The sequence below is a fragment of the Pagrus pagrus genome (genome assembly GCF_965226575.1).
Source record: "Pagrus pagrus genome assembly, chromosome: 12".
NCBI lineage: Eukaryota > Metazoa > Chordata > Actinopteri > Spariformes > Sparidae > Pagrus > Pagrus pagrus.
The window spans coordinates 30,809,335-31,082,451 of record NC_140196.1 but is presented as its reverse complement, the minus strand read 5'-3'; the positions used below and the strand labels follow the sequence as shown (position 1 = coordinate 31,082,451).

Sequence of the window (273,117 nt, the reverse complement as noted above, 5' to 3'; positions counted from 1 at the left end):
GGTGAGCAGTGCTCATCAAACTTCTGGACGACTGTGTCATACTTGTCTTTATCCTCTCCGTCCGCATACACAAACATGTTGAATACCTCCACAGCTTGAGGTCCCGCGACGGTAAGTAGCAATGCAATTTTCCGTGCGTCTGGTTTTTCATCCAGCCCGAGAGCCTGCAGGTACAGCGTGAAGCGTTGCTTGAATGTCCTCCATTCACAATCAACATTTCCTGTCCAATTCACTGCGTCAGACGGTTTCACGCTTTCCATGACAAGTCTTTACCACTCCTGGGACCATGTGTTAATCCAATGAAGAAACCTGGGTTCTCTGTAAGCAACTTTATTCCTGCATCGATGCATTATATAAAACACAGTCACTGACTAAGCACACCAACGTGAATATCTACTTCCTCACTGTGCCAAACCCCTTTTACCCATGTAGCTGCCCTCTGGTGGCGGGAGGTTGCACCGATCACCACAAAGACCACAACAGTTTTTTATTGCTGCCAAAGTAATGTGGTGTGGCTTTAAAGTCGCCATGTAAGAGAATCATTGAGAGGAAGGTTTTCACAGGAGGAGCAGAGAGGGGGAAGTGGATGTGTTAATAGGAGCAATTCAGACTATTAATAGCATATTAAATTAGAGTGATACGTCCTAGTTATAATGTTATGAGGTCATTTAAATTTGGATCATTCTTGATCACTACAGGGAAAAACACAGGGATGTTTACTGAACCCACTGTGGGTAGAAGCAGTGCAACGATATCTGTGTGTTTGGTGGAGAAAGAAACAGACAGACAGGAGAGTCAGATCACTCATGGTCTGAATACAGAGACTCAAGAGAAGACAGACCGGAAGTGGGGGCTAACCAGGATAAATGGTTTGTTGACTTAAAATAAAAGATATTATAAAGGGATAATATCTTTTATTTTAAGTCAACATAACATTTATCTTTCACCCCAGTTTACCTCCTCTGTCTCTGCCTGTCTTGTGCACCCTCAGTCAGCCTCATCGCTGCTGCAGCCCTGCAATCTCAGCTGAGTTTCCATGGCAATAACAATACGGAGAGTGTGGGGTGGGGGGGGGGGTAGATGGAGAGGAGGGACACAGAGACGTGCTTTATTACACATCTGAGCAGGAATGTAATCTGTGTGTTTATGTAGTATGTGTCTTTATATAGCACGTGTTACTTGTGTATGTGTTTGCACACACACTGCAGACAAAGCTTTGATTGGTTGGTCAGAAATTCACCATGGCAACTATGCCAGAGAGCTCAGTATGAGTTCAGCACATTGGAGTACACACACACACACACAAAATGGACATGAAGTGTGCGATACAGTCAGGAGTCAAGACTGACCTATCAGTGTGACGTCCTGACAGCTGTCTGACAGTGGTGTGCACTGACTCTCTGAGGGCCATGGGGCAAACTCTGTCCAAACCTCTGTTCTGTCTCACAAACTACTGCTGCTCCAGCTGAATCAACACACGCATCAACACGATGCCACCCAATGGAGACGTAGAGGCAAAAACTGAGCAGTGCGGAATAAGCAGTCAGAGGGCTCACTGAACACAGCACCAGGTTGACGGCCGACGGACTCTAGCTTGACAACAGGAAATACAGTTCCAAGGTGGTTTTCATGCTAGGTTTGGTTCCTGGCAACGGGGGTCTAGGCAGCTAATTGGACCGCTAATGTTAGCTGCATGACTGAAGGAGCAAGAGACAACTGTTTAAATATGTCCATCGGGAAAGTCCATAAACCTTCTCTGTACTGCAATCCCTGTCGTCAAACTGGCCGCTGTTAGCATTTACTTTAGCAACAAGTAATCATTTGAAGAAACAACCAATGCTGTTGCCTGGCAGCCTTTTTACTCAAGCCTCTGTGCCATGGGATAGTCCACTCTGTCCCAGTTTCCTGGTTTCTTTTGCCTTCTCACTGTGAGTCGATGAACTGACAGGGCTGACTTCAGGTTTCCTTGGCTAGCTTGTTGTTGAGTGTGTGGGCTGTAGATGTGTGTGTAGAGAAGCATCTCTACTGCAGCTATAACTGTAACGCAGAACAGGTGTGCTGGGCTGTCAAGGAAGAAATAGTTCACAGGTGTGAATATATGAGATAGATAGATAGATAGATAGATAGATAGATAGATAGATATGTAAGACTGCATCCAAGTTATCCAACAAGTTATCCAACTGAATTCAAATGCATGTTGGCTGAATCAGGGCGCACAGATGTCCCTGGAGGGCAGTGGGGCTGACTAGTGGGGCACTTAGGCTATCCAGAGGGCCTAATGAGGGTCCCTGGGTGACTTTGGGAGGAAAAATGATAAATGGATGCTGCAGTTGAGGACACAGACATCAGTATGTCTTTAAAAACATGCACTAAAGGCCAGTCCTGCGACCATACTGTTCAATAAAGTTGAAAGATATGATATGTAACATTTCTGCATTCAAATGTCTAGAACGCTACTAGACCTCGGGTGATAGATCAAAAAACTTACACTTAACTAGAATGGCACTCAGCAGAGTGCATACCTCCGCCAGGGCCCAACAGTCTCCTTTAATTAAATCAAGTTTAGTCCAGTATCAAAGTGGTTAGCCCTGTATCACTGGACATTTAAAGCAGCCAGAACTGATTAACCAGAAGTTAATGTCACCAGATCTCAGATCTGCATCAAACTGTTCTCACTCAGACACCAGCAGCCTGAATACACCTGATGCCTTTCATCAACATCCAGGTGTTATTACCTGAGACATGAATGAAAGTGTTGAAGAAGGTCCTGTCTCACAATGTTAAAGAAGGATCTGTCCCTTTATCCAGATCTGCACTAAAAGTTAACAGGTCTGTTCTGGGCTGAGACCTGTCCTCCATCCAGGTTCTGTGGAAATCTGTTCTGTAGTTTTTCTGTAATCGTGCTGACAAACCAACCAACCAACAAACAGACATGGCGGAGGTAATACAATTTTAAATTCTATATCATTCTTTTTCATAATATTCACTTTAAACAGGAATACATTCCTCACATTACCTGCCTGAGTGAGTCAGATAGATTTTCATCAGCAGTGGCGGTTTATTAACAACATGTGCAATCCAAGTGTCTCGCGATAGATACACACCAGTATTTACATCCAGCTGTGAGCGACTGAGCGACACACAAACACAAGAGGGATCTGCCTGCACTAGTGATTTGAAACTCTGAAACTCACAGCAGGATGTAAATACCGGTGCGTATCTATCGCGAGTCTTGTTGATCTTGTCTGGAGCGCTTTCCGTAGTGCAATCGGCTGTGAGGGAGACTCGCATGAACGTGGGAGCGTGCCTCCAGGCAAATATAGTATAGTGACTGACATAGACTTTACTTTAGTAATTTATTAAAGGGAACAACGCGTTTCGCGTTCAGCGTCATCAGGTTCACCTCAGGTCTGACCTGAGCATTCACAGGTGTTTAAATGCTTGCTGGTCACATGACCAATTTAATTTTTTCTTTTTTTCTTTTTTCACTTTTTTCTAAGCAAGACTCAAACAATATACAAAAACAATACAATTACATAAATCATGAAGTTGAAAAATATGTATCAACCATGGTATAAAGTTTAAAAACTTCAAAATTTCAATGCATGAATAACAAAGTCTACTTACATATGAGCAATCAATAATCCACAAAACGAGGATAAGAGGTAGAAATACTACAAAGAACTCTATCCCAGCTTGAGACCACAGCCAGTACCTATATACAGAATTACAAATACCTTTATGCAGAAAAATATAACATGACAAGAATAATATACATAATACAAATCTATCCCTTACTCACAACTCCGCAGGTGATAGTGCAGACTCGACTTTCCCTATGTAGGATAGTACAGCTTTCCCTACGCAGGGTGATGGCTAAACTTTCCCTATGTATCCTACAGGGGGGAAAAAGAAAACAACTCAAATCCTGTGAATCATTCATTCCAAAAGGTTCAACAGTGACAGTTCATTAATCCAAAACGCTTCCCTTCTCAGGAGCTGTTTGATGATGTTCCCCCTCGGATTAGGCAACACTCTTTCAATTCCAATAAATCTGAGGGAAGCTGCAGAACCATGATTTTTATCTTTGTAATGCCTGGCGATGGCGTAATCAAGATTATGATTTCTGATGGCCGCTTTATGCTCAGCAATCCTCAACTTCAGATTACGCTTTGTTTGGCCAACATACATCAAGCCACATGGGCAAATAAGCACATAAATTACATGAGTGGAAAGACAATTGATAAATTCTTTTACATTGTATTTCTTTCCCGAATGGGGATGATTAAATGTTTTTGTATCAAATGTGTTGGCACAATGTGCACATTTTCCACATCTATAATTCCCATAAACTTGCTGAGAAAGCCAGTTGGTTTGTGTTGGTTCACTATACATGGAACTGACAACAGTGTCTCTCACATTTCTGCCTCTCTTGAAGCAAAAGCGAGGTCTGGATGGTTTAGGCTCGGGTCACATTCTAGTACTTTCCAATGTCTATTAATAATTTGTTTGACTTGCCTTGAAGCTGTGGAATATTTTGACACATAGGTGGTTCTGTTCATATTTTCATGCTGAGAAGGTGGAGGATTTATTAATTCATCCCTCTCCCTCTTATTAGCCTTCTCAATAGCCCTGCCAATAAGAGATTTGTCATATCCCCTTTGTTTGAACCGTTCAGCCATTTCTTTAGCCTTGTGGTAATGTGGTAATCCTCTTCATTACTGCATATTCTTCTCAACCTGATGAACTGCCCATATGGGATATTATTAATGAGGTGGTCAGGATGGAAACTAGTAGCATGTAAAAAAGTGTTTCTATCAGTGTTTTTACGATAGATAGATGTCTCCAATCTCCTGTTGTCATTCACAGAAATAAGTAGATCTAAAAAATGAATCTCTTTTTGACTATATTCCATAGTGAATTTCAAGTTAGAATATGTCCCATTAATGTAATCATTGAATGCCTTCAGGTCATCTTCACTGCCTACAAATCCCATCACAATGTCATCAATAAATCTGCGAAAAAACAAAATGTTACCAGAAAATGGATTGTTATTAAATATATGCTTTTCTTCCCACAATCCCATATACAAATTTGCATAGTTAGGGGCAAAAGGTGACCCCATACTCGTGCCTTGAGATTGCAAAAAATATTTTGTATCAAACATAAAGAAATTAGACTTCAGAATAAACTTCGTCAGTATCATAAGCAGTTTGGCAGGGAGAGCATCTTTTCTAGGTTCCAAGTTAAGGTCCATGGCTTCTAAACCACCTTCATGTGGGATGTTGATATAAAGGGCTTCAACATCAAAAGTAACCAGAAAAGAGTTTTCAGGCATAGTAATGTGAGTCAGCAATTTTAAGACATCAGTGGTGTCCGCCACATATGATGGTAATGTCTTCACAATGTCTTTAATGAAAAAGTCCACAAATTGGCTTAGAGGTTCAGACAATGAGTTCTTACTTGCTACCCTAACCCCTATTCTGTATATAGGTACTGGCTGTGGTCTCAAGCTTAGATAGAGTTCTTTGTAGTATTTCTACCTCTTATCCTCATTTTGTGGATTATTGATTGCTCATATCTAAGTAGACTTTGTTATTCATGCATTGAAATTTTGAAGTTTTTAAACTTTATACCATGGTTGATACATATTTTTCAACTTCATGATTTATGTAATTGTATTGTTTTTGTATATTGTTTGAGTCTTGCTTAGAAAAAAAGAGAAAAAAAGAAAACATGAAATTTAAACACACCTGTGAATGCTCAGGTCAGACCTGAGGTGAACCTGATGACGCTGAACGCGAAACGCGTTGTTCCCTTTAATAAATTACTATAGTAAAGTCTATGTCAGTGTGCGGAGGATTTGTTTGTTTATCTTATCACACACTTTCCTGCTGCCTACCAGCACCTGACGACCTGTTGCTGTGCAAGGAGATTTCATTGATTCCAATAGTATAGTGACTGTCTAGGCTGTAAAAATTTACTAAATGACGTCGTTTCGAGTAAACTCTGGATGTCGCCACTTCAGGACACTTGGGCTGCGTCCCAATACTCACACTTCCCCTCAAAATCAGCCCTAGCCCTTGGTTTTGCGCGTTCCCGCGGAGGGGTAGGGTGTCCCAAACTTCAAGACGAGTAAGGGAAGTGCTGTTTAGCCCTTAAAATCCCCACGTAATTTGAAGGGCCGTGCGATGCACACTTCAAATTGAGGGGAAGACTGACATAACTCATAATCGCATAATCGCAACTGTTTCCATCATGTTTTGTTGCATAAACATTGTATATTCATGACATTTAATCAAATTTCACCGTTTCCATAAGGAATTTTAAAATCGATATCATGATACGAATAAAAATGTGTGGGTTTTCATCCACACGTTTTATTATTGTTTTGATTCCCAGCTCCCGCGCGGTCAATCTATGCCAAGAGAACCGCAGGAATAGTTTACTATACTTTTCCCACAAGCCCCACATTCAAATAACCTGCCTGTCATATCAAAATATAAAAATAATTAAAACTATTATTATTATTATTATTACAACAACAACAACAACAACAACAACAACAGCTGATGACACTGCGTGATAATGTTTTTGTTTTTGATCGACATACCTGAAAATAATCGAACAGGAGAAGAAGGTGGCGAGGGCGTCTCCTGTTTCCCGTGTTTCTGAGGTAAATGAAAACAGCCAAAGAAATTGGCAACACCACTACTGGAGCCGTCTTTTTCGAATGAACGCTTGAAGCCTACGTCGACGATACGCGTGACATATTTTAAGACGTCTGTTACGCTAATTTGCATGAAGTGGTGTACCAATTCGAAGGTGACATTCCCTACCCCTCAACACCTGTCCCTTCATCATTGAGGGGAATCTATCTAGCGAGTGCACTTGAAACCAAGGGGTAAGGTTAAGGGAGGAGAATTGGGATTGGGCCTTGGATTCAGTACAGGTGTCGTGCCAAAAAGTGATCGTCTGCCAGAATCTGATTTCCGGTGTCGTGCCAAAAAGTGATCGTCTGCCAGAATCTGATTTCCGGCCGCGGGAGCGCGCACAGCAGCCCGTTGAGCGGTAGCGTTTAAACGTCTGGTTTTCTCTGGATGAAACGGTCATAATATGCAGATACACACAACTGTACGTCCGCAATTATAGCAAAGGTATGTGTCTTAGAAAGTTTAACGTTTGTTGTTACGTAATTATCACAACTGTGGCCAAAAGAAGTGGAGTTTGTAGCGAAATCAGGCCTGACAATTACGTGATAGACATGTCCCTATGTGCTTGGTATGTCTGATGCCTTTGTTTAGCCCTGTCTTATGAATTAGACTGTAATGAATGTGATTTATAGGTGTGGATTTTCAATAAAGAAATGATCACTTTTGCAATTATCCTCGTGACTCTGCATTATCTTTTATCTGATCTGGGCTCTACATTTGCTTCCCATGTTTGGATGTGTCTTGTACATCCAATATTCTTGTTTATGCCTACTTTTTGGAGACAATACTATAAAAGACATGATTCGGGAGGGTTACATAAGCCTATAAAATAACAGTTTTCACCTGCCAAAAACTGACTGAAGGCATAGTAGAGTTACTGAGAGGTTATTTCTGCCTAAATATGACTTGATCTCATTCTTGAGCTTCGTAATATGAAGATCTGAGCTCACAGGACAGCTTGAAAATCTTTTAAAGGACCATTACAACAGAAAATGTGCCTTTTCACCTGCCAAAAAGTGATTGAAGGACAAATACAGTTATTGAAATGTTATTTCTGCCTAAATATGACTTGATCTCATTCTTGAGCTTCAAAATATGAAGATCTGAGCTCACAGGACAGCTTGAAAATCTTTTAAAGGACCATTACAACAGAAAATGTGCCTTTTCACCTGCCAAAAAGTGATTGAAGGCCAAATACAGTTACTCAAATGTTATTTCTGCCTAAATATGACTTGACCTCATTCTTAAGCTTCAAAATATGAAGATCTGAGCTCACAGGACAGCTTGAAAATCTTTTAAAGGACCATTACAACAGAAAATGGGCCTTTTCACCTGCCAAAAAGTGATTGAAGGACAAATACAGTTACTCAAATGTTATTTCTGCCTAAATATGACTTTGATCTCATTCTTGAGCTTCATAATATGAAGATCTGAGCTCACAGGACAGCTTGAAATTCTTTTAAAGGACCATTACAACAGAAAATGTGCCTTTTCACCTGCCAAAAAGTGATTGAAGGACAAATACAGTTACTCAAATGTTATTTCTGCCTAAATATGACTTGACCTCATTCTTAAGCTTCATAATATGAAGATCTGAGCTCACAGGACAGCTTGAAATTCTTTTAAAGGACCATTACAACAGAAAATGTGCCTTTTCACCTGCCAAAAAGTGATTGAAGGCCAAATACAGTTACTCAAATGTTATTTCTGCCTAAATATGACTTGACCTCATTCTTAAGCTTCAAAATATGAAGATCTGAGCTCAAGAGACAGCTTGAAAATCTTTTAAAGGACCATTACAACAGAAAATGGGCCTTTTCAGCTGCCAAAAAGTGATTGAAGGCCAAGTACAGTTACTCAAATGTTATTTCTGCCTAAATATGACTTGACCTCATTCTTGAGCTTCATAATATGAAGATCTGAGCTCACAGGACAGCTTGAAAATCTTTTAAAGGACCATTACAACAGAAAATGGGCCTTTTCACCTGCCAAAAACTGATTACGGCCCCTTTCTTGTAACTTAAAGATGTTTTCTGCCTGAAAGTCTTTATTCTGAAGCATCATATGTGACAGATTACCACCTCACATTACACTTCACACTGGCCCTTTACACAGTTTACAAGTAGTGAAAAGTAGTGGTTAAGATATATTCTTCAAAATATAACTGATGAGTGATATAAAGTGACTTTGAATCAGAACAGCCCTTTCAGTCCAACATCAGGAGCTAGAAACAACATTTGGCAAGTGTAAAAATGCTATTTATGCATTGCATTGGCCCTTTAAGGCATGCAGGCTGCACATGTATCTACTATAAGCCCATGCACACACATCAATTAACATAACTTAATTGACACGTGAATGCATAGGATGCTAGATGCACTTGGGTGAGACACCATTATTTCAACGTTCATCATGGATCCCTGTCCCTTTGACCAGATAAAGTCTTTCTTGTTGGATGGAAACTTCCCCCCAGGATTATCTACAGTCCAACAGTAAAATTTTCGTCGAAAGACAAAGACTTTTGAAGTACAAGGTGAGATGGGTTCTCAAGCTGAGTTCATAGACCTAACCTGAGTATACATGAGGGGCGTCCGAGGGACTTATAAATTATATTAATCTTTAATTTTATTATTGTAAGAAATGCCTGAATTTGTGTCTTTGGTTATTGTTTTGTTGTATAACTGAGTTTTCTATCCAGACAGAGGTGGCATACATTAAATATATCGTGTATAGTTAGCATAGTAAGTATAAGTAAGTAAATTATATCAAGTAAGTATACTAATAAATATAAATGTATATGCGTATAATATTACGTGAAACTAACCATGGCACTGGCATTATTACCTCACATGGCAAGCTAACATAATTAAGCATAATTAAGTATAATTACCCTTTCTTAGCCTGTTCTGTCTCATTAGGCTGTCAATTTAGTTTACTTTATTTCATTTATTTAGTTTAAGGTAAAACATTTTGGATCCTGCAGCTCAATTGGGCTCTATTTTGACAGTCTGAAATCGACGGCGCAACCCAGTGAGCAAAGAGTGGTCTAGATCACGTCTTTTAGACATCATTTAAGGACATCCAAGACGTCTTAAAGACGTCCTCTGGGGAGCCAGAATGAAAGTTTTTTATACGTCTTTTCTGGACATTGTATAGACGTTTATATGTTGTTTATCGACTAATTCTGGATGTCAGTGGATGTCTAGATTATGGCCTGACTGGACGTCTTTTCTCAACGTCATTTATCGACTAAATCTGGCTGTCAATGGACGTCCAGATCATGGCCAGTATGAATGTCTATTCTCAACTAATTCTGGATGTCAGTGGATGTCTAGATTATGGCCTGACTATTGACATGGCCAGGCCATGATCTGGACGTCCACTGACAGCCAGAATTAGTCGGTAAATGACGTTGAGAAAAGACGTCCAGTCAGGCCTTAATCTAGACATCCACTGACATCCAGAATTAGTTGAGAATAGACGTTCATACTGGCTATGATCTGGACGTCCACTGACAGCCAGAATTAGTCGATAAATGATATATAAACGTCTATACAACGTCCAAATGAATGTCCATAAATGATGTTTTAAAGACGTGATCTAGACCACTCTTTGCTCACTGGGAAGTGTCATTTTGGCATGATGCAGGTGTATTTCCTAGGTTGACACCGACGCAGTTGTCATTTTCTCGCTCTGCGCAACGATGAACTTGCGCGTCTCTGAGCTCAATTGGGCGTGTTGACGTAAGACTTTTTCAGTGTCCTCTTCTTTTTTTTTATCAAAACATGGTCAGCTGGACATAGGCTACTTCTTATGTGAGAAATTATTTAAACATTAAATAGCTTTCATAGTAAATACACATACATATCTTATGTCTAGTTGCTCATAATTCATCATTAACTTGTTTTGTTTTTTTACTTTTTACAGATGGTCACTTGTACTATCTCAAACATAAAGGACAGCCTCACTGTCACAAGGCAAAGGTGCTCCGTGGAAAAGAGGAGGCAGATTCAATATTTGTGGACTTCCATGCGAGCAGCACTGGTGCACACTGTGGCCAGAAAAAAACCAGAGAGGCAATCTCAAAAAGATTTTACTGGCCTGGCATGTCAGAGGACATTAATCAGTGGGTCAGTATGAACCTATGCTTTCTTATCAGATTGTTAAGTCACACAGATGGGGAAGATTATTTTATACACACACACACACACACACACACACACACACACACACACACATATGTAATGATCATAATAATAATACTTTGTTTCTGTTTTTCTTTCAGGTGAATCAGTGTACTGCATGCCAGCCCAGCAGTGTTGTCATAAAAAAGGAGGTGGAATACACACCAATAAAAGTAAAAAAAATACGTAACATCTCATCTTTGTTATTGTATCATCTTTGGTTTTAGACTAAAATAATTTATTAACAGAAATAAAAATTGTACAGGAAATTTGACACATCTTTAATCAGTTATATTTTATGTGTTACAGGTTACCACACCCTTTGAGCTTGTTGGGATGGACTTGATTGGTAAATTAAAAACCACTGCAGCAGGTAATCAGTACATATGTGTGCTCATTGATTACCTGACTAAGTGGCCTCAGGCTTATGCCATCAAGTCAAAGACTGCAGAGGAAGTTACTCAGTGCATCCTCAAGTTTTTTTATCAGTTTGAAGCCCCAAAAAGGATTCTAACTGATCAAGGCCGGGAGTTTGTGAACGAAGTATGTATGAATAACCACAAAAATTAAATAAATGTATATAATATGTATATAAACATTTATCATATACTGAATTTTGGTAATCAGCCATTTTAACACCGCATTGGCTATCTCAGTCACGTCTTATTCCATCTATGACTATTTATAATTTGCTGTCTTTATTTATTTTCAATACAGATCAATAAAAAGGTATGCCAAATGCTTGGCATTAAAAGAAGCCTCTGCTCACCCTATCATCCTCAGACAAATGGACTGGTGGAAAGGATGAATGGGACCATCCAGAAGTATCACTTTGAAATATTAAATAATATGTATTTTTTTATTGTCAAACCAAAAAACATTCAAAAAGTATTAAGAATTGTTCTGTCATTTGTTCTTTTTTCTAGGGCACTGTCCAAATTGGTACAGGACAGGCCGGAGGAGTGAGACAAGCATTTGGATGCAGTCATGTTTGGCCTGAGGACAAAGCGGCAAATTACCACCAAATTTTCACCTTTTTTCTTGATGTTTGGGAGAGAGGCGAGGTACCCGTCTGAAATTCCAGATGAATACAGAGTGAGTTGCACTTTGTACTTTGAATTTAAACAGACACACTTTGAAATAGTCATAATGTAATAATAATGTCATAATAGTCATAATGTAACATTAGAATCATATATGTATTACTGTTTTAATTTCATTGTGATATAATTTCAAAGGTGGACAGCAGTGTTGAGGAGAACCTTTCTGTTGAGGAGGCAACAGAGGACGTCCTCAAATTAGATGATGCTCTCCAGCGGGCTATCACAAACATCACAGCCAAACCGCACAAAAAAAAAGGCACAAAACCTGCTCCGGACTTTCAGGTGGGGATGAAAGTTCTGAGGCTGAACGTTCGGAGCCAACAGAGGAAAGGGGGTAAATTGGACCCCACTTACCTTGGGCCATATACCATTTTGGCCATAGCCGGGAAGAGTGTCACCCTTCTAGATGACCAAGGAATGGTGGTACCTAAAATCAATACAGACCACTTGGTTGTCTATGCGGAGGAACAGCCAAGGGTTCCGCGTAGACTCTCATCCACCATCCCCTCCACTGCTGGCCCACCCTCCACCGCTGGCCCACCCTCCACTGCTGGCCCACCCTCCAGCGCTGTCCCACCCTCCACCACTGGCCCACCCTCCACCGCTGGCCCAGTGTCCACCGCTGGCCCACTGTCCACCACTGGCCCACCCTCCACCGCTGTCCCAACGTCCAGCACTGGCTCACCGTCCACTGCTGGCCCACCCTCCAGCGCTAGCCAACCCTCCACTGCTGGCCCACCCTCCAGCGCTGTACCCACCCTCCACCGCTGGCCCACCCTCCACCGCTGGCTCACCCTCCACCGCTATCCCACCGTCCAGCGCTGTCCCACCCTCCATCGCTGTCCCACCGTCCAGCGCTGGCCCACCCTCCACCGCTGTCCCACCCTTACCAATCAAGTCCATCCCAACTGGCTCACCGGCGTCCACCGCTGGCCCACCCTCCACCGCTGGCTCACCCTCCACCGCTGGCCCACCCTCCACCGCTATCCCACCGTCCAGCGCTGTCCCACCCTCCACCGCTGGCCCACCCTCCACCGCTGGCTCACCGGCGTCCACCGCTGGCCCACCCTCCACCGCTGGCCCACCCTCCACCGCTGTCCCACCGTCCAGCGCTGGCCCACCCTCCACCGCTGTCCCACCCTTACCAATCAAGTCCATCCCAACTGGCTCACCGGCGTCCACCGCTGGCCCACCCTCCACCGCTGGCTCACCCTCCACCGCTGGCCCACCCTCCACCGCTATCCCACCGTCCAGCGCTGGAGGGTGGGCCAGCAGTGGACGGTGAGCCAGTGCTGGACGTTGGGACAGCGGTGGAGGGTGGGCCAGTGGTGGACAGTGGGCCAGCGGTGGACACTGGGCCAGCGGTGGAGGGTGGGCCAGTGGTGGAGGGTGGGACAGCGCTGGAGGGTGGGCCAGCAGTGGAGGGTGGGCCAGCGGTGGAGGGTGGGCCAGCAGTGGAGGGGATGGTGGATGAGAGTCTACGCGGAACCCTTGGCTGTTCCTCCGCATAGACAACCAAGTGGTCTGTATTGATTTTAGGTACCACCATTCCTTGGTCATCTAGAAGGGTGACACTCTTCCCGGCTATGGCCAAAATGGTATATGGCCCACCCTCCAGCGCTGGCCCACCCTCCAGCGCTGGCCCACCCTCCACCGCTGTCCCACCCTTACCAATCAAGTCCATCCCAACTGGCTCACCCTCCACCGCTGGCCCACCCTCCATTGCTGGCTCACCGTCCACCGCTGGCCCACCCTCCAGCGCTGTCCCACCCTCCACCGCTGTCCCACCGTCCAGCGCTGTCCCACCCTCCACCGCTGGCTCACCGTCCACCGCTGGCTCACTGTCCACCGCTGGCCCACCCTCCACCGCTGGCCCACCCTTACCAATCAAGTCCATCCCAACTGGCTCACCCTCCACTGCTGGCCCATCGTCCACCGCTGGCCCACCCTCCACCGCTGGCCCACCCTCCAGCGCTGGCCCAACCACCATCACATCCTTCTCAGGCTCATCCACCACTACTGCCCTTTCAGGTAAGATGCATGCCTCCCCTGCATCCACAAACCCCACAGTGGACTCCCGTATCAGCAAGCATACGTTTAGGAAAAGTATTTACACACACACACACATATATATATATATATATATATATATATATATATATATATATATATATATATATATATTTGCAAGCTTCAAATGCTGGAGCTGACAATTTCAAATTTATGTTTGATAATCAAATAAGTACCGACAGAAATTCATCCCTGCAACTTTAAAAATTGTTTTTATAGATGTCAAAGATGCATGGAAGGGGAAGAATGTTTATGTGCTCCTCTCCAAAGTCGGCCCGTACAAGGTATTCTTTTGGGACATTTTCAACACGGGTCCCCAAAGAGAGTTTGAAAGTGAGGTGAGGTGTTAACATTATTTTCTTGGAAAATGTTTTCCCTATTGGCCATACTTTTGAGTTAGACAAATCAAATTCTTTTAATTTTTTACAAAAAAATATGTTTCTAAACATTTATTTTTAAATCACAGGTTATCAACGCATATCTGACCCTCCTTGTTAAAAAATATAATGAGGAGAACACAGAGAGGGCATTTGCAGTGGACTCCTTTGAAATGACCAACATATGGGAGGGAAAGAAACCCAAGGTTAAGGTATTAAACAATATTGCCTCATGTTATCTTACTAATAAATACAGCACAACATTTTATCAACATTAGGCACTTTTGATTTGTTATCTTACAGATTGTCCCACAGATGTACAGATACATCATGGGCATTGTGAATAAGGGTCATCACTGGATGCTGGTGGTAATTATTTTTTTCAACATGGTTTGGTGCATATGTACACATGTTCTTCAGCTGCACATGCAGTCTGCATACTATTGCTGAAGAACTGCAAAGCTACAGCATTCTGATTAAATTTTAACTCTATATGTAGGTGATCTTACCAGCTGAGAGAAAAGCAGTTTTTCTGGATCCATTGGGTGAAAGAAAAACAGCTGTAAATAACTGCAAGGATATCACAAGGTAATTTAGTTTGCATTCTTTTAGGGTGGCACTGTAAGTACAAAAGGTTAAAAATAATGGACAACAAAGTAACATTTTTGGATTACAGTAAATTAGACACAAATAAAACTATTACTGTAAATACTGGCCAGATCAAGTCAGTACAGTATATTGTTTTTTCACATTAGTGATACATTAATAACTTAAATAGATAAGTTAATACATTTAGCCTACTTTAGGGAAAGTCTTAGATGTGGAGGTTAGCAAATAAAAGGAAAGGGTTATAGATTTTGAGAAAAGTATAGGCCTGTCAACAGCTGTGAATATGTGATCCACCTACTGCTACATAACTTAAATAATAGAGACCTATCTTAGGCTGTTATTTCAGCCCATAATTTTACATCATCCTTTCCAGCTATGTTAAGAAAACTCCCTTTCCTTAAGTCTTACTTTATTGCATCCTATTTTTTTTCCTATCCCAATTGTTATGCAAATGAGAAATACAGTTAGTAAAAGGTTGTAATAGTATGTTTCCCTGTACTGTACTAAAAATGAATGCATCTTCTTAAGTCTTCTTAAGTAGCAAGTCCAAGGTAATTCTCCTTTCCTTTTGAATCAAGTTTTTACTTTCTCATGCTCCACTGTCATGCTTTATTCTACCATCAAAAATGGTTGGAACCATTAAGAAACTATTCATACTTTAGCATTATCAAAACTGTAATGTCATTGATGCAGTGGACATTTTAAATGTTTACTTTATCAGAGGACTGTAAAAGTAATGCTGGACCAATTTGTACTGCATATGTTGATAATATGTATTTGTGTTTTTAGATCATTCATGAGACACATGGGGCTCAATCCTTCCCGATGGGCATGTGACGTGATGACTCACCCAATTCAACAGGATGGAACGTCCTGTGGGGCCTACGCATTGAAGGTACATAGCATGATTACGATTAATGTTAGGATTGGAATGAATTGCAATTTTCTTTCTCCAGCAGCAAGGTACAACTCTTGGATAATCAAAATAACAAATTTATTTGGTACACTGGTACCCCACACTGGATGTAATGATTATAGCAGACAATAAACGCATTGCATACTTGCATTGGGTTACTTTAATTAACTAAGACTGATGCTACAATTAATTTTGGGCATTGGGTGCTTTAATAACTTTCAAACACTTCTCGTAAGATTACTGTTCACTATGATAATGAATCCGTTCTTGTGCCTCTTATTCACAGTTTGCTGAGTGCATTTTGGGTGGATTCCCTTTGGAGTTTGACAATTCCAGATCGGGTGTAAACACCATGAGAGAGCACATTGCTGTCTCTCTTCTTGAGAATACAGGTGGGTTTTTTTCTTCCTTTTTATAATAATGAATATAATAGGTTATCATTTACTCTGACAAACATAGCTCATAGTTAAGAGAAATTATTGTTGTACCTTGTTTTGCCAGATGACTTGACTGACCTGTGCCATATCTGTGGGGAGCAGCAAGGGGACACTCTTTGGGTAACTGTTTATGTTTTATTTTTCTTTCTAAAGTCTGATTTATATATATTTAAAAAACCTAAACATTATAAAATGTTTTTAATTTTTTTCCAATTTAAATTATGTTATGTGTTTATTATCATAATTGCTTAACAATTTAATTACAATTTTTTGATTTCCTGTTGTCAAATTCAGATCGGATGTGACATCTGCCCAAGCTGGTACCATAAAAGCTGTGCCAAGTACCCACGCAGAGGCCGCAGGAAATATATTTGTGAAGCATGCAAGTAGCAACTGCAGCTAATATTGCTAGATAAGTTTGTATGTACGTATGTATGTACATTTATGTATGTAGATGCATACATACGAACAAACAAATAGGCAGAAATAACATGTAGATGCATACATACGAACAAACAAATATATGTAGGTATCTATGTGTGTGTGTGTGTGTGTGTGTGTGTGTGTGTGTGTATGTATATATGTAGAAAATAAATATATTTTATGCCAAAACTTATGAATTTCAGTAATTCTTACAAAGTGGTATTTCTATGGTCACAAGGTAGGAACATTGTTTTAACCAAGACACGCAACAAGGTCTTGTCGTTGAAATGTTGATAGTGCAGTGATTTAAAGTCATTTTATGGCAGAAAATGTGTTAGGTTAGAAGGAAGGAGCTGCAATCACTTTTTGGCAGCTGAAAAGGCACATTTTCTGTTGTAATGGTCCTTTAAAAGAATTTCAAGCTGTCCTGTGAGCTCAGATCTTCATATTATGAAGCTTAAGAATGAGATCAAGTCATATTTAGGCAGAAATAACATTTGAGTAACTGTATTTGGCCTTCAATCACTTTTTGGCAGGTGAAAAGGCCCATTTTCTGTTGTAATGGTCCTTTAAAAGAATTTCAAGCTGTCCTGTGAGCTCAGATCTTCATATTATGAAGCTTAAGAATGAGATCAAAGTCATATTTAGGCAGAAATGACCTCTCAGTAACTGTATATGTCCTTCAATCACTTTTTGGCAGGTGAAAAGGCACATTTTCTGTTGTAATGGTCCTTTAAAAGAATTTCAAGCTGTCCTGTGAGCTCAGATCTTCATATTACGAAGCTCAAGAATGAGATCAAGTCATATTTAGGCAGAAATAACCTCTCAGTAACTCTACTATGCCTTCAATCAGTTTTTGGCAGGTGAAAACTGTTATTTTATAGGCTTATGTAACCCTCCCGAATCATGTCTTTTATAGTCTTGTCTCCAAAGAGTAGGCATAAACAAGAATATTGGATGTACAAGACACATCCAAACATGGGAAGCAAATGTAGAGCCCAGATCAGATAAAAGATAATGCAGAGTCACGAGGATAATTGCAAAAGTGATCATTTCTTTATTGAAAATCCACACCTATAAATCACATTCATTACAGTCTAATTCATCAGACAGGGCTAAACACAGGCATCAGACATACCAAGCACATAGGGACATGTCTATCACGTAATTGTCAGGCCTGATTTCGCTACAAACTCCACTTCTTTTGGCCACAGTTGTGATAATTACGTAACAACAAACGTTAAACTTTCTAAGACACATACCTTTGCTATAATTGCGGACGTACAGTTGTGTGTATCTGCATATTATGACCGTTTCATCCAGAGAAAACCAGACGTTTAAACGCTACCGCTCAACGGGCTGCTGTGCGCGCTCCCGCGGCCGGAAATCAGATTCTGGCAGACGATCACTTTTTGGCACGACACCGGAAATCAGATTCTGGCAGACGATCACTTTTTGGCACGACACCTGTCCTGACCAGTTTGGTGCAATCATTTTTCATACACTCACACAGAAACTACATGTATGTATTCGAGATTTTATTTCTTTTAGGTCAAAAATATCACACCAAATAAAAACTGAAGAAAGAAACAAGTGATACATTAAAAAAACAATATAAATAAGGTATTGCACAAACATATTAAAGAATATTCTATTTACATACAAAATAAAAACAGTCTGTATTCTTTGGGAGGAAACCTTTTGCAGCAGAAGCAGTGCAAGCTATCATTCTTTTTTGAGTACATCAGCCAGCTTCTTTTGATTTCTTCCCCACTGACTAAGACTGGTAAAAAAAAAGTCATGTGGACACTTTCTCCCATCTTTGTTTTTGGGAAATGTGTAATTTTTTTAAATTTGAAATGGTCCTCTGTGAACTAACTCCTTTCTAACTTTGTCAGTTAGAAGAGATGGCCAGTCAGCAGGGTCGTGTCACTCTGCTGTGCTGAGGTAGAGGACAGGAGCACCTGGTGCCGTGTCACTGGCGGTGGTGGTGAAATATTTTAAAAGTGCATCTGAAGAGAGAAGAGAAGTATATGTGATCACTGGATGTTACATTTTAATAAAAAAACTGATGCTTGGTGTGTGCTATACATAAGACTAATATAGACTAATAATGAAAAAATACGATGAGATTCATTCAACTTTATCGTCATTGCAATGCAATTCAGTCTACCAGAGTGCAAAAAGCAGTAAAGTGCAGTGAAATTTATATGTATATATATATATATGAATGATATGGGAAAGCTAAGGTATGGAGTATTAACAGTAAAACACTATAACACTGATGTAAACCTTAACGAACATGAACTGTGACACAATAAACCAAAAGCTTACAACTACCCTATTATTTATAAAGGGGATGGAAATCTAATAGCATTTTAACTGACATACAAGCAGAGAAAACACAGCCAGCAGGTTAAAATAACACCTGAACAGGCCTGACGTTAACTTTCCAAATGTCCCTGATGAATTTAAGGTGGAGTAACATTAACTTACGCCGCCTCAGCTATTTACTGATTATTAAACAATGCTACTATCGTCCGAAGTAAGCTAGCAAGCTAACACTCTGCTCCAACAACGGTAACTACGATCATTAAACTATTAGTTTCATTCACTGCTTCACATTGACGTTACTGTACCTCTTTCTTTTTCACATGTTTCTTCCTCTTCTTTCCTTCTTTTCCTTCCCTGGGCGCCGGATGGTTTCAGCCTTTTGGACATTGTGGTTCCGCTACGGTATCAATAAATCTCTCTCTTGGGTCACGGTCCGGTCAGATTCAGGCAACTCGCCTCTCGCCCCCGCCCCCTCACAGAGGGCAGGTACAGTGCAACGAGCCAGGAACCCAGAAAAAAGGCCTCTCCATTATTTAAAAGGCTTTGCTATAAAGTTATGTTGCTGTGGGCTTATATAATATTTCAAAATAATATTAGTAATAGCACTGGTAATAAATAGTTTTGGGTTGTTTTTTCTCCCCCGTTTGCGGCGCCCCCCGTGGATGACGGCGCCCTTAGCATTCGCCTATACTGCCTATGCCAAGGGCCGGCCCTGCTTGGATTGCAGCGGACGAGCAGTATGAAGGAATATTACAAAGTTTTTGTGTAGTTTTATGGACCTTTTCGTCTCGGGCACCATTTACACTCGTTGTATGGATTATTGCTGCCAGAGGGTACCCCCACGGGTCTCCAGCTGCACTTTGAGGAATAAGAAACTACACCGTACTTCTCATCAGCATGAGGGTGAGTCGATAATGACTGAATTTGAGTGAACTATTCCTTTAATGTGCCGTGCACAAGCTGAAATGTAAGCCTGACACTACTCTGAGGTCCATGGTATCTTCTGTTTCATTCTGTGTCCGATCAGCCTGCAGAAGCTTCACTGTAACTCACTGTCACTGTCTCATCATTCAACATCTGACTTTGAAGTGAGTTCTTATTAAATACAAGTCGCTCCACGCTCTCACAACTCTCCCGGGGACTTGTGAAGCAGTTATGTTGGAAATTAAAAGAAGCAGTTCAGGAGTAACTCAGACTCTTGTCGTGGTTGAGTCCAGGCTGCACTGATGGAGGTCGACGCTGTGACCCAGTGAGGCTGTGTGTTGTTTGTCATCAGTATTAAGGCTCATTGTGTTTGTTCTGTGGACATGAGTCATGCTCGCTGTGGGCTCTGTCCTCCTCTCTCAGACACAGGCAGTGCTGCTCATGTCCTCGTCTCACTGGTTCTCACTTCAGTGTCTCTGACTATCATATTGTCCTTGTTACAGTTCAGTCCTCACATGGTCTGCTCAACAGTCTCCTGTATCTCTCACGCGCAGTACAAACGTGGTTTTGTTTTCAGCCATCAGCTTCAGAGCTGTAAGGATGGCAGTCAGTCCTCCACTGAAATCTCAGAAACTATCACAGAGATCACCGTGAAACCCGAATCCTGTTGACTTCAGTGATCCTCTGACTTTCTTCAGCAGGCTGACTCATACTGATGTCCTGCTCAGCTCAGGATGAACAATAATCACTGTGGTGACGGCCGGAGGTTTCCTCTCGTAATCATCAGGTCTAAAAATGGATTTTGGTTCAAACTTTGGTTTATGACCAAATACCTGCAACACTGATGAGCTCCCCCCATCCTCATCTGTGCTTTAATTAGCAAATGTTAGCATCCTAATGCTAAACCAAAATGGTAGACTTGGCAAACATGATACCTGTTTAGCATGTTAGCATTGTCATTGTGATCATGTTTGCATGCTGACGTTAGCCTTACTTAGCAGTACTGTGCTTAATGCTGCATTCATGCTATGTCAGTAGAACAGAGTGCTGCAGGAGTGAGTTAGCATTTTTGACTTCAGATCCCTCATCTCGTAGTCACTGGGTGTTTTAAACGGGTTATCTGAAATAACCCATAGATGTGTGGAAAAAGGTGTGTGGTTACCACAGGCTGAACACATTTACACGTTTTGGTCTACCACATAAAATACGTCATTAAATGTCCCACAATTTAATTATTAAGCTCTTCCGTGTGTAAAAAACGCTGGTTGCTAACAAGTGTCTAAATGAGACTACAGAGGTTGTCAGGGACATTAAACAGATACTGTACATAATGACAAAGATGACACACCCAGCAGTCGAGGACATGACATCTCATTTGACACTCACTGAGCCCACAACCGAAAGCTTTCAGAGCTGGTCCCCCATGTTAGCTCGCTCACAGAGCTGACTGACACAACAGACCTGTTGTCCCCTCACTCTCAGTTGTTATTCCAGAGAAGACTATAAGACAACAGCCACCCAGCCATAGTTTGTTCACCCTGCTGCCATCTGATAACAGATACAGAAGTACCTGCTGCTGTACCACCAGACTACAGAGCAGTTTCACTCCACAGACTGAGAGACTCCTGAACTCATCCTCATAATTTGCCCTATACGAATATACAAATACAGATTGATTGATTGGTTGACTGGTTGGTTGGATTGATCGGTCGGTTGGTTGATTTATTGATTGATCCTCAATACTCCACGGTATAAAATAGCGTGTATTTTTTTCTCGTGTAGCATGACAGGACTTGAACTTTTCTTCTACAACACTGGTGTTAAAAAATGACTAACAAACGACCCTGTAACATTTTTAACCTTTAGGGTAGTAAAGTGGTCTCACATCAGGCAGGTAAGAAGTCCTGTTCATGCAACCTTACCAAATCATCTACCTGTATTTAGGCTACAAGCTGCTGTATGAGCCAGGCTGAAGTGACAGCAATACAAATCCAGAGGTCTCCCATTTATGTTTTGATTCAGCGGGGTCACACAAAAAACCCCAAAGTAAATACAAATGAAATTAGATTTTTAAAGTACACATCCTGAACTAAATCTATCTAGTTATAGGATTTATAAATGTCTGTTTTAATACTTACTATAAACCTATAACAGAACGGCCACTATTGATTTTGTATCTAAATCAGGCGTAACGATGTTACATTGATGTAACATTACAACTGTTCTTGTCACAGTATCACTGATGTCAGTGCTCATGTTGGTCCTGTAATGACTTGTGTAGTGACTAGATGGCAGCAAAAGCCATCAGTCTAGTGATGGTGTGCCTCCCCTCACCTGCACCTGTTCATGCTCCACTGATTCAGTGTCAGTGTACTGACAGAAAGTAGAACCTGCTTACAGTCCACCGGCTCTGCTGTTATGTTATATTCTGTCACACATGGGGTTGTGTAGATAAGTTACATATCCAAGTGCCTGACATCATCTGTTCATAAACAAACCTGTTATTATAAATATGATTGTTTATTTCTGACACATATTAAACATGAAAAAGAGAAATACAGAAATGTAGAATTGATTGTAAGAAAAACGTACAATTAAAAATTATAATTACAAAAACTATCACTGCTGTTCATATGTTAAAGAAACGTGTGCTGGCTGGGTTAGGGTTAGTGTTGAAGATTGTAGTTTATAAAATCATTGCATTGTTTTGGACTGGACCCAATAAACCTGGTGTCACATCTCAGCAGCTCCCTCTGAACTTCTCAGTTTCAGTTTAGTAAAACAGGTCAAAAGGTCAAATTATCAAAGATTTACCAAAGTGCAAAAATCAGAGAAGTCAAACATGAAAACATGATTCAAGATTTTCTTTGCTACCGTATTAATCATCTCTGCTGCAGGTTGTCATGTGAGTTCTGATATTTTTACATTTGAGATCAGTTCTTCTGAATATTGTGGAGATGTTTCTAGTATGTTGAATTTGCAGTTATATCATTTTGTTTGCACTTAGAACCAGTAGGTGATTTGAGACGTACTCCTCCTCGTTGACCTGACACAAATGACAAACCAAAGCACCTCGGTGGACGCACTCATTTCTGCCACTCACTGCATGATAACATGACGTGTTGAAGTTCAGGATGCCGTCCACCGTTCAGTCTGTGTCGGGTTAAAGAGAGACTGAAGTTTAAGATATTTAACACCGTTCCGTTGTCACTGGCTTCTGTGCCACCACATGATCGTTGCCAGCTGCCTGGTCAGTGCATGTGCACCTCTCAGAGATCAGACAAGTTATCTGGAGCCGATGATGGTAGAGTGAAGTGTAAGGAGCAACAGTCTCTTCTAATTCAGAATGTTAAGGCTTTTTAAAACAAGTCTAATGTCTATTGGCAGGTTTCCTCCCGTTTAGAAAACCTGCATATACACTCCAATTCTGATGTAAAAGTAGTAGATTTTACTATAATGTTAGAGTCTTGCTCAGAACCAGACCTACAGAATATAGACCAACACTGAATGACATGTGAAACACATAATGTATGAATAAAAGATGACAGGAGTCTCTGTGTTGTCCCAATCCTTTAATTGCAGCAATAGATCATTTACAGGAAACTGACACTTCAAATCTCCTTTCCACAATCCATCTGTACTTCACAATAATTTAATGACCATCGTCAGCGTCTACAGGACAGCATTCCACCTGCGGTGAGGCAAAGAGATGGGCAGTTTTTTTACTTTATTCCCCCAGAATTGTGTGGCGCTCAGTCTGATGTTCACAGCACACCGAGTTAACACCTGCCACCTCCTTTGTCTGGAGGCAAAGCTGCACATCATCACGACCCTGCCAACATGTACTAGACAAGACTTCTGATCACAGATTAGTACTGAAAATAAGAATCTGTTAGAGCGGGTTGCTGCAGTGTGTTCGCTCTGCAGTTTTCTCGTTATTGCTCTTCCTTTTGTATTCTTAGAGACTGAAGTCTGTCCTGAAGTAGCACAGCCCCGTAAACCTGACTGTCACAAACAGCTTATGGCTTTGTACAAAGCTTTTAAAGCATTTTCAGAAAAATTAAAGGTTTTTATTTCTCCAAGTCCTTTTTAAAAATGTTCCTTTTTAAAAATCTAGAAGCTCTCTCTTGGTAAAGATTGTAATGTTCAATGTTAAAAAGGTTTGACAGTTCACATTGGGATACAAAGTGTTAGGAAGTAGAAAAGACCAGCTAGTGTTACAGAAAAGACGACAAGACATCCTACGAGGAGGACCTACTGCACACCACTGCATCCCTAAAACCATCAGGTAGTTACAGTATGTGAGGACTAGAGACACAGAGTGGGAAGTATTATTCTAAATGAGGAATGTTTTACTTGGTCTGTAGTGTTGTGTTGCAATTATTCCTACAGCATGAGATCTACATCATGTTTAGTGTCAGTATCACAACAGGAATGTGTTATCCACAGTGCTGCAGCAACAGTGTCAGTTATATCTCATGAATACAACAGGGACACAGGAGGTTCACCTGCAGATTTGCCTTCACCCTCATTGAGCTTAATGAGCTGTGTGATGGAATCGTGTTTGTTCTCTGCAGGAGTCCTGCTGCCACGGACCATTGACTAAAAACACAGACAAACTGAGGTCAAAAGGAAAAGACTAAAGAAACGTGTCACAGCGTTTCCCTTTAAGTAAATCAAACACACAACTATTCAGCAGAGAGAATGAGGCAGTGAAGCTTCACCACAAAAGGTTCACTTAACTGGTATCAGGCAGCTGCTTATGGCTGACTTCCAGAGGAATATGACACCTGATCTGTTAAACCCTCTGTGAGCCAGAGACGCTGAAGCTACTATTAAACAAAGTGTAGTCTGGAGGACACAGGGTTAAAATGATTCAGGATGACTGGATCCATGTACAACTGGTGTGTCGGAACCCCAGTGAGCTCTGCACTGCCCACAGTGTCCTCAGTTACATCACAGTTTAAAGTTATAGAGCTGAAGGTTAAGTCACCACTTCACTTCAAAGTCTTGTGATAGTGTAGTTAGATGGTCTGGTAATCCACACCCACACCCACATATACACACACACCCACACACACACCCACACACACACCCACACACACACTCTCTCTCTCTCTCTCTCTCAAACACTACATCCTGATATCTACGGCTCACACAAAGGGTTAATTAGCAAAAGAGATTAGTCAACACACAAGATTACATGAGGAATACACACACACAAGCTTTTTCTCTGAATTCACATGCTAGCATACGGCTCATCCTGGAGTCAACACATACTGAGTGGTACTGGCTAGGTAGGGAGGGTGAGGAGAGAGAGGAGGGTGGGGGTGGGGCAGGTCACAGACATCATGACAGCTTTGCATAGAATCTAAAACACTGTGACCAGAACCAGAACTCAACACAGTGGAATCAATCTACAGTCAGTGTGACAGAGGGACAGAAAGGACAGTTTGACTGATAACTGAACTTTAGATGATGACGTCATCAGCAGGAGGACCAGGAGACAGCAGCTCAGAGTGGAGACCTTCTGCACTGTTACTACAACACATTTATTTTTGTTGGGCCAGCGGTGTTCTGAATCAAAGACCTTACTGCAGAGACTACAGTTTGATTGATGACTGATGGCTCAGTTATGAACTTTGGCTTCGGTTTACTTGGCAACAGAATTTAGCTCCAGGAAGCCAAAATACATCACAGAGACTTCAGAATAAAGTTACAGCTCTGGTAGAGCACATAGACTTGACAAGGCCTGAGCATCTGGCCACAGTCACACAGAAGTAAACGGCCCTGAACAAAATTGAAGGGGAGGGGTGGTGAAGACGAACAGGAAGGGTAAAAACAGGTGTACCATATTCATAAACATTCATCTATCATCTCACACATTCACACCGAGGAGGAGTCAGAGGGAGGTGTGGGAACAGAGGGAGGGGAAGAGGCGAGTTGTCATGGCGGCTCCGTCGTTTCTCTGGAGGTGGACAGGTGCATCATCTCTCTGAGCACGCTCAGATTGTGCTGATGCAACATCTGTGGGTCCCTGCTCCGTCACCACGGTGACCGTGACACCTCTACGTTTCTACAGGAAGCACAAACAGGGTGATGTTTAGTCTTCACATGTATAAGGCCTCTCCTCAGGATCTGCACCTGGATACTGCCTCCTCTAAAGTTTACAGATAATACTGTTATCGAAAATACATTAATCAAAAAGCACTGATTCTGAATGATCCACGTCATGGTACCTCTAAGTGCTGTATCGTAGTCAACTGGACTTGTTTCAGTTTGTTGAAGATGTGGCGACCCCTGTTGGTGTGTGCCAGCAGGGTCTGGAGTTGGTTGCTGGTTGGCAGTGGGCTGGGCCAGCCTGGCAATCTGGTAACTGAAGGCACCTGGGCCAGGTGATTTGGTTTACTATTTAAGTGGTTTTTCATTCATTGTGTGTGTCTCTCTCTCTCCTCCTAGAAGGATGCCTGTCTCCCCGGGCGATGCGGCAGTTGTAGCTTCAGTTGTTCCTTTGTTTTCTTTTATGCACCTTACAACACCTACACACCTTACACTCACCACGCATGCCCATCCTACACTACTGATTTTACTGACTTTCATACCTCATGTTGTTATTTCGCCTCATTTCTTAGGCTATTATAGTTATGTTAAATAAACACATTTCTTTGAAACAGTGCATCTCTTTTTGTCATGGCCTAGAACCAGCTGTGACAAATGGGGGCTCGTCCGGGAGGTTGGATTGACTGGATGATTTGTAGAGTCAAATTTGTTTGGCACGCTTGAGTCTTTGTTGCTGCGTGTTATTTGCGCACGGATTTTTTGGTGCGCATTTAGTGCGCATGATTGTTGTTTTGTTGGGTTGCCGAATGAATTTCAGGAGATGCACTCTAAGTTAGTGCTTGGTAATCATGTGTTGACTCCGTGTTTTTGCAGGAGGACTATTTCGCCGTGATCCGAAGAGAATGTAAGTATTACCACCCCGGTTCGCATTTGTGGAGTTTCCCCGTTAGGCTTAAGGGACACTTCCCCCTTTGGGCAGTGTCCGTTTGTTGTTTTTTTTGGTTAGAGTGGTGGGGACGTGGTTAGTGTCAGCTGTCCTTGGGCAGCAGTCTCGGGAGCACTTCCAGAGGATTTTTGTGGGGTGGCCTGTTATGGTCGCTTCTCAAAGCCTGCTGGGCTACAGTGTGTAAATACCCGCCGCGAACCCACACGAAGACTAGCGGTGAGTTTTAATTAGGTTTGGTTAGGCAGTTAGGGGGAGGAATCCTGGGGCTAGTTCTGCCTCCTGTGCGCGTTGGAGTGGGTGAGTACTGCTGTATATTCTGTTCGGACCGTTGTTTGTTTGGTTATTATGGCTTCCGTGTTGGGCTTTGTTGCTGCGCCTTCAGAGGGGTTTGTAAATAGCTGTACGAAGGAGCAGTTGTTGCAGATAGCGGAGCGCTTTGAGATTAGGTTGCAGACAAAAAGCGAAAGGATGAGATTAGGTGCGTTATCTTGTCCCCGTTGTTAGAGAAGGGTGTCTTGGGAAAGGGAGAGCCTCTGTCGGAACTGGCTGCACTGCGGGTCTCTTTGGCCGGTGCGCCAGGCTCCGTGTCGGTGTCTGCGTCAGTGTCAAATTTTACTTTTGAGCAACAGAAAGAATTGATGTTGCAGTTTGAACAGGAGAGACATAGACAGAGTAGAGATGGAGGCTAAGATGGAGCTAGACAAAGTTCGGCAGGAGACTGAAAAAATGAAGTTGGAGTTGATTAGGGAAGGTAAGCTGTCAGGTGAGTCGGTGTCAGAGGGTGCCTGGGGGGTTGGTACTGGGTCGCGTTCTTTTGATGTGGGTGCTAATTTGTGTTTGGTGCCTAAGTTCAATGAAAAGGACCCCGATACCTTCTTTACGTTGTTTGAGCGCATTGCTGATGTGAGACAGTGGCCGGATGCGGACCGGACTCTGATGCTCCAATGTGTCCTTACGGGGAGGGCTCAAGAGGCATACTCAGCATTGAGTGTGATTGATTGTTTGAGCTACGCTTAAGTGAAATCTGGGGTTTTGAAAGCCTATGAGTTGGTCCCTGAGGCTTATCGTCAGAAGTTTAGAGATTGGGTGAAAGGTGATAAGCAGACTAATGTGGAATATGCTCGTGATTTGCTGTGTCATTTTAATCGTTGGTGCTCTGCTGCTGATGTGGACAATTTTGATGACTTGTGGGAGCTAATAGTGTTGGAGCAGTTCAAGAACTCGATCCCTCAGCGTATAGCCACTTATGTCACTGAGCAGAAAGCAACCACTGTCCTTAGAGCGGCTGAGTTGGCGGATGATTTCGCTTTGACTCATAGAGGCGGTGTTGGCTATGCATGCTCTGGCAGGGATGCGAGTCGTAGGGCTAGTAGCTATGGTAACTGGCGTTATGGTAATCAGTCTCCGGCAGCTGCCTCGCATACATTTAAGCACTTGCGTGGTAGGGATGACGGCAGTAAAGTGTGTAATTACTGTCAGGAACCTGGCCATTGGAAGGACCAGTGTCCTGTTTTGAGATTTAAGGATGGGCGTCAGTCTGTCTTCCCTGCCCCTGCTCTGTCCTGTTCCAGTGTCCCGGCGCTGCAGCCGGGGGGTGTTGAGTTGGGCTGTCATGCTAGTTTTGAACCTTTTATTACTAGTGCTGTGGTGTCCTTAGTCGGCGGTGATGAGCGTGTGCCGATCAGGCTGTTGTGGGACACAGGTGCGAAGCACTCATTTATTGTGCAGTCAGCGTTGCCGTTTTCGTCTGTTACGGAAACGGGGGACTGTATTGTGATGCATGGGATGGAAATGGGCGTGGTACCTGTGCCACGGCATAAAATCGTGCTTGATTGTGATCTTGTTCATGGCACTGTTGCGGTGGGGGTGCGGCCTGCGTTGCCTGTGGATGGTGTGGAGATGATCTTGGGAAACGGTCTGGCTGGTGGTGCTGTATGGGCGAAGGTGACGTTTAAACCATTGTCAGTGGGGGAGCTGGATGACAGTGGCCGGAGGTTTCCGGAGATTTTCCCTGTATGCGCTGTGACGCGAGCTCAGAGCCGCGCTGTAGCTTCTCCAAACTCACGTAGAAAGGGGGAGTGTCAGTTTGTGGTTCCCTTGCCTGACCTTCCTCCGTCTGTTTCTCGGGAGGAGTGGGTTAAAGGTCAGCAGTCTGACCAGTCTCTGGCCGCTCTGTTGGATGGTGTTCTTCCTGGAGACGAGGTTAGGAACGTTGCGCATGGTTATCTTCTCCAAAATGGCTTGCTGGTGAGGAAATGGGTGCCGTGTGAAGGTGATTCTGTTGGTGAGCCAGTGTTTCAAGTTGTTGTGCCTGCAGAGTTTCGGCATATGGTGTTAAAAATCTCGCACGATGACTCAGGCCACCTAGGGGTGAGGTAGACCTACGACCGTGTTTTGCGGTACTTTTTCTGGCCAAAATTCAAGCGCAATGCTTCCCGTTATATCAAGTCCTGCCACACCTGCCAACTTACTAGTGAGCCAAGTCAGTCAATTAAGCCAGCGCCGTTGTGTCCCATTCCGGCTGTTAGTCAGCCATTCGAACATCGGGGGGGGGGGGGGGGGGGATTGGGAAGAGGGCCTTCCGTGGCTGATGTTGTCAGCCCGGGAGGTCGTGTAAGAGAGCACCAGGTTCAGTCCAAACGATCTGGTTTTTGGTCACACGGTGCGCGGTCCGCTTGCGGTCCTTCAGGATGATTTGGCTGAGGTTGATCCCCCTAAAAATTTGATTGACTATGTTAACGGTTTCGGCATCGCTTGTTTACAGCTGTAAACAGAATTTGGATGTAGCTCAGGCTAAAATGAAAAATTATTATGATCGTCGGGCGGAGAGGCGTCAGTTCAGTCCAGGAGATCAGGTTGACTCCAATTCTGAATTCTCCATTTCAGGCTAAGGTCACGGGTCCATATACTGTGGAGCGGCAAGTGTCGGAGCAAAATTACTTCATTGTCACTCCGCAGCGGAGGAAAAAGTCGCGCCTCTGTCACGTGAATTTATTAAAGCCCTATTATTCTCGTGTTGCTCCTATAACTTCTGTTTCTACATGCTCAAATGTCAGTCCTGCACTCACTGTTGATTCTGTGCCTCCAGGTTTGGTGTCTGCTGCCTTGGGGCTGGACGGGGAGGTAGATGTCAGAGCACCTGATGATCCTGTGGTTTGTGGTAGGCTAAAGAACTCAGACACACTGCGTGATCTGGGGAGTCTGCTCAGTCATTTGACTGGGGCCCAGAGCGCTGAGCTTGCAGAAATAATATGGAGCTATCCAACTATGTTCGGGGATACCCCATCGCGCACACATCTTGTAGAGCATGATATTGATGTCGGGGGCTGCACCCCAATAAAACAACGTTTTTATAGGTGTGCGCCGCACAAACGCCGAGTAATGGAGTCTGAGGTACAATATATGTTGGATAACAATATTGCAGTCCCATCGTCGTCTGGGCATCACCTTCTTTATTAGTTGATAAATCTGATAAATCACCCAGATTTTGTACAGATTACCGAAAGGTAAACAAGGTCACAAAACCAGATTCATATCCGTTACCCCGGATGGAGGACTGCATTGACCAGGTCGGCGCAGCCAAATTTGTGAGTAAATTTGACCTTTTGAAAGACTATTGGCAAGTTCCTCTCTCTGCTCGTGCTCGGGAAATTTCGGCCTTTATAATGCCTACTGGTTTGTACGAGTATACAGTTATGAGTTTTGGACTTCAGAACATGCCTGCAACCTTTCAGCGGCTCATGAATCTGGCTGTGGGGGGTCTCGAAGGTTGCGCGGTCTATTTGGATGACGTTGTCATTTTTAGTGACACTTGGGATGCTCACGTCCAGCGCATCCGTGCATTGTTTGATCGTCTGGCCGAGGCACGTCTCACTGTCAATTTGGCCAAATGTGAGTTTGTCAGGGCGACGGTGACGTACCTGGGCCGGGTGGTGGGACAGGGGTGTGTCGGTCTGGTAGATGCCAAGGTGAGGGCTGTTGAGCGGTACCCTGTCCCATCTACGAAAAAGGAGCTCATGCGTTTTTTAGGCTTGGCCGGTTATTACCGGAGCTTTTGTAGTAATTTTTCAACCGTCGTCGCGCCTCTGACGGATTTGTTGAAGGCGAAGGTGAAGTATGTATGGTCCCCTCGTTTTCAAAGTGCGTTCGAAAACGTGAGGTCTCTTTTGTGCTCTGCTCCAGTCTTGGCTGCGCCGTGCTTAGATGAGCCGTTTAAGATCCAGGTAGATGCCAGCCAGGTGGGGGCAGGGGCAGTGTTGTTGCAGGAAACGGATGGAGTTGATGGACCTGTGTGCTACTTCTCAAAGAAGTTTAATTCATACCAGCGTAATTATTCAACAATCGAGAAGGAAGCACTAGCTCTTATCTGGGCACTTCAACATTTTGAGGTCTATGTCGGTGCTGGGGGAGGTCCCGTGGTTGTTTATACTGACCATAACCCCTTGACGTTTTTGAGTTCACTGCAGTGCCCGAACCAGCGTCTTACGCGGTGGTCTCTGTTCTTGCAATCTCACAGTTTAGATATCAGACACATTAAAGGCAAAGACAATATTATGGCAGATGCTCTTTCCCGTGTTCCTGTGGGCTAAGTAATGTGTATGTAGAGTTAAAGTGAAAAAAAAAAAAAGTGTAATATGAAATTGGGTGTTTGTGTTAAAGTAAATTTTGTTTTGGTAGTGTGGTCCCTTTAGGGACCCCATCTTAAGGGGGGGGGGTGGCGACCCCTGTTGGTGTGTGCCAGCAGGGTCTGGAGTTGGTTGCTGGTTGGCAGTGGGCTGGGCCAGCCTGGCAATCTGGTAACTGAAGGCACCTGGGCCAGGTGATTTGGTTTACTATTTAAGTGGTTTTTCATTCATTGTGTGTGTCTCTCTCTCTCCTCCTAGATGGATGCCTGTCTCCCCGGGCGATGCGGCAGTTGTAGCTTCAGTTGTTCCTTTGTTTCCTTTTATGCACCTTACAACACCTACACACCTTACACTCACCACGCATGCCCATCCTACACTACTGATTTTACTGACTTTAACTATTAAAAAATTAACTTTAACTATTATAGTTATGTTAAATAAACACTTTGTTATTTCTTTGAAACAGTGCATCTCTTTTTGTCATGGCCTAGAGCCAGCTGTGACAAACACGTTTCTCCTCTCGTCCAAGAGAAGAACTGAAGAAGCCTCTTGGATGAGAGGAGAAACGTCTTCAAAACACTGAAACATGTCCAGTTGACTACGATACAGCACTTAAAATTGATTCTGAATATTTGAAGCATACAGTGGCCCATGGTGTTCTGATCTGATAAGGTCGGTTCAACATGTTGAGATGTGTACTGAGGAGCAGTTCTCCATGTGACAAGACCTTTTACCTTCTTCGACTCCACATGTGTCCGAGTGATTTTATTTACTAGTGAAGCGACAGAATGAAGCGTTTGTGTCTGAGTGGTTCTGCTTTCAGGACACATGTGAAAGTCCTTTCACGAGTGCTCTGCTAAAAAAAAGAACAGACAGTGCGTTCTTCTGGAGAAGCAGCCAAAGTGCAGCTGACTATCAGTTCCACGTTGACAGCAGACTTCAGATAGCAGACAGCTGCTCTGGCCTTATGAAACATTATGTAATACAGAGGCAGGCGTGTCCATCTGTAAGAGTGGAAACACAGCCTTCAACCTTTAAGTCTGACAACGTTTGCACTAAGCTGCCAACATGTAATAAATGTGGTTTACAAAAACTAGCAGAGAACACAAGGTGTTTCCAGAAGTACAGATTTCTGTCGAATCTGAAGCATTCAGTCAATCCACAGACAGTTTATTCTCATGATCTTATAACTTCTTCCATTTTCATACAAATACCAAACTTTGGGTTTCTTTAAATGAGGTTTTGCTGCTTTTCTGTTTTGTAATGGTGTAAACTGATGACAAAACAGCATGAAGACATCTCTGGTGGTTTTAGACAATAACAGGTATTTTCTATTGATCCAACATTTTATTGTCCAAAACATTACCAGAGAAAATAATCAGCAGATAAGTTGATCATGAAAAGGCAGCTTCATTGTTAGCCAGCATTGTGTGGACTGGAGGCATAACAAGAAAAAGATGCTCTGCCAGCTTTAGTCTGCTCACTGAGGGCATGTTCTCATGTGATAGACTGTAGGATGAAGTATTCTGATTACCTGTGGGCTCATCCTGAATCTGTTCCTCTGACTCAACAAACTCTGCTGCTGCTGCTGCAGAGAGAAACACAGGCAGAGGTCAGACCACAACGTCTACAACATGTCACAAGTACTTCAGCTCACAAAGAGCTGCGCGCGTGTGTGTGTGTGCGCGTGTGCGCGCGTGTGTGTGCGCACTCACCTTCCTCTGCTGCCTCCTCTGCCTCAGGTGCTGCTGCTTCTTCCGTCTCTATGGAACAGAAACCATAAAGAACTGTGAGCTCCTGAGCACAACACACAGGATGACGTTACGCGCACAACACCATTTTGCTCCGTTCTCCACACGGCTGTATATCCCACAACGAGCATTACAGAAGTGGAGCGTGCTGCCGGCTGATACAGCAGACCTCCTGATACAGCAGACCTCCTGATACAGTAGACCCTTCATGAGTGAGGTCTGTATCAGGCAGGATTGGAAGCTTAGTTACTGGGAGAAATTCATATATTTTAATTATTATATTATTATTAAAATCACCATTATAAAAGACATCTGTCAAACTGACAGGATGCCTCCAACTGCAGATGAGGTCAATAATCACCCTCTCTTTTATTATTTTTTTTCAATGGTGGTTTCATATTCGTACATCTTTCCTCGAGCTGAGAAAAGCGAATTAAGGATCAGTGATCACAATGTCATGTCTATGGTCTTGGTCTAAGTCATGCCATGACAGAACATGTGGGTGTGGCCAGCGAGAGAAACTCTACTGGACATATTCGGTCGGTCCACAACAATTCTCATCTGCTCCTTAGGTCCATCTTAGCATGAGGCCTCTACATCTTCTTATAAATCTATGATGTTTCCACCAGACAGCTGCAGAAACACTTTTGAGTCCGTTTCTTTTCAGCTCTTTCCTTCAAACAGTCCACCTAAAGCTGCCAAACTGATTCAAGGAGGCAGACAACAGTTTCACTCAGTGAACCATCAGAACAGTTTGTGGTGCCCATGCCCCGGTGCTGGGGCAGACATGGCTTCAAACACAAGACAGCTGGACACAGTTAGCCTGGTTCTGCCAAAATCCAGCTACCAGCACCTCTAACGCACCAAAATTAACATGTTACAGCACATCTCATCAGTTCAGTCCAGACGGAAGCATCTGTTGTTTTACAGTCGGGGTAGGTCTGCAGAATAGTTTTTGGCTCTGAGCAGTTGCCAGGCAACAAGCAGAGACCTAAAGGAAGTTACTGGTCACAGCCAAGAAATAGTCAGGATCATAAACCACGGTAAAACCTAGCAAGTTTAGATCTCACCACTTATTAGTTCAGAGTTCATAAGTTGGCCTGTACTACTGTGCCTACACGAGAAGGCTGACAGAGTGTCATAAATATGCAGCTGCATTCACTGCTGGTCTGGTCAGCCGTGGTTGTTATGAGCAGAAGTGAACACAGAAGGGGTCAGCTTGTTGGTTTATGCTACAGCGCCCACTAGCTGCAACACTTAGACTGCAGCCCCTACTTTCATTATGATTTTAGACGAGACACTCCGATGTCATGCATCACTACATTGTGATCTGGTGTGGCCCATCTGCAGTCATGTACTTGCATAGACCATGTTGTTATCTACAGCCTCACATTTTGTTTCTGCAGCTCTAACAGACGCCGACTCAAGTGACATCACATAGTTATACAACTGTTTCACATAAGGCCTTTAAACACACTTTGATGTGTTAAATCAGTGGAGTTCCCCTTTAACAGGGAGAGTGACATCAATCTTCTCATCCAACACTCAAGCTCAGTGTCAGGACCAAACACCACCGCTGTATCTCTTCCTCTTTACCTGGTACTGTCTGCTCCTCTTCCTCTTCTGGAGTCTCCTCTGCGTCTGCTGCCTCCTCCACTGCCTCTTCTGAGGGAGCAGCCTCCTCCTCTTCAGCAGGCTCCTCAGCAGCTGCCTCCTCCTCTTCAGCAGCTGCCTCCTCCTCTTCAGCAGCTGCCTCCCCCTCTTCAGCAGCTGCCTCCTCCTCTTCAGCAGGCTCCTCAGCAGCTGCCTCCTCCTCTTCAGCAGGCTCCTCAGCAGCTGCCTCCTCCTCTTCAGCAGGCTCCTCAACAGCTGCCTCCTCCTCAGCAGCTGCCTCCTCCTCAGCAGCAGGCTCGTCAGCAGCCTCCTCGTCTTCAGCAGGCTCCTCAGCAGCAGCGTCCTCTTCTTCTACAGCAGGTTCATCTGAAGGTGCTGCCGCCTCCTCTTCCACTACCTCCTCAACAGCATCTTCTGTTGGAGCTGCCTCCTTCTCAGCATCTTGTGTTGGAGCTGCCTCCTCCTCAGCTTCTTCTGTTAGAGCTGCCTCCTCCTCAGATTCTTCTGTTGGTGCTGCCTCCTCCTCAGCTTCCTCTGCTGGAGCAGCCTCCTCCTCAGCAGGTTCCTCTGCTGGAGCAGCCTCCTCCTCTTCCACTACTGCCTTGACATCTTCTGAAGGGGCTACCTCCTCTTCAGCGGCCTCCTCTTCTGCCACAGTCTCAACATCTGAGGCCTCCTCCTCTGCAACAGGTTCCTCCACAGCCTCGTCAGCAGCCTCATCCTCCACAGCCTGCTCTGTTGCCACTTCCTCCACCTCCTCTGCAGGCTCATCCGCCATCATCTCCTCTGCCACCTCCTCAGCTGCTGGCTCCTCTTGAGCTGGAGCAGTCTATATTAAACAACATTGGAGAGGGTTATAAAAAGACGTGTTTTTCACAGATTTACTGTTAAAACAAGAGTGGATATATATAGCTTAATGTTTAGATAAAGTAAACAGTAAGCTGCATTAATGACACACAGAATAACGAAAATCAACAAGTGGCCCAACAGAACTCAACCCACACTGAGGCTCCTGAATGGCTCATGTGTAACAGTATCAGTTTGTATAGAATGTTTTTTTGTTTTTGTGAAATTAAAAGTTAGTTAACTAAATACATGTTCTCATAGCAGTATTTAGTGTTTCATTTTGACATATTTGATAAGCAAGTCTTTGTGATTTTGATGTATTTGTGCCATCTCATTTTCAATCAGCTAAATTCTTAACAGCGATTAATTGAATCATCATTAGCATCCTGAGCCAGAACCAGTGCCATAGCAGAACAACGTTTCATCTGTGGAGCTGCTCAAGAAAAACAGTCAAGCTTGTTCACCCACTACAGACAGTGTGCATGCTAACACTTTTAGCTTAGCAGCTACAGTGAAGACTATAGTTTAAAAAGGGTGTAAATATGGTCTCCTCAGATCAGATTGTGATCTCTTCTCTCCTGCAGACTGTGATCACAGCAGACGAGCTGTATGGAGACATTTGATGTTTTAAATCAAGTCTCCAGCTACTTCAGTTGTTTGGCAGAATGCTGCAACTCTGTTTTACTGTGAAGCTCCAGAAATGTTTTGTGGACTACGAGACTTCACCTGACTTTATATCATCATGGAGGGAGGAGATGATGACTGGGTTTTCTGTACATTTTAAGGTGAATTGTTCCATTAATGTTTAACTGTGCATCATTTGCTTGAAACAAATATTATATTTCTTATATTCTTAGAGCAAAACCTGCAATATCTATATAAATACGGACACTGCCACAAGGATACCTTTCCAGTTCAGTCAGTGAAAAACAAGAATGATCTTCCACGTCTGGTAATGAATTTATTTGAACTAAGTGGTGGTTAAACGAACAAAGGCTGAACAGGTAATGCTCATTTCCAACAGGAGGATTTTATCAGCTCCTGTGGAGTGTGGGGAGCAGTACTGACATCTGCAGGTCTCCTGCTGCTCATGTTATACATGAGGCCACAAGGAGAACTGTAGAAAAGGAGCTTCACACTCCAAAACAAGATGGAAACAATTGTAAGAGCTCAAGAAAAAAGGTAGACTGGCTCAGAAATAAAGACTGTTGACTAGTATTTGTACACTCAGTAATCCTGCAGGGAGAAGAGACCAGTCTTCCACCTGCATCCCTCAACACACCACCATAAAGACATTTACATTACCAGTGTAGCAAACCATCTATGAAACCAGTATAAGATATAATGCATCACACAATAACAAACGATATACCTCAGTGTTTCCCCTACTATTGTACAGGCCAAGAAAAAAAAAATCAATATGCCAAAAATAAGCCACCTATCAATTCATTCATGAATCAATAATCATTTACATTAGGAGCGCCTCTGCAGGGCAACGCGAGTCAACCTGCTTCGTTGCCTAGTAACGATGTGCGTACCGCTGCTGAGAGCGCGGGCATATTTTCTGGGATGTTTAAGGTTTGTTAGCTAGCCAACTATGGCGCCGCCGAAGAAAAGAAAAAATATCGCGGGGAAATTTTTCTGCCAGACTCCGGAGCCTAGGAAAATAGATGAAGGGAGAGTAACAGAGGCAACTCCAGAAACAATTACAGGTGCAGGTGAGACGGAAGAAAGGGGGGCAGATTGCAGTGGAGAGGGGGGCTGCTCGAGGAGCCCCCGTCACCGGTCCGACTGCCTACCCCTGTCCGACGGGGGACCGCCGACTCGGACCGACTGGTAACGTTAACCCAGCAAAAAAAAAAAGAGCTACAGCTAAACACAGAACATCTAGCTGGGATCCCGAATGGCTTAATAACCATAACTACAGCCCTTGGTTGTACCACACTCCCCATGGTAAGTTTACAATTTGTTGTTTAGCTTATATTTTTGTCCTGATTGAGGAGCTTCTCTCTCTTTTTTTTTTTGGTAAGCAATAATGATGAATATAACAGACAATAGGCTAGTTTTTCCAGGCATTATCAAATGTATGTAACTCCTTATAATAAAATGAATAAAAAACTTCTGTTTGTTAAAAAAAATATTAATAACTGATAGAATCTCAATTATGTGTAGGGAGGTTTTGTCGCTTATGCCGGCAGCATAAGCAGCCCGTTAAAAGAGGACCATCCCAGAGGGTTAGGTTATATACATACAGTAACTGTATGCAATAAATGCACCTTAATAAGTCACTCTCTCCTTGTGATCTTGAATACACTCTGGGTGAACAAAAATTTGAATGCAAATATAATAATTGCAATAATTGTGCCACCTGACTTAATCCAACTGGACCAATACACCATCCCACGCATCTCGTCTGTTTAGGGTTTTTTCGGTGGGTACCACCGGGCCTGAAAAAAATTCTAGGGGAAACACTGTACCTCCTCCGCAGGGGCCTCCTCTTCCACAGCAGGAGCCGCCTCCTCCTCCTCCAGCACCTCTGGATCCTCCTCTATCACCTGAAAAGGAATTCATCATCTGAATGTCATCAACAAGTTCTTGTTAAATATTAAGCTTCCTGTCTACATTTGATTTTGAAAAGGATGGAGATGATAGAGCCTTCAAAAGTGACTGATGGCGATCAGAGCCGGTTTCACTGATGGTTTCACCCTGGACTGTACCAACCTCAGGAGTCTCCTCAGGCTCTGGTTCAGGCTCTGGAGGGAGAAGCAGAGACTGTTGTACAGATTTTTTTACAGTTTACGCAAAGCCTTGCACTGGGGCGAGTCCTGTCGGTGTCATTTTGAGATAGCCTGACAGCAATTATTCTCTCATTCTGTGTTTCATATCTTCAACTCTTAGTTTTAAATTGCCTAATGCCAAATAGCACACCTACACTTTCACCATCGGCACTTCAAGTGTTCAATCAAAGATGTCCGGACAGAAATAGACAGCATTCAGTGCATAAACTATCACCACTGCACTCTAAATATCAACATGTTAGCATGTTCACTCAGCCTGGTAACACAACAACATGTGACTGAGATAAGTTAAAAGATCTAGCACAGTTAGATGACACATTTAATAGATGGGTCTTAAACGTGGACAGCGATCACCTTCTAGCTATACTGTAAGGTTCTCATGTTGACAAAGTTTATCCACTGACTTATAAGCTTGTGACAACACCGGTGTTACCCAGAACACCGATGTTACCCAGAAGATGCTCACTATCTGTAGAGTGCTGCACTGCTGATGCAAACTAAACGTTTCCTTCTGCTGCAGCATCACATTAAAAGCATTTAACAGGTGAAGCACGGGTTGACTTATTGTGAAGTAGACCAGTCAGGGGAAATGCAGTGTGGTCAGTTAGCTATCATTATCAAAAATGTGTCTATGGAGCAAAACAATGGCTGCTTCTGTCACGTCAATCTCGACAATGTTAATAGCGGATACATTTTTGAATAAGTAGTTTTAGTCATTCTGTGGAGTACTGGAACAAGAAGAGCTGTTTGATGAAGAGCTGCAGGTGACAGGCTGCACACCTCCTACTTCTCAGTAAAGCAACCAACTCCTTTTCCCTCAATGTCATCAGGTTCCTGTCAGCACTGTCTTTACATCAGAAATCAAATTTTTGCTTTTTTGTTTGTAAATGTAGCATCCACCGGCTGATTACGTATTGATTAAAAACAGTAAAATGACAGTGTGGGCAGTGAACAAGTAATGTGATCATGTATGCCCGGCCACGGTGTAACACCGGGAACCACCGACTACCGCAGCAGGCCTCCACGTACCTGGTGGTGGTGCAGAGGTGTCCTCTGCTACAGCAGCTTCAATCACATCTTCCACTTGCACAGGTTCAGGCTCAACTGCTGAGGAGAGGGTGATTTGTAAACAATTGTGAACAATGATTTGCAAAGAAAGCTGTACAACTCTGTATGTTGTCATACAACATGTCTTCACCAAGCAGCAGTGTGTACAAAAAACACGGTAAAGAATCTCACACACACACACACACACACACACACACACACACACACACACACACACACACACACACACACACACACACACACACACACACACACACACACACACACACACACACACACACACACACACACACACACACACACACACACACACACACACACACACACACACACACACACACACACACACACACACACACACACACACACACACACACACACACACACACACACACACACACACACACACACACACACACACACACACATTCTTACTTCTCCTTGTTGAAACACAGGCTTACTTCTGTCATGAATGTCTTGTTTTTTCACTGCAGCATATTTAATAGTTAGATGCGACAACTACATCAGAAGTCCACAGGCAGGCAGATTTAAGATTAACGATAAGGTCATTATAGGTAACGGTTAGCATTCTTGCACCTCGGCATGGTTAAGAACTGTTTAGACTGATGTAATGCACCAACTGGGTCTGGCTAAAGGCTGTACTGCAGGTGGACTGTAGAGCCTCATGAAACGTTTGAAAACGGATGACTGAGTGGACTCAGCAGTGCACCAGGCTGACAGGATGGTGTTCAGACAGGTCAGTACATCCACTGCGCTGCCAAGCTGTGTAGAATTGTGTGTGTGTACAAAATCGTGAATAGCTCTATTTATTTACTGTCATTTGTGTTTATTTGTCTGATTTTGTGCTTTTTCCTGGTGAACTGTAGGCTACACGGAGGCAGGCTGCTATGTATATCTGATAATAAGTTACATGCATAGATTCAAAATCTGTCTCTACAAAGGATTTTTTTATTTATTCAAGTGCTCTGTGGCATCATACAGAGTAGTGATATAAAGATGTTACTGTACTCTTAGCATTATATTTTATGGTTCTCTCATCAAAGCGCACCTTTATTGAAGTTTATAAATTTAATTTAAGAGTATGTTTGAGATCTGTTTACAGCACACACACTTCACACAGAAGGCCCACTGTGAATTTACTGCTAACATTGACTGACGAGCTCACTGATAATGTGAAAATCTGTCACCATACAACACCTCATTACCCATCAACATGTTCCTGTGTTGACACCGGAGGGAGTGTGTGTATGACCATGTGTGTTAAATGAACATGTGCGGTACCTTCTGGTGTCAGTTCAGGAGTCTCCACTGGGGCAGCGGCTTGTTCCTGATGGGCAGTGACGACCACAGCCTTCTCTTTCAGTCCTACATGAAACGATGCACATGTTGGCAGGAAACATTTGTATGTGTACAGTATAGACACAGGACGTGTACTTGTGTGTATATGTTGCGGAAGGTGTTGGTGCACAGTGGGGCGTGTGTGTTGTGTATGTGATGCACAGCACATGAACTTGGACAGGACCTGAAGTCCAAAACTGTGGCACATAAGAACATGGATCAAGACTGTGGATCAAACCATCACAGAAGGCACAGGGTTTCTTTTGCTGACTGACTGCTGGTTTTCATGAACACAACACTGTCACACTAACAGACAGAAATATTTGGGTCACATTAAAATCAAATATCATTAATGTAGTGTGCTGATGATGTTTATTATGTTGAAGTATGGCTGTGCTCTAATTGGGATGTTGGTCTGAGGTCACAGAGACTTCACACACGTGAACAAAGATGCACTTTTGGATGGAACCAGAAACTTTATTGACAAAACAAAATAACACATTAATGATAGTGGAACAGAACTGCCACAGAAAAATTGATGAGTTGATTGTTTTATATTGTCTATTATTTTCATTCTAGTCAAAAGTCAACAATATCAACATACCTGATAAACACATCAGACTCACTTTCTGACCCCTGCAGCTATAATCCAGCCTTTCTAATGACTAACAAACTTTCCAATCATACCAGTCTTTCCTCAGGTTTTACCTAAAAAGGACAAAAAAAAAAAAAAGGAGGCTGGCTACAACATTTAGACCAATGATCCCAACTTCAGTTTGTTCAAAACCCAAGAGTGTAGCATCAGAACATTAGCCTGACTGTGACTCGGCACAATGCATTTGCCAGAGCTTCACTAACACGGCGGTGGGCCAACAATGGCCTATCACAGATATATCAGTATTGATGCATGTTGTCAGACATGCTCCCAAAGTTTGTTTTTTTTGTTTGTTTTTTACAGATTACAATGCAGAAAAAGATGCTAAGGTCATTTGTAACTATTCACTTCCCAGTGGAGTTGACAGTTCACTGAGGTCATTTTAGACGAATAAAGTTTATTGTAACTGCAAAATATCCTGCCTCCATTTCATAACTTTGTCACAGCAGTTAACCACAGATAACTGCATTTGAGGGATTAGTGCAAAAACAAAAAACAATGTGTGTATAATGGCCAAAATATCAAACATGTTTACTCTAGCAGCGTGGACGTAGAAGTAGCTAGCTAGCTCCAGGAAATGCCCCAAAATATTTACAATACATAATACATTCAATTTACCAAACCCAGCAAGCCAGTCCAACTTGAAACTGGCTCTTTAAATGTTTCAGTAAAGTGACAGTTATTGCATCAATAGAGGAGAACTTTGCTTAAAAACAGATTTAAATCAGGAATTATAGTGAGAACATTCTGCATCAAGCGTTCACTGGTTTTTGATACTTGATGCAACAGACACATTTTGTCAAAAGCACCCTGACGTCGGACAGCCAGCCCTGACGTTATAAATGGCTAAAACTGCTTCCTATGGGATAAAAACTTTCCTCTAAAACTCATCATTTGACTTCACTTCCTGCTTCCTCTTTCACTTTTCTTTCTCTTTTCTTTGGCAGACTCTTTCCCACTCCCCTTGTCTTCTTCCTGTGTCTCCTTTCCCTCCCCCTCTACTTTTTTCTCGGACTTCTCCTCTTTCTCTCCTCCTTTCTTTGATTTTCTCTCCCCTTCCTTCTCGTCCTCCTCTTTTTTCTCATCCAGTTGTTTGTTCTTTTCCTTCCTCAGTTTTTCCAGAGCCTTCTCCATCTCTTCTTTCTCCATCTTCTCCTCTTCCTCTTTCAGCCTGGTGGCCACTCTTTCCTTCACTCTGGCTGTGATTTCTTTCCTTCCCAGCTCCAGCTCCTTCTCCGCCTCCTCTTTGGCCAGGAGCTCTCTGACCTCGGCCAGAGCCAGCTTGGCGAGCTTCTTGGCCTCGACGCGTTCATGGATGATGGCCAGCTGCTGCTTTAGAGCCTCCCGAAGCTTCAAGCCCACATCCCTGGTTGGAGGAGTTTCTAGGATGGATGAGCAGTGACACTATACCACTTGTAAAATAAATTGTTATATGACGAAGACCATGCTCCAAGTCACTTGGTTATTGGATGTCACCACATATCAGGCAGGCATGTGCATGTCTGTGGATGAATCAGGACTATCTCTATCCACGGCTCCATGCCATACTCCTCTTACTGTCTCTTCACTGTGTCAATGATGCTGGTCAGCTTAGTTTAAACTGCTGTAAACCAGCATTAAACATCCTAAATATTAAGTGAGATGAATGTACTACTCAGATCTAACAAGAGTTTTTCTCATCAAGCACAGAATTAGGCCAAACATCTTTAAATCACTGCAAATCAACTCTTAGAACAGGTTAATAATTCATTCATAAAACAAACCTGGAGGGTTTTTGTCAGTTTATCAAATCAACACACTTCAATTCACAAAGAGTTGTGAGTAGTTGAAACATGGAGCCCACACCGAAACACAGCACAGCTTCATGCAAGGTGCTGCATGACGATACCTTTTTGTGCTCCTCTCTCGGCTGCATCTGCAGGTGTTTCATCTGATGATGTCACACACAAACAAGACAACAGTTACAACACTCAGCTCTGGTATGTGTACCACTGTCCTCATTACACACCATAAAGTGATCAGTCCATGGGGACAACTGTTCCATCAGTTTTAATGTCCAATATCAGCTGCACTTTATGCACAAGCCTCCATTACACAGTGCCATACTTCACCAGTTCACAAAAGTTCACCAGAAATTAAGCTAATCTCAGCCTCAAGCAGAAGCACACTGCCTTCTAGGAGAAGAAGTGTGGTGGCCATGTGATGATGTCTGAAGTGGTACTGATGACCAAAATATTAACCATTTTAATCATAAAAAAAATGTTTCTATGGTTTGATACCGATTCCCTGCTAGAGGTCATAGTTCACCACATGACGTTGTAAAAAACTAAAGCAAACTAAGCAGCCAAAGCCAGCAGGCCACCTGAGCCTCCACACTGCTCGCACTCCTGACAGATGATACGTTTTTTTCTTCCTCTCTCTCTCTCTCTCCCCCTGAACCTAGGAACTGGGAGCTCTGGTTGAACTGGGATCACACAGTAATAATACACATATAGTAATGGCAGAAGAAACCATGAGAAACACAGGAGATTACCATATGGGCCAAGAATAACTCCCAGCAACTCAGTGTTGTTAAAGTTAGCAACTCCTTTCGGGAAAAACAGTGCAGAGGTTATGTGCTTAATGTTGTGTGTGTGTGTGTGTGTGATACTGATCCCTGAGGGGGACCTGGGAAAGGGAATTACCTTCAAATAAAACAAAGTGAGAAAAGTAAAATCACCACAGGGGATGACTGGTTTATTGTCAGAGTATCAGATTAGTAATCATATCAGGGTGGGATGGATGGATGGATGTAATGTTTTAACAGCACATAAAGTAAAACCAGATCAATATGTGTGAGGCCGAACGGAGTGCATCCGATTCCTGTAATGATTCTATGTGTCAGTCTGATGACAGAGAATCAAAGAAAGCTCTACAGTCAGATAGCCACAGTAAATTCAGCGTTCTGCCAATAACAGGTAAAACTAATTCTGATATTTGAAGTTTCGTGACAAATCCACTATAAAACAGAAGGACTGGCGTATGTGTTCTTCCTGTTTGTTGGGTGCAGGATTGACGTAGGCAGAGGGATATTCAGGCTGAATGTACATGGCATCGTCAGCATTGTATATTCATTCTTGTAAAAAGACAAAGCTGGAGTCTCTCCACCCTAGAGCAGGAGGAACACACACACACACACACATACTACTGCAGTGTTCTCTCTCACCTGTGACCCACAACACAAACTGGAATGGCAACAAGTTGGACAACAGTGGATTCTACCTGTGCATACTCACAAACCTGAACCTCTGACTGAACACACGTTTTAGGTTTCACAGCTGACAATTACTGGAGGTGTTTAACACATTTGGAGAATGTTTAGAGGAAAATGAGGAAATGGAATGGATTCAGTAGTATATGTGATTGGTTGGCAGAGGGAGGATAATAGACAACCAACAAAGACAACAATATGCAGCTTGACTGAACCTGAAGGATGACAAGCACCAGTTTGGCTCAAAACATACTCATGAATTAAAAAAGGCAATGCTACAAACCGTCAGTACCGTTTATAAGAGCTCCACCTGGTATTAACATGCAATTTGTATCCAGATACATTCCCTGAATATCACAGGATTTGCTTTTGCACCTGGTATAGAGATGCACCCATTATCGCAAGAGTGCACGCAAAGGGATTGGATACAAATTATATAGGAGGACTAATCAAACATGGAAGCGATGCCGTATAATCTCAAGAGTAAAAAACAAAACAAAAGGTGTGCAAGGTGAGGGCCACATTGGACTTGACAGCTGAATGCCTCTATAGGCTTGCTAACAGGCTGATATCACTTTTTTATTCTTTTATTTGGGAGGGACAATGCATGCTAATGAACATTTATTCACTAGGAATATAATGTAAGCAAGCCGGAATGTAGCCAAAGGCTGGTTTCCATCCGTTGTCCCCAAGTAAATTTAAAATGATATCACTTATACCCCTTTCCCACTGGTCAAAAACCAGTAAGATCAGACTTTTGTGTGCAATGGGACTGTGTAACTGCATTTACAGCCGGGTCAATGACTCTGCAGTAGACAAGTTTTTAGTCACCTCAACTCGGCTTTGAGGCAAAGTGATGACATGTTATCAACATCCACTGGTGGCGTGTATAAGGTAGGTATTTAAGATGCGGTTTATTCAAGGATGTTTCATTACTGGACACTGTGTTGGAGGTGACCCCCAGTTCATTCCTGTGAAAGCTGCTCAGTGGTGTTTTGAAGCAAAAAAAAAAAGTGACTTCCTGGCTGTGAAAATACCTGGATCACCTACTGAACCGGCTAACTTCCGGTCTTAGTACCCGGCCAACTTGAATGGAGATAAAAAAATTGAACTGGTGGCTCTTTTAGAGACTTTCCAAATGCAGCTGCAGCTCCATTTATACTAAACTGGGTGCATAAATGGACATGTTTACATTTCGGCACACAAGATCCACACACAGTGCACATGTGGTCAGATATTTGGGCAACACACAAACGTCTATTCCAAGTGGAGTCTCATGGACATGGGCACACCATGAAACCAAGTCAAACTTCTCTTATTAAGATCACATGTCGATACCAATTAGGAATGTGGTCCAAGACAAAACCCAAGAGCCTTAAACTTGACAAAAGGTTTAAAAAAGTATAAATTCATGCTTATAGTCCAGAGAGTCCAGAGTATATATGCTGAAGACCAGTTTTTAAATGGCATGCGGCAATAGGAAAAGACAAAATGTCAGAAAGGGACAACCGAGCAGCTGTCCAAGCGCAAATCATCTTTGCATTTTGTGTTAATTAGTATTGCCAGTTGTTGCCAACAGGTTTGTTCCAAAGATAATGTTTAAATAAAAAAAGGTTGAGGAGAGCTTCTGAAAGTGTTCCTGAGAACCACAGAGGTGTATCCCAGCACAGGGACTGACATCGTAGAAGACGCTTTCAGAAAGAATTTCACGCTCCGACTCTGCTGAGACACAAATTAAGTTTGTCAAGTCTGACAGTATTTGGGAATTCCAGTGGGTGAAACCTGGGATGGGTGAGGCCCACAACAGGTTAGACTGGTGATATTCATATCCAGAGCAGCTGCCTGGTTTAAGTGCCCAAAGTAAGCAGAGAGGATCCTGGAGGAACAGTTTTCCCACACTGTAGATGGGGCTGTTGGATGATGAGATGCTGAAAACCTCTGCATTGGAGGATATTGCTGCCGTTAGACTGAGGCTATTGGTTATGGAGGCCGACTATGACGATCTTTTGCCCCTGATTTCCATCATCTTGTGCTCCTCTTCTTCTGACCCGTCCATCTTCCTTGTCATCTTCGTCCTCCTCCTGTGCCTCCGAGACTCCTCCTGAGGCACTGTGCTCCTCCTCCTCTAGGGACTCCAGGGGGTTTATCAGACCGTACAGGAAAGTGAAGAAACCGTTTAACCAATCAGAGCCGGCCTCCTCCACTTCTTCTAACCAATCCAGAACCTCGGATTCACCCTGACCATCGCCTTCACTGGTCAGGCCTACGCAAACAAGAGGAGGGGAGGGATGGATGGAGGCATGGATGGATGGATGGATGGATGGATGCATGGATGAATGGATGGAGCGAGCACAACACGTGGCAGTAAGATATGAACATTGTGGGAAAAAGAAGTGGAAAAAAACTCAAAAAAGGCAGGAGAAAATAAACAGAAAAGGAAATGAGAAAAACGTGATGGAAGAATGAAAGAGGGTTAAAAGCAGAGGAGGAAAGAGAAGAAGGGAAAGAAACAAGGAGACGGTAAGAGAAGTTTTAAGTGTAGGTTAGGCAGCGAGGGAACTACTCAGGATTTATAATAAGCAGCTGGAGTCGGGCTGTCTACACATGATTTAGCTTTAGACATTATTATTTATTTATGATACTTCATCATAAAATCATATGAAATATCATGCCGAGCTCTCTGCACCAACTGAGTCCAAACATTGGAGAGTTGGGCTCCCTGCTCATCATGTGGAGACAGCCTTCCAATCACAGACAGAAGAAGAGGACAACTGAAGCAGAGTTTCCTTTAAACTGTGTTTGATTACAAAAGTTAAAAATGGCATAATATGCATTAAGTTGAAATGTGTATTTGTTGCTTAGGTTCACCTCAACAGCCAACACTTACAGTCGTGGTCAAAAGTTTCTTCCAACTCAAAGATTTCTACAGCTCATTCATGAAGTTTGGTTCAATAATGAATATATTATAGGTCTTCTGATAATGTGACCAAATCTGCTGGATCATTAATATACATACAGTAATTCTAATATTTGGTTAAATGTCTCTCGGCCATTTTCACCTCACTTGGGCTCTTTTGATCTCCATCCACAAGCTTCTGGTCATCCTCTGGATGAATATTTAACCGCTCCTCTTGACAGAATCTGTGAAGTTCAACTAAATGTGTTGTCTTCCTGGCACAGACTTGTTTCTTCAGCACAGTCCACATGTTCTGATGGGGTTCAAGTCAGGACTTTGGGAAGGTCATTCTAAAACCTCAATTCTGGTCTGATTGATCCGTTCATTTACCACCTCTGATGTATGTTTGGATCATTGTCCTGTTGGAACACAAAACTCGCCAATCTGCTGCTGATGATTTTAGGTTTTCCTGAAGAATTTGGAGATAATCCTCCTTCTTCATCATTATTCCATTTCCTTTCTGTAGAGCAGCGGATCCACTGGCAGCAGAACTCTACCAGCCCCATGTAGGTTTGGTGTTCTTGGGGTTAAAGGCCTCACCTTCTCTCCTCAAACTGATGCTCATTGTGGTCAAACAACAAGAACCAACAAGAAGCAAGAGCTTCTTTCTAACACAGCAGCCTCTCAGCGCATGTTGATGTAAAACACACCTGGCTGTGGACACGGAAACCTGTCTTCCAGCAGCTTCTAATTCATTGCAGACTTGCTTTTTGGTGGTTTTTGTTGACTCTGGACCATCCTGACCAGTTTTCTCTCAGCAGCAGGTGATAGTTTGTGTTTTCTGATCGTGGCAGGGACACAACTGTGCCGTGCAGTTTATACTTACAAACAGTTGTTTGTACAGTTGACCTTGGGACCTGTAACTGCTTTGAAATGGCTCCAAGTGACTTTCCTGACTTTTTCAATCAAAATCAATGAGCTCTTTCAGATTAATGCTGAGCTTCTTAGAATTTCCCATTGTTGTTTGTGGCTGAGTCTAATGGCTGTATCAAACAGCCCTATTAAAATGGGCCCAGAAAAGTCACCAGCTGGTATCAATCAGAATCACTCAGAAGACGTTAAGATGCTACAAACCACATTTGATTCACACAACTTTCTATAATCACCAGAAGTGATTGTTCAAGTTACTGTATGTATATTTTTGATCCAGCAGATTTGGTCACATTTTCAGAAGACCTATAATAAATTCATTATTGAACCAAACTCTATGAATGGTGTTTGTCGTCCTTCAATCACAGAAAAATGAGAGCTGTAGAAATCATTGCACTCAAGACTGCCATGATATACATGTTCTTTACAAGTAGATGTAAACTTTTCACCACGTCAGTAACGTTGTGCAATTGTCATCTGTGTTTCAGGTGCCATTTATTGCTGAATACATGTATTACAATAACTAAAGGCATCAAGAGATCAATGAACAGAAAGAAAAAAAAGACATAAAAAGTAACTTCAGTATCAATCCTACAGTAGGCCAAGCATGCAGAGACAATATCAAATACACTTACACTGCACAGCTGGGCAGTACACATCGATATTATATCATCATCCTGATGTGAGACTATAGTCTTTGGATATGGTTACATGGTGATAGGTCATAAGTGTTGTCTTTTCCTGGTTTTAAAAAGCTCATTACAGTAAAGTGATGTCATTTTCTGAACTCACCAGAATGTTCGACTTGAGCTCACACTGGTCTTTACCCACTTGGTCATTACATCCAAAATACTGATGATTACTGATCAAACATCTCAATGTGTTCATACTTAATTCAAAAGTGATTGATTGATTGATTGATTATTTGATCAAAAATATTAGATTTGAATTCGTTGCCCAGTCTGAACATTTATGAAATGCTTTAGAGGAGATTTCAGAATATCCAGATAAATATTGTGCATCATGATATCATTTAAAGGTCATATCTCCCAGTCCTACTACACATCTCTGACAATACACAATGCTGATAGATAAGTATATTATGGTGGAAGGAGGTGAAGCAAGCATTTGTCAGCAGACAGAGAGCCAGTGGGACATGTTCATTCTTATTCTTCTGATTCTTCTGATATGTTAGTTTCAAAAAAGTGTCATGGCCAGTAGGGCTGAACGATTTATCGTTTCCTGATCGAAATTGCGATTTCAGACAACGCGATCATGTGATCGCCAAAGCTGCAGTTTTTGCAGCGCTCCTGACTGACCCAGGATCTGTTGTGTCAACTATTTTACACATACATGCCATCTCCCTACCATCCTGCCAAGCTCACCAATCAGAAGCGGCATGCTACTCGTGGACAGGTCACGCTAACCAATCAGTATTAACCTGCTCCTTAATGTGTTCTGAAATGGCTTCAGCTGGACCAGGAGCGGAGTTAGGTGATTTAATCCCCAAGAAAAACAGCACGTCGGTCATTTGGGAGTATTTCGGGTTTGAGGCTGCAGACGTGCACCAGAAACGGGTACTGTGAAAAACCTGTCGCTCTAAAGTTGCAACATCCAGCGGAAACACAACCAATTTATACCGGCACTTGAAAAATCACCACAGGTATTTGCATGACGAAAAAGTCCGGTGAAAATGATACTCAGGCCCACTGTAGCAAACAGACTACAATTACAGCATCTTCTGCCATATATAAATATCTAATATATAATATCCGTTAATAAATACATTTGGAAGCAATTTTTAACTGTAGTTTTCATTCCTGCATAAGAGTAATAGCATTTAATGTTACTGTACATTGTGAATATTGCACTGAAGCTTGATTTGAAGAAAATCGTGAATCAAATCGAAATATCTGCCAGAAAAATCGCAATGAGATCTTTTTCTAAAATCGTTCAGCCCTATTGGCCAGATAGAGGTGTGGAAATCTCTCGATTATAAGATACATCGGAATGCGGAAGTGGAAGATTCTGCATCGATGCAGAGACGGAGCATAATCGAGAGTCTGCAGCTTATGCCGATTGTTGGCTGTACGACCTCAGCTGGACAATAAAGTTAAGTTGCGACGTTGCTCCCATGCTTTGAATTGTGGGTGGAAATTAGGCTAACGTTACTTACGTAGGAGGGATGTCGGAGTGAGGCAGAGATCATCTGAGAGTGGTAAAAAAATAAAAATAAAAATCACCTTGTATTTTTTTAAACAGACATCTCTGGGCACATGTCGGATTTTATGAACTTGCTGGAAAGCACGAACTGGGCGAGACCAACGCTGAGCGTGACTTCTGCCTCACAACAATTAACTAACTAATCACGTCAGCCATTTTCACCTGAAGCCAACGTCTGCAGCCATAAATAATAACTGTTACAGTAGCCCAGCTAATCAGCCAAAATCTGAGGAGGCTCTGTCAACTCTGCTGTCCAACTCAGAGGTGTGAGCAGGAGAGTCAATAAATGCCTCATCTTAACGATGCCATGTGAAAACAATATTACTGTAGATTACAACAAATGTGAAAGGCACTGCAGATGGACACATGTTCTGTTTTTGTAATGTTTGTGTATTATAAAAGATGCAGCTTTTATTGTGTAGGCTGCTGTAGTCTGATTGTTGGAAGGACTTTCTGAATTAAAGGGTATTTAAATGATGAAAAAGTAGCCATGTGCAACGATATAGATACAGCTGAATCGTAATCGTGAGGTCAGTGAAGATTCAAACCTCTATCGCCAACCATTAAGGAGTGTGTTGATAACGTTCTAATAGTAAAACATTTTTATCAATTTTTATGAAAAAAAATGTGGTTTTAATACAGATAGGAGATTTATTTTTACATGTCTGTTGTTCTATACGAGCCAATCGAAAATACTGAGCAGAAGAAAGACAGGCTCAAACAAACACGGAACAAGAGTGTAAAAAAGAAGAGGACATAAATGTGGAGATAAAGATGGGATGAATGGAGGGCAACAGAAGTACAGTGTGAGCATGGGAGCATGCACTATACATGTCAGGAAAGCCAAAGTTCAGTTAACACTTTGTTAAAGCCAGTTTGAGAAGGGATTGATACAGAGACAGGGATGATGGAGTGTAAGTAGGAGAGGAAGGCTGAAGGATGAATTGTGGTGACAGACCAGAGCTTGATCTAAATAATGGCTACAACAGAGCAAACAGCTGACTCCTTCAGGGCGAGACTATCTGAGCAAAGATTTCTGTATCCCAGTTAAGTATTTTAACCAGTGCAAAGAAAGTGTAGGATGTTTTCTGCTGAATCACACATAGTATGAATGTGCCATTGAAAGATTCAGACAGTCTGCGTTTGATCCTCATTAAATTATGTGAATGAAGATGAACTGAAACTTGTGATTCCCGTGATACAGACGCGCAGAATCTGACCAGGATGCATTTGGACATTTCGGGCCACCAGGAGCTCCAGCTGATGTGTGAGCCAACCACGAGTTGGGTGGTGCTTTGTTTTTGCTCTTACATTTTCTACATGGCAGCCAGATCAAACAGTCTCATATTATAAATAAACAGCACACTAAATTATGTTTCTGAAAATGTTCTGGGCGAGAAAAAGGCTGAGCATTTACAGAAACTTCACTGATATTTGATCAGCACTTCTAGTTTGACAGTTTGGTAGGATTTTGGTACAATAAAGCAGAGGAAGAGCCATGATTATCCAAATTAAGCAATGGCAACTCGCCATGCTGTATATCACACATAAATAGAAAATGAACAGGACCCATCGGCTTGACATCCATCAACGGATCCAGTGTGTCTGCACCATCATGTCTGTCTGACTCCAGAACCATTTCACTGGGCACAACATTTCAGCTTCATGAAGATTCTGTTCGTCACCTCAAGCTAAGTTCAACATTTTGACTCTTCCATTTAAATTCAGCAATTTGCATCCAACCTGTGTACACAGTAAGTTTGTTCCATAAAGAAAAAGCTGGTGTATAAATCCATGCAGCAGACATCACATGGGGAATAACAGCACTGAAGACAACTGGGAACTACAACCTGTCTTATCAAGCTCCCAGCTTAATGCTTTGAGAGTCACATGAAGAAATGTTTCATAAACTATACTACTACAACACAGATATGGGTGTCAATACAAAAGTACAATAATAATAAAATTTAAAAAAATATCCATGTTATTTCCTCATGGAGTTGTGTGTGTAAGAGGGCTGCTGCATTTACAGAATCAGGAAACAGGAAACTGGGCTCTTCAGTTGCTTAATTTGCCTTTAGTTACAAGATAAATGAGACCAACCTGATCCTGATGAACCACATTAACCCCTTCCTTTAATAACAGTTGGTGTCCCAAACCTCAGGGGTCTGTTACAGCCCTACTACAGAGTGCCTACCTTCTTAAGTTGGGAGCGAAGCTTTGGGATCTTAGAACCAATTTAAAAATAACACTCTTTTTTTAAATGTAAGGACAAGTAAGACGCACACGGTTTAGTTTGCATAAAAAACCCATAGAGGTACTGAGGTAGTAAATATGGACGATTTCTGCTGCTTTCATTGATGAGATTGTCTCTATGGTAACAGTCAGCTGTACAATTGTCAGTCGTGCAAAAGAAACCCAAATTGCCATTTAATGTAATTAACAAACACAAAACATGCTTCATCAGTGGCTTACAGAAAGTTCAAATTCTGTTCTGACTGTTGAAGCCATGAAGCCTGCTGATAATAATGTAGAGGTGATTTTCAGATGTTTGTCAGTGTAAACAAATGGATGTTTACTTTCTGCAAGACTGATGGGTAAGCACTAACATCGGTAATGAATTACAGAAAAATCAACTTGCCTAGCAGAACTTTAGCATCCTCGACATCAAAATCACCATCGCCATCTGTATCGTATGCCACCAGTTTACCTACAGCAGCAACAAACACACAGAGACTTACTGTTTCTGGACAGACACATTGATCCCTGTACATTTACATGCATCATTAGACACAGAGAGACAAAGAATCACAACAAGTTTGCAGGAGATTGGCCGCATCACTCCCTCTGCCTTTCCTCGTAATGTATGTTTAACTGTTAGCATGAGAAGATGGATCCTCCATTAAAAGCACATTCATGCTCTTTCTGTGCTCTACTTTCTTAAATGGTTACTATCAGCTAAAAGCTGAAGGAGGTCCTTTAAATGTGAGGGGATACAGGACACAGTGAGACCAGGTGGGTAAGACAGGAAGTGACAACATTCACAGACTTGTTAACTAGAATGTCATCACAGAATCACTGAACAAAAACCAGTAGGACACTGTGGGAGGAGTCTGCTTACTGTCTTGTTTAAATGGCACAAGGTTGCTCAGTGTACGTGATATGTGTTTTTAGGTGTGCAAGTATGTATGAGATTATAAAAGGGATTATTGTTATTATTATAAGGTGCTAAAATGCTCATCTGGACAGAGATCATTCTTATTTTAGTTTGTGTGAACTAGGCCTCAGTTTGTGAATACACTGAGCCTTCTTCAACACAGTGAAGGAACAGAAAGCACTGAGGGCTGTGTGCAGCATGTTTGCACACGTGTCATGAACTGATGTTGTAGTCAGAGTACTGCCTGGTTTAGATTCAGGGCTCTGAGGAGAGTGTGAAGGGGAGTGAGGGAACGACAGCACAAAGGACAATCCGTAGGACAACAATCACTCGTGATCACACAGGGTGGAAGATAAATATGCCTTGTAATTTTTTACCTTGCAAGGCCTCAGACAGGTTAATTTGTAAGCCCTTAGCCTTGTCTGCATGCAAACACAAAACACACATATTGGAACAAGAGCAGGATTAACAAAAAACCATAGCAGATTTACAATTCATACATTAATAGTAGATTACTGAACAGACAGGAATGTTCAACAATAATCAGAAGCAGTGAAGTTAAGAGACAGACAGGATTGTGTGGTCGGAGACAGAAATGCATCTAACAGACAGACTGTTAAAGGTAGTAGAGTTGTTCTGGTGACTGGTACTGCAATATATGGATCATCATATCAACAAAAACACAAAGATGTGTACACGCTAGTGGGTCGACTGATAGGACTTTTCAGGGCTGATACAGATATAGAAATGAAGGAGACTGAAAACAGATACTTGTGACTGATGTTCATTTACAGTAATAATGAAACTCTTTGTCAAAACTTTGAGCAGCCAGTGATGAAATAATCCTAAATATAATTTACTCAAGCACTGTTCTGAAGTACAATGTTTTAAAAAAGGTACTTTACTTGAGTATTTCCATTTTCTGCTACTTTATACTTTCACTCCACTTATTTGATACACTTAGTTACTAGTTACTTTACAGATTCAGATTATTCAGTGTTTAAAGACCGTTTATTGTGTTACCAATCAGATATTGTTGTGGGCCGGACATTGTGTGAGGGGATGTTGCATCAGAGCTAAGTAGCACATTTTAAAATTTGTTTACTTTATCAGCAATCTGACAGAAAAATCAGATAGATATTTGGAAAAATGTTGAATACCACCAGAATGCTGAATATAATCAGCGGTTATCGGTCTATACCTGATACACACTATATTGTGTATATGCTCACATTTATACCAAGAACACATGATGAGGAGGCAGCACGACATTAGCCTTTTATTTAAATGAAGGCATTTCTGCTTCACTTGATTTGACAGAATCTTGATCACAGCCATTATGGGGGCTGACTGGCATCCTAAGTATCAGAGAATGGAATAAGGAAGGAGGAAGAAGGATGGAGGCTTGAATTAGACTCTGTAGATGTGACGTTAGTGTTCTGATATGAATGGTAAACATCATGGTTAGACTGGCTTACTAAAGGCTGAGGTGGACTTCAGGGACAGATGGCAGGCGTATGTGTTGACAATGTGACAAAAGCCAAACTAGTTGTTACCATTTCCTTTCCAGCAGGTGCATCAGGTGGAAAAGTAGAGAAAGAAAACAATCAGCTAGACAAATGTTTGAGCGTGTTGCACCATGTACCCACCGAGCACTCCTTGATAGTCGACCAGGTCGAAGTAGACCACGGCTACCGATGTCCAGACACCCAGCAGGGCCAGTACGATGAACCAGGTGAAGAAGCTGCTGCTGGACCCGGAGTCTGCCTTCTTCCCATTCTTATTGGCTGACTGAGTTTTCGTCCCATCTGCAACCCAAGGACAGTACATATAAATATTTATATGATCTCAGGTTACCTTTGGATCTGACAGGTTTCTTTCTCTTTTTTTAATACACACAAATCAAGTCATGCTGTGCATTCAAATAATGATGGAAAGTAGTCTAAGAACAACTGTATCACTCAAACACATGTTGAGTGACACTCACTGTATTACCAACTTCAGAATTAATCATGTATTTGCTATTGAGAACTGGACAGGAAGACAATGTTAAAGTTTGCTGGTCACAGTAACACATTTAAACCACATAAACTTCTTCAGCTGTTGGCTGTTAATTTGATATTTAGACGACATTAACTACATTTGACAATGAAAGCAGCTGCAGTCCGAGTTGAAAGAGGCTGAACATAAATTCTCAGGTGTGAGTTCCATCTGACAGCTTTTATCCAACAGCTGTCTTTGAGCCCAACCACAGCAGCTGGGTTAGCTGCCTGATGTACAACTACTGTAGTGAGTGTTGTCAGTAAGGCAAAGACAGACGACTGCTTTACATCCATCCTTCCAAACACGACTGAGAACTAACCAAGTGGACAGATTTGATACAGACTACACGGGAACAGCGAGTTACTGTGAGTTGTTACCATTTTAAACTGACATCTGGGAAAATGTGCTAGAATTGATATGCAACATGCTGTGTCTGGAGTAATCCCTCAGAACTGGCTCTGGAGAAAGAAGCGCAGGCGATGGAAACAAAATAAACGCATCCAAGAAGCTATTCTGGGGGTGCCGATGACATTTCACAACGCACGATGGGAGAAAATAGTGGCAGAGAGAATGAACAGGTGTTGGAGTCCACTACATTGGGCGAGGTCAAACTCAGACACACACTCAAAGAGCATAGTTCAAAGCCCTCACACCCACAGTGTATCTTAATATACCTTGCTACAACTCTGCTGCACAGACAGACAGTAGTGACCATTATATTACATTATATTCAATGATCAACTCCAGAGGTTTGAGTCAACTGTTTCACTTACTGACCGTTAAACTGTACAACTCAAAATCCATCAAACACCTGAAAAACATCCAAGTCTCCAACATTTTGAGAATTCTTCTTGATTGCCATCTTCAGTCAGTTCAGAATACACATCAGCTCTGTTCATGCACTTCAACTACAGAGATCTGACCAGTGATCAGCCTCGCTCTGCACAAATACTGAAGCAGGAGGAATATGGGATAGTGCATTAAAAGGAGCTCTGTGGAAGCCTCACAGGATACTCATTGAGCTAATAAGACACAAAACTCATATACAACAGTGCTGGGTGATATGGCCTTACAATGATATTGCAATATTTTCAGGCTTTATAGCTGTACACCATTTATCTGTATATTTTTAAATCTCCTCCAAACACTTCTAAATGCTCAGACAACAAAAACAACATTTTTTTTAACAAATACCTCGATATTGATATCGTGACAATGTTGTAGTGTTGACACTTTCACTAAATATCCAAACATTAACATGTTTGATCAATAATCATCAGTAACGTGAATATAATGACCAAGGGTAAAGACGTGTGAGAACAAGGAGAACAGTCTGGTGAGTTCAGAGGATGACATCACTTTACTGTAATGAACTAGGAAAATACAACACTGATGACATATCATATAATGCTGTCCAAAATCTAGGACAACAGTGTCTCATACCACAATTGCATACAATATTCATAAAATTGTATCTAAACTGGAGCCTCAGGGGGCTTGAAGTGCTCTCAGACCATCGAGATGTCAATTTTTTGCTCAAGTCCTCACCCAGTCCTCGTCCCTGCAGCAGAACAACCAGGCCTGCTTAATGACCTCCACGCTCCTTTGTCCTTGTCAGATCTCAAGTCAGTAGCCCTTGAACAGAGGCTTTCCTCACCTTGCATTTCCCCTGCCATCACCGTGGGGATTGCTGTGACGACAGGAGGAGTGGCAGCCTCTACCAGGGTTGCTGGATCACCCATTCCTGCTGACCTGGCTTGCTGACTAACCAAGTATGAAGTGAAGTGGCTACAGAGACCGCATGCAGTCCCAGCTGAGGGAAAGTGTATCTGTGCCTCCTGCTCTCACCTCCTCTCTGCCTTCCTGTCTGTCCCTCCCCGCTCTCTGTTCACAGGCTCTATCGCTCATCGGCCAGTAATCCTTGCTGTCCGTCACCTTTTCTTTGAGCCTCATATGGCTCTGGAGGTCAAACACAGCTATTTATAGTGCTGTTAGAACAGCTGGGCCTGACACAAAGAGAGGAAGAAAAGGCTAACTTGGCAGTGCCAGCTTTTAAAAGGACTGCCCCCCCTCCTCCTCTGCCTGAAGATGTTAGTCATTTAAACATTTCATAGAAATCAATGTTTAACCAACAGAGATACCTTCTATTAGCATTTACTGTTCTTTTTATTTAGTCTAATCTACCGTCGGCCTTTAAGGGATACAGAAGCAAATCAAGTTAAAAACCAATGGATTTTGTGGAATCTCAAGTTCAGCAGACACAACAAACACTGATAATAAACGAGTCTGAGGAAAAATGAGGAGAAACCGACCCATCATTACATCTGGGTACTGCATGGGATTCCCTTTAATGGGCTGTGATTGTGAAGCATTTTGTTGTTTCCAAGTGGAAATTGACAGAAGATGATAATTATTCAATCATCCTACAAACAGGTACATTTCTTAATTTAGTGATTAATCACTGGTCTATAAAAACATCAGGAAACAGTGAAACATTATTTTACATAAATACATATCTTGCTTCTTCCAACACCCCAAAATATTGAATTAACTATAATGTAAGAAAAGTGAATTATCACATTTTAGAACCTGGAACCATCAAATGTTTGACATTTTTGTTTGAAATGGACTTCAACAATTCTTCTCACAAGAACTGAGACGAGGAGAGACAACTGATATCTCTTTAATCAATAAAAAGCATCTTTCATGACATTTTGCTCAAGATTATCTTGAACTTTATCATTCTTCCTGAAGGTCAGAGATGGGTTCTCATAACTGATCTTTAACGAAAACATTTTATTTTTATTTTTTTATTTAAAAAAAAAAAAAAAAGGTACAACTTCCGGGTTGGTCAAACTATAAACCTATTCCTGTTAGGTCTTCAGAAGATAAAGCTCATCTACAGGGGTACTGTAATCGGTGCCACAACAAGCAGCAAATAAATCTTTCAGGTGTTTATCTTAATTTCTCATTGCTTTCTGAACATATCCCTCTTTTGCTTGCACAATGATGGGTTAGTGTTGATAATTTATATGATTGTATCTGTTGCCTGAGGTACTCGCATGCCACAGCCCGAGAGCATCGTCTATTAACATAGCAGAGGAGGGGGTAGACAGTGGTGTGAATGTGTCTGTGCTCTACAGGTGACACTAGCTCAACCAGTTTTACACAAGCTTTAACTTTCACAAAAAGTACAGTCATGCTAATATAACAAAGTGTTTTCCCAGGTCTCTGAGAGGATATCTGTATGTGTGAAAAGGTAGAAGAAAGCCTCCAGAGGAAGCTGCATTAATCTGATTGATTGCCTCCAGTGATGTCAGTCAGTGGTTAAGTTGCATTATGGGTAATGGTTGTTAAGCTGGGAGGGAACTCAGTACAGCATTGTAGGTGGGTGATAAGTAATGTCTTAGGCCACCTCCTCTGTTCAAAGACGGTCGTTCCTGTTTGACATAGATGGATTCTTTTAGATAGATGCATTCCAGTTCCCATGTAACTGGAATGCAGCATCAGTTCTCTCCCCAGATAGCTTAACAACCATTCACACCTGGGCTCACCTAGCCTTAGCAACCCACATGAAGGCCAGTTGGGTCAACGACCCACAAGTGGCTCTAATGACTCTGAAACTCAGAGCTTGCACGTGCCCTTAACGACTCTATAAGGACACTCCCACATAATGTAAGGACACTCTCACACATAGTTTCAAAGCCTGCAACTCCCCTCCAGTTAGTTAGAACTTAAGGCCCCTACCACGACCTGGAATACAGTTGAAACTGCAGACATGATGAAACTCCAGTAACGCCGGCTCATTTTCACTTCAATAGAGAAAGGACAGGGAGGAGCTGATCCCACTGTTCCCGCCCATAAAACTGTTTGCATAGCAATCCTGTCTGATCATCCCTCGCCTGCAATTGGCTACAGCATTGTTATTCTACCTACAGAAGACCTGTATGGTGACATATTTGACAAAGCAAGATATTCAGGTTTACACATTCAAGTTATTCCTTGTTTCCCAATTAACATCACTTTAAAAAGTCAGCAGGAGAGTGAATAAAAAAAGGTTTAATGGTGCATTCTGTAGTTTTGGTAAAGAAATCAGAAGAGAAAGATCTGCATTGGCTGAAATGAAACTTAAAGATATGGTCTACGATGTGAAAGAATTATTCTCTCTCTCTCACTCTCTCTCTCAGAGCTAACTTAGCTGTTGATAAATAGTAACTTATTATGTAGCTGTAACGTGTAACGTATCTGTAACATGCTAATGACGTTACGCAAGCTTGGCTGTGGAGCTTAGCTGTGGACATTGTAATTACTTACAAGATTTCCGTTTGTTTCAACATGCATTGTAATAACTTTACCTGTGAATCCGACATCATTACTCCACATTCAAAGCTGGCACCGCATTTGGTTTCTGCCGGCCTCTGTTGCGCTTGTTGCGGGAGGGGGTGTGTTGTGGGAGGCTCCGAGGGGAGAGCGATACGAGCTCGGAGGGGAGGGATTAAGGAGCACAGAGGGGAGGGGTGTGTGTGGGGGGGATGCTTTAGCGCTACACTGAGAAATGTCTGTTGTGGTCCCTCTGTAGTATTTATCCATGCTGAATAACCTGTCCTGCTACTGACCCGTTCTACTCTAGGATTTCTGGTCATTCCTCTGTCACAGCAGGTTAAACATGCTGGTGCCCAAACGTAATATATATTAGGATTACACAGATTACCAGTGAAGACTGGTCTTTTTTTGTAGGGGAATAATGCCTTACAGTGCAGACATTGTCACATTCTTTGACGATTGAATAAAATACTGAAATATAAATGACAAGTGTTAAAATGTTATTTTAGGTAAATTCGTTGTTATATTAATCAAATAATAAATATTTTTAATCCCAAAAATAATCTATAGAATAATCAATAAAATAAATCTGTTGTTAGGTGCAACCCTAATTATTACTTGATTAATATTGTAAATATTAACATTCTAAGTTTGAATTTCTTCACCAAAACTACACAGTCCCTTGAAGATGACTTCTTGTTTTCGCCTCCAAAAACATTTGAAATTTGTACTAACTGGACTCAATCAGTCCAACAGCAAACACATAAATACTGTACATGCATAGACTATATGCACCAACTTCATTTGTTTTAATGGCTACAAAAACAAGCCTACTTCCTTGATGAAGACCAATTACATAAATGCAAAACTCACCCTGTGCTGAGCTGAATACTCCTACAATAATATGGACCTGTTTTACGCACAAGCTAACACAAAGAAAAGCCACCCAGCACTCTACACACACCAAAAGAAGACAGAAACCATGCAATAACATACCGCTTAGTTCTTCTATACACTCCATCCTGATATGACCACAGCAGCTACTTCACACACACAAGTGCATCCACTTACACACGATCTTCTTTTCCAAACTAATGGAAACCTGTGTGCTCGTCTCCTCTCTGAGGCTCAGTACACATTGTTCAGCCTGAGCAGCTCCTCTTAAGTCTTATGTAAGGGCTGCTGTGCACCGCCTCCAAACTTTCTCTTCACTCTGGCTTTTAAGGCGCATGCACACTCATAAGTGCGAATACACATACAGGTTCTTCTGCCTTTGAAGACATTCCACACACTTTCCTTCTCTGAGCCTCGACACTGCTGTCGAAAGGCCAACCTCTGACCCTTAACCAACTTTAAAACAGATGCTTTGTAGAAGACCAGCAGAGGGGACACACACACACACACACACACACACACACACACACACACACACACACACACACACACACACACACACACACACACACACACACACACACACACACACACACACACACACACACACACACACACACACACACACACACACACACACACACACACACACACACACACACACACACACACACACACACCTCAGTAAAATCAAAAATCATGTGGATGACGGCGAAAGCAACTACATACACTCCTTTAGAGCAGCACCGACAGTGGACCGGGCTGATTCAGAGTCATGGCGCCATAGTCTGTGATGGTGCACAGTACATTCCAGTGATGGAGGCTGTGACCTATATGCACAACAGAAAAGGCAGGAAACAGATCGCATTCATGGCTTTGTTGTGAGAAATCCCCAGAAAGTCGTTGGTGTTAGCTTGAGCGGCTGTTTGTTGAGGCGTCAAGCTAATTGGATTCATCACTGGCTCACTGTAAAACACACTGGTCAAACACAGTGTGGGCGTTTCAGCTTTTTAAACGTGTCACAACTTCATACTTTTTCCAACAGTAGTGAGGACACACCCCTGTAGAATACTACACTGGTAATAATCATGTGCCTCTTGTTTTATATGATTACTGTAACACTGCAACAGAAAATAGTTTTTTTAAAAGTTTCTGATTTGCTTTCCATAGAAAGCAAAGCCTACATGGGGAAACCTCATACAGAGCTCCAGTATTCAGTTTAATCCAAAAACTACACTCTGTTACGATTAATAATAATAATAATGATGATTTATGTTCGGTTAAAAGTTAAACTTGCTTGCACTAGTGTTTAAACTAAATGAAAGGTTGACGAGTCTGATGAACAACAATTTGGAAGAATGAGAAACAGCAGTGTTGTTCATATATCTTTCAAATGATCCTGATAAAGCTCGATAAGAATTAAATCTATGGTCTGTCTGACCACCAAAAACTGCTCTGAAAAGAGTTCAGTCTATGTATGCCTGAGGATCAGAAAACCGGTCCAGAGTTAGAACAAGATTCTGCATCAGAATAACAGTCTGCTTACAATGACCACATCTGAAGTTACTGCTCTCATATTTGAACTTATGCTCCAAGATCTGGTTGTGCAGCAGGCAGGAAGATACAACACCAAGCCTTAACAAATACACACAGCATTGCACTTTCATGCAAAGTTACATGGCAATGTTTCCATCGACAGGGTTTAAGTTTCAAAAACACACACTGCAGATGCAAAGAACACAAAACAGCAGAATGACACATCAGAGGAACAGACCAGGCTGTTAACCTTTTAGCTGTACATACTGCCCAGCCCTGAGCCGAGGGGAGGAGGAGGCCTGAGGGAGGAGATGACACATAGTAGAAAAGAAAGAACACATAAAAAACAATAAATCATCAAAAAAGGTAAACGCCAGAAACAGAGCCAACACAGGTAATCAAAAAAGTGCCGTATAACACGAGCTGCAACATGTGTCATAATTTATCATTATAAATGAAGCATTGTGGAGCTGCAGAGACTAGGGCTGAACGATTTTAGGAAAAGATCTTATTGCGATTTCAATTTGATTCACGGTTTCCGTCAAATCAAGCTTCAGTGCAATATTCACAATGTACAGTAACATTAAAACATTAAATGTTATTACTCTAATGCAAGGATGAAAACTAAAGTTAAAAATTGCTTCAAAATGTATTTATTAACAGATATTATATATTTATATACGGAGTTACACTAGCCAAAGATGCTGTAACTGTAGTCTGCTTGTGGGCCTGAGTATCATTTTCACTGGACTTTTTCGTCATACACTCATCATGCAAATGCCTGTGGTGATTTTTCAAGTGCCGGTATAAATTGGTTGTGTTTCCGCTGGATGTTGCAACTTTAGCGCGACAGGTTTTGCACACTACCCGTTTCAGGTGTACGTCTGCAGCCTCAAACCCGAAATAAATCCCCTAACTCCGCTTCTGGTCCAGCTGAAGCCATTTCAGAACACATTAAGGAGCAGGTTAATACTGATTGGTTAGCGTGACCTGTCCACGAGTAGGATGCCGCTTCTGATTGGTGAGCTTGGCAGGATGGTAGGGAGACGGCATGCATGTGTAAAATAGTTGACACAACAGATCCTGGGTCAGTCAGGAGCGCTGCAAAAACCGCAGCTTTGGCGATCACATGATCGCGTTGTCTGAAATCGCAGTTTCGATCAGAAAACGATAAATCGTTCAGCCCTAGCAGAGACGCACTGGAATACACCGCATTTTGTCCAGATGTAAGAAACATGCTTTGGTTGGTACAGAACCGCAAAAATCTAATGTGGTTATTTAGTCAAAATAAAAAATCATCCCGACTCATTACACTGCCAAAATATAATATTTTGCACATTGTTGAGTCCAAGGGAGAAATATGAAGCAATGATTCAAGAAACGGGATAATCAACAAAAATCAAGTAAAAATAATAACTCTTAATATTAATACCAGTACCACTATTATTATAATATCTAAGCCTTGGGGGTCCATGATTTAATCAGCCATATGACCAGCACACTTTGAGATATTTACTTGACTGAGAGCCAAAATCATTATTTGATAAGCCACCCACTGTTTGATCATGTGCTGCAACTCAAATAAACACAGAGTCAGTGTGCAGGCCCTTCTTCCTCTTTCAGTTGTGGCTCAGTGAATCTACAGCTGCTGCAGGAGAGCACACTCATCTGTACAGGAGAAGATATCACACCTTCTGACCAGGGACAGGTGAGAGTCAAGACAATTTCCTACAGGTGTTGGGTTAAGGGACCACATGTGGCCATGTTCTCACATGATGTTAAACATCCTCATGTGTCACACAATACAGTCTGCATCATTCACAGCTGTGGTACTGATACTGATACTGGAATGTACTGTGATACTTATCACCTGCCTGGCTACAACTTTCACAGATGCAGTATGAACGAACAGTTGGAGTTTATCCTTGTAAACACAGAGCTTCATACATGAGCATGTGTGTTAAACATCTGAACAATGTGGGCTATTTAATTAATACCCATGTTAATATTCAACTTTATTAATCATTTAATAAATCTCTCTCTCTGCTGGAGAGTGAGCATGTGCTCATTGTATGACCTGTAGACCTCCAGCCTTACTGTAACCAGGCCTGGTTGAACCACAGGCTACATACATACGTGCATAGGGTCTTTGAGGGCGGGGTTAAACTATGTGGGGGGCGGGGTTAAACTACACGAAAAAACTGAACATTTTGTTCCCTTGGTTTCCTAACGTTACACTGTACTCTGATCAGGACACCGTGAACTCTGAAGACTGAGGTACACCACTACAATGGAAGAAAACTGCAGTGTGAAGCTGCATCACTGAGCTTTAATCATTGAGCGGGGTGTGCGGGGCGATGCGGTCCAGAGTCAGCTAACACTTCACATGAACCATATTAGAGCAGGATTTTAGCAGATTATGTGCGGTTCCACGTGTACCTCTACAGGCCCGTGGTTCTGACTGTAGGACGGTCCTCAGCCCGGTGCCCTCCATAAAGGACAGCGTGTACTCTGAGCAGCTCCTACAGTCTGCAGCAGTATACACACGGTGCTCTACCACAGCCACGTGTCCGCGTGTTACTGCCTCCTCCACACACCTTGATACACACACACACACGCGCGCACACACACACACACACACACACACACAGTGTGAGGAACAAACGGAGCTCGTAGTCTGATTGATCTGTGATGTGCTGAACATCTGACCGCAGCAGACTCAACACTGCACACACACTGGAGCTTATGCAACAGCACACCTATCTGTGAGGGTTCCTGTGGGGGGATTCGGGAATGAGCGGAGACCCCGCGAGCCACGTATGACCCCACCCACTGCTTCTAGAAATGACACGTGAGCATTCAGAAGAGTGACTCGACTTAAGTCGGGGGCGGGGTGCCTGGCGCCCCGGGGGGCACTCACTAGCAGTTCTAGTCCAACAGGCCCGCAGATCAGGGCTCAGTACCGGGCCTGCAGGCAGGAAACTGTAACCCCGCAGCAGAGGAGGCTAACGTTATCTGTCGCGTGTGAGCCGGTGCTCCACTGGTAATCCCACGAGATGGAGTCGCCATGGTCCACCGGCCCCGAGCCCGGATACCGCTGGTGGAACCACCGGCAGCGTTAATGCAACAATGCTGATTCCGACGTTACGTGATGTTACAGGCTCATACAGAATCACATTAACACACTGAGCCAGAGCTAACGTTAGTAACGTTACTAACGTTATTAACGGTCATTCGTGTCGCAGACGAAGCTGTGTGCGTCAGAGAGCTGCCGTCCAGCAGGCTTATACACAAAGTGTTGACCTGCTCCGTGAGGCCAGCTTAATACGGCTGAACCGACTCACTGCACGGAGCCGCTAACACTTCGACACCATTTTTCAAAGACAAACGACGCTAGCTAGCCAGAACCAGGCCCGGATTGAAACAACAGCTTGATACCCGATTAACTTTGAAAGGCCTGCCAGTGAAAGCTGAAGGCTGCGACGCATCATCCTACACACACACACAGAAAGGAGAGCTGCGACGCACCTTTGGACTTGACGTGCACTTTAGCGTTCTTCTTTGAAGCCATGGCGGAGCTGTGGCGGCGGGTCGAGCTGTGACGCGAGACAAGGAGCGGGTCCGGAGCGTCTGCACTTCTAGCAGTAAAAAGAAAATCTAAATTTCTTCTCCTGCCTCATAAAACTCACGACCATGGAAATCCCGTCCACTCTGGGAGTGACAGCTCTCTCGGCCAATGACTGACTCGTATCTCAAAAATAGGCGGAGCGGGAGAATTCTGACCAATGGGATTGGAGAGGCGTTGAGCTTATTCAACCGTGTGGATAGTCTTATCGTTGGCCCCGCCCCCTCTGCTCCTCTGGAACGTGGCAAGATGGTAGATCCGCTGGCATGGCGATGTCACCATCTTCTTTTAAATCTCACTAATATCTAATATCAACACACAAACATGTCGCTGCTACACTTTACACACGTCTGGCCTCATACATGTGGTATGGTAGGCCTTCATTTGATGTACACATGTACAGCAGCTGGTACAGCGTTACAGTGTGGTTTCAATTAGGGCTACGTGGTACATTTCGTGGTGTGTGTATACATATATATATATATATATATATATATATATATATATATATATATATATATATATATATATATATATGAGAGAGGGGGGGATTAGAGTAATGTAGTATTAGTATTTCCTGTACATAATGTATTTTGTGATGGCCATAATTTGTCCTCATGTACAGTTGCAGCTTCTCCATCACCCTCAGCTTCAGCTAACAGCTCAGTTTAACAACATCTGTGGCTCTTAGTTCTGCAAGAAAGTGAAAACTAGTGGCAATGTGAACTTTTGAAAATAACAGATTCTTCATTCTGGCAAAAAAGACTTCCTGTTATTAATGTGATGACTGTTACCATTCAGCAACAACTATTTAAATGAAAACATGTTGTATATGATCTTTAGTGTATTTTCAGTGAGAATGAGTGATAGGTGAGGTTATAAATACACATACAAGAAATGACTAAAATGCTGAAACTTAGCTCTGAGGGCCAAACTTAAGAAATTCATAACTAAGAGTAGAGCTATATAGGCTCTTGCAAGACTGAATTTAATAGAAGCTTTAACATTAATTTTTACAATACAATCCATTACTGAACTAGAAGGGCCAAGGTGATTTGGTATGGATTGACCCATGTGTGTGTTTTAGAGACACTGTACATTTGTTTGCATCTTTACAACATTCACAAGTATTGACAGCTCCTGCAGAGTGCTGACCATTTGGTTATCTCACAGGCATATCTCACATCTGGTCAGCTCACAGCTCAAAGCTCCGGGCTGTCTGCTGGGACAAAGACAGCTGTTCTCACACACTGTATGTATGTATGTATGTATGTATGTATGGCTGAGTGAGGGGGCATTGGGGGCTTTGAATGGACCTAATAACTGTGGAGGAGTGATCTAATCACCTCAGTGGAATGTCATTTGTATGATGTATGTGTGTGTGTGGGGGGGGGGGGGGGGGGGGGGGGTTGGTTGGTTAGTGTGGTTTCATACAGTATGTGTGTAAAATACTTTGCCACATGCCAAAAATAATCTTTAAAAAAAAACTTTGTAGCTACTGTTGTCCAAAAGTCAACTGTGATGTTAGAATTTGTGCCTGCTCCCTCTACAGGTTGATTTGGGGAATTACAAATGCCATCATTGTAGCAATCATTATCATCATCAGCAGGCATGTCTCTTTGAACTCCTGTTCATACGATTAATTTGCTTCACTTATGTGTTTTAGAGGAAATGTAATGCCAACAGTCTTCCAGTGTATGATGTCCTCACACCACAGTCAGAACTTTTTATTCATTATGGGCTTTAACTATTAGTTATTCTACTAATTATTTTCTCTAATAGTTTAAGTATTGATTGCTCTATAAGTAGGTATACTTACAGCCTGGATAGGATACCTGGGGGGTATTCCAGAAAGGAGGTTCAACAAACTCTGAGTCTATCCATGAACTCTGAGTTGACTTACCCTGTGAAGTGAAACTCTGAGTTTTCAGTTCCAGAACAGCTGATCTAAATTCGGTAAGTCGACTCTGAGTATGTTAACTCTGAGTTGAGCTCGTGCCTGACGACTAGTAAAAAGCCATCATCAATGGAGCTCCGATACTGTGATTCACCATGGCAACGGGGGAAAACAGGAAGCAGACATTTTCTGGGGGGAAAAAAGTAACACGGCTGCGGCCGTAATAAAAATCACTGACAGAGTTTTAGATGCGGTCTTCTTTTCATTTTGAATGTAACATCACTTTATTTCATATTAGCCTTTGAGGAAGTGGTTGAATGTTGTTCAATGTTTTATTTTATTTTATTTTATTTTATTTTATTTTATTTTATTTTATTTTAGGCTATTTTATTTTAGGCTATCGGCTGAAAATGAAATATAAAAACAATCTCACGATGGCTCCTCACTTTGGTTTTATTTCACATATTAAACAAAGTAAAAGTTTATTCAGTGGATATTTTAACTTGTAGTAGCTTTTACCACCAACAGATGCTGTTTAACACACATCTGTGTCCTGACATCCTGCTGAGTAGATGAACATGAAGTGGTGCTAACCTCCACCTCCACCACGTCCGCCAGAGGCAGAGGAGCTGGTCCTGAGTCAGCTCGCTGGGTGACCAGAGGCAGAGGAGCTGGTCCTGAGTCAGGTCGCTGGGTGACCAGAGGCTGAGGGCGTCACTCACCCCCAGGACCCAACATTAGAGGCAGACACACACTTACTGTCTACAGATTGAACTAGAAGTCATTTAATCTCCTACTCAATGCGGCGGCAAACTAGAAACACGGACTTTGAAATTACGTTGTTGGAAAAAATAGGCTACAATAGGCTACTGATGGTTAGGCTACTTTTGTAGCTATCAGTGGGAAATACAGAAAGCCAAATGAAATGTGAGTTATTTCTCTTTTTCTGGCTGCTGGAAGGTGATTGATTAACCTGCGAAGTGATTAAAGAGGATTGTTTAGACCTAAGAGCACGTCAGCGATGACGTGTAGCCTGATATTCGCTGTGGAGAATATAAATGACGGACTGATGAGGAGCGGTAGCTACTGTTCGGTTCAGTCCTCGTCAGGGAGTGAGAGCTCATCTAAATGAATCTAAATTCTCCTCCTGGTGTAAAACTGTGAATTATTTCTGCTTCAACATGATCGGACTGAGAAGGAAAGGACAGCCGCTGTCAGACAGCTCCGTCAGACTCAGGGTTTCTTCAGGTAAACCTGCCAGTGAGCAGGTTAGGTTCACAGAGTAAGTTACCTCAGTAACAGACCCAGAGTTTAAGTTACCTCTCTTTCTGGAACTGAAAACTCAGAGTTTCTCTCATCTCAGGGTTAACAAACTCAGAGTTTTCACAAAACCCGCTTTCTGGAATACCCCCCAGATAACCGGACACTTAACAAGGATGAATGCTACTGTAATATGGAAAGGAGTCACAGAATGCGCGCGCGCGCGCGCACACACACACACACTGTATATATAATTAATGTAAATCAATCTTGGTGTTGTGTTGGTGTTGTTATTTGTTGTGTTCTGTCCGAGTGTCTGGACTGATGCTTTGGCAACATTGGGCCTCATTCACCAATATCTTCTTAAGAATCTTCTTAGATTCTTTCTTAAGTTGTTCTTAAGAGGTTCCTTAAGAAAACCCTACATCAGATTCATCAACGCGTTCGTAAGCCTCAGAATTGTTCGCAGCTGTGTTCCTACATTGATGAATGCCACCTCCTCGTAAATTGAGAGCGCGTGCAAGGTGAGTCTAATTAACATAGGATTAGCATAGGTAACCGCCCATTAATGCCCATAAAAGAAACTGCAGGGCCGTGTAGACACTGATGCTGTAGTACAGAGCAAACAGCAACAAAATGCCAAAAGCAAAAAACAAATCAGTTGGAGCGCAGCAGGTGAAGTTTTTTTTTGTTTATTTTTTTAAAGTGAATTAGACTGTTAGACTGAAATTGTATTAATGCATTTTCTTCACAAGCAGGCAATTAATTGCACTCGAACATGAACAGCGCGCCTGCAGTCTGGTCCCATCATTGCGTCAGGACGCACATCCTCACGGTGTTGTGGCTGAGGGAGAAGTGGCACACCACGCTTCATAGCCATGTTGTGCAGAACACAGCAGGCCATGATTATCCTACAGACCTGTAATGGTGAGGGAGAGTCATAAGTTAAGATGCAAGGTGTTTGAATAAACGTGACCTTAGTCTAAGCAGATTTTAAAATAAAATAAAATATAAAATTTTATAATAAAAAGACACTTTTATGGGAAATTATAATTATATTATAAAAGATACGTACCAATGAGCAAGCCCGGATCTACCATATGGGCAACCTGGGCAGTTGCCCAGGGGCCCTTGAGCCAAGAGGGGCCCTTTGCGATTAGGTATGTATATATTTTTTCCTCATGACTCAATCTAAACGCAAGCCACAGCGGCTGGCACTTCTCCTACAGCCCCTGAACACAGCACTCGGTGCTCCTGCCCAACTTCACCTACTATCCAATCAGAATAAAATAAAAGTTGTTTACAATAAATGAGGTCTCATGATTGTCTGTTCTATATGTCACTTTGATGGTTTCACAGGTAGTGATTGGCAGCCGATCATAATGCACTGCTATTTGGCTAAAAAAAAATCGGGGCGGGACCGATCAACATTACCGATCCGAGATCAGTTTTTCAACTAACGAATTACACAGTGTGTGTTGGTAACCGATCCGTGATCAGATATGTTGCATGTTCGAGTAGAGCAGGGGAAATTATTTTAAACCAGCATTAACAGAAAATGGAGAGCAGCAATAAGCCGAGTGGGGCCGCCAAGTGAAAGAAAAAAAAGGAAAAGGAGGAAAAAGAAGCGGCAGCCAAAAAAAAGGTGTAGTGAGGTACTTGAATGTAACACGCTAGAGTGGATGCAGGTATGACATCACTGAGGTGGGACTGGGGAAATGGATATAAGAGTTAAGTGAGACATGTGTTCAGGTCTGGCTGTTAAACTAAGCGAAGCTAACAAAATAAAGACTGCGTTAATACCAAGTGAGACTGGCTGGTGATTAACGTGACATGGTGTCAGAAGAAGCGGACTGAACGCCGACCGGAAATGGCCAAGTTCGGACCACCGGAGCAGTTTGACTTTTCCCAGCCGACGGAATGGCCAGTCTGGAGACGCCGTTTCGACAGGTTTCGAGTGCCTTCGAAACTCGACAAAGAGAGCGGTGAAGTACAAATAAACTCTTCTCCATGTATTGAGGAGAGATGCGGAGCCGATTTATGAGTCTTTCGTGTACGACGGAGACGAAGATAATCCGGAGTTGGACTACCAGACCGTCATGGGAAAGTTTGATGGACACTTTGTGCCTAAACGTAACATAATTCACGACCGAGCCTGCTTCCACAAGCGCGTGCAAAAGCCCGGGGAGACCGTCGAAGCTTTTGTGAGGAGCCTGTACGAGTTGGCCCAGCATTGTGAGTTTGGAATAAGCAAGGACGAGCACATCAGAGACAGGATCGTCATCGGCATCCAAGATAACAAGGTATCTCAGAAATTACAACTCGAGGCTGGTCTTACTTTGGAGAAAGCTATCCAGCTAGCGCGGCAGAGTGAGCAAATTAAAAGGCAAAGTGTCGACATGCGTGCAGATTCTACAGTGAATGCATTAAGACGCAAAGCGCAGCAGTATCCAGGCGGAAGAGGGAGCAATGTCGGACGGCGCTGGCAGAACAGCCCAAACGGTGGTGAGTCAAAACAGGACACCTGTTCACGATGTAACAGGCTGCATGGAAAAAGTGTTCTCTGCCCAGCACACAACAAAAGATGCAGGAAATGTAATAAAATGGGACACTTTGAGGCTGTATGCAAGACTAAAATGCCCAAAGAAGTTATGGCAGTGGCACCGGGAGAGACAGACAGTGATGAGACGTTTTTCCTGGGAGCTGTGATAAAGCCAGATTGTACAGTGATAATTCAACCTGACGCAGATGAAGACTGGCGAGTTACACTACCAGTAAATGGCAGTCCAGTTGAGTTCAAGATAGACACTGGGGCTAACATCACTGTAGTGACCCAGAGTACGTACAATAGACTGCCACAAACACCCCGGCTGGTCAGAACCCAAGATGCTACCAGCCCAGGCAGGGAGGTAAGATGTATTGGGAAATTCCTTGCCTCTAGCCAGTATAAAGGACAGAATTATGCCTACTGGGTGACTGTTATAAAGGGGTCATTTGCTCAAAACCTACTAGGGGGTGGTGTTGCTAAGAGAATGGGCCTTGTGAAGAGGGTGAATGCAGTTAACAAAGAGGTGTTCAGTGACATATTCGGGGAGATAGGGCTACTGAAGTGTGATCCAGTCAGGATTGAGCTAAAGCCCGATGCTGAGCCCTATGTTACTGCTACGCCCCGCCGGGTGCAATTTCCCCTCCTCCCCAAAGTTGAAGCAGAACTGAAACGCATGCTAGCTTTGGGCATCATAGAGCATGTAACGGAACCTACTGACTGGTGTGTGCCCATTGTGCCAGCAGAGAAAAAGAACAAGGATGAGGTCAGAGTGTGTGTCGACCTGAAACGCCTGAATAAAGCTGTCAAGCGGGAAAGATACATGCTGCCTACGCTGGAGGACATCACCCCAAAGTTAGCTGGTGCTGAAGTGTTTTCTACATTAGATGCATCAAGTGGCTTCTGGCAGATTCCCCTCGACCCCAGTAGCCAGAAACTGACCACTTTCATCACTCCCATGGGGAGGTTCTGCTTTAAACGTTTGCCATTTGGGATTTCATCAGCTCCTGAAATTTTCCAAAGACTGATGTCCGACCTGCTCAAGAGTCATACTGGAGTTGTTGTCGTGATGGATGACATCCTGGTGTACGGGTCAAGTGAGGAAGAACACAACCGACGGCTGAATGCAGTCTTAGAGACCATGAGACAGTCCGGGTTGAAACTTCACAAAGCTAAGTGCTGCTTCAACAGGTCAGAGATATGCTACTTTGGACACATAATCAGTGCTGAAGGCATAAAACCTGATACAAGTAAAGTGAGAGCCATCATGGAAATGCCCAGTCCAACTAACATTGGTGAGTTATGCCAGGTGCTCAGGCTCATCAACTACCTGGGTAAGTTCCTGCCAGGCCTCTCAACCACACTACACCCAGTCACAGACCTGCTCAAAAAGGAGAAAGAATGGACATGGGGTGAAGTCCAAGAACAAGCACTGCAAAAAGCCAAAGTCATGCTTTCTTCAGCACCAGCACTTGCCTATTATGACTCCAACCGTCAAACGGTTGTCAGTGCGGATGCCAGTAGCTTTGGCTTAGGAGCAACACTGCTGCAGCAGCACGATGGCGAAGTGAAACCAGTTGCTTTCTGCTCACGCACCCTGACTGAGACAGAGAAACAATAGTCCCAGATTTAGAAGGAGTGCTTGGCGGCAGTGTGGTCTTGTGAGCGGTTTGCACGTTACGTACAAGGAATGGACAGCTTCTGTCTTCAAACTGATCACAAACCGCTAGTACCACTGATCAATTCATGTGATCTGGATAAGGCACCAGTGCGGTGCCAGAGACTTTTGATACGCCTCATGACGTTTAATGTGACAGCTGTGCATGTTCCAGGGAAACAGTTAATTGTGGCTGACACTCTATCCAGGAGTCCCCTGAGCCACAACACAGAGTCAGAGACAGACCAACATGTCAAGGCGTACATCGAGGCAGTGGTGACGAACAAACCGATTTCACCAGACAAGCTCAGAGAGATAAGAGAAGCTACGCAGAGTGAAACAGACCTCCGGACAGTCACCACCTGCATCTGTCCTCCTCTGCATTCTACGCTGCCAGACATCACCTGTCCGAAGCAGAGGGACTCGTTCTGTACCAGGACAAAATAGTGATTCCAGCACCGCTGAGAGCCAACGTCCTGAAGCAAGTTCACGAAGGCCACCAGGGATTGACAAAGTGCCGCGAAAGAGCCAAAATGTCCGTCTGGTGGCCAGGCAAAAGACTGTGGTGAGATGCAAATTCTGTATCGAGCATAAACCAAAACAGAGGCGGGAGCCGCTCATCACCACTTCCCTGCCAGAGGGACCCTGGCAGAGAATCGCTGCAGACCTGTGTGAGTTAGAAGGGAAGAATTATCTGGTAGTAGTGGATTACTATTCCCGCTACATCGAGATGGCTCACTTACCCTCCACGTCAAGTCTTCAAGTCATTAACCATCTCAAAAGCATGTTCGGCAGATGGGGAATACTGCTGGAGCTCATCAGTGACAACGGCATGCAGTTTGCATCAGCCGAGTTCAGAGACTTTAGTGAGAAGTATGGGTTTGTTCACACGACCTCAAGACCCCATTATCCCTAGGCAAACGGGGCCGCCGAAAGAGCAGTCCACACTGCTAAACGACTTCTCAAGCAGCCAGACCCATACATGGCCCTAATGTGCTACCGGGCAATACCCATCACTGCAACAGGGGCCAGTCCGGCTCAACTGATGATGGGAGAGCAGATCCGCACCACTGTGCCCACACTGGAAAAGAGACTGCAAGTCACACCCATCAGTCACGATCAGGTGCAGATAAAAGACTCCAGAGCTAAAAAGTCATATGAACATTTCTACAACCGGCGACACTCTGTCCGCCCTCTTCCAGTGTTGCACACAGGACAGGCCGTCCGAGTCAAGCTGTATGGAGAAAAGGGCTGGAAGACCCCTGCGGAGGTGGTAGGGAAATCAGCGGAACCACGGTCTTATCTGGTCAGGATGGACAATGGCACAGTGATGCATCGCAATAGGAAACACCTACAGGGTCTCCCTACTGACCAACAGCATCAGTTAGAAGGAAGCCCTGCACAGCCAGTGGACAGTCCATGCCCTGCGCCGGTCTGCAGGGAGGTTGGATCATCTCTGGACCCGTCAGCCTCAGAAACCACACAGAGGACCCCTGTGCGGCCTGCTTCATCTGACGGGACTGCAAGACTGACCTCTAGGGGCCGTGAGGTTAAGTTACCCCTCAGGTTCAGAGACACTTAGTGACTGAATAGCGATAATCCCAGATGGGATATCTTGTTCCAGGTTTTGGAAAAAAAACAGGATGTTTGTTTGTTGAGATGCACTTTTAGTTTTTCTGTCTGAGTTAAAATGTCCCCTCGAGAGAGAGTAAAGGAAACAGGGACCAAAAGACTTTTGAGTTGAACTTTATTCTTCCATAGGAACAGCAACTATTGAGGGCAGAATAATCCCTACGTTGCTGCGGACGGAGGGTAGTCTACCCCGAAGTCCTAGTTTCCTGTTTGTTGTTTATGTTCTATGTTTGAATTAACACTAAGGCAGAGTTTGAGAGTTTCTTAAGGTGACTCATGTGCATGCTTCTTGTTTAGCCTCTCTTCTGTTTCAAAAGGGGGAGATGTAGTGAGGTACTTGAATGTAACACGCTAGAGTGGACGCAGGTATGACCTCACTGAGGTGGGACTGGGGAAATGGATATAAGAGTTAAGTGAGACATGTGTTCAGGGGTCCGTTTCACAAAGCAGGTTTAGTGAAAACTCTGAGTCTGTTAACCCTGAAATGAGGGAAACTCTGAGTTTTCCGTTTCACAAAGGGAGGTAACTCAAACCAGAGTAAGAGGGGTAACTCTAGCCTGTTTCACAGAGAGAGGTAACTTAAGCTCTCGGTCATTTACCATGGTAACATACATACCAGGTTTTCCTTAACAAACCTCGAGTTTCTCTCTGTCTCCGCCTCTTTCAGCCACAGACGGTATTTGATTTCCTCATTCATTCAGTCAGCAGGCGAGTTTTGGCGTAATATAGTTCTGCCGTCTATTTAAAAAATCATTGCATAAATCAGTCAGTAAGCCTACATTAGAAGTTATATTAGGTGGCGACTATTTTCACGACCATGGCGTGTCCTTTTGATAATGATCCCGTGGATGAAGGTGCAGCATTACTGCGCAGAGAATTAAATAAATGTCGGGACCGCGCATAGATGTTCTTGCATTTCCAGACAATTATCTTTTTGAGCGGTACCGTTTCACGTCACAGTCCATCATTTACATACACAACCTAATCCGTCCTTACATTTCCAACATTACCAACCGAAGTCATGCTCTCACATCCCAGCAGATAGTGGCCGCGTTTCCCAGATTCGATCGTTCTTAAGGACTTAAGAAGGCTCTTAAGAAGGGTTCAGCTAAGAAGGAGCGCTAAGATACGGGTGTTTCCCAGATGCGTTCTTAACTGCCTTCTTAGGAGAACCTTAAGATCAAGCCAAAGAAGCTTCCTAAGAAGCTCTTAGTGGGAGCTGTCCACCGCGCTGCTGCTGTGCTGAATCAATCGATGCCAGGCAAATCGATCACCCACCTCTTTATCAGCGCATAAGTGTGTGTGTGTGTGTGTGTGCGCTGTCAGACCGGGCTGTACAGGCAAAGAGATCCAACGGCTGTTGGATCTCCGCACGGGGCAGCCGGTACTTTGCCTGGACAGCCCGGTCTGACAGCACGTCCAGTGGGGAGAAGTGCTGACGCACGTATGCATTTATGTAAACCGTCTGGCTTCGCGCACGGCGACGCTGTTGGTTCGCAGGGAGAATGTGCTGTATTGCAGCCATGGTTTCTCACACGCGCGGACTTTGGCAACGCAGAGTAGCAGGGGAAGCCTCTCTGGATGAGGTTCAGCTGAGTTTAATTACATCTGTTTCCTTGATATCTGTGAAATGCCACAGGGTTGTTGTTTTTTTTATGTGTAGTACTATAAACTCATATATGCAGATGTTGCGGAAAACTTAAACGTGTAATTCAATAAAAAGGTTTTTTTTCATCTACCATTTTCTTATTTTTTTTTCTTGCGCCAGTGGTCCGCAGCTATGAGCGCATTTCAACACTGAGCATTGTTTTATTATTTCGCAAAGTGGAGGATATAAATTTCCCTGACGCGCTTGATCACTGAGCATTCGGTCACTAAGAAGGCTGTTAAGAGTGGGTCAGCTCGATCTTACATTTCCTTCTTAGTGAAAGATCTTCTTAAGCTAAGAGCGACTCTGGGAAACACATCCTTCTTTCACAGCGTTCTTAAGAGCGCTCCTAAGAAGATCTTAGCACTTAAGAGCTTCTTAACGAATCTGGGAAACGCGGCCAGTGTGTGTTGCGCTGTGTGTGTTTTTTATACAACGTCGGAGATGCAGAGCACTTGAGCAAGGCAACTGTATGCAGAGCGGTCAGAAAAGTATGCCTCGCCCTGAAACGCCCAGTGGGGTGAAAAACGTAGCCCTCCTCTTCCCCGTTGCCATGGTGACTCGTCGAATCGAGGCTCCATTGATGCTGTCTTTTTATACTTGTGGCGCACGCACTTAACTCTAGGTGAAACTACTCCGAGTTGATCAAACTAACTCAAATCAGCTGTTCTGGAACCGGAAACTCAGAGTTTCCTATCTCAGAGTAGATCAACTCAGAGTTCAAGGTTAGACTCAGAGTTTGTTGAACCTGCTTTGTGAAACGGACCCCAGGTCTCCTACCTAACCGAATTATTAAGTAACATAATGTAATTATTTTAGAGCTGGCTTGCTCTGGGATGCATTTTCAGCAGTGCGTAAGTGGTGAATGTGATATTAAACTAATACCAGCAGTCACTGCATGAAAAGAGACTTTTTCTACAAATGTGATTTATCAGGTTATTATAGATAGAATATTATATTGAATATATAGAAGAGAAATATTGCCTCATCAGCAAATTAAAACCAAACCATTCCAAACAAAATGTCCACATTTTTTTTTTTTACACTGTGTTCATTATGACATTGTTGACACATTTTATGACTTTTTTGTTAATGATTAGTCATATGTAATGATCAATAAAAAAAGACACAACCTTACAAAAACAGAGTTGAGACCATAAAACTTGGACCAAGTTAAAAAATAAAAAAGGTTTGTCCAAGTAATATAATTTTTCAAAGAGGAAAGCAAAAGAAACATGGGTCTATATAGACTGCCCAACATAGATTTATTCTCCAAAATATTTAGTACACTGTTAACACAGAGAATACTATTCCTGTAATAAGTTCTTTGGAGGACTGTGATCTCATGCAGCCAAAACCTGTAATCAGATCTCAAAGGAAAAAACATGAGCAAACATAAAAAAAACAGTTAAACACCCAAAATCCAAAGCTAAACTTATTTCCTACTGCTGGATGCTTTTTAGCTTTACTTACGGTGGCTGTGGCTCAGGAGGTAGAGCGGGTCGTCCAACCGGAAGGTTGGTGTTTCGAATCCCAATTCCTCCACTCTGTGTCATCATGTCATAGTGTCCTTGGGCAAGACACTGAACTCATTGCCTGTCTCAATGGGTGTGTGAATACAGTCTTGCTAAAGTCTTGTTTTGTGAAATTTTTGTGAAATTATCCCTTTTTGCATTTTCACAAATAGAATGAAGGTTTCACAGATCAGAAACTGTGTTATAATGAATGTTTAGCCTCTGTAGGATAATCTAATCCAGATTTGAGAAGTCTAGGCATAGTGGTTTTTGATCAGGACCTGGTCTAATGTGGTCTATATGCTGAGAAAACAGTGAAATCTGACTTTATTGCATTTTCACAAATAGAATAAAGGTTTCACAGATCAGAAACTGTGTTATAATGAATGTTTAGCCTCTGTAGGATAATCTAATCCAGATTTGAGAAGTCTGGGTACAGTGCTTTTTGATCAGGACCTGGTCTAATGTGGTGTATATGCTGAGAAAACAGTGAAATGTGCCTTTATTGCATTTTCACAAATAGAATGAAGGTTTCACAGATCAGAAACTGTCTTATACTGAATGTTTAGCCTCTGTAGGATAATCTAATCCAGATTTGAGAAGTCTGGGTACAGTGTTTTTTTATCAGGACCTGGTCTAATGTGGTCTATATGCTGAGAAAACAGTGAAATCTGCCTTTATTGCATTTTCACAAATAGAATAAAGGTTTCACAGATCAGAAACTGTGTTATAATGAATGTTTAGCCTCTTTAGGATAATCTAATCCAGATTTGAGAAGTCTAGGCATAGTGGTTTTTGATCAGGACCTGGTCTAATGTGGTCTATATGCTGAGAAAACAGTGAAATCTGACTTTATTACATTTTCACAAATAGAATAAAGGTTTCACAGATCAGAAACTGTGTTATAATGAATGTTTAGCCTCTTTAGGATAATCTAGGCCAGATTTGAGAAGTCTAGGTACAGTGGTTTTTGACCTGGACCTGGTCTAATGTGGTCTATATGATGAGAAAACGGTGAAATCTGCCTTTATTGCATTTTCACAAATAGAATAAAGGTTTCACAGATCAGAAACTGTGTCTGAATGAATCTTCAGGGCCTGTAGATTAATCTAATCCAGATTTGAGAAGTCTGGGTACAGTGGTTTTTGATCTGGACCTGGTCTAATGAGGTCTGTATGTATCAAACAAAAACAGTGAAATCTCCCCTTTAGCATTTTCACAAATAAAATAAACGTTTCACAAATACAATAGCGGGTGTCAGGCAAAGTTGATGTCTTACCTAAAATGTCTAAAATGTTTTTACATCAAGAAGTGTCACAAAAAACAGACAATCAGTGTACAAACAGTCGCACTGCACATTACGTTAATTTCCTCTTAACTTTCCCCTTAAGTGCCGAATCGGAAGCTGGCGAATCGGAGGCCCTGCAGGAACAGAACACACAGAAGTTCCTTCACTCTTCTCAACACAAACAATGTTTCCTGTCATACTGAGCTGCAAAGCATTTTGCTCAACAGGCCACGTTTTTAATGATGTGGGCTACTCCACTAGATATTACCCCAAAGTATTGGTTTAGGATGTGTATGTGTGTGTGTGTGTGTGTGTGATGTGGTTTGGTATATCTCTCTCTGACACCCTCTGCTGACAGAGCGTGTAACACACCCATTGTGTCAGGATGGCCTAGATTTCTCTGACCCACTTTATCCAAACATGTTAGCAGCTCTGTGTAGCTGCAGCTTCTGACTGTTCTCCAGTAATCAGGTTGTGTGTATTTGTTTCTGTGTGTCTTCACTCTCTGGATCTCCACACAGACTTCCTTGTCAGTTTGGAGGAACACTTGAGGGAACGTTGCTGTAGGCAGAGCGCCACTACTTCATGAACAGCTGCTTACTGATATACTCTGCTATTGTTAGTTCTTATAATGGCAAGTACAATTTTAAGGTATTCACTTATGGTATTTGCATTTTTATTTTCTGCTACTTTACACTACCACTCCGCTACATTCTGGAGGCAGGCACTCCAAATACAAGACAAAGTTTGAAATGAAGAAGGAAATGCTGAAAAGCCTTCATTACAGTGTCATTACATGTCTTTATCACGGCTCCAAACAACAAACAGCATGATGTGGCCTCACCTATATTGTAGCAACAGCCAATAGGAGGCATCCAGCTGACCCAGATAATGAGATACTAGGTGAAAAACATACAAAATAATAAAACTATGAAATGACAAAAGTTTACATGCTTACAATATACAGAAAATAGACACCCAAATATATAATATGATACCCATAAGGGCTGTGAAAAATGAGGGGAACCCCACAGAAAAATATGTTGAATCTATGTCCTCACCTACACCAGGATAGAGCCCGCAGAAAAAATGAACAATATTTACCTCCAGTGGTATAGAAGTATAAAGTAGTAGAAAATGGACGAACAGTACCTTGAGTATTTTTTCGATAGAGTACAAATACCTAAAATTGTACTTGCACTTGAGTTAATGTACTTCGTTACATATCTGCAGTTAGTTCAACAAAATGTCCTCATAAATAGAATTAGATGAACAGTTTTTATGGGAGTGAATTTCCTGCTGTGCTCTTAATCCCCAGCAGGTGGGGTTAGAGTGCATGTATACAGCTCAGCGTTAGTCTGCAGTGAGGATCCACTACACTGGTCTGGTTCTGTATAATGATTAACAACACAGGTCAAGCTAACATGGCACTGTGAGCTACAGTCAATCACAACATTTTCCTTTTATGAAAAACTATTCATTGTCCATCTTTTCCCATGTATTTAAGTCAGTCAAATTGAAAAAAGGGTTCCTGCTCACTTTTATATATATTTTATATACATTATATACATAGTCAAGTCTTCACCGTGAGTAAATCATTCAACCCTTTCAAATCCAAAAGCATTCTGCTCACTTCAGGCCATTCATTTGGTTCTCAGGAACATTTCTTACCCTCAAACATCCCTTTGAGCTGCACTGACCTGATATCAGCTTCACACATGATGAATAACACTGTAGATGTCGATGAAGGTTCAGGTCATGGTGAAGTGCTGTATCGTAGGCAACTGAAGAAGCCTCTTGAATGAGAGTTGAGACGTCTTCAAGACACTGAAACACGTCCAGTTGTCTACGATACAGCACGTAGAACACTATAAATGCATTGATCTGCAACAATAATTGATACACGCATTCAAATTGTAACAGAATGTCTTCATCTTCATCTTCATCATCTTCCGCTTTGTCCAGGGTCGGGTCGCGGTGGCAGCAGGCTCAGTAGGGAGCTCCAGACCTCCTTCTCCCCAGCGACACTTTCCAGCTCCTCCAGGAGGATCCCGTGGCGCTCCCAGGCCAGATGAGATATGTAGTCTCTCCAGCGAGTTCTGGGTCTGCCCCGGGGTCTCCTCCCAGTTGGACGTGCCCGGAAAACCTCCATGGGGAGGCGCCCAGGAGGCATCCTGATCAGATGCCCGAACCACCTCAACTGACTCCTCTCGAGCAATGGCTCTACTCCCAGCTCCCTCCGGATGTCTGAACCCCTCACCCTATCCTTAAGGCTGAGCCCAGCCACCCTACGGAGGAAACTCATTTTAGCTGCTTGTGTCTGCGATCTTGTTCTTTCGGTCACTACCCACAGCTCGTGGCCATAGGTGAGGGTTGGAACATAGATGGACCAGTAAATTCACCACGGCGGCCCGGTACAACGCCCGCAACACTGCACACACTGCACCAAGCCGTCTGTCCACTGTGAAATGATCGAGGGTCAGCTTGATCCGTTTATATTTACTTTAATGACAGCGCAAACATCCAAACAGACCGGCATAGGAAAGGCGTCTCCGTAACCAAGGCAACAACACATTAACTACTCTGCGTTACATAGTTACTGTTGCTGTGGCAACATTAGTTCCACTATATAAACTATATATGACATCTCCCCCTTTTAAGTTATTATCAATAACATAAAGTGCAATTTGAACTATAATAAACACATACAGCAACAGCCAGAAAATATTTCATATTCAAACATAACAGGTATCCTTAGCATGTTGGAAATTCTATTTCTATAATAAACACATTTACCCTGAAAACATTTCCCCTCTATCTAAGGTAATCCACACAAGATGCCATTAATTGTAGTAATAATAATAATAGATATCAAACTCGAAATGCTATTTACTTAACTCAACTTTAAATTACTAAATCAAATATTATGACATTAACGTGACCAAGGCACTTTCACAATCACAAGATGATTTTCAGTTAACATACATATTTCATTCTTTCTTTCTCTCTCTCTCTCTCTCTTTTTTTTTTTTTTTTTCAAAAAAAAATTGAGTCCTTCTGTTTCCCTAATCCCCCCAAAGGCCATATGATTGACACATTAGTGTCTGTCTACAGGACTAGCCTGTTGACTGGTCTGCACAGTCGTCCAGCTCTGGTTCGATACTGTCCTGATGTCTGTGCAGGGGTGTGTGTGTGGCTTGTGACTTCCTTCGGACTAGACGAAACAGTCTCTGGAGTGATAACACTTGCTGGCTGGGAAATCACTCCTGTACTCTCAGCTGATGAAAGTAGGGTGTCTTGGGCAGGTTGTGAAGATAGATCTGCCCGGAGATGGCAGCGGTTCCGCCGCAACACTGCTCCTTGTGGTGTGTTGATGAGGTATGACCTTGGAGTCACACACTCTTTTGAAACGACTGCTGGTGTCACCCAGGCCTTTTCCTGATCCAACTTGGTGAGGACTGTGTCTCCAGGTCGTAGTGGTGGAAGAGGTCTGGCTCCATGTCTGCGATTGTAGTAGAAAGCTTGTTTTGCCTTCTCACCAGCATCTTTCTGTTTAACAGTCTTTCTGTTGTGGTGGTACAGGGAGTTGATCTGTAGCACATGAGGGCTATTACTGGGTCTTCTTGTCGGAGGATTCTCTTCGCAGTCTGTACTGCTCTCTCCGCATGACCGTTTCCCTGAGGATGGTGAGGACTAGACGTGATGTGCTTGAAGTCTAGCTGTCTTGCCAGCTCCTGGAATTCTGCGCTGGAGAATTGAGGACCATTGTCACTCACCACCTCATCCGGGATCCCAAACCTTGTAAAGGTTGCTTTAAGGCTCTGAATGACTTGAGCACTTGTAATGGATGATAGGTGCAGCACTTCGAGGAACCGTGAGTAATAATCTGATATTACTAGGTAGTTGTTTTTGTTGTGCTCACAGAGGTCAAGAGCTATTCTTTTCCATGGACGGTCAGGCAGAGGTGTAGAGATGAGTGGCTCTTTTTGTTGGGCATACTTTTGCTCTTGGCATGAGTGGCATGACATCACTGTGTTCTTGAGTTCTGCAGAGAGTCTTGGCCACCAAACCGAAGATTTTGCTCTGTCTCTACACTTTGTTAGCCCCTGATGTCCATCATGTATTTTCTGTAGGATGTCGGCTCTCTGTGACAGTGGAATGATGACCCTGCTTCCACGTATGAGCAAACCATCAGCCTCTGATAGCTCATTTTTCACTGTCATGTATGCTCTGACGTTTGGTGGTACATTTCCACTGTATTCTGGCCATCCGCTTCTTATGAATTTGATGACAGACTGCAGCTTGCTGTCAGCTGCAGTGGCCATTTTGATGCTTTCCATCCTGCTTGGAGATGCTGGGATGCCTTGTACCACCGAAGCTACATAACACTCCACCTCGCTATGTGTGTCAGTCTCTTCTTTTGTGTAAGTTTGTGGGCTTTGGGACAAGGCATCAGCGACGAGGAGAGTTTTTCCTGGAACATATACAGCAACTGGTTTGTACCTCATAAGCCGCATTAAGAGACACTGACATCTCAAGGGAACATTATCGAGGCTCTGGCTGTTGATGAGTGGCACCAATGGCTTGTGATCAGTCTCAAGCCTGAATTCATCTAGGCTACACAGATACTTGTCAAACTTTTCACAAGCCCACACGCCAGCCAGACACTCCTTCTCTATCTGGGCATAGCGTGTTTCAGCTTCTGAGAGACGTCTGGAGCAGTAGGCTACTGGCTTCCACTCTTCTCCGTGGAGCTGAAGCAGCACAGCTCCCAGTCCATAACTACTGGCGTCTGCAGATACAGCTGTAGGCCTTGTGACGTCATAAAAGGAAAGAACAGGTGCTTTTGTCAGCATTCTTTTAATGTCCTCAAAAGCTGACTGCTGCGAGTGTCGCCAGGTCCGGATGTTCTTGCTCTTTAGCAACTCATACAACGGCTGTCCCACCGCTGCAAGGGCTGGGACAAACCTCCCCAGGTAATTCACCATGCCAAGGACTCTTTTTAGCTCCTGCACATTTTCAGGCGGTGGCAGCTGGTGTATGGCCTCCACTTTGTCAGGGTCCGGTCTGACCCCTGACTGGTCGATGAGATGACCCAGGAAGCGTAGCTGGCTCTGCCTAAGGGAGCATTTCTCCTTGTTGAGTTTCAACCCTGCCAACTCAACACGCTGCAGCACCTTCTCGAGTTGGGCATCATGTTGTTCCATCGAGGTCCCATAGATTAGGATGTCATCCATGAAGACTGCCACGCCTTCCAGTCCTTCTAGAGTCTCCAGGATCTTCCGCTGGAAGATCTCTGGTGCACTTTTTATGCCGAAAGGTAATCTTTTGAAACAGTTTCTGCCAAATGGTGTTATAAATGTTGTCAGCTTGCAGCTGTCTGGATGCAGAGGGATCTGCCAGAATCCACTGGCAGCATCAAGGGAAGAAAACACAGTTGCACCGCTCAGCTTGGCTGTTATCTCGTCTGAGGTTGGTGGGATGTAGCGTTCTCTTTTGACTGACTTATTTAGTTTTGTCAGGTCAACGCAGATTTGGGCTGTGCCTGTGTTCTTCTTCAGGACCGGTACCATAGGAGCGCACCATTCAGTAGGTTGTGTCACCCGCTCGATGACACCATCCTTCTCCATCCTCTGTATTTCCACTTTCACTTTCTGTAACATGGGAAAGGGCACACGGCATGCAGTGTGCACAGAATATGGTACAGCATCATCTCTTAACTGGATTTTTGACTGGTTCAGTTTTTAGAGTACCATGCTCACTGTGGGTTAGATGGCTGGTGATGCATTTCAACTCATCTACTCGCCTCACCAGGTTCATCCTTACTGACAGGGCCCGGCTGAGGAGATTGTTGACTCTGCGTCCACATACTACGTAGGCTGTAAAAGGATAATCTTTACCTTTGTGACTGGCTGTTGCATTAAAGCGGCCCAGACACAGCAGCTCACCTCCAGCTGTCCAGAGGAATGTCAGGTGGGTCTAGTGTTCTCTCAGGGGTGAGTGTGTGAAACGTGTCCTCACTTATGACAGTGACATCAGCTCCTGTGTCAATCTTAAATTCTACTGGAGAGGAATCCACTTGCAGTCCACTGTTCACTTTTCTCATTAGCATCACACACTGAACCCAGGAAATAAGAGGTCTGCTCAGCTCTCTCAGTCTCTGTGACCTCATTCACTGACCTGCTGCGACATACTCTGGCCCAGTGTCCCATTCTGTGACAGTTGTGGCAGGTGTTGTAGCGTTATCGCTAAGTCAAGACATAAGGAGGCAGGAGCATATCAGAGACACACCAGCTGTTAGGTCCAGGAAACGTTGGTCTCTTTATTGTCCCCATGACAACCCTAACATTCTACAGTCACCTAGCAGGACTTATCTCTACATCTCCCTTTTCCAGTTAGTTTCCAAGAGAGACCTTACTTTAAAGTAGTAAACTAATGTCTGACTAGACATGAGGAAACTATCAAATAAACACAACTCTTCTAGTTGTAACAATAAACCATTAGGCATATAAATATATAAATTCATAACTGAAAATTCATATTTAAATTCAAGCAAACTCTAAAATCTTTTCACTTAGGTTGTTCAAACGATTCTTCTCTAAACTCTCTTCTAAACAGTGTCATAAAAATCACTGCTGTAAACATCATATAATAAATACCAAATACTAAGTTAAACAATCATCTTCTCTGATATTAAACAATTATTATTATTATTACTATTTTACACAATATACGATCACAGTCAAATTTTTTTTGTTTTTTGTTTTTAAACACACAATATATACATTTCTGTCTCAAGAGCCCAGGCTCTTCCACTGAGTGAGGGAATTATTGTTACCCAGCATTCACTCAGGGTAGGTGTTCACATTTTCACATAGTTCAAGCGAACTGGAGCAGTCCTGACTGACAGGATAGCGTCTCTCGTTCACTGGAGTCTGTTTGTGACTGAAGTCACACCTCTCATGGGTGATGGGTGTGTCAGTAGATGAAGCAGGATCTGCCGCTGGAGTGGTGTTTTCCAATGACAGGTCAGGGATCTCGGTGGGTGTGGCAGGCGCCATAGGAGTCTGCAAGAGATGAAATCTGTTCCTCCGCAGGCTGCCTCTTGAAGTCTCCACGATGTAGGATCTGGGCGTTCCTGCAGTGGACACCACGGTGCCTCTCTGTTGCATGTCCTTGACCCACACATGGTCGCCGGGTTGCAGGTCTGGCATGTCACGTGCTGCGTGGTGACGGTTGTAGTTCTGCTGCTGTTTTTGTCTGTAGCTTTGCTCCTTTCTTTTCAAGTCCTCCATATCTGTACATGATGGGTTGAGCTGAGAGGGAAGGACAGGAATTGTTGTGCGGATCTTCCTCCCCATGAGAAGCTCTGTGGGACTGTATCCATTGGCCAGAGGAGCAGAGCGATAGGCCATTAGGGCTAGATAGGGGTCACTGGATTTCTTGAGGAGATTTTTAATTGTCCTCACAGCCCGCTCCGCCTCTCCATTTCTTTGTGGGAAGTGTGGACTGGAGGTGACGTGGCTGAAACTCCAATCCTGTGCAAACTTCTGAAATGTCTCTGATGCAAACTGTGGGCCATTGTTTGTGCGCACCACTTCTGGTATGCCATGACGAGCAAAGATAGACTTGAAGTGTTCAATCACAGCCTCTGATGTTGTGAAAGTTAATTTTGCTACTTCAAAGAAGCGAGAATAATAATCTACTATGACTAAATACTGTTGTCTTTGATTTGAAACAGGTCTGCTCCTACTGTAGACCACGGCCTTTGTGGGAACTCAGTGGGCAACATTGTTTGTCTCAGGGTTGTTCTCTCTCTGGCGCATGTATCACAACTCTCTATCAGTTTTGTCAGTTCTTTGTTGAGTCCAGGCCACCATACCGAACTCTTGGCTCTCTCCCTGCACTTGGTTATGCCGAGATGACCCTCATGCAGCTTGGCTAGAATATCTGGTCTGAGTGATGGCGAGATGACAAGTCTGCTGCCGTAGAGAAGCAAGCCACTTTGAACTGTCATTTCTCCTTGAAATGGCAGATATGGCTGGAGCACCCGGTCTATTGAGAACTTGTCTGGCCATCCTTCAGCACAATACTGTTTTATCTGTCTCAGTATGTCGTCATTGTCCTGTTGTGTCTGTATTTCTTTTAGCCTTTTCTCTGTTGCTGGTAGGCTAGCAATGATGGAGTCGGCGTACAAGTCGATCTCCTCTTCTGACAGTCCTGCAGGCATGCTGTTTTCAGGTGCTTGAGACAGCACATCTGCAGTAGCTATCTCTTTTCCTGGCACATGAGATATAGTATAAGAAAATCTCATGAGGCGCATGCGTAGACGCTAGATGCGTGGTGGCAACTCATCAAGGCTTTTTGAGCCCAGCAGTGGGACGAGAGGTTTGTGGTCTGTCTCTATGTGAAAGGTTTTCCCAATGAGGAACTCTGCAAACCTCTTACAGGCCCATGTGGAGGCAAGAGCCTCCTTCTCAATCTGGGCATACCTCTGTTCAGTGCTACTGAGCTCCCTTGACTCATACGCCACTGGTTTCCACTTCGCTGTGCTGTCTTGCCGCTGGAGGAAAACAGCACCCATGCCATATGATGAGGCATCTGCTGAGACAAGTGTGTCAATATTTGGGTTATACAGAGCTAGACCTGGAGGAGTAGTCAGGTCCTCCTTTATGCTGTCAAGAGCCTGCTGCTGTTGCAGCCCCCAAGTCCACATATTTGATTTTTTGATCAGATCTCTGAGTGGGTGAGTTTTCTCAGCCAGGTGAGGCATGAATTTACCAAGATGATTAGTCATCCCCAGAAAGCGCCTCACTTCACTGACATTTCTGGGCTCCTTCATGGATTTGACAGCGCTCACCTTGTCTGGGTCCGGACTAACCCCTGCTGACTCGATGACCTGCCCTAGAAACTTTATCTTGCTTTTTGAAAACTAACATTTGTCACTCCTGCACTCTGCAGCCGTGAGAGTGTTTTCCGCAGCCTCTCATCGTGTTCTGCCTGACTGGCTCCCCAGATGAGCATCATCCATGTGGCACACAGCACCATCTATGCCTTCTAGGATCTGCTGCATACGTTTCTGAAAATGTGCTGATGAGATGCCAAAACATAGACGATTATAGCAGTACCGTCTGAACGGAGTGATGAATGTGGTCAGCAGAGAAGATTCCTTGGAGAGTGGAATTTGCCAAAATCCTGAGTTGGCATCTAGTTTTGAGAAGACTTTGGCCCCGGTGAGCTGACCAAGAGTGTTCTCCACCGAGGGAAGTTGATGTCTCTCTCTCTCTACTGACTTATTCAGCTCTGTGAGGTCAGTGCAAATCCTCACAGCTTCTCGTGCGCGTTTAGGAACGACCACCATGGGTGCACACCATGCTGTGGGATGCTCCACTTTAGAGATGACACCTTGCTGCTCCATGCAATTTAGCTCCTCTTTGACTTTGGGTAGGAGGGGAAGTGAGACTCGCCTAGGTGTTGAGACTGCAAAAGGCTTTGCATCTTTCCTGAGTACGATGGTGTACTCACCCCCCATTTTCCCGAGTCCAGAGAAGAGCTTTGGGAATTCTTGCTTCACCACCTCGCTTTTGTCCAGGCTGACGTTGTCCAGCCTGACGGCCAGCTGCAGCTCTGTGGCGGCTGCTCGGCTTAGCAGCGGTGTCCTCAGCCCATCCATAACATATACAGTCTCTTTCTTTGTTTTATTTCTCTTGTTGAGAGTGGCTTTGAACTTGCCCATCACTTTCAGAGGGTTTCCTCCTGGCCCTTTGAGAACCAATGTAGCTTTTGATAGCTGACCATACTGGCCCTTGTCATACAGTTTTTTGGGTATGTCTGTCACATCTGCGCCCGTGTCAATTTTAAACACTGCTTTGTGGTCATCCATTTTTACCTCAGTCATCCAGGGACCAGCACTGTCCCCTGTCTCTGTTGACAATGAGCCCAGGAAAGAAACTCTATATTCTTCGTCACTATCCTGTGTGTGTGGTCTGTTCTGTGCTTTACTGAATAGGGGTTTGGACCATGGCTGAGCCTGTTTTGTTTTTGCACCACTACGCTGCTGTGCGTGCATACTGTCCAGCTGTGTGTTCATCAGGTCTCCTTTGCAATTAGCCTTTAGCAGTTCGTTTTGCTTTTTCACTTGTTCACTCTGTTTAACTAAAGTGACAGCTTTCTGTAGTGTCAGTTCAGGATCCAGCTGTAATCTCTCTGATATACGTTTGTCTCTCAGACCCACGACCAGTCTGTCTCTCACCATCTCATCATGTAACACGCCGTATCCGCAGTGCTCCGCCAGGCAATGTAGTGCAGTGATGAACGAGTCAGCTGACTCGCCCGACTCTTGCTGCCGTTGATTAAACATCGGCCGTTCATATATGACGTTCCTGCGAGCAACGAAGTGAGCGTCCAACTTCCCTTTGACTGTGTGGTACTCTCTTGCTTCATCAGCCGTTAGGTGCAAGGACATTAGAATGTCTTCCGCTTCCTCGCCCATTGTGTAGATCAAAGCATTCACTTGATTTTCCTCTGCTTGGGTTTCCAATCCTGAAGCGATGCGAAATCTGTCGAATCGTTTGATCCATTTCGGCCAGTCCTCTGTTTTAAATGAGAATTTCTCCGGTGGAGCAACCTGAAACTGGTTCATGATGAACGCTGTCGACCCGTTGCCTTGGTAACGTTGCTGTAAGCTACAAAGTTACAAACCGTTTCCTTCCGCGCAGCGGTTGGCAACACTAAGACTAAAAAAACACTTTTTTTCACGAAAAAATAACACACCACCAGCTGACGACTCACTTGGCTACTAATTAACTTCTGACTAATTAACTTCTGACACCATGTTGTAGCGTAATCGCTAAGTCAAGACGTAAGGAGGCAGGAGCATATCAGAGACACACCAGCTGTTAGGTCCAGGAAACGTTGGTCTCTTTATTGTCCCCATGACATTCTATGGTCACCTAGCAGGACTTATCTCTACAGCAGGTAGCTCTTTCTGCAGGGCACTTTTCATCTCTATTATGCTGTTTTCCCACATTTGCCACATTTCTTCTCATTTCCCCCCCCATTTTCTGTCCTTTGACTTGCCTTGTTGTCGCTGTTGTGGTTTGCAGTTTGTGCTTTTACGTTTAAACTGCACCTCCTGTACTGATCCCGCAGTGTCTCCTTGCAGACTCACTTGTGCCACAACCTCCTCTGACTGTCTGATGGTCTGTATTGTGTGCGTCAGCGTCAGGTCTGCCATCAGCTACAGCCTGCGAGAGAGCTCTTTATCCATTATCCCGACGACGATGCGATCGCGGATATTTTCCTCTCGAGTTGCTCCAAACTCGCAGTGCTCTGAGAGATCGTACAGGGCTCTGATGAAACATTCTGTCTTCTCACCTGGCCGTTGGACCATTGGTAAAAACATGCCCGTTCGTGGATAATATTCCTCCTCGGAAAAAAGTAGTTGTTAAACTTCCCCATAATGATGACAAAGTCATTGCGGTCCTCCTCTTGAGTAAACGTGAATGACTTAAAAATGTTTTCTGCCTCGTTGCCCATGGCCTAAATCAGGTAGCTCACTTGTACTTGTCCCTCGTCCTTGTGAAGTTTTGTTGCGATTCTGTATCGCTCGAACCGTTGCTTCCACTCGGGCCACTCCGTCGGCTTGTCAAACATAAAGTTCTCCGGAGGGTTAAACTTAGCCATTTCTTTTTTTCTTGCCGTCTGTCTTCTTACTTTATCTCTTGATCGTTCGTTGAACTACTTCTGACATCATGTATAATGATCGAGGGTCGGCTTGATCCGTTTATATTTACTTTAATGACAGCGCAAACATCCAAACAGACCGGCATAGGAAAGGCGTCTCCGTAACCAAGGCAACAACACATTAACTGCTCTGCGTTATAATGTTACTGTTGCTGTGGCAACATTAGTTCCACTATATAAACTATTTATGACATCCACCTCATGCTCCATTCTCCCATCACTCGTGAACAAGACCCCGACATACTTAAACTCCTTTGCTTGGGTCAGGAGCTCACTCCCCAACCGGAGGGGGCAATCCACCGTTTTCCGGCAGAGAACCATGGCCTCAGACTTAGAGGTGCTGACCCTCATCCCGACCGCTTCACACTCGGCTGCGAACCGCCCCAATGCCTGCTGGAGGTCACAGGCTGAGGAAGCCAACAGAACCACGTCATCCGCAAAAAGCAAAGAAGCAATTCTGAGGTTCCCATACCGGGCACTCTCCTCACCATGGCTGCATCTTGAGATCCAGTCCATGAATATCACATGGATCGGAGACAAGGGGCAGCCCTGGTGGAGTCCAACACCCACTGGAAACTAATTCGACTTTGTGCCGAGTATACGGACACAACTCTCACTTTGGTCATACAAGGACCGGATAGCTCGTACCAACGGCCCCGGTAACCTATACTCCCTCAGTACCCCCCACAGTACTCCCCAGGGGACCGACCTGGTCGTAGGCCTTCTCCAAGTCTACAAAACACATGAAGACTGGATGGGCAAACTCCCATAACCCCCCCCCCAACAAGCCTGCAAGGGTAAAGAGCTGATCCACTGTTCCGCGGCAAGGGGCGGAATCCGTATTGTTCCTCCTGAGTCAGAGGTTCGATGCTCTTTTCTGCTATGTTCTTTTCTGCTCTGATCTGTTCTATTGTGTTCTGTTCTGCTGTGTTCTGTTCTGCTTGGTTCTGCTGTGTTCTGTTCTACTCTGTTCTGCTGTGTTCTGTTCTGTTCTACTCTGTTCAGTTCTACTGTGTTCTGCTCTGTTGTCTGCTGTGTTCTGCTGTATTATGTTGTGTTCTTCTGTGTTCTGCTGTGTTCTGCTCTGTTCTGCTGTGTTCTGTTGTGTTCTCCTGTGTTCTGCTCTGTTCTGCTCTGTTCTGCTGTGTTCTGTTGTGTTCTGCTGTGTTCAGTTCTGTTCTGCTCTGCTGTGTTCTGTTCTGCTTTGCTGTGTTCTGTTGTGTTCTGCTGTGTTCAGTTGAGTTCTGCTGTGTTCTGCTATGTTCTGCTGTGTTCTGTTGTGTTCTGCTGTCTTCTGCTGTTTTCTGCTCTGTTCTGCTGTGTTCTGCTGTGTTCTGTCTTCTGCTGTTTTCCGCTCTGTTCAGTTGTGTTGTGCTGTGTTCATTTGTGTTCTGCTCTGCTAAGCTCTGTTGTGTTCTGCTGTGTTCTTTTGTGTTCTGCTGTGTTCTGCTTTGTTCTTCTGTGTTCTTTTGTGTTCTGTTCTGCTGTATTCTGTTGTGTTCTGCTGTGTTCTGCTGTGCTCTCTTGTGTTCTGTTCTGTTGTCTTGTGTTCTGCTGTGTTCTGTTGTGTTCTGCTGTGTTATGCTGTGTTCTCCTGTGTTCTGCTGTGTTCTGTTGTGTTCTGTTGTCTTCTGCTGTGTTCTGCTGTGATCTACTGTGTTCTGCACTGTTCTGCTCTGTTCTGCTGTGTTCTGTTGTGTTCTCCTGTGGTCTGCTGTGTTATGTTGTGTTCTGCTCTGTTCTGTTGTGTTCTGCTGTGCTCTGTTGTGTTCTGCTGTCTTCTGCTTCTTCTGCTTGGTTCTGCTGTGTTCTGTTCTACTCTGTTCTACTGTGTTCAGTTCTGTTCTGCTGTGTTCTGTTCTGTTCTACTCTGTTCAGTTCTACTGTGTTCTGCTCTGTTGTCTGCTGTGTTCTGCTGTATTATGTTGTGTTCTTCTGTGTTCTGCTGTGTTCTGCTGTGTTCTGTTGTGTTCTCCTGTGTTCTGCTCTGTTCTGCTGTGTTCTGTTGTGTTCTGCTGTGTTCAGTTCTGTTCTGCTCTGCTGTGTCCTGTTCTGCTTTGCTGTGTTCTGTTGTGTTCTGCTGTGTTCAGTTGAGTTCTGCTGTGTTCTGCTATGTTCTGCTGTGTTCTGTTGTGTTCTGCTGTCTTCTGCTGTTTTCTGCTGTGTTCTGCTGTGTTCTGTCTTCTGCTGTTTTCTGCTCTGTTCAGTTGTGTTGTGCTGTGTTCATTTGTGTTCTGCTCTGCTAAGCTCTGTTGTGTTCTGCTCTGTTCAGCTGTGTTCTGCTGTGTTCTTTTGTGTTCTGCTGTGTTCTGCTTTGTTCTTCTGTGTTCTTTTGTGTTCTGTTCTGCTGTATTCTGTTGTGTTCTGCTGTGCTCTCTTGTGTTCTGTTGTCTTGTGTTCTGCTGTGTTCTGTTGTGTTCTGCTGTGTTATGCTGTGTTATGTTGTGTTCTGCTGTGTTCTGCTGTGCTCTCTCGTGTTCTGTTCTGTTGTCTTGTGTTCTGCTGTGTTCTGTTGTGTTCTGCTGTGTTATGCTGTGTTCTCCTGTGTTCTGCTGTGTTCTGTTGTGTTCTGTTGTCTTCTGCTGTGTTCTGCTGTGATCTACTGTCTTCTGCACTGTTCTGCTCTGTTCTGCTGTGTTCTGTTGTGTTCTCCTGTGGTCTGCTGTGTTATGTTGTGTTCTGCTCTGTTCTGTTGTGTTCTGCTGTGCTCTGTTGTGTTCTGCTGTCTTCTGCTTCTTCTGCTGTTTTCTGCTCTGTTCTGCTCTGCTCCGTTCTGCTGTGTTCAGTTGTGTTTTGCTCTGCTGTGTTCTGTTGTGTTCTGCTATGTTCAGCTGTGCTCTGTTGTGTTCTGCTCTGCTCTGTTCTGCTGTGTTCAGTTGTGTTTTGCTCTGCTGTGTTCTGTTGTGTTCTGCTATGTTCAGCTGTGTTCTATTGTGTTCTGCTCTGTTCTCTTGTGTTCTGCTGTGTTCTGCTCTGTTCAGCTGTGTTCTTCTGTGTTCTGCTTTGTTCTGCTGTATTCTGCTGTGTCGCTCTGTTCTGTTGTGTTCTCCTGTGTTCTGCTGTGCTCTGTTGTGTTCTGTTGTGTTGTGCTGTGCTCAGTTGTGTTCTGCTCTGTTCTGCTGTATTCTGCTGTGTTCTGCTCTGTTCTGCTGTGTTCTGTTGTGCTCTGTTGTGTTCTGCTCTGTTGTCCTGTGTTCTGCTATGTTTCTCTCTGCTGTGTTCTGCTGTGTTCTGTTGTGGTCTGCTGTGTTCTCCTTTGTTCTGCTGTGTTCTTCTGTGTTCTGCTGTATTCTGCCCAGTTCTGTTGTGTTCTGCTCTGCTCTGCTGTGTTCTGTTGTGTTCTGCTCTGCTCTGTTCAGCTGTGTTCTGCTTTGTTCTTCTGTGTTCTTTTGTGTTCTGTTCTGCTGTGTTCTGCTGTGCTCTCTTGTGTTCTGTTCTGTTGTCCTGTGTTCTGCTGTGTTCTCCTGTGTTCTGCTGTGTTCTGCTGTGTTCTGCTCTGTTCTGTTGTATTCTGCTGTGTTCTGTTGTGTTCTGTTGTCTTCTGCTGTGTTCTGTTGTGTTCTGCTGTGTTCTGTTGTGTTCCCCTGTGGTCTGCTGTGTTCTGCTCTGTTCTGTTTTGTTCTACTGTGTTCTGCTGTTTTGTGCTCTGTTCTGCTCTGTTCAGTTGTTTCCTGCTGTGTTCAGTTTTGTTCTGCTTTGCCGTGTTCTGTTGTGTTCTTCTGTGTTCTGCTCTGTTCTGTTGTTTTCTGCTGTGTTCTGTTGTCTTCTGTCGTCTTCTGTTGTCTTCTGCTGTGTTCTGTTGTCTTCTGTCGTCTTCTGTTGTCTTCTGCTTTGTTCTGTTGTGTTCTACTCTGTTCTGCTTTGTTCTGCTGTGTTCTGTTGTGGTCTGCTGTGTTCTGTTGTGTTCTGCTCTGTTCTACTGTGTTCTGCTGTTTTCTGTGCTGTTCTGCTCTGTTCAGTTGTGTTCTGCTCTGCTGTGTTCGGGTTGTGTTCTGCTATGTTCAGCTGTGTTCTGATGTGTTTTTCTGTGTTCTTTTGTGTTCTGTTCTGCTGTGTTCTGCTGTGCTCTCTTGTGTTCTGTTCTGTTGTCCTGTGTTCTGCTGTGTTCTCCTGTGTTCTGCTGTGTTCTGCTCTGTTCTGTTGTGTTCTGCTGTGTTCTGTTGTGTTCTGTTGTCTTCTGCTGTGTTCTGGTGTGTTCTACTGTGTTCTGCTCTGTTCTGCTGTGTTCTGTTGTGTTCCCCTGTGGTCTGCTGTGTTCTGTTGTGTTCTGCTCTGTTCTGTTTTGTTCTACTGTGTTCTGCTGTTTTGTGCTCTGTTCCGCTCTGTTCAGTTGTTTCCTGCTGTGTTCAGTTTTGTTCTGCTTTGCCGTGTTCTGTTGTGTTCTTCTGTGTTCTGCTCTGTTCTGTTGTTTTCTGCTGTGTTCTGTTGTCTTCTGTCGTCTTCTGTTGTCTTCTGCTGTGTTCTGTTGTCTTCTGTCGTCTTCTGTTGTCTTCTGCTGTGTTCTGTTGTGTTCTACTCTGTTCTGCTTTGTTCTGCTGTGTTCTGTTGTGGTCTGCTGTGTTCTGTTGTGTTCTGCTCTGTTCTACTGTGTTCTGCTGTTTTCTGTGCTGTTCTGCTCTGTTCAGTTGTGTTCTGCTCTGCTGTGTTCGGGTTGTGTTCTGCTATGTTCAGCTGTGTTCTGCTGTGTTTTTCTGTGTTCTGTTGTGTTCTGCTGTGTTCATCTGTGTCCTGCTCTGTTGTGTTCTGCTGTTTTCTGCTCTGTTCTGCTCTGTTAAGTTGTGTTGTGCTGTGTTTTTCTGTGTTCTGTTCTGCTCTGCTGTGTTCGGGTTGTGTTCTGCTATGTTCAGCTGTGTTCTGCTGTGTTTTTCTGTGTTCTGTTGTGTTCTGCTGTGTTCATTTGTGTTCTGCTCTGCTGTGTTCTGTTGTGTTCTGCTCTGTTCATCTGTGTTCTGCTGTGCTCTTTTGTGTTCTGCTGTGTTCTGCTTTGTTTTTTTGTGTTCTGCTGTGTTCTTTTGTGTTCTGTTCTGCTGTATTCTGTTGTGTTCTGCTGTGTTCTGCTGTGCTCTCGTGTTCTGTTCTGTTGTCCTGTGTTCTGCTGTGTTTTGTTGTGTTCTGCTGTGTTCTGTTGTGTTCTCCTGTGTTCTGCTGTGTTCTGTTGTGTTCTGCTCTGTTCTGTTGTGTTCTGCTGTCTTCTGCTCTGTTCAGCTGTGTTCTGCTATGTTCTGCTCTGTTCTGCTGTGCTCTCTTGTGTTCTGTTCTGTTGTCCTGTGTTCTGCTGTGTTTTGTTGTGTTCTGCTGTGTTCTGTTCTGTTCTGCTGTGTTCTGCTCTGTTGTGTTTTGCTGTGTTCTGCTGTGTTCTGCTGTGTTCAGTTCTGTCCTGCTGTGTTCAGTTGTATTCTGCTCTGCTGTGTTCTGTTGTGTTCTGTTGTGTTCTGCTGTGTTCTGCTGTGTTCTGTTGTGTTCTGTTGTGTTCTGCTGTTTTCTGCTCTGTTCTGCTGTGTTCAATTGTGATCTGCTCTGCTGTGTTCTGTTGCGTTCTGCTATGTTCAGCTGTGTTCTGCGTTCTGCTGTGTTCTGTTGTGTTCTGCTGTGTTCTTCTGTGTTCTGCTCTGTTGTGTTCTGCTGTGGTCTGCTGTTTTCTGCTCTGTTCAGTTGTGTTCTGCTGTGTTCAGTTGAGTTCTGCTCTGCTGTGATATGTTGTGTTCCGCTCTGTTCTGCTGTGTTCAGTTGTGTTGTGCTGTGTTCATTTGTGTTCTGCTCTGCTGTGTTCTGTTGTGTTCTGCTCTGTTCAGCTGTGTTCTGCTTTGTTCTTCTGTGTTCTTTTGTGTTCTGCTCTGCTGTGTTCTGTTGTGTTCTGCTCTGTTCAGCTGTGTTCTGCTTTGTTCTTCTGTGTTCTTTTGTGTTCTGTTCTGCTGTGTTCTGTTGTGTTCTGCTCTGTTCAGCTGTGTTCTGCTTTGTTCTTCTGTGTTCTTTTGTGTTCTGTTCTGCTGTGTTCTGCTGTGTTCTGCTGTGCTCTCTTGTGTTCTGTTCTGTTGTCTTGTTTTCTGCTGTGTTATGTTGTGGTCTGCTCTGTTCTGCTGTGTTCTGTTGTGTTTGCTGTGTTCTGTTGTGTTCTGCTGTGTTCTGCTGTGCTCTCTTGTGTTCTGTTCTGTTGTCTTGTTTTCTGCTGTGTTATGTTGTGGTCTGCTCTGTTCTGCTGTGTTCTGTTGTGTTTGCTGTGTTCTGTTGTGTTCTGCTGTGTTCTGCTGTTTTCTGCTCTGTTCTGCTGCGTTCAGTTGTGTTCTGCTCTGCTGTGTTCTGTTGTGTTCTGCTATGTTCAGCTGTGTTCTGCTGTGTTCTGTTGTGTTCTGCTGTGTTCTTCTGTGTTCTGCTCTGTTGTGTTCTGCTGTTTTCCGCTCTGTTCTGCTCTGTTCAGATATGTTGTGTTCCGCCCTGTTCTGCTCTGTTCAGTTGTGTTCTGCTGTGTTCAGTTGTGTTCTGCACTGCTGTGATATGTTGTGTTCTGCTATGTTCAGCTGTGTTCTGCTCTGTTCTGATGTGTTCTGTTGTGTTCTGCTGTGTTCTGTTGTGTTCTGCTATGTTCCGCTGCGTTCTGCTGTGTTCTGCTGTGTTCTTTTGTGTTCTGTTGTGCTGTGTTCTGCTGTGTTCTGCTGTGTTCTGCTGTTTTCTGCTCTGTTCAGTTGTGTTGTGCTGTGTTCATTTGTGTTCTGCTCTGCTGTGTTCTGTTGTGGTCTGCTCTGTTCAGCTCTGTTCTGCTGTGTTCTTTTGTGTTCTGCTTTGTTCTTCTGTGTTCTGCTGTGTTCTTTTGTGTTCTGTTCTGCTGTATTCTGCTGTGTTCTGCTGTGCTCTCTTGTGTTCTGTTCTGTTGTCCTGTGTTCTGCTGTGTTCTGTTGTGTTCTGCTATGTTCAGCTGCGTTCTGCTCTGTTCTTCTGTGTTCTGCTGTGTTCTTTTGTGTTCTGTTCTGCTGTGTTCTGCTGTTTTCTGCTCTGTTCAGTTGTGTTGTGCTGTGTTCATTTGTGTTCTGCTCTGCTGTGTTCTGTTGTGGTCTGCTCTGTTCAGCTCTGTTCTGCTGTGTTCTTTTGTGTTCTGCTTTGTTCTTCTGTGTTCTGCTGTGTTCTTTTGTGTTCTGTTCTGCTGTATTCTGCTGTGTTCTGCTGTGCTCTCTTGTGTTCTGTTCTGTTGTCCTGTGTTCTGCTGTGTTCTGTTGTGTTCTGCTATGTTCAGCTGCGTTCTGCTCTGTTCTTCTGTGTTCTGCTGTGTTCTTTTGTGTTCTGTTCTGCTGTGTTCTGCTGTTTTCTGCTCTGTTCAGTTGTGTTGTGCTGTTTTCATTTGTGTTCTGCTCTGCTGAGTTCTGTTGTGTTCTGCTCTGTTCAGCTATGTTCTGCTGTGTTCTGCTTTGTTCTTCTGTGTTCTGCTGTGTTCTTTTGTGTTCTGTTGTGTTCTGCTGTGTTCTGCTGTGTTCTGTTGTGTTCTGCTGTGTTCTGTTGTGTTCTGCTTTGTTCTTCTGTGTTCTGCTGTGTTCTTTTGTGTTCTGTTGTGTTCTGCTGTGTTCTGCTGTGTTCTGTTGTGTTCTGCTGTGTTCTTTTGTGTTCTGTTCTGCTGTAGTCTGCTGTGTTCTGCTGTGCTCTCTTGTGTTCTGTTCTGTTGTCCTGTGTTCTGCTGTGTTCTGTTGTGTTCTGCTGTGTTCTGTTGTGTTCTGCTGTGTTCTGTTGTCTTCTGTTGTCTTCTGCTGTGTTCTGCACTGTTCTGCTCCATTTTTTTCCAGTTCCTTGTTATCTGTTTAAGTGCTGTGGTTCTCAGGGCTTCAAAGAAGTATATATGTTCTTTCTGTAATACTTTAGGTCGTATAACCAGTAGTATATTATGTTTTTCAAAAATCATTTATTTTCCAAAAATAGTCTGCATCAGTTTCAGGACATTTGTCCAATATTCTTGCAATTTATTACATGTAAAAAAAATATGTAGGTAATCTGCGTTGTTTGTCCCACATTCCCTCCAGCAATTGGTGCTGGATTGTGTATATTTAAAAGTTGTCAATAGTGTTTGGAAATGCCTTAAATTCATCTTCCAAGTGTACTCCTGCCAGAAGGGAGATCTTATGTGGGCTACATTGTCTTTAAAGCTTTGCTTCCACTCACTGTCTAATATTCTTATTTTCAACTCCTTCTCCCATTTCTCTTTGATACCGTTCAAGTCCTCAATTTCATTGCGTTGTAATATTTGATAAATTTGTCCAATTATCTTTTGTGTGTTTTTACTCTGGCATTGTGTTACCATACATGCAATTAATGGATGGAGGTTTTCAAGACTTGATAATTGGACATTTCATTTAAATAATTTCTTACTTGTGAATATCTGTAAAAGTGACTCTTTGGTATCTGATATGTGTTAACTATATTATCAGATGACTCGATTCCTTTATTACAATACATTTGACAATACATTGTGAGACCTCTGTTTCTCCAGATTTTGAAAGCATTGTCTATCTTGTTTGGAATAAAAAGTGGGTCTTCCTGTATTTCTCTCAAACAAATCAGCTCTCTGTCTTTAACATTTGATATTTTACACAGTCTTTTCCAAATTCTAACTATATTATTCAATGTAAAACAATTTGCTTGCATTTGACTTGAAGAGATCAGTGTGTGAAAAGAGCCTACTGATTTACTCTCTATAGTTTTCCATTTGGGACCCAAGTTTTTGTTAATCATTACTACTATTGATTTTACTTGTGCAGCATAAAAGTAAGTAGTTAAATTAGGTAATGCGAGTCCCCCTTCACTTCTTTTTCGCTGTATAATTTTAAGTTTGACCCTTGGTTTCTTCTCATCCCATATGAACCTTCTCAGCAGATTTTCCCAATATTTGAAACATTTCTGTGATATGTACAAGGGTAGATTCTGGAAGAAAAATAAAAAATGTGGCAAAACATTCATTTTAAGAACACAATTTTTTTCCGATAATGATAAAGGTAAATATTTCCACCTTTGTAGATCTTGTTTTACAGATTTTTCCAATTTTCCATAATTGTAGGCATATAAGTTATCCAATGTATTTGATATATTCACCCCCAAGTATCTTACTTTGTTTTGGTCCCATTTAAAATCAAATTGTTTTTTAAAATGATTTTCTAGTTGACACCCAATTTGCATGGCTTCCGTTTTATTCAAATTCAACTTATATCCTGACAGTAGGGCATTAACAGAAAAGCCGATTTGTCGATTCATCGACGTCAGTGGTGCAAGTCGACGGCCCCTGAGAGTGGTCGACAAGTCGTGTTTTTTTTTTTGTTTTTTTTTGGGCCGTGAACAGTGACAACAAATTTGTCTTCACAATAAGAGCTTTACATTGCATCCCACTGGATTTAAGAACTGGGTTCTTAGCGGGGGACTTTTAATTTGAAAGTAGTGACCGTTCGTAGCTTGCCGCTACACTAGCTGTTTGGTTGTGTCCGGTAGCTGTCAGCTACAGAGACCGAGGAGACGCTAGCATCTCCCGGATCTCAGCGGCGTTCCACTTGCTCATCTTGACGTCCGCGGCTGAAGTGATGGACTGATTGCTGTGATCAGCTGTTTCCTGGTTTCAAAACTCTCCGGCTGTGGGCCAGACACACATCCCATGTATGGAGGTGTTCCTCCGCTGTGTCAATGTGATGACGTCATCAAACGACGTGTCGACTCGACTTCGACTTTATTGACGGATAAGTCGACTTGAAAAAATATGAAGTCACTAATGCCCTACCTGACAGAATGCTATAGTCTTTGATTTCAACTAACAATTCCGGCAGAGAGTTGTAAATGTCTGTTACATACATGGCTATATCATCTGCATATAATGCTAATTTCTGTTCTTCCTCTATTATATTAAGACCTTTTATTGCGATATTTTGTCTTATTCTTTCTGCTAGAGGTTCTATACATAAAGCAAAAAGTTGTGGTGATAATGGGTCTCCTTGTTTGATTCCCCTTTTTATAACAAATGTGTCAGAGAGAGTTCCATTTACCTTTACTCTTGCATTTGGTTCTTTATACATTCCTCTTATCAAATTAATAAATGTCTCATCAAATCCATATTTCTTACATACTTCAAATAGGAAAGGCCATGACACCCTGTCGAAAGCTTTTTCCGCATCCAGCATCAAAATCAGCATTTGTGTCTGTGTTTTTAAAGCATAGTCTATGACATCAAGAGTACGGCGGACATTATCCCCAAGTAAGCGGTCCTTAATAAATCCTGTCTGATCTAAATGGATCATTTTTGGCAATATATTTGAAAATCTATTAGCCATTATTGCTGTGAAAATTTTTTGGTCAACATTTAATAATGATATTGGTCTATATGATGAACAGTTTTCTGGGTCTTTCCCCTCTTTATGTATGACAGAGATAATAGCTGTATTCCATGTGTTTGGCCAGTTTCCTGTTTTCAGGATCTCATTGAATACCCTGCATAACAAGGGCATCAGCAGTTCTTTAAATTCTTTATAAAATTCATAGGTGAATCCATCACTTCCAGGACTTCTTCCGGTTTTTCCTTTATGAATTACTTTTGAAATTTCCATTTCTTCTATTGAGTGTCTTAAATTGCTGTTTTGTTCCTTATTTATGATTGGTAGGTTAAATGATTCCAAGTAATTTTTAATTTCTTGTGTATTAGCAGTATTTTCCGGGGTATAAAATTCCTGATAAAATTTCTTGAAACATAAAGCTATATTTGATTTGTCCCTTTTATATATACCATTTTTATCCTTAATAGTAACAATTGTTGATTTCTCTTGTTGTTTCTTTAACTTAAATGCCAACTTTTTCAATGCCTTTGGGCTGTTATCATAATAACGTTGTATCAGACGTATGAACATCTGCTCCTTGACCTGTCACTCTCCCACGTTCATGGCCTCTGCCTCCATTTCCTCGGACACTGCTGGTTGTCCCCCCATCGTCCTATGACGGGATGATGTGCTTCGATCTGGCATGTCTTTGTCATCAGTTTAACGATGCTCTCATCGTGGAAGCTCTAACATGCAAAACATCATATCATCATGAGTCCAATACAATATTCACGTTCGTCTGTGAATCACTGAGGGAAGCCAAAAAAACAAACAACTTGTAGCAGGCCCACCACTAATCTTGATGTTTTAGCTTTGCCATTTCTAATGTTACCATAGCCAGCTGCTGCTAGCTAACCAACAATGAGTTACAACATCAAAATACACTTTCAAAACAACGTTTTTTACGTTCAATATGATAATATTAGGTGTTTACTTACAGGTGAATGAGACATGAGGTAGCTACTTGTAGATGTTGTGATGAAAACGATGCACTGATACACTCTTCTTCCTACCACTATTCGGCAGTTGTCGGACAGTGCACGTTCATGGTTTGGGGGGAGTGGCTTTGGAGAGAGGCCTGAGTGGGGTGGGGTTTACTGGCTGGGTTCTTTTCAAAATCTAGCCTGGGCTTGACGCTTTTTTCTAACTTACAGCCCAGCTTTAACTCCTTCCACATTGTTCAACGCAGAAACCTAATTAAATCATCAAAACATTCAGCTCAATTATGACATACCAGCCATTATTCCAAATTTAGATACATTTTGAAATAATCCACGTATTTCCTACATTTAAAGTATTATTCATCTTTCAAATCCCATTAAAATGTTTTTTAATTTTTCAACGTTCTTTGAAGCTTAGTCTTAGATTAGGTTTAATGGAAGACAATTAGAAATCCTATCAACTCATTTTCCCACTCCTTCATACATCCAAATAGAAACTGAGTGGAGTGGAGATGAGCTCTAAACAATCTGAAAACCTTGTCTTCAACTCTCTCACAATGTTCACTTTACCTACAAAATTTAAAGATCTGCTTGTAGGAAAATCTGTGCTGGTCAAAACAATGTGCCTCGCGAAGTAATCAGATTAGTACTTTTGGCTCTGTGGGGCTTTAAATGACAGGAGCGTTGAGTAATTCTCACTTTATCATCTCGTCATACTCATACTATGAGTAGGTACTCATTCATACTTCATACCCGCTGGTTCTCAACACACATTCAAGCCAGCAATGCAGTCCAGCTCCCAGCTTACAGTATATTTTGAATCCTTCACTCTCACCCCATTTTTAGGACGCTTCATACTCCTTCAGAGGCAACTTCAAACTAATTAAAACCACCAATTCAGTTTGGCGCTTCTTCAACAATTCTTAAAATATTCCACATTTTTCATATTCTTGGCATTATTCAAAGTTTTTACAGCCAGCAATGCACATTTAGCATCAGCTTTTAACAGCCAGCATTCACAACTACAAGTCCTTACGGTTGTGAATGCTGGCTGTTGAAACTAACAATCAGTAATCACATAGTTAAAGAGCACTTTTACGTCACAAAGATACACAAAGTGATTTATATTAGAATTTTTAAAAATATATTTTTTTTGTAAAGAAACATCTGACAGGCCAGACTTCACCTTATGGCAGGCCAGTCTTGGCCCATGGGCCCCACTTTGTGCAGCCCTAGTTTGGACATATCCCAATAATCTACACCTTTGAAAACTGACCTGATGCCTGCCAGGACACAGGGCAGGTCGTGTCAACCCACAACATGTAAAGTACACAGCCTGCAGTCTGTACAGAGCTAACTTCTGATCTGAGATCTTTGGTACAGTGTAGAGGACTAACAGTGGAGGAAAAAGGCTCATTCTGTGTATTTGTCTATTTATACTGAATATCTTGTCAAAAGTAAACTTTGGTTGTACTCGCACTGAATTGTGGATTGATCCCAGGCAGCTGCACAGTTGAAGAGTCAATACTGTTGAGCAGACTGAGCGCATGTGATAGACATGTTTACTGACCTGCTAACACTGGTCAAAGGTCTGTGCAGTGATAGAGCACAGAGAGGACAGACTGAAACAAAGTAAACCTTCTGACGATATGAAGCTGAATTACTGAGGTTGTTTTTGTGTCACTGGCTTAATATCAGTGTTTGAAGGTATACTTATACCTTTTACTGAAGTAGTAAGTAACAATACCACATTTAAAAAAAAAACAGAACAAGCAACAAATAAAGTCTGGTATTTAAAATAAGGAAAAGTGTTTTTGGACAAATTTACTTGTCCAAAACTTTTACAGAGGAGCAATAGAAAGCATCCTGACTGGAAACATCACAAAGTGGCATGGTTCATCAAGGCCCACCCACCCAGACACAGTCTGTTACAACAGATACAGATGTACCTACTGCTGTACCACCAGACTACAGAGCAGTCTCACTCCTCAGACTGAGAGACTCCTGAACTCATCCTCAACACTTGTTTTTATGACCTCATTATTATTCATTAATTTGTCTGTATAGTTTGTTGTGTTTATATTTTACACACATAACATTTCATTATACAATCTTGTATTGCATAATGGCCCTAAAATGAATCTTGAATCTATGATCATTCTCTAGTTCAGTAGGAAAAAGATCATCGTGTTTTTGAATGCCACATTGTGAGATGGCTGCGTTCACAGTGCTGTTACTGTGTGTGACTCAGCTGTGGTTTCTGGCTGAGCCTCGATGGTCCGTGCAGCAACCTGACACACATGAAAGTGAATAAGAACCTGTGAACAGACACCTTTAATAATAACATTTGAGCCTTTTAGTTCATTGGCCCTTTAATGTGCAAAAAATATTGCCTGTCTCCTCATGAGCAGACAAATGATTGCAGGAGATCATTGTTAAATATTGTTAGTTGTTTGCAGTTTAAAAAACCCCCCAAAAAACAATTTACATCATGTCGTTCGGGTCGAATGAGTAAAAACTGTACAAATGTGTCACCACATGAGAACATCGTCACTGGAGCCTTGTCTTTGCCTTCTTTTATGTAATGTTATAATTTATCATTTCTATGTGCTAGATGTGACCCAAGCACCAAAGACTTTCCTTATCTTTTTATAAAAAGGCAAAGGGTAAAATTCATAACAAAAAGATATTTTCTGTTCACATAAAGATATTCAGTGTTTTACAACAATCAATTCAAATAATCATGTGCATGGGATATGTGTATAATATTAGTCCAAACATAGTGAAAGGTTCCTTGTTGTATAAAATTGTAACTAGGGATGCACCGATGCATCGGCTGAACATCGGTATCAGCCGATGTTTGCCTCGTTAACTGCCATCGGCCATCGGCAAATAAAAATGACATTCGCCGATGGCCGTGGCCGATGATTATATCTTGATTTACATGTTGCATGAACGCTGTGCTCATGGAGAAACTCTTTTTTCCCTCTTTTTTTCTTTTTTTCTTGAGATGTAATAGTCTGCCGAGACGGAAGAGAGCACCTGCGCGCTTTCCTCAGTAGAGTAAACTAAGAAGATGGCGGTCGTGTGGCAATACTTTACGGTCTCGGAGAAAGATCAGTGTTATGCAGTTTGCAATACGTGTTCCATTGAGATTTCAAGAGGGGGGACTGCTAGAAAGTCATTTAACACAACAAATCTCATTGGACATTTGAAAAGCAGGCACGAGGTGGTGTACAGGGATTACCTGCAAGCTGACCAAAAACGGAAAAATGAAGCCGCCAAGAAAGCACAAACCACCCCCAGTAAGACTCAGACTTCAGTTGACACGGCGTTTGAGAAACAGCTGCCTCCAGACAGCGCCAAAGCGAAACAAATAACGAAAAAGGTGATGGAGTTCATAGCTTTAGATGACCAGCCTTTCTCTGTAGTGGAGGACGTGGGTTTTCAGAATCTGATGAAGTTTATGGAGCCACGCTACACGCTGCCGAGCCGACGTCACTTTGCCGAGGTCTGTCTCCCCGAGATCCACAACATTGTGGCCACACACATTCATGAGCTACTGGCTCGTGACATCGCTGCAATCAGTTTTACCACGGATATATGGAGTTCAGATGTAAGCCCCGTGAGCATGCTTAGCCTCACGGCACAGTGGATTGATAAGGACTTCAACCTGGTGAAGGCATTGTTACACTCCCAGGAGATCCCAGGTACCCACTCAGCATCTGCCATCTCAGAGGCATTTGACAAAATGTTCCAGATAATGCTAGGAATATGACTAAAGCTATGATGGACAGTGGTCTGGCTAGTTTTGGCTGCATGGCACACACACTTCAACTTGCAATCCATGACGGTGTTTTTAGCCAGCGCAGCCTCACAGATGTTGTGGCTATTTGCCGTTTCCAGGCTGTGCAGGTCCAGTTAGGAATGAAACCAAAAAGGCTACAGCAAGATATTTCCACTTGTTGGAATAGTATATTTTATATGATGGAGAGCTTGCTGGAACAAAAGCGCGCACTTGCTACATATGCCGCAGACTACGACCTCCCGGCCACTCTCAGTGCGCACCAGTGGCAATTAATTGAAAACTTTATAACACTCCTCTCCCCGTTTGAACAATTGACAAGAGAAGTAAGCTCATCAGAAGCATCAGCTGCCGATGTCATCCCCTCTGTGACAGCCCTGAGACGTCTTCTGAGTAAGCAGGCTGACACAGACCATGGCGTTAAAACAACAAAGACCTCATTATTAGAGGCTGTAAATAAACGCTTCGATCAAATCGAGTATGATCCCATGTTCTGCATTGCCACCTGTTTGGATCCCAGATACAAGGATCGTTACTTTGATGAGGATGTTAAACAACGCGCTCGAGAAATACTTGACGCACACCTGTTGCCAGCTGCCGGTGCCGAGGATGGGACGCGCGATGGAGCGAGCGCATTTCAGCCAGAGCGCAAGAGGCAACGATCCGACGGAGCAGGGCCCTCCCTGCTTGACATGTTTGCGGAGATTCTGGAGGCAAATGGACCAGAGGCCAAGTACTTCTGTATCCCAACAACTGGATATTTTCCTGGCAGAGACCCCTATTCCCAGAGGTGAGAGTGCACTCGGCTATTGGAGAAATAACCACCTGCGTTTTCCAGAAATCGCACAAATGGCACGCAAATACCTTTGTGCGCCATGCACCAGCATGGAGAGTGAGCGGTTATTCAGCTCTGTATCTCATGTCTTGGATGAAAAGAGAAATAGGCTTTGCTGTGACAAGGCAGAGATGCTTATCTTTGTAAAGAAAAACATGCATCTTACTAAGAAGTAGGCCAGAGATACGGCAGGTGACTTATGTGTCATTAATATTCAGAAGTGGAGGTCCACTGTATGGGACTGTTTTTGTTTTATAAAGATGCCCCATGTTCCAGTCTGTGAGTTCTGAAACACTATGTTTTATTCTGCATGAGAAATACACAAGGTGAAAAATAGCCCTATTTATGTTTGTATTTATTAAAAACAATTTATTTATTTTCCACTCGTTTTTACATTTACACTTGACGTATTTTTATTTTTCACAAAAATATTTTTTATTGGGCCATGAAAAAAATCTTCTCATTGAGTAAGTTTTTGTTTATCAGGCTAAAACCAAATAATTTTGTTGGGCAATGTAAGTACTGAAAAAATCTTTTCATTGATTAGTTAGCAGTCCAAGAGGGTTTTTGAAAGTTATTTTTCAGAAAAGAACTTGTCATGTGAACTAAGGTTATCTTAAATGTCAACCAGAGAGTGACATTAAAGGTTGTTTTTGTTTCATAAATTGGTCTGATTGGATTTGTGCTCATTCAAGGATAGTGTGATGAAAGACTTGTATGTTTCCATGGCACAAAAAAAGGAATAAATAACAAAAAGAAAAAACATCGGCATCGGCATCGGCCATCGGCCAAGTTATGTTAAACATCGGTATCGGTATCGGCCCAGAATTTCACATTCGGTGCATCCCTAATTGTAACATTTAAATTCTTAAACTGTAAAAAGAAGACCAAAGTTCAAATGATCAGACATGAACAATAGATGCTGTGTGGATTGGGCCGGCTGCTGATGAGCTGCGTCTCTGCAGGGAGTGGTACGATGGAGGGTGATACGAAGGAGGGCAATACAAAGGAGGGTGATACGATAGAGGGTGATACGATGGAGGGAAGGCAGGCTTCCTGCTCATCTGCAGCATCTGCTGTCCATGTTGAAGACACAGTGTTGGAGAACTGTTCAGCTGAGCATCAGACTCTCACAGTGACTCGTCACAGGATCACAGTAAGATGGTCGTTTGTTTCGAGCAGGGCAAACAGTCCTCTGGTTGAAGGTTGGTGTCCTGCAGCTGCAATACAAATCTCCTCCTGGCGATCCATATCTGAGGTCCACTGGAGTGCTGGCTATCAATCAACAACTACAGTGGAGAGATCCCTGAAAACACCTGTAACATCCAGCACGTTACTGTAAAAGACACAACGAATGAGAATTCAGACCCTGAATCACCATCCATCCTGAGTGATCGATCACAGTGATCAGCTCTCAGTCCGTCAGTTCACAGCTACATTAACCTGCGTCTGAGTGACCTCAGTGATCGGATCTCACTTCCTGCTCTGCATGTGAATAAACATAATGTTTTTACACAAAGAAAGAAAGAACTTCATGCAGAACATTTGCTGAATTAACACAAAGGCCCATGTGGTTTTACATTTCCTTTGTGCACAGGTACAACATGTTCATTATTAAGCATAGTTTTTAGTTTTTACTACTAGAGCCAAGCTAGCAGTTTCCACCTACTGCTGATCTCAAGCTCTGGACTGAACACCCAGACAGGAGACTGATATCGACTTCTCATGTCACTCCTGGGAACAAGGCAAATATGTCTTCTTCCGTTAGAAGGTTCAAAAATCAGACCAAAGGGTGAACTCAGATTCCTATGAGCAACGTGAGGAGGGAAACAGTTAGCTAACAAGCTAACGGCATGAAACATTGGTCCAGTGCCGAAATCTTCACAGCAGCACAGGCAGCTTTCTGCATGCTGCCAACAACCTGCACAGTCAGTACTCAACAGTTAAGGACCACAGACATGGCCGCCAGTGAGCATTACGTCTTAAGTCTGTGTGTGTGTGTGTGTGTGTGTGTGTGTGTGTGTGTGTGTGTGTGTCTGTGTGATCATCCCTCCGAGAGCAGTTCGGTCTGCACTTCCTCTGATGTCAGGGAGTCATCAGGTGCAATGGCGATGTCACCTGTTGGGTGGGCGGCAATCTGTTGCAGGAGCTTCTCTGATTGAAGCAGCTGATTGGTCCAGTCTTGACACGCCTTTTCTATGCCGGGTCCCTCCCCTCCGTACTCTGGAGGCAGGACAGGCGGTGAGAAGAAGTCGCTTAAAGTGTTGTGGAAATCAGCACCGTGCATGTGGATCTACAGTGAGGAGAGCCAGAGCTGGGTTTTAAAAGCAGGAGGTCATTTCTATTCTGTATATGTGTGAAACAGAGTCTATGAACAGATGTGTGTCTCTGCATTGTAGACGATGTGTCTGTGATGAACAGATACTCACCCTCTGTTTGATCTTATCTGGAAGAAAGGGACGAATCATGGCGAAGACAGGCCGGAAGAACATCGGCTCATTGACCAGATGGATTCCTCGAACTTTCAGTGGAAAAGAGTCCTGAACACACACAAAGACAAAAACAAAAAGGGGAGGCAGACTGATCTGTCATGACTATAAAATAATATCAAACCCTGCACATCACCAGTTATGGAGGAGTGTTGGTGACTGAAAGATTCACATCAGAATGTCAGAAAAGTCAGAAAAGTCAAGCCCCACATGTTTTAACTGATATATTCTGTCAAAAAGTGTAAGGCAGCACAATCTGATGTTGTCATGTTGGTGTTATTCCTGAAACTTCATAATTAATGTTGCTGCAGGACCATCATTGCAACTGATCAATGCATTTTTGTAATGTCATAGCTTTGTGACTCAGGAAAAATTTATTTTAACACAAACTGCATTTCCCTAAGCCCAAGAAAACAGCAACAGAAATCTGTAACTAGTAATTAGTGTAAAAAATTCTCCCAGCAGGATACGGGCCCTGGTCTGCTGAGTTTAGTCCTGTATTAACCACGTTCAGACACAACAGCTTGCTCCTGATGTGTTCACTTTGTCTTCTTTTTTTCCCCCTTTGTCTTATAATTAACAATAATCTTATTATATTTTATTTACTGTAATGTAACATGATCAGAAGCATGGTGGGAGACCTACCGAAAGTACAGAGGATATCTTTCTGGCGAGTGAAGGGTTAATCTGCAGGGCGTGACCTAAACTCCACCCCTGCAGGTCAAATATGACCTTCAGACCCTGCCTCTGCGTCTCTGTCTCCATGGAGATGATCTCTGATGTCATCAGGCTGACCCTGAAGACCTGGAAAGCCGACCATTCTTTAGGGTTCCAATGCCCTGCACACACACACACACACACACACACACACACACACACACACACACACACACACAGTTAGACATGTCTTTAAGATGTCTTCATGTTTCTTTGAATGAGTCTGTAGCTGTAGACAGGTGTTAGCCTCAGGTTAAACACAGTTGTGTAGATGTGATTTTAAACTATGAATCAGAACCTCTGCTGTGCGTATCTGCTGTATCTGTTGTATCTGCTGTATCTGTTGTATCTGCTGTATCTGCTGTATCTGTTGTATCTGCTGTATCTGTTGTATCTGCTGTATCTGCTGTATCTGCTGTATCTGTTGTATCTGCTGTATCTGCTGTATCTGCTGTATCCGTTGTATCCGCTGTATCCCCTGTATCCGCTGTATCCGTTGTATCCGTTGTATCTACTGTATCTGCTGTATCTGTTGTATCTGCTGTATCTGCTGTATCTGTTGTATCTGTTGTATCTGCTGTATCTGTTGTATCTGCTGTATCTGCTGTATCTGTTGTATCTGCTGTATCTGCTGTATCTGCTGTATCTGCTGTATCCGCTGTATCCGCTGTATCCGTTGTATCTGCTGTATCTGCTGTATCTGCTGTATCTGTTGTATCTGTTGTATCTACTGTATCTGCTGTATCTGCTGTATCTGTTGTATCTGTTGTATCTGCTGTATCTGTTGTATCTGTTGTATCTGCTGTATCTGTTGTATCTGTTGTATCTACTGTATCTGCTGTATCTGTTGTAGCTGTTGTGTCTGTTGTATCTGCTGTGTGTGGATGGAAACACTGAAGCACACATGCAGTAAGCCATCATTCATCAACAGTAAGCCATGCCACACTGACGTGAACCATGAAGAGAAACACATTTTTGGCTCATATGCTGAGCAAGCACATTTGTATTGAAATGAAAGGGCACCGTCTGACATCCAGCATCCAGCTCTTCATCGATCTTCATGTCAATCATTCACACTCAGAAGACATGAAGCAACAGAAAGGCTCACCTGGAGTTGTGTTTGTGTCTCCCTGTAAGTCCTAAACTCACTTCCTTTAAACTCTGGTTTGTTCGCCACCAATTCCTGAGACAAATATCTGCCTTTTTAGCTGCTCAGTGATCCACTCTGTCCACCAGCTGCTTGTTAAAACTGTGTTTCTTGGCAGTTAGGGTTAGAAACATGTTGGAGCTTCACTGGTTAGAATGATGTTGATATGTGCAGAGTTTTGACACATGACGGCTGTTTTCACATTCATCTACTGATGTGTACATCACCTCTGTGCTAGTAGAGGTAGGTCTACCAGCAGGATCTGTGACATCACAACTGGTTTGGAAGTGTTGGGACCGTCCCATATGGTTCTGACATCAGATCGGCCTGCGTGTAGCTCAACGCTTAAATGCAGCCTCCTTGCACTAACGAAGCCTGGTAAGCAAAGGAAAGTGCACCGACCCTAATGTCCAGTAGGTGGTGCCTGCCACAGTCCCCCTAGGTTTGAAAACTCCCACCTCCCATTGTCTATGAGCGCACCTGTTCAGCGCACACATCAGTTCAGTTAAGTAAAGCAGGATCATGTCTCGCAGTACCAGAGTTACATGTTGCTAGAAGCATCAGCTTTATTTACGCAACTATTACTCAAAGGAAACATATAGACTAGGGTTTCTCAACGGGGGCGGTACCGTCCCCCAGGGGGCGCTCTAGACATTGTGGGGGGTGCTGGGAGCGTGAGGGCTGAGAGGGGGGCGCTCAGGCAGGAATGGGGGGGCGCCACAACTTGGCTTGTACAAAGTTCATTTGAACTCTACATGTTAAACTTTAATGGTTTCCCAACTTTTTTAGTGCAAATAACCAACCTAAATAGTCTACTTTATGGGTGTTTCAATAAATTCTACTGAGCTACATCTTATGAGATCGGTGTGTGTCCTTTTAAGAGCGAGAGCGGTGTGTGTGTGTGTGTGTGTGTGTGTGTGTGTGTGTGTGTGTGTGTGCGTGCGTGTGCGTGCATGTGCGTGTGTGTGTGTGGTCGAGAGAGGTGAGCGAGCGAGAGTAGATGCGGTCGAGAGGAAAAAGTGTATCTTAACGTTCAGATATAGTTTCATAAAAATAAAGCTGCTGTCTGAGACCTAAGAACCCGAGTCTGCTGCTTCCACTGCTGGGTAAAAGGGAAGAGATATCCTCTCTGCTCCCTGACCACGATCGGACGAGCTGAGCAGGAACGGTCTCCATAGTAACGCCCGTAAACAAGCCACGGCAGCAGGGAAACCCCGGGAAATCCCGGGAAATCCCGGGAAACCTCTTGGAGACTTTCCGACACTTGGCTACTTTTGACAGCTGTCACCTGGAGCCCATCTAATTGTTCGCGGGCTAACACTTAAATAACCAATGAAAACGTACACAAGCATGATTAGGCCTACGTAATCACATTTAATCACAATCCATTTACATTACAATCAAACATGGCGGAAAATAAGAAGAAGTGCCGGCAGTACAATGCAAATTACATAAATTATGGATTTATTCCATCACCGACTAATGTACAGCTGCCGATGTGCCTGCTATGTGAGCAGGTTTTCTCGAATGAGGCAATGAAGCCATCGCGATTACAGGAGCATCTGTCAAAAAAACATCCTGACAAGGCATCAAAAGACTCGGCCTACTTCCAGTCACTGAGGGATCAGCATTCAAGGCGCCCCACGATCAACACCATGTTCGCTCGGAGCGTCAATCAAACAGAGAGCGAGGTGGTGGCATCTTATAATATAGCTCTACTTATTGCAAAGGCCGGCTTACCGTTCACTGTAGGGGAGTCTCTAGTTATTCCCGCAATAAAGGAGGCGATCTCCACAGTCATGCAGCGCGACCCTGCGCCAGTCACCAAGGCCATCCCGCTCAGCAACGACAGTGTGGCCCGGCGCATACGGGAGATGTCCATGGACACTGAGCAACAGCTGTGTGCTAAGTTGCGCGGCTGTCGCTTTAGTGTCCAGCTGGATGAGACCACCACGGCCGACAACAACGTTCTCCTGATGGCCTATGTCCGTTATGTGTCCGGGAGGGATCTGCTTGAGGATTTCCTGTTCGGGGAATACCTGGCCACAGACACGCGAGGGGAAACCATCTTCGCCGCCCTGACGGAGTTCCTGCGGGAGAGGGACATCCTGGTGACGAACATCATCGCCTGCGCCACGGATGGAACGCCAGCTATGGTCGGCAGATACCGGGGATTCGCCACCCTCCTCAAGCAGCAAGTCCCCCAGGTGTTGACAGTGCACTGCGTACTGCACCGTCACAACTTGGTGGCCAAAAAAATGTCCCCGTCACTCCATCAGTCCCTGGATGTCGCGGTCAAGGCGATCAACAAAATAAAAGCCCATGCGCTTAATGATCTGCTCTTCAGACAGCTGTGTGGGGAAAATGATGAGGCCTTTAAGCGCCTGCTGCTCCACACAGAGGTGCGCTGGCTGTCAAAGGGCAACTGCTTGGCCAGGCTGTGCGAGCTTTTCCCTTCAGTCACTGAATTTCTCGACCAGGCAGACGCAACCTTGAAGGCCAAGCTGTGGTCCTGTCGCCATGACATTTTTTACCTCTCCGACTTATTCGGGAAGATGAATGAGGTCACATTGAAGCTCCAGGGGGATGGGATGACGCTGGTCCACTCCAAGGCCACCATCTGCAGCTTCCTTGCAAAACTGGAGCTCTACCAACAGAACCTGGGGAGGCGACAATTAAATCACTTTCCGCAGTTAGCCAAGGTAGGTTTTTGAATTAAGGCCTGTTCATACTACTCAAGAAGAAATAAATGTGTGATTGTTCAGAATGTGAAAATATTAGGCATTTCATATTTCATACTAGAGGTCGGACATGCCACCTCTGTTGCCTCTTTCTTTCCATCTCCTCCGCAATAGCGCATAATAAGCTATCAATACTCCGCCGCCGCTTCAAACGTGTTGTTCTCCTCCTCCTCAATCAACGCAAAACTTGCCATCTCCGCTAAGGGGATTCCTTTAGCGCGCGTTAAGTGTAGGCTACTGCAGTGGGCAGGGTGTATGAGGGACTCCCAGGAGTTTTTTGTTTTTTTTTGTTTTTTTTAAAAAAAGGGAACTCCCAGGAGTTTCTCCTGAAGTAGCCTATGAAATGCCCTGACCATGAGTATGAACAGGCCTTTAGAGTACGTTTTATCTCTGCTCTCATGATAAAATGAAATAATAGTTTTACTGTGCCTGTTCAGGTGTTGGATGAGCTGACGGATAGTCACCTCCTGCTCTACACCGATCACTTGAAGGCAGTCAAGGCCGACATGGCGATTCGGTTCAGGGACCTCGAGCAGCTGGATGTGCCTGACTGGGTGATGGAGCCATGGCAAACAGATGCTGTCAGCTGTGAGCCCGAAATCCAGGAGAGCCTCATTGATCTCCAGAATGACGAAGAGGCAAAAGCAACATTCCGGACCTCTGGTTGGCGTGCGATGTGGGTAACGCAAGGTCAGCGTTTTCCCCCGTTGTGGGAGAGGGTCCATCTCCTGCTCCTCGCTTTCCCCACGTCGTATCTCGTCGAATAGGGATTCAGCCAAGCTCTCCACATGCAGACGAAATACCGCAACCGTCTGAACCTGGTTAGCTCTGGCGCTCTCAGACTGAAACTCACATCCCAGTGTCCAGACGTGAAAAAGCTGGCAGCGGCCCACCAAGCACAGGGCTCTCACTAGGTTGCTTTTAATAAATAAAGCCCGTACAGTCCTATATAGTTCCCTTCTTTAAAATAGGCTTTTTTGTTCTTCTTTTTTTCCTTGGTTCATGTTAGCGTCTCACTCCTCAGGCAATGACCGTTTCTGTTCAAATGTTTAATAAGCCTAGGAGCGCATTAATTAACGCACGAGCAATTTCTGTTTTTTTATTGGTTCATTCACTGTTGTTCACGTGAAGTGTGCGTGTTGTTGGCATGTCTGACCACATTATCCCACTAAAACTAATTTTCAACAAATTCTGCTGTGGTGGTATTTTTCTTCCCAAGTTCCACGTTGCTTAATACACCTGGGGTTATTTTCAAATGTTGTGATATTGTGAAGTGATATAAACGTTAACCACTTATGTTCAGACTTAATATGCAATTCATTCATCATCCTCAAAGGCTGTGTGGCCTTTCTCTCAGTAGAAACACCAGTTTGACTTAAATTCTATCTCACAGCTCTTTGCAGAAAGATCCTAGCAACTCAAGAGCTCAGGGTCCCATTACAACTAAAATAACATTTCCATGTTGTTTACCAGTTTCTCCAGGCATAGTGTTGAGTTATATACAGACATGACTATATGTGTCAAAAACATACATTTTGGAGGCAATGTTTAAATTAAAATCCATGCTTTCATGTCCGATAAAATGGTCAGATTTACTCATTATTTTGTTGGGGGCATAAATACAACTTCAATCCAATAAAAACAGGGACTTTAAAGCAAGCGAATGACTTCCCTCATCATACAAAACCTGGGGGGGGGGGCGTTAAGGGGCTCATGGCATGGTCAGGGGGGCGTTTGTTCAAAAAAGGTTGAGAACCACTGATATAGACGAATAGATTTTACCCGACTAGGCCACAGTCTGTCATCTCGCTGGACGAGCCAAAACTGCCGTGTGTTTACCAAACATACTCCGGATCCAGAAAAGACGCTGTGCAATCAGCCTCTTTCCCTGCCTGCAGAAGGAGGTTTTTTCCTCAGAAAACGCCCGCTTTGCCCGTTTTCTTAATGCCCACGTCGACTACGCTGTCTTAACAGCCAATGCAGGATGGGGCAACCGCCTTAAATCCACGCCGAGGAAGCAGCTGGATTAAGGAAGACACGACTACAAGTGAGGCTTATTGGAGCACAGATACTAGAAGTTAGCGTGTATGGTATGCTTGTAAACTACATTGTTTGTTTGTGAGTTTGTGGACCTCCAAGTCCTTTTTATTTGCTGTTAGTTTTACATGGTAAAACATCGCTGTTGCGCACACACACACACACACACACACACACATATACACACACACACACATGCTTGTTTGTTATTTGTGCTTGAGTTTGTCTGAGTTTTAGTTTCATAGTTTAGCTGCTTTAGTTGAGTGATCGATTTTTGTTTATTGAAAGTATTATTGATTTTCTGTGATTATTTTGTGCATATGTTTTGTGATAAATGCTGGTTGTGATGGTCAGTACTCGGATTCATTTCCTTCACTGTTCCTTTAATTGTAAATATTTTACAAATACTTACATTTAAAGTGAACCCTTCTTTTGAGACTATTTTGGGTCTGGTTATTGGTCCCTGATTCCAGGGTGGTGCCTCATTTTAACAATTTGTAAATTTTTATTTATTTAATTTTAATAATTAGCAGGCAATGGAGTAGGTTGAGTTTGGCTTGAGCTCCCGTCGAACTTTTGCTTTATTTTAAGTTAATAAGCGCTTTTCATAACGAAATACTGGTAAACCTGCTTCGAGCATATTCCTTAAGTGGAATATACATGTGTATACGTGTTGATGGCGTCAAATCTGCGTAAATATAAATTTGTCGAGTCAAACCAAATCTAGGCCCAACACCGCCTCGTCCTCGAGTTCCACCATCTCTCCAGGCCCGAAGCCCCTGTCCCTGCCACACAGCCAAGAGATGGATGCTGAAACCCTGAAGGCAGATATCCTGCTTTCACTAAGGACTGACATTGCAGCAGTGATAAAAACTGAGCTGAAAGGTGCACTTGCTGAGGATTTCGACTTTCTTAAGAACGAGTTGCAAGCGGTGAAAGTGGAAGTAAAGAACAACACGGCTGCAATTCACTCCGAAATCGACCAGATGAAAGCTACAATTAAAGAGGTGGAAGGTGGGCTAACGACCTGGTCGGACGAGGTGGCAGTTTTACAGACTACGGTGAGTGACCTGGCAGCAGAGGTAGCGGGACTCAGAAATAAGTGTGAGGACATGGAGGGAAGACTGAGGAGATGTAACATCCGGATCCTGGGGGTGGCGGAAACAAACGGATCGAGCTCTACAACATCGGTCTCAAAGCTACTGAGAGAAGCGCTGCAGATGGATAGAGATGTGCTTGTGGACCGCTCTCACAGAAGTTTGGGTCCCGAGAGGAAGGATGGGAAACCATGCTATCATAGCCAAACTTCATTACTACCAGGACTGCGTTGAGGTACTGAGCCGGGCGTGCTCCCGAGCCCCGCTCCGGCTCAACGGTGACACAATTGTTATCTTTCCTGATTATACTACGAGTGTCGCTAAGGCCAGGGCGGCATTCAATGAGGTCAGGAAGCTGCTCCGTAATCGGCAGGGGGTCCGGTATGGCATCCTGTTTCCAGCCCGTCTCCGCATCACGTTCAACGGAGAAGAAAAGGAGTTCACGGATGCAAGCAAAGCGATGAGCTATGTCAAGAAGAATATCATCTCTACAGCCGAGGGTTGAGTGAGTAATATTGTCCTGGATAAATCATCGTCTCTGAACTCTGACGGGACGATATTTGTTTGAACAGACTTCTGAAGTAGGATGATCAACACTGCTGTTTTATTTTTGTTATATATGGACTGATGAGGTGTCTCCCAGGCCTTCATTTTATTTTTTATAAAGTAATGTATGGACATGCAGTTGTTGTTTTCGTTTAGGTTATAAGACCCTGGCACAATCTTGGACTTAATTTGGGATGTACAGTATTTACATACTATATAATGTCACATACTGTGTAAAGTCATGGTTTCATTTATTTTCTATTTGGGCTAATGGGTGGGAATTTTCCAGGCCCTATTTCATATGCAGCAGGTTATTTTTGAAGTGATTTTTGTTTATAGTCATTCTGATTCACATTATTGGTTCATGTGCTGTTGCTAGTTGTTTTGTGATAGGATGCGCTTTTTGAATTCACTTTTCATATCAGGGGTTCGACGGGAGCCTGAGCAGTAGGCTCTATAGAGTTCTCCTCACAAGCACTAAATGTGCGGATTTGTTTTGGAAGGGTATGGTGTGCACCTTGTTCCTGTAGGTGCTGAGGAGGGTAGGATGGGTGTGGGGTTATGGGGAGGGTGTACCAGACTTTGTTGTTTATTGTACATAACTTGCCAGACGTCTGTTTTATGGCTCATCTACTGTCATGTTGGGCTCCCTGTAGGGCTCAGATATTCAACTTTTACCCCTCATTACGACTGGTATTAATATTCTCAGAGGGTCAGATGGTAGTGTGGTGAACTTCATGAGCTGGAATGTCAAGTCACTTAATCATCCTTTAAAGAGAAAAAAAGTATTTACACATCTGAAGCAGCTTAATATTAATATTGCATTTCTTCAGGAGACACATATACGGACAGTGGACCATTCTCGATTGAGAGGGGAGTGGGCAGGACAGATATTCCATTCTAATTTCCATTCAAAGGCTAGGGGGGCAGCTATATTAATTGATAGAAATACACCATTTACAATGACAAGCGTAGAGGCTGACCCCGCTGGGCGCTATGTTATTGTTGTAGGGCAAATTTATACATTTCCGGTCATCTTGGCCAATGTTTATGCACCAAATTGGGACGATTCAATGTTCTTCACCAATTTCTTCTCCTGCTTACCAAATATGACATCGCATTACCTTATCCTTGGCGGTGACATGAATTGTACGCTCTCTCCTGTGTTAGATCGTAGTTCACCCAGATCATCATCCCTGTCTAGGTCGGCACGCTCTATCCAGCTTTTCCTTGAATCATATGGAGTAGTGGACGTGTGGCGTTTTCGTAATCCTGCTTCCAGGAGTTACTCATTCTTCTCCCCGGTTCATAACACATACTCCCGTATAGATTATTTCTTTTTGGACAAAAGACTACTTCCCCTCATAACCAAATGTGAATATGGACCCATAGTTATTTCAGACCACTGCCCTTTGACTATGGCTATGCGCATCCCAGATACACAATCCAATTATCGCCCTTGAAGACTCAACCCTCTGCTTCTGTCAGACGACGCTTTTACTAGTTTTATTGCATCTGAAATTTCATTGTTTTTAGATATTAATCAAACACCTGGAATGTCTTCTCTAACTATTTGGGAGTCCCTGAAGGCATATTTACGTGGTCAGGTCATCTCATTTTGTGCTAATCAAAGGAAAGTAAGCACTGCTCAACTTAAAGAATTGGCGGAAGAGATTCTTGAGCTAGATAGGTTACCTAGCCATCTTCCTACTGCAGACTCTATTAAAAAGCGTATGTCACTGCAGACAGAGTTTGATCTTTTATCAACAAGACAGGCTGAGTATCTTATATCCAAATCACGACATGGGTCTTATGAGCACGGAGAAAAGGCTGGACGGATTCTCGCTCATCAGTTGAGACAGAGGACTGCTAATCAGACCATCCCTGAAATAAATGATGAGCAGGGCTCAAAATGTACGGATAGTCTTAAAATTAACTCCTGTTTTCACTATACAGTTCCGACACATCTGTAGACCCTTCTGTTTTGGAAGACTTTTTTAAGACCCTGCATGTTCCGTCCTTAGATCCAGGGGAAGCTGCAGGGCTGGAGGAGGACCTCTCGGTCGGGGAGATAGCATCAGCGATTGGCTCTATGCAAAGCGGCAAATCCCCAGGACCGGATGGTTATCCAACAGATTTTTACAAAAAGTTTTCAAGACAACTCTCCCCTTTGTTACTGTTGGTTTTCAATGAGTCACTCTCATTGAAAGCCCTACCATCTACTATGCGTGAAGCAGTTATTTCCTTACTCCTTAAGAAAGACAAGAACCCTCTTGAGTGCAGCTCGTACCGTCCAAATTCTTTATTAAATACAGATGTAAAAATCCTTGCTAAAATGTTGGCACGTCGCTTGGAGGGGGTTCTTCCATCCGTCATTTCACCAGACCAAACAGGCTTTATTAGGAATCGTTACTCCTTTTTTAATATCAGACGTCTTTTCAATATCCTTTATAGCCCTTCTCCACCTGGTACCCCAGAATAAGTGCTCTCACTTGACGCTGAAAAGGCATTTGACCGGGTGGAGTGGGGCTATCTTTTCAGCGCGCTGGAGAGGTTTGGATTTGGTCCCAGATTTATATCATGGGTTAAACTTTTATATACATCTCCGAGGACTGCTGTACGTACTAATAATAATCTGTCCACCTACTTCGAGCTCCAGCGTGGTACAAGGCAGGGATGTCCTTTGTCGCCACTGCTATTTGCTGTTGCAATGGAACCACTTGCTTTGGCGATAAGACAGAATACTGATATCAGGGGGATCCAGCGTGCAGGGATAGAGCATAAAGTGTCACTTTATGCAGATGATATGCTATTATTCATTTCACAGCCCCTTCTGAGTCTCCCTAAATTAATGGTCTTACTCAAAGATTTTGGCAAAATATCGGGTTACAAAGTCAATATTCAGAAAAGTGAATTGATGCCTATTGGTAAGGGGGCAGGCCAGGTACCCCTAGACTCATTTCCTTTTAAAATTAGTCCAAAGAAATTCAAGTATCTTGGGGTGTGGGTTACACACAGCCATAAAGATTTATATTTAGCTAATTATCAGCCTCTGTTATCTAATCTGAAGCAAGATATTGAACGGTGGGACCCCCTGCCTCTCTCCCTGGGGGGCAGAATTAATATTATAAAGATGAGTGTGCTGCCTACATTTTTATATGTATTCCAGTGTCTCCCAGTGTTTCTTACAAAATCCTTTTTTTCAAAACTAAATAATCAGATATCAGCCTTTATTTGGAACAAAAAGCCACCACGGATCAAAAGATGTATACTGCAGAGACCTCGAGCGAAGGGAGGGATGGCACTCCCAAACTTCATGTACTACTACTGGGCGGCTAACATAAGATCGCTGCTGTACTGGATGAGGGAAAGTGCCACAGCCCCCGGATGGACAATTATGGAGGGGGCATCCATTGGGTCCACGTGCCTAGCAGCTCTACTGTGCGCCAAATTACCATTCACACAACCTCTGTCTAGCTTTACCTCTAATCCAGTTGTTGTACATTCAATCAAAATTTGGAATCAATTTAGAAGATCTTTCTCTCTTGGGGATCTATCACTTACTGGGCCAATTGCAAATAATCACCTGTTTATCCCATCATTGATGGATAAGACATTCGATATTTGGTCTAGAAAGGGGGCTGTCTTATTGTCTGATCTTTATGATAGCTAATACAGAGGTTTGACATTCCCAGGTCACATTTTTATAAATATTTGCAGCTTAGAAATTTTGTAGCCTCAAATTCAGACATTTTTCCATTGTGCCCTTCCAATTCTCTGTTGGACTCAATCTTTAAATGTAGATTGGCCAGGAAGCAGACAATAAGTGTTATCTATGATTTACTTAGCATGCATGATTTGACACCTTTAGATCTCCTTAAGAATAAGTGGGAAACAGACTTAGGCAAACCAATTTCAGATGATAATTGGCGGAAAGTAATCCAAAGAATTTTCCCCTCCTCCATATGTCTCAGACATGCAGTTGTCCAATTTAAAATTGTTCACCGTCTGCATTGGTCGAAAGCTAGACTCTCTAAGATCAATTCCGACATAGATCCCACGTGTGATCGATGCAGACAGGCTCCAGCTACTCTGTTGCACATGTTTTGGACATGCCCAAAGCTGCATACATTTTGGCAATCTGTATTTGAGACCTTTTCTAAGATAGTGGGAAGAGTAGTGAGACCGTCTCCTCTTGTTGCACTGTTTGGGGTGACTCCGGAGGATACTATCCCTTTTAGATGGTATGAAATCAGCATGATGACCTTCTGCACTCTCCTTGCCAGGAGATTAATATTGTTTAAATGGAAAGATCCTATTCCACCGATGTATAGTCATTGGGTCAGAGAAGTCATGTGCCATCTTAAATTAGAAAAGATTAGATATACTGTCAGGGGAGCGACTAAGAAATTTAACAGAATCTGGCAATCTTTTTTGACCTTTGTTGAAGATATGGACGCTGACAGCATTGTTATGTAATTATTATCTGTAATTTTATTTCTCTTGCTCTTTTTCTTTTATGTTGGTCTGGCTATATAATATGTAATGTGTATGTTCTCTGTCTGGTACTGGGTGGGGGGGTTGGAGGGGGATGTTGTACTTGTTCCTTTAGTGTTATTATGTTTGTTTTTGTTTTGTTTTGTCTGTTAAGCCCCTCTGGGGCACTGTCTACTATTTGAAAATTCTAATAAAAAAACTTTGATCAAAAAAAATATTTAGCACAGTGTGATGTGGAAACTTGAACATACAAACTGTGAATGGAGTTTACAGTGAAGTACAAATCCTGAAATTCCACATAGTATAATCACAGATTCAGGAGTCAATGTAATTCTGATGATTTAAATGAGAACTTCTTGTGGAAAAAAACATCAGAAACACAATATGAGTCAAAGCACCGTGTTTTATATACACGTTCAAACATGTCAGGAGGAGATCTCTGCTGAGTTACAGTAACTCTGGAGACTGTTTAGTGCACATGCAAATACTTTACATCAATTACAATACAATTGTTATTTGTTGTGTTCTGTCCGAGTGTTTGGACAGATGCTTTGGCAACATTATTGTTAAACTTTCATGCCAACCCTTACGAAAAAGAAGTTTATTCAAGTGTGCTATCAGTATACTTCTTTTAAACTAAAAAATAAGAAAGTATGCTTTCAGTTTACTTTTCATGTACTAATCAGAGATATACTTAACAAAATTATACTTAAGTATACTTGGCTTATACTGACAAGTATACAGAAAAGTCTAAGTATATTTGGCCTATACTTGTACTTAATCTTTTGATCGAGTTATACTTAAGAAAAGTATGATTAAGTATACTTGGCTTATACTGACAAGTATACAGAAAAGTCTAAGTATATTTGGCCTATACTTGTACTTAATCTTTTGATCGAGATATACTTAAGAAGTATTCTTACCTTATATATAGGGCTGCCACAAACGATTATTTTGATAGTCGACTAATCACCGACTATTTTTTCGATTAGTCGACTAATCGGATCATACGTAAATTGAATGTATAACATACAGTTTATCGCACCAGCATGCAGCTGCTCTTATATAACAATCATTAGCTTTCAGCTTGAAGTGTTTAAGGTATATGCTAACTACTAGTGACATAGGCCTTAATAAACTCTCCCATGACATTCTCATGCACCTGCACATCAGAAACAATAGGAGTGATAGGTACAGTAGGATATGCAATAATTAACTACTGCATACATCTTGACAGCTCTACTTTACACTGTTGATTTGTATAATCCCAACAGACATGTCCAGTGATTTTCAGCTCTCTGTGTTTACATGTGTCTGTTTTGATGATACAAGTCAGCTCCTGAAATGTGTGTTTCTCTTCTATAAAACACATTCTACATCGCAAATCTCTAATCCCAAACTGCACAAGGCTCTTGTTCTTAAGGCTAATGAATCAAATCATCATCGCTTATGTTAACGTTTACAGCTATCGATATGAGTAAGTAGTAAGTTAGCTCTCTGTTTACGCTAATGTTAGCAGCTAACTAGCCAGTTAGCTTAACGAGACGCCGGTCCCTCTTCATCGTCGTTGTCAGCCACAACGTGCTTCCTTTTCAGGAGCTTGTGCATCACAATTGTGCTGCCGTGAAAGGCAAGTTCTGTCTTGCAGATATTGCATCGCACACTTTTCTCTTTTGTTTTCTTAAAATGCTCCCACACTTTTGAGCTCCGTTGCCGCCGGGTAGCCCTGATACCAGAGAGCCCGTCTGGTATAACTTCAGGTGACACTACGGCTGACCCAGATTACCACTACTGCGCATGTGTGTCAATGACAGAAAGGCAGACGCGGCAGTGGAAGGTGCTGCAGCAGAGAGAGAAAACAAAGTTTAAAAAAAAAAAAACGACGCGTCGACTATTAAATTAGTTGTCGACGATTTTAATAGTCGACGTAACCGTGACTAGTCGACTAATCGTGGCAGCCCTACTTATATAGAAAGTTTAAGTATACTTGGCTTGTAGTTGTGCTTACTCTTATGATAGAGTAGCCTATTGAATACTTTTGCGCACATATTGGCTTCTTTGAGGTAGTACTAGGGTGGAATAGCTTAGAGTAAATAGTACACAAGTGGAACTGAAACTGATCTTGTATGTACACAGTGTTATGTAGGTTAGCACAAAGGTAGCAAGCAGGTAGACAGATCTACACTGTAAAAAATGTCAGTAGATTATAGGGTAAAAAACTGAAAACTACTACAGCTACTACAGTAAAAAAAACTCTCAAAAGGTTAAATAAAATGTTTAGAACAGTGAAACACTAACTATATATAACAGTCAAAACTGTAAATTTTGCACTGTTAAATACTCCTGCACTCAGTTTATAACAGAAAGATGCCGTATTTTACATTACAGTCAATACTGTAATTTTTGGATCTATTTTTTGTAAAAAAAATTACAAAAAAAACGAAACATTTTGCCACTGTTAAGTTTACTAACCTTGTGTTCGTAACAGATATATGCCGTAATATATAACAGCTAACATAACAATATTTTGCATTTATGTTTTGGATAAAAAATATTTACAATTTGTGGCCGTTAAATGGAGGCCACTCTGTTTTCCTAATATTGTTTTTTTCCTAATATTTAATTATGACACTTCAAAGTACGGTGGTCCAGAGGTGTCAGGCCAAATACAAAAGCCACAACACAAATACGAATACGATTATTGTGTTGTGGCTTTTGTATTTGTGTTGTGGCTTTTGTATTTGTGTTATGGCTTTTGTATTTGGCCTGACACCTCTGGGTCACCGTATCAAAGACCAACAGGTGCCTACTGTGGTGGGAACTGAGGGAACACAGGCAGTTTGTGACAGTTTCAAGGTCTCCCTTAAACTCTGTCACTACTGTCCCATAAAAACAAAGACATGTAATGTACAGCTTCACAGGTTTACGATTCCTTGACCCATGTGGATCTAAAATCCAGTTCAACAAAGGTCAAATTAACATGGAACTGTCTCAACAAAGAACAATTTGTAGGAAGTGGCAAAATTAAACGGGTTGTAATTAACATATGCATTTCACATTTGAGTACAGACGCTTTTTATATACAGTACAGACGCTGAAAAGAAAGGCGCCTAATTCAAATAGCATCGTTTGCATCTTTGACGTCCAATCAGCGCATTGCGCTCAGCTCCGCCTCTTTGAGCTCCATGATTCACGGCGCTTCATTCTGGTCACGTTGCTGTTGAATGACATTGACCCGCTAACGTCTCCGTCACGAAGCGAAGCAAGCGCAAGCCTACTGCTGATTCACAGTAACATTCAATGTTTTTATTTTCTGATCGAATGGTCATACATTTTATACTTCCATTCGTCACACCGGCTAATTTTATGATTTCGTTGGCGAGTCATGACGTTTTTCAGCAATTTCAGTCATTGCAGCTAGCCAGATAACCAACGTTAGCGTTAGCTATCCCATTGTGTGTGTTATAAGATTGGTGTGGTCCCTTTAAGGGGTGGAGCAGTGCGTGAGTGCGTAGAGTCTGTGTGTGTAGTGGAGCGCAGCAGCAGGTGAAGTTGGAGCAGACATTAGCAGAGCAGAGAAAGAGGTTAGCCATGAATGTACAGTTCAGTATGTGGCCAAATAAACGCACAAGCTTCTCCAGACCATGTAATGTCTCTCCTACTGTTTTACCAACTGCTGTCTGGCAGCGAAGTGAAGTGAAGGGTGTTAGCCCTGAAGCTAACCGGCTTCAGCCCAGGAGGAAAACGTACAGGAAACGGTAAGGTTAACACGTGTTTTACCTGTTCACGTTCAGTGTTCATTTGTTTTGCTTAGTACACTTGTACAGTCTACTGATTTAGCCTACTCTACATGTTAACCGGTCGTTTAGCTGCTTAGTTTATGACTTTAATTTAAACTACTTCCAAGAAATAACGGACCTTATCAGCCAACCTGAAGCTTATAGTCAGGTTCACTATATAATTTTGTGGGAATTTTTTGGGGATTTGCTAAACTATACATTTTTGGAAAGGTTATTGTATAAGGAGTCAGAAAATCAATGTTTGCATTTACAATTTTGATTTTTTTAAAATGGCCACCGTAAAACTTTAATTTGTAATAGCTCGGCTTCTGAAAAAGCTGGAATGTTGATTTTAACTGCTAAACCCACATGTTCAGGGTCAGGGAATCCAATAGTGCTAGTTACAAAGCTACAAAACTTTACCACATTAACCCATAGATGCATAAGTGGGTCAAAAATGACCCGGTGTGGTTGTTTTCTTGCAATATCATTGTAATGAAAAGTTGTTTGCATTTAATATTCCATGTTCCTCAAAAAACATGTTTTTTTTTTATCATCCCATTGAAATACATCAACAATATGGGTAAAAAAAACTGCACATCACAAGCAGTTGGTCAGATAACTCAGAGTTCCTTTCATTGAAGAGTTTTTTCTCTGAGTTTAAAATTAGCTAATGTAAAACCAGACGCACAGCTTGTGAACAGGCAAGGCAGGCAACTGCTTGGGGCCCGAGGGCTGTTTTATGAATGTTTCAAAAATATATTCGATGCATGCCACCCCCCCCCCCCCAGAGGACTGGGTCGTCTGTGGGTGCTTTGGCACGGTCAAGATTAGGAACTGCAGCTGGGAGGGACTGTTGTGTGAGGAGTCCTCATACAACAGTCACTCCCGGCTGCAGTCAGAGCAGGAGAAGTTCACCCCTCGCGTCCAGACTGCGAGTAACGCATGCGCGAAGCCGCCGCTGGCTGATCCCTTTGAAATGTAAAAACGGTAACATTGTTATGTGAATTAATTCACATTGGGTTAGTTTGCAAGCTGAGCTGGACCCACACTCCATTGGCCGTGACCGACTCGAGTGCGGCTCTGCCTGGCCACTTCCATGGATGCGGTTATGGTCAGCAACGAGTTACCAAAAAAAAAAAAAAGTGTCACCTAACGTTAGTTGCTGTCCTGTCCTCCTTGACAGAAAGTAGCAGCACTCTATTAAATTAACAGAGCTAGCAAATTAATAGTATTGATTTGCTAGCTATTAGGGTAGAAGAAAGTAAATAAGCAAACTTATTATGTTATGATGATTGATGATGATGATTTTCTGACTCCTTATACAATAACCTTTCCAAAAATGTATAGTTTAGCAAATCCCCCAAAAATTCCCACAAAGGTTAAAATCTAAATAAATCTGCAGATACAGTATGGTCAAGTTAGTACAGTATCTGAATGCAAAAACGACAAGATAATGTGACCTCTGTTTATGCTGTGATTCATAGTTGTAACCACAGTTATTATTTCCATGTTGTTTTCAGATAAGCACTAAACCAAAGAGCCACAAGGCAATGGGAGAGGGGGAGTGGATGGTGAGACTGAGGACATTCGCCAGCTCTGGGGTTTAGCCTGCTGGAGGAGGCAACAGACCAGCCCCGAGGCAGCGCTAATGGCATGATCTCTACCAAAAGGTAAAGTATAGCAAAATATCCACTTAATACTCATGACCATGCATAAAATTGCATAAATATCCCGCATATTCCATCGCATTTTTTAAGAAAACGTGCCACATAATCAAGGATTTTTGCCCGCAACAATCACAAAAAAACTCCGCATTTTTCTGGAAGGACTGACTGAGTGTCTCACTCCAGGCTGAATACAATTCTGATTGTTTCAGATTGAGAAATGCCCCATGCAGGCCCGTGGACAGACCACCCGGTCCATGGCCTCTAGTTGTGGATTTCACACTGTTAAGGTGAGCTTTAAAAGAATTACATCTTGCATGTCTGTTTACATTGCTGTTATGCTGTTGCAGTTACAGCACATGTCATAATGCTGTTGTTTTAGCAGCCTGCCACTCAGTCTCCTGCTGATGTCCAGCCTGTGGTCTCGGTCTGGGCCCTTGATGCGACTGATAATGCAGCCCAGTGGTCTTTCCTATGTCCCCTCCAAGTTTAGCTATGGTGAATATTGTCGCAGTAATTAATGTCTTGTATGAATTGTTTGTATGCGTTGCATCATAAAATTGCCAGCCCTTCTCCTTCTCCTCCGTCCCCTGTGAAGACCCCAAGTCCAACTTCATCCTCTGTGAGGACCCCCAGCCCTGCTCCATCCTCTGTGATTGTTATATTTTGGCATCCAGTACAATATTTGTTTGAAATTTTTGATTTATAAAGAAAACAAATATGTTCTTAATCCTGAGTATGTCTTGTGAATTTTTATATGTGTAGTCCACTGGTAGTGTACATATGAGTTAACTTCAAGTCCACTTAAAGTACATTTGTATATTTCCAGTATACCTAAAAAGTAACCTAGTAGTATACTTTAATGTCCAAAAATAATATATAAATAGTAAACTATAAGTATGATGTTAAGTTCACTTAAAGAAAACTTACAAGTATACTTGCAGTTTAAAAAGTATTACACTAGTAGTTTACTGACAGTATACATAAAAGTATACTTTCATAAACTAAAAAGTGGACTATAAGTATATAACTAGTAAACTAACAGTATACCTATAACTTCACTTGCAGTATACTTCAGAGTATACTTTCATAAACTAAAAAGTGGACTAGAAGTATATAACTAGTAAACTAACAGTATACTTATACTTACTAGTATACAGTTCACTTGTAGTATAGTTGCAGTACAAAATAATACTTAGATGTAAACTAGTTGTTTACTCAAAGTTTACTTCTCTTACACTTCAAGTATACTTTAAAGTATACGTTGATAAACTAAAAAGTGGGCCAATTTAGTCCCAAGAAGTATTGAAATAGTACACTTAAGTATACTATTGGTACATTGATATTAGTATACGTACTAGATAAAGTATACTTGGGAAATATACTTGAACTTTACTTAAGTTTACTTGATAAAATAAACTTGAAGTACACTTCTTTTTCGTAAGGGAATAAAGTCCCCTTTGAATTGAATTGAAAAAAAAAAAATACATCTGTCTACAGCAATCATATAATTCAACATCAAGAATTAAAGGGGACATATTATGCAAAACTGACTTTTTCCTTGCTTTAGTATGTATATTTGCGTATCCGGAGTGCCTCCCCACCCCTTAAGCATGAGTTTTGACAACTAAGTCAATATTTTGTACCTGGCAGAGTCAGGAATTGAGTCTCTAAATGAGCCGTTTGGATTTCACCCGGATTGTTACGTAACAGTCCGGGTGATTTGCATACTCTTTGCGTATCTCCTCCCACATTAAGCCAGCTACCTGAACGAGGATCCGCCATTTTCTCGTCCTCGCTAACTTGTACGCGACAGCCTGACCGCTACCATGTACAACCCGAAAGCCAAGCACTGCTGCTCTGTCGTCGGATGCACGGATCCTCCCGTTCGCTTTCTGTGTGTTGGTATACATGTAATACGTGTGTAGCGTTAGCCGTAGCGTTAGCTGTAGGCTACAGCTCGTCGTTGTTAGCTGTAGGCTACAGCTAACGGTATAGCTAATGCTACAGCCTGTAGCGTTAGCTGCTGGCATGAGAGACCAGACCTGAGAGTACCAAAACGTTATCTGCAGTAAAGCAGTCACTACTTTGTTTTGGAGCTGGAGACAGGGGCTACCTGCTACATGTCTGCTGTGCTACTATCAGTTATATGCAGGCACGGACACAGAAAAGCTGCGTCGCGCTGTGTATTGCTCGTTGTTGTTTTTTTTTCTTTCTCAACTTTATTGAAAGTTGCTGTGTAGTGCTCGTTGCCATGGTCCCGCGATGCCGTCCTCACGTCTTCCGGTCGGCAGGAAGAAGTGGGCGGCGCACGCAGTAGCTCATTAGCATAATGACAAACAGTCCCTGAATCCGGCCGCTGAGAGCAGGGCTGTGAAACTGGTGTGTAAACAACCCTGCTGTGCTCAATCCTTCGGTTTTTTCGACCAAAGCATGTTACTATCATTCCATTTAGATATAAGCAGAAATGAGCATAATATGTCACCTTTAAGTTTCCAAAGACGATTGTAAAATGAACACATCTTTACTTGGATTTGAATGGAACCGTTTTTATGGGTCAAAACAACTCACAACTTAGTCTCTATTTCCATAATCAAACACAATAGTTCTTTCCAGTAAACTTTATTTTTTACAAATTATTTTGAAATTTGAAAAGAAATAATATGTTTTACATCTTCAAATGTCAGTGCTGTTGAGTTACATGGAAATAATGAAAATAAAGTTAGAGTCCTTCAGAGTTTTCAAACCCCATATGCTGTATTCTTCAGCATGTCACTGAGTGTGTTTACATTGTATTTACAGTGATGAATTCTCTAGATAGTAGTTTTGATGGCAGAGTCTGCCATTCCCATTCACTCTGAATTCCAATTTGTTACCAAAGCCTGAGTGGATCACAGGAAACGATGACACTGCCTCCTTCTGTTGGCTCTCAAACTGAAGACCTGAGTAAGTGTTCATGTGGCTGCTGTTTGAGGACACACTCGGTCAAATGTGAACCACAACAGAAATGTTAAGGAGTGCAACTTGAAGTGATGGTGAAAACTATCACCATCTACACACACACACACACACACTTGTACTGACCAATCCTGTAGATGAGCACCCTGCTGCCAGCATGGTCCCGATGTGGGAGGACGGTGTGGTATGAGGTGTTGAGGAGGCCGAGCACTGAGGAGGGAGACAGACAGGAGCTGATCTCAGGACTCTCCCTCCGCCACCGCTGGTAGTTCAGTAAGAGCTGCACCAGACACATACAGTTGTGTTCAAAATAATATCAGTCCAACATCACTAACCAGATCAATAACTGTTTTTGGTAGAAATTACATTTCTACATTGCAAATAATTTACTAGTAGGTGTAGTAGAGTAATAGAAAACCAACAGACCCAACAGTTGTGACATGCATGCTGCTGATTCTGTGTAACTGAATCATTAGTTGAAAGGAGTGTGTTCAAAATAATAGCACTGTGGAGTTCAATTAGTGAGGTCATTCATTCTGTGAAAAAACAGGTGTGAAACAAGTGGCCCTTATTTAAGGAAGAAGGCATCAAATGTTGTACATGCTGGTTACAGTGCATTTTTCTCTGAAAGTCTGAGTAAAATGGGTTGTTCCAGACATTGGGCTTCATTCATGAACCGTTCTTAAGAACAAATTTGTTCTTAAGTCCCACTTACGAAGATTTTACAAAAATTGTGGCATTCATGATTTTTTTCTTATCCAGGATTTATTCTTAGGTAAGAACAAATCCTACGAACACTCAGGAGTACTCTTACGCACTTTTCAGTGCCGACATGTTAGCATGGTTGTGTTTTCGTCTCTTGTGCAGTTCAATAAAATACAATATTACAGTGATAATTCTGTCATATTAATTTTTTATTTATTCATTTCATATTTTTGGTAATTTACAGAGAATTTTAAATTTTAAAACAAATTAAATGTGTCAATGATTTAACATTAATCAAGTAAATTGGAAACCATGCCATCAATAAGTAACCATTCGATAAACGTACAACTTATCTGGCTTTTTGTTGCTGTTTGCTCTGTACTACGGCATCAGTGTCTACACGGCCCTGCAGTTTCTTTTATGGGCATTAATGGGCGGTTACCTATGCTAATCCTATGTTAATTAGACTCACCTTGCACGCGCTCTCAATTTACGAGGAGGTGGCATTCATCAATGTAGGAACACAGCTGCGAACAATTCTGAGGCTTACGAACGCGTTGATGAATCTGAAGTAGGGTTTTCTTAAGGAACCTCTTAAGAACAACTTAAGAAAGAATCTAAGAAGATATTGGTGAATGAGGCCCATTGTTCAGAAGAACAGCATACTTTGATTAAAAAGTTGATTGGAGGGGAAAACATATGAAGAAGAGCAGAAAATGATCTCAAATGCTTTAAAATGGCAACCAAAACCGGAAGACCAGACCAGACAAAATGGAAAACTACCATTGGAATGGACTGAACCAAGAGCCAAGACTCAGCCAATGATCTGCTCCAGGGTGATCAAAGAAGGTCTAAAGTTACCTGTGAGTACTGTAACAATTAGAAGATGCCTATGTGAAGCCACATTATTGGCAAGAAGCCCCCGCAAAGTCCCATTGTTGAAAAAACGACGTGCTGAAGAGGTTACAATTTGTCAGAGAACACAGTGACTGGCCTAAAGAGAAATGGCACAACATTTTTTGGACTGATGAAAGCAAGATTGTTGTTTTTTGGGTCTAGAGGCCGCAGACAGTTTGTCAGACGACCCCCAAACACTGAATTCAAGCCGCAGTACACTGTGAAGACAGTGAAGCATGGTGGCGCAAGCATCATGATATGGGGATGTTTCTCATACTATGGTGTCGGGCCTATTGCATCGCATACCAAGGATCATGGATCAGTCTGAATACATCAAAATACTTGAAGAGGTCATGTTGCCTTATGCCGAAGAGGAAATGCCCTTGAAATGTGTGTTTCAACAAGACAACGACCCCAAACACACCAGTAAGCGAGCAGCATCGTGGTTCCAGACCAACAAGATTAACGCTATGGAGTGGCCAGCCCAATCTCCGGACCTTAATCCAATAGAAAACTTGTGGGGTGACATGAAAAATGGTGTTTCTGAAGCAAAACCAAGAAATGCAGAGGAATTGTGGAATGTAGTCGAATCGACTTGGGCTGGAATACCTGTTCACAGGTGCCAGAGGTTAGTCGACTCCATGCAACACAGATGTGAAGCAGTTCTCAGAAACAGTGGTTATACAACTAAATATTAGTTCAGTGATTCACAGGAAAGCTAAATCTTCAAGCATTTTTCAGTTTATACAGTAAATGTTTGAGTTTGTAAAGAAAAATGCAGACACTGCTATTTTTTTGAACAGCCTAATATTCCTTTTTGTAAAGTAATAACAAATCTGATACATTTTTCATCATGTTTTGATTTGGAATATAATGTGCAGTGTGCCCAGGGCATTTGTGTGTATGGAAATAAAAGCTATTATAACGATTTTGAGCTTTACTCACTTTTTTAAACACACTGCTATTATTTCTAACACAACTGTACATCATTCAGGGTGAGTGTGGCTGAAACACCAGAGTGTTAGAGAAGCTTCACACAGACGGTTTGATGACCTTTGACCTGCTGTTATCTGAGACAAACCCTCACAGTAAACACTCCTGCTGCTGGAGATCAAACAGGAAATCAAACACAAGGCTGCCTGTATGTAAGCAGCACATTGTGAGCCAGAGACAGACTGCTGAGCTCAGACCCACTCGGCTGAGCGCCAGCTGCTTCAAATGACAACAAGCATCTCCGCCTTCGTGTTGAGCTCTACATGATGACTAAGCTCAGGAAGAAGTCTGACAGGAGCTGTGTGGCCTTCACTGACAGACTCAACAAAGTTCATCCAACCATGACAACTGAGCCTCAATCTACAACTATTCACACAATCTACAACTATTCACACTTCATCTCATCGACTGTCAGAATATCTGTTCTAAACCTCACTGGACCGGGTTCAATGTCCTGAACATCCAACAAAACCTGAAGATCATTTACAACAGACCTCTTCAGCTGGAGGCTCGTGGGCCAGAGACAGCTCTGTTAGTGGGCAGATAGACCATTCATTAGTTCTGTCTGTTGTTCAGCAAAATAATTACTGTGACTTGAATCACAGACTCAACCTGACCACCTGCTTCTGATATTAAAAAGCTGTTTTTTTCTAATGTAAAGTTTCTTTTCAACTATGAAAACTAATAAAGAAAATAAAAAGAGCAATTCTTTGAAATGATGAGCTACATGTCAGACGCAGGGAAAGTAAAATGGCGCTTCACTTCTTTAAACGTGGCTCTTCTAGAAACACTGTCGGCCTGATGTACAACATGTGTTCATTGAAACATGAATGTTTACAGTCGTCACATTAAAAACGAACAAAGAATCTTTTATGTCAATAACTAGAGTTTCACTCAGTAGAACGCATACCTCCGCCAAGGCCCAATGGTCCCCTTTAATTCAATCTAGCCATATTCAATATCACTTGATTCTTTAGAAAGAAAACTGTTTTTCACAGTTTAAACACAAGACTTGTAAAAGGTGACCGGATCAACTACTGACCAATCGGGCCAAAAACACAGAGAGAAAGGATGGACTGTTTGGTGTTCTGTGTGTGAACGCAGCCTGTCTGGTTCTGGATCAGGCCGTCACATGCAGAGTAGATGGCAGCTGTATTTGAGTCTGTGTGTAGATCTGTGAGCTGAAGATAAATGAAGGAGCTGAAGATGAAATTAAATGTGATTGGTCTTCTTCATAGCAGCCATCTTTAAAGATTACAGGTGTTCCTAACATTAACTGTGGCTGACAGTGAACCTGCAGAGACGACAGCAGGGAGCTGAAACTGAAGCATGGCTCACTGTATTATTGACACCTGTCATATGTCCACATGTCCTCTGTGACTCTTCATTTAACATTGTGTTCGTTGGCGCTGTGTGTTTGGTAGAGAATAATTCTGGTGTTGGTGTAGAAACTGAAACTAGCTGCATGTTATTTCATGTTCAGTGTGAAATGTGTTTGTAAGACTTCATTGTTGAGGAGATTCATCCAGTTTAGCAAACAGACTTCTCAATAGCAGTGTTTCACATGACATCGAGACATGACTTCTTATTGGAGCTTTCAGGTCCGATTCTCAAACATTCAGAACGTTCTGTGAGAGCACTCTGAACGCAGCCTGAAAACTTCTAACAAGTAGTCCGAGCTGAGTCAGGATTGACTGAGGACACTTCTGAGACAGAAACCTTTCCCTCAATAAAGAAGTAAAAATGCACTCTTGGTGATACTGGGCAGAGAATGTAGTCTGTATTCAGACATGGTGTCATCAGTGTTATCTGATGTGATGAACTCTGTAATTGGTGTAATTGGTGCTGTGTTGGACAACACAGACCTGCCTGTGTAGCTGCCATGCTGACATGTACATATACTGTATATATATATATATATATAGGCTGTGTGTTGGTGCCCCGTCACTCGCATTATATGGATATACTGGTGCTACACTGGATCTAATTTCGTCCGAACGACGCCAAATGACTCCAAAGTTATCTGGGTGAGTAAATGATCGTATTTTATGCTAGAAATAAGCTCCAGGTTGTAAAAAACGGTAGTTATCCTTTAATTTCTGCTGTTCTATCGTCGCATCGTGTCACAGACGTCACCCCAGACGTTCTCCTTGCTGATCTAAACTCAAGTGTTTCATGAACTCACTCGTGGTCCACAGAACAGTTCTGGAACTTCACAGCAGAACAGCACTGCAGGATTCTGCTCAACAACTGAAGTAGGGGCCGTTCTGACAGTGGGACGTATTTCCACTGGCCTTAGGAGAAACAACTCATATCTACATTCTGGAGGTTTATTTCCGATGTGTTCAGAGGCTGAAGGAACAATGACTGGATATGAACCCATGACACTCAGAACCACCTCCCTTTGATTTGTATCAGTTTACAGGCGTGTTGGCTCAGACATCCTCCTGTCAGTCATCACTGAACATGCCTACATCATGATGTTGGTGTGCAGCTCATTGTGGCAGCTGCTTCATCATTTTATATAGTTAGTGCATCATATAACATGTGTCAGATGTTCATCTGGATCAGAACCAGTAACTACAGCCTCTAAATACATGTAGTGGACTCACAACTATTACACTGGCCTGAATGAAAGTGCTTCAAAGTTGTACTTGAGTAGTCTCCAGTAGGCTCGAGTAAATGTACTTCTGTCTGTCCTGACTGTCTGAGCTCCTCTGGGACTAAAGTGTCCCGCTGAGCTCTGCAGGACGCTGTGTGGTACCTTCAGAGAGAGATCCACGTCCGAGTCTCTGGCCCGCAGGAACTTGATGAGAAAGCCGTCGGAGAAGGTCCGGACCACGGATAGCTCGCCGGCCTGCAGGGTTCTCCGCCTCAGGCTGTTCACACACGGCCCGAGCTGCTCAAACTCGTCCGGGACTTCACTGAGCTCAGGCCCGCTCATGTCGAGCCCAGGACCGGTTACATGTCACTGCCAGTGGGCTGCTGCTGCGGGGGAGGTCCAACTGGAAGGACTGTGTGTGTGTGTGTGTGTGTGTGTCTGTCTGTCTGTCTGAGAGAGAGAGAGAGAGAGAGAGAGAGAGAGAGAGAGCTCTGAGAAAAACAGTAGTGTTGTGGCTGTGTCTACACTGTAATAGATTACTGTGTAATATTTCCTTCCTCAAAGCGTCGCCACCACCACCATGTGTAACAGTCTCACAGGTTTGTGGAGAGTGAACAAGTTGTTCTGAACTCTGTTCAACAGCAGCTCCCCTTGCTGCTGCTGCTGCTGACCAGCAGCTCCCCCTGCTGGTCAGCAGCAGCGCTGCAGACACAGAGCCTCAACATCCTCAGTGTGCCTGAGAGCAGGAGCTTGATTCATCTCAGTTAAACAAAGAGAGCGGACTGATTGAAACTGGAGTGTTTTTAGGACAGATAAATATTTTTTTGAGTTCTCAATATGATTTTAATCACAAATTGTACATTAAGGATAGCTACATAAGACACTTTTGACCAGTGTTGGGCCTCTTGTATTCAGGACGGAGTCAAAGTAATCAGAGTAGTAGTAGTGTGAGCAGGGTTTTTCCTGGCTCAAATTGAGGCAGAGGTGGCACCATCCTGACCATGCGCATGCATGTATTCTGTGCATTCAACTGACTCACTTTTTTACAGGCAACATATTTTTTAGTTAAGAGTTCTAATAAGAATATGACAATTTTCATGTTAAAGCATTCTTTTATTAAAACAATACACATACAAAAATAAGGTGCCAACTTTAAATTGAAAGTGCATGAAGTGGGGATTTATCCACAGATCTCGCAACCAGACAGAGAACATTTCAGCCTCCTGTTTTTCATTCATTCGGACATCCAAGTGCCTCTCCTTCAGTCTGTTGCGCAGAGGTGTCTTCAGCTTAAACAAAACAATACAAGTATTTTTGTATTTATTCTGATACAGACATGAAGAGTGATAGTGTTTTCAATCATATATTACAATTTTGAGTGCAGAGAAGAGCCTCTCCACATCTGCAGTCTGGAAAGATGAATAAAAAATTATGTTTAAATCACGTACACGTTGGCTTTGCGTTGTTATGCTCCTAATGACTTGGAAACGGACTAACGTACCCTCGCCTCGCCGACTCGTTCTGTCCTGCATTCTGACCCTCGCTATCGCCAGTCCCTGTCTGTGAACTAGGCTACTTTCAGACCTGACACAATTTCCACATATCAGGCTCATTCGAGATGAACTGCGCCTCGCCTGGAAGGTGGACGAGACCAGGCGGCAGCAGCAGGGGGCGGTGGCAAAAAGCTGCAGTCAAGTCGGACAGTTTCCAGCCGCCGTCAAAGAATATACAGGAAGTCACAGAAATATTTACATCCTGTTAGAGCCATCTGTAGGCTATCTGTAGTTTGCGCAACACGTTCGGACAGCTATGGCTGAAGAAACTGCGCATGCGTTCTTGATCGCTGATGAAATTAAAGCAGAAGAGATCCCCCTACTTTTCCACTCTGCACATAAATTACACTGTGTTAATCCTCTTAATGGGCAGATGGGATGTGGTGTGATTTTTAATATTTAATCTCACAAATGTAACAAATAGAAATACAAACTTTGAGGTCATACAAAGTGGATTTTTCTAAAATGATGACTTCTTTTCACTGTGGTCTAAATTTTTCAATCATAACTTTTTATTTGTTTAACGATGCCACTGTTATGACTGAGGTGAGAATCAGAACGACTGGGCAGATTTCAGCCCTTGGAAGTAATTTATTGAACAAGAATTGCCTACAAAGTAGATTTATATAAAGACACTGTCATTTATAAATCATACAATCCCTAAATTTAAGAAATTGAACTACTGAATTAACAGTCCAAACGTTTTCACAGCTACTGTACATAGGCTATATAGGTTACACATGGGGAGGACAAGCAGCAAAGGTTTCTTATAATCTTTATTCATTGATGTATTTATATTTGTAATTATATACAGTATATCAACCACACAAAATATGTCTGTTAACAGATTAAACCTTCATTGCACATGAGATTCATATAATCTAACATTAAATATAACCATTACACAGAAAATAAGAATTGTCGACTGAACGTAGTCCTAACTAAGAGCCAATCAGCTCTTTGATCAGGCGACAGCCAGGCGTTTCCCATCATGCCCTGAGGTCTTGCAGTCGGTGGAGAGCAACTGCGGCGCCTGGCTCTAAAAACTGCGGCCGCCTTGATCTCGTGAGGTTATCGTTGCAGGCGCGTCAATGACGTCAGAGCAAGTCGGGATCAAGTCGGACACAAATCTAACCGGCATGCATTGTGCGGTGGTCGTCGGTGATCGATTCTGCGCAGGCCTGGCTCATCTCGAACGAGCCTATTGTCACCACCATGAATTATTACGTTTTAACTGCCTGTTACGTTAATTTGTCTGCACTGTTTCACCTGGACTCTTGACTCTCCTCCTTGCGAGGTTGCTTTTTAAAGAAAAAGCTGATTTTCCCTGCCATATCTGCAACGCTAAAAACCAGTAACGTTACTCAGGAAACTTTTTTTAAATAAACACGACATGCTTGGATGAAAAAAAAAGCAATATTTACGTGTTTGAACCAAGCCCCCAGAAAGTGCGCCAAACTTTGAAGGAAAAATCGACGCCGATAGCACCAAAAACCGGGAAAAAACTGCTTCTTTTTCGGTAGTTGTTTCAGGTCTTTCCGTTGCACTGCTGTTGATACAGCGCCCCCACAGTGGCGGAATGCAGCAACTGCAGTTAAAATAACATCCATATAGCTGGGGGCTGGGGGCGGCACGCAATTTTGAACGCAGGAAAAACCCTGGTGAGAAAGTAGGAGTAGTGAGTAACTTGAAGGAGCACTCTGTAGTTTTGTTGAAGAAATGTTAATGAGCAGCGATAGATCCTCATTGGCTGATTTTTTTTCATGTCAGAATGAACTGAACCTTAAAGGAGTTTTACTTTGATATAGCCTATGTGGCAGACCCTGCCACCTCTCTAGCTTCAAACAATGTTCTGGGACCTTATTTTCCTCTGAGAACAGCTTGTTTATTCACTTATGAAACCAGTTTGTGTTATTACCTCATTAATATTGTAAATATTAAGAATTAAGAAGAGAAAGCCAGCGCACTGCGGATGATGATGTCAGGTGAATGTGATGATGTCACCTCTGATCAAATAACAACATTCACTGTCTGTATTTAAGTGTGACCACTTACATTCATATTATATTCTATTATAATGATTTTATTTATTAGTCTTCACTTGTTGTCTCTTATTATATTATGATCTTGCAAATGAATGAGATAAAAAGTAAATATAAAGACTGATTTGTGCTCATTAGGAGATAATGCTGTCATGTTTCATTGTTTCGTTCTTAAATACAAAGTGTGTTCACTTCAACATTATATGTGTGGTGGGAACATTAGATCAGTCGTTTCCACCTGAAATAAAACTACTTTGTCTTTTGTTTTCTGCCTGTGTGCATTATTTTGTCTCTTTTCTGTTTCTGTCTCCATCAGAAAACACCAGCGAGCAGGACCATTTACAAATTTGAATATTTACATTAAGACAGAAAACAGAAGCAGTTTTGAAGCCCGACATACTGTATTATAAAACATATAAGATTTATTGTTATCAACACAACAGACACAGCAGCTGCTTTCTGTCAGCTCAGTTCTCTGATGACATCACAGCACACCGCTCTGTGTGTCGTCATAGAAAAGTGATGTTTTCTTGTGGCAGAATAAAAACTAAAGATAACATTTGTTCCCTCAGGGAGCCCCTGCTGATTGATTCCTGCCTGTATGGGTGAAATATAGAGTAAGATGTGATTAAAAACACTTAAGCATAAACTTTGACTTTACCGGATCTTTAAATGTAGTTCTTAATCTGAAGCAGCATATCACCAGCTCAGCTCAACCAGCTTCAGCAGCCTGAGAGTGAAGACGTGTGGACGGCAGACTGGGACTGAACATCAGCCACAAGCCTCTGAGAACAATGGAGGTCAGTGTGAAGAAGATACATTTTGTCCAGGTGAAGGAAGCTGTGAACAACTGCTCGTTAGTAAGGAGAAATTGTAGATTCAGTGTTTAGGCATTCTGTGAGGAAAGTTAGTTGAAATATTTAATCTTGTCTAGATACTATTTGTGTCAATTGTTGTGAAACTGAGTAGCTATCAGTGAGTTTCTGCCAAGTCAGGTGTGTTGAATAGGCTTGATTGCAGGGCGGAGCTAAGCCTGCATGAGGGAAATCTAGCACATATGGGCTAGTCACTACAGCGTCAGGACAGGGGAACGAAGACTTAGGGAGTCTCTCTGCGGGAGTCTATCGAGGAAGTCCAAAGAACTCACTGTCCACCACAGATCGCACCCATGAGTCCCTCCCAATCCCAGTCAGGACATCAAACCGGAGAAGATTTCACCGGAGACCCATTGCTCGAGGGTGTAACCCAGCCAATGTCTGTTACCAAGCATTCTCCACCGGTACTGAACTTGAAGTACTAGGGGGGCTATGGAATTGCCAGTCTGCAGTCAAGAAGGCGGACACCATTTCAGCCTATGCCTCCCTGCAGACTCTCCACTTCCTGGCCCTAACGGAGACCTGGATCACTCCAGAAAACACTGCCACTCCAGCTGCCTACTCATTCTCACACTCCCCGAGACAAACAGGTCGAGGAGGAGGGACTGGACTCCTCATCTCACCCACGTGGTCCTACCAGGTCCTTACCCTCGACCACCTACCCAGAGCTGCATTTGAATTCCGTGCCGTCTCTGTCACCCTTCCTTTCAAGCTCAACATTGTGGTGATCTATCACCCTCCCGTCCTCTCTGCGACTTCTTTGATGAGATGGACGCCCTCCTAAGCTGCTACCCCGATGATGGCACACCACTTGTAGTCCTGGGTGACTTCAACATCCCCCTAGAGAAGCTGCGCTCATCTGAATTCATCAGCTTCTTCTCCACATTTGACCTCACACTCTCCCCCTCTCCACCCACCCACCGGGCCGGGAACCCACTTGACCTTGTCTTCACAAGGTCCTGTAATATCTCGGCACTCTCTGTTTCCCCGCTCACTGTGTCCGACCACCACTTTGTCACTTTCTCTCTCCCCTTGAAGTCCACAACTTTCCTCGCCCCTACACCTCACACGGTCACCACCCGCCACAACCTAAAATGCCTCTCTCCCTCCACTCTCTCCTCAACTGTTTTATCCTCACTACCATCCCCAGAACAATTCTCTCTAATGTCCACCAAGGAAGCCTCCTCCACTCTGTTGTCCTCCCTCTCCTCCTCTTTAAACGCTTTCTGTCCCCTCACCTCCCGACCAGCACGATCATCTCCCCCCCCGGCTGTCTGAATCGCTGCGAACCAACAGATCGGTGTTACGCAATGTCTGGCAGACATCTCCGCTTGGACAACTGCGCATCATCTCAAGCTCAACCTTAGTAAAACTGAACTCCTCTTCATCCTAGGGAAACACTGCCCTCAGATGGACCTGTCAGTCACTGTCAAGGATGTCACGGTATCGCCTTCATCGACTGCGAGGAACCTGGGCGTAATCCTTGACGACAGACTATCCGGCACCCCCAAAATCACCGCAGTGGCCTGATCCTGCAGATTTGCCCTCTACAACATCCGCAGTATCTAGTCTTTCCTCACAAAGGACGCAACGCAACTCCTGGTTGTTTCTATTTTTTCTTTTCTACTTTATCGACAGTGATATGTTGTGGTTTCTTTCTTGTGACAAATGTACTTAATGTAAGTCGCTTTGGACAAAAGCGTCTGCTAAATGCCCTAAATGTAAATTTAGGGGGACACAGTACAGAGGTGATTTACAGCCACTCTGACCAGGACTGTGATTCCGGGGACGAGAAGACACAGCAGGCGAGGACAGGAGAGGACAGAGAGGACAGGCGAGGACAGAGAGTGGACAGGCAAGGACAGAGAGAGGACAGAGAGAGACAGGAGAGGACAGAGAGAGTCGGACATCAGCAGGAGGTGAATATTTTCACATGATAGTCTGTGAACTGAGGATTTATTTGGACCAAACCAGAGGTGACTATGGAGACAAACCAACACTGTTCTGGTGACTGTTATTCAGTTTGTGTGCAGTTTGAATAAAGTGTGTTTTTATTATGAGTTAACGAGGTGATTCAGCTCGTCTTAGTTCAGTCAGAGAGAAACTTGAATTCAGACGTGTACAGTTGTAGTCTTCTGTAGAGTAAAGAAAACAGAAGTGAGAGTATTCCTTTCTTGACATTTTGTGAGTTTATTTTGTTCATTCATTAAAATGAAAGCCAAGAGAGCTTGTAAAATATAGTGAGGTCACTGCTGACATTAATGCCATCTCCCAGCTGAAACTACAGGAGCTGTCAGACTATCGTGAACCGTGACAACCTTTAGCACAATGACTGGTTCTAATTCTAATTCTAGAGAGAAAGTTTTAATTCTGCTGATTAGAAGCTCAAATCCAAAAATACAGGATGAGCATGTTTTTTCTAAATCCTGAAAGCACTGAATCTGCTCAGTGTGTTACTTTAAAAGAGAAATGTTAACCTGTTTGTCGTGAACAGACACATTATCATCAGTGTGAGTGTGAGAAGGGAAATAAGAGTCCAGTCAAACACCTGAGGAGCATCAGCTGTTTTTACTGAAAAACTGTAACAGGTTGGTAAACCAGGCACCTCTGTAGCATCACACTGCTACTGTACATACAAGACAACACCCACAGCACAGTCACTGATTATACAATGCTTCTAATCAATATGTTCATCAATATATAATGTATTGTATAATCATCAGCTCTGGGTTACAGCGTGGTGGGGTCAGAACTTAGATCATGTCTTAATGCATGGAGACCCACCACAAAGTGTCACATTTTGTGGTTTTGGCTCCTTTTTATTCCACTTCACACTTTAACATCTGGACATCAGAGAATTTGATCCAAGTGGAGTTGTTGTTTCTCACAACCTGCTCTCTGTTTCACACTGAGTCACTTTGAGTCAGTGAGCATTTAGTGTCTCAGACGATCACCTGTGTCAGGTGAGTTCATTAGAGCCAAATCCTTTTTTAAAAAAGCAACAAGTTTGTGGTGTAAAAAGACGATAAAAGCAGGTTAACAGCATGAATATATGTCTAAAAGATTGTCGTCCCCTGAAAGGCTCCACCCTCCAGGCCCAGTGAGTTCTGGAAGATGAAGACTGGTGTGTACACAACAGAACTGGAGGCCAGCAGGTGTGTCAGACAGTTTCCTCACAGGGCGGCTCACCAACACCAAATCATTTCAAAGATCAGGTTTTTGAACTTCACGAGGCTTCACTTGAGAACAAGCACCGGAGCAGCTGGCAACAACACCATAAACTGGGACGTCCTGCACCTGCAGAGTTGACAGTGTTGCCATGGGAATCGGAGCTCAAGCTTCAGCAACAACCCTGCTTTCCTATTGGTGCATGAACATCTGAGGACACAACACCTCAGAACACTCAGATTCTTCAAACTGTCTCTTTGGACTTCTCATCCAATCACACCACTTGATTCTGATCAAACTGTTGACAGATGCTTCACTACAGAACTACACGCCTTCTATATCTGTCTAATGGTCTCATCTGGACATCTGAAGACACATCGGGCCTCAAGCAGGGATGGCTTGTATGAACAGAGTCAGTCCTGAGTGGCACGTACAAGAGACTGAAGAGAATTTGGTTTTAGGTACCGACCAAAGTTCTGACTGGTCCACACCTGATGTACCAGTCAGGAACAGACAGTCTGGCTCTCTCCACAGACGAGCAGAACACTGAACTGACTTCAGGTAACTTCCTGCAGAAAGACAGTTAATAGTTGAGTCTTATATACTGAGGCTGTGTGTCGGGAGCTCAGACTTACTGATCTGAGGAGAAGACTCAGCTATTAACCATCTTTCTCCAGGAAGTGACATGTTGTGGCTCTACAAGTCATAATGCCTCAACCTGAATGAATGTGGGGTTTAAATGAGACATGAAATATATATTTAAAACATATTTTTAGGAAAATGTTTTTGAGTTTATTGTCATATTTCAGCACAGCAGCATCAGGTTACTGACAGGTTACTCACACAGTGCAACATCACCTGCTCCTCATCAGAGTTGGAAAACAGAACAAACATAGTAGGATGAGAAGACAAAAACAGTCCACATGAGGTCCACTGAGCAGCTCTGTTGTGAAGCAGCTGATGATATTTGATGAAAATCAGCTGCTACAGTGTGAACAGTTGAAACAATCCTAAACATTCTGAAAGAACTTGTTTGGTCCATCATTTCCTGTCTACAGAGGACAATCAGAGCCATTTTGAAATATGTTTCTGACTTCTGACTTTGTCCCCAGAAGAAAATAGATTCAGGTTTTGGAGAAAAAAGTCAGAACTCAAATAAATGTTGGCCCTCTTCCGTCCCCACCAAGTGGGGAAATAGAAACATGGCTCTTTTTTTTTATTTGACAAAGAAGTTAAATCGGACATCTGATGAACAAGATCACAAATCTGAGCAGATATTTGATCCTGACCCTTGAAGGACATTGCTAAGAATACATTTCTGGTGGCAAACTCACTAAAGAAACATTTCATTTGATTGACTTCTGGGGGATTCACCGATCTGTCACAGTGTCAAACATTGTCACATGAAAGCAGTGTGGTGAGTGTCTGTGCAGAGCAGTCTGAGTCAATCTGGAATGTAGGAAAAGCAATCAAAGACACTATTTACTACTTCAAACTCTAAAACAACAGAGTTAATCAGTGGGAGTCTGGTCAGCCTGACTGCAGCTGAAGTGTTAAAACGCTAAGTTCACAATCAGCACAAATTGAGCATGCAACCCAATGAGGCTCAGCTGTGGTACTGAAGGAGCACAAAGGTTTGGGGACTTTGTGTGTCCTATTTGACATTTTACAGATTCAACAAGATCAAAATGAAAAATAACTAAAATGGTTTGACTTTGTAGGGGTTCCTTTGCTCGGCTCAAACAGATCTGTGGTGAACTCATGGAAGAAACAAATACAACACTGACGGCAGGCAGGTGACAGGAAGTCAGGAAGCTTCTGCGTTGTTGTGAATAAGCAGACTAAGGTGCAAATGTGCTCACAATATCCTGAGATCAAATTGTTTTACATCTCACCTCCCACTCTCCCGTCACTGTGGAACAGGCTGTTTTTTACCACAGGAATGGCTTCAGAAGAATCTAAATAAAGTCTTATAAAGTAACATGGAAACCTGAGGAATTAAAAAATAAAAGTCCTAACAAATACACTGCATTTAAAATCAGAAAACTGAACTGTTCTCTTTGGATGGAATGATTGTGTCTGCTGCGTGGGAATGATAGAAGACAGAAGAAGAGAAGGCAACGTGTGTGTGTGTGTGTGTGTGTGTGTGTGTGTGTGTGTGTGTGTGTGTGTGTGTGTGAGTGAGAAAGAGACTGACCCTGAGCTCTGGTGGTTCTGATGACACTGAAACCAGTCTGCTCATCAGCAGACCACTCAGATTATACTTCTTCAGTGTCACACTCTGTCTTTCAGTGTTATTCTTACTGACCCAAATTTAAACTTCTATTTTTTATACAAATTTTTAAAACCTAAGACTGCTTAAAAGCAGAAAACTCAAACAAGGCTCTTATCAAACTCTATCAGTTAAATATTTTTAAGATCACATTTTCACGTCAAGCTTATTTCAGTTTGAAGCTTTATTCTGGACGGGTACAGAAGTTCTCATGAACCTTGAACTACTCCGACATGGGTTAGGCATCTTTTTATCATTTTTGTTCCCTAAACCTAACCAAGTGTTTTAGTTCCCTCAAATTGGTGTAAAAATAATGAATGAGCAGTAAAACAATAAGTCCTGCACTCAACTCATTCAGCCACTATGGATTGGACCAGATTAGGACCAGATGTGGATTTTGTCAGCATTTCAATACATAGAAACTATGGTGCTGGAGCAACATTAACTCTGATGTTCCAGGAACATCAACAACACCGTGATAACAGACACATGGCTTTAAATACTGGTGTGAGCCGGCCTGAGAGCTGCTGGTTTGAACAGGGTCACCCATCATGTTCAGGGTGGGGAGTGAACAATGGGCAGAGCTGTTTACAACCATTTGGTACAGAGGAGGCTTTCCACAATGGTAGAGCAGATCATTAAGATACCAAGGTGCAAAAAGCAGTTGAGTAACAAAAAACTTGGTGGAATAAAAGCAAAGGATTAAAAACATCAAACTCATTTACTGCTGCATCTGAATCTTTGTAGACATCTGCAACCAGCACAGATGATCCTGATTTGAGAGTAACGCTGTATAATCCACTGGCACACCTGAGGAAGTAAAGTAAAGTCAGTAAGTAACAATCATGGAATGTGATTTTTCCTGTCAAATGGGTGGAAATGCAGGCAGTGGAAGACTTCCTGTCAATCAGAAGCTGGACGCTTCCTCACACAGGACAGTGTTATCACTGCGCAAAAACACAAAACTTAAAATCAATACATAAGAAGCTTGTCAAAGCCAAAATATTAAGAGACAGTTTCTTTAACTTGTTTGTTCTTTTAACCTACATGTTTAATTGACCAAACTGTCAGTATCTCTGCTATCTCTGCTACATAGATTGTTCACTGGCAGCTGAATGCTCTCATGTTGGAGGTCCAAATGAAACAGGCTCCAAAACACATCTCAGCCCTCAAATAGTTGATCTGCTATATTTTAGCAAACCACCAAAACAAGATGATGCAAACTAAAACTCCCTTACTCAAAAATGTACCATCCTCAATTAAGTTTGGCATTAAAGTGCACAGATAGACATGTTGCTCAATGGTGACTGACTCCAGTCAGGACACCACCAGTCAGTCACTCTCATTCACTCCACACAGCAAACACTAGCTATCAAAACCTCATTACCATGAAAGTGGAATGTTTTTTTTTTAATGGCTGATTAGTAAAAGCAATTAGTAAAAAATAAAATAACACCTTAACAAAACCTAAACAGCAGTCTAACAGCTCATTTATGATCACAACACGAGCTGGTGTTGGACCAACCAGCAACTCACATTGAAGTGTGTCAACTGATTATGGGATGTGTAAAAAGGCAACAAATGACTTTCCTCTCTCTATGAGAAAGATTTAGAAAAGCATTTTCTCCAGTGTGATCACAGCTACCTGCTCACCAAACAACAGACTGACTCTCTCTCACACACACACACACACACACACCCACCCACCCCTTAAACTGCCATCAAGTAAAGAAAGTTACTATAAATTCTCATATAAAATCAAATGATGGTGGGGATGAGATGACCTAAAGCCAAAAATGATGGCTCTCACAGAAAGCAGTTCTGGGAGCTATATAAATACTGAAAGGTTTAAAACACTCAGTCCACAGGGAAATGCACACACTCGTATCCAGAAACTTTGCCTTTAAACGAGCACTCAGGCTACGACGTCACAAAGCCTCAGTCACGCCCCCAGACAGAGCTGAAAACATCAATTTATTTGTAGCTGCGAGCTCTATCGTGCATTAAGGGTGTAAATAACATCTTTTCAAATCAATTTATGATCTCCGTCTTTTGGAGACTTGGGAAGCACATAACAGAAGGCTAGCCAACTTTTAATGTGATGATGAATTCTGCAGCACATGTTGAGTTTGTTGAGCAGGGTAAGAAAAGTTGGTAAAAACTTAAAATGTAATTACTGTAAACTGTAATTAACTAATGAATGAAAGCAGAATTTTTGTTAGATATGAGAAAGAGAGCAGCAAACGTGACGGTGGTGGTGAGTGTGACAAGACTGACAGAAATAAAGATGTGGAAATGTATTATTATTATTATAATGTATGATACTGAATTTATCCAGACGAAGGGGAAACATGAAGGAAGTTTTGAGTTTGCATGACCTTGGCAGAAGGGGAAATTAAAAGAACACATTTTCTCTGACATTGAGGGATTAACAGCCTAAACCACTATTTGAGAATTCATGGTAGACTCACAAATGTTGCTGAGAAGGATGACTACATAATGAACATATAAATATAATAAAAATGATTTTGTGTTAAGACAAACATGGTATTTCTTTCCACCGTTAAACTGTGAAGTGTTCCTGGAGTTACACCAGCATGAATCTCATGACTGTACACAGCATCACATTCATTAAAGCCCACTGAGGCAATATGATTGTGATTTTGGGCTAATAAATAAAATTGATTTTGACTCCTGCATGGATCCTTCAAAACCAAACCAGCTGGAAGAGACACTTCATTCAGATTCATCATTTTGACTGTGACAGTTTGGACCAGCATGTGACAGACAGGTGACCCCCCCCCCCCTTTTTCATTAGGATCATGTTTCAAAAACCAGTTCAACAGATGAAGCTGACATAAACCAAGGGTCTTCATTTTTCCAATCAAGTTTTCAGGGGACAAAATAAAAATGTCTAGTGACTCATCTTAAAGATTCCAAACACTTGGGTGGACAGATGGTATTTAGGCATCTCTTCCACTCATACATACATAAATAAGCTAGCATACATTCAGCAAAACCATGTCCAGATGGAGGAGAGGTGACCTGGAGTTACAGCTGGATGATTCAGATGATGTTCTGGAAACAAAAGTCAAATTTCCTTCTCAGCTCCATGGCTGAGCAGTCATTCCAGCTGCTGCTCCACAGTCTGAACTCTGCACTTTTTCATGTTTTTTTCCCTAAGTATTTGATATCTCAGAATACTTTCACACAACCTCCTACTTTGGTCCGTCTCTTATTTACAACCATGGTTACAAATAATTGCTAGTCTATGTGTGTGTGTGTGTGTGTGTGTGTATGTTTTCTAGCCAGGGTCTCAAAAAGATTGACGGTCAAGTGTTGCACATCCACGAACAATAAAACATTTTAAATCACTGTTTGTGTGTGTGAACACACAACAGGCATCCTACTGCAAGTCACTATTCCTACAAAGTGCGTGTTTCTGTGTGTGTGTGTGTGTGTGTGTGTGTGTGTGTGTGTGTGTGTGTGTGAGTGATTCTAAAGCATGTAAGGTGCAGGTAGGCAGCTCTGTGATGATTTGAAGGGGCAAGCTGAAGGGTGAGGGAGTGAAGCCTGTGACCGCTTGGTATTATCAAATGTTCATCAGCAGTCTGTTGGCCGGTGGGACAGCCGAGGGTCAGAGAGAAGATCACAAGGCCAAAGAAGGTGCCACTTTTCAACCCTCTTCATCCTCTTATTGGAAAAAAGGGGCTTAAGGTTCAAATGATTTGAGGTCCAAATGACAGACTGACTTGAGATCTGTTGAGCTTTGAATGGCCTTTTTCTAAGCCTCACCTGGATGGAGGGACTGTGGGTGGAGACTAATAGCTAAGGGTGGGGAGAAAACCTTTTGGTCCTGGAGCAGCAGGTTGAAGCTGTCGGCCTCTCCATGTGCAGGAGCTGTGTGGCACCGAGAGGGAAGAGGGACACTTCCTGTCAGGGTGATCGGCTTGCGGTCCATTTAGCTGCGTTGTTCATGCTAGGCTGAGGCTTTGAGGAGAGCCCAAGCAATGGCTGAGGTGTGGGTGCAGTTCAAGAGTCCACCTGTGGGTGGCTGTGGATGTCAGGGAAGTTGTTCACCCACTGCTTGGGTAAGGTAGAGTTTAGGTGATTATCCCCCCCGGTTATTATTGAAGGTAGGAGCAGGAGGACCATGGCCATGTTGCTGGGTTGTTTGTTCAAGAGGTCACAGTTCCTCCCGTCAAATAGTTCTGAACCCGAGCAGAGGCTCATGCATTGGACAGGATTATTTACTGTAAGCATGACAAGTTTCAAACTCATCCTTGATTGAGAGTTCAACGCCCGACTCGCTGGGTAATTCCTCAGTTAGGAGGTGGAGTTCCCTCCTTTGAATAAATTCTGGACCCAGGCGAGGGGCGTGGCCTGATGTCAGGAGTCATCATCGGTGTCCTCTATCAGAACCTTGGTGTCACGGGTCTTGGACCTGAAGAGGGGAAAAGGAACAAAGTGTTTACAGTGCTGACTCACACTACACAAGGTGAGGCACAGGTCAGCATGTTGATGCCATGTGTACAGTTCTCATCATCTGTTCTTGGTTATTAAAGCCAATATTTGTCCACCAGGCTTAAACTGCTGTAAACTCACACTGGAAGTATAAAGGCTTATTAACCCTCCCACACTGAGAGGATCACATGACCTGAAGACTGAAATATTACCAGAAACACACATCAGATATTAATAAATCATTTTCAAAGTCCATGCATGGAAAACACTGAGCACAACAAACAACCCTGGACTCCACCACCTAATGTAGCTTGTGATTCATTCACACTTTCCTGTTAATGATCTTTTCATTTAATCAAGAAGGAAAAGTATTGAGAGCACATGGGTGCGGCCAACAAGATGGCGGCTGGTTAGAGGCTCTCCATCTTCCGACATGTAAATTTGTAAATTATTATTAGTTAGTGGCTCACAGTCCTTTAAGTTTTGAAGCCGTTTGATTGAGTAAATAGCCCAAGTCCTTTTGGGGGAGTAAATGAGTAAATTACAGATGTCAGCGTCAAAGTATTTCAAAAGCACGGGCCGCGTGTCCACCAGGAGAAGTAAACAGATGGAAGTAATGCAGGAACGCATTCAAACCCTCGAAAACCATAGCAAACAAAACAACGTGAGACTCATTGGCCTGAAAGAGACTTTTGGCACCAATGGGACACTGTTAAACTGTATTCAGAAGATTTTGACCGAGGGGCTCGGAGTCCGTGTCAATCCTGAGTTTGAGATTGAAAGAGCGCACCGGGCGCCCGCACCAATGCCGGACCCAGACCGGCCTCCAAGACCGGTGCTTATACGTTTCCTGAGACAGTCAGTGAGGGACAAGGTGATTACCGCGGCGAAAGAAAAGCGTGGGGTTGAGTGGGAAGGATGTCGACTTTCTGTGTTCCCTGACATGACCAAGGAGCTGGCAGAGAGGAGGGAGGCTTTTCACCACGGTGAAGCGCAAGCTCTAGGAGTTCAACGTGAAGTATACATTGGCCTATCAGGCCACACTGAGGTTGAAGTGGAAAGGGAAAAATGAGAGTTTTGCCAAAGCGAAGGATGCAGACAAACTCATCAGCGACAACGATCATGAGGATGGTGCGAATTGAATGTGAGATAAAAGATAAACGGACACTTATCTGGAACTGAATGAGCCACGGGAATGTTGTGCGGACTGTCGGGGGAGATGGGCCTGAACGAGCTACCGTCGAGGGAGGAGAGCAGCGGTAACCCACGGACCAGATAAAGTTTTACTTTAAGTTTAGGTTTGATATGGCAGCAGAAGAGGGACTGTCAGGCAGCTTGCGGGCTGGTTTTTGGTTTGGTATAATTTGTTTTTTCCTTAGGTGTTCAGTATGTTGGAAATGTTCTTTTTCCACACTTTGTATTTGTGTTTATGTTTTGATGGGGCGCATGGCATTAGCAAATCATAACTCAGGAAGGGGCAGACATCATAGGCAGATATATTTTATTGTTAATAGTATAACAGACATGGATACAATATATAATATGTGTCCTGGAATATTAATGGGAGTGGAAACTCAGTTAAACGGCATAAGATATTGGCATATTTGAAAACAATTCAGGCAGATATCATTTTCATACAGGAAACTCACCTAAATGAGGGAGAGGAGGTCAGATTTAAAACAGGATGGACAGGACAGATTTTTCACAGTTCACTGTCGAGTTTACGTAATGGTGTAATGATTCTGGTTAAAAGGAATATACAGTTTGTGTTATTGAAAGAGGTTAAAGATGCAGAAGGGCAAATGGTATGTGTACAAGCATTAATAGAGGGAGTGAAGGTTATATTATGTAACATCTATGCGCCCAACAAAGGGGATCCACATTTTTTCCATGGTATAAATAAGGTCTTGGGAGACATGGATGGGCATATAATATTAGCAGGAGATTTTAATGAAGTGATGGACCACATTGTGGATAAAAGCAGGTCTAAGAGTTCATTGAGGACCAACGATAGAGGCAATTCATATGCTAAATGAAGATATGGGACTAACAGATATATGGAGGCTTACTAACCCCCATGGGAATATACCTTTTTTTCTCACTGTCACAAATCTCATTCAGGAATTGACTTGTTCTTAATTGCAAATTCTCTGATAAAAAGTGTAGTTAGTTGTGACATAAGAACTATTGCCATAACTGATCATGCAGCAGTGGAGTTATGATTAAAGGTGGAGTTGGAAACAGGTGGGAGGCCTAGATGGAGAATGAACACCTCATTACTACAGGACAAACCTTTCAAGACATCGTTGGGTGAGGATTTAAAATCTTTTTTCGAAATAAATATTGGAAGGCACAAAAGAAATTAAAACAGTTTGGGAAGCGTCTAAAGCCTATATAAAGGGAAAGTTGATAGCATATGCTTCTCAAAAGAAAAGAGACAGCCTTAACAAAATCAAAGATTTGGAGAAGGAAATTAAATTAAAGGAAAATCAATTATCTGAGCATTATTCAGAGTCGCACTATCAGGAACTTTGTAACTGAAATTCCAGCTGCACCAAATTTATAATAAAAAAAGTAGCATATGCTCTGTTTAGATTAAAAACTAACTTTTATGAGGGTGGGGAGAAAACTGGGAAAATATTAGCAAGACAAGTAAAACAGAGGGACTTTTCGAATACCATCCTAGCCATTAAACAGGGGAATACCCTAGTTACCTCAGTCAAAGACATAAATAAGGTATTTCAACAATTCTATGACAAACTGTATACATCGACAGCGTTTAGCAGTATCGATCTAAAGGAGCAAGAAATGTTCTTCTCTAACATTGACATGTCTAAATTACTCTTTGACAATGCAGAGAAACTAGAGTCTCCGATAACTGAGGGTGAAATAAGGAAGGCAGTCTCATTAATGAAAACCGGGAAATCACCGGGTTATAATGGATTCCCTGCGGAATATTATAAAGAGTATATAGATATTCTTGCTCCAGTTCTGCAGAAGGTGTATCACGAGGCTTTTGAGAAGGGACAGGTGCCACCTACTTTTAACGAAGCCTTAATATCTTAAAATCCTAAGAAGGATAGGGATAGAACAGATCCATCTAATTTTAGACCTATCAGCTTGCTCAATCTGGATTGTAAAATATTAACAAAGATGCTGGCCCTATGCTTACAACAAGTCCTGCCCAACATTTTACATCCTTACCAGGCGGGTTTTATCAAAAATAGATCCTCTACAAATAGTATGAGAAAATTGTTACATTTAATGTGTTTGAGCCAGTCAAAAGATGTACCGATAGCTGCAATTTTCTTAGATGCCGAAAAGGCCTTTGACAGGGTGGAGTGGGGATTCCTCTCCTCCACCCTGACGCATCTTGGGTTTGGTCCATGCTTCTCCAGGTGGGTTAAGATATTATATAAGGAGCCAAAAGCTGCAGTGATAACTAATGGGATAATATCACCATTTTTTGGCCTCTCCAGAGGGACCCGTCAGGGCTGTTCTCTGAGTCCCTTACTGTTTATAATTTTCTTGGAATCGTTAGCGGTCAGTATTAGGATGAATAATAACATTAAGGGAGTTGAGGTTGGAGGACAGGAACACAAACTATTGCTTTATGCAGACGATATTTTGGCTGTGGTGAGTGACCCACTTACCTCATTACCACATTTGATGGACACCATTCAATTGTATTCTAAATTTTCAGGCTACACAATTCATTGGAATAAGTCTGAGGCTATGCCTCTATCCAAATCATGCTTTTCACACATGGTGGAAAAATGTATATTTAAATGGGTCCTAAAAGGGGAACTACCGTTTTTTACAACCTGGACAACTTTGTGATTAAGGTCATGAGTCAACTTCTCGAGAGGAATAAGAGCAGAAATCTGTGATATCCACATGTCGACTGTAGGGATCTGAGGAGTTGACCACTGTAGCAAGATACATTTTTTAGCCAAAAACAAAAGAATGGTCAACAGAGATTTGGTGTCCGTGTCCGAGAAGTTGTCTGGAGCATGGTTAAGTAGACAGAAAGAAGGAGTCAACAAAAACTGTTTACCAGTGACCTCCTGGATCACAGAGTGAACCCCCTTCCAGAAAGTCTGGATGCGATCACATGACCAAAACAAGTGAATGAATGTACCTTTGTGTATTTTACATTTATAACAAAGGTTGGAGGTGTTAGGGAACATTCTCTGGAGGCGAACAGGTGTGTAATAAATTCGGTGAAAAAATTTGAAGTTCTGTTCATGTATAGAGATTGAAGTACATTTAGGGAAAACCCCACTGCATATCTTGTCCAAGTTTACAGGGTTGAATGTCACCTCCAAATCGAGCTCCCACAACAGCTTCAAAGAGTCACAGCCTGAAGAATCAGAATAAAGCAGTGAAGTATAAATCTTGGAAATCAGTCCTTTGGGAGATTTGGCCAGAACTATAGTGCTTTCCAGCTCTGACAGCCTCATGTGGATCCCGCCTGTCCTCAAGAGAGACCCTATAAAGTGACGAATTTGGAGATACTTATAAAAATCTTTGTGAGAAATATCAAAAGCAGCCCTGATTTGCTCAAATGACTTAACAGAGTCGGAGACCAACAGGTCTGCAAAGTTTGACAGGCCCTTAGAAGTCCACTCCCTCAGACCAATACTCCTAATTTGTGCCGGTAAATCTGGATTCAGAGCCAGGGGAGAACGGAGAGAGAAGACAGGGGGAATATTCAGGTATTTCTTCACATCTCGCCAAACCAGCAGTGTATTATAAACAGATATGTTGTTTTTGAGATGATTTAACTGATCTATATTATTGATAAAATGAAGGGAGTTAAGCCTTCTGGGATAGCAAAATAGGGATTCAAGACCCAACCATAAGGAATCTTTCCTGTTCATAAACCAATTTGACATCATTTTAAGTTGTGCTGACCAATAATACAGTTGTAGATTGGGCAGGGACAAGCCTCCTAGATCCTTTGGCTTAGTAAGTGTAGAGAACTTAACTCTTTGGTGTTTGTTGTTCCAAATATAGCGAGAAATATGAGAATTCAGTGACTTAAAAAAGGCAGGGGTCAAATAGCACGGGAGATTTTGAAATAAATAATTCAATCGAGGAAGAATATTCATTTTTATAGTGTTGATTCTCCCAAGGAGAGAAGTTGGAAGGGAGGCCCATTTTGTCAGATCATTCTTAACCATGTGAATCAGGGGTGAATAATTAGTTTCAAACAAATTATTTAAATCAGGAGTGACAAAGATACCCAAGTATTTGAAACCCCTTCTGGACACTTGAAAAGGAGATGATATTGACATATCCTGGGGGATATTAAAGGGCGTAGTGACCGACTTCCCTAAGTTAATCTTATGGCCCGACAAGGCACTGAATGTGACTATAGATTCCAAAACTGCCGGAATAGATTTCTCAGGTTTATTCAGATTATTCAGACATTGTCCGCGAATAAAGAAATAATATGATTTTCTTCACCTACCCTAAATCCAGATATATCAGGGTTAATTCTGATGACCTCGCCCAAAGGTTCAATAAACAATATAAACAATAAAGGTGACAGGGGGCACCCCTGTCTGCAGCCCCTGAGCACCGAGAAGCCATCAGACAGCAGGCCGTTAGTATTAACTGGGGCTATTGGGTCTGAATAGAAGGTTTTAATCATGTTAATGAAGTTAGAGCCCGGACCAAATTTTTCTAATACCAGAAACAAAAAAGACCATTCCACTCGGTCAAAGGCCTTTTCGGCATCAAGGGAGACTATCAGCGCCGGGTTTTTATGAGTGTTGAGTAGGGATGGAACGGTTTATGAAAACCGTCCAAATTGTTCGGTTCAACAGTCTTGGTTCGACTTGCGTGTGTCGCGTTCGGTTCATAGGCATGCGCAACTTTTTTTTCTCATTTACTAACGAGGCGAAGCGTGTACACACTAGAACAGCAGGTGGTGGTACTGAGCTGGATGCCAACCGGCAGTAAACAAGACTGGAAGAAGAAGCGAAGCGGCGTAGCAGATAGTTGTGGAGACGTTTGTGGGCATGGCGAGTGGAAAAGAGTCGGAGCTAGAAGATGCGCCAGCAGCACTGCATAGGTCTGCTGTATGGGACCGCTTCGCATTTAGAGTGACCTACGATGACGGCGGTAAGAAAGTTGTTGACAAAAGTGCGACAGTTTGCAAGCATTGTGCAACACAAGTTGTTTATGCTCCCTGCAGCTTTAGCCTTACAGTGACGAGTCAGACCGGTCCAAAAATGCGTAACGAAAGGAGTGGGGTATTTCATAGCATTAAACACTGGAGCCACGATATAAAATCCCCTCCCGCAAACACTTCAGCAACACTGTAATTCCCGCACTTTATGAAGAGACCCGACGAGGAATTGTTAAAGAGTTGTCTGACATAGCCTATGTAGCGCTTACTAGTGATGGATGGACCTCCAGGGCTACTGAAAGTTTCCTGACTGTGACTGCCCATTACATTACCTCAGAACGGGAGATGAAAAGCTCCGTTTTACAGACACGCCCCCTTTTATGAGAGCCATACAGGCAAGCATCTCTCTGAAGCACTGACAGATCAGAGCTTTAAGAGCCATTTTTAATTTTATATTTTATAAGACATAATTTTTGTAAGAACCACAATTGATGAATGCAGGTTATATATTTCATTCAGTTCAGTATTTGTGCCCAGTATGCACAAAAGATTCCACTGCATTTTAGTGACAGTGAATAACTATTTGTTCTTAGCATTTGTTAAAGATAACTTTCTTTGCTAAATAAATGAAAAGCACGTTGGAACTAGCAATGTCTCCTCTCTTGCAGTGCCAGAATCTTACCTACTTTTAACCTAAGACTGTCACAATGATGTATCAAATGTCAGACTGCCTCATTCTTTCAGTTTTAACCTGACTATACAAGACATAATTAATTTTCCTAACAATCAACGTATACCGAACCCAACCGAAAACCGTGACCACAAAACCGTGATATGAACCGAACCGTGGATTTTGTGAACTGTTCCACCCCTAGTGTTGAGATACTGAACAACATTAAGAGCACGGCGTACATTGTCTGTACCATATCTTGATTTTACGAACCCTCCCTGGTCTGGGTTTATTATTTTCGGAAGGATTTTTTCAAATCTCCAAGCCAGTATCTTAGCAACAATTTTGTAGTCCACATTGAGTAGACTAATAGGCCTAAATGATGAACAATCTAAAGGGTTTTTATCTTTTTTTAAAAGTAGACTAATGGAAGCGTATCTCCAGGAGGGGGGGATGCCATCTCTTAAAATACCATTGATGGTGGGCATAAATATTGGTTGGATCTCTGGCTAGAACTTCTTAAAAAATTCCAATGGAAACCCATCTGGGCCTGGGCACTTCCCATTTGGCATAGACTGGATTGCGGCCCAGACTTCCTCTGGCGTGAATGCAGCGTCTAAGCTGGAGCGATCCTCCTCCGCAATGGTAGGCAAAGGAATATTGTTCAAATATGAGGCGATGGCAGTGGGGTCAGCCTTCTCTGCACTATACAGGGATTTATAAAAATCCCGGAATGTGCTATTGATGACCACTGGATCACATGTGACATCCCCATTCTGTGTTCTTATGTTAATTGAGTGATCATTATTTTGATTTTTCAGTTGGTGAGCAAGCAGGCGACTGGACTTATTACCAAATTCATAATATTTCTGTTTAGTGTAAAGTAATAGTTTCTGGACATGACGAGTGTGACCCATATTAAGTTCAGTCTTAGTGGCCACTAGTGCCTTTAAGTTTGCTGGTGTAGGTGACTGTTTATGTATTTGCTCCAGCCTAATCACTTCCTTTTCAAGGTTTTTTCTGTTTTCCTCTAAAGCTTTTTTCTGATGAGAGCTATAGGAAATAAGGTGTCCACGTAAAGTGGCTTTAGCTGCATCCCAGATTGTAGCAGAGGACACCGGAGAGCTTTTATTATCGAGCCAGAATTGTGATAGGTTGTTCCGGACAAAGGTGCAAAAAGAGTCGCCTTTCAAAAATGACGTGTTGAATCTTCAAGTGGGAGTTTTAGGAATGTTAAATACTGGGTTAATGTACAGATGTACCGGAGCATGGTCTGATAAGACAATAGGGTCTATACAGCAAGTCTGGACACAGTGTAAAAAGTTTTTGGGAATAAAAAAATAGTTTAGTCTAGAATACGAATTGTGAGGATGTGAGTAAAATGTGTAGTCCCTTACTTTAGGATTTAATTGTTGGTAGTTCGGTATCTGTGCATACATTTTGAAGGACGGCAGACGATCTCGGGTTAGACATGTTTGCGGAGGAGGATTTATCCAGAGAGGCATTCATAATACAATTAAAATCGCCAGCTAAGAAGCCCAGGCCATTGCAATGATGGTTAAACATCAAAATCATTTGTGACATAAACTGAGGTGAATTATTATTTGGGGCGTACATATTCAGAATGGTAATATGCTGATCAAGGATCGAACCCCTAATCAAAATAAATCTCCCCTCTGAATCTTTTTCTTCATGTTCCAAGATGAAAGGAAGGTTCTTATTTATGAGAATGGCTGTGCCTTTCTTGCTCTGTGAATGGGAGGAGAAGTAAACTTTGCCTACCCAGTCCCTCTTGAGTTTCAGATGTTCTGTATCAGATAGCCTTGTTTCCTGAAGTAATGCTATATCAGATTTTCAGTTTTTTCAGATATGTTAAAATCTTCTTCCTTTTAATTACATGGCCCAATCCTTGGACATTCCAAGTAGTGAGTTTAAATGAACCAGACATAAGAGCCACAAAGCCAGAAAATAATTGAGTAACAGGAACTGAATATAGAGGAATTAATCCAGGTGCAAGCAATTCTACAGACATGAACCTAGACTCCAGTCGTTTAGCAAAAGGAGATTAAAACACAAAAAATTGAACATCAGCGCATACCCTCCCCTATCCTGTCCCCAAACGACAGGAAGAAAACTGCCCCAAAAGAAGTCACTGGGCATTCTAAGCATAGTCAAATCCTAATTTAACAGTTAGATCACAGTAACAACCTAGGCACCCGAAACAGCGTCCACACCCCAGGCTGAATGGTGAACACCACTGAGCAACACCCCAAAGTAAAGGGTTTCGGCATTGTGCTTGGACCACAACATTTGTGCAAGGTGTATATTAAATTCAGATTACATACAAAGTTGTTACAAGGGCATATAAAATATTACAGCTAAATTAAAAATGCAAGTGCTATATATGTAAGAGAACATCATGGAAAATAAAAAGCACTCAGAAAGAAAAAGAAACCAAAATCACCTTATTTCCAAGGGAGAGAGCTACAAATTAAATCAGCACCGTTGTATAAACTATTCTCTTAAAGTCCATGTGGTGGTCATAAAAAAGTGCACATTGTTCGGTGGGGGCTCAGTGTACAAGATCCGTCCTTCTCCATTTTAAGTGGTAACAATAAAGATGAAGAAATTACCTCATTTAAGAGTATCCAGAAATCTAGCCGAAGACTCAGGGGTGTCAAAAAGGCGAATTTGCCCTTCATGGAGACACCGGAGGCGTGCTGGGTAGGCAAATCCACGATATTTATTATGACGAGCCAGCACTTTCCCCACAGCGTCAAACTCTCGCCGCCTTCGCAGGACCTCCACAGACAGGTCAGGGTCGAACCGCAGCTGGGAGCCACCATGGTGGATGTCACGTTTCTTCATCGCTGCTCTGAGCACAGCCTCTCTTTGGGAATATCGTAGAAACCGGACCAAGACGCTTCTCGGGGGCTTGTCTGGAGCCGAAGCGGGAGCCAGGGCTCGGTGGGCGCGTTCAATCTCCAGCGGGGGATAGTCAGCAGGCAGGCCGACTAAAGTCCGAAATGTTATCTGGAGAAAGTCCGCAAGGGGGGTGTTGCCCTCCGTTTTCTCTGGAAGGTTGATAATTTTCAGGTTTTTACGTCGGCCACGGTTTTCTAAGTTGTCAATTTTCAGCCGCAGCTGCTCCACTATTTTTTCCATGGCGGCTATGCAGGTGCCCTGCGCACCTTGGCTGTCCTCTGCAGTGGAGACCCTCTCCTCAACCTCATCCGCGCGCCTTTCCAGGTCCGTCACTCCGTTCGAGAGAGCCGATAAAGAGCTCTCTACCGAGGCGACAGATACTTTTATTTCACTCAGTGTACCGTCAATGATGTCCAGGCGAGCGCCAACTGATTCGTCCATGTCGTTCACCCGGGAGGCCACAGACTTTATTTCAGCTAAGATCTGCTCCATAGTTGCTTGGTCAGTTAGCGTTAGCTCCGAGGTGTTAGCATCACCTTGCTTAGCCTCACTCGGGACACGTGAGGCCGCTTGTTGAACAATTTTCTTCAGGACCTGACGGTGAAAAGATAGGAAAGTCCTTGTCTCGCTGCGGTCTAGGCATCCCTGAAGTACAGTTCGGCTGATGGTATTGAGTTTACTTGGAGAAAGTTACGGATTTATATGAAGCCTGGAGTGGAGAAAAGTCTCAAGCGTCCATCTTGATCCGGATCACGTGACCGCCCCTCTGATTAGATTCTTACGACAGTCTGCAAGGGATAAAGTAGTGAAAGCAGCCAGAGCAAGGCGCGGGATCGAATGAGAAGGCATCCGACTTTCGCTGTTTCCAGATATGACACAGGAGCTCGCCGAGAAAAGAAAAACTTTCACAACCGTGAAGAAAGCGCTGCAGCGGCTCAGCGTGAGATACACACTGGCTCATCCAGCGTCCCCGCGATTCACGTGGAAGGGGAAGAACCAAAGCTTCACAAGCGCTAAAGAGGCAGAGAAGTTCATTAGGATTAACTCCAATACAGATGGGTGAGCTGAAAGGATATGTCTGTTAAGAGAAGTGCCGTACAGCGAAGACTGACTTGGACAATACAAAGAAAAATAGATTTAAGAGTGAACAATGTCTTAAAGAGGTGGGAGTGAGTTTGATTTTGTGCTGCCTGAGCAACAAAGCCGGAGAGCGAGCTTCTTCTGGCTGGGTGTACGTCACACCATGGACCTAGGCCTAAGGTTTCTTTTTTGTTTTTTTGTTCGTTTTATATGGCTGGAGGAAAGCCAGAGGCCCCAAGTGTTATGTGGGCTTCTTCTAAGTTAGGAGTTTATTCTTTGTTCTTTTTTTTATGTTTCCTTTTTTAGAAGTGTTATGGCTTACTCTGTTACACGTAAGTTGTGTATTAAACTACATTTGGTGATGACAGATGAAAGTATAAATGACACAAACGAGTCATGGCAATTACAAGAGGCGCTAGTGGGGGACATAACTAATATTGATCTAAACTTAGTCTCAACAGGCATAGACTATTATTCACACGCAAAATATGACTAGGCACCATGTTCAATGCACAAGTTGGAATCAACGGATGTGGGAATCCTGTTAAGAGAGGGAAGGTGTTGACTTATCTGAAGCATAATAAGGCGGACATAGCTTTTCTCCAGAAAATGCACTTTAGAAGGAGAGGCACTGAAACTGAAATGGAGTTGGGTTGGACATGTTTTTCATAGCTCCGTCTCCAGTAAGCAGAATGGAGTAATAATATTGATAAACAAAAAAAAAAAAAAGTCTTATTTTACTGAAGGAGTTATGCTGCTATAGGCCCAGTCCGGGGGACAAATGACACACTGAGCTTCTCTCTCCTCCTCTCCTCTCCATCTTTATACATTATGCCTGTATACGTGCCCCATCTCTGCATGTCACTGACTTCACTTCTTCCCCGGAGTCCTTGTGCTTTCTAGTCTTACAGGCTCTCATGGATCCTGGCCGCAACTGGGTCGTGGATCGTGGATGCGCCTACTGCCATGGCCCTGCCTGACACCCACCACTGCTGTTGCTAATATTAGTCATATCTCTGTTACATACGTTTCACTACTATTATTGTAATGCATTACTACATACTATCCTTACCGTTAACCACTACTACTGTTATTACTAGTAGTCACATTTCCATTATGTGCATTTCATTATTATTGCTGTAATACCTCTTTATGTACTTTCATTCCTGTCAACCATCTATTATAATTGTATACATTGTGATCTCGTTGATCTGCTCTGTACATGCGACATCTATTACACGTCTGTCCGTCCTGGGAGAGGGATCCCTCCTCTGTGGCTCTTCCTGAGGTTTCTTCCACATTTTTTTTCCCTGTTAAAAGGGCTTTTTTTGGGGCAAGTTTTTCCTCACTCGAATCGAGGGTCGAAGGACAGAGGGTGTCGTCTCTGTACAGATTGTAAAGCCCTCTGAGGCAAACTGTGATTTGTGAATTTGGGCTATACAAATAAAATTTGATTTGACTTGATTTGAAGGAGATAAAGGATTAAGATGTCAGAATGGAGGATCACGTGGGCTCTTGATAGAGATGGCGGCGTAGAGAGTTGCTCTGTAAAACCCAACACAAAAAACAAAACTATAATTATTTCCATTATTTTACACAATATATAGTGGCTCAGTAACAGGGATATATTTTCTTCTCCTCGAGAGCAAGATACAAATGTCTAGTTGAGAACTCCGGAAGCTTCAGCGCCTCAAAAATTCACCACTGCCACAGTCGGCGAGAGCTAGCAAGAAAATGGACACTTTCGTTAACAGGCCTTCAGACGACACACCAGCTACATCAAGTGCAGCCACTGAGGAGCCCTCGCTGAGCTTCCTCACCACAGAGATAAGAGCAATCTGTATGTCCACACAGAACATCGAGCAGGATACAAAGGAAATTAAGGCTACTGTGGAGGACAATGAAGGGAAGATTAGCACGCTAAGCTCCCGCATGGATGAGGCGGAAGAATGGGTTGCCACACTGGGAAGCGCCGCTGACACATCCAAACAGCATGTCAAAGCTTTCCAGGAGAAAATACAACAACTTCAAGAGCGTGTCGAGGATTTGGATAATACAGGACATCGCTGCAATGTCAAAATCCTGGGCATACCGGAGCTAAAAGAAGGGAATGACATGATTCAGTTTTTAACAAAAAATCCCAATCATGCTCGAGCATCGATTCCCGACACTGGAGATACAGCGCGCACATCGACTTCCCACTGGCCCGCTGAGACGAGAACAGAGAGAGGGGGACTGACCGCGGCCCGTGATGGTCAACATACTCCGTTACCAGTTGAAAGAGGAGATACTTCGAGCAGCCAGAGAAAAAGGTCAGATCATGTGGCAAGGAGCCAGGATCATGTTTTTTCCAGACTACTCTAAGCAGACCATGGAACGGAGGGTGTCCTTCAAACAAGTTAAGACTGATCTGAAGAACAGAGGAGTCGAATACATGCTCCACTTCCCCGCCACCCTAGAGATTAAACATAACAGAGCGCATCATTGTTTCATCTCGCCCAAAGAAGCATCAGAGTTCGTCAAGAGGAAGATTATAAAGGAGAGATGAGGTAAGGACAAAGCGGGGGGTAAATAATCGAACCCTGATAGGCTCCTAATTATGTTGTAATGATTGTTATGCTGATACTGCTACACATCAATGGAGCCTGTCAATTTTCTTTGACTTTTTCTTTTCTCTCTTCTTCTGACAATACTTCCTCTGCTGTTCTATTATACTCATAATAGAGACTCAGGAAGGCCATATTTAATGCTTCCTTTTTTTTGGTTTCTTTTTTTCATTTTCTTCTTAAAATTTTCTACTTTACACAATTAATGAGGAGCTTTATTTAAGTTTTGATACTCCCCATTTAATACAGCCAGGTAATAATTCAAGGTTTCCTAGTTTTAGTGAGTTTATGACCTGGTTTACATGCTTATGTCCCAGTCTTTTGAATCTGACTGGGTTTGTACATAGTTTGTTTTTTTATGTCTGTAATATTTGTTTGCCACCACACTGTACTATTTTGGTAGTAATAGATCTATGTACGCTTTACTACTCCATGGCTAGCACAACTGATTTGAAAATTGCCAGTTGGAACCTTAAGGGCCTTAACAATGTAATTAAGAAAAAGAAAATCCTGACATGTTTGAAATCATCTAAAGTCGATATAGCCTTTGTCCAGGAAACACATCTAAACATGAAAGAATCCTTGAAACTGAGATGCTCATGGGTGGGGAAGGTTTTTTTTCAGGAACTGGCAAAAGTAGAGGGGTTTCCATTTTGATTAATAAGGCAGTTAACTTTAATGAAACAGATGTGCTAACAGATGGTCGATATGTGATAGTGTACGGTCAACTACTGGATACACCAATTGCTCTTTGTAATATCTACACACCCAATTTCGATAACCCAGAATTTTTTCACAACTTATCACAACTTCTCTTGGACCTCGGTGATATTCAGATAATACTAGGTGGAGATTTTAACCAAATACTGGATCAAGATCTTGACAGATCATTGCCTAGATGCAATACAGAAAGCAGATCAGCAGCTGCCATCAGACAGCTCGCCAATGACTTGGGTCTAAAAGATATTTGGAGATTAATGCCCCCAGATGGAAGAGATTATTCGCTTTTTTCTTCTCCCCACAATGTCTACACAAGGATTGATTATTTTTTAATTTCTCAACCATTAGTTGATTATTCTCTTAGGTCGGATATAGGTAATATAATCATTTCAGATCATTCCCCGTTTTTCCTCTGCCTAACAAAATTTTCACAGGCACCTAAAAGCCGGAGATGGCGCCTAAACGTATCCCTAAGGAAAGATAACTCATTCCTCGAGATGATACGGAATGAAACATCACTTTTTATGGAAACAAATAGTAAGCAGGATAGCACAATTTCTATTTGGTGGGATACTTATTGGAGGGGGAGAATTATCTCTTATGCCTCTTTCAGAAAGAGATTAGCTAATGAGAAATAAAACAAATTAGAGAGTGAACTTAAAACGCTTGAAATCTCATATTCTCGGACCGGGGACAGGTCCACACTAAACACGATAATTGCCACTAAATTTCAATAAAATAAATTATACTATAGAAAAGCCGAATATGCCTTGTTTCGAACCAAACAGGCATACTGAGAAATGGGTGAAAGGCCTGTCCGCCTACTGGCCTACCGCTTAAAGCAACAGGACAGTATGAACCATATAGCCGGCACACGACAGCCAGATGGCCATATCTCTACCTCCTCTAAGCAGATAAATGAAAGTTTTAGATCATTTTATAACACTAATTATTCATCACAAGGTGATTTGGATAAACAGAAATTTGATAGTTTTTTTTGCTGATCTTAATCTCCCACAATTAACTGACAGAGACAGAAACTTTTTAGAAGCGCCAAAAAAAATAGAGGAGGTCTCTCAAGCAATCAGAAGCATGCCACCAAATAAATCTCCCGGGCTAGGTGGACTGCCTGCTGATTTTTATAGAACATGGCAGGCTGGCACCTTACCACAGTCTATGCACACTGCAGTTATATCTTTCATTCACAAAAAGGGGAAAGATGATTTAGATCCTAGTGGCTATCGACCTATTTCCTAACTAAACTGTGATCAAAAGATCTTAGCAAAGGCATTAGCAAATCGCTTGTCAAAAGTCATTGGAAGTATAATTCACATGACCAATTGGGCTTCATCCCAAATCGCTATAGCTCCGATAATATTAGACGGCTAGTCAATTTACAGTATTTAGTATATGACTCCATTCATCCAATAATGGCTTTGTCACTAAACGCCACTAAGGCTTTCAATTGCGTCAAATGGACTTATCTTTACGAAACACTTGAAAGATACGGCTTTGGGCAAAATTTTATTACATGGATCAAAACTTCATATAATACTCCCTATGCTTGTGTTTTGACAAATGGTCTTATATCTAATCCATTCCAGCTGCATAGGTCCACAAGACAAGGTTGCCCCTTAAAGCTGGAGTGTGTAAGTTAATTTCTGGCGTCATTTGGTCAAAAATCAATAATAACCTTTCAGCATTTTGACTTGACTTGCTTCTAGCTGCTTCTAGCTGTCGTGAGCCTTTGGCTACAGTTAGCATAAAGCTAATCAACTTACAACATTACTCATCAATTGTGACCACAAACCGCCTGCTTTATTAGATTCACGGTCATTTCAACTACACAGCCAATTACTACCACACATTTAGATTATCAGCTATGTAAAACTTGTATTGGAGGCTCACCTGTCCAGGAGAAGAACAGCAAGCTCAGTATCCAACTTCAGCCCGATGCTATCGCTAAGCTCTCTCCACCTCGGATATGCTTGTCCAATGTTTACACACGATTTATTCCGTCTATTGTCACTCTCCCTCTTAGACTCTCGCTTCTCTACATCGGTCTCCCTTTTTTTTGGCTTGCTTAGCCGTGTACGCATTTGTTAATAATGCCGGGATAACGGCTTTTCCTGCCGGGACGTCCGCCATTGCATCTTCACCACCGATGGAAGGTGAACGCGCATCGACTTTGGTCGAGCAACCAATAGGAACGCCCAAAACAGCTTGCTCTGTAAAATTAACTATCATTGGCTGAACACTGCCGTCACGGCACTGATTTTTTAAAGCCTCAATACAGAGCCAAGAGGAGACACAGCTGTGCAGTGTTCTGTCATAACACTATGAATTACAAAATGCTCAAAGGTTATTATTGATTTTTGACCAAATGACGCCAGAAATAACTTACACACTCCAGCTTTAAGTCCAAGCTTGTTTGTGCTTGCCTTGGAGCCTTTAGCGCAGAAACTGAGGAATAATTCAGATATACATGGGATCACAGTGGGCAGTATCCATCACAAACTTTTACTGTACGCAGATGATATGTTAGTACTAACGCAACCAGAAAAATCCGTACCCACTTTATTAAACTGTATTGAAGAGTTCACATTGTTATCTGGATATCGCATCAATTGGGACAAATCTGAGGCCATGCCTATATCAGGCTATTGCCCATCTACCCGCGTCCATCAGTGGAAATTTCGCTGGCTCAAATAACTCCTGATTATAAAGATATGGTCCGAGAGAACATTAAGCCACTGCTTCAGAAAATGAAATCAGATTTTGGCAGGTGGACTAAAATCCACCTTTTGCTCTGGGGAAAAATACACTGTTAAAATGATGACTGCACCTGTGATTTATTACATACTATCTCACTTTCCTCTGAATATTCTCGAGTCCTACCTTAGAGATTTTGACACCCTGATTTTAGATTTTCTCTGGGGCAATTCACATCACCGTTTAGGAATAAAGAAATTACAGGGCCCACACAAAAAGAGGGGGATTTTCTCTTCCCAACTTCAGATGGTACTGCTGGGCTTTCAATATGAAACACATAAGAACATGGTTACCTAATGACAAGGCAGGAGATAAGCCAAGTTGGTTCCAAATAGAGGCTGAAGTAAGTGGGGGGCTGTCCCCTTGGTCTGAGTTATTTAGTACAAAATTGCAATTACAGAATGATAACCCTATTATCGCTAACACTACATTAAAGGAATAGTTCACTCTAAAACAAAATTCAGTCATTATCGACTCACCCACATGCTGATGAGATCTCCGGTGTAGTTTCTTATTCCTCAAAGTGCAGCTGGAGAGTCTCCCTCACAGCTGATTGCTCTGGGCCCCTGCCAAACCTAACCAGTGATGACATGTTCAGCCGCATGTCATCATTCAACCGCTGGCTGTCAAGGTGGTGTCCAGCAAACGATGTGGGCTTTGTTGATAATTGGCGGACTTTCTGGGGAAAACCTGGTCTCATTAGGAGAGACAGCATCCATCCCACTTTGGACGGAGCGGCTCTCATCTCTAGAAATTTAACCCATTTCATTAGCCAACAACCAGCCTGACAACCCAGAGTTGAGACCAGGAGGCAGAGCTGCAGTCTTACACGCTTCTCTGAGCTTCCATTAGATCAGTTGCACACCCAAAACTTCATTGAGACTGTGTCTGCCCCCCGACCACCTAAATTAATTAAATTAATCAAATCAAAAGTCCACAGAAGAGGAGTTGTGCATGAAAATCTAATAAAAATTAACAGCAACTCTGCAATCTCAAAACAAGACAAGAGAATTAAATGCGGACTCCTAAATATCAGATCCCTGTCATCGAAAGCTGTACTAGTAAATGACTTAATTTCAGACTGTAATATTGATTTATTCTGTCTTACTGAAACCTGGCTGCATCCTGAAGAATATGTCAGCCTGAATGAATCCACTCCACCCAGTCACATTAATACTCACATTCCTCGAGGCTCCGGCCGAGGAGGTGGTGTTGCAGCTATTTATGACTTAAGTCTGTCAATCACTCCTAAACCTAAATTAAATTATAACTCATTTGAAAGCCTTGTTCTGAGTCTTTCACATCCAACGTGGAAAACTTTACAGCCAGTTCTATTTGTTGTAGTGTATCGAGCACCTGGTCCTTACTCAGAATTTTTATCTGAATTCTCTGAGTTTTTATCAAGTCTAGTCCTCAAATCAGATAAAGTAATTATTGTAGGTGATTTTAATATTCATGTGGATGTCGTTAATGATAGCCTTAGTACTGCATTTATCTCATTATTAGACTCTATTGGCTTCTCTCAGTGTGTACATAAACCAACTCACTGTTTTGACCACACCCTTGACCTTGTTCTAGCTTATGGTATCGAGATTGAAAATCTAACAGTTTCTCCACAGAATCCTCTTTTATCAGACCATCACTTAATAACTTTTGAAGTTCTATTACTGGACTACACACCATTAGGCAAAAACTCCTTCACTAGATGTCTATCTGATAGTGCTGTAGCTAAATTTAAGGAAATTATACCGCTGGCACTAAATTCAATGCCATGTCTTAATATAATAGAGGACTCCTTCGCTAACCTCAGTTCCTCACAAATCGATCATCTTGTTGATAGCACTGCAGGCTCATTGCGAACAACACTGGACTCTATTGCCCCCCTGAAAAGGAAACCTATAAAGCACAGGAGGTTAGCACCCTGGTATAACTCGGATACCCGCAAATTGAAGCAAACATCACGGAAATTTGAAAGGAAATGGCGTTCCACCAACTTGGAAGAATCCCGCTTAGCCTGGAAAGATAGCCTTAAAATATATAGGAAGGCCCTCCGCAATGCCAGAGCAAGCTATTACTCGTCATTAATAGAGGAAAACAAAAACAACACCAGGTTTCTTTTCAGCACTGTAGCCAGGCTGACAGAAAGTCACAGCTCTACTGAACCATGTATTCCTACAACGCTCAGTAGTAATGACTTCATGAGCTTCTTTAATGATAAAATTTTAACTATTAGAGACAAAATCCATCATCGCTTGCCCTCAACTGGCACTATTGTATCTTTAAACACAGGAACCTCAGAAACAGTTGTAAATTCTGACTTATATTTAGACTGCTTCTCTCCCATCGACCTCCACCAACTAACTTCGATGGTTTCTTCATCTAGACCAACAACTTGTCTCCTAGACCCCATCCCAACTAGGTTGCTGAAAGAAACTTTACCTTTAATTAGCACATCTCTACTAGAAATGATCAACCTGTCTCTATTAACAGGATACGTACCACAATCCTTTAAACTAGCTGTAATTAGACCGCTCCTTAAAAAGCCTAATCTTGATCCAGAAGCTTTAGCCAACTATAGACCTATATCCAACCTCCCTTTCCTCTCCAAGATCCTTGAGAAAGCAGTCACCAACCAGCTATGTTACTTTCTTCATAAAAATAGTTTATATGAGGATTTTCAATCAGGTTTTAGAGCACATCATAGCACAGAGACGGCACTGGTGAAAGTTACAAATGACCTCCTAATCGCTTCTGACAAAGGACTTGTCTCTGTCCTGGTCTTACTAGATCTTAGTGCTGCATTTGATACCATTGATCATCACATTCTACTTCAGAGACTGGAACACTTAATTGGCATTAAAGGACCCGCATTAAACTGGTTTAAGTCCTATTTATTGGATCGATTTCAGTTTGTACATGTTAATGATGAGTCATCCCTGTATACCAAGGTTAGTCATGGTGTTCCTCAAGGCTCCGTGCTTGGACCCATACTATTCACCTTATATATGCTCCCTCTAGGAAATATAATTCGGAAACACTCCATAAACTTTCATTGTTATGCAGATGATACACAGTTATACCTATCAAACAAAGCCAAATGAAACTAATCAGCTTACTAAACTCCATGCATGTCTCAAGGACATTAAGACCTGGATGACCTGCAATTTTCTGCTGTTAAACTCAGATAAAACCAAAGTTATAGTACTTGGTCCTAAACACCTTAGAAAAGCATTATCTAATGATATAGCGAGTTTGGATGGCATTAACTTGGCCTCCAGCACCACCGTCAGGAATCTGGGAGTTATCTTTGATCAAGATATGTCCTTCAACTCCCACATAAAACAAATTTCAAGGTCTGCATTTTTTCATCTACGTAACATTGCAAAAATCAGGCCCATCCTGTCTCAAAAAGACGCAGAAAAGCTAGTCCATGCATTTGTTACTTCCAGGCTGGACTATTGTAATTCTCTATTATCAGGCTGCCCTAACAAGTCTCTAAAGAGTCTCCAGCTGGTCCAGAATGCTGCAGCACGTGTACTGACAGGAACTAAGAAAAGAGATCATATTACTCCTGTATTGGCCTCTCTGCACTGGCTCCCTGTAAAATCAAGAATAGAGTTTAAAATCCTTCTCCTCACTTACAAAGCTGTTAATGGTCAGACACCATCATATCTCCAGGAGCTCATACTACCCTATCACCCAACTAGAGCATTACTCTCCCAGAACGCAGGATTACTTGTAGTTCCTAAAGTCTCCAAAAGTAGAATGGGAGCCAGAGCCTTCAGCTATCAAGCTCCTCTTCTGTGGAACCATCTTCCTGTTTTGGTCCGGGAGGCGGACACCCTCTCTACCTTTAAGAGTAGACTTAAGACCTTCCTCTTCGATAGAGCTCTTAGTTATGCTGCTATAGGCCTAGTCCGGGGGACAATGACACACTGAGCTTCTCTCTCCTCCCCTCTCCTCTCCTCTCCATCTGTATACATTATGCCTGTATATGCCATGCATGTCACTGACTTACTTCTTCCCCGGAGTCCTTGTGCTTTCTAGTCCTACAGGCTCCCATGGATCCTGGCCGCGCCCGGGTCGTGGATCGTGGATTCGCCCACTGCTATGGCCCTGCCTGATCGTGGATGCGCCTACTGCCATGACCCTGCCTGACACCCACCACTACTGTCGCTGATATTAGTCATATCTCTGTTACATACGTTCCACTACTATTATTGTAATGCATTACTACATACCATCCTTACCATTAATCACTACTACTGTTATCACTAGTAATCACATTTCCATTATGTGCATTTCATTATTATTGCTGTAATACATCTTTATGTACTTTCACTCCTGTCAACCATCGCTTATAATTGAATACATTGTGATCTCGTTGATCTGCTCTGTACATGCGACATCTATTGCACGTCTGTCCGTCCTGGGAGAGGGATCCCTCCTCTGTGGCTCTCCCTGAGGTTTCTTCCGCATTTTTTTTCCCTGTTAAAAGGGCTTTTTTTGGGGGGCAAGTTTTTCCTCACTCGAATCGAGGGTCGAAGGACAGAGGGTGTCGTCTCTGTACAGATTGTAAAGCCCTCTGAGGCAAACTGTGATTTGTGAATTTGGGCTATACAAATAAAATTTAATTTGATTTGAATTTGATTGCACTACGGAAGCCGCGCCGGACAAGATGAACGAGACGCGCGATAGATACACACCAGTATTTACTTCCTGCTTTGAGCAACACACAAACACAAGAGGGATCTGCTTGCACTAGTGATTTGAAACTTTGACACTCACAGCTGGATGTAAACACCGGTGTGTATCTATCACGAGTCTCGTTGATCTTGTCTGGCGCGACTTCCGTAGTGCAAACGCTGTGAGGGAGACTTGCGTGAACGCCCTCCAGGCAAATATAGTATAGAGACTGTTTAGGCTAGAAAAAATGTACTAAATGACGTCGTTTCGAGTAAACTCTGGATGTTGCCACTTCGGGACACTTGGATTGCAGCGGACGAGCAGTATGGAGGAATATTACAAAGTTTTTGTGTAGTTTTATGGACCTTTTCCTCTCACAATTGACGCTCGTTATATGGATTACTGTTGCCGGAGGGTAGCCCCGCGGGTCTCCAGCTGCACTTTGAGGAATAAGAGACTACACCGGACTTCTTATCAGCATGTGGGTGAGTCAATAATGACTGAATTTCATTCTAGAGTGAACTATTCCTTTAATGTGGCATAAACTACATAGAGCAGGCAGTTGGGACTTTTTCAAATCCCCTCATGCACCTCTATGGAATAACAAGCAAATTCTAGTTGGAAACAAAACAGTTAACTGGACTATTTGGCGAAAAGCAGGGATAACCTATATTTTACATTTATTTGATAGCAATACCAAGCACTTTTTAAGCTTTAACCAAATAGTGGATTGAAACAAATTACCACATAATCAATACTGGAGGTATGTCCAAATGCAAAGCACCCTGTCTAAATGGTTAGGAGGCCCGCTTACCTGCCCTACGAGTAGCCCAATTGAAGAACAGCTGATTAGATCAAGTTCAGGTAGGGGCATTACTTATGGAAGAATTATCCTATCTTTATTCAAGAGCGTAGATTTTCAGTTTGAGAGCATGATTTCATTCCTTTTCAGTGACATAGCTCCTTCTCGCGCTCAGATTTATTCTCCTCACACTCATATTTTCTGCTCGCACTTGGATGTCTGCTGCTTTCTTTCAAAATGTGTGCTTGAACTCAAAAATCACATGCTCGTGCTCACATTTCTTCTGCTTGCACTCAAAAATTTTGCTCGCATTCAAATATGTCCTGCGCTCGCTCAGATCTAAAGTCTGCGCGCTCAAAACTAATGTGCACGCACTCAGAACAAGCACCTCCTCTCAGGTTGAGGAGTCTGCTCAGACTCGAGGCTGTCCCTCCTTGCACTCAAAATATTGTGTTTCACCAGCCAATAGGGGGCAGCTAGAGTGTGGACCAATCAAATGACGGATGCCGCCTTGGGTGCGTTCCTTTGCACTTTTTTGAGTGCTCCGTAGGGGCGGGTATATGGTCTGTTTGTAAAACTGCTTCTCTCAAAATACACCAGTTTACCATATTAGCCAGCTATTTGAATCGTCACTTATTTAAGACGCCAGCATATTTATGTATAATTATTCTTAAGTAATCATAAAACGAGTCATCGTAGTTTAGATTCTCTTTTTTATTCAATATTAGCGGAAATATGTTATATAGTATGAATACTCACAAAGCAGTGTACGTGTTACGATGGCCGAGTGGTCAAGGCCAATGGCAAATTTTGCATTTTAAACCATCGGACGCCGGTTCGCATCCCGGCCGCCCCACTCTTGCTGTCTGTCATATTATTATTGAAACTATATGAACGATGTGTTTTGAGTTGTAGCAACATTAAGCAATAAACTTGAGGTATTTGACAGCGCTGGTCCATCTCGTCTCCCGCTCAGTACCTCGCTCCGAGTCCTCTTCTTGTGAAAGCATAACCAACACTAACTTAATGTAATGCGTCCCCTGGCTTTGACCCCATTACACACACCAATGTTATCGTCAAATCATTATCATCATAGCGTATTTTTCATTATGTAAGGGATAATGTATAGTTCGGAGGTTGTTATGGAGAAATAAACCCCGACAGGTTGTATGGAACTCCATAACTCCATTTCTCGATAACAACTGACTACTAATAAATCTGTGACGGGCGTGGTGTCTCTATACTACATATACTCTGGACATGTCCAGCACTTAAGGACTGGTGGAATAACATCCATCAGATTATATTTGAAGTCCTGCAAAAAAAGTTCCAAATCTCTGCAAAACTGTCTATCTTGGGATCGGCCACTGAGCTTCAGGACAATGACTTTTCGTGTTTTGAGAAAAGATGGATTATTTTGGCTCTCACAACAGCTAAACAGATCTACTAAGACACTGGAGGAAAAAATACCCACCTCCTTATGAAGACTGGACTACAACAATGGCACATACCTGCTTACGAGAGGGTGACATACTCCCTACTGGACAAACTGGATCAATATATGTTTACTTTTGTTTGTTTTGTTTTGTTGTTTCATTTGTTTTGTTTTTGTTTTTATACTCAACTCATTTACAAAAAATTTAGGGAGTAAATCTCTGGCCTTGATGGCTCCCTGATTGAGTGAATTGATCTCTCCCTGTCTGTATTATTTGTGTGTTAAACTTCCATTAAAATGTTCATTACAAAAAAAAAACAGAAGGCAGAATGGTGTGTATTCAAGCACTGATTAACGGTTCCAGGACAATATTGTGCAATATTTACGCACCGAATAAAGGTGATCCACACTTTTTTCATGATGTGAATGGGAGAAATGGAAGGTCAAATAATCTTCCCTTACAAAAAAGAAGTTTATTCAAGTGTGCTATTAGCAGGGTTTTTTCTGCATTATAAATTTTGAGGCGGCCGCCTCGCTGAAATTGTCCGCCGCCACGCTGGAATCTTGATTGAAAATCAATGTAGTTCTATGGAAGCTCAGTGGCGCTGTTTTCAAATCGGTTCAACTCGACCGCAGCAGAAGGGTGCGTTTTGATTTCAGCGCTGCTTGTGTTCCTGCGGGGCTCATTGTGGCTCCGCTCCGGTCAAACCTTGTGCTGAGCGCGAACACACCTCACTGGTGCAGAGCGACGCGGTGGTTTCATTTGCTGCTTGGTGACAGGAGGACGCCGCGGCACGTTTGAAACAGGTGAGGTGAATTATTTTGCATAAAAAACACAAAGTTTCATACAAAAAACCCATGTTTCACCCATATTTTATGCTTCTCAAGGTTAGATAAAATGTTTAGAACAGCGAAACACCGTAACAATATATAACAGTCAAAACTGTAAATTTTGCACTGTTAAATACTCCTGCACTCAGTTTATAACAGAAAGATTCCGTATTTTACATTACAGTCAATACTGTAATTTTTGCATTTTTTTTTTTTGTAAAAACAAAACAAAACATTTTGTCACTGTTAAGTTTACTAACCTTGTGTTCGTAACAGATATATGCCGTAATATTTAACAGCTAACATAACAATATTTTGCATTTATAATAAATAATGTGATCAAAAAATATTTACAATTTGTGGCCGTTAAAATGGAGGCCACTCTGTTTTCCTAATATTGTTTTTTTCCTAATATTTAATTATGACACTTCAAAGTACGGTGGCCCAGAGGTGTCAGGCCAAATACAAAAGCCACAACACAAATACGAATACGATTATTGTGTTGTGGCTTTTGTATTTGTGTTGTGGCTTTTGTATTTGTTTTGTGGCTTTTGTATTTGGCCTGACACCTCTGGGTCACCGTATCAAAGACCAACAGGTGCCTACCGTGGTGGGAACTGAGGGAACACAAGCAGTTTGTGACAGTTTCAAGGTCTCCCTTAAACTCTGTCACTACTGTCCCATAAAAACAAAGACATGTAATGTACAGCTTCACAGGTTTACGATTCCTTGACCCATGTGGATCTAAAATCTAGTTCAACAAAGGTCAAATTAACATGGAACTGTCTCAACAAAGAACAATTTGTAGGAAGTGGCAAAATTAAACGGGTTGTAATTAACATATGCATTTCACATTGGAGTACAGACGCTTTTTATATACAGTACAGACGCTGGAAAGAAAGACGCCTAACGCCAGGTTCAGACAGGACGCGGAAGCGCCCCGATCGGCTGCGAAGCGCAGAGGAGCGGAGTCATTTTCGTTTCGCCGCCCATGTTATCCGATGGCGTCGTTCAGATAGCAAGCGCCGTGGCGCTCTGCCCCGCTGCCGGCGCGCGCCGTGCAGCGATCGTTTCGGCGTCTGGTCTAATTTTTTCGCGTGCCGCGGCTGAATGTGTCAAGCCGGGCAGGAAGTCAAACAAAGCAACAACGAGAAATCCTGTCAATTTTCAAAATGAAACACTTTTCAAAATAAAACTATTTTCGATAATTAAACACCCCGATTGACAGAAAACTACTCATTACCATGAAGTGGACATACATGTACAGTCGTCAGAAAAACATGGCGTTGTGATTTTATGCGATTATTTGCTTTCCTATGGTGAAAAAACAGCGTGACAGTGTGACGACAGAACAGCTGAGGAGCAGAGCCGTTTGCCGACCGGCGTGTGTCCGGTGTGAACAGAAGGGCTGCGGCTCGCGCGAGAATTTCCGAGCGCGGCGCTTCGGGGCGCTTCGGCGTCCTGTCTGAACCTGGAAGCGCCCCGATCGGCTGCGAAGCGCCGAGGAGTGGATGCATTTTCATTTTGGCGCCCCTGTTAACCGATGGTGTCGTTCACACGTTCCACTGCCGGCGCGGCGTGCAGCGTGCAGCGATCGTTTCGGCGTCTGGTCTAATTTTTTCGCGTGCCGTGGCCGAATGTGTCAAGCAGGGCAGGAAGTCAAACAAAGCAACAACGAGAAATCCTGTCGATTTTCAAAATGAAACACTTTTCAAAATATTTTTTTTTTCGATAATTAAACACCCCAATTGACAGAAAACTACTCATTACTATGAAGTGGACATACATTTACAGTTGTCAGGAAAACATGGCGTTGTGATTTTATGCGGTTATTTACTTTCCTATGGTAAAAAGACAGCTCCAAGTGTGACTACAGAACAGCTGAGGAGCAGAGCCGTTTGCCGATGGCGCGGAGAAATTCGTGTCTGGTGTGAACAGAAGGGCCGCGGCTCGCGCAAGAATTTCCGAGCGCGGCGCTTCGGCGTCCTGTCTGAACCTGGCGTAATTCAAATAGCAACGTTTGCACCTTTGCCGTCCAATCAGCTCATTGCGCTCAGCTCCGCCTCTTTGAGCTCCATGATTCACGGCGCTTCATTCTGGTCACGTTGCTGTTGAATGACATTGACCCGCTAACGTCTCCGTCACGAAGCGAAGCAAGCGCAAGCCTACTGCTGATTCACAGTAACATTCAATGTTTTTATTTTCTGATCGAATGGTCATACATTTTATACTTCCATTCGTCACACCGGCTAATTTTATGATTTTGTTGGCGAGTCATGACGTTTTTCAGCAATTTCAGTCATTGTAGCTAGCCAGATAACCAACGTTAGTGTTAGCTAACGTCAGTCTTACAGCTACCGTAACTGTAAGTTAACCTATTATTACTGCTCTTGGTAACGGCAGGGTTACGCCTGTGTGTATGTGCTTTAGTAGCACAGTGTATTATTATTACATGATCCCATTGTGTGTGTTATAAGATTGGTGTGGTCCCTTTAAGGGGTGGAGCAGTGCGTGAGTGCGTAGAGTCTGTGTGTGTAGTGAAGCGAGCAGCAGGTGAAGTTGGAGCAGACATTAGCAGAGCAGAGAAAGAGGTTAGCCATGAATGTACAGTTCAGTATGTGGCCAAATAAACGCACAAGCTTCTCCAGACCATGTAATGTCTCTCCTACTGTTTTACCAACTGCTGTCTGGCAGCGAAGTGAAGTGAAGGGTGTTAGCCCTGAAGCTAACCGGCTTCAGCCCAGGAGGAAAACGTACTCCCCTGCGCTCTGCCACTACGGTCTGGGAGCCGAACAGGAAAGGTTAACACGTGTTTTACCTGTTCACGTTCGCTGTTCATTTGTTTTGCTTAGTACACTTGTACAGTCTACTGATTTAGCCTACTCTACATGTTAACCGGTGTGACAGTTTAACTGGTGTTCATTTTAACTGGCGAGGGTCCCAGATGTGCTGGAGGTGTGGTTAGAGAATCCCGTCTCAAGAGGGGTCCTCGGCCCTGTCCGCTAACCAGGAAAAACCTTCCGATCACCCTGCTCATTCTAAGTCATGTATATGTGTATTAATGTTGACATGGTTTGAACACTACTACTCCACACGGAGATGCCGGAGTCTGCGACCTGCAAGCCACTTCACAACGAGCGCTACAGAGCACACAGTAACAGTGTAGGTGACTGTGTCAATGCCTGTCCAAAAAACGCAACTGTCAATAAATCGTCCAAAAGTGCATGTTGTCGGTCTGATATCTTTGTCGTGGATGTCTGTACTCACATACAGCTCATGGGCAGACCCGGCTGCAGAAAACAATTTAAGGGGGGCATTACATTTTTTCAGGGGGGCAAACTTTTTCAACCTACATTTTATTTGCTTCAGGCTGAACAATGGCTCTGTGACCACTCCTACAGTGCGGAGAAATAATTTTCCTCTTACTAAAAAGGGGCAGTTCATCCCAAAATATAAAAAACAAACAAACAAAATAGTGTAGTGCTGTGTCCATGCATGGATTAAAACAAAAAAAAAATCTTTTGACTGAAATGTTTTTTCGAGCTGTAGCCAAGTCATATTCCAATTTGTAATTTGTGAAACATGTTACAGGGCATTTTACTTGACACGTGCTAAAAAAATAAGATAAGATTTACAGCCTCACCCCACACCATGTTCTCTAATGCAGACATCAAGTTTAAATATTTGACCAAGTGTTTTACAGGAGGATGATCTGAACAGCTGTTCTATTCACACTTACATTTTTCTTTGTCTTTTCAATGTAATTTTCAATCTATGAAATCAATCTGTGCCTTTTTTTGCCAAGCTTCTCTCAAGTTTTACTCTTTCAAATAATCAACCATCTACAGAACTTGTCAGTACGCTATTTTTCTACTTCTTCTCATCATCATCATTATCATTAATTATTATTATTAATGATATTGTTTAAAGTGAGCATCTTATCGTTTAACAGAAAAATACATCATACAAGCAGCAACTTTTGCAGCCTTGTCAGTCTGATGGCGAGTTCTCACTTTCTGTCATCACTAACATGTTAATAATCAAAGAAGCTCTGAGGCTTTGTTCTATATGTTATAATACAAGATTTCAGCATTGAGCTACAATCAGGCTACATTCATGACTCTGTACAGTCAAACTAACCAAAAACTTATTATTGATCATCAGTATAAAGTTTCAGGGCTGTAACCATGGTAACTCACGGTGCCAGAGGGGAGGGAGAGACGCTGAATGAAGCCGTTTACACAGATACACTGCAGACAAAGTCCAGACTATAGTTGTTGTTTCACACATGTAGCACACAACAGGAGACTCTCCGTGTCAGACGAGTTCTCACGTGCTGACTAAACTCAGCTGATAACGTAGCAGCGCGACGAGTCCTTGCTAGCTAAGCAGCTAAACTTTAGCGCCGCTCCGTGTTGAGATCCCGCCCTGTGTGGGTCACTGCATTGTCATTGGTCAGGCGAGCACACTGTTAACGATACCATTGGCTGTAGAGTGTGGCAATCTGTCAATAAACATCAGCCAACAGTTTTCCTCAGATCTACATTGATCTCACAAGTCGCCTCTGTTAAGTTTGAATGACGGAAGTCCGTCGTAGCGACGGAGAACTTTAATCCATGCGAACGCCACAGCTAACTAGCGAGTCTATGAGCAACTGCGACCATGAACGTCAAGTACTAACAGCGTTACCCTCTCATGAGTATGACTCAGTGACCCGCCCCCCCAGCACCTGTAATTGGCCAGCACGTTTCCTTCGTTCGTTGGTTGAATTGTATGATCGACAAACCGAGATAGGAATAATAGAGCGTTGGCCACTCCGAGGTAATAAACAAAACCCAAATAAAATAAACAGCTTCCAGCCCAGGGCGGGCACGGCTGACTCTGTGGGCGGGCACGGCCCGCCAATGCCCGCCCATGCCGCCGGGACTGCTCATGGGTGAAACAGTCTGCGGCATCTGTTCACGCCGAGCGGCTCAAGAGCAGCGTGCAGAGCGCTGTTAGCTGCGGCGTTGAGTGCGCAGCGTCCAGGTCAACTTGTGACACTTCGTATCATCGAGTATTTCTTTCATTCCACACTCCGTTCAAATGGTCACTTAAAGTCATCGGTCCCAGCCGTATACATCGTTATTAAGCTGGCGCCAAGTCGATGTGAAAACTGTGTACTCTGTCATACAGCCTGCTCGTCAAACAGTCTGCAGAGTATGTTGATATCCAGCCCGAACTCAGCGTGAGGTCGGTCAGCTGTGGCAGAGCGTGAGACGCCCAGATCAACCTGTGATATAAACACCTGTAGCGACCGTAGATCGTGGTTCATAGCGGAGTCCAGACATGTACTGTATCTCACACTGCTCAAGGTGTCAAGATGAATATCAGAAGGGAGAGGATGACTCCTTACCAGAAGTTAGGCGGGAAAAAAAAGAAGCACAGGACAGTTTAATTTTATTTTAGTCCATTTCAGTGTGAGTTAGAGTAAAAGGGCAAAAGAGCTTACCTGTTTGCCAAAATCTGACATCTGCTTCCCTTTCAGATTGAATGCATCACATGCAGCATGTGGTATTCACCGCATGTGTTGGTCGTCCCTCTACTGAGGGGGACTACTTTTGTAAAGGCTGGGACAGCTAAAATAAAGTCCTACATTACTGACATTACTGTCATCTTTCCTTATGTAACAATTGTGGGTCACTCTTGCTACTGTGTGAGAGGACATAGGGCTTGCATTGTATCTTGAATGTAATGTTGTCCACCACATTGACATATGATGGATTTGTTTTCTGCTGTAACACGGAGCTGGTGTGTTGCCCTTGGTTTGATTTGGTGGGTGTAAATGATGACAAGTGGGGAATACAGCCAGTAATTCGAGAATATTTTGTTAGGCTTTATATCGTGCAGCTACTAATCAGGACACAATTATCTTATATTTTACATGCATGAGGCTCTGCTCTTGTAAAACAGTCTAGTCACTGTCCAACCTAGGCCACACAAATTTGCCCTTTTACTCTAACTCAGGGCTCTGCAACCTGTGGCTCTTTTGCCCCTCTGCAGCGGCTCCCTGTTTGACATTTTACATGAAAATGAATACTATATATGTAAATATAAATATATTTTTAATATCATCATCAATGTTTTAGGCCAACAGTTATTGTTACATTCTCTGACAGTATAATGTGAAGCCTGCACACAGAATTGTATCTGTTCTATCAAGTTGTGATTAAGTGAATGATCCTGAGCTAACATTGTGTGTCATGCTCTAGCCCGAGGGCTGATCACTGTATGCGGCTGAGGATAAAAAAAAGGATTAACTCACACTGAGATGGACTGAAATAAAATCAAACCGTGGTGGTTTTTTTATTTTTATTTTTTTAGTTTTTTTTTTTAACTTTTACTGTTTTTAAATCTAGCCTGGCCTATGTGTTTTATTTATTATCAAATGAGGCTACTTTCTAATTGTGTACATTTTCACAAACACAGGGAGGACTTAAGTAGGTCTGCATATATAGTTCTGTATCGCTATTGTATTTCTATTAACGGTAGGTTAGTTCTTTTATTTCACAAATGCACCAAAACATGGCATCATTGAAATGGAAATGCAAGTTCAAGTAGGCTACCTATTGTAAGCATAACTAGCCCCTGCAGAGTCGCCACATCATGTGAAAATATAAATGAATGTTCATTTAGGCCTATTAATAATCTTGATAGGCTAAGTTAGACTCTCTAGGCCGCGTTACCTTCATTATAAGACACAAAAATGTTTTGCGTCTCCAGACAGATTTTCTTGGCAAGGGACGGGGCTAAAATGTCTCTTTAGATAGTAAAGGTTGCTGACACCTGCCCTAACTTCTGGTAAGGAGTCATCCTCTCCCTTCTGATATTCATCTTGACACCTTGAGCAGTGTGAGATACAGTACATGTCTGGACTCCGCTATGAACCACGATCTACGGTCGCTACAGGTGTTTGTATCACAGGTTGATCTGGGCGTCTCACGCTCTGCCACAGCTGACCGACCTCACGCTGAGTTCGGGCTGGATATCAACATACTCTGCAGACTGTTTGACGAGCAGGCTGTATGACAGAGTACACAGTTTTCACATCAACTTGGCGCCAGCTTAATAACAATGTATACGGCTGGGACCGATGACTTTAAGTGACCATTTGAACGGAGTGTGGAATGAAAGAAATACTCGATGATACGAAGTGTCACAAGTTGACCTGGACGCTGCGCACTCAACGCCGCAGCGGGAGGTCGCGCAAGATGGCGACTGTAGCAGACGTGTTGTGCTAAACTCTGCAGCATTAAACGAGTATCTGATGGTAATTTGACGAGGCCAACAGTTTTGAACGGCTTGTTAAACGGCTAGACATCAACCAAACAAGGATAGAAGAGTTTCGATGACAGTTTGAAGTCTTTGAAGACCTACGGACATTAACTCTTCGACACGTGCGACAACTAAGTTACGAGCTAGCCTGCGAAGCTAACATCAACGCTGCACCAGTGATCCGAAATGACAAAAAGAGACGCAAAAAAGGTCATAAAAGACAGTCTGGTGATGAACATGGAGCAAGAGGAGGGCTTCTACGGCTTGTGTTCTCCTCTTCCCGAGACTCCCAGCCAAAGTCCAAACCCGAAGAAACTGTGCGGAGATAACAAGGAGAAGGACACGGTTTCTAACTCCGACATCCTCCAAGCCATATGTGAGTTAAAGCGGAGTTTCTCCGCCTTTGAGCACCAAATGAAACAAAATACTGCGGACATTAAAGAGGCAAAAGAAGTGATGAAAGGACTTAGATTTCAAGCTAAAGAAACGGAGGACAAAGTGATAATGCTGGATAAAAGAGTGGACGAACTGAAAGAAAAAACCGAAGACGGGGAAAGATATAGCAGAAGATGGAATCTGCGTCTCATCAACCTCCCAGAAAAAGAAAACGAAGATGTGAGGCAAGAAGTCTTCAAAATATTGAGCCAGATTGCACCAGATGAAAAAAGTAAGATGGGATTCCTGGTTGATACGGTACACAGAGTGGGACGCCCGAGGGATGACAACAAACCGCTTCCAGTCATCATCCAGTTCAACATGCGGACCTTCAGGACCAAGATCTGGAGAGAGTCACGCAACGCTGACATCCTGAAGAAGATGAACCTCCGTATCGCCGAGGACCTAACCCGCCCCGAGAAAGACTGCAGGAACAAACTGTGGCCTTTGGTCGAACAGGCACGTAAGGAGGGAAAGAAAACCAGATGGCAAGGGCCGATCGTCTTCATCGATGGGGTAAAATTCACTGCGTGAGAAGCCAGCTTCAAAGACTATGATACCTGTTAAAAATTAACAAAGCTTATTACAAGCAAAGTTATGGCCTCAAAACTGTTAATTTATGCGCCAGTTACTCATAATGTTCAGAGCATTTCTAACTTTTTCCAAAGGTAAAGAGTCTCAATAAGCTCTTTTCTTGTTGTTGTTATTGTTGATTGTTCTAGTTAGTCGGCATCCAGATTTTTATTTATTTTATTTTTTCTATGGCAACCAATAATTTCATTAACCTTAAAGTACTCTCTCTTAATGTCAATGGTATACGCAATATTACCAAAAGAAAGGCAATTTTTCTGTTTTGTAGAAGGTCTAATGCAGATTTATTTTTTTTACAAGAGACACACTCGTGTGATGATGATTGCAAGTTCTGGAAAAGTCAGTGGGGAGACCAAATTTATTTAAGTCATGCCTCTAATAACTCAGCAGGAGTAGCTATACTGTTTAATAAATTCAAAGGAGATGTTGTAGAATCTCACTTATCTGAAGAAGGTAGATGGATTATTTTGGTGCTTAGAGTAAACAACGTGATTCTGGTGGTGAATAACATTTATGGTCATAATAACAATGTTCTAGCAAAAAATATGATTGTCCAATTGACAGCAAAACTCATGAAGCTCAAAGAGAAATATAAAGAGGCTCATTTAATTATTGGCGGTGACCTAAATGATGCAGCTGATGACTTAATGGACAGATTGCCAGCAAGAATGCCTTCCAATTCGAGTTTTAAAGTGATATCATACTTATGTGAGCAACTTAATGTTATAGACGCCTGGCGATACTTTCACCCTTACCAAAAAGAGTATACATGGAGTAACGCTAGTGGTTCTTTACAGTCTCGAATAGACACGTGGTTAGTATCTTCTTACACTATGCAATATGTTTCCGGAACATCACACAGTTATGCCCCATTTTCAGATCACAAAATGATAGTCATCTCCTTTGCTAATCCTCTAGAACAAAAAGCAACATTACGTGGTTATTGGAAATTAAATTGTAATTTACTGAAAGATGAAGATTTCTGTAACTCAGTCAAAGCAATTGCTGGGAATATTTTTAATGGAAAAGAACTTAGTAATGTACAAAAATGGGAATTCTTTAAATTTAAAATCAGAGAATCAGCCGTTAGACACAGTAAAGAAATGAAAAAACGCAGCAATCTTAAAGAATCTGAAATTATGAAAGAACTAAATATCCTTGTAAACAAAAGTTCCCCTACTCTAGAGGAAGAAATTAAACTGATAAAATTGAAGGACGATTTAGATCGCTTATGTATTAATATGACCAAAGGAGCCTTTGTACGCTCCGGAGCTAAATGGTTAGAGGAAGGTGAGAAGAATACAAGCTATTTTTTCGCCCTAGAAAAAAGGAATTACAAGAGAAATAATATCACTTCTCTAAAAATAGACAACTCCGTAACCTCCAATCCAACTGATTTAGCAAACCACACTTTTCACTTCTACTCTGATCTTTATAGCTCTAATTATAACTCAATAAAAGGTGAAGACTTCATTAATAATGTTAAAGAATTTACTCCTCAAATATCGAACAATTTTAAATTGGATTGCGAAAAACCGATCTCTAAAGCTGAAATTCTTGAAGCTGTAAACAAAATGAAAAAAGGCAAATCTCCAGGAATGGATGGTCTTCCTGTCGAATTTTACCAATGCTTTTGGAATATAATTGAAAGCCCTCTTTTTGAAATGCTGAAAGAATGTACAAATAATGAAGAAATGACCACAACCATGAAACAAGGTATAATAACATTGCTTCCCAAGCCAGACAAAGACCACCTTCTATTGGATAACTGGAGACCTATAACATTGCTAAATGTTGACTATAAAATACTCTCACTAATTTTCGCCAGGCGTTTAAGAAAAGGTTTAAGTGAAATCATAAATGAAACTCAAACTGGTTTTATGAATAATCGTCACATAAGCTGCAACATTAGGTTTATCCTGGATTTAATAGATTACTCTGAATATGTTGATTCAGACGCTTTAATTTTATTCTTAGATTTCTATAAGGCATTCGACAGTGTAGAGCATCAATTTCTTTTCAAATCACTTCAAACCTTTGGTTTTGGTGAAAGGTTTGTCTCCTATATAAGAATGCTCTATAAAGATACCAGTAGTTGTGTCATGCTATTCCCAAATACTACAAAAAGATTTTCAGTTTGTAGGTCGGTCCGTCAAGGCTGCCCCTGCTCTCCGTTTCTCTTTCTTATAGTTGTTGAATTGCTTTCAATACAAATTCGGCAGAGCAATGCCTTTCAAGGTGTAAAGATATTTGAGAGAGAGATTAGGATAACTCAACTAGCAGATGATACAGTCTTATTTTTGGAAAATAAACAACAAATAGAGACAGCACTTAGGATAATAGACACCTTTTCTAATGCATCAGGTTTAAAACTTAATTTAACAAAATGTGAAATAATATGTCTCTACAATACAAATGAAACACTATTATGTAAGATACCAGTTAAAGAAAGTGTTAAATATCTCGGAATTCATATTTCAAAAAATCTTACTGAGCGTCAAACAAAAAACTTTAAACCCAAAATACAAAAAACTAAAAGTATATTCAATATGTGGCTTCAAAGAGATCTGTCTCTATTAGGAAGAGTTCTTCTAAGTAAAGCAGATGGTATCTCTAGATTTGTATATCCTACTCTCTCTCTTTTTGTTCAACAATCCCTTTGTAAAGAAATAAATAACACCCTTATCAACTTTGTCTGGAAAAACAGATGCCATCATTTAAAAAAAGAGATCTTAGCAGGCCCGAGAGGTGATGGCGGCATGGAGTTGTTAGACTATACGGATATGAACAATACCTTTAAGATGAAATGGATAAAAGAATATTTGAAAAAACCAGAATCTCTTTGGTACTTTATACCACAGAATATTTTTGAGAAAATTGGAGGGTTACCTTTTCTCCTAAATTGTGATTATGATGTCTCAAAGTTACCACTAAAATTATCTAAATTTCACCAACAAGCTCTGTCAGCAGCAAAATTGTGCTTTGTCCACAACTTCTCTCCGCATAAAACTATTATCTGGAACAACGAGTTCATAACTAGGAAAAATAAATCACTATACTTGAAACATTGGATTGACAAGAAAATAATTTACCTTAAGGATTTACAAAATGATGAAGGTGAAATCTTTAGCTATGAAGAATTTCTTAGATCCAAAATCTTTCCTGTTACCTATAAAGAATATCAAATGGTGATAAACGCTATTCCCAGTGGAATTCTTCAATTGATGAAAGGTCATTTTGAAAGGCAAGAGACAGAGAAAGTTGACTTTACCCTCTCTATTAATGGTATAAATATCACGAGTCACCACTGTAATAATAAACATATAAGGAATTATTTTTTCAGGAAAAGGAAAATCACGCCTAGAGGAAAATTTGTATGGTCATCCTCCTTCTCTGACATCAATTGGAAAACAACATGGCTCCTTCCACATAAATTTGTTATATCCAATAAAATCAAAGAAGTTCAATATAAAATTATACATAACATTTACCCCACTAACATATTCCTGTCAAGATTTGTTAATATTGATGTTAATTGTGTATTTTGCAATGCTGAAGTAGAAACAATTAAGCACCTCTTTTTTGAATGTCAAATTTCCCAAATTTTTTGGAAAAAAATTGAAAATTACATCACCTCACATTCCAACCTTCCAATTAATTTGGAAGCCAAGGATGTTCTATTATACTATAACAATAAAGAGAGGAAAAGTCAACACTTAATTAATCTGATTATTCTAATGGCGAAATTCCACATACATAAAGCCAAATTTTCTAAAGGTCGACCTTTCTTCCCTGTTTTTGAAATTGAATTCAAGAACTACTTTAAATGTATTAAAAGAATTGATAACAAGAAATGTATACACACTGTTAACATAATTCAAGAAACATTTGGAGAATTTTGATTTAATGTTTTGCCTGTTCCTTTCTTTTATTTATTTATTTATTTATTTTCTTAATTATTTTATCATTATGTTGAATTTATATTTGTACTAACATACGCACTACATTCACTTTATGTCTCTTATGTATGTACATATGTATTTACCTATTATTTATTTCCTAATGTGAGATGCCAGACTGTTTGTATTTTCCAAAGTCATTGTTTGGACTGTAATTGAAAATGTTTCAATAAAAAGTTAAAAAAAAAACAAAAAAAACAAACTCAACGCCGCAGCTAACAGCGCTCTGCACGCTGCTCTTGAGCCGCTCGGCGTGAACAGATGCCGCAGACTGTCGCACCCATGAGCTGTATGTAAGTACAGACATCCACGACAAAGATATCAGACCGACAACATGCACTTTTGGACGATTTATTGACAGTTGCGTTTTTTGGACAGGCATCGACACAGTCACCTACACTGTCACTGTGTGCTCTGTAGCGCTCGTTGTGAAGTGGCTTGCAGGTCGCAGACTCCGGCATCTCCGTGTGGAGTAGTAGTGTTCAAACCACGTCAACATTAATACACATATACATGACTTAGAATGAGCAGGGTGATCGGAAGGTTTTTCCTGGTTAGCGGACAGGGCCGAGGACCCCTCTCGAGACGGGATTCTCTAACCACACCTCCAGCACATCTGGGACCCTCGCCAGTTAAAATGAACACCAGTTAAACTGTCACACCGGTCTTCTAGCTGCTTAATTTATGACTTCAATTTAAACTACTTCCAAGAAATAACGGACCTTATCAGCCAACCTGAAGCTTACTAGGAAAGCTGTTTATGTCTGCAGATACAGTATGGTCAAGTTAGTACAGTATCTGAATGCAAAAACGACAAGATAACGTGACCTCTGTTTATGCTGTGATTCATAGTTGTAACCACAGTTATTATTTCCATGTTGTTTTCAGATAAGCACTAAACCAAAGAGCCACAAGGCAATGGGAGAGGGGGAGTGGATGGTGAGACTGAGGACATTCGCCAGCTCTGGGGTTTAGCCTGCTGGAGGAGGCAACAGACCAGCCCCGAGGCAGCGCTAATGGCATGATCTCTACCAAAAGGTAAAGTATAGCAAAATATCCACTTAATACTCATGACCATGCATAAAATTGCATAAATATCCCGCATATTCCATCGCATTTTTTAAGAAAACGTGCCACATAATCAAGGATTTTTGCCCGCAACAATCACAAAAAAACTCCGCATTTTTCTGGAAGGACTGACTGAGTGTCTCACTCCAGGCTGAATACAATTCTGATTGTTTCAGATTGAGAAATGCCCCATGCAGGCCCGTGGACAGACCACCCGGTCCATGGCCTCTAGTTGTGGATTTCACACTGTTAAGGTGAGCTTTAAAAGAATTACATCTTGCATGTCTGTTTACATTGCTGTTATGCTGTTGCAGTTACAGCACATGTCATAATGCTGTTGTTTTAGCAGCCTGCCACTCAGTCTCCTGCTGATGTCCAGCCTGTGGTCTCGGTCTGGGCCCTTGATGCGACTGATAATGCAGCCCAGTGGTCTTTCCTGTGTCCCCTCCAAGTTTAGCTATGGTGAATATTGTCGCAGTAATTAATGTCTTGTATGAATTGTTTGTATGCGTTGCATCATAAAATTGCCAGCCCTTCTCCTTCTCCTCCGTCCCCTGTAAAGACCCCAAGTCCAACTTCATCCTCTGTGAGGACCCCCAGCCCTGCTCCATCCTCTGTGATTGTTATATTTTGGCATCCAGTACAATATTTGTTTGAAATTTTTGATTTATAAAGAAAACAAATATGTTCTTAATCCTGAGTATGTCTTGTGAATTTTTATATGTGTAGTCCACTGGTAGTGTACATATGAGTTAACTTCAAGTCCACTTAAAGTACATTTAAAGGTATATTTCCAGTATACCTAAAAAGTAACCTAGTAGTATACTTTAATGTGCAAAAATAATATATAAATAGTAAACTATAAGTATGATGTTAAGTTCACTTAAAGAAAACTTACAAGTATACTTGCAGTTTAAAAAGTATTACACTAGTAGTTTACTGACAGTATACATAAAAGTATACTTTCATAAATTAAAAAGTGGACTATAAGTATATAACTAGTAAACTAACAGTATACCTATAACTTCACTTGCAGTATACTTCAGAGTATACTTTCATAAACTAAAAAGTGGACTAGAAGTATATAACTAGTAAACTAACAGTATACCTATAAGTTCACTTGTAGTATAGTTGCAGTACAAAATAATACTTAGATGTAAACTAGCTGTTTACTCAAAGTTTACGTATACTTCTGTGTTGAAAACACTGTACCCACCAGGTCTGTACGGTGTTTTTCAAATAGCAAACCCTGGATCAACCCTGACATAAAGGCTCTCCTTAAGGAGAAGAAGAGGGCCTTTAGGTCAGGAAACAAGGAGGAGCTGAAGGCTGTGCAGAAGGAGCTGAGAAGGAAGATCAGAGAGGGGAAGAACAGCTACAGGAGGAAGATGGAGGACCAGCTGCAGCAGAGTAACATCAGTGGAGTCTAGAAAAGCCTTAAAACCATCTCAGGGCAGAGGAAACCAGACTCCCAGGCTGCCGGGGATCAGACGTGGGTGAACGACCTGAACCTATTTTTCAATAGGTTTGACCAGACACCCACCCCTCCCATCTCTGCTGCCCCCCACCACCTCTTCCATCCCCCCTGTTTCCTGCCCCATTCTCACCTCTACCTCCCTCTCCACTGCTTTCATGTTGCAGTCTCCCCCCACTGCCCCCCCTGACATTCACCCACCTCCCCCACCCGACACTCAGCCCCCCTGCTCCAATCTGTCCCTCTCCACTATCCAGGTGAGGAATGAACTGAGGAAGATGAAGGTGAAGAAGGCCACGGGTCCAGACGGGATCAGCTCCAGGCTCCTCAAATCCTGTGCAGACCAGCTGTGCAGGATTGTGGAGTACATCTTCAACATGAGCCTGAAGCTGGGAAAAGTGCCACTGCTCTGGAAAACCTCCTGCGTGGTACCAGTACCAAAGATCCCTCACCCTAAGGACTTCAACAGCTACAGACCAGTTGCTCTCACTTCACACCTGATGAAGACCCTGGAGCGGCTGGTCCTTGTCCATCTCTGCCCTCTGGTGGGTCCTTTTATGGACTGCACTGTGTATTACAAAACTCTGCACATATCCACACACTTTCTGGTTTGCACTAATTGGACAATAATTTTATTTATATTTTTATACCCATATTTATTATTTATTGTTTGTAAATAAAAATACCAAACTGTTTATACTTACACTGTCCATATTATAAATACTATGTCATATTGTAAATACCAAGTTCATATGGTAGATACTATGTATATACAAGTTAAATTCTATTTCTTATCTCTTATTATATTGTTTATTTTTTACTTATTATTGTTTAAGTGTGATACTGTCCTTTGGCTGCTGTGACCAAGAAATTTCAACCATTTGCGGGACAAATAAAGGAATTCTGATCTGATCTGATCTGAAAAAGATTACGGAATTGGAAATTGCGATCAAAAATCAGGAAATGGAATTATCAACACATTTTTTGGATAAACTATATCAACATGTATGTAAGCTTAAGTTCCAGCTGCAGGAAATCTATAATAAAAAAGTACAATATGCTTTATTTAGGCTTGGGACAACATTTTATGAAGGAGGAGAGAAAACAGGCAAGCTACTTGCTAGACAACTAAAGCAGCAAAATTCTCATAATGTGATTCGAGCAATTAAAAAAGGCAATACATTAGCATCCTCTACAAAGGAAATAAATGAGGTTCTGCTACAGTTCTATAAAGATTTATACACATTGGACATTAATCCTCAACAGGATGAATGGACGGACTTCTTTACAAACATCAATATGCCTAAACTGTCAACCGAACAGATTGAGTGGCTGGACAGCCCGATAACAGAACGAAATCAGGAGGGCTGTTTCATGCATGAAAACAGGGAAGTCGCCTGGCGTGGATGGATTTCCGGCAGAGTATTATAAGCAATATATAGATTTTATGGCATCAATATTAAAAGATGTATATAATGAAGCTTTCACATTAGGAACTCTCCCTCCAACATTCTACGAGGCCTTGATATCTGTTATACCTAAAAAAGACAGGGATACAGCAGACCCTGCAAATTATAGACCTCTGAGTTTAATCAACCTGGATTGCAAAAATTTTAACCAAGATTTTGGCCTTATGTCTGGAAAGTGCATTACCAAGCATCATACACCCTGATCAGGTGGGATTTATGAAAAATAGGTAATCCACGACAATATGAGAAGACTTTTACACTTGATGTAGTCCAATAGGACAGTAACAGATTTGGTCGTTGCCCTCTCACTAGACACTGAGAAGGCATTCAACCGGGTTCAGTGGGAATTCTTGTTTGCAGCCTTATCGCATTTTGGAGTTGTACAAACATTTATTAGCTGGATAAAAACACTATATAAAAGTCCAAAGGCGGCGGTGATAACGAACGGTTTAATATCACCCCTATTCAACCTCACTAGAGGAACCCGTCAGGGCTGTCCTTTATCCCCATTATTGTTCAATATCGTATTGAAACCTCTGGCTATTGCTATAGGAAGAAATTAAAATATTAAGGGAGTGGATGTGGGCGGGAAGGAGCACAAATTGCTATTGTATGCGGATGATATTTTGATGCTGGTAAAAAGACCCACTGAATTCAATACCCCACTAAATGGAAACAATAAATTCATGTTCCATATTATCAGGATATAAGATTAATTGGACAAAGTCAGAGGCCACGCCTATCTCGGGATTATGCCATTTGAATTCAGTGACAAATTTTGGGTTTAAATGGGTACCAAAAGGGATGAAATATCTGGGAATAAAACTAAGCCAGGATGTGGAAGAAATGCCGGCATTGAACTTTGAACCGGTACTACAAAAATTAAAACCAATTTAGATAAATGGGGAAAAATTAGGCTTACATTACGGGGAAAGGTTAATGTCATAAAAATAGTGATCTCACCACAATTCAAATATATACTTATGATGGTACCAGTTACTATATCTCCCCAGTTTTTTAAACGATATGACACGATAATTAAAGACTTCTTATGGGAGGGGAAAAGACCCAGAATTAAGCTTAGCAAAATGTGCTCACCTAGAGATAAAGGAGGACTGGGATTGCCGGATCCAAGACTATTACATTTCCTTCGAAATGGCCAAAATAGCCAAACACTGGACTAAAGATGATAAATTAGATTGGGTTGCTATTGAAAATAAGTTGCCATCTCCATTTTTGCCCTATAGACAGACTCTCTCAGTCTTCACTTGACCTACCCAATCCTATCATGTCACACTCCAAAGAAATTTGGACTAAAATACGTAAGATGTTTAAATTGTCACACTGTAAGCAATCCTACTCCTCCCTATGGCATAACACTATGATTAAAATTGGAAAGACATCAGTATTTTGGAAGAAATGGCATGATAGTGGTATATGTAACATCGCTGACCTTTTTGAAAACGACGTGTTTGTGTCATACTCGGAGCTAACTAGAAAATACAAGCTCAAGGGGAAAGAACATTTTTGGAGGTACCTTCAAATTAGGAGCTGTATTACCTCCAAGATTCAATACAGAGTTGGAAACCACATCACAGACTACTTCACACCACCTGAGGAGTGCCATCGAGCTTCTGTATTTTATAGAACAACCAACCAATTGCTAAGCAATGACTGTAACAACCTAACGGTAGTATGGGAGAAGACTTAGGATGTATAATGGAGGACGGGGAATGGTTGAAAATATTATCTGACAAGGGAAAATACATAAGGGAAGCGAAAGGGAAATTCACCCAATACAAAATAATACACAGATACTATTGGACCCCTTTAGGATTATATAGGACGGGAGTAATAAATAACTATTTGTGGTGGAAATGTCAGAAAGAAGCAGGCACTTTTTCACACTGTATGTGGGAATGCCCAACTATCCAGGAATCATTTTGGAATATTTAGGCAACTGGGTTGGAAGAAACTTACCAATATCTCCTAGACTCTGTCTGCTAGTTGACAGACGTCAATTACACAACATATCAGGTAGAGAGTTTTCTGTGATCATGGTTGGCATTACAGTGGCTGTAAGGACGATACTTAAACTCTGGAAAACACCTAAAACCCCAGGATTAAAAGAATTGGTTAATGCTATGATAAAAACAGCTTCTTATGAGCATATGCTTAACAGGATAAACGTTGTGAAAAAGGGTAAAGCACCAGCATGGGATAACTTCTGGACATATATCACACTGACTGATAAACCTGTAATATGAATATGGCTGATAATTATTTCAATATTGATGTGCCCCTGAAGCTGATGTTGATCTTGTCTTTGTGTATCGGATTTTATATATTTTTTGTTTATAAGACACTATTCGTACTCTAACAAGTAACAAGTCTCTGTATGTGATACACGGAATTGTCATGCACCAAAGGAAAAAGCAATAAAAACTTGAATTACAAAAAAAAAAAAAGGCCACATGAATGCCATACAGCTTCACTATTTTATAACTTAATTAACTATTGGGGAAGTGGTGAATCATCTAATGTGAAGCTGTGGCAGAGGGATTTGAGAATAGGTTTTACACAGGAGAAATGGTTGGAGATTTTGTCAGAGTGTGGAAAATATGTGAGAGAGGCAAGAGGAAAGTTCATACAGTATAAGATACACATCGATATTACCACCCTCCAATGAGACTTCACAGGATGAAGCTGATGAATGATTCAGGGTTTCCCCCAGTGTATTATAAGCCTGGCGGGCCGCCAGGTCTTACTTGCCCCCCCCCCGCCAGGCTAAGCATCGCTTATTTATTTTCTTGAAATCAGTTTTTGCGCTCCATCAACACTTGATCAGGTGTCTTTTCATCACCTGACAACGTCACAACTTCGTCGCGCATAACGGGACATGTCACGGACATCATGCTCATCAGACCGCAGCTTCACCAGCTGACCGAGAGGAACGCACCAAGTCGACGTCGACCTCGTAGCAGTTAACGTGAGCCGAGCTCTAGAGGCTCAGCCAGCTGCTGCAGCGGCTAGTAGCTGTTAGCTGTTAGCACATCGTTCCCTGCAGCGTCAGAGCTCTGGACTTCTGTGAGCCGAGCTGCTTTCACCAGATGTGAAAATGACCCAACGTTTCATTTTTCAGCTCGTACGGTTGGCGTTTACACACGTTTGTTTTCTCTGGTCCAAACAGTAGATTACAGAGTATCTTTGGTAGATCCTGATTGTCACGTTTCCATGACGACTGACCGGAAACAGACGCGTGGTCATGTTCACGTGACTCCAGATTGTAAAAATCTCTGAGGAAAAAAATCAAAATCTCTGGAGACACCAGGCAGTTGTTTTTTAGTTTTTAGTGCAGACAGTTGATATTATTTATCAAAATTATATTTTTATTATTTATTTATTTTTGTGGTTGTTTGAACAGCATTTCAAGAGTGCAATCTGTAAGACCTGGTGTTACATAAATGTCTTATAATAACACATGATAATGATAATATTTTCAAATTTCCAGTCAACTTTTAACATTGATCTTAAAGCCTTATGGAATCACTCCTTCTAAATTCTACTACTCCATTAATGAATCTGTTACCTATAGGGCCCTGCCATCAGTCAATGGTCAGGGTCAGGCCCCTGACACAAAAAAAACACGCTTGGGCACCGGTGGTCCGCTGGTGGGCCACCCTACCACCGGGCTTAACAAGTTTTCTGGGGGAAACCCTGGAATGACAACCTGTGTTGGAAATGTAAGACAGAGGTGGGAACTTTTCTACACTGTATGTGGGAGTGTGCCCTAGTGATACCGTTTTGGGTTAAAGTTGTAGAGGTTTTGAGTGGCTGGCTCGGTTCAGCGATACCTCTGAACCCTGAATTATGTTTATTAGGGGACAAATCCCGAATACCTAGCATTTCAAAAGGTACCTTTTCTGTTATTATGGTCAGTTTGATCACTGCATCGAGAATCATTTTGAGACATTGGAAAACAGTTAAACGTCCAAATATGAAAAAGTGGGTGGACGCAATGGTCGAGACTGCATCTTATGAGTCCATGATCAACAGATTAATAGGTAAACTGGAGGATGGGACCACCTCCTGGAACTGCTTTTGGACACACATAAAAACTGAGGAAGACCCTGGTTTGAACTCAGCAAGGACTAAGATCCCTCAGTGACAGACTATTTTATTTTTCATGCCATGAAACTGTGAACTAGATTCTGGCTTACATGTGGACAGCATGTCTGTATTTTTATTTTTATTTGGGTGTTTTGTCATTTGATTTTCATATGCCATGTCTTGTGATGTCCGTGCCATGATCGGAGGGGGTTTGGGGGGTTTGTGGATGCCATGTACCAACGATCTCTTTTTGTTTTGTTTTGTTTTGCGTTTTGTGTTTTGTATTTTGTCTTGAAACTTGAAAATTCCAATAAAAATTTGAATTACGAAAAAAAAAAAAAAAAAGAAGAAAAAGTAATGTGTAAAGTCTGTTTAATATGAGTTGAATATGAGAATAATCACGGACATCCTGCTTATGTTTAATGATAATGATTGAGATAACACCACCAGCATGTTGTTCCTGGAAGGTTTGGTGAACATGGTTTGGTTTTAAAAATAAAAACATTCAAAGGTTCATTTAAACGTCATGTTACAACACCAGGGTTATAAAACGAAACGTGAGTTGAATTCCCTTTATACTACACAGGAAAATAACAAACTATTTCATAGAGTAGGCAGACTGTGTCTGGGTGGGTGTTGTCTTTTAGTATCTTTGGGCTCTGTGCTGATTTCTCACTGATGCTCTGTAGATGGTACATGTGTTTTTTTGTTGTTTTTTTAACTTATTTTTTATTTGACATATACATACATACAAACACAAACTTAACAAACACAGAGGAGATGTATATTATATACAGTTACACTTGCTTGAAATTCTTGAAATTGAAAGTCTTTTCTTTTTTTTTTTATGTTGAATACATCTTTGTAAATATCAGTCCGTATTCTTGTACTTGTACGTCATATTTCCCATAGTCCATTTCTCATCTCCATTCCGTTAGCCTTGATCAGCATTCGACTTTAGTACGAGTACTTTACAAGTGAGAAAAAAAAACAGTACAGAGTACGTGTACTTTACAAGTGAGAAAAACAACACTCAAAAGAGGAAAATAAATAAATAAATAAATTAAATTAAATAAATAAATAAAAGAAAAAGGTGGCGGTGATTAGAGTTTTGGCATTGCTTGTTTTAATAATGCCCATCTCTTATCAAACAAGTCTGTTTTCAACTGTAGTCTTGCTGTGATTTTCTCCATGATAAATACATGTTTTACCCTGTCTCTCCTTTGCGTTATGGTCGGAGGCTGTGGTTTCAACCAGGAAGCTGTTATTTTCTTTTTTGCTATCAGCAGCAGGATTCTTAGTAAATATTTAGAGCTCTTGTCTGTCATAATGTCAGGAATAATACCCAAAATATACAGTGCTGGTTCCATAGGGAAATTAATACCCATAATCTGTTTAATTTCCTTCTGAATATTCTCCCAGAAATCTTGTATCTTTGGGCAATCCCAGAATATATGGGTGAAATCACCCACAGCTCCACACTCCCTCCAGCATAGATCAGTTGTATTGCTATATTTTGATGTAATAAACGGAGTGTTAAAATAGAGCATTTTTTAACTTTCCAATCGAATTCCCTCCATGTTGGGCTATTAGTTAGTTTATGTCCCTCTTTAAATGTTTCCTCCCACTCTTCTTCTGATATTATGATGTTGGCTTCCAGCTCCCATTTTTCTTTGATATCAAAGTTGTTATCATTTGATCCGTGTTGTAGTGCTATATAGATTTTTGATATAACCCTTTTTTTTGACTTGTCCTCTGAGAATGACCACAAAACTTCCTCTAATTTAGATGGTGTCTTGCAAATGTTCTCCCACTCCTGGAGTTTTGTAGATAATCTCTTAGCTGTAAGAATTTGTAAGTCATTAGCTGGTAAGTTAAATTCTTTTTGGAGTTGAGTGAATGATTTCAATGTTTGTCCCTGAAACATTTGATCAATATACATCAGCCCATTGTTAGCCCATTTGTTAAATCCTGAATCCATTTTAGATGGTACAAAGTCTGGGTTCTTTGCTATTTTAGTAGCCCTGCCTACAGAAGTCGACAATTTCAGCTTCTTTTGTACTGCTGACCAAACTTTCATTGTTCCCCTGATCCACTCGTTACCCATTCCGAGTCTTCTCCGAGCCTTTTCGTTCAGAAATGGGAGTGATTCTAAAAATACATGTTGACATGCATTTTTTCCATCTCCACCCACACTGAATCTTTCTCTTTAGTGATCCACATAATTAAGGCTCTGAGTTGTGCTGCCCAATAGTAATTTCTTAAGTTAGATAAGTTCAACCCTCCCTTCTCTTTTTTGCTAGGAAGCGTCTTGTATTTAATTCTTGGTTTCTTATTTTGCCATACAAATTTCGATATGATTTTGTCCAATTTTTTTTAGAAAAGTTCCAGAAATCACAATAGGCAACGACTGGAACAAAAACAACAATCTTGGCAATATATTCATTCTTACTGCTTCTACTCTTCCCACCAGAGTCAAGGGTAAAACCTCCCATCTAGCCAAATCATCCTTTATCGCAGTTATCAGTTTCCCATAGTTAGCTTCAAATAACTGTGCTGTATCAGGAGTGATAATCATACCCAGGTATCTAAACCCTTTTTCGGTCCATTTAAAATGGACCTTTTCTTTAAATTCCTCTGGACACTTTCCTGAGAGCATCATAGCCATTGATTTGGATTCATTCGTCAAGTACCCTGATATTTCTCCATATTCTTTTTAGGTTGTCTAGTAAAGCTGGTATAGACGTGGAGGGCTCACTTACATATGTTAATAAATCGTCCGCAAATAACGATGTTTTGTGTTCTATGCCCCCTTCATCTTTTATTCCTTTTATGTTTTTATTTTGTCTTACTGACTCTGCTAACGGTTCAATACTTGCAGCAAACAGCAGCGGACTCAGGCAATCTCCTTGCCTGACTCCTCTTTCGAGGTAGAAAAAGTCTGAGCAACAGCCATTGACTCTGATCCGTGATTTGGGATTCTTATAAACAATTTTTACCCAGTCTATAAACTTTCAATGAAACCCAAAAACCTCCAATTTTTGATACAAGAAGTTCCACTTCACGCGGTCAAACGCCTTTTGTGCATCTAGGCTAAGCAGCAAGGTCGGTTGGAGGTTGTTTTTAGAACATGATATAAGATTTAATGTTCTTCTGATATTGTTAGCCCCCTGTCTTCACGGGAAAAAACCCTGTTTGATCTGGTTTGATTAGTTTAGTTATATGTTGTTGCATTCTCTGTGCTAGTATGTTTGTCAATATTTTGAAATCATTACAGAGCAAACTGACAGGTCTATATTCCTCACATGAAGTTGGATCTTTGCCTTCCTTATGTAGCACGGAAATTATGGCTTCTGACCAAGTATCTGGGGGGTTTCCCGTTGATAGAGCATAGTTAAAAACTTAACATAATACTGGTGTTATCTCTTCTGCAAAACATTTATAAAATTCTCCTGGGAAGCCATCTGTACCTGGGGATTTGTTACTTTTAAGGGTTTTTATAGTGTTGGCTATTTCTTGTGATGAAATTGGTTTTATCATTTCAGATGCTTCTTCCGCTGTTAATGCTGGTAAACGTAGTTTTTTAAAGAATTCTTGTGTTTCGGTTTCAATAAGATTAGACTCTGAGTCGCTGTATAAATTGATTAATAATTAATTTGATAATGATTAAATTGGAACTGGGATGTCTAATTTTTGTGATTATTCTATTTGTTTGAGCCTTTCGCAGTTGGAATGCCAGTAACCGGCTTGCCCTGTTGCCCATTTCATAATATCTTTGATTTATAAAACAGAGAGCTCCTTCTGCTTTATATGTTAAAAGTTCATCTAGCTCACGTCTAATTTTTTTTAATTCGAGGAGAATGGAGTTGTTAGATGTCCTTCTATGTTCTAACTCCAACTCTCTGATTTTGCTTTCTAGCTTTCCTTGCTGTTCCAGTCGAGCTTTTTTCAATCTGGATGTTATTTCTATTATTTTCCCTCTTATGACCGCTTTTCCTCCCTCCCACAGAATTGATGGTGAGACCTCGCCCTTGTCATTTATTTGAAAATATTCCTTTAAATTTTGCTTTAGTTCTTTGACAACCTTTTCGTCTGATAGGATTGAGACATTGAGTCTCCAGTACTTAAAGAAGGATTCCCTGCCCAGCTCAAGAGATAGCGTGATAGGGGCGTGGTCACTTATAGTTATGGACTCTATACTGCAGTTCCTGATTTTGTGTATCTGTTGTTTTGACACACAAAAAAAGTCTATTCTCGAGTAACTACCATGTGGGTTAGAATAGAAGGTAAAGTCCCTTCCTTCAGGATTATTATGTCGCCATGGATCAATAAAGCCTAATTCTTTTATAACATTATTTAGGACTTTGGATTTTTTTGTATTTGATCCCCTCTCTGATGGCAACCTGTCTAATTTACCATTCTGTATAGTATTGAAATCCCCCCCCCATAATTATCATCCCTCGTCCATTACTAGTAATTATATTAGCTATGTTTTTAAAGAATGTTTCATTTTCCTCATTTGGGGCATATATGTTTAATATCGAAATAGTCAAATCTCCTATTTTGCCAACCACCATGATATATCTTCCCATATCATCATTAATCACTTTCTCTGCAGAAAATGGTAGTGATTTATTAATTAGTATGGCCACCCCCCTTTTCTTGCCATATGAAGCATGAAATACTTGGTTTACCCATTCCCTTTTCAGTTTTTTATGTTCATTCTCATTCAGGTGAGTTTCTTGTATTAGTGCAATTGCACATTGTAGTTTCTTCAGCTGACTCAATATTTTCTTCCTCTTAATGGGATGATTTAAACCATGCACATTATAAGAAACAAGGTTCAACCTATTCATGATACTTTAAGATGTAAGCCTTCAACTCTGTTCCTCCTATAAATCAAAACAACTGTAAAATGACACACAGCGAAAAAACAAACAAACAATACACATCTCCCTATGAACTAATATACAACAATAACATACTATGACTCCCAAAAGTCCCATCATCAGAGAGATGTGGCAAAATCTCTCTGGGGAAATAGCACAATGTGCACCTGCAACTTCTCAGCTGTAATTAAGTTGCTGCTTACTCAAATTGAGCTTCAGTTTCGCTCATTCTACCAATTTTGACATTAATCTGTATAGGTAATACTTAAATCCCGTAACTAGCTCCTTTTATACTCTTTAAGCATTGTATTAGACAGATATTCAGATTGACCGTATTATAGATACCCTTCAGAATTGTCACTTATTTTCACCTTTAGTTTCCAGACTGTTGTCTAGTCCTTACCACTGTGAACCTCAGAGTTCATTGAATGAGAGCTTGTAGATCTGCCTCTGTGATGCGTGGCTGTCTCCTCTTCCCCTTCTGTCCTGACACCGCAGTCCAGCTGCCCTGCATCCTCACTCTCTGTAGTTTCTCCCACTTGTCCTCCTCCACATGAATCCCCATGTTCTTCAGCATGGGTGCAGCCTCCATCAGTGTGGCGAATGTCTTAGTCCCTGTTTCCAGAAACACCTTCAACTGTGCAGGGTATGGAGACTGTGCCTTTATGTTTTTCTCCTTCAATTTTTTTATTATATCCCGCACTTGTTTCCTTTTCTTCTGTATCTCGGTAGTGTAGTCTTGGTTGAAGTAGATGGTCCGTCCCTCATATGTTATTTTTTGTTTCCATGCTTGCTGTATGATGCAGTCTTTCACCTGGTGGTCTAAGAAGCGGGCAATGATGGCTCGCGGGGTGGCTGCGCTCTCTTTCGGTTTAGCAATCAGCGAGCGATGTGCTCTTTCGATGCGGATGTCCACGGCCGCTGGGATTTGTAATGATGAGCGGATGAAGTCAGTCACAAATCCTATAGTGTCATTTTTCTCCGAGCCCTCTGGGATACCATGTATCCGTATGTTGTTATGTCTCGCCCTCGACTCCAAATCGTCACATTTTGCAGCTAACATCGCCTCTTGGTGAAGAAGAAAGGCGACTGATCTTTCCAGCCGCACTGCCCTATCTTCAGTCTCCCCCAACCTTTCTTCCATGTCCACTGTTCTCTGCTCCAGCGAAGCAGTTCTCTCCATAAGCTTCTTTAGATTAGTTTCTAGTCTCACTAGAGCGTTCTTGTTGTCATTGGCCGCTTCTGTGTGCTCTTGTCTTAACTTGCGCAACTCCGCCAATATTACCGAGTCCTGTTCCCCACCGGCGGGTCCCTTATCCGGCATGGCTCCCATTGCCGAGTCCGTACCTTCAATATTCGCATTGTCCTTTTTGTTAGACCTTGTCTCCATCTTTTTTGCTGCCATTAACTTTCGTTATCAAGTTTCCTTGACTTTGGCCTGCTTTCTGTTGTTAATAATGTTTAAAAGAGCTAGTTTTAATTGGTTTCTTCGAGAGCTAACTTTTTAGGCTGTCTTATCCAACATGGCGCCACCGGAAGTCTCGGTACCAGTGGTTTTAATCACCTGCTGTAGAGCCTTCCTGTCCTGGGCCTTGATGAGCCATGCCAATTTGTGATGTTTCCAGTCAGGATGCTTTCTATCACTCCTCTGTGAAGGTTGAATTCAGCCGTCCGAAGTTTCTGTAGGAAGTCGAGCCTTTTCTGTGCTTTGAGTTGTGATGTGTGTGACCAATATAGGTGTTGTGGTGGTTGATTCCCATTAACCAAAAACTGGGTTTTGCTGAGGTTGAGCAGTACATTGTCTTCTGCAAGATGTATTTATGTAATACTTATTTGTATAGGGACAAGTATGTAGCATAACCTGCCACACACTACAGCATTTATAGCCAAAGCTATAGCCGAACTCAAATACTAAATACTAAAAAATACAGAAAGAAAAATATAAAACACAAGCTGTAATACAACACAATTAAAACACAAAGCACCAGATCATTCATGACTACATGACTGATGTTTGAGTTCTCCTGATGTCTGGAGTGCAGTCATGATGTACAGTGTAAACAGGAGGGGGCTGAGCACACAGCCCTGAGGAGCTCTGATGTTGACCACTAACACAGAGGAGGTGTGACTGCCCATCAGAGCTAACTTGGTCCAATATTCAGCTGCAGAGTGATGTACTCAAGCCCAGTGTTTAGTTTTCCAATGTTCAACATGTGTTTGAAAGGATTCCTTCTCCTATCTGTGTATTTTATAGATATGACATTACAACAATGTGATGGCCAGTTGCAATTATGATCCTGGAAAAACGTTAATTATGATGTTCCAGGAATGACACCAACACGGTGGTATCAGACCGCGCCATCAGCACATGTGAAGGTGCTATAAATAGCAACAGCTGTGTGATGTGGTCGTGTGAAATATCAGCTGTTCTGATGCCGACGTTAAATTGCACTGAGCTTCCTATTTTCTGTTCTTCTCAGTCTAATGACTGGTAGGGAACAGGTGTAGGAACACATGTCCATCGCCTCTGCATTTCATTGAGGTTCTGTTTCTTGCATTAATTACTCCTTTCATCTGCAGGCTGACTGTTGTCAGGAAAGAAGCCCTTGGAGCCTCTCCCCTCTCACCTGGCAAGGAGGACGTTGTTGTCTTTATAATAAAACCGTCGAATAGATGATTCCCAGGAGACCACCTTTTGTTATTTACAACTTTACAACACCATTTGTCCTCTTCCCCCCCAGAAGATAGATACATTCCTTTCTTTCAGGTCAATCGAGGTTCATCACAGATGAACTAACTCTCTAAAACATCAAGAGGAACAGAGAACTGTTTTGTGACAAAGATGTGTTATAACTGAATGTCTTTGCAATTGCAAATTAGATAACGACCGCTAATGTTCGGTGTCTCTCCTGATCTAATCAACAAACACACTCTCCAGAGTAAAAGTACTCTGGGGCCCTTCTCTTTGTTTTTCTATACCTCTTAACACTCAGTGATGGTTTACGACTATGTGTTCTCTTATCTGCCACATCCCAACCTATAACGGTTTCTGCACTCATCCAGATCTCAAGCAAGTTCTAAATAACCATTAAACCAGGATCTCATCCTCTAATTTTAACAAATTAGGAAACAGTGAAAGAAGTTCATAAAACTGTTTTTTCCCACGTTTCCAGGAGATGTTTTGTTCAATGTTTTTCTTGATTACCAGTAAATGTTTCTGATATGTTTTTTTAAACAAGTATTAAGCTAGAACTAAAAGAAATATGTATAAGTGATCAGTTCTACTGTATATTCAAGTTTTTATGTTTTAATCAAGTGTTAATTCCCTTTGAATTTAAGTGATTTTAATCATGTCATATTATTTCATGTTAGAAAAAGTCCACGTATTAAGCCATGGTGAAATTCTGGGAAAGGCGAAACACTATCTCGAAACATTAAAAACGATAGTTTAGTTTAATTAAGTTTCGTGAGTTTAGATTTATAATATCGTCTAAAGCGTGAATGCTGTCAGCCCGCCCCTTTCGTCCCGCCTGCCAGCCAGGATAAGAAAACAAAGAGACATCCCTCTCACTCGCGCTCTTATTCTTAAAACTTACACTTCAAACTCTTCTCTTTTCTTTTTAATTTTTCTACTCTTTACTTTGCAACACGCTCCAAGACAGCGATCTCCGCAGAATTGACCATGTGTTGATTTTTCCTCATTTTTATAATTTGCGGTGTTGACTCAATTTCTTTAATTGCTTTCACTTTTGTTATGTGCTAACAGAACAAAGTTCTGCTTTGATATTTTTTTTAATATATCGTTGAGTATCACAACCTGACTCAGAGGAAGTGAATTTAATCTAATTTATCTTGTATTAAGTAACAACGGAAGATCCGCCCAGCCAGCGTTTCATCCTCCAGTTATTTTATTCAAGAACGTTAAATTAATTTACGAATCAGAGCTTAAGTACCACCACTCGAAGCAACAAGAAGAACATTTTTATTAAGATCATCATCCTTGATAAAGACTTGCAGTAACGGGCTGCTTCAACAAACTGTGCGAGCGATCGACCAAGAATATCATCAGCTGAGGGCTGGACGAGTTGCGCTCTTCCTCCGACATTGGAACGAGGGCGTCACCCGCTGTGACATCGGACAAACCGCGACTTCCCACCAGCTATTGGACCGGCACTGCGAGCCCGCAGTCGAGCTATGAACACCGGAGGACAGACCCAAAGCTTGTGTGGAAAAATATTGGATTTCCATCAAGAAACGGGAAGATTACATCCAGAGAAACCGTCATTTGCAAGTTATGCCACACGACTACGAGCAACATGAGCGCACACCTTTGAGAATTAGGATGTGTGTATTTGAATGATAGAACATCAGCTTCTTCATTAAACATCATTGCTAGAATATTTCTGGCGTTATATCCTATCTATTTATATATATTTATTATACATTTCTGGCCATATCTATATATGTGTATCTGGCCTAATATCATTTCGATTTCCCTTCATGAAGTTTTGTATTGATTTGGTAAAACTTGTTGCAAATGTTACATAACAGATTTGGTTGAAGTGCCCTCTAGTGGAAGCGGGACGTAGGCCTAATAATAAGCTGGTATCGGTGTATATAATGATATAAAAAATTTTTTTAAAAAACATTAAAAAATTTGAATATTATTCGAATATTTAACATAAGAAGGATTAGAAATTCGAATATGATTTGAGGGGAGGATTGACAGCCCTTTTCCACACAGAGACCGATCTACACTTACCATAAGGAAATTTAATGTCACAGTCTTCCTGCCCGGTTCTTTCTAGATCTCCACCCCATATGGGCTTTAACAATATGTTATTCATCTGTAGCCAGTCTGCAGTAACCCACCACCATCACATATTTACATATCATGTTTCCGACTGTTGGCATTCAGACTCACTGTGAGGCCAGGCGGGGCCTGCGTAGACTCATGCTGTAGCTCCTCTTCCAGCTCTTCTTGCCTTGTCGGTTCCTGACTCCATCCTCCTGGTCCATCATCTGCTCCAGCAGGGTCTGGTCGTCAGCGTTGAGCGGAGCCACGCTGATGTCTCTGACGGCCCTGAACTCACCACAGTTATTCAGGTGCTCGTTCTCCAATCGGAAGAAGTTCCACACGAAACGTCTGGCAAGAAGAAACACTGGCTGTCAGCTGGACAATTTATACTGACAGACTACTTCACATATTTTCATACTTATAACAGTGGTGAATAACAATAGTCCACATCGTCATGACAGCCAATCATCATCACACACTGTGTCACACATGCTTTCTTCTCAATTAACTAAAAATAAAGTTAAATGAAAAATCCCACATTTATGATTTGAACGATTCAAGTATGTAGTCAGACAAAAAGCTGCTGAAGCAGTGTGAGTAGTGTTCATTCTGCAGCAGCAGCATTAAACATTACGATTAGAACTGTAAGAGAGCACTCGTACTGGCATAACCCCGACCCCTTCCCCAGAGCAGGGTTAGCCCCGACTGTACGGGGTTATCCCCTGAATATTGACTAAACACAGGGCTAAAAGGTGCCAGTGTAACAGGGAGCTGAGGAAATGAGTTGTGATGTGTCATTCTAGACTGTAACACTAGCTGTGTGTTCAGATTAAACCCTGGGCTAAGAAGTACAGTGTGAATCATATAGCCCCTGGCTTACACTAACCCTGAGTTAACAATGTTAAGGTTATGAAACATTAAGTCAACTCTACTTTGAGCTGTTTTCTCTTTGGTTTACTCTTTTACTCACCACAGGCCCACAGCTGTGTTTAGCAGGAAAAAGAATTTCCATGTTTGTATCTGATTATTAATACTGTGCAAACATTACAGAAGAGGAGCAGTAGAGTAGAAAGGCTGGAGATACATAAAAAGAGGAAAATGAATCAGGGGAGGACAGAAGGTGTGTTTACCTAAAGACCTCCATTGGGGCCAGTATAGTGGCCAGTATGTCAGAGATGCCGTGAAGCCCCGACACTGTGCTGAGGGTGACAGTTAAAGTCCATGAGAAACGCAACAGCACATCCTCCACTATGGCACTGTAGTAATAGGCCTGGATGTAGAGACAGAACAGGAAGAAACACAACATCACATTAAAGTTTATATTCTCAGGGACTGAAAGGGTCGAACTGTATCGAACAGTATCAGCCACTCTGCTGTAACACATGGAACTTCACCCCTGTGTGCACAAATACCTTGTGTGGGTAGACTATCTCCTCTCTCAGAAAGGTATTCTCCCCTGCATTGCGGTCGAACAGGCCCCAGTCCATCTTCAGATCCCAGACCAGCGTGTAACATGAGCTGACCACTAAACAGCTGATATACAAGTAGAAGAAGATCTGGGCGTCAGCATGGGCTTCAGCTGAGGAGGAGAGAGACACGAGTGTGAGCTTAGACAGCTAGCATAGCATCACATTTATATGTTTCAAAGCAACCAGTTTGTTTTTCTAATAGGCTCGTTTAAATGCAGTTTCTTGGTAACAGAGTCATGTTGTAACGTGTGCTGGATACAAGATCTGCGCTTAAGCTCGATGGACTTCCAGCTGTGTGAGGGGAGCTGTGTTCCTTCAGCTTGCAGAAGGCTTTTAATGTGAAACATCTTTGCAGGAAGTGATTACTTTAACTGATATCTTAACACCAGAGAACGGTGAAATGACTGGAATGAATGAATTTCTGAAGAAAATGCTTTTTCGAGTTGTGACTGTGAAACTTGTGTTCTGATCATTTGCATGACATGAGTCAGGGAAGGAGGCAGGAAGTGAAAACATCTTACTTAATTATGAAGAAACAGTCTCTAAAAAAGCTGTGGTTCATACAAAAGGCCTGAACTATCTAATGGACCTTTCAGTAAAGCTGTGTGTACCTTTATGTGTGCTGTATAGGGCAGCAAAGGTGACAACAAAGAAAGAAGTGGAATATTTCCCAGCATTGACCAGGTGAGGGAAGGCCCGTTTGGTGTCACGGTAACGTCGCAGACACTGGACAAATCGGAACCAAGCAGGAAGACACTGGATCACCGCACGGACACCATAGGAGTAGGAGTTACACACATCTTTACCTGTGGAGAACGACATGCACACAGTGTGGTCATGATGATGTGTGGGTCCGTCATCACTGGATCAGTGTTGTGGATGCCTGAAGTTGAATTCAACCGTTTTGAATCTCACCTGAACTGCTGATGAGTCCATCATGTTTTTTCCAGTCCAGTTCAAAACTGTAGAAACAGATCATGTACTCCAGATCCATCAGAACCACCCCCAGAGAGTTCAACTGGTCAGCCAGCCAGAAGTCTGCGAAGCCAACACGATGAAACGGAGCCGTCACCACTCGAAACTAGGACAGAAGGGGACAGAGAGGACAGAGAGGACAGGACAGGACAGGAGTGTTAGTGTTTGAAGCAGTTTCTATCACTTGTATGCTCAGTCAGGTTGAGTGACATCACTAGTTTCCATTCAATCATTCACTTGAAAGTGACCATTTTATTAGTCTTGTTATTATATTATGGTACTTTGGTGCTGTGATGAACTAATCTGGTATTGAAACATCTCTGACCGATAAGCAACAAAGATTTAAAAACACACTGTTCAGTTCCACACTGGAGGTGCCTGAAGGGTCTTACAACAAATGCACCACGACAACATACAGAGGATGTAGTGAGGACGATCCTGGCATGAGAGTATGGAGGTGAAAAGCCTAAATGTGAAACGATGGACAGTTCAAACATGAGGTAGCATTCAGACAGAAATCAGTCCTGGTGGGGACCCTGTGGCTTTAGGGTTGTGCGGCGCTGTGGGAGACTTATTCTATGGTTTGTTTGTGGGACAGAATGTTGTGAACTTTAAACCTGCCAGTTCAGCAGATGGAAGTAATGCACCTCAAAGCAGTCTGCCAAATGCCATTAAAGCAACATTATGTAGAAATTCAAAATCCCAGGTGTGTAATAGTTTGTTAGATGTAATGTAGGTGCTGACTACAAACAAAACTCAAAACATCATGTAAATGTGATGTCTTGAGGTAAACATGTATGTAACCCTGTGATCTTCACTGAAGTTACATAGTGCAGAAACAAGTGACAGACACCATTCAGCCTGTGAAGCTGTTAGTTTAAGGTCAAAAAGTTACATAATTTTGCTTTAATGTTTAACACTGAGGCCAGTGACATTGTGGGAGTGGAGCTGGACTCTCTGACGGTGGTGTCAGAGAGGAGGATGCTGTCCAAGTTACATGTCATCTTGGACGATGGCTCTCATCCACTCCATGACGTAGTGGTCAGCCACAGGAGTACATTCAGCACTAGAATGATCCCACCAAGATGCACCACAGAGCGTCACAGGAAATCATTCCTGCCTGTGGCTATCAAACTGTTTAATTCCTCGCTCTGAGTGTGGCATTATTGCTCTGTATGTACATTTCATGTATTTTTGTTTTGTTTTTGTTGATATTGATATTATTATTATTATAACTATTATTATTACTATTATCATCATCATCATCATCATTATTACTATTATTATTATTATTTCTGCATATTCTGAATTTTCAATGGGAGCAGCTGTAACACAAACAATTTCCCCTAGGGATAATAAAGCATTTCTGATTCTGATCTGATTCTGATTTAAACAACAAAGGAGAAGCTGCTATGTGGCTCTGCTACTAGCATGCTGGTCCTACAGAGACTGTCCACTCGACAGATGTAAAAAGAGCATTTTAAACTAGTGCACTTTCATGCTGCTGGTATGATCACCTGCCTATGTGACTGGCCTCTGCAACGTGACATCAGGTCGAGTTTCTTCAAAAGTTGATTCGCTTTCAACTTTTTCCAGCACCCTGTGTGGTCCGCACCGCCACAACGTAAACACACTACCCTCTTTGACCCAGGACTAGTAGAAGGGCAGTGTGAATCGTCAGCCCTACATACTGTGTTTACATGATATTACTCTATTTATAGAAAGCTTTACTACTGCTTCATTTCATCATCATTCATATCTACAGTATGTAAAGCGGAAATCAATGATTGGTTATTTGATTAGTTCATCAACAGACTAGCATCACCACATGGCAGTTGTATGCTGTCAAGATGCTGTTCCAGAGCTGTGACGTTGAATTGTGACCAGAATATTTTTTGCAGAATATTATGATGTCACAGATCATTTGGCCTTCTGGATATAAAATATGATGACTTCATCATTTCATCCTATAAGACATTTGTATGTAAATGTGAAAATAAGTTTTCTGCCAGTCAGCTGCAGCCTGACATTTATGGTCCGATACCTACAGGAGAACATAAGAGACGCATGTGAACCGCATCAATGGTCAATGACTTCTATGGACAGAGAAGGAATGTAAATATAAATTCTAATGCAGCTGCTCATAACTTAGATACAACAGAGAGCACCCTTTTCCCTGACATGTTAAATAGTGGATGTGTGAAATGGTTTCAAGTAAGTACAAGGACATAACACAATGCAGACTGTATAAACAGAGTAATGGTACCAGGAGTTTGAGCAGCCAGAAGCGTGACTTGTAGTAGCAGGTCTTTAAGGGGTTGATGAGGAAGAGGAAGAAGAGGCCGTAAAGAGCCAGAGGGTTAGCTTGCATTGGCACCAGGATGCTATCACTGAAGAGACAGGACAGCAGGCTGACGCACCACAATACCCCCAACAGACCTGCAATCTGCATAAACAGAGACACAGAATATTCATCAGCACTGATGTCCACAAGGTCAATGACACAACGTGTTAGCTCCTATAAAATCCTCAGTCATAGAAATGCTCCTGGTAACAAAGTGTACTTGTTTTCCACCAAAAATATTCCAAGTGTATTTATGGCCTGGACACGCTGACCTGTCATATTCCAGGAAGTAAAAACAGAGTCACTAGATGATTCAAATTTCAGACCTTTAAATCTTTAAATATTCTTCGATGCATTATTTATGTTGCATCTATACTTTGAGGATTGTGTGTGTGTGTGTGTGTGTGTGTGTGTGTGTGTGTGTGTGTGTGTGTGTGTGTGTGTGTGCTCATACCTCAAACAGATGTTGGTGGGACAGGTTGTTTCTGGGGTTGAGTTCAAAAATGAGGACATGGTTGACTCCTGCCTGTCTCCAGCCGTAAGTGTTGATGCCTGGAGGATAAAAACAATGAACCAACGGACAAACAGACAAACGGCTGCTGGTGTGTCATGTGATCAGAGCAGTATATAGATGATATCATTAACATGATATGAGACTCTATATGGTCTTATACTAGATACTGGATACTGGATACTGGTTGATATGTCTAAAGTGTTGTCATTTCATGTTTTTAAAGGCTCATTATTCATTACAGTAAAGTGACGTCATTCTCTGAACTCACCAGACTGTTCGACTTGTTCTCACACTTGTGTTTATATTGAGTGAAAGCATCAACAGTCATCCCTACAATTCTGTCACAATCAAGTTATTTGGTCAAAAATATTGTGATATTTGATTTTGTTGCCCAGTCCGAACATTTTATGAAGAGCTTTACGCTGGCCAAACATTTTTATTTATATTTATATGTATGTATTATTCAGGCCGTATCAGGTGTGATCATTTGAACAACGGACGGTCGGACTAATGAGGGAGTGACAGGGTGTGTATCAGAACCTGTGATAACAGAACCTGTACAGTGTGTGACATCACCACTGCAGCTGTGGATGGTTTATTTTTCATGTATAGTTTTAGTTGGACACAACTATGTTTGTTTGCTTACCTTCCTTCTCCTAAACTCAATGAATGCAAACTTGTCCCTAAGCTCAGTATCGTATTGTGTGTGACTGTGTGTGTGTGTGTGTGTGTGTGTGTGTGTGTGTGTGTGTGTTTGACTGTGTGTGTGACTGTGTGTGACTGTGTATGCGTGTGTGTGTACCTAACAGGAAGAGGAATTCTATTAAAAGGAAGCCTCCTCTGTAGATCCTGACCATAGGCCAGACATCTTCACTACGGATCATCACAGCTCCTGGCGACAGGGAGACAGACAGAGTGTGTGATGGATGGACAGAAAGAGACCAAGTATAAACATCAGCACCAGATCTTTCAGTAGAAAACTACTATTTTATTATTTATATCCTGAAACATCTTTTCTAACAGAAAAGTTTGACTGAAGAACTTCTAGATGACTACGATCTATCAATTCTACATCGGAGTCGTACTGAGCAAAGCTGTGTGGGTTCTCAAATGTTGACATTAGGTTACAGTATATAGTATATGGTAATATTTTCAGACAACCAGTCACAACCTGCTACTTTCTCTGAGTCTGTGACAGATTTTACACCAGGCCATGAGCACATTTAGCTTGTAAACCTGGAACTCATCAGATCGTTAGAGGATTCAGAAAGTACATTAAAGTGTCAGAAGTCAAATTATTAATCTCAGAGAAGTGGGACTTCTACAGGGAGCTAGACTAGAGGTTTCTTATTTTTTCTCTCATTACTAATTTTGAAGCAGTGATTCAGTTTTCTTGTCCTGAAACTGAAGTTAAGTGTGATCTGCTGTGAGCAGTGCCAACAAAAATATTCAAAGTATATTCATGGCCTGGACACGCTGACCTGTCATATTCCAGGAAGTAAAAACTGAGTCACTAGATGATTCAAATTTCAGACCTTTAAATCTTTAAATATTCTGCATCATTTATTTTGCATCTATACTTTGAGGATTGTGTGTGTGTGTGTGTGTGTGTGTGTGTGCGTGCGTGTGTGTATTACCTGTAATGACCACAGTGACTATTAAGACCAGGAACACTCCACAGTAAAGGCCAACTCTGAAGGTGGTCCAAGCAGGAGCAGGCTGCAGGCAGACAGACAGACACAGTCAGTGCCTCACAGCAAAATATACAATCAAAACATCACATTACTGTGTTTATTATTCAAATACAAACCAAACCTGCTCACTCTATAATAATTAAAACAACACTAATGTTCTGAGTCAGTAATTAAAATATCAAACAAAAATGAATTTGGACTTGGATGGTAAAAAGTGAACTTGACTGAAAGTCATTCTGTGTCTGATATTAAATGCACTTAAGTATCAAAACTACAAGTAACAGTTAATTACCGTATATGCAGTGAGGGGGCTGCCTATCAAAACTAAACAGTGTTTTGTGAAGGAGACCCTGATGCCCATCAGAGCATCAGGGTCTAGACCTGAAGAATCAACAGTCACATCAGATTCTGCTCTGATCTGGAGACCTTTACTGACTGGAGGAGAACTCAGAGATTAGAAAATGGATTTATCTTCAGTCCTGTTTATAAACCTGACTGCAGCAATGTCAGTGTTTTTGTCACATTTACTGTAATATTGACTGCTGGTTAGGTTTGAGTGCTGAATAGTGAGTGTTTACCTGAATTTAAAAAGCACACACTCTCTTTGTCTGCTGTTGCTGGCTAACGTTAGCTCAAGGCTAATGTAGTAAAGTAAAGGCAAACTAACACAAATGATCCTAATGTCAAACTCTCTTTGATGTTGGTTAATAAACCATTAAACAACTAGCACCGCTGATGAAAATCTATCTGACAACACTCAGACACAAATGTTCACACACAAGGTAGTTTTGAAGTTTTATTCATGTTAAGTTTTATCTCATTTACTGGCAACCCAATGAAACGCATCGTTACCGTGAGTCACTTTGAGTACTGTGAGTACTTTGGGTTTGAACATTGTTTAAAACATCTGGGATAATGTGAGGACACATCTCAACAACATATATAAACAAGGTCTAGTTTATTTTAGACATTTTAATGCAGAAGTCTTACATATCGTATCTTTAAGGATAGTGTGTGTGTGTGTGTGTGTGTGTGTGTGTGTGTGTGTGTTACCTGTGCAGCTCCCAGGGGAGGGACCCTCAGCCTCTTCATGGCTCTCTGCCTGTCACCACCTTCCAGCTCAGTTGTGACCAACGCCTAAAAGACACAGAATGAATCAAGAGGGCTGCTCTCTTCCTAACTGATAATAACTGATAATTAAAATGGCGATTATATTTTGTTGGATGAGCTCTTCTGTGGCTGAATTGACCAGGATTACTTCTGTTCTGTCCCGTTACATTGTTAAATGCCACTCTTACAAACCATTAATGTTTGTACATATTGCCGAGGTGAGGAGGATCGTAAAGTGTGCGATTTCATTTCATGAATGGATGGATGTTACGTGGCTGGAATATTTGGTAAGTACAGTATGAAGTAACGTAACGTTAACAGAATGGTTTCTGTTCCTGCCTGGCTGCCTTCAGTGTCCTGTCTCCATCGTGGATGAGGTGATGGCGTTTTATCTGTTAAGACTAGATAACTTTTGGGGAGAATAAACTGAAAACAGGTCAGATGAGAGGGGTCTGGCCATGTGAGACTAGATATGACTTGAATGCCACACTCGTCAGCCTCCGGTAAAATCAGCCGATCCACATTTAGCATTACCCCGGGACCACAAAGATTTAATGTTAGCCCATATTTTCTAACTCTATCGCCAGAGTTATGTGTGCAAGTGGAGAATTACTTTATAAACAAAAATATCTCTGATTTAACGTTAGTCTCTTAGTCTACACTGAAAAACATGACATTAATATAAAGTCTGATGCATGTATGGCTGCTTCATATCTAACATTAACGTACAGCAGTTACCTGTCTGTGTCAGTCTGTTTACTTTAGATTAAGAGGGATATTAAGAGGATTTAGATATTTTCAGCAGAAGTGGCCTCAGATGACGATGATGATTGACTCAGTGCATCTTCCATGCAGAACGGTGATGTCCTCCCCCGCGTGGTCGGTGGAGGCTGTGCAACTACTGGAGCCAAGTTCAGCCGATAACAACATTTTTTAAAATGTCCTTAATCGGTTGACCTCTAACTGATGATATCAGAAAGTGTTTCTTACAGCTACTTTTGAATTACAAGGCTTGCCATGTGGACTTGTACATCCTGCTGCAGCAGTACATTACCTCGGTCTCAGAGATGAGCTGTGTGATTTTCTTGCATGTGTAAAATGGAGCCACTTCAACATGAGCCACCCTCCAGTCAGCTCCCCTCGACGTCTCCAAAATCTTATCATGCTTCTTCAAGATCTTCCTGAAACCTGTGAAGTTCAGGTTCTACAGAGCGAGAGATTGAGAGAGGAAAGCATTTCATGAGAGAAGACACAAACCACACTAATTCAGAAGTACAGAATTGGGAGACCAGTTCCTCCACAACCAACATTTCAAATCAATAATCAAATCTAAAATAAACAGAACCAACAGCACACTACAACCCTCTCAGTTACATGAAGAGATTAGTAAAAATAACTCAAACCACATTATGTTTAACTATATGTTATTGTCTGTATTTTTTGACCATCATCGACCATTTTGTCTTCCTCATTGTTGTTTAGTGTTTTGCTTGTGTTTGCTCTTGTTGGTCTGTGTGCACTGGTTTGCATTGTAAACTTTATCACCTGTCCCAGCCAGCTGATTATAAGCAGCTATGAAAATGTGAAGGTAACAATAAGCCAAATAAGAGCACAGGCTCTGCAGGTGGCACGGTTGTGTTGAGTGCAGCAGATAACCTGCAGACTGGAGGAACAGTGGGGATAATAGTGGCTTAATCATAAACACATCCTTTGACCATTATTCTCCTCAGAACTTAAAGCTGCTGTAATGGATTTGTTTTGGGAACAATCTGTGAACACAACATGAGACATGTTATAAACACCAAGTTAGCTAACAGGAGCGTATGACAACATCTCAGGAGACACAGAACAACATCTGATCTGATTTGGTGTTTGTGTTAACCTGATGGATTCAAGTCCCATATTCACTCTCTTTTAACTCCTGAGGGAAATGTCTGTCTCTTTGGCTGCTAAATGCTCCACTGTGTTCACCAACTTTGTCTTGGTACTGGGCAGAAAGTGTACAGCGGGTTTATAAGAGCTGTTTTCCAACTGAGCAGTGAGATTAAACAGATCAAACAATGAGCTAAAGAGGGCTCAACAGTGGGTTTATGAACCTTTCTCTCTACACCTAAGTGCTCGTCATGATGCAAGACAGCTTTCACACTGGCACACTACAAAGTGGGCTAACCCAGACTTTAGCCTAGGGCTTGCTGGTCCTGCTCCTGAGCAGGGTTAGCCCTAAACGCAGCGCTAAAAAGATGCCAGTGTCAAAAGGAGAAATGTCAGTGTGAAAAGTTGTCCCAGGGTCAGCTCTATGGATAGCCCTGCGCAGAGGATATATATCCCTCTAATCTTTTGATCCACTGTTTCTTATGGACATCATGATGAGTGCAGTTTTAACGACAGTTTGTATCAAACACATCTACAGCAGCCAACAAACAGATAATTGTCAGTTATCTGTTCTAAAAGCTTTTCATGAACAGCTGAGTGATACTTTTATTGGTTATAACTAGGGGTACCAAAATGTTTCAATCAAAACTTGAATCGAATTCTGGATTTTAAGGATCAGGGGCCTCTTGAATTATAACAGCTATATGCCTCAATCTGTGAGCAAAGATAACTTAATGGTTATGTTGTTTACAGTATATATGTTACATGAACTTTATTAGACATGTAAATTTAAACATCTTGCCAGGGACAACGAAATAAAGTGAATGGTGTTGATGAGGAGAATTGTCTCCCGTTGAGGTGAAGTTTGTGCACCTGATAGTTCTGCAGCAGAATGAGGCTGAGGTAGAACTCAGAGAAGGCCAGCTGCAGGTCCTTTATGTTTCTGTGTTTGCAACGTTCCTGCTGTGACAGAGCGAACACCGTCTTCCTCCTCCTCAGGCCCCGCCCATTAGCCCAGCTCTCCCTCTGGGCGTCCAAAGAGGACTGCAGCTCGTTCTGCAGCGTGGCGAATCGCCGCTGAGCCTCAGCCAGCTTTTCTGGAGAGAAGACAAGATGAAGATGATTGAAAGATAGAAAGCCACTGCAGGAGAGTGAGCACAACACACCCAACTCTAACATCTGTGACTGTGTGTGTGACTGTGTGTGTGTGTGTGTGTGTGTGTGTGTGTGTGTGTGTGTGTGTGTGTGTGTGTGTGTGTGTGCGCGCGTGTGTGACAGTGTGTGTGTGCGTGTGTCTGTGTGATTGTGTGTGTGACTCAGTAGTAGCAGTCATTACCAGAGTAGAAGGTGTTGATCTTGGCCAGTTCTTTTTCACATGTCTGGAAGAATTTCTCCTCAAACTTGGCGTAGTACCTCTTAACTGTGTCCTCGTCTGTCACTGCAAAAACATACGGGTAGATAGATTATTATCATTATCATAACATTATAATACATTATAACACTTGTCTCACAGCAATGATTAATGGACAGGATGGCAGAAAGGGAAGGGGAATAGAGGACAGTAAAGGCAGAACAAGGACAAGTAGGGATGGAGGATTGAGTATGTGAATGGAAAATCCCAGGTTTTGTGCAGCAGAGCTCCATAGTGTCCTGCTCTGACCAGCAGGTGGAGCAGTGAGACAGCCACAGGACATCACAGCCTCTGGATCCTCTTGCTGCTTTCTATCAACACTTTTTCAAACCCTGTCTTTTTTGGTTGTAGTGAATGTTTGCCTCTGATTAGCTTTCACAACTTTGACTCTTCTCATGTGTACAGATGAAGTTTAATGCAGTATGCATACTAACTTTTATAAGTTATTTCATCCAGCCTCACAACAATGCAGGTTTCTCCTTCACTACAGCTGCGTAAACACAATGTTGAGATGCTGACACATGAAATGTCTTCTCATTGGCACATTACTTTATATCTTAATTATATTTTGTCAAATATTTTTCTTAATTCTGAAAAAGTGGTTGGGATGAACAACCAACAAAAACATTAAATACAAGTCAGTGTGTGGCAAAGCTGAAGCAATTAAAAGCTATAAGCTACATAGTTACACTTTAAATATCTTTGTTAATTTTAAGCGTACACACACACACACACAAAACATTAAGGCCTTACATACAGTACTAAAAAATGTGTAGACAGACAGCAGAATTGACCTGCTATGATGCACTCAGGCTCATCAGTGATCCGTTTCACTCCAATAACCTTTGATCAGATCTTGAGAGAACTGATCTCAGACTGTGGCACCGACAGATCAGAGGAAAGACTCAGCGACAGACTGATACAAACAAGAACGACTGAACTGACTGTAAAACAGGAGCACTGTTTGCTGGCCATGCTTGACAATGATCTGTTTTCTGTACATATCACTGCAGCTGGCTGTAAAACACAGTACTCAGATACTTGTAATGCTGGGATCAAACCATTCAGATTCAACACAGTGTTGGGTTAGTCTATCACAGAGTCATACATTTTCATCGTGCTTTGACCAAGCAACATAACCGATATACAACATCATCCCTCTTACACAGTTGAGACGTGCACTGAGCTCCTGTTGGTCAGCCTCGCAGAACAAGTTGTGTTGTAAAGTCAAACTAGCAGAGAGAGCAAACAATTGTGACATGCCAGTTGTTCTGTCAGGACATGAAGGAGCTCAGATGCTGCGTCAATCATCTCCCACTATGACACACTACAAGTCATCAAATGAGTCCAACATTCATTCTCATGCATAGCAGACCACTGGACGGGTCACAGGTGTAAATAATAACAGAAATCCATTCAGCTGGCTCACTGTCCGGGTCCTATAACTGTTCACGCTGGCTCACTGTCACACTATCATAGCTTTAGGTACCTTTCAGGTCTCGTCTACTGCAGACACGTCTTTTAGAAAACCACAATACAGTTCGGCCTCTCATCCACACACAAGCAGAATTTTGCGTCACAATAACAGATTTTCAAAAACAACTTCTAGGGCGCAGATATATTTTGTATCTGTGTAACTTGGATGTTGCTGTTAAATGGAGCGTAACAACAATGACAACACAATCTCAATTTGTGCATGCCTGCTGTTGCTTTGTATAATGAGCATGTGCCTGAAACAACACCAACACTGGCAGACACAACAGTTTGTGTATGTTTGTGTAGCACTGATAGACCAAGTGCCAGACTGGTGTTCAATACATAAAGGTAAAGAAAAAGCCATCAAATAACTTAGAAACAATAGCAGCTAATTATTATTCAGTTGTTTTTTTTTTTATTCAAAGTTTTTTTTTATGGGGACAAGACATGACAGACCAAACACATGACAAGTACGTAGACAGGGCAATTACATACACCAAATAAAAATAAAATGGGGGGGGGTAGTACATGAAACTCCAAAACAATGTCAGGGGAATCACAAAAATTCAACGAGAGATGGATGTAGAATACGATGTTGGAAGGACAGAATCTAATTCAGATATCTCCTAATAATATCCCATTGTCTACCAAGACCCCTATCGAAATCTTTCAGAAAACCGGCTGCTCTTTCCATGTTGAGGAGGTCTAAGTATTCCTCAAGCCATACTTCCTTTGAAAAGCAGGCCGGCTTTCGCTCTTTCCAATTACAAAGAATCAACCTTTTGACTGTGAGGCAGCCCAACACCCATAGGCGATTGATAATGGGGCAGATTATTTTGTCGGGCTTACAGCCCAAAATGCAGCCCATGGGAGACAGGGTGAAGGTGACGTCAAGGATCTCTGTCATGATTGCATGCATCTCCGACCATAGAATTTGGACCGCTGGACATTCCCATAAAAGATTAAATAATGAGCCACGAAGGCCACAAGTATGCCAGCACAAATCATCAACATTTTCCGACATCTTTGCAAGTCTGACGGGAGTCATATAGGCTCTACATAAAATTTTATACTGAATCATCTTGTATCTTACACATTTAGACAAATGTATGCCGGAATTCCAAATAAAGGTCCACTGTGCAGTTGACAGAGATAATTTAAGGTCACCCTACCATGCCACTTGAGTGGAGATATACAACTTATAACAATCAGATGACAAAAATTTATAAATACAGGAGACAGAACGTCTTGATCGAGTAGCTCTCGCGAAAACATCATCCTGTTCTTGGCAAGAGACAGGCTCTGTCCCCTCAATGTGCTTTTTTTTCAAAATGGAAGATAACTGAGCATATGTCAAAAAGAACATATCTGATAGGCCAAATCTTTCCTTCATCAATTCATAGGGTATAATCTTACTGTCATAAATCTGACCAATTGTTTTAATGCCACTTGTCATCAATTGATTACTACTGAGCGTGCCTCTTCCAGACATAAGCGCAGGATTATTCCAAATAGGGCACGAGGGGAAGCATAGTCCATTATTAATATTAAACCTTTTATGTAAAATTCTAGCAATGGAGCATGAGAAATTGATAATACAACTATCCAAGGCAGCAGGAGGTTTAGGGTAGTACCATAAGGAAGCTAAGGATCTATCTTTATATTGCGCTAGTAATGATTCCTCAAGCTGTTCCCAGCTGCCTGCCTGATAGAGATCCTTATATGCCCATGAAAGTGGATACCTTGCGTTAAATGAGATATAGTCCAGTCTAGTCCACCTTTAGATCTGGGGATGCATAGCTTTTGGTATGAGATTCTGGGTTTGTTGTCACACCATAAAAACTTGATGAAAAGGTAACATATTTCTTTAAACCAAGAATCAGGGAATTTAAGAGGAATATAAGAAATTATATATGTAAGTCTAGGCAAAACATTCATTTTCAAAAGTTCAGCCCTGCCCCATAAAGAAAGTGGTAAGCTGGACCATCTCTAAAGGTCATCTTTTACTGTACGCAGGACAGATGGGCCACTCAAACTAAATATTTCTGTGACTGGGGCTTTAATAATAATTCCTAAATATTTCATTCCCTTTAACTGCCACAGAAACGGTGCATCCCCAAGATCAGACTTGAAAGTGTTAGAATTAAGAGGTATCACCTCACTTTTTTTCCAATTAATTTTGTACCCTGAAAAACCTCCAAAGGTATTAACCAAGCTTAAAACAGCAGGTAAGGAAAACATTGGTCTACACAGTGTCAGTAAAATATCATCAGCGTACAAGCTCAGTTTATAATCATAGTCAAATAAGTTAACACCATGTATGTCTGAACAAGCACGGATTGCACAGGCCAGGGGTTCCAAGGAGATAACAAAAAGAAGAGGGCTGACCAGACATCCCTGCCTCACTCCACGTTACAGGGGGAAAAAAATCAGAAATGAGGCCATTAATTTTGACAGCTGAAATTGGATTACAATAAAGGGCCTTAACCCAACTGATAAACCTTGGACCAAAACCAAACTTTTCAAAAGAATAAAAAAGGTAAGGCCATTCAATTCTGTCAAAGGCCTTCTCTGCATCAAGTGATGCAGCTATTACAGACTCATTAAGGGAGTCAGCGCCCAGCAGTACATGAAAAAGCCTGTGCATATTATTAGCAGCTAGGCGGCCCGGAATAAAACCAACTTGGTCTACATGTATTATGGATGGGACTACACCTTCTAAACGAAGGGCAAGTGTCTTAGCCAATATTTTGTAGTCACTATTAAGAAGACTTAATGGCCTATAATTTCCTGCTAAACTCGGGTCTTTTCCAGCTTTAGGCAATAGGGATATGTATTATTCAGTTTTTAACATTTGAGAAAAATAAGCTCACTACACAGGCTCACGATGTTCTTCTCTGGTATCCGACGTATCACTAATGTAGACTTTATCACCACCTACTGGCCTGGGATGACTGAATCATTTTTGTTTTCATGTGCAGAGATTTCTTGTAAAACAAAGGTTGCATGCACAGATTTTTCTTTTAAACTGAGGGGAAAATATTGATTTTCAAAAATGTATTTTTACACATAGCTAAGACCTTAGACTGGCAACAACTCGCCATCAGCTCGCATCATCCATCTGCAACACTAGCATGTTCTAAAGATGTAGAAAAAAAAACAAGCTCCAAACTGGTGGTGAAACAAAGATTTCACCATGTTTCTGTAACGACCCTCTCAGACAAAAGTGCACAATCTACAGAAGCCTTTACCTGGACACTGGGGTAGAATAGAGCCTTTCTTAATGTCATCACTATTTTTCCTTCTTAACCACCTCAAAAGGTTTGATGTGAATATATATTATGAGCTGTAATCTGCTGATATCATGTTACCTGATCCCAACATAGAGCAGACGATCTTAATGCGTATTACTGTCTGTGATGTTATCTCTGATAAATCAATAACTAGTTCTTTACTTTTAATAGATTCAACACCAAGTTTTATCATCACACTATCTAAATTAAGAGGGAAGAGCACAGTCATGGTCCTGACCTGGACCCTGAAGGACACACAGCAGCACAGTCACATGCCTTCATATAGAAAGCCAGAGCCAGAGCCAGAACCAGAACCAGAACCAGTGAACACTTCAAAAAACTCTAAGCTGATAAGACAAATGAGACAGATAAGACAAGTGAGACAGATGAGACTCATCAAAATCACAAACCAGTCTTTAAAACATTGCACCGGATCAGGTATCAGTGTCCATGTCCATAACAAGTGACGTGCCAGCGTCTGGTTTGTACAGCTCCAGCTGCTCTGACAATAGTGTTGATGTGTTATATTTACTTGTCTCCCAAATAGTGTGCAAAACACTTTAACTCATGTTCCTCCCATTGAGACAGTTTAACCAGAACACAGTCCTGTAATTTACATCAGTTCTGATCTCGCCTGTTTAAGATCTCACGCCAGCAAAGATTATGGTAAACTTTAATTGAACAGTGGACGTAGAGAACCTGTGTGTCCAACCACTAACTTGTAGCTGCTGTCACGTCAACATCAAGCAAACAACAGACGAGCAGGTGGTTTTGAGTCAGACTCTGCAGACTCAGTGATTCACTGGGTTTCAGACTGGCTACTTTTAGACAAGACACCAAATTAAGTCAATTGGAGTGTCCCAACCACTCCCTCCAGCTCTCCCCCTCTCTCACCCTCACCACAGTCAGACTACAGTAATCTCATTATCCCTTTTTGGCCTTATTCTGCTCTTTTCTCTCTGTGTCTCAGCTCATGTCATCATGATTATTATCATTATTATCATTATGACATGTCTGTCTCTGTGATGGGCTATACTTTCCATTGGACAATTGATGTTTTTAGCTCTATTTTTTAGCAACACCATGCTTTACTCTTAGACAGTTACACACAATCAAACAGAGGTGTGCTAACAGCCATCAGGGCTCGGTGTCTTGCTCAAAGGCACTTGATGAAACAGCAGTTCAGAAGAATTTGTTTGAAAACAACAATGGCGGCTCCTCAAGGGGTTAGTGTAGCTGCTGTAGCATCAAAAAAAACAAGCAAAAGTACCAAGACATATATTTTAGGTCACATCGCCCACCCCTCCCTACCAGTGTTAATTTGCTCAACTAAAACTATAACGAGATATGTTTGTCAACGACCTTTTGTCCATGACTAAGACGAGACGAGCTAAAAATAGATCTTTCATAATAAAAACTGACGAAATGTATGTTTTGTTTTCAATGACAAGAAAGGATGGGACTCAAATGTTAGCGATGGGCTGTCGGACATGATATTTTCCCCAAATTGTGCGTCTAGTTTGTCTGTTAAATTGTAATATATCCCAATTCCCAATCCTGAGCAGAGACCTGTGTCGGAGCCTGTCCTGTGCAGGACTGCCCGTCTATAGCCCCTTTCACACTGTCCTTTCAAAGCGGGAATCTTGTGCTGATATTCTGCCCCCCTGTCTGTATGAAAGTTACAGAGGTGGAGAGGGGGGACAGTTTCTTTCTGTCTCTGATCAGCCACCGGAGGTAGTAACAGAGCCACAACAGAGTGTGTCGGTCTGATGGTGTTCAGCCTGACAGCTAAACAGATCCTTCACTCATCAAATAAAAGATTAAAAATGTCCCACACTTCAACCGACAAAGCAACAACACAGGACCAAACAACAGTAATGTGGCAGCAGGTCATGTCTTCAGCATCTTATATGAAAAAACGTATACATGGAAAAGTGTCTGTCATCCCGTCTGTCCTCCTGTCCGTCCTACCAAATCTTTGTCACATTTCTGCCTGAAAAACAGCCTCTTTTGGTTCCAGCATACTGTATGAAATGTCACAATGGAGCGGCTTTATGCCGGCGCTGCTTGGTTCAGTGTGAACAAACAAAGTCGGCGTAAAGGCGAGTCTTTGTTGTGGCAATAAAGTAGAATCTGTGTGAAAAGGGCTTGTGTCTCTGTCTGAGACTGACAGCATGCTCATACGTGTTACCACTGTCATTTTTTATGTTGTTGTGAGTTTAATTTTTACATTTCTTTAATTGAAACATTATAGAGTCACTCATAGTGAATTGTTGAACATGGCTGTGAAGTATGGAAAGCCGTTTTAGTCATAATGAAATAAATTAATAAATTAATAAATAAAGCCATGAAATGAGTCCCAAATTAAATAAATAGGTTGATAAATAGACATAAATTAAATATAAATACATAGATTAGAGACTTTTATTTCCTAACGCCTCATTTATTTATTTCCTGATACTTTTATTTCCTAACGTCACATTTATTTATTTATGGGGACTTTTATTTCATAACATCACATTTATTTATTTCCGGGGAAGTTATTTTATAACGTCACATTTATTTATTTCTGGGGAATTTATTTCATAACGTCACATTTATTTATTTCCGGGGAAGTTATTTTATAACGTCACATTTATTTATTTCTGGGGAATTTATTTCATAACGTCACATTTATTTCACTGCTCTTTTATTTCATGCTGCAATATTCAAATGAGGGGGCGGGGCTATCTGTACCCTTTCAGAATAAAACAACTGTCAGATTTGGAGACCGGGAGCCGGTGCTCACGGTGGAGGACATGGAGGACATAGATGAGCTCCGGGGTGCTATGCCCTTCTTGAGTGACAGCATAGAACAAAACATAGTATCAGCAGATAATATTTTAGCTAATGTTGCTGACTTCGCGGAGATTCTTGGGAGGATAAGTGCTCTTCATGATATAGAGGTGGATGGGGATATTATGAACATTTTGCACAACATTGAGCACCGTGTTCATGTTGGAGATGCCCAGGGGCAGGCAGTCACACCAGGTGCTGGACGACCACCTTTGCGTTGTCTGGACTGCCAGCCCGAAGAATTGCGGAGCTTTTTGGTGTGTCGTCCAGCACCATTCAGAGGAGACTGGCTGATGGAGGCCTAAGGTAAGCAAACTTGGAAAACAACTACACATAGATAGGCTACTACTTATAAAATTCACAATAAACGTAAAAGCGAATGAGCAGCATGTAGTAGTCCTTAGTAGTCCTTAACTGGCCGTCGTAAAAATCACTTTGTGGCGAGTTTAAGGCCGCTGTAGGTACCAAATGTGTCAGGGCTGCCAGATTTTTCCGGGGCGGCGATTTGGTCGTGGTGGCGTAATGCATTACATTTACGTGGCTAGGATGCTACAGCGGATGCTAGTGAAGTTAGTCACTTCACCCCATAGTAAATATTGGACTCATTTGTCACAAGACACATCTCTTCTGAACAGTTTGACACGAAAATGGCAATTTTCAGACGGACAATTCAGAAGAAAATGAACTTTGTCTCTGTCTCAACAACACACTCTCACGAGATTTGACATCGATCTCCTTGGCAACGTCAAACAAACGTTCGCGAATGCCCGCGCTAATTACAGTATTTTAATCATTTTCGTCACTGTTAGCTGTGTAAATGTTTAATGTTATAATAAGAAAATATAAATAGCTCACTTTCGTCTACCTACAACTTTTATAGCGGCCTTAAACTCGCCACAAAGTGATTTTTACGACGGCCAGTTAAGGACTACTAAGGACTACTACATGCTGCTCATTCGCTTTTACGTTTATTGTGAATTTTATAAGTAGTAGCCTATCTATGTGTAGTTGTTTTCCAAGTTTGCTTACCTTAGGCCTCCATCAGCCAGTCTCCTCTGAATGGTGCTGGACGACACACCAAAAAGCTCCGCAATTCTTCGGGCTGGCAGTCCAGACAACGCAAAGGTGGTCGTCCAGCACCTGGTGTGACTGCCTGCCCCTGGGCATCTCCAACATGAACACGGTGCTCAATGTTGTGCAAAATGTTCATAATATCCCCATCCACCTCTATATCATGAAGAGCACTTATCCTCCCAAGAATCTCCGCGAAGTCAGCAACATTAGCTAAAATATTATCTGCTGATACTATGTTTTGTTCTATGCTGTCACTCAAGAAGGGCATAGCACCCCGGAGCTCATCTATGTCCTCCATGTCCTCCACCGTGAGCACCGGCTCCCGGTCTCCAAATCTGACAGTTGTTTTATTCTGAAAGGGTACAGATAGCCCCGCCCCCTCATTTGAATATTGCAGCATGAAATAAAAGAGCAGTGAAATAAATGTGACGTTATGAAATAAATTCCCCAGAAATAAATTAATGTGACGTTAGGAAATAAAAGTATCAGGAAATAAATAAATGAGGCGTTAGGAAATAAAAGTCTCCTGAAAAAAATAAAAAAATTGTTTTAAAAATAAAAATATAAATTAATCTATGTATTTATATTTAATTTATGTCTATTTATCAACCTATTTATTTAATTTGGGACTCATTTCATGGCATTATTTATTTATTTATTAATTTATTAATTTATTTCATTATGACTAAAACGGCTTTCCATAGTGAAGACATGTTAAAAAAACTGTTTATTTGATTTATTGTAACATTATACTCTATAATAGTTAATTGTTCAAAATAGTGCTGGGTCAGTATTGAAAAATGTTTATATAGAGTACAAGAAAATAAAGCAATTGTTCATTGTGTTCTTAAATTGTTAAATCTTTCTCTTAAAATGGTAACAATAAGAAGGTAACGTGTTCATCAGGTGTTATGGCTGTAACATTTATAACTAGCCCAACACATTTAATAATAACAACACGTATTTTGACTGAAAGCAATGACTAAAAGTTGAGACTAAGACTAAATCTAAAAAAGCCAGAAGTGACACCGCTTGCTACGATCACATATCGTATTTGGTCCAAATTATTGTGATATTTGTTACACAAATGTGTTACACAAGTAGCAAACTTAGAGGAATAAGCCAGGTTGTGTGCATAGTTTAGAGATTGTGTGTGTGACCAGGACTTAACAGTAACGTCATAATGCTGAACGCTACCATGCAGTGTGTATCATGCTATTTGTCAATAAATAAATGCAACAACTCCTCAGGACCAAGCAGAATTTCTGTCCTGCTCTCCACCTGCTGACAAAAGCAAAAAAAGGAGTTAGCCATAGAGTTAGTGTCAAGTTCCAGGCACAGGCTCACCTCCTACATGGACTGGCCACACCAGCTATTCTGCTGTCAATGTCATTTAGGTGACGTGATGCAGGTTAAACCGGCTGAACAGGGAGAGCAAGCGAAGGAGACGTGACCCACTAGAAGTGTGGCACTGTCTGCATCAGCAGAGAACCTGCAATCTGCCTGTATGGTCTTATATTTGATGTTTTCAGGGCGTTCCTGGGCCCGGACCTTTGCAGTACCTGTGTAGTTGGGATACTATATAAACATGAGATGATGTCAAATTATAAGAACGCACTCATGGGGAAGCTACCAGCTGGAGAGGAGGGGCCGGCTTCGAACACTGTTTTTACAAACCATGACCAGCAAAACCTTCCCAATTTACCTTCAAAGCTCTGGTCTACGATCTGAGAAAGGTTTGAAAAAAGCATCCCCCCCACACACACACCCCTCCCCTCTGTGCTCCTTAATCCCCCCCCTCTGAGCTCTTATCGCTCTCCCCTCTGAGCCTCCCACGACACACCCCCTCCCGCAACAAGCAACAAGAGCAACAGAGGCCGGCAGAAACCACGGAGCCAGCTTTGAATGCGGAGTAACGATGTCGGATTCACAGGATAAGTTATTACAATGCATGTTGAAACTCACGTAAATCTTGTAAGTCATTACAATGTCCACAGCTAAGCTCCACAGCCAAGCTAGCGTAACGTCATTAGCATGTTACAGATAGGTTACACATTACAGCTACGTTATAAGTTACTATTTATCAACGGCTAAGTTAGCCACTTCTAAAAGTTATTGAGGGCCAAGAGACTAACAGATGCTGCCGTTAGCTTTAAACATAACGATCGCTTCCACATTGTGGCTGAAAACTAAACCTGCATGAGCCTCGGACCCAGCTGTGTCCCAGCTGTTGTCTGAGTAGCACCACGACCGCGACACGAACATGACCCGTAAACCGTAATCTCTTGTTTATGACAGATAAGACACACAAATACACACATCGTAACGCGTATATGATAATCCATCATATTGATTTAGCAAAGGCTTCGTTGAAAACAAATGGACAAGACCGGGAGGAGGGTTAGCAAAACAGCTGAGTAGTGACCGCAGAAGAGGTTGTTATGGAGAAATAAATCCAGACAGTATGAATGAAACCCCAACACGAAGCAGAGGTGTTTCATTCATCCATTCATTCAAGCCCTAAAGGGCCATGCATTCATACATTTTATTTCCTCCGTTTTCCCGTGATAACGAGATAATTTCATTTGTTTTCTCGAGATCTCGAGTTATTATCTTGAAATAACAACTGCCGTTTTCCCGAGAAAACGGGATAATTATCTCGAGATAACGAAACTTTGTTTTCCCAAGATAATGATATAATTAATCCGAGATCTCGTCATTAACTACATAGCTGGTCAGCTATGTAGTTAATGACGAAATAGATTGCGCCGCCGATATAGCTGAAGCCTTGCTAACCTCTTTTTAGATTACGCACACTAATGTGTATATTATCTGTAATAGCAAGGTATGATGTTATTTCAGCCTGTCAGGCCTTGATTGAAAAGATATGTGACGTGGTGATCGATATGCTCCTGCTCCTCTGACATTGCTACACTGAATGATGTTCCCTGCAATGACTGAATATACTACACTATCATTTTGTTTTCTCGAGATCTCGAGAAAATTATCCCGTTATCTCGGGAAAACGGCAGTTATTATTTCAAGATAATAACTCGAGATCTCGAGAAAACAAATGAAATTAACTCGTTATCACGGGAAAACGGAGGAAATAAAATGTATGAATGCATGGCCCTTTAGGGCTTCCGTAGCTTCATTTAGCTGCCACGAGCAAATAAATAGGTTGATTTGGTGTAAACATGATAGCAATTTTAGCTTACAATGCTAACATAGAGGCTAACGTCTCCGTCGAACAAGTAAACAAGTGTTGACAATAATGCAGAGAGAGAAATTGTTTCGTGTCGTCTGATAACACAGAAAAAAACTAACAGCAGCTTTCACAGTCATAAGCCAGCATCGGCATGAAAGTTATCTGTGTCACAACATCCACAATAAATACGAAAGATTACCTTCTCAGGGCCAAACAAACCTCTTGCCCGCTTGTAGTTTCAAATGCGGAAGTGGGTTGGGACGAGACGTGACCAGGAGCAGGAGAGTGAGCGGGGGGATTGGATGGACTTCTTTGCAGTTTTGCAGGCACTAGAGAGAATGGATTTATTTGGTTCCTTTTGCTCTTCACATTGTGTAGGTCGTACTATTGGGCCATAACCACCATCTAAATAATGTTAATAATAATGATCAATCTTTCAAATCGTAGACCATAGCTTTAAGTGATCATTACCTGAGATTTGATCCAACAGGGTTTCTCCCAGATCCTCACAAGGTTTACTCATTAAAACTACAGGAAATGTCAATTGATTCTTGTGGTCAGCTTGTGTTATTTTGGAAGCCCTCATTGATACTGTAGTCAAAAGCTGTAGTTATATTCCCTGTTCTCTGTTTGTGTCCATTCATATGTCAGAGCTGTGCAGCTTTAACATGATGCAGCTCTGATCAGCTGCTGCTATATATGTGACAGTTGATGTAAATATGAGATTTTCTACATTGTTCACACATATTTTGTATTGATCACAGTGTGCTGGTGCTGCTGGCTGAAAAGGTTTTCATGACACTTCATTCACCAATGGTTTAAAGCTATGGTCTACGATTTGAAAGATTTGTTATTATTATTAACATCATTTAGATGGTGGTTATGATCCAATAGTAACACCTACACAATGTGAAGAGTAAAAGGAACCAAATAAATCCATTCTCTCTAGTGCCTGCAAAACTGAAAAGAAATTGACCGATTTTCCGATCCAATCCCCTCGCTCTCCTGCTCCTGCTCAGGTCTGGTCCCGATCCACTTCCGCATTTGAAACTACAAGCGGGCAAGAGGTTTGTTTTGCCCTGAGCAGTTCAGCTGCCTCTGTTCGCCCCACCAACAAAGAGTCAAAGAAAGAAAGTCTGTCACTGAAAAGACACAAAGCGGAGATGTGAAACAAAGAGGGCTCAAACCCGAATAAACATCGTCATCATTTGAACGGTGGCGAAAGGTCCGTGAAGATATGGACCCGATGCTGATACAGCGGCGTTTCTGTTGAGCAGGTAATCTCTCGTCTTTATTGTGGATGTTGTGACACAGATAACTTTCATGCCGGTGCTGGCTGATGACTGTGAAAGCTGCCGTGTCTGTCTCTGCAGTATTGTCAACACTTGTTTACTTGTTCAACGGAGACGTTAGCCTCTATGCTAGCATTGTAAGCTAACAACAAGCTAACATTGCTATCATGTTTACACCAAATCAGCCTATGTATTTGCTCGTGGCAGCTAAATGAAGCAGCAAGTAAGATGAATGAATGGATGAATGAAACCCCAACGCGAAGCGGAGGGGTTTCGGATTTATTTCCGGATTTTTATTTTATTTGTCCGTATTTATTTCTCCATAACAACCTCTCGCCCGGTCACTACTCAACTGTTTTGCTAACCCTCCTCCCGGTCTTGTCCGTTTGTTTTCAACGAAGCCTTTGCTAAATCAATATGATGGATTGTCATATAGGCGTTACGAATAGTGTATTTGTGTGTCTTATCTGTTATAAACAAGAGATTACGGTTTACGGGCATGTTTGTGTCGCGGCCGTGGTGCTACTCAGACAACAGCTGGGACACACACAGCTGGTCCGAGACTCACACAGGTTTAGTTTTCAGCCACAATGTGGAAGCGATCGTTGTGATTAAAGCTGACGGCAGCATCTGTTAGACTCTTGGCCCTCAATAATTTTTAGAAGTGGCTAACTTAGCTGTTGATAAATAGTAACTCATTACCTAGCTGTAACGTAACCTATCTGTAACATGCTAATGACGTTAGGCTAGCTTGGCTGTGGAGCTTAGCTGTGGACACTGTAATGACTTACAAGATTTACGTGAGTTTCAACGTGCATTGTAATAACTTTACCTGTGAATCCGACATCGTTACTCCGCATTCAAAGCTGGGCTGTGTTTGGTTTCTGCCGGCCGGCTTGTTGCTCTTGGTGCTTGTTGCAGGAGGGGGTGTGTCGCGGGAGGCTCCGAGGGGAGAGCCATATGAGCTCAGAGGGGAGGGATTAAGGAGCACAGAGGGGAGGGGTGTGTGTTGGGGGGGGATGCTTTTTTCAAACCTTTCTCAGATCGTAGACCAGAGCTTTAAGCAAGAAACTCAAGTGTCTCTGAACTAGTTTCATATTGTCTGGATCGAGCCGTACAGCTGATAAGTCAGTGAGAGAGTTACACCAACACAAGTCAAACAGGTGTTTACAGGACACGTACAGACTGTAACACGTACAGTGTTTGTACCATGAATCATTTTCCTGGCGTTACTGTTGTTAGCTGTCCCTGAGAGTTATGGCCATACATGTTTTGTAAGGGCACAGTGACCTCTGAGCATCCCGTTCATCCTTGAGACAAAGTGAGACGTGTGCCAAATTTGAAGATATTCTCTCAAGGCTGATAACATAATGGCTCCGGCCAAGTCTAGTGCTGGTTTGAAGGCGCAAAGATTCCAAGTTCTACAAAGAAAGGCTTAAAACTTGATGAAAGCTTAACGATAAAACTGTCGATGAGTTTCAGGAGAAGCAGTCAGAGTGGCTGAGATAGATGAAGCACAGCAGAGGAGAAGTGAACTGGAGTCTGGGTGAACTCGGACCAGAAACATTTTTAATTGTGCTGTTTTAGTCACATAGAAAACGGTTGCTGTGTCACAGGCTCTGATCACAGTCACATCCCTGGCTGTTGAACTGTACGGACATTCAGAACAGGCCCAGCTGCTGAAAACAACCATAATCATATAGACACAAACAGATGGATCTGATGGGGATGCACTACAGTATCCCAACAACAATCCATCCATCCCTCCGTCCGTCTGTCCGTCCATCATTCTTGATCAATCAGATTCTTAACAGGGATTAGAAATCTTCAAACAAGTCTTTCACAGAATATTCTGAGCTGTCCTGGTGCTTTGTAACACCTGACAGGTACTGATTTACGCATGACACAGACAACCATGACATTGCACTTAGTTCCTCATAGTCTGATTGGGACTGCTGCCATGGACAGCTGGTCAAACTTAACTAGGCTTTCAACCTCGTGCTTCAAAACATACTGTGATTTATTGAACAGTAGGTGCTGACCTGATCAGCTGTATGCTAACAATTCTATACTTTTATGTGTGTCAAGTGGGTCAGAGAGTCCGATGATCCAATCATGAAAACTAATGGCACACACAGCACATGCCCTCAGATCGATAGGCAGCTGGCTGACCTACAAGTGAAGCCAGTTACAGTGCGAAGTTGGGCGTAGCAGGTTTGGGAGGCTTGTGTCTTTCTTGTTGCTCTTGTACAAGACATTATTTTGTGATTTGTTCTGAGGTTTATGTTCTGTCCCATACATCTGACTGAAAACAGGCCCTTTACTCAATTTTGTCAAAATAAGATAAAAGGAAAGATACCAGGAAAAGACTTTTGCTGCTCACGCTGTTTTGTCTTGCTTGAAGAGGCTGCAGTGCAGGGGCAAAAAGAGGCCTGTCATTACATGATGAAAATTAAGGCCTCTAATAACTGGTTTTAAGACATTTTAAGACAGTTTGAGGCCTTAAATTGTGGGCATACTGTGGCTGTTGTTGGTGTACTTTTACAAAGACACATAATTAAGCAATAATGCAGGATGAGGTAGCCCCACATAAAAAGTAATTGAGGACCTGGAGGTACAGAACGGCACATGCCAATCTTGACAGCAAAAAGGAGTGGCACTGTTCAACTATATACTGACAAATTACCATGACGTCACAACAACAATAAACGTTCTTCCGGGTGGCAAAAAACTCTGCGATCGAGAAAACGGAGTAAATGGCTTGAATGAATGAGTTTATTTTTGCTGGGTGCCACGTGATATCTCATTAATATTCAAAAGGTCATAGGTGTCTCTTATTGGCTAGTCATGCTGCGTCCACTCTACCATGGTAGTATGAATGAATGACGTGAAGACTGAAGTGTCAAACAAAGATGCCATCTAAGGTAAATTGCCAGGAGACCCACTGTCGGCCAGCCTAATCTACATTTCAACAGGTACGTTGGTTCAAAGACAGACAAGGTTGAAATTCAGACATAGTTGACATTATCATTGAGGGACTGATGAACTCATTCAGACGGTAATGAAATGCCTACCTTGGTCAAAGGTGATGCAGCCTAAAGGCTAGTAGCACTACTAAAGTAGCCTAATTGTAAATGAGCTTCAGCTTACCATTGAGTAGTTATTTCAGTGACTGTTGCTGTTTGCCTTACAATCTGTTGTTACAAAGGCTGTGGTAGATGGTATATTTCTCTGTTATGTAATTAAAACGACTATGATCGTTTTCTGTTACTCGGATCGAATGGTACAGACGTGCGCTTTTGACGGTGAAATGGATAGCGTGCTATATTAGCGTTAGCTGCTACTCAGCTAGGCAAACACTCAACTCGCTATGATGATGAAACCAATGATGAAACTACATCAGTCATACATCAGCTTAGCCTAACACATGTTTTGCTTTCCCTATTTCATCCATTGACATTTGATCAGTAGCCTACATGACCTTAGACGTTCTGACTCTTTTTATGTTAATAGCCTACAGTACTGTACTTTTACCTCAGGCGGTGTCTGCCGATGACTAAAAGTAGTAAGCAAAAGATAATGTGTGGCTTTCAGTTATGAACGTGAAGAGAGATCTTCAGAAAAGATCTTAAGTTTACTCATGTTAGTCTTGAATTTCCCCAGTAAAAGATAATCATGCTCTGCTATGATTTTGTAGGTGTACAGTGTTCTGCCACCCGGAAGTACCTTGGTGCCTATTGTTTGCCCCTTTAACCCTCTCCTGCAAAAACATATATTTGTATATGACACACAGTAATTATAACTTTGCTTGTAAGACTATTTTCCATGGAGGAGAGATGCATTGCTTCTGTGCCGTTCCATGTTGGATTGGTTATCTGGACACATATCATGCCCATGAATAGATCTGATTGGACAGGCTCTGGTAGGTCGTGTGCTTCACAGAGCTCAGAGTGATGAAACACTTGTAGTCAGACCACACAACATCAGAGCTCACAAATGCAATGGTATGTGGCAGCTGAGTGGTAAAGCTCTGTCGTCAGACCTTCACATCGGCAAGTGAATGCACCACCAGGAGTTGCTGACAGAGCATGCATTGATTTTAACACTATTTTAACTCTAAAATTAAACAGGTTCAACCACAAGCAGTGTGGACGTGTGATTCTTTATAATGAATAAGTCTCAGGGCCATGTGAGGTGATTTGACACTGAAGCTCCTGGAGGTAGGAAACCTGCATTTACAAAGTACAGTGCCACTTGCACGAGTTGAGAAATGGTAGGCAGTAATGTAACTCATAAGGACAAGATTTACTGGTGTGATGGCCGCAGTAGCAACCCCACACTGAACTAACACACTAAGGGTGGTAACTCATCTATTTTATTTACTTATGTTTCTTTACACAATACTCAAAGTTAAATAAATGGACACAGGTTTTGAGTTTCATATAACACTCCGTTTTATTAGTAGTTTAGACAGAATGGTTTCCTTTTGTAGTGCACACATTTAGGTAACTTTTTTTAGTCAATTTAGCTATTTTTGTTTCAGTAATTTAAAGGTATAGTTGGTAATGTTGGAGACAACTTTTAGGTGTGCATTACCGCCACCTTCTGACCTGGAGTGTGTATCTCCTGCTAACTCCATATGGAGTGTGATGAATATATCCGGCAACGGTGACACGTGATGAGTGCGCGCAGGGAGGAGGGGGGGACAGAGGGGGGTGCAGGCAGGACGAGACATGAAGGCATCTGATTGGTTCTTTCAACTCGGACCTAGAGGGAGGGATTGGTCAGAGTTTTTACAGGCCTGCAGCTGCCACAGAGGTCTGATTTATTTCGTTCCTTTTTCTGAACACATTATGTATGGACTACTCTCAGGGTGGAAAGACCATTTCACCCAGTATAACAAAAAGTGTTTCTGAACAGGATTACCAACTTTACCTTTAAGTTATTTCATTGTCTTGGAAGTTAATAAAATATTCTTTGAGTTACCAGTTCCTGGGAGTTTCCATGGAGTTCCAGGCTGGCCAGCAAAAGGAGCTGCATCAGCTGGAGTTAAATAGTGATGGCTGCTAAGTGGACTGTACCATGGGCCTCCTGCATCATGGGGAGGGGCCATAGTTCATGGTTTGATTGTTAAATGTTATTTCAGTGGAAATTATTATTATATTAATGTTTATTATTTTTCTTCACTTAAGATCAGGTAGACTTATTAATAGTTATGATTTGTGGTTATTGTAGTTTTGTTTAAATGGTTACGTCCTTGTCTATCCCTCCTGTGTGTCTAAAATGGCCTGATCAGCCAGTATATATGTGAACCCTTATGTCTCAGTTGGAGGTTGTTGTTTTTAGTCTGTCCTGAGCTAGGTTATATTTAGTTTAGGTTAAGTTAAAGTTTAAGTTCTGTTTAGTTGACCTATTTTAGAGGCCCAGAACTTTATTGAATATTTTGTAAATTGATTATTTTAATTTTTTGTTAATGAAACTCATGTTTTTGGAAAATTACACCGTGCATTCTCGTGCCTGCCAGCACGGTCCCTGACAACTGGGCTGGTGCAAAATCACTGGTATGGTCCGTTAAGAAGGAACATTAAAAGAAAGCTCATCTCAGGTTCCTGCTAATTTGCTTGTCCTTTGCAACTTCCTGTTTCCAACCCAAGCAGCAGCTCGACTTCCTTGTACAAGGTGCTCAGAGGCCATCCGTTAGCAAATAATGGAGCAGACTTTGTTGTGTGTGTGTGTGTGTGTGTGTGTGTGTGTGTGTGTGTGTGTGTGTGTGTGTGTGTGTGTATATAATGTGTGTAATACCTTCAATAGATGGGGCCTGGTCCTGAGCAGCATACAGCATCTCTTTGAAAGCCTGCAGACACAAGGGAGAAATTATGAAATGACAATTCCATGATACAGTATGTTAAATCTTGTCATGTATGTAGCTTATGTACCACAGTAACAGATAATACAACTGGGGGATGTGTAGCCTTCGACTCACATGAAGAACTCCAGACCTGTTACAAAGCCAATACAAATGCACACTTCATAACACGCTGACCATATAAGGACCACACGGTCAGGGCAAACATATGGGCCAGAACTGCACATTTAATTGTACTTGTCAGTTTGATAATAAAATTTTGGCAACATTGCACTGATGCATTTGCATCATTTTGCTTTTCTTGTTCTCCCTCCATCCTTTAATAATGCAGTGCTGATGATGCAGCTCGTCTCTTCATGCTGTGTGTTAGTAAATCTGCAGTATACACTGCAGCTGGTCTGCTGTGCAGCGAGTGGTAGGCAACAGTCTTTCAGTCTCAGTATATACTAGTTGGACAACAGGACAGTTGCCCTCTTTCATCCGCTCTCGCTCAAGAGTGGAGAGTAGAGCGGCCAGTCAGTCACTGTTTCACAGTGCCAGCAGAGCACCAGACCACAATGGCCTCACTGTGTGCCAGCCCGCCTGCAAACCAGAGCTGGCTTCTGCAGTAAACAGCAGAGCAAGTCAAGGTCATGCTACAGCCCACACAGCCAGCCTATACTGTTTCACCAGAGCAGCCACAACAACTATTTAAATGACAATACAGAAACACAGCAGAGCAAGCAGTCAGGACGTGAACGATTAATCAATTAATCTGCGTTAAGAATTTAACTGATTAAAAATGTCTTAATGGACAATCAGAGACAGGCATGGATACACCAAATGTATTTTATAGTCACAGATTACAGATGCTTGCTTTTCAAATATAACACACAATATATCAAAATAAAACACAAAATACTGGTATGAGGAAAATGTATTTAGTTAAAATATACTGTAACTAATTTGTGATTTTAAAAATACAAAAAGGCATTTGACACAAACTGATCATATCACACATTCGCCATTTAGTCGCCTAAGTGTTGGCTGGATTTTGTTGCCAGTTGTTGAACAATGACAGACAGAATCTCCATAATTATAATGAAGTCATTATTTTGTGTTTCATTTAAAATTCAAGTAACTTTATGTTCACTTTATCTGTTCCTTTATCTCCCAAACTAGCCAACTCTGATTTTACATCAAATACAGATCATGTTGGTGATTAAAACAGTTTAATCGATTGTTGAGGCAGCAGACTATCGATTAAAGAAATTATTTGTCTCTGTCAAGCAGCATCATTCAGTCGGCGCTGGGTTTGATAGACTGAAGGTAAAGATATCAGTAAGCAACCGCTGTTTGTGGTCTGACTTGAGTCAGCTGCCTGATCAGAACTGAGCATGTGATGACCTGAGAATGAGACTCAAAAATCAAAGATCAAAATCTTTCTTCAGAATCACTTCAAGAATTTTCCTACATTACATAGGTCTGCTTTAACTGTCCACCTTAATGAATGCACACAGGCACTCTCTACCAGCAACCTTAGTTTTATAAAGTCGCCCAAAAAACACACCTCAGACTTTTTTCATGTGCGATTCTGTTGTCATAACAGCAGGTGAGCCATGTGTGCACCCACAAGTTTGTGCAAAACGACTGCATAGGTAGGCCTTCATTAAACAGGAGAGGTTGAATCACAATCAGTGTGTTTACAGGAGGGATGTAACACCAGAGAGCTTCTCTCTCTGCAGAGCATGTGTGGCTGACATTAGACGGGAGGGGAACAATGAGGGCAGATTGTTAATCAATCAGCCTTCATTCTCTCGGATAAAAAAAGTAAAAGAATATACTTGGGCGGGTGTTGATATACCTGGCCGAACTGCCCAAGTAAATTATATGTGTGGGAAACACTTGTAGTACACTGTGTAGTAAAATCAAATCATTGTGTTTTCAGTGACTGACTAAAAACAGAGCTCTGACCAGAGGAAAGCACTCAGGATCAATACTGAACAGTTTGCATTGTAACCATGAAGCAGGTAGAGGAGATGGGCCTCATACTGTATGTTTCACTGATCAGTCCCATCAGTTCCTCTGCCATCGCTCTATTTTCCTTCATCACCAACAAAAATAGCCTCTTTTCACACAAATGCAAGTATGCCCACAAAGAGAGCAGAAACTTATTCTTAAAGCAGGACACATGTCTTTCTAATACACTTTTCTGAGGGACCCATGTTCACTTCCCAACATGTTTTGTGGGACACACGTTACCTGTCGGAGCACCTGGACTCACAATAACCGGCAACCACTGAATAAATCAAACTATTAAGACTCTATAGTTTCCATCGAATTATGTGAATTTGATTGCTTTTAGTGTCCTCGTCATTAAAATAGACACAGACTGAAGTGACACACACACAAACGCTAGGCTGACTCAGCAGTCAGCCTAGCACAGTTGGGATCCACATTTCCATTACAATAGGCCTTCCTGCTTTAAATGTGTGTCTTTAATAGAGCCTTACCGATACATCGGGCTGGTCTATATTATCACAGATATATCAGATGTATGAGTGTATATGTTGTATGAAAACTTAATGGTTTTAAAGAACACAGTGCTGAAAATAATGTCTGGGTGATTCATAATTATTACATTTCAGTTCACTGATGTCATGTTAGATAATCTCATATAACGTTACTGACAGTGTCTTCAGAAGCTGGAAGTTAAGACGTGAAAGTTTCATGTTCTGCTGATTTCACTAGATGAGTTTCACTGGACTAAAAAAACACCTGGCAAACATAGAAAGACCAAGAGAGTTGTTTTCCTTGTTAAACACTCTACTGTGGAGATGGTTGATAGTGAAGACACCATACAGCGAAGTAATCTCTCCTTTCCACTAGCAGAGCTCTGTATCTTCTATCGGGATCAGTTCATTGGACTTGCCTGCACAGTGAGTCTCAGTGACCTTTAAGCCTCAAAGCTTGTTTTGTTGCTTGAGTGAGGATGGCTGAATGTATTTGGCCCTAACGTCTAAACACACAGCCTGACAGAACATGGTGTCTTTTAACAGGATGATAATTCACAGTGACAGCGTGCTTCGTTCACCAATCTGATGTCACGCCATCACACACACACACACACACACACACACACACACACACACACACACACACACACACACACACACACACACACACACACACACACACACACACACACACACACGAGATAACTGCAAAACTTCATGATTTGTCACCCTTCTCCTGGGCTGCATTGAGTGTGTGCATGTGTTTATATATGTGTGTGTGTGTGTGTGTGTGTGTGTGTGTGTGTGTGTGTGTGTGTGTGTGTGTGTGTGTGTGTGTGTGCATGTGTTTATATGTGTGTGTGTGTCCAGTAGGCTGCCTCAGTGTGTGCTAAGGTGCACGTTTCCACAACAAACCACATGCAGCTGACTGTAAAAATAGAACGGTTTTAATCTTTTAAAATGCAGAGATGATTTAAACTGTATGAAAACATGAACAGCTTAATCTGAGGTACTGTAGTCTGTTTGTTTGTGTATTAAAAGACCTGAAAATCAGAATGCAGATCCTAAGGCTGTGTTGTGGATTTGGTGCTATGAGCTACTGCTTGTTTAATTTGCATGACTGGCTGTGCCTTTAGGGGGTGATTACTAGGGATGTACCATATTATAATTAATACCATATTACCATATAAGACAACACTGAGTATCTGCCGATATCGATATCAATCCGATACCGCCTCTCCCCCTCTCTTATAGTCAGGAGGGAATTCATAAAAATTGTGCACTTCTGGAAAAGTTTTTGATTTTTGGCAGGGTGTTAGGTATGGGCCCCGAAGCGCCGCGTTCGGAAATTCTTGCACGAGCCGCGTGCCTCCAGGCAGATATAGCATAGCGACTGTTTAGGCTGTAAAAATGTACTAAATGGCGTTGTTTCAAGTAAACTCTGGATGTCGCCACTTCAGGACACTTGGATTGCAGTGGACGAGCAGTATGGAGGAATATTACAAAGTTTTTCTGTAGTTTTCTGGACCTTTTCTTCTCGGACACCATTTACGCTCGTTATATGGATTATCGTTGCCGGAGGGTACCGCTGCGGGTCTCCAGCTGCACTTTGAGGAATAAGAAACTACACCGGACTTATCATCAGCATGTGGGTGAGTCAATAATGACTGAATTTTGTTTTAGAGTGAACTATTCCTTTAAACAACAAAGCTTTAGATAATACATCTGTATGGAAGCACTTTGCTTAACCTAGCCATTTAAAAACATACTTAAAGGATAACTACCGTTTTTTACAACCTGGACCTTATTTCTAGCAAAATATATGATCATTTACTCACCCAGATAACTTTGGTGTCATTTGAAGTCGTTCGGACGAAATTAGATCCGGTGTAGCGCCGATATATCCATATAATGCAAGTAACGGGGCATCAACACACAGCCTCTATATAACGCATTATCTGCCACGAAACTAGTTCATTTCACCAATATTTTGTTACAATATGCTAGCGCTATTCCCCTCTGAGTCCGGGCTCGTCCGTTATCAACATCCGGGGTCAAACTAGCAGCAGCAGCTACAGGTAAACAAGCCGGGCTGTCGCGGGTGCGCGCGCAGCTCAGAGACGACATCTTCCAGGTCAGAGGTAGTAGATCAGCCTACAGACCCCGGATGTTGACAACAGACGAGCCCGGACTCAGAGGGGAATAGCACTAGCGTATCATAACAAAATATTGGTGAAATGAACTAGTTTCGTGGCAGATAATGTGTTATATAGAGGCTGTGTGTCGATGCCCCGTTACTCACATTATATGGATATATCGGCGCTACACTGGATCTAATTTCGTCCGAACGATGCCAAATGACACCAAAGTTATCTGGGTGAGTAAATTATCATATATTTTGATAGAAATAAGGTCCAGGTTGTAAAAACCGGTAGTTATCCTTTAAACTGTAGAACAAATATTCTACTTCTCTAAAGGAAGAAACTAAGAGACAACATCATGAATCAGTGTTGCAGTAGTGCTGCTACTTGGTATTTTGACTTCTGTACACAGAGAACTTTTAGCATTTTTTAAACATTCAAAATGAATTTCAAAGTGTAGTTCTGAGTATTTATGATAAAGGTATTATAATCCCAGTGTAAAATATGAGATATAACTCAACACAGTGTAGCCTATACCTCAATGACAAGCATAAACAAGTTGCAGTTTTCTCCTGTGTGTGAGCCACCAAACTGCTATCCACTGCTTTCTGCAAAGTAAAACTTGAATCTATCCACTGTGCTGTCAGACTTAGTGATGACACTAGACACACGTCTGAGATTCAGATGTCAGTTGTGAAACTAACATTATCAACGTTTTCCAAACAATTTGAAATTAATTGCAACCTTGTGCCATTTTTCATTACATCTGCTGGCCTGGCTCTAGTCGGTTTGACTCGGCGCAAATCTCAAAAACAATGACGCTCTTGTCCAAATCCCCACAGTACTATCAAAGAATCACCGCTAACAAAATGGCTCTGCTAACTCCAAAAAATGGCTCCGAAAAATGGAATGACAGTCTCACTCAAGCTAGCTCCAGCTGGTAACGTGAAACATGCTGCTCTCTTTACGACTCGTCACGTATAGTTTAAGCATTTATGGGAGTGTTTAGGCTAATAAATCGGATCAGATTATACATTTCCCCTCTCAGATATCCGATCCAGTGATTTTGGCCAATATCGGACCAATACCGATACTGAATATCAGATCGGCACATCCCTAGTTATTACAGCTAAGCACTAGGGTTGTCAAAAGTATCTATTTTCCAACACAATTTGGATGGGTGTGGGATATTTCTTTATTGTTTTGACTAGTATAGTGGAGCATATGCAGAGATTAATGTAGTCCATAATGCACACCTGTTAAATATAAATAAGTTATTCTCTCACATGCCACACTCCAAAGATTCCAGAGATATTGAACATTAGTAATGTTATCTCATATATAATGATAGACCGATTATCGGGGCCAATATTCACAATTTTATTTTTTCTATGATTTTTCTGTCAGATTGCTGATAAAATAAACTAATTTAAAAATGGGCTACTTTGGCCTCTCACACAATGTCCCACCGGCAACACTGATCTGAATCTGATTGGTTACATGTCACAATTTAAGGCCTTTAAACTTTGAATAATCTGAATTTGCAAAGTAACTTGTAACTAAATGTATCAAATAAATGTAGTGGAGAGGAAGTATAAAGTAGCAAAAAAAAGTAAATACTCATATAAAGTACCTCAAAATTGTACTTGACTACGGTACACTTAGGTTCATTCCATCACTGGTTGGGCATTCGGTGGTGAGACAGACTCGCTCACGCAGCTCAACTGGAAAAGATTCAGTGATACTGCGCGGGTTTTTTTTCAACTGCATGAGGCTGTCCATTCTCCATACTTTTACTTGCTCGGGGCAAGCAGGCAGGTCTTAATGTCGAGCCCTACACGACGTGAGCATCCTCGGCTACCATCTCCACTGGTGTTTGTGCCAGGATACAAAAACATCACACTATGGTACCTGGATGGGAACAGGGATCGTTGACATCAGTCCGATATCCAATGAGTAAATTATGTCAGGATTGGAAGCAGGTACCGATATCGGATCAGACCCAATGGTAGTCTAATCAGGGCTAGGCTCACCGGACGGGGGACATCTATGGGAACTCAAAACGAGACCTAGGCATGTGATCCATGCATTTGTGTGTCAGTCAGCATAAAGAGTGAGTGTGTGCGAGTATGTGTAAGTATGTGATCCTCTTATACCAGTCAGGTGGTAGCCAATGCCATCAGCACTCAGGTCTTTCACATCCCTCTGAACTTTTTACCCATTTTCTCTCTTCCTTCTCTCCTTCTCAATCAGTGTTAAGATTTTCTTCACTCTCCATAAGTTTACCTTTGGTCCTCGAAAGAGATTTAATTAGAGTTTGTACGGGGATTATGACAGTAAAGCCTTTAGAAATGTCAGATTCTCTGCTGTCCTCTCTTTAAATACCACTCTTCTGTCTTCGCTAGGGGTGTCCCAAGCCAATCTGTGGAATCAAGATCGGAGCCGATATGGGCATTTTTTCACTGATCAGGATCGACATTTTTGAAAGTGGACCCAAGTCAAATCAAATCAAATCAAATCAAGTACGATCATTTTTACGTCAGCTGTCATAAACGAAGCACAATTTGTAGCAGGAGGCAGACTTGTGTGTAACGTTACTCTGGCATACGTGTGGATAAAATGTCTGCAAGTATGGAAATATTTTAAATTAGAAAGTGAAAGCAGTCCAACAGCGACATGTAGCATCTGCAACATGACCGTTTCGCAAGGGGGTAACAAAAGAGCTGCATTTAATCCTACAAATTTGATATAGCACATAAAAACGAACACTCAAAGAAATACAACGACTTCACTCAAATTCACACAACAAACACTCGAGGGTATTTTTAAAAGGAAAGAGAAATATCCTCGAGACAGTGACATGGCCAAAAAGTTTACAGAGAAGGTAATTGAATTCATCGCTCTGGATAACCAGCCCATCTCCGTGGTAGAGGATCTGGGTTTTCTTCGTCATCTGGAGTTTTTGAATCCCCGGTATGCCCTACCATCTCCGCATTACATTTTGGATACCGTCTTACCGGAGCTGCACAGCAAAGTTCATGACCACCTACTAAGTGATTTAACAGATGTGACTGCGATTACCTTTACGACAGATATTTAGGGGTTCTGATGTTTGCCCTGTGTTGTTGCTTCGCCTCAATGCACACTGGATTGATTCCACTTTCAAGGGAAAGCTCACAAGTTCCACAGGTCTCATACAGCAGAGCATGTAAAACAGGCAATCGAGGAGATGCTGAACACATGGGAAATGCAGCAGGCCCATGTCACTTTATGTGACAATGCAAGGAATATGAAAAAAGCAATGGATGATATGGGGGTACAAAGCATGGGCTGCGTCGCGCACACACTTCAGCTGGCTGTACACAAGGGTCTGCTGTCACAGCACAGCATCACAGACAAACTCGCTAACACGAGGAAGATGTTAGGCCATTTTAAGCGCTCACGACAGGCCTACTCAGGCCTGGAAGATATCCAGAATGAAATGAAAATGCCTTTCAAGCGCCTACAGCAAGATGTGCAAGTTAAGCGGCCCCTGAGTTACTATGCTGCTGACCACAAACTCCCAGCTACACTGACAGCGAACCAATGGGCACTAATGGAGAAGACGGTGGAGGTTTTAGCTACCTTTGAAGAGCTGACGAGGGTTTTGAGTGCAGAAACTGCAACTACAGCTAATGTGATCCCTGACATAACAGTCCTGAAACGTGTCCTTTCTAGAGAGCAGACAACTGACCAGGGAATAAAGACAATGAAAAGCACCCTCCTAGAGGCAGTGGATAGACGCTTCAGCCAGGTTGAGACTGACCCACTCTACTCAATTGCGACTTTGGTGGATCCCAGATACAAAGACAGGCAAGTCAAGTAAATAAGGATGCTCTCATTGAAGAGGTGGAGAAGATGGAGGTAAGGAGAGCCACAAGTATAGTGTCAGAGGAGGCAGAGCCTGTGGAAAAGGCACCATATCAAAACAAGCAGCAGCAGCCTGGGCAGTGTCTTTGACAAATCTTGGAGGAGAGGGAGACGGAGACAGGGTCTGTAGCACCTCATCAGCAGTTGTTCAGGTGCAGACTTACCTCACAGAGCAAACCATCTCAAGGTCAGACAGTCCACTACATTACTGGAGGGCAAATATCACGCGATTTCACTCACTGGCTGCTGCTGCTAACAAGTTTCTGGACAGTGAGAGACTCTTTAGTGCAGTCTCAAACATCACTGATGAGAAGAGGAAGTGCCTGTCTGCTAACAGGGTAGAGATGCTGAACCTTCTCTTCATTTTGAAATGAGAGTAAGAGGATAGATAACTGAATGAGACGATGAAAGATGGCATGTGCTGCTCTAATAGCACTTTAAGAAATTGCCTTCTGTGATAACAAGAGTGCCTTAAAACGTTATTTTGATATTCAGGTTTCATTGTAATGCTGCTACGGAAACTGTTTATTTTTTTCATGTCCACATCAAACCCCACAAAGGACACATTTGCTCAAAACACACATACCCCTGAATGCATTTCTTAAACACAAAACACAGTGGTAAACAACAGCAGAGCAGGTGAAATAAACACACAATTTCAGTAAATTCAACCCCACCACCATTCAAGTTCGAAAATAAACAAAAGGAAAAAATCAAAGTTAGGTTCAGTTCAGTCCACACAAAAATACTCCACTTCGGGACTTCCAGGTAATCAGGTCAGTTCACTCCAGTTCAGTTCATTCATAAACAAAAATTATCCACTTTGGGATTTCCTGGCAATGACTGTCATTTCACTTCAGTTCAGTTCGTTCATAAACAAAAATAACTCCACTTTGGGATTTCCCGGCACTCACTGTCATTTCCCTCCAGTTCAGTTCATTCATAAACAAAAAAGAAATCAAGAAGACGAAGAAAGAAAGATACAAATAAAACAAAACAAGGGATCAACAGGCTTCCACTGACTCACGGGTACCAGTGGTTTGCTTTTAGCCAGGTCTCCAGAGACTGTTTTCGTTCATTAACTAATCCATTCACGATCAAACACACATTTGTATATCGCAGACTTTTTACAGTGCAAAATGCCTGGGGCAGGCTGATGCAGTGGAGGACTCGGTTTATATCTTTACTTGCCGGCATCAGACGCCATACTGCCCTTCGTGGCTCAAACAAAAGTAAAACATAAAGGGCCGTACTTCCGGGAAGCAGGTGAATTGGAGCCCGATCACTGGTTGACAGGGCTAGTGGGCGTGTGGAGGTGAGTGAAAAGTAAAGTAAATAATATTTCTTTATTGATAAGCAATGTAATTTTGGGCGATTGCCACAAAGTTACAATAAGCTATTACACCACTTTGAAGTGGAATTGTGATGTTCTTCATTTGAGCGTTACAGTTTTACTACAAAGGTGCACTAAGTGGAGCTGATAAGAGCCAAAGACATTTTTTAGTTACTCTGTTTACTTGGTTGTTTTTGTTAAAATTAACGAATGAAAACCATGCTGCAGTAGCATATGCAGAATAAAAAAGAGCCATATTAAAGTATTTAATTTGTTTCAACACAATCAAAAAACCTATTAAGGAACAGCTTGGATGCAGGTATTTTTTTCTTAATGCGGCTGCATTATCTAGGAAAATGTCAGTTGGGGCTAAGTATTGGATCCGGTGTCGGCAGATACTAAATATTAAATGACTCGGATCAGGATCGGGGTAAAAAAAACCCTGATCGGGACATCCCTGGTCTTCATTCTCAACTACCTTCTATGGACATTTTCTTCAGTCTGTCTACATCTGCCCATCTATATTTCCCTCCTCCTCCTCTCTCTGCTCTCTCTGACCTCCTTTCTTGTCCTCTTCTCCTTCTTTACTATCTTTTAACTGTTGCTTTCCATCAGATAATAAGACCAGCAGAATCAGCAGCTGTCTTCCATGACTAAATTCTGCTGAAGGCAGCACTACCAAGGACCAACAACCGGTTTACAGACCGATAACAATAGGGCTGTTTCTCTTGAAGTGTGCATTTCAGACTGAATAGGGTGAGACGGCCTGTCTGTTTAGCTCGAGTCTGGAGGATACTTCCAGTGGGAATGCTCTGTGGCCCGACAATCCAACAATCCACTGCGCGCCAGTCAACTGAATCATTTTGCACTCATCAAGTCATTAGGTGGACAAATATCACATGACCATGATATATTTGGTCATAACCCACGGCCTGTCCATCGGTGTGTCCTCTGTTGTCGACCTGGCTGTGTCTGACCACTACTGTGTATTTTTTAACATCACCAGTTTTAACCAAGAGGAGGCCCCGGTGAGAACAGTGAGGAGGCGCTATCTAACTTCTGAAGTGGCTGCAAATTTTATGGAGATTTTACAGAGCACTCCTGCAGAAATTTTACCTGCACCTTGTGATTTTATCGTTGATAATTTTAACAGTAGACTGAAGTCAACTCTGGACTCAGTAGCTCCACTTTTAACAAAAACAATAAAAAGAAAACCTACACCCCCGTGGAGAAAAAACAAGGAAATCAATGAACTGAAAAGAAAATGCAGGAGTGCTGAGAGAAGATGGAGAAAAAGTAAATTGACAGTTCACTGTGAGATTTTACGTCAACAACTCAAAACCTACAATAATGCAGTTAAGAAGGCACGAATTTCCCATTTCTCACAACTCATCACCAACAATAAAAACAACCCCCGGTTCCTCTTCTCCACTCTTGATATTTTAACAGGCTCTAATTCTAATAAAGTTTTTATGACACCCACAGACGTTCTCTGCAAGAACTTTGCAGACCACTTCAGAACCAAAATCAAGGACATCAGATCATGCCTCTTTTCCCATCAAGTTTTACCTGTTAACACACCTGAACTGTTGTCCTTGCCTGAGGAAACACTGGAGAGTTTTGCCCTGGTTGATGCAAGGACACTTGGTCGAGTTTTCTCCCAAGTAAACCCAACAACCTGCCTTTTAGATCCAATTCCCACATCACTCTTAAAATCGTTTTATGGATTCTTTGAGGAACAGTTTTTAAACATCATAAATTGCTCTCTTCAGACGGGTGTCTTTCCCACCGCCTTCAAAACGGCGGTGGTGAAGCCCCTTCTGAAGAAGAGCAATTTAGACCCCAACATTTTTAATAACTACCGACCTGTATCCAACTTACCGTTTTTAAGTAAAATTTTAGAAAAACTGATTTTTAACCAAGTTAATGACTTTTTAAACAGAAATAACATCTTAGAGAAACATCAGTCTGGTTTTAGGAGAAACCACAGTACCGAGACAGCACTTTTAAAGATTTTAAATGACATCAGGTGGAATTTAGATAACAAAAAGCTCACAGTGTTGGTTCTACTGGATCTAAGCGCCGCTTTTGATACAGTAGACCATCACATTTTATTAAACAGACTCAGACATCTGGTCGGCTTCTCTGGTACTGTTTTAAACTGGTTTTGCTCTTATCTCACAGACCGATGCTTTTATGTAAGTATGGATACATGTTCCTCAGGAACCCATGAAAGTGGATGTGGGGTTCCCCAAGGGTCAATTTTAGGTCCACTCCTTTTTAATCTTTACATGCTTCCTCTTGGGGACGTCATCAGGAGACACGGCATCAGCTTCCATAGTTATGCTGATGATACACAACTGTACATTGCCGTGTCTCCTGATGACACAGGGCCAATTGATACCCTTTTAACCTGCATTGTAGACATCAAGTCATGGATGGCAGTGAATTTCCTACAGCTCAACCAGGACAAAACTGAGGTTTTAGTTATAGGTCCTGAAGGCCAGAGAGAGAAACTTTTACCAAAACTACAAGATCTTAAACCAACACAATCCGTAAAAAATCCGGGCGTGATTTTTGATTCTGAGCTGAATTTTATTCCACATATTAAAAATATGACAAAAACAGGTTTTTATCATCTTAAGAACATAGCCAGAGTCCGCCCGTTTCTCTCCCAGGCCAGTACGGAGGTGCTAATGCATGCCTTCATTTCCTGTCGCCTAGATTACTGTAATGCCCTGCTCTCTGGTCTTCCCAAAAAGAGTATTTATAATCTCCAATTATTACAAAACTCAGCAGCACGTGTGCTGACGAGGACCAGAGGGCGGGAGCACATTACACCGGTTTTAGAGTTGCTGCATTGGCTCCCCGTCCGCTTCAGGATCGATTTTAAGGTTCTTTTACTGGTTTTTAAATGTCTTAACGGCCTTGCGCCCTCATATTTATCTGACCTGCTTTTACCATATCAACCCTCGCGGACCCTGAGGTCCTCCGGCACCGGCCTTTTATCCATACCAAAACCAAGAACGAAAACCCACGGTGAGGCGGCATTTAGCCACTATGGCCCCCACCTGTGGAACAGCCTGCCGGAGAACATCAGGTGTGCAGAGACTGTTGATATTTTTAAGGGAAGGTTAAAGACACACCTTTTTAATCAGGCTTTTAACTAATATTTTAAATTCTTCTTACGTTCTTATGTGGTTTCATCTCATTTTACGTTGTTTCTTTTATCTTGTTTTTTAATCTTAATATAAAATAATTTTATTTGTTGATTTATCCTTCGGTGCCATTTTATTTATTATCTTACATATTTTAATCTTTTTAACTGTTCACTCTTATATTCATCTCTTGTCAGGCTTTTTATTCTATCCTATGTTTTTAGTTTTTTAGGTTTAACTCCAGTGTTTTCCCCAGGGGGGTCCCCCGCATTGGGAGTTGTGCCTGGGCTGCTGCTGGGGGTGCTGTCCTGGGTTCCTTCGGCCCTGCCAGCTGTTGTCTGTCGGGGTTGGGGGGCCTGGGCACTGGTGCCCCCTGTGGCACAGCCTGTCACTCCTCCCAGTGCGGACGGCCCCGAAGGTGGCGTTTCCTCAATCCTCGGTGCCATGCCATGTCTCCCTATTGTCAGTAGTGAGAGTGTGCAGGTGCGTGTGTGTTTGTGTTTGTATGCATGTGTGTGTGTGTGTGTGTGTGTGTGTGTGTGTATTATGGAGGGTGGGAGGGAGGGGCTTTCTTTAAAATTGTTTTGTCTTTTATGTGTAAAGCACTTTGTGCTGCACAGCGAAGTGTATGAAAAGTGCTATATAAATAAAGTTTTGATTGATTGATTGATATTTACCAGATGTTTGTTGGGATGTTCATCAGTCACTTGTAAATACTGTATCATCAAAACAAAAAGACACTGCCAGGTGTAAAGAGTAGAAGCCAGGCATGAACGCTATCATTTGCTCATGTTAGCAGCCTGAGCAGGTTGTTAATCACAGGGTCTTAGAAATAAATGGAGCTGAGGCTGGATTTTTTGTAGTTATCCATCATGTGTTGACGTTAAATGTTAAAGTTTATACTGTAAATCCAGGGTTCATGGAAGTGGCTGGGTTAGGGTTGTGCCAGTGAAAATGTCAGAAGCCTAAATATTGCAAAAAGTGATTGGTGAATGGTTGGTGTATCAGTAAAAGAAAAATGTGAAAAAAGTGCAATGGAAACAGACTTACTGAATTAATCATGACGTACATGAAGCATGGGATTTAAATCCCTACTGAAGCTTCTGCTCCATTACTTGTTATTATGGAGCAAAAAAACTGAATGAATCTAACAGAGATTTACGAGGCCTTGGTAGTGCGCTGGATAACAAGAAGGGGAGAGCAGTGGGACTCATGCCCAGGAGCAGCAGCAGACCAGGAGAGAGGCTGAAGAGGTCAGTGTGTTTACTGGAGAAACTATAGTTCACAGACCACAGTATCAGAACATAACCAGAGCTATACTATGAGTTAACAGTTTGAGTCAAGCATAGTGAACACAACAAAAGAAGCCAACCAAACAGAGGCGGGCCTCGCAAGAAAACCAGTGGGACCCACTATAATTCCTCCACTACAGACAAAAAATGTCTACAGAAGAAGACATCAGACCTGTGTGGACCAATGAGGGGGCTGTAACCTTCCAAAAATGAACACATGAAGCAGTCACAAAGGCATTGTACCCGTCATGCTTGTTTGAGGTTTGGTTAATGAAATTGACAAACTTGACTTGACTTGACAAAATGAAGGGGGGAGCTTAAATGCTACATTAGTTTTGTTGTCCATGAGGCTAGACATAGCTTAGCCTAGCCTTGTAGGCTTTTATTTATTTGGCATAATTCCCACCTTAGATTTGCCATTGATATTTTCATCTACCAGACCACAACATGCGATATCGGCAAAAAGCCAGCATACACCGGCTAACATAAACCCTGGCTGCAATTAAAGGAATAGTTCACTAGAACGAAATTCAGTCATTATCGACTCACCCTCATGCTGATGAGAAGTCCGGTGTAGTTTCTTATTCCTCAAAGTGCAGCTGGAGACCCGTGGGGGTACCCTCCTGTAGCAAAAATCAATATAACGGGCATAAATGGCGTCTGAGACGAATAGGTCCATAAAACTACACAAAAACTTTGTAATATTCCTCCATACTGCTCGTCCACTGCAATCCAAGTGTCCTGAAGTGGCGACATCCAGAGTTTACTCCAAACAATGTAATTTAGTACATTTTCTAGCCTAAACAGTCGCTATACTATATTTGCCTGGAGGCACGTGCACGCAAGTCTCCCTCACAGCCGTATGCACTAGAAAAATGTACTAAATGACATTGTTTCAAGTAAACTCTGGATGCCGCCACTTCAGGACACTTGGATTGCAGTGGATGAGCAGTATGGAGGAATATTACAAAGTTTTTGTGTAGTTTTATGGACCTTTTCGTCTCGGACGCCATTTACGCCAGCTGCACTTTGAGGAATAAGAAACTACACGGACTTCTCATCAGCATGAGGGTGAGTCGATAATGACTGAATTTCGTTCTAGAGTGAACTATTCCTTTAATGATTATGCTCAGTAACGAATAATTTGCTGATTTCACAATTAGTCTGTTTTAAGTCTGTGTCTATTTACATTTCTATTCTACAAGTCTATTTTAGTTTATAAAATGTCCAAAAGTTGTCAATGCTCATCACAATTTCCCAAACTTAAAATGACGTCTTGAAATTACAACTTTTGTCCAACCAACAGTCCAAAACTGTCAGAAATTACAATGAAAAGCAGTAAATCCTCACATTTAATTTCCATTCCTCAACTTCTATTATTAGCTTTTGTAGACTGTCTCTGTTCAATGTCATACTTTGTCATTTCCACACGAAAAATCTTGTCAAGCAAGCATTCGCATGAGTTGAAAATATTGAACTCAAGCAAAATTTTCACGACACGCTATCGGCATTGCCGTTCACACTGATGTCATGACGTTAACATTGCTGGTGTAAGGACATTCATGAACAACGATGGAGGAGAGGATAATAATCACTGATCGTGGCTGTTTGTGGACACCCAGGGCTGTACGATAACACATCTACTCATACTGAGACGGGACAAATAAGGAGCTGCCATGGAGGGAAGTCAGTGAGCATGTCGGGCTACCTGGTAAGTTTTGGAAAATGCATGTCAGCACTGCACAGCATAGCTCTTATAGATCCGAACTCCATTCAGGGAACAAGCATTTAAAGTTGTTTGCTTGTCGTCAGACCTGACTTTTTACAATGATGTTATTATGATGTTGTTATTTCAGCGTGCTTCTGATCCATTTATTGCAGTCAGTCAATTTTCGTTTCGGGTTCATACTGATAATACTACTACTGGTAATTTTTATTTGCATTACTCGCGTGAGTAGACACGATTAAAAATGTATAACCCCTTTCCAGCTGCTGGAAGAACTGTGGCTCCCTGGAAGCTGGCCATTACCACTTGTTTTGAGCCAGTCCAAAAGTAAATGCCCTTTGGCGTAAAATTCATACAGACAAAAATTAAATTTAGGTGGGATGAACTTCTCTTTGGTCTTTTATGTTCAACGTCTACAAATATTAAAAACAAAAACTGGTACGATATTATTCATGAAATCTTCATAATGGAAAGAATTACCTTTTCAATGAGGCTCCAGGAACACAAATTTGAGGAAATTTGGAAAAAGTGGAAAATGCATATTTCCCCGAAACACCCTTATTTTTTTTATTTATTTATTTTTTTTAAAAAGTATTCATCTCTGTATAACTTGTCTATATTTTATTCATTTTCTCAAACTCAAGACACCCCATGTTCTGTCTGTTCTGTTTTGTGTTGTGATAAAAAACTGAAAAAATGGTTCTCTCTATGAAAGGAAGAGAATTGTTGTCAAGATGTGAAACCAAGTAAAGGAAAAAAAATGTCCCAAAATAAAAAGTATAACCCCATCAAACTTGCGCAAATATTTTCTTCGTGTTTGGTCTGAAAACGGCATTAGGGTTAGGTGTAGTACTAAAACTCAATGGAGGGCCACAAAGCAAACATCTATTGTTTTGTATTAAGACACAATATAGTAGGCATACTAGGATGCAAATTTCCCTCTACTGACTGACTTCCTGTGCTGTGTCACTCTGCCTGAGCAGGTCATGAAAATCAGTTGAAGGGCATTTTTACCCCAAAAATAAATTCAAATAAAAACGTATAAACATTGTAAGTTTTTACATTTTTTCAGGCAAAAAAAAAAAAGTAATCTGACAGCAGGCCAACTTTTGACCCCTGGGCCCCATTTTAGGTGGCCCTGCCACAGAAAGGATTTAAAAAATACTAAAAAATGTACATATAATTAAACTCTAAATGACCATTACTTTCTCCTAAAATAATCCCACATAACTTCATATGAAAATAGACTAAATAAGAAGGACTAAATAAGAAGTGTGTCGTTGTTTAAGAGACCCATCTCTTAATGTCTGCCATCTCCAAATGTGACTGCAGGTAACAACAGAGAATTGTTGATTCACCCTTATTTTTTTGTCAGCTGCTCTATTCATCAGTCCAACTGAAACCAGCTACCATCAGCAAACTAACTTCCCATGAACCAAGGCTGCTGCGGTTTGGACTTTCCACTTCTGCTGCTGTGCACAGACCTTGACAGCAAAATTATGTTGACTAAGACAAAAACAAAATAAACCCCATCTCAGGCCAACAGCATATGGACATTACGTCACAAACAAGGTGCTGCTGGCTACTATATAGCACAGTGATTATCCTTCTGCTCCAACACCTAATACAGGATATATTCTGCATCTATTGCAAGTGACACACTGACTGAATGGAAATGACAATGTATGACATTGAAAAAAACACCACAGAGACAGTCTACAAAAGCTAATAATAGAAGTTGAGGAATGGAAATTAAATGTGAGGATTTACTGCTTTTCATTGTCATTTCTGACAGTTTTGGACTGTTGGTTGGACAAAAGTAGAAATTTCAAGACATCATTTTGAGTTTGGGAAATTGTGATGAGCATTGACAACTTTTGGACATTTTATAACAATTAAGTGTGAAATCAGCAAATTATTTGTTGCTGAGAATAATCATTAATTGCAGCCAGGGTTTACGTAAGCCGGTGTATGCTGGCTTTTTGCCTATATCACATGTAGTGGTCTGGTAGATGAAAATATCAATGGCAAATCTCATGTGGGAATTATGCCAAATAAAAAAATTCAGGGCTGAAAAGGTGGACGGAATAGGCAAAAGTTCTGCACCATTTGTGAAAGCCATTATTACCACTGACAGGTGAAGTGAATAACTGATTATCTCGTTACAATGGCACCTGTCAGTGGGTGGGATATAGTAGCTCGAAGTTGATGTGCTGGAAGCAGGAAAAATGGGCAAGCGTAATGATCTGAGCCCTTTGACAAGGGCCAAACTGTGAAGGCTAAACAACTAGAGCGTCTCGAAATGCAGGTCCTGTTGGGTTTTCCTGGTCTGCAGTGGTTAGTACTAGGGTTGGGCAATTGGACAAATGTATCGTCTATCGGCCATAGGATAAACCCCTCGCCGGTTAGTTTGTTGGAGCCGATATTTTTATATTCTTGACGTTTTGTTTTGCCTAATTAAAAGGTACGCCTCCTTGAAAATTTCACTCAAAAATAATTTACCTGCAAGCGCCAAAAATAGGAATGGGCAAAATCGGTGGGCTTCTGACTGTGATCACAAAGGAGTTGAGGCGCTGGCCGGTTGGAAAATTTTAACATTGCTTTGGGCAATGTTCTGCCGGGAAACCTTGGGTCCTCCCATTCATGTGGATGTTACTTTGACACGTACCACCTACCTCAAGATTAGGCTTGCCGGTTAGATTTGTGTTTGACTTGATCGACATGCTCTGACATCATGCACACAAGTGCAACGGTAATCTCATGGGATCGAGGATGCTGCAGATTCTGGAGCCAGGCACTGCAGTTGCTCTCCACTGACTGCAAGACCCATGGCATGATGGGAAACACCTGGCTGTTACCTGATCTAACAGCTCACTGGTTTAGATGTTGTCTCAACTATATGATGTTTGATAGAATCCTTTTGTCTTCGCTGAATCTTCTTTGTCTGATATTGAAGGTCTACAATACATGCTGTGTGGATGGTGTGGAGACGAAATTTCCCACATTCATATTTTAAAAAGCACAATAAATAATTGTTAGCATTTGACAAATCTAAATCGGCCTGTAAAATATTTAACGGCACAAAAACTTGTGGTAAGTGGGATGTGAGGATTCAGATGTGTAGTATAGTATAAATATGTGACAGATCAATAATGAAAACCATTGTCTATTTTTTTTCTTTTGTGTTTGACTTTTAATGTATTCCATCTATCAATGTAGTCTGAGAGGGACAGGTCTGCTCAGATGACTTATAAACAGCAGCAAACTAATATGAAGCTGATTTACGTGAGAATTGATGTAAAATGGAGGATGATCCATGAACAGAAATCACAGATGGCCTGCATAGAGTTTTAATAGGCTGTGGTGTCATAATGTACAACAACTGAAGACTGTGTACAGACTGATCAATGTGTCTGATCACATTTAAATCTAACAGGATGTGAGTGTTTCTGTAACTATCTGTACAGACTGAAGACTGCTGGAAAAGTGTCCCACTTAATAGCAACTTTTCAGCTCTGGCCCCTGCTGCTGCCTGGTCTCATCTGCTATCCAGCCGAGCTGCAGTTCGTTTTTAACGAGCTTATTTTTGCAGACCAAGTTCACCCCTTGATGGAACGGTATTCCCTAATGGCAGATGCCTCTTTCAGTAGCATATTGCACCCTGCGGCACTGCAAAATGGTTCAGGAATGGTTTGAGGAACACAACAAGTTTAAGGTGTTGACTTGGCATCCACATTCCCCAGATCTCAATCCAGTCGAGCATCTGTGGGATGTGCTGAACAAACAAGTCTGATCCATGGAGGCCCCACTTCAAAACTTACAGGACTTTAAGGATCTGCTTTTAACATTTTGGTGCCAGATACCACAGTACACCTTCAGAGGTGGAGTCCATGCCTCCACAGGTCAGAGCTGTTTTGGCAAAAAAAGAGGGGCCTACACAATATTAGGCAGGTGGTTATAATGTTATAGCTGATCGGTGGATGTCCGGTAGTTGTTCTACATGGCCTATAATCCACACTGTACATTTAGTGTTAAAATGACAACTTACTGCTAACTTTCCTTCTCTGCTTCACTTATATTCACCGTCACTATCTGCCACTCGCTCTCCCTCACTCCACCACACAAGCTACACACTCACAACATGCTGCTCTATTCCTTAAAGGAGCTACACCACTCTTATAAAAAATATATTCTAGCAACACACACTTTGCTAAGCAACAGCCATAGTCACGCTAGGGTTGGGCGGTAATACGGTAATAAGGTATGCCACGGGGTCTTAAAAATAGCAACGGTATCAGTTTCAATACCGTCATTAAAAAAAATGCTAACGAGAAGGGAGAGGCGGTAAATACTGACGAGGCAATTTGTAAATTGTGCAATAAGGACGCATCTCCGAAACAACACAGCACGCCCTTTTCACACAGAGTCGCCACATTATCACCGCAGCACGGTTCGCCAATTCTCCGCTGCTGGTTGTTCACACAGAGCCGAGCAGCTCCGGAGTAAAAGAGAACCAGAGTATAATTCACACAGAAAGCCGGCGCCGCGGCTCCAACAGAGGCGTGACGGTACACGTCTTGATGGTGACTTGTGTTTTTTTTCAAGGTGTTTCCCCAGTGTTTACTGAACATGTAGCCTACACACTGACAGTTTATAATCATATGGATGCTGTTATAATGTGTTGTGATGAGATCCTGACCCACCAAACATCCTGGAAAGTGACAAAGTTACGTTTTTCTCTAAATTACATAATTACATAATCGCCATCAGTAAACTGGACGCTGTCTGACTATTTCACTCGTGGGGAGAGAGTGAAACTGAAAAATCACCGCGACAAACAGTTGGTGAGTTAAAGTTGTTTGCCGGGGACAGACGCTGTTTTTCGGGCAGAAATGTGACGAAGAGTCGGTAGCACCGACAGGCTGACTGACACATTTTTTTCCTCATAGAAGTTGCCAAAGACATGATCACTTACTACGTTACTGTTGTTTGGTCCTGTAACGTTGCTTTGTGGGACATTTCTCTATATTTTGTTGAGTGAAGGATGTGTTTAGTTTAGTTTCTCCATGCCGCCGGCTTATCTTTTCACACTGGTTCAGGTCGCCAATACTGCACCTCTGATACCTCTGGAGGCGCATCAGAGGCGAGTGGCCCGAAAGTACCTGTGCGTCTGTGCCACAAGCTCACCATCGGAGCGGGTTTTCAAGTTGTCAGTCCACAACGCGCCCTGTTAAAGCCGGAAAAGGTGCTGCTCTTTGTTGTTATTAAAAGTTGTTCGGGCTGTGATTTAATTTAATTGATTTGTGTGCGCGAAAACTGTTCTGGATGCTTATGTTAATTTAATTCTGTTTGACTGTTGTATTTGCACTTTTTTATAAGCTGCTATTTGTTGCTAATAAAAGTTGTTAATATTGTGCATGTTATGTTTTTATTGTTTCAGTATCAGTGTTTGGTATTCAGTTTCTGAACGGTGTAGGCACAAGCCAACAGTTCGGTGAAGCGTCTGAGTCTTACATCATAATTTTTAATTAGTCACGGTAATACCGTATACCCTGGTAAAATAGGGAGGAGGTTTGACGGTATCAAAATTTGGATACCGCCCAACTCTAAGTCACGAAGCATTCATATGAACGCGCATCGCAAAGACCGGGCCTAGTTAAGACCAGGCTTAAGTTCTGTTGGTGCTAGTAGCGACTTAGAATCCATTGTAAAGACTGGTCTTACCTAAGACAGACCTCACAGTTAGGACCTGTCTTAGTATGGACCAGCTGGTGCAACCGGCTCCTGAAGAGCTGCAAAAATTAATCACTTAATCAATTAGTTGACTGAATTAAGATTAATCTGAACTAATTCTGAAAATTGTTCATCGTTTTAGTCAAGCAAAAATGTCAAACATTTGCTGCTCGTCTTTGTCACTTCTGAGAGTAAATGACACATCTCTGGGTTTTGGACTGTTTGGACAGTAGATGTGACTTTGGGCTCTGGGAAATGTTTTGACTGAGCAATCAAAAACGCTTCATCAAGTATATAATAGATACCTCGATAATGACAATAGTCATCATTTGCAGCCCTCCTGTTCTCGCCCCTTCAATGTTACTATTTTGGGACTTGCTTCTCACACCTCCCTCCAACACTGCCAACACACAAACACCTCAGTTTTTTTCTAAATATCCCAGAGATTTACCGAGTGCTTCAGACATCATCCAGATGATTTATTTTTTTAGATAGTCAATGAGTCTGTTGAGTCATACAGATGTCCATCAGGCATTTATTTTGTTATACATTGCTCAAAAAAATTAAGGGAACACGTTAATCACACTTCAGATCTTGATTAACAAATGATTCAAGTTGAAATCTTTACTGATGTACATTGTTTAATTTGTTGAGAACAAAATTACATTACAACGGTCAATGGAAACCAAACTCATCAACCCACTGAGGGCTGGATTCAAAATCACACTGAAAATCAAAGTAAAAAAATGGAAATCATAGGTTGATCCAACTTCAACTCATAGTGACTCAGTAGTGTGTATGGCCCCTGTGTCTGTATGCACTCCCAACAATGTTTGGGCATGCTTCTCATGCATCGACAGATGGTGTCCTGGGGGATCTCCTCCCAGACCTGGATCAAGGCATCGGTGAGCTCTGTGGCGGTACTTGGCGGCATCTAATGCATCGATTCATAATGTTCCATAGGTGCTCATTTGGATTTAGGTCAGGGTAACGAGAGGGCCTGTCAATGGCATCAATACATTCGTCATTCAGGAACTGCCTACACAGTCTGGCCACATGAGGCCAGACATTGTCCTCCACCAGGAGGAACCCAGGGCCCACTGCAGCAGCGTAAGTTCTGACAGTCACTCTGAGGATTTCATCCCGGTACCTAACAGCAGTCAGGGTACTGTTGGCGTTCCCAGACCATCACTGACCCACCACCACGGTCATGCTGGATGTCAGCTCATTTTGTAGGGCTCTGGCAGTGCTCCTCCTGTTCCTCCTCGCACGAAGGAGCAGATACCGGTCCTGCTGCTGGCTTGATGCCCTTCTACAGCCCTGTCCAGCTCTCCTCGTGTAACAGCCTGGTGTCTCCTCTATGCTCTTGAGACTTTGCTGGGAAACACAGCAAACCTGTATGGATGTGCCATCCTGGAGGAGCTGGACTACCTGTGCAACCTGATTGGGCTTCAGGTACTGTACATACAAAACCATTCCCTTTTTTGGGGTTGTCTTGCTTTTGCCTCTCTATTGCACCTGTTGTCACTTTCATTTGCACCAAAGCAGGTGAAACTGATTCACTATCACTTTTGCTTCCTAAATGGACAGATTGATATCCTTGAAGTTGGTGAGTTGAGTTGGTGTAATACTGTGACGATTAAGTGTTCCCTTAATTTTGAGCAGTGTAGTTCCTGTCTAATAGCCACACTAAGAATTTGTCAGATCAAATAAAGCTGCTTCTGTCATAGATTTTTATTGGGAAATGCAGCCAGTAACAAGTTATCCAGTTACTGCCCAAAATTGCACACTGTTTTAATGTCAATACTCGGAGCTAAAGACAGGAGGGTAATACAACACAGCATGCTGTACACAGCCCAGGCCAGCATGAAAACAAAGGAGCTGACAGAGTTTAGCTCAGCACAGATCACATCATAAGGGTACAGGGTACACCTCTGTTTATCCAACTGTCCTGCTAAGTGTGTGACCGAAACACAGCTGCCATGAGAAAACATGACATGCACGTAGAAGCACTGGTCAGCATGGCTCTGCAAACCTCACGGGCCTGGGTCCCACATCTTCACTGGCCTAAAACTAACTGGGCCCAGGGCCAGATTTGCAGCTGGGTGGAACAACAAGTTTCATCTGGTCTGAGTCCAAACACTGCAAGAGAGTGGGAAACCAGAGTCCATGTGAAACTGCTGTAGAAATAAGCAACAGAGGTCCCTCTCACTGCTGCTAGGTCTGGCCTGCATAACACTGAGCCACAATGTGTTTGTCGAGGCCAGGACCATATGCTCAGGTTGCATAAAGGAGGAGTGTTAATACGAGTTCAACTTCTGCTGAAATAATTAGTCATCTAATCAATTAGTTGACCGAAAACAGAAAATCAATTGACAACAGTTCTATTTCAGACTGCAGCTAACAATGTCTCACGCAAGAACCCTGAACAGATTCATCCTGCAGTCTGAGGGATTTAAGAGGGTTTGTGGTGTGGACCAATTCTATTTTCTAATGTTTTGATCATCCAATACAACTACTGCTAAATTACTTCTGTTTTGTCCATAGATTCCTGACAGAAAAACATGACTTTCTGTATAAAAGTATAACTCCAAAATACAACCTAGGCTTTTTTTGTGAATGTACCAGAGTCAAACCTTAGTGTAAAAGCATAATGACAACGAAAAAGCCACTTTTAAGATTTACCGTAGTTTCATTTTCGGGTCAAAATCATTTTCAATTGCATGCTAGGGGCAGCTGTATGGTAGCATCAAAATCGCTATTTTTAAAACACTAAGAAGAATTGACACAACATGAAACTTTGCTCGTAGTATCACCAGGGTCTCTACACATGAACAGGAACATTGAGAACATTGTTTGTGTATACAGTGTACTCCATAACATGGAGCTTTCTCCTCCATGTTACGCCGCACTCAGGGATCAACGCATATCAACTGGCAGGACGGTGGCGAGCGGAGCAAGCGACTGCTAACGTGAGTTGTTCAAAAACAGTGAGTTTCAAAGTTTCAAATCACTAGTGCAGGCAGATCCCTCTTGTGTTTGTGTGTTGCTCGGTCGCTCATAGCAGGATGTAAATACCGGTGTGTATCTATCGCGAGTTCTCGTTGATCTTGTCTGGCGCGGCTTCCGTAGTACAAACGCTGTGAGGGAGACTCGCATTCATGCGGGAGCGTGCCTCCAGGCAAATATAGTATAGTGACTGTTTAGGCTAGAAAAATGTACTAAATGACGTCGTTTCAAGTAAACTCTGGATGTCGCCACTTCAGGACACTTGGATTGCAGCGGACGAGCAGTATGGAGGAATATTACAAAGTTTTTCTGTAGTTTTATGGACCTTTTCATCTCAGGCACAATCAACGCCCGTTATATGGATTTTTGCTGCAGGAGGGTACCCCCGCAGGTCTCCAGCTGCACTTTGAGGAATAAGAAACTACACCGGACTTCTCATCAGCATGAGGGTGAGTCGATAATGACTGAATTTCATTCTAGAGTGAACTATTCCTTTGAGACATTCAAGGAGAACATTTGTTGAGGACCAACTTATTCTAAAAAGGACCAATGTCATTTCAATAGACAAGAATTGGGAGGAGAATCTCTCAGAAGCTCATTTGGTTTGTTAATTACTGAAGCTGATTTGGTTGTTTGGATGTCAGGGGCTGAGCTGCAGTGAATTCTAAAGAGGTGGTCGGCTGATTGAACAGTGCTGAAGCTGCTCAACAGACTCACTTCTAACTGCAAGAAAAGACCTTTGGCTCAAAGCTGAAATGTGCCTGTGCTGCAAAGAGAACAGAAAACTAAAGCAAAGTGTCAAGGGAGCAGGGAGATGACTGATTGCTTCTGACTTTAAGCCAGAAAGCTTAGCTCTGCTTCAAAAGACAGAAAACAGACAAAAACATGAATGAGGCAATTAATAAATTGTCTAAATATATAAAGACAGTATACCGTATATATAAATGGGTATTTCCACGTCATTTCATCTAGCGTTCATATCTTCTTTCTGCCATTACCATGGCTGGTGTTGGTATGTTGGGAACTAGGGCTGAACGATTTATCGTTTTCTGATCGAAATTGCGATTTCAGACAACGCGATCATGTGATCGCCAAAGCTGCGGTTTTTGCAGCGCTCCTGACTGACCCAGGATCTGTTGTGTCAACTATTTTACACATACATGCCATCTCCCTACCATCCTGCCATGCTCACCAATCAGAAGCGGCATGCTACTCGTGGACAGGTCACGCTAACCAATCAGTATTAACCTGCTCCTTAGCGTGTTCTGAAATGGCTTCAGCTGGACCAGAAGCAGAGTTAGGGGATTTATTCCCCAAGAAAAACAGCACGTCGGTCATCTGGGAGTATTTCGGGTTTGAGGCTGCAGACGTGCACCAGAAACAGGTATTGTGCAAAACCTGCCGCGCTAAAGTTGCAACATCCAGCGGAAACGCAACCAATTTATACCGGCACTTGAAAAATCACCACAGGCATTTGCATGATGAGTGTATGACGAAAAAGTCCAGTGAAAATGATACTCAGGCCCACAAGCAGACTACAGTTACAGCATCTTTGGCTAGTGTAACTTTGTATATAAATATATAATATCTGTTAATAAATACATTTTGAAGCAATTTTTAACTTTAGTTTTCATCCTTGCATTAGAGTAATAACATTTAATGTTTTAATGTTACTGTACATTGTGAATATTGCACTGAAGCTTGATTTGAAGGAAACCGTGAATCAAATCGAAATCACAATATCTGCCAGAAAAATCACAATAAGATCTTTTCCTGAAATCGTTCAGCCCTATTGGGAACCCAGTGGCACTGACTGACGGGATGTGCTGCAGTCACACTGAGCTGTAGCAGGTTGTTACTATGCAGAGCACAGGCAGTGACTTACAAGATACTGCACCTGCTGTCACCAAACAATGCAGATCCTGCTTTTCGCAGGTACAGAGAGGGAGAAGAAACATGATCGCTGCATTCCTGCCACAACCGAGCTCACAGCACACAAACAATGCAGTATATGACACCTGTGATGCAACTTTAGAGCTTATTTATACACATATATATTGACAACAAATTACACTATGCTTAAATAAAGTATGACATAGTGTTATGCATTTTCCCATCCTACTAGTCATAAGTGAAGCACAAAAATACACTGCTGCATAGTGCTGTCAGTCTTCCTCTATAAAACCATTAAATGTCATTCCTTAGTATTTTTAATATCCAAATTATATTCAAATTCAATAATGCTTGAATTCAAACCATTATCAATAATTACTATACCTTTGCACTTTATACACAGGCTTGTGCAATGCCAATGCCACTATACATTCTGCCCACTACAGGGCATTTGCACATTACCAATGAACAGAAAACTGATAGCTTTCTTGCTAAGTTATAATAAAGCTAAGGCACTGGTCCATGGTGAGGAGGAGGGAGACAGGCATTGCTTTCTGATTTTGTTACATTAAAGGTTAACGTACGCACATTGAAAGAGACTGTGACTCAGATAACTTTATTGTTCCTCAGACGTGACAACAGCAGAGACAGGGAAGTCCATTTGTGGGAGCAGACTGACCTGAAAGTTGGTGGTTACTGTTGTATGTTTATCACGTTTATTATGTTGTATGCTTGTTATTAGCAGTGTAGTCAACCCTCTGTTAATGTAGCCACAGCTAGCTAGGTAATGTCCAGAAATTCATTCCAACAGCCCTGCTGCTCAACTCTCTGATGTTAAGGAACATGAAATGTAGAGATGTACAACATGGTTTATTTTTTGAGCCAATACTGATAACCAATAACAACCTCATCATGGATGATACCAGTCACTAAAGATACCTGATAATTTCAAATTTCACACATTGCAAACCCACTGTAAAGGCTCATACCACCACCTTCTGTAACGGAGTGTGTAGATGTCGTGCTTGTAAAGTCAATGGAAGCGATTAGGCTTCATCATCAGTATTTATTGATGCAGATACAAAGCCCATAATATAAAAGCCCAAATATTGGACAGAGAAATGATCTCTAGTCATAAGTAACTTGGGTTATATACAAATGCATTTATAATTTGCAACACGATGGAGATCCATGACTCATAATCCAGAACAGTGCATTGACTTTATGGTTGAGTTTTGGATCTGGTTCTAGATTGATATATATTATATTTTATAATCACATGAAACTAAGAATCCTTGTGTTTTCATTACCTTAGACTAAGACTTTTATATCTACAGTCTGTTATGTTGCACCGCCATGTTTCTACAGGAGCCCAGAATGGACAGACCAAGCACTTGCTCTAGAGAGGGCCTTTCCCATTTGTTTAAAAAGTTTTTAGCAGCCACTGTTGGGGAAGGTATGACAAGGGGTGTTCAGTTGGTTGCAATTTGAAACCTAATAGCAGATGCCACTAAATCCTACAAAGGTCCTTTGACTTACAAAAGCTGAAGTTATACTTGATTCACATTAGATGAAATGCTATCACGCACCAACCCTTAGCTCAACTTCATCCATCCATTTTGACATACAAATGACACCTGTCCTGCAGAACTGGTGCTGCTGTCATCCAACTGAACAACATTAGTTGACTGTAACAGGGTGTACCTTTGACATTACCCTAGTGACTGTGGACCTGATTAAATACCAATTACAAATTGATACATGGTAATGAAATGCATCCAGAACACAGACAGGCTGTGTTTCAGCTGTGAATGGCTCTTGTAAACCAGTCACAGCTTTAATGGGACTTATGTCAGAACTGCCATTCTCTCAGGATGAGCACCATGTTCCTTCTGTATATATCACACACTGTACTGTCATAGAGAGCCTGTATAAGCATGCTCGGTCTACTGATGTAAAATACAGTGGCAAAAATACAAAGGCTTTCTTTAACTTTGTAATAATTTGTTTACAGCATCAAGATAAGAACTGAAGTGCATGTCTTAATAGCATTAGTGGTTCAAAGGTTGCAGATTGAGCTATCAGCACCTCTGTGACCTCGTCCACACCACCAACACGACTGCTGACTGAGCTGGCTCAGCATCTGGGGACAGACAGTGGGGTTAACAGGCGCAAAGATTAACTACCTCAATAGTTAGTGACTCAGCCAAATGTCTTTGTCCCCTGAACACATTCCGAGCGGCTCGGAGGTCAGACAGAGACACAGACACGGACCCAGAGCCACAGGGCTGTCCGGGCCGGTGCACACAGCAGCTCCACACTGCCTGATGTGACCGAGGTGGGGACCTGCACAGCAACACAACACACCTAGCTTCACACTGATAGCTAGCATCAGGGCTGTGGGCTGTTGTAGCCTCATTTGAGGGCGTAAAACCTGAAGCAGTAGCTCTCTTCCTGTTGTATAACGATGGCAAAGAGAAAGACCAAGAAAGCCATCTCAGACTCAATGGAGAGAGAAACATCTAGCCATTCTGACAGTTAGCCAGTCGGCTAGCTGCTGACGAGTGCCGAGTGTAGGTTTACCATGAAGCTAACTCACCTCGTACTGGATGTACTGTTTTCTCCACTCCGGGGTGATGTGAGCGGACAGATGCTCTGTGAATTTCATCTTGACACTCGGGTGTTTTTCACTCCTCTGGTGTCACTGTAGCTGGGAGGTCTGCTCGGTCGAGCGGCGGGTTTCTTTCACCGAGCTGCTTCACAAACGTTCACACTGAAACTCTCATCCGAAGATTAGGATCGGCTGCTCCGTCAAAGACACAGAGATGCCCTTTTTGTCTTCTCGTAAACCTAGCTAGCTACCGGCACACATTTCTGTCGTTTTAGACACACTCGATGAAATGCTGGTGAGGTCATATCTTAGCTAAAGGAAAAATGTTTAAATTTGATTTTAGCTGTAGCGCCACCGTCACAAAACAGCGGTTAGTTAGGTGGTAAACAGGCTGACGGTGCTGGCGCTAGCTGGGTCCTGCTATGCCCCCCCTCCTCTCTCCCTGTTGTTCAGCCGCTATCTCTCTCCACCTCCTGCCTCCCGTTGCCTTCAGGTGCCCTCAGAAATACTGAAACAGACCAATCTTCAGCGCACATTTTTTTTTGGTGGGTGGTACAAGGTGTGGCAATGTTCAACAAACATCATCCGTCCAGGGCGGCTCACTGCTCCATCCGAACCTTAATGGTGAGGTGATGAGCAGTTTGTCATACAGAGGGAGGGATCACGGTTCTGCTCCGCTCAGTGGATACATCTGAAGTCCTGTTGGACTCACACTGTACTGTTGTTGTTCAGAGTGTATCCACGATTCACTCTGCTGTGTCCACTACCATCTCTGTGTCCACTACCATCTCTGTCCTCCACGTCTCTCATTAAACCTCGCTTGTTTACTCCAATTATGTTTAAGAAAATGTGCATTTGGATTTTACAACAACAAAAATAATAATAATAATTATACATTCTTGCTCTGTATAGCTGACTTCAGTGTTTACCAAAAACTGCTCAGTCATGTGTCCCTGAGAATATTTTAATTCTAACTCTGTTTCCTATCAACTCTGATGTCGTGAACGAAGCTTGTGTTTACTATTTATTCCAATGACACCTGAATGCCACACACGTGACGTCGCCAGCCACCTTTGACAGAACATGACGTAGATACAGCTCGTCTTTTTCAGCGAGGGGGGAAATTCAGGTGGAAACTTTCCATCACATATTCCCTGTGTGTGTGTGTGTGTGTGTGTGTGTGTGTGTGTGTGTGTGTGTGTGTGTGTGTGAGAGAGAGAGAGAGAGAGAGAGAGAGAGAGAGTGTGTGTGTGTGTGTGTGTGTGTGTGTGTGTGTGTGTGTGTGTGTGTCCGTGTGCGTGCGTGCGTGCGTGTGTGTGTGTGTGTGTGTGTGTGTGTGTGTGTGTGTGTGTGTGTGTGTGTGTGTGTCCGTGTGCGTGCGTGCGTGCGTGTGTGTGTGTGTGTGTGTGTGCCTGACTCATGGATCAGGATGTTGCTGACCGAGCTACAGTTTAGTCACTTTGGGATCTTTTTTAATGATTCTTATTTTTTTGTGTGAAGTATAGAAATATAACATTAAAGAAAAAGAGGACATTTCTATAAAAGATATATACATAATGTTTATGAAAAATGAACCATGCTGTATACTCTGTATTATAATTATCGGTGTTCAGTGATATAAATGTTCAAACAAAAAAAAAAAAAACATTATGAAAGTTGATTTAATAACTTCTTCTCAATAAAAAAAAAATTCAATCCCTATGACTTTGTGAAATACTGACCTGCAGACTCAAAACACAAAACTGAAAACATCCAATGAACACAGACAAGTCGTTCAAGTCATCATGTCTCAAGTTAACTTCCAAGACCCACTGAGTCTCAAGTAATTTATTTTCTGTCAAGTAAGGTTGCAGGTCACGCAGCTCGAGGTTGTCCGTTTAATGCTGTGTACACTGTCATGGTGGAGAAGCAGGACTCTGCTCTGACGGAGGACCTGCCTTAGTTTTGTTAAAGCACCTTTATTAAAATTATGATTGGTTTGTCATCTGGCCACATATTAGCCAGTTCTGTTAATAGCACATCCATATAACCATTTTTGTGAATACTTGTCTATGAATACATTCACTCATGTCTTCATCATCGGATGGAGGCAAATTTAAAGATGTTGTGTGTAAAAAATATTAGAAATAGTCACATGTTTATCTGACTCACTCTACTGTCAGTAGACTGTTTCCACAAAATGTCCTCAGTCACACAATAAACAGATAAACACAACCAGTGTTGACAAGTACCTAGCTGTCATCATAAATCACATGCTTGATGTGAATACACACACAGTAAATAAATAGATAAATCAGAAATAATACAAAAATGATATAAGAACTATATAAACTTCAGCTTGTTCAGAGACACCCAAACTCCTTCAGGGGTGAAGATCTTAGTCCCGGGTGAAACATTTAGTGATGTAACTTTCTGCACAATGAGGCTGTTAATTATGCTGAGAAGATTGTTTTGACCATGAGGTCAAATCAGGAAATATTAGCTCCAAATTCAGAATTATCTTTGTGTGGTTGTTGTAAATCAGATGAACAACACCCTCTAGTGTCCAAAGAACACACTGCACCCCAGGGGGGTTATTCCAGAAAGGAGGTTCAACAAACTCTGAGTCTAACCCTGAACTCTGAGTTGACTTACCCTGTGAAGTGAAACTCTGAGTTTTCAGTTCCAGAACAGCTGATCTAAATTCGGTAAGTCGACTCTGAGTATGTTAACTCTGAGTTGAGCTCGTGCCTGACGACTAGTAAAAAGCCATCATCAATGGAGCTCCGATACTGTGATTCACCATGGCAACAGGGGAGAAAACAGGAAGCAGACATTTTCTGGGGACAAAAAAAAAGAAGTAACACGGCTGCGGCCGTAATAAAAATCACTGACAGAGTTTTAGATGCGGTCTTCTTTTCATTTGGAATTTAACATCAGTTTCTTTCATATTAGCCTTTGGGGAAGTGGTTGAATGTTGTTCAATGTTTTATTTTATTTTATTTTAGGCTAGCCTACCTATAAAAACAGTCTCACGGTGGCTCCTCCTCCTTCTGGCTGCTGGAAGGTGATTGATTAACCTGCGAAGTGATTAAAAAGACAAAACAAAACAAAAAACGAAGAGGAGAGAAGAAGAGAGGACTGATATTCGCTGTGGAGAATATAAATGACGGACTGATGAGGAGCGGTCTACTGTTCGGTTCAGTCCTCGTCAGGGAGTGAGAGCTCATCTAAATGAATCTAAATTCTCCTCCTGGTGTAAAACTGTGAATTATTTCTGCTTCAACATGATCGGACTGAGAAGGAAAGGACAGCCGCTGTCAGACAGCTCCGTCAGACTCAGGGTTTCTTCAGGTAAACCTGCCAGTGAGCAGGTTATGTTCACAGAGTAAGTTACCTCAGTAACAGACCCAGAGTTTAAGTTACCTCTCTTTCTGGAACTGAAAACTCAGAGTTTCTCTCATCTCAGGGTTAACAAACTCAGAGTTTTCACAAAACCCGCTTTCTGGAATACCCCCCAGCAGGTTGTGTTGGTAATGTTGTCTTACCTCAGATATATTTTCCTGACTGTCAGTAACTCTTTGCTGTTGTATTTTCTCCCATCTTCAGCAATATTGAGTGTAATAGTTAGAAATAATGAATAAGAGTTTAAATCAACAACATCTATTGTAGTGCTGATGGCTCAGGAGGTGGAACAGTCGTCCAGCAATCGGAGGATCAGTGGTTCACTAAAGTGTCCTTGGGCCAGACAAGTACAACTAGTATATGCAGTGACCTTCACCCTATCCCTACAGCAGCAGTAGTTCTCACTGTGTTGTTTGTCCCACACTACCAGCTGTAATATCAACATCTTGTTTTTGTGTTGTTTCTCTCAAAAAATCTCAGAATAATGGCACTGAGGTACTGAAAAAATCATTTCACTTATGACGTTCCGGGCTTTTGTAGTTTTTTCACAAATGGGTCTTTAAATCTTTAAGTAAACAGGTCAGTTTATCTCTGAGGAGTCATCTCTACAACAAGATCCTTCAAACTGTGACATGTTTATCTAAACACATTTAAATGTTTTAAAAACACTATTTTTATCCCCTGCCTGTTACCTCCCTGACCTAAAGCCTCTCCACTCCATTACATCATCAAGGATCATCATATACAGTCGGTGAGTGAAGAAGGACATCCAGCACTCCTGTGTTAAAAGAAAAAAATGGACTGTCTGTGCCATTTTTCTGTCCACGAAGGCTTCTTCACAAAATGATGCCAAACAGACCTTTTTGAGTCGCTACCCTTAGAGAAAAATCAGGGTGGTGTTCACAAATATCTGGAATCTAATCTGATTTGTTCTCTGAAGATGTTTTAATATAATTCTTGATCTTTTTCCTTTCCAGAAGTTTTAAATACAAATAAACAAATAGAACTAAGACATCAAATGTTATTGTTTGAACATATTTACAGTAATAGGGTTAGGGTTACAGACATACAGACCACCATTTGAAGTGAAGATACCGCTCATCTAATGACACAGTCCACAGTCAGACTGTGTTGATCCAAGCCCTTTAAAATGCCTGTCAGCTCAGTCACATTGTGAGCTTGTTGTGCCACCTACAGGGCAACTAGCAAGTACCTACATGTCAGACACAGTATTTTCCCCCATATTATACATAAGGCATCACAGTCATTCCCCCAATACTTGTGTATAAAGACTGAAGCCTAAAACCACTCCTCTTGCACCGTAATATGTGACTTTGGTAGAAACCTACAGACCAGCTGATCATGATGTTGTTTTCAAATTGAGTCGAGAGATCAGCATTTTTCTGATTATTGGATCAGTGTTTATTTTGAATCTTACTGTTAATAAAAAAATACATTTAAAAAAAAATGTGTGACTTTGACTGATACAGAGAATACTAACAAACAACACCCAGCCACTGTCTGTTCACCCTGCTGCCGTCTGACAACAGATACAGAAGTACCTGCTGCTGTACCACCAGACTACAGAGCAGTGAGACTCCTCAGACTGAGACTCCTGAACTCATCCTCGACACTTCATTTCCTGAATTCATTAGTCTGTATAATCTTTGTTATTTACCTACAAAGTAACCACATCATGTAATCTGAAAGTTACTAGTAACTTTATCAAATAAATGTACTAAAGTACAAAGTACAATATTTGCCTCTTAAGTTTAGTGCAGTGGAATGAGGAGTGGAGTAAATGTAGGTGATGAAATGTTGAGTCCATCAGTGCAGCTGTCACAGTGTTGAGTGTAACGTTAGCATGAGGCTGTCAGTGAAGGTGAGCGTGTTGCAGCAGCTCTGCAGCACTCTCAGGTGTTGCTCCTCTGCTACCTGCACTGCCGTGCTGTATGCCTGACGACCACCACTGTTACCTGGCAACCAAAACCACGTGCCTTTATCTGTGAATGATGGCTCGAGCTCTTTTATATCATTTGCACGATGTAATTCAATTTGCATATAACAGCAATTGTTAGGCTGTGTTGTATGAGCAAAGTTAAGAAGACTTAAGCTATGTGAGCACCTGTCACCAGCCTGTTGCACTTGTTTAATGGTTATTGATTATCTTTATGTTAAGAACTACATGTGAGCTACATAGGTGATGTGTTGTGTGTTGTATTGATGTGTCTGTACTGAAAGTGACTGCAGACTTTGTGTCTGTTGTCAGTCTTCCACCATGGAGAGGGAGCTATAATCACATTTCACACTTTATAAATATCCTGTAGTGCTGTTGCCTCAGCAGTCTGTTATATAACATGTTATTCAAAATATTTTCTGCCTATGCAACTTCAGATACATCTGAGCATGTAACTGGATCAATACAGAGAAACATTGTCACGTTACATAATCTGTGTGCTGAGTGTGTGGATAGAGTTGAGTGTGTGTGTGTGTGTGTGTGTGTGTGTGTGTGTGTGTGTGTGAGAGAGAGTGAGAGAGAGTGCATTATACTTTATGTTTTCATAAAAAGCTCTGAACAGGATTTTGTAACAGAACCTGAGCCTTCATGAAGCACTGAGCAAGGCTGACATGACTTGCTGCCTGTGGGAACATCCAGCAGGCTGAATGTAGCGCAGTCATTACTGAGGATTAACAGGCAGCCTGGCTCAGATTAGGTCGGCTCGCCTTTTGTAACAAGGTTGTTTACACGTAACATGCCCGTGTCTGCAGTTTGAAACTACTCAGTCATTACTTTCAGACTGCTGCCATGTTGGGAAGCTGCTCCAGTAGCATCTGTGCTGCATGTGACAGAGCTGGTCACTACTCAGTGAGCTGACTCAGACATCAGTCTCTGTCATGTTAAACAGTCAAAGTGGAGGTCATATGACACTGTTCATACCACACGCTGCCCCCACGCTGCAGTCACAGTCCACAGTCTCCAGAATGAAACTAAGTGACAGCAGAACCTTCTCACACAGCAGACATGTCGACCCATCAGAGCAGGACAAGTTCATGTGTGTAAAAAGTAGTAGAAAGCTTCTGTTCCTCCAGAGGAATTGTCTCCAGTGATGTCATTCAGTGGCCCAGTTGCATTGTGGGTAATGTAGCCAGCAGGTTTAATGAAATGAAAATTAAAAGAAGCCATTGTTGATTTTATTATATAAAAATGTGCTCTTTTTTCCTGGTGATCAATTTTCTACATCTGATCTAAATCATTTTCTCTCCTGTGTTATGAATGTGATCTGGTGGGAAAAACAGTCAGCAGGATAATCTTTGCTGATTCTAAAGGAAACGTTGTACTGACAGAACACCAATGACTGTTTTAAAATCACTTCATGTAGCTGAAAATAAGAGTAAATGATCATGATTTTGGTATCTTAATCTATTCAGTCATTCCGGTTGATTTTGTTCTGCATACTCTCTACTGTCATTTCAGAGTCTGCCACCTGCCACCTGCCACCTGTCAGTCTGATCCTATCTGGTGTTTTGAGCCTACATTCTGGATCTGTTGGACCGTCCTTTTTTTATTTTTTGATCTGTGACAGTAATTCTCTGAATGTAGTCATGAAGAAACAGCCACATTGGAGAATCACAAGAAGAACTGGATTAACTTTATTATCAACACTACAGACACATTTATGTCCAATAAACAGACAGTAACTCTACAATGATCATTTAACAACATCGACTCCAGCACTTTGCAAAGTTACAAAAGCAAACATCACATTTAACCTATCAAGAAGACAACAGCATCGGTAATATGACAACACACACACACACACACACACACACACACACACAGAGGTGAGATATGCTTGAGAAATTTTCCCTTCATGAAGTTTGTCGTGTTCAGTCTTTGTTGAAGGTGTTTCAGATTCAGCCCTCTGATCATTAAGGAGGCTGCAGCTGTTGACAGGTGTTTCTATTATTTAGTCCAGCCCTTGTATCAATGAGAACAGGCTGAATTAATATGTAAACAGCATAAAACAACAGTTGAATTATTGAAACACTGACAGACGTCCTAATGAACAGGACACGTTGCTGACTTGTCTTCAGTCATCAGCTCTGTTCTGAGTCATGCAGACCACAGCTCCAGAACAGAACCAACATTAGTTCTAAATCTCATACACTCCCTTTTTCATTAAAAACATCTCTTATGTT

General features: G+C 42.1%; 3 protein-coding genes across 12 annotated transcripts; all 3 read right to left on the bottom strand.

The window, feature by feature from the left end:
* Positions 1 to 26,022: 26,022 nt before the first annotated feature.
* Positions 26,023 to 67,017, bottom strand: asph (aspartate beta-hydroxylase). 7 transcript variants are annotated; one of them, XM_084369589.1, is made up of 12 exons: positions 66,593 to 67,017; positions 55,918 to 56,076; positions 54,646 to 54,690; positions 53,753 to 53,821; positions 41,101 to 41,184; positions 39,760 to 39,837; positions 38,654 to 38,685; positions 38,410 to 38,487; positions 35,069 to 35,915; positions 33,437 to 33,484; positions 33,256 to 33,309; positions 26,023 to 26,166 (listed from the first exon to the last, which is right to left on the bottom strand). In XM_084369589.1, exons 1-12 carry the CDS (start codon positions 66,633 to 66,635, stop codon positions 26,159 to 26,161), a joined length of 1,545 nt encoding a protein of 514 aa, XP_084225715.1. In that variant the 5' UTR covers positions 66,636 to 67,017; the 3' UTR covers positions 26,023 to 26,158. The 7 variants fall into 7 exon arrangements, with proteins under 7 accessions (XP_084225715.1, XP_084225717.1, XP_084225713.1 ...); XM_084369591.1 differs by lacking the exon at positions 66,593 to 67,017 and adding an exon at positions 61,631 to 61,766; XM_084369587.1 differs by lacking the exon at positions 66,593 to 67,017 and adding an exon at positions 57,969 to 58,160.
* A 38,395-nt stretch (positions 67,018 to 105,412) lies between these two features.
* Positions 105,413 to 137,081, bottom strand: ttpa (tocopherol (alpha) transfer protein). The gene is made up of 5 exons (XM_084369802.1): positions 136,816 to 137,081; positions 131,583 to 131,736; positions 110,916 to 111,109; positions 110,211 to 110,321; positions 105,413 to 110,074 (listed from the first exon to the last, which is right to left on the bottom strand). Exons 1-5 carry the CDS (start codon positions 136,993 to 136,995, stop codon positions 109,826 to 109,828), a joined length of 888 nt encoding a protein of 295 aa, XP_084225928.1. The 5' UTR covers positions 136,996 to 137,081; the 3' UTR covers positions 105,413 to 109,825.
* A 737-nt stretch (positions 137,082 to 137,818) lies between these two features.
* On the bottom strand, positions 137,819 to 265,979 carry LOC311266862 (xenotropic and polytropic retrovirus receptor 1 homolog). Of its 4 annotated transcripts, XR_014623774.1 has the most exons (18): positions 265,522 to 265,979; positions 236,170 to 236,221; positions 217,115 to 217,216; positions 216,652 to 216,875; positions 214,961 to 215,110; positions 213,850 to 213,933; positions 212,740 to 212,821; positions 211,905 to 211,994; positions 211,043 to 211,140; positions 210,511 to 210,690; positions 208,185 to 208,350; positions 207,881 to 208,075; positions 207,213 to 207,379; positions 206,931 to 207,070; positions 205,927 to 206,148; positions 168,419 to 168,514; positions 150,359 to 151,007; positions 145,059 to 147,373 (listed from the first exon to the last, which is right to left on the bottom strand). XR_014623774.1 is itself a non-coding variant. In XM_084369466.1 (17 exons), the coding sequence occupies exons 1-16, from the start codon at positions 265,588 to 265,590 to the stop codon at positions 168,451 to 168,453; spliced, it is 2,085 nt and encodes a 694-aa protein (XP_084225592.1). In that variant the 5' UTR covers positions 265,591 to 265,979; the 3' UTR covers positions 145,059 to 151,007; positions 168,419 to 168,450. The 4 variants fall into 4 exon arrangements, 3 of the variants coding, with proteins under 3 accessions (XP_084225594.1, XP_084225592.1, XP_084225593.1); XM_084369466.1 differs by having other exon boundaries at positions 145,059 to 151,007; XM_084369468.1 differs by lacking the exons at positions 145,059 to 147,373; positions 150,359 to 151,007; positions 168,419 to 168,514 and adding an exon at positions 137,819 to 137,942.
* Between the last annotated feature and the right edge of the window lie 7,138 nt (positions 265,980 to 273,117).

Excerpts from the sequence above, each read along its gene's own strand:
- LOC311266862 (XM_084369466.1), bottom strand. The coding sequence starts at position 265,590 with ATGAAATTCACAGAGCATCTGTCCGCTCACATCACCCCGGAGTGGAGA. Across the intron at positions 215,111-216,651 it reads TTCTGCTGCAGAACTATCAG|AACCTGAACTTCACAGGTTT; the intron begins GTGCACAAACTT and ends CTCGCTCTGTAG. Across the intron at positions 211,995-212,739 it reads AGTCACTGTGGTCATTACAG|GAGCTGTGATGATCCGTAGT; the intron begins GTAATACACACA and ends CCCTGTCGCCAG.
- ttpa (XM_084369802.1), bottom strand. The coding sequence starts at position 136,995 with ATGAGCGGGCCTGAGCTCAGTGAAGTCCCGGACGAGTTTGAGCAGCTC. Across the intron at positions 131,737-136,815 it reads ACGTGGATCTCTCTCTGAAG|CTCTTACTGAACTACCAGCG; the intron begins GTACCACACAGC and ends TGTCTGGTGCAG. Across the intron at positions 110,075-110,210 it reads CAGATAAGATCAAACAGAGG|ATCCACATGCACGGTGCTGA; the intron begins GTGAGTATCTGT and ends TCCTCACTGTAG.
- asph (XM_084369587.1), bottom strand. The coding sequence starts at position 58,053 with ATGGGTGATCCAGCAACCCTGGTAGAGGCTGCCACTCCTCCTGTCGTC. Across the intron at positions 35,916-38,409 it reads AGGAGGCCCCTGCGGAGGAG|ACTGCTCCAGCTCAAGAGGA; the intron begins GTACAGTGTTTC and ends TGTTTAATATAG. Across the intron at positions 33,485-35,068 it reads AGAGGAGCAGACAGTACCAG|AGACGGAAGAAGCAGCAGCA; the intron begins GTAAAGAGGAAG and ends TCTGTTCCATAG.